General features: G+C 34.3%; 16 protein-coding genes and 3 long non-coding RNA genes across 37 annotated transcripts; 7 read left to right on the top strand and 12 right to left on the bottom strand.

The window, feature by feature from the left end:
- The first annotated feature begins 469 nt into the window (after nucleotides 1–469).
- LOC138189821 (putative transcription factor SOX-15) lies at nucleotides 470–68981 on the top strand. Of its 4 annotated transcripts, none has more exons than XM_069132002.1 (9): nucleotides 470–1498; nucleotides 9496–9959; nucleotides 30793–30976; nucleotides 33400–33670; nucleotides 62043–62265; nucleotides 63286–63482; nucleotides 64068–64285; nucleotides 64852–65155; nucleotides 67379–68981. In XM_069132002.1, the coding sequence occupies exons 2-9, from the start codon at nucleotides 9793–9795 to the stop codon at nucleotides 67921–67923; spliced, it is 2109 nt and encodes a 702-aa protein (XP_068988103.1). In that variant the 5' UTR covers nucleotides 470–1498; nucleotides 9496–9792; the 3' UTR covers nucleotides 67924–68981. The 4 variants fall into 4 exon arrangements, with proteins under 4 accessions (XP_068988103.1, XP_068988100.1, XP_068988099.1 ...); XM_069131999.1 differs by having other exon boundaries at nucleotides 9493–9959; XM_069131998.1 differs by lacking the exon at nucleotides 470–1498 and adding an exon at nucleotides 9260–9420 and having other exon boundaries at nucleotides 9493–9959.
- On the bottom strand, nucleotides 43288–44741 carry LOC138189777 (uncharacterized). The gene is made up of 4 exons (XR_011176115.1): nucleotides 44203–44741; nucleotides 43963–44116; nucleotides 43715–43894; nucleotides 43288–43648 (listed from the first exon to the last, which is right to left on the bottom strand). It is a non-coding gene; the product is annotated as an uncharacterized LOC138189777 (long non-coding RNA).
- A 2138-nt stretch (nucleotides 68982–71119) lies between the features above and the next one.
- Nucleotides 71120–115875, top strand: Syt1 (synaptotagmin 1). Of its 4 annotated transcripts, none has more exons than XM_069132005.1 (9): nucleotides 71120–72391; nucleotides 101532–101658; nucleotides 101747–101863; nucleotides 103358–103503; nucleotides 103585–103683; nucleotides 104452–104646; nucleotides 104750–104926; nucleotides 105516–105767; nucleotides 106874–115875. In XM_069132005.1, the coding sequence occupies exons 2-9, from the start codon at nucleotides 101535–101537 to the stop codon at nucleotides 107066–107068; spliced, it is 1305 nt and encodes a 434-aa protein (XP_068988106.1). In that variant the 5' UTR covers nucleotides 71120–72391; nucleotides 101532–101534; the 3' UTR covers nucleotides 107069–115875. The 4 variants fall into 4 exon arrangements, with proteins under 4 accessions (XP_068988106.1, XP_068988108.1, XP_068988105.1 ...); XM_069132007.1 differs by lacking the exon at nucleotides 71120–72391 and adding an exon at nucleotides 80307–80442 and having other exon boundaries at nucleotides 103591–103683; XM_069132004.1 differs by lacking the exon at nucleotides 71120–72391 and adding an exon at nucleotides 80307–80442.
- Nucleotides 71428–76158, bottom strand: oaf (BRICHOS-like domain-containing protein out at first). The gene is made up of 4 exons (XM_069132009.1): nucleotides 75887–76158; nucleotides 75596–75709; nucleotides 75198–75516; nucleotides 71428–75108 (listed from the first exon to the last, which is right to left on the bottom strand). The coding sequence occupies exons 1-4, from the start codon at nucleotides 75980–75982 to the stop codon at nucleotides 74798–74800; spliced, it is 840 nt and encodes a 279-aa protein (XP_068988110.1). The 5' UTR covers nucleotides 75983–76158; the 3' UTR covers nucleotides 71428–74797.
- Nucleotides 76471–80048, bottom strand: LOC138189826 (WD repeat-containing protein on Y chromosome). 2 transcript variants are annotated; one of them, XM_069132011.1, is made up of 4 exons: nucleotides 79464–80048; nucleotides 77110–77587; nucleotides 76843–76937; nucleotides 76471–76698 (listed from the first exon to the last, which is right to left on the bottom strand). In XM_069132011.1, the coding sequence occupies exons 2-4, from the start codon at nucleotides 77314–77316 to the stop codon at nucleotides 76596–76598; spliced, it is 405 nt and encodes a 134-aa protein (XP_068988112.1). In that variant the 5' UTR covers nucleotides 77317–77587; nucleotides 79464–80048; the 3' UTR covers nucleotides 76471–76595. The 2 variants fall into 2 exon arrangements, with proteins under 2 accessions (XP_068988112.1, XP_068988113.1); XM_069132012.1 differs by lacking the exon at nucleotides 79464–80048 and adding an exon at nucleotides 77676–77988.
- A 637-nt stretch (nucleotides 115876–116512) lies between the features above and the next one.
- LOC138189824 (lipase member H) lies at nucleotides 116513–124617 on the bottom strand. The gene is made up of 7 exons (XM_069132008.1): nucleotides 124046–124617; nucleotides 122458–122569; nucleotides 120186–120334; nucleotides 119088–119342; nucleotides 118117–118308; nucleotides 117032–117200; nucleotides 116513–116670 (listed from the first exon to the last, which is right to left on the bottom strand). Exons 1-7 carry the CDS (start codon nucleotides 124101–124103, stop codon nucleotides 116556–116558), a joined length of 1050 nt encoding a protein of 349 aa, XP_068988109.1. The 5' UTR covers nucleotides 124104–124617; the 3' UTR covers nucleotides 116513–116555.
- A 10018-nt stretch (nucleotides 124618–134635) lies between these two features.
- On the bottom strand, nucleotides 134636–144739 carry VGlut (Vesicular glutamate transporter). The gene is made up of 9 exons (XM_069132003.1): nucleotides 144360–144739; nucleotides 141171–141303; nucleotides 140552–140775; nucleotides 139889–140208; nucleotides 139565–139739; nucleotides 139024–139322; nucleotides 138333–138713; nucleotides 137865–138071; nucleotides 134636–137138 (listed from the first exon to the last, which is right to left on the bottom strand). Exons 2-9 carry the CDS (start codon nucleotides 141242–141244, stop codon nucleotides 136887–136889), a joined length of 1932 nt encoding a protein of 643 aa, XP_068988104.1. The 5' UTR covers nucleotides 141245–141303; nucleotides 144360–144739; the 3' UTR covers nucleotides 134636–136886.
- A 1950-nt stretch (nucleotides 144740–146689) lies between these two features.
- Nucleotides 146690–152667, bottom strand: LOC138189746 (uncharacterized). Its single transcript, XM_069131880.1, has 2 exons — nucleotides 152201–152667; nucleotides 146690–151718 (listed from the first exon to the last, which is right to left on the bottom strand). The coding sequence occupies exons 1-2, from the start codon at nucleotides 152527–152529 to the stop codon at nucleotides 147791–147793; spliced, it is 4257 nt and encodes a 1418-aa protein (XP_068987981.1). The 5' UTR covers nucleotides 152530–152667; the 3' UTR covers nucleotides 146690–147790.
- Nucleotides 152668–158562: 5895 nt separating this feature from the next.
- 7B2 (Secretogranin_V domain-containing protein 7B2) lies at nucleotides 158563–162056 on the top strand. Its single transcript, XM_069128934.1, has 5 exons — nucleotides 158563–158719; nucleotides 159732–159815; nucleotides 159938–160292; nucleotides 160760–160950; nucleotides 161347–162056. The coding sequence occupies exons 2-5, from the start codon at nucleotides 159744–159746 to the stop codon at nucleotides 161416–161418; spliced, it is 690 nt and encodes a 229-aa protein (XP_068985035.1). The 5' UTR covers nucleotides 158563–158719; nucleotides 159732–159743; the 3' UTR covers nucleotides 161419–162056.
- Nucleotides 162057–162167: 111 nt separating this feature from the next.
- Trf (TATA-box binding protein-related factor) lies at nucleotides 162168–163718 on the bottom strand. The gene is made up of 5 exons (XM_069128920.1): nucleotides 163438–163718; nucleotides 163256–163362; nucleotides 162828–163071; nucleotides 162545–162743; nucleotides 162168–162459 (listed from the first exon to the last, which is right to left on the bottom strand). The coding sequence occupies exons 1-5, from the start codon at nucleotides 163534–163536 to the stop codon at nucleotides 162383–162385; spliced, it is 726 nt and encodes a 241-aa protein (XP_068985021.1). The 5' UTR covers nucleotides 163537–163718; the 3' UTR covers nucleotides 162168–162382.
- A 386-nt stretch (nucleotides 163719–164104) lies between these two features.
- IFT52 (intraflagellar transport 52) lies at nucleotides 164105–165991 on the top strand. The gene is made up of 6 exons (XM_069128900.1): nucleotides 164105–164440; nucleotides 164526–164743; nucleotides 164824–164932; nucleotides 165039–165321; nucleotides 165400–165648; nucleotides 165722–165991. The coding sequence occupies exons 1-6, from the start codon at nucleotides 164301–164303 to the stop codon at nucleotides 165989–165991; spliced, it is 1269 nt and encodes a 422-aa protein (XP_068985001.1). The 5' UTR covers nucleotides 164105–164300.
- On the bottom strand, nucleotides 164954–165534 carry LOC138187794 (uncharacterized). The gene is made up of 2 exons (XR_011175258.1): nucleotides 165422–165534; nucleotides 164954–165346 (listed from the first exon to the last, which is right to left on the bottom strand). It is a non-coding gene; the product is annotated as an uncharacterized LOC138187794 (long non-coding RNA).
- A 1130-nt stretch (nucleotides 165992–167121) lies between the features above and the next one.
- Nf-YC (nuclear factor Y-box C) lies at nucleotides 167122–168786 on the top strand. The gene is made up of 5 exons (XM_069128910.1): nucleotides 167122–167316; nucleotides 167483–167615; nucleotides 167695–168162; nucleotides 168238–168411; nucleotides 168494–168786. Exons 1-5 carry the CDS (start codon nucleotides 167294–167296, stop codon nucleotides 168665–168667), a joined length of 972 nt encoding a protein of 323 aa, XP_068985011.1. The 5' UTR covers nucleotides 167122–167293; the 3' UTR covers nucleotides 168668–168786.
- A 12725-nt stretch (nucleotides 168787–181511) lies between these two features.
- On the bottom strand, nucleotides 181512–186453 carry LOC138189807 (uncharacterized). 2 transcript variants are annotated; one of them, XR_011176136.1, is made up of 6 exons: nucleotides 186317–186453; nucleotides 185988–186037; nucleotides 184418–185843; nucleotides 184224–184333; nucleotides 182120–182694; nucleotides 181512–181727 (listed from the first exon to the last, which is right to left on the bottom strand). It is a non-coding gene; the product is annotated as an uncharacterized LOC138189807 (long non-coding RNA). The 2 variants fall into 2 exon arrangements; XR_011176135.1 differs by having other exon boundaries at nucleotides 184418–186037.
- Nucleotides 182167–188984, top strand: eya (eya transcriptional coactivator and phosphatase 2). Of its 5 annotated transcripts, none has more exons than XM_069131972.1 (8): nucleotides 182167–182281; nucleotides 184050–184215; nucleotides 184404–184587; nucleotides 184664–184799; nucleotides 185661–185744; nucleotides 186417–186682; nucleotides 186876–187332; nucleotides 187513–188984. In XM_069131972.1, the coding sequence occupies exons 1-8, from the start codon at nucleotides 182170–182172 to the stop codon at nucleotides 187692–187694; spliced, it is 1587 nt and encodes a 528-aa protein (XP_068988073.1). In that variant the 5' UTR covers nucleotides 182167–182169; the 3' UTR covers nucleotides 187695–188984. The 5 variants fall into 5 exon arrangements, with proteins under 5 accessions (XP_068988073.1, XP_068988070.1, XP_068988072.1 ...); XM_069131969.1 differs by having other exon boundaries at nucleotides 185661–185756; XM_069131971.1 differs by having other exon boundaries at nucleotides 182193–182333.
- A 1160-nt stretch (nucleotides 188985–190144) lies between these two features.
- 26-29-p (C1 family peptidase 26-29-p) lies at nucleotides 190145–193695 on the bottom strand. The gene is made up of 12 exons (XM_069131967.1): nucleotides 193491–193695; nucleotides 192704–192753; nucleotides 192478–192630; nucleotides 192215–192387; nucleotides 192037–192141; nucleotides 191802–191961; nucleotides 191531–191723; nucleotides 191241–191458; nucleotides 191050–191150; nucleotides 190843–190974; nucleotides 190495–190684; nucleotides 190145–190426 (listed from the first exon to the last, which is right to left on the bottom strand). Exons 2-12 carry the CDS (start codon nucleotides 192741–192743, stop codon nucleotides 190242–190244), a joined length of 1650 nt encoding a protein of 549 aa, XP_068988068.1. The 5' UTR covers nucleotides 192744–192753; nucleotides 193491–193695; the 3' UTR covers nucleotides 190145–190241.
- Nucleotides 193696–201757: 8062 nt separating this feature from the next.
- Nucleotides 201758–216326, bottom strand: tyf (twenty-four). Of its 5 annotated transcripts, none has more exons than XM_069131965.1 (10): nucleotides 214164–216326; nucleotides 210304–210417; nucleotides 209874–210236; nucleotides 209374–209643; nucleotides 208900–209293; nucleotides 208301–208735; nucleotides 208114–208212; nucleotides 207837–208038; nucleotides 205982–207672; nucleotides 201758–205653 (listed from the first exon to the last, which is right to left on the bottom strand). In XM_069131965.1, the coding sequence occupies exons 1-10, from the start codon at nucleotides 214431–214433 to the stop codon at nucleotides 205583–205585; spliced, it is 3909 nt and encodes a 1302-aa protein (XP_068988066.1). In that variant the 5' UTR covers nucleotides 214434–216326; the 3' UTR covers nucleotides 201758–205582. The 5 variants fall into 5 exon arrangements, with proteins under 5 accessions (XP_068988066.1, XP_068988067.1, XP_068988065.1 ...); XM_069131966.1 differs by lacking the exon at nucleotides 214164–216326 and adding exons at nucleotides 211652–211700; nucleotides 212247–212326 and having other exon boundaries at nucleotides 207837–208212; XM_069131964.1 differs by having other exon boundaries at nucleotides 207837–208212; nucleotides 209374–209640.
- Nucleotides 216327–216699: 373 nt separating this feature from the next.
- Pis (phosphatidylinositol synthase) lies at nucleotides 216700–218769 on the top strand. 3 transcript variants are annotated; one of them, XM_069131976.1, is made up of 5 exons: nucleotides 216700–216825; nucleotides 216938–217039; nucleotides 217793–218081; nucleotides 218153–218316; nucleotides 218396–218769. In XM_069131976.1, exons 2-5 carry the CDS (start codon nucleotides 216994–216996, stop codon nucleotides 218548–218550), a joined length of 654 nt encoding a protein of 217 aa, XP_068988077.1. In that variant the 5' UTR covers nucleotides 216700–216825; nucleotides 216938–216993; the 3' UTR covers nucleotides 218551–218769. The 3 variants fall into 3 exon arrangements, with proteins under 3 accessions (XP_068988077.1, XP_068988075.1, XP_068988078.1); XM_069131974.1 differs by having other exon boundaries at nucleotides 216716–216854; XM_069131977.1 differs by lacking the exon at nucleotides 216700–216825 and having other exon boundaries at nucleotides 216938–217049.
- A 2145-nt stretch (nucleotides 218770–220914) lies between these two features.
- On the bottom strand, nucleotides 220915–223043 carry LOC138189409 (leucine-rich repeat-containing protein 47). Its single transcript, XM_069131469.1, has 4 exons — nucleotides 222359–223043; nucleotides 221811–222287; nucleotides 221412–221739; nucleotides 220915–221251 (listed from the first exon to the last, which is right to left on the bottom strand). Exons 1-4 carry the CDS (start codon nucleotides 222945–222947, stop codon nucleotides 221050–221052), a joined length of 1596 nt encoding a protein of 531 aa, XP_068987570.1. The 5' UTR covers nucleotides 222948–223043; the 3' UTR covers nucleotides 220915–221049.
- Nucleotides 223044–224976: the final 1933 nt, after the last annotated feature.

The following is a 224976-nucleotide window of genomic DNA, read 5'->3' as shown; positions in this document are numbered from 1 at the left end:
AGAGATGCCGCCTATGCACGGGCGTATCCACGAGGCCGCGTTCTCGCGAGGGGGAGACCGGACGGAGCGAAACAGCCTGCGAGAAGGCCGCGGCGAGAAGCGAGAGAACGGCGAATGTATCGACAAAGCCCGACCATAGAACCTAGACCGACGTGTCCTGAAGAAAAGAAAGAGAAAGAGCCTGGCGTAGTAAGAAGGGGCCGCGCGAGATGCGATAAAGAGCGCGGGGTATCCTTCGCGGTCGGTACGTCCGTGCACACGTATACCTGTGCGACGTCGGTGTAGATCAGGTCGCGAATCCACGGCGCGGTCGCGCCAGAAAACGTAGAAAGCCGGGGCGCCGCCACTGGGCTGAGTGTGGCCGCGGCGGTGGTTCTCGGCCCGGGCCGAGTCGAGTCGAGCGGAGTCGAGGGGAGTCGAGCGGAGTCGAGTCGAGTCGAGTCGAGTCGCAAGTCACCTCCGCTCACCTCACGGCGTGCTCGACTTCAGTCCGCGCTCGAGTCGTGCACCACGGAACACGCGAGAGTCAGCCGGGGCCGGCTGCCGCGACCGAGTTGGACGCACGCGCCCGAGCCATCGATAGAGATCAACGATAGACAGGACCGCACGTTTCGACCTGGATCACGTTGTCCGTAGATCGATCGTGAAATTAGAACGGTTAGGAAACTCCAATAGGAAACTTTAATTACATCGGGGTACGCGCTAGATAGATCCAAAGGGACAAAATAGACAAGTTTTTCATCGAGTTTCGTCAGGATTCTCTATGGAGGTACTGGAGGCAGGAGTGGTGGCGTGAATCTCGTGACAACCGGCTAAATCGACGCACAACGCGCTCGAAATCACTAACGCCGTTGTATTATGTCACACTCCCACGCGAGCGACGGCCGCCGCTGCCGGTGCGACGGTGAACCGAGCCAACATCGTCGTCGTCTGACATTTCCACGAGCGTGGAGAGGTTAACGCGAACCCGGGTGTTCGTGGCACCGTTCATACCGCTATTTTGTGCACGCATCGAGCCAGTGTTATGCTACGTCGCGATCATATCGTCATCTTTGTCATCGTCGTCGTCGTCATTGTCGTCATCGTGATTATGGTCGACGGATGACAAACCAGCCTCGAACTCGTGATACAGGAGCGTGCAATTCGATGAGAAGATTCTCGTATCATCGGATCTCAGTGACTTCTCTGGTGACTTATTGCTTGCGAGTAGAAGAACGTCCTGGTGTTTCGTTTACGCTGCCGTGTACGTGAGTAAATACGTACGAGCGCGTGACACGCGTGGCTGTCGATCGTAAGTACTCACCGATCGCTTCGTGAAATCGTGAAAGAGATCGTCGATGTTGGACACGGTAGCCAGGGGATAAGACTTCGTTGGTGTTCCTTTCGAACCAAGACAGTGGAGTTCTTCGAGACACCGGTGCGAAATTAGAAGATTCTAACGTAAATCGACGAGGTTAAACAACGCATATCATACAGGGAGCATCGAGGAAACTATAAGGTAACGCATCACGGAGGAATCGAAGTTTGGCGCGCATTTCAGCGACGGGAATTGAACCGACGCGAGAGGACACACGCGATGTATCGACGGTCGAAAGGATGATCGTTGATCGATGAAGGATTATGTCTATCTAAAGCCGGCTGATGGGAACGCGTGATTTCGACTTTGCGTGCTATTAGGCAAGTTTATGTATTTAACGATAAAACGCACACCAGTGTGTGGTCTCTTTATTAGGAAACATAAAGCTGCCGAGCAGCGCGATCTTGCCGGTACGAAATCGCAATTGGAATGACATTGTAATGAAATCACAACGAAATCGCAAAGAAATCGCGTCGTCCATCGGTTATCGCGTCGCACCGGGCCTAAATTTCGAGTTGAAGCCGCGACCTGGTCGTGACTCGGGGCTATGAAATCGGTAATGAGCTGTAAATCTTGGAGGCGAGTTGTGCACGTTAACGTGGCCGCGCGTGTGAGTCACAGACGGCGAGAGCAGCGGGACGATACCGTCGATACATAGGCCAGGATCCGAGTCGAGTATTCTTTTTCCTTACGGTAGGAAATCGAAGGAAAGGATAATAAGCGAGAAATACACTCTCTCTTAGCCGGCGGCCGGTTTCGTCGTTGCGCCGCGCGTGGGTGTACAAGAGGAAGAGAGACGAAGAGAGAGGGGCGGGAGGGAGAGGGAAGGAGGCAACGCGCGCGCTTCGAGTCGATTTTTCGAAAATCCACCGTGAAACCTTCGTTAACGGCGATCCAAGAGTCGATAACCGAGTTCGTGCGCCGATCGATCGGCCGATCGATACCCGACCGATTTCGATCAGGGCTTCGTGTGTCGAAAATCGAAACGCGAACGAGCTGTTTGGCAAGGTCTCTTTGCTCGTGTTTAGAAGGTTGTATCCGACTGCTCCTTGCTTTTTTTTTATTCTATCGCCTTCCTTTTACTCTGCTTTCGTCGACCGATTTTCGTTGCGTAAGCAAGAATTGATTCGAAGCAGCAGGTATTATGAAAATTTTGGTATCGTTTAGTCCCGTGGCTCGAGTTTCTACACACATGGCAAGCATTTCCAGACCAGTTAGATGAATTCGATCTTTCGTTCGCGTGGGTGTTGCTTATTAGAGTTAGGCGGTATACGGGTGTTTTATAACGTGTGAGTTCGATACGAGGGTGAAATTAAAGTAGATAATAACAAGGAAAGCGATTCGTTCGAAGGTTTATCACTTGTATTATAGTCGATCTTTGTTTCAAGTTATCGCCACTTTTTCCGTTTCGATAATTGAGCCGAGAAAAGTTGCTGCGGATAATGGCACTTGATTACTTGTCAATGTGAACCGGAAGAATATTCGAAATTGCTGAACATATCGAAAGTTTCGTAAGAAGAAATATCTGAGAAACTATTTAAGTATCCTTTTAAAGAACAAATTTCATTAAGTACGATATCGATCTGTGATAAGAAATAATGGTAGATAGAATACCTGTAACTCGAGAATAAAGTTGGGGTTAAATCTTTACACTATCCTTTTTACCTAGTTCCAAGTAGCTCTAACCGATCCCTGAAATTACGTTTACACGTTATGAAACATCACGCGTAGAGTGTTCTACGATCTTCAGAAATATTATCGTGATCTACCAAGGCTAAAAGGTGTGCACACTCCCCGAGTTAGTTATTACTGCTTCATTTTCAGCTTCATGCTGAATCGCGCAATCTCTTCATGCCATCAAAACCTGGCTTTGTGTTTAAATTTTCCAGCGCCAATTTTCAATATATTTTCCATTTTATGCAAACATACTACAATGTATAACTCTTCGTTGAAACGTTATGTTCTGACAATATAGTCATTGAAATTAAATCGATCAAATTATCAATTAATCATTAATCAATTTAATGAGAACAAATTTAAATTTATACGTCAACATCGAAATATCTTGAAAATATTCCATCCTAAAAGTCCAACAATCGCAATTATATAAAAATTCCAAAAGTTAAATTAATTAAAATATCGCTTGTCTTAATAATTATTTTGGCTTCCACAAAACTCGATCAACTCATCAGCTATTTTTAAAACACTTTTATCTTCGCGCCTAACAGATTTGTTGTCATTTTAAATTAGATATGTCATATTAAAATCCTCTTTTAACCATAAAGCGATATTAAAATTAGAAAATCAGCGAAAACGAGCGTATCACGTTTCTCTCATGTAATCTTCGACTGTATACCAATAAAAAATGTGTAACTCTTCTTCAAATCTATGCCTATGCAGCACCCATTCTAAAATCATCTGCCCAAAATGTGCAACGTCGTGTTTCCCATATATCTATCACGTGCAAAGCGTTAAATACCTCCATTAGTGCTGCAATTTCACACTCGATACAACCTGAAATGATAATGAGCTACGATCTCCGTAAATCACAGTTCAACATTCACGTCATTAACCAACAATTGATAAACCACGATAGACAATAGACATTTCCTCGAAGGTGCATCGACTAATCTCCTACGTTCGTTGTCACGATGCAAAATAGACATGAACGATGGCCGCGTTCTTTCGAATTTTACCGGTGCATAATAAATCGAAGCTTGCGCCATCGAGACGTGTCCTCGTCATATGAAATCGAACGACCTCGTCGTCGTTTGACGTCGTAATAGTTTAACCGATAATACGGTGATTCGAGAGGCCAGGTCGGATTCGATAGTCTGATGGAGGAGTTAAACGCTTCTAACTAGCCGCATTGAGCGTGTCCGTCGCACGATTGAGACGTGCACGCTCAACAGTTCGATAACGAGACCGTAAATCGTCCCCAATGAGTTGGAAAAACCTGCGATGTTCCACGTCCGTTTTCTCCGAATTTCGTTTTTCTTGAGCTAAAGTTTTCCAGAGTTTGAGTTAAACTTCATTGACATAGGGTCATTAAAATGAATTATGTATAATGTTGGCTGTATGATGTATAGTGTTTGAGAGACGATATAAATTCTGATGCTATTATGGTATGGAGTGATTTCTGTTTTTACCACTAATAATTTAGGAAATTTGGAGAAATCGTTTTCCAAGTGAAACAAGTCCGGAAATTTAGTTGATAAATAGTTATAATCGAAATTGATAATATTTGAGATAGTACATCATCGCTTGGTAAAGATATAGGTATTTTATATAGCAGTTTCGTAGAACTGGATTAGATAATTGAATGAGTTTATAGTTTGGTGAAATATGAGGTAGTTTTGGTTGTTTGTTGCTCGAGTGTCTACCACTTTGTCATTCAATATACTCCGAATGTTGAATATACAAATCACTCGCTTATGTACGTTGGTCTCACAGATCTTTTTTCATCTAACACTAACTTTCTCATCCAGGTAAATATTTTTGGTTTATCCTTCCAAATTCAGAAATACGGTTATCTATCTTCCCCTTGTCTAAATAACGTCAGTTATCTAACCCTATTAAAAAATGTGACTGGAAAATTATAGTCGTCGTACAAAGCTCTATCAGAATACGTATATACTAATTATTTGTATTCTTCTTTGCCCTTGAACGAAGTCTTTCAAACATATCCTCCATGTTTCAACTTCATTTTAGCAAACAAGAGGAGTTTGCAACGTCTTTAGAGATTGTTCAACGTAAAATTGTAACGAAAAATACACGTCGGTCAGACTATCTTCATATTTAGCTCAAACTAAAGATATTTTTTAATGTTAGAAAGACATACATAACTAGGATTAAAATACCTAAAGCAACGCAGCTAAAGCGTAGTTAAAATTTAGTTTCTTCGAAAAGAAAGAGCGTATCCCGTCTCTACGTTGCTACAATTTTCACCAAACAATCCTGCATAATATTCGCTCAGTCCAGACGAGACTGATATAAAATCAGAATCTAAAGTGTACGCGCATAAACGCGTGTGCCCCACCGTCCACATATTCGTACACACGTATGCGTGCGCGTTGCAAACGAACGAAGGTCTCAATCGTGGCAAGCCATAACGCAATAATAATCATAATGCCAGATCGATACGCGATATTCGTTGCATCGCACGGTGTATGTCATTACAAGGATGGAGGCACGAAAGCACACGGAATGCCGCGGAGTCGCGTAACGATGTCACGCTGAAAAATCCGCTTAAATTATCGGTTTCTTGGCCGGGAGAGCGGCTTGTCCCTTTTTCCTCGCGTGCCAACCTTTTTTTCCCTCTCCCTCTTTCTCTTTCCTCGCCTCTTTCTCTCTTTCCCTCCTTCTTTTCATTCGACGTTTCTACGCGATTTTCATGGCGATATGCATCTCCTGCTGGCCGATCGCGGCGGTGACTCGCGAAGAAAGTAAATAATATGCAAGAGCCGCGTAATGAGCGTACAATTACCGCGCGAGATTGTTCGATATACGGCTTGTAAAATCTGGAAATTGTAAATCAACGTTCCCGAACCAGCAACTTTCTAACCGCGTTTCGCCTCGAGGAGCCCACGAGTTCACCCTCTCGTTTCGTGCACACGGTGGCCGACGTTTTTGGAAATTCCACGTTGATAATTGACGACCACCGATTCGATACAAAGCGGCGCACGCGGTGCGTTTCCATCTCAGGATGAAAAGTCGGTTTTCGAAATGGAATGCGCGCGCGTTGCACGTGTGTCGTGGGGGCTTTAATGGCGCACGAAAGGTCTAAGTTCAAGCGTTGCTTCGATTGCCGAGTGAATTCCTGCGGATGACTCTCGAATTACGCTACGACACCGTCGCGTCGCGGAGAATAGCAGGATCGAAAAGTGATCGAGGCGCCGTGTTCTTCGCGCTTCGCGGTGGAAATTTCAATTTTCGTGCTAATGGAACGAGGCACGATTAACCTAGAAAGATCGTGATTTATAACGCGAACGATCGAGCGGCGAACCACGCTGCTGGAAAATTGATTTTATTCAAATTCATCGAATTCATCAACGTCCGTGAAGTTATCCATTTTCGAGATTTATTGGGGATACGTTATTAACGGTTCTTTATTCTATCCCTAAACGTCACCGTTTAATGATCTTCCATGGAAGAAGCGCGTGTACCTAGAAATATTCGACATGTCGTTAATTCCCCGTATCTGTAAAAACTCGGAAACCTTAAGCTCGCGTTTAGATGATACAGAGACGAGCTATGTGGCCATCTTCGGCTTCCCTTTCTAAAGTTTGCAGTGTGATGGGATAAGATCACAGGTTCGCGGGCAACGTGGGTATCTGGTTTCATAGTTTTTAGGCGCTAAATCGTATGCAAGCCCGCGACGGTTAATTGCATCTTAAGAAAAGAGAAACGCAACGTTTTACTGTCGACTCGTTCAGATAACTCGTTGGTAATTTATTGGCGATTGGCTACTTTACGATATATGTATATATATGTATATACTATATATATACTACTATATATATAGTATATATACATGTATATATGTGTATATATGTGTATATATATATACATATACCGTGGTCACCGGCGTGATTAACACCCAATCGCTTAAGCCACGAAGGAAACGGCGCTTGCCAGCCCAACCCAGTAGTCGACGATTAATTTCTGGAGGAAATTATAAGTTTAAAACGGTCCACGGTCTCTGTGTCGTGCCACTTGCAAGAGGTACCGAAAATTATTGGCGGCCTATTTCCTCGATAATTGGATCGTTCGTCAACCATGGACAATAAGGAAATAAATAATTATTCGAATATAGCGAGAAAGCGTATATTTCACGTGATCTGATCGCGTTTGTCATTGGCAGATTGATCATGAGGCAGGAGTGGAAGGTTGTCGAGCTAAGAACATTTAACGATTTTCTTACGATATACGTTATATTTTTGCTATATATATTTTTGCTACTGTTTATTAATAGGTAAAAGGTATTAAGCTTCTATAAATAAGACGATTGGCGATTCGACCGAGATTTTACCTTTGAATTTCCTGAAGAAGAATTTTCGTTTGTATCGAAGAAATTTTAAATGTTTTGAAAGTTCAGGAGAATAAAAAGAATTAGACTGGGACATAAACGATCTTTTTTAACTGCAGAGTACGAAAATATATTACGAAGAATTAAAAATAAAAACGATTTACGTTAAAGAATCATTTAATAGAAATATGTAATATATGTATGTTACTCAATATTTTTAAGACGTATCTATACGCTTTGAACAGCGAGACAAATGAAACCAATCTTGCTAATGGAGTATACAATACGTTATACCAATACATTGTATCAATAATAAGTTTTACAAGTCGATAGCAATTCTGTAAAATATGAATTTAGGAAAAGAATTTTGTACGCTACTACGTGTGTGTGTATAGCGAAAGAAAGCCACGGAAGAACGTGATCGCGTAAAATATCGCCACGAAGAAATTGGATCGATCGATGGGTCCCTCGAGGTCTTGTTATTCTCTTTCCTATATTAGATTAGGTGCAACTCGACGATACCTCTGATTTGATGGACCATAATATCGATAGCGATTATAGCTGTTCGCATGATTTGCCGCACAGTAGTGATTAACGCTCCGATCGTTGTTTCGCGGATAGAAGCCGATCGATATCGAAGCCTCCGATACCAATGATTATCTCGTATCGCGTTTTGAACCCGTCCATTAGCCGAACCTTATTACCGACTCATCGCCGTTGAAATTAACCAGACACTTTCATTAACCCGGTCTTTAAACCGTGATCAGTCCGAGTATTATGTAATGAACATCAGAATCTTTGTGCACGTATTCTATGGTTTCTATCGTTTACCTTCGTCAGCTTTTATCAACCTTTTGACTTTTTCCATTCGACTAATCTATCACCGTGGAATTCCTAACGCCGAAGATTCGTCTGAATTAATCAAGTTACTTGAATTTAAGTCGCTGGAATTTGTAATTATTTGGAGTTAAGTAATGCGACGTTGAATTTATGTTTATAAAGCCTTAAATCAAATTAGTTGACTCGAAGTCGTTTCGGTTGATTTGATTTTAGCTGGATAATGGATACCTCGTTGAAAGAAATGGCGATTAGTGGAATGTCTAATAATGAGAGATATTGTAAGTGTATCAAGAAACGTTTGAAAAATCAGTAGCAAAAAGAATCAAGCGAGGAATCGGATTGTAAAATATATCGTAGTTGTTTTGCTGTATCTAGGGATTAGATAGAGAAGGACGCGATAATGATTTGAAATGTTGATGATTTGCGCAATGCAATAAGCAGATGGTTCTGAAAAAATCGACTTGATTTAGGGAACCGATATCGGAGCATGAAATTAGAAATAACATTACGTTGCTAGCAGCTGTTGTCTCTTTCAAATCGAAGATGATTAAAACATTCTTCATTTCGCTTGAAACTTGAAGAAATATTTCAAACCAACATGTTACTAAAGCGTTTCAGATTGCTTGAATTCATGCAACTTGAAATCAAATAACGTGACTGATGAAAATGAGGCAAAATGACCAATTTGCGATTTTTCATAACAATTTTATAAATCCGCAACGGTGCGTCTTTGGAATTTTAAATGTTTCTTTAATAAAATCTTTGCCTTTTTGAGGCAATGGAATTTTAAAGTCTCATATTTGAATCGTCGATAGTTCTAGTGTTAATCCCTCAAGCGTTATGTTTCATTACTGAGAAAGTACTCCACAGTTGCACGATTTTTCGTCGCTAACATGTACATATATATTATATCATAAGCAATACAATATTTTGAAGACTGAATTTACTATTAGAAAAAGACAGATAACTTTGAAGAAGGTGATTAATGTGACGAGCTATTTCAAGATTCAAAACAGTACAGTTTCATATGTCAATATATTCGACGTAAACATCTAGATACACAGCAACTTTCATAATCTTATTATATCCGCCCTTCCCAATGTGATTGTGGTTTTCACGTGTACATTTTATGTGACATAACTGTTTGAGAGGTTAAGAGGATATTTCAAATCAAACGAATGACACGTCGAAACAGGTTTTAAATTGCTTAAATTCAATTAACTTGAATAATTTAAACGTAACTTAATGTACAATTTCGTTTTGTTAGCAGAATCCTGTATCAGAAGAAAGAGCGAGGAAGATCGTCGTTTTGGATCTTTCTTTGTCGTCGAAGATCGCGATTTGAGTGCAATGTTTAAAGTCTCGAGACGGGAAATGGACGATAATCACGCGAGTGCGTCTCGTTGCGACTTACGTTGTTCAGATTCGCTTGTAATCGACGAGACGGGGAAGTGAATCGAGTACATATACGGTATCCAAGTAAGAAACGGAGGACCAAAAAGAGGACAGTGTCATAACGCGTGTGAAATGGATGGTACGCCAAAGAAAATCGAAGCAGTGTTAATATATGGATGCCCATGGGTGGAATTTGGCCGAAATGTGCCAGCGCTACCATCACGCTGTACCAGCAGCCCAAAATTCTTCGCCAGCTAGGGATCCCTCAGCTGCCATCGTGCAAGGCTTGTCAACGGCTACGCACATTGAGCAGGCCAGCCCTTCTTATTCCCATTACACGTAAGTATTTTCTGCTTTTTAACTGCATTTTTCCGTTGGTAGCGAAATAAGTAGTAATAAGAAACAAATAGTAACATACTGCCAGTCACATAAGTATGAGGATATCTACTCGTTAGATTTATTAGAAAAGTTTAGCGAATATTAAGTATGTATAATTTTATCAGTGTTTTACGTCGCAAAATACGTACGTATATAACCGTTCATATGCATACCAGTTTATTTTCGATCAGTAATTGTAGGTAACTTTTCGTTTCTTGCATATTTAATTAAATGGTTAAATTTTATTTTAAAAAGTTTGTTTTGAACAAATTAAGGCAACACGTAGCGATAAAAACTATCGAGTGATATTCTAGGAACGTGGAAGAATTTTTATGTTGAATGATTTTTAATATTTAAAATTTTTCATAATTTTCTAAGATACAAAAACTGAAAAAAATGACGTCAGTAAAAATAAGGTTGCTTAGGGGGAGGGATAATAATACACGAGAAGGCAGATTTAAAAGTTCCCTAAATGACAATTGCAATAAGAAATAAAGCAACTTCTTTTAGAATTTATGGGCGTTGATACGGATTATCCTCGTTGTTTTTTAATTCTGTCGCATCCGTGAACGAGATAACTTACGTATTTTCCTTCGATCTCTACAACTGAATGTCGTTTCATGTAGAAGAAGAATCGCGATCTGTCTCTCAAATCTACGGACAAAATAAATCATGTCTTTTTTCATTAACCATTCATAGATTAGTAAAGAGTTTAGAGTAATCTAAATGAAAAGAAGCTAAACAAACGATTAGATGGACGACTAAATTGAACGTTACTAGAATACGCGACATTGGAATTTGTATTATATTTTCGCCTTCTATAAAACCGTACAAGTCATAAATTTGTAAAACACGAGAAATGATCGATCCGTCGCATACGAAACGAATCAGCAATTAAATCCACGAAATTTCACGAACGAATACCACCCGTAAAACACTATTTCGTACACCATCGAATCCCAAGAAGATACTTGAAAACGAAGGAAAGAAGGGAAGAAAAAGACGAAAGTAAGCAATCAAAGACTGTAACTATAAAACGGGAAAAATCAATCAATCAACAGGAGGAGCGTAATTTTTCGCCCCTTTCATTGATCCGAAATTACAACGTGGTGGTGGATAGAGGGACTCGCGAAAAAATGGCTGCGTTTCGGCGTTTTCGCACGTGCCTCGACCACGTAGTCATCTTATCGCAGCCACGGGACGTTCTCAATTGTATTATATATATTAATAACGATACAGCGAATTAGGGATAAGTATACGATTCCGCGGTCAGGCCTCGGTAATCCTGTTATTAGCGCGGCGATTAGGGGAAGATGATCCTCAGGCAAATTGCAGGGGCGTATACCGCGGTGTTTGGTTAACGTAATCGCCAATCACTATCGTTGATCCTTTCTTGCGAGAGACAGAGAAAACAGAGGAGAAAGACCGGTGGAGAGGAAGGGAGAGACAAGGTAAAGGATCGACGAGAGGAACAGGGTCGATGCGTCGGTGGGTACGAACCCCCTCGGGACCCCACGGCATTTCCCTTCTTCGAGAATTTTCTCGTTTACATGGAACCTCGAAGCGAGCCAACTCGAGATCTCGTTCGTGTCCCGCAGACATTCGTGCCGTGAGTCGATTAAATTGCAGTTTACGCTCGGATTCAATATTTCACTGTTATTACGTGGAATTGGCGTAACCAAACGGCAGAAAAGTCTCTTCTTTAAACAGTCCGAGATTATTAGGTTGACCATGTCCGAGGAATTTTCTATTCCGTTCGGCCGTGATACGACGGGCAATTTATGCGCACAGACTAGAATGTTGGTATTTCTCTATCCTTTGGTATTTTATCGGTTGATATATCGGCGCGATTTTTGCTTTCTCTGTTAACAAATTACTTCTTCCTTTGAGATTTCTTGCTTTCACGATACCACATCACGTACTTATCAAAGCTGAGGCTTTGAGCGTAAACGTTCTTTTGCGAAAAGTATCCTAATATTTCGCAATGTTGCAGCCATTGATATCAGAGTATCATTCGGCTCCCGATGAGTTCTTATTCGTTTCAAAAGAACATTTCAAGCTTATACTTGCGATAGCTTTTTGATAAGAAGCTATGCTCTCTTTCTCGTTATTAGTTCGTTGAGATTATTGGATTAACCGTGTCTATGGAATTTTTTATTTGGCCCTCTCCATGATACGACAAATAATTTATCGAGCCTAGAATGTTGCTATTTCTGCACTGTAATACTTGTAATGTCGGTGTTTCGTTTTGGTTTCTCTGTTGACAAATTAGACCTTTCACGACCTCATACCACATACACACGTATACAAGTTGAGGTTTCTGAATGTAAGTATTGTTTTGGAAAAAGATATTTTAGAGTTATTGATATTACCGTGTCGGGCACGATATATTTTTGTTTTGCTTTTCTTGCAAGTTGGTATATACTGTGATTGTCGAGGAAAGTATATAAAGATGCAAAAACGTACAGAATATTCGTGCTATGTGTATACCACTTCTTAATTCAAAAACACGCTGTTCCTTCACTAAATTTTCAATCTTATTGAGTACTAAGACTGTCAAAAGAAGATTCAAATAATTACAGCTCTAGGACTTTTAGACATCACGCACAGTTGCTGACAAACCTGTAGAAACTTTTTATGAACATATTATGTGTGCTCAACAAAACATTTTGAATTTTCATTGCCTTCCATTACCACATTATCCACTATTTTATGTTCATTATTACCTTATGATAATATTGGTAAAATTTGATATGCATAAGAAGCTATAAGATATTTAGTGCAAATATATTTTTCCCAGAGATCACAAACATATTTAATCAGACAACTATAATGTATCTTCAGGTTGAGTTCAAATCTTAAAATAAATATCTTGTAACTTCCATATACTTCAGATTGATTACATACAATGCATATACGTACAATGTCCTTGTATAAATACCTTGAAGACATATACTAAAAGGAAAAGGCTTAAATATACCTCTTACCTACAAAAGAACCTAGTCCGATTAGGATTATCAGGTAGAATTGGATAGACGGTAAACGTCAAGAGTATTACATATTTCATTAACAACAATTTAAATTGCAAACTGTGCAGTAGATGCGAAATGGAGACATTGGAACATATTCTAGTCAAATGTGCTCAATATAGATCTTAACGTAGACTAGCATTATCCTTAAAAAATATGGAAATTCTAAGTATTTATCTCGCTCCAAGAGAAAAGCTAATAGAAGATATATGCGTAAAATTATGCATGAGATTAAGATCCCTCTTCTTAGGAGAATGAATAGGAAAACAAGTCAGACACTATAGTGGAAACAAAGTAAAGAAAATTAATCTGCAGAGCAGTAACAAACCACAATCTTTACGAAACAGTTGATCCACTGCATAAAATGAAAACACGATTTGTATTATCGTACATGCGTACACCTATATGTATATATATATACAGGGTGGTTGGTAACTGGTGGTACAAGCGGAAAGGGGATGATTCTACGCGAAAAAAGAAGTCGAAAATATGGAATAAAAATTTTTTTTCTTTTTTTTTTTTAAATCTACAGCGAGATCCATTATAACGAGACGCGATAAAGTGCATGCGTACCGAGCGAAAATTCAAAGTCGATTTTCTCGAAAACAAAGCCTCAAACGAAAAATTTTTATTCTATATTTTCGACTTCTTTTTTCGCGTAGAATCACCTCCTTTCCGCTTGTATATATATATATATATATATATATTCTGTTGCGCGTAAGTCTCATACAATAAATAAATACTATTACATACCACTATCACTACTACTACTATTGCTTCAGATTGGTTTTAAATTTCGCCAATATGATAATGCTAAAGGTGCCCTTTTACACGGTATTAAAGAAATTTCAGAATGTTTTATATAGTAAATGTTGGAATATTTTTGTGAATCGCTTGCTTTTAGCGAAACGAACAAACGCGTGTCAGTGGAAGAAAGTAGCCGGTGAAACGGAAGAAAAACGAAAATAAAACGGTTCCGAGATCGACTTCTCAACTGTTGTCATTTCCTGGCGACGAAAATCATCTTCATTAAAATTGTTCCGGTCGGTTCCATCCGTTGCTCGCGCGGCCGTCGCATGGATCGCGAACCATGTCACGATATTCAGTCACATGTCCCGGCGAGTAACTCTCGTAGCCTAGATTCAAAGTGTCAAGGAGTGATATATATTTTCAACGTGTCGTCTCTTCCACACTCGACGCGTCTCAGCGAACATCCACCGCCTTTTTCTTCGAAATGTCGTTCGTATGGCACTTACGCGATCAGTGACAAGCCAATTGGCTCGATACACACACACATACATCAGTTGGAAGGTTTTCTTCGTTTCGCTATCTATATATTTTCATTTGCAATCACGCGATATTTTAGATCAATTGCGATCACGAGTTTGTGTCACGAGTTTGACAGTAGAATCGTTTCGATTTTCTCCTTTAACGATCAAACTTTTAATGACAAATGAAATACGGTGAGTTGGGTCGTTTAAGAAAAAGCTTCCTTTTACATTCGTTTGATCTCGTTCATCGTTGAAAGTCATAAACGATAAAACAGGTGAAACGTAATAATGTGGAAACGTGCACGAAATACGAAGTTTGATTATGTTATAATACTTTTTCCATGCAACGTAATTTTTTATGCAATGCACTTGTTGCAACGACATGTTCTACGCGAACATTGTAAGGATTATTATTTATAGGATCGAAGCGTCGATGATATATTGTTTACGCTAATGGAATCTCCAAACAAGCAATTACAGATAGAATAGAAGAAAATTACATAATATTATCGAGTTTATATATATACTCGTACGTAAAATTATAATACTTAGGATCACAGATCGAGGAAATTGAACACTCTGACTAACTCCAACTTCCTTAATCAACTATCTAGTTATTATCATTTTTATTACTTTACGTAAGAGACATATTTTTCCTCCAAGCATTAAACATCAATGTAATTGTACAAGAAACAAATTTATAAAATAAACGAATCCAGCGCGCAGAACGTTTTCCCCAATACATATTTCTTGTTCTTCTCGAATTTCTGTTAAATTTTACATAATTTTATAATGACACGCACAATTTCCTATCTCCAATAAATTCCTGACAACCGTTTAATGCTCGAAATCTATGAAATTGCTGTCAAACTTCTGTTAAATTCTACCTGCATTCAATTTTCTCTTTTCAATAAATTCAAGTTTTCCCCGTTCCCTGTTCGAAATTTCTTTGCAAACTGCTTAAAGATGAAAATCGACGAGCAACTTCTCGACAGCTGGCGGTGTGAAAAAACAGCAAGATTTCCATCGATCCCCGAAGGTCGACAACCTATCGTCGAAGCAACGAGGCCGATTCGCAAACATCAATTATATCGACGAAACGTCAATAATTCCATGAACGATAAACTACGCGATGCGTGCCGGTTTTTCTCGGTATCAGTGTCGCGTCGGGATTCATGAAGCTTCTCGGTGCGTCGCGATCGAACAATACCTGGACTTCCCCCGAATTTCAAACGGGCAACAACAGCTTTCGATCGATCGGCAAACGAAGGTAAAATAATAAGCGAGAGAGCCGGCCGCGATGACACGACGCGACTCGCGGACTATCCGTCTGCGTCAGATTGTGCCCGTAATTTTTGCGATCACGATGACTCAGATCGGTGACTTGACAACTGGTCGGTTACTACGTATTAATTACGGATAAAAATCAATTACGGTAATTTCGAGGGAATCGCCTCCTTTCAGCGGCGAGCCGCGTTCCTTGAGCGACGTTTCCGTGAATCGCAATTCCACCTCAGGTTCTCTGTTCTTTCGTTCCCATTACGTGTTTTAATTGCAGAGATGTGTCATTTTTCTTTGGTTCTGGAGATCCATTCGGAAAGATTTTACTTTGTGTATCTTGGTACAGTGATTGATGAATAAAGCTTGAAAGATTATTTTATTGTAATTTTATAGTAATTTTAGAGAACTGAATTATATGTTTTTCTAGAGCGACGAATAGAAGTAACGTATATGCTAAGTTAGATGGTTGTTATTAATATGGCGAAAAGTACGAGGTACTTGAGAAGTAATACAAGTAATACGTTTTTAAATAACTATACAAACGCGTTTTAAAAAGATCTCTTTATTTCTTTATTTATAACTTCGGTATATTATTATATACTTGGTTATTTTTCAATACCATCAACATTCCTATTTAAACGCTTATCGTAAGTTTTACGATACACAAGTTTTCGTACGTATCTATCCTTGTCACACACTTCCGCCGCGAGTCCACATATCGTTCCACGTCGTCATCGTTTCTTGCGGAGCGTTATCCGCTCGAAAACTCCTTAAATTTTATAAGAAAATGGAAATCAGGCTCGTTTCATGAATTTATCATTTTTTCGTTGCCCGTATTTAATTCCTGCACCCATCATCTTACAAATCCATAGCTTTATTACTGGAAAACTGCTATAAGTCGAAGGTAAATTCTTCTTGGAACAATGATTTCAGCATTCAAGAAGCGTAAAAGTACGGGAGACCGCACTTCGTCATCGGCGAGGTTTTCACTTCGTATGGTTGTTTTGAATGTATGGACAATTAATTATTAACGTGGCAAGATTAATTATTAAAGCGCAAAATTTCGTATGATTTATGTCAACGTATGAATTAAGCTAAGTGACCTTCTTTCGAGCACATCCTATCGATTTATATCCTTCTATACATGATCGAATATTACTTTGTGAACGAGTCTCGTATCTAGTACACGGTTACTAACACTCGTATGCAAATTTATACTTTCTTCCAACCACAACTGTATCTGCCTGTGTATGTGTGTGTGAATATTTCATTGGATAAACTTCTTGTTGAAGTAATTTATATGTGTAGTAGATCACCTTGAAGGAAGTTAAGTGGTTCTTGCAAATGACATAGGGAGGGAATAGTTTAGTATATTTTATTTTTCGTCAAATATTTTAATCGATGTTAAAGGAACGTGTCAATACAATAGATATCAGTAGGCAGAAGATGGAGAAATAAATTATTTGTACCTGTTCGTGTTTCCTAATGAGGTCCTGTTTCAGTATGTTCTTTTCTCTATTCTTACAGTTCTAACTTTGAGATGATATATTTTATTAATTAAGATAAATTAAGATAACATTTTAAACATATTGTAATATTTCAATATGTGAAAGTTAAAACAAACATAACAAGATACATGTCAATACGTTCTATATCTTCTGTATATCTCATTCTTATGTTACATAATTTCTCACATTTTTATACGTTTAACGTAGATGTACTTATCTAACGTAAAACAATTTGAAGCCCTTTTTCTCGTTTGAGATTAGGTTTACCTTCCATTTTCTCGAGACAGATCATCGTTTAATTGCAATAATATAGGCAATAATGCAAATTTGAAGGAATTTTAAAAATGTAACGGTTCATTGTAAAAGGACTATTAAAATTATTAAATGTCTAAATGTGAAAGTTATCTTTGGACTGTGTACTGTCTTAATTCCATCAGTTCCAAAAGGGCTGGAAATTTAAAACGAAGTAATTCTTGCACAAGAAATGAACATTTAGGAGTAAACTGTATTATATATATATATGTAAATATGATGTATTTAAAGGTAACAAGGAATGACGGGACTGCAAGAAGTCTGCTCGTACGTGAAAGGTTAATTTATTTCAAACTTGCAACATTTATCGATAGTATGTAGAAGGTGGCTAACAAACCATGCAAAATTTCAGTCTGGCAGCTCGAACTTTAGCTCATAACAGAATTTCGCGTTTGCTATACCGTAGCAAGAAATATGTAATAACTTCGACACATGGTAATTTCAAGGTGTAAAATTATTCGCCTATTAGCTTAATCGATAATGTTTGACATTAAACGCTTATTATTCAATTTTATGTTATTTTCGTTATCCGAGCATGTCGAAAACAGTATCGTGACGTGTCTGCACTTGTTTCGTGCGAGGTATATTAAGCACTTTACGCAACAAGATGATCTAAAACAGTAAAAGTCTATCAAAGGGTATAAAAATATAGACAAACTGTACAAAGAATTATCAAAAACACGCAAGTGAAAAATATAAAGGGAAACGTTATTTAAATTCGAAACGTTTGCTGATAACGATAAAAATCAAATTTTGGTACTTTGTCAGGAATCTAGCTTCAAAAATCGGCTTCTGGAAATTTCATGAAGTCGCGTTTAAACTTCAAACTCGCAGTCATAAGGAAAAGAACTATATTTTAAGACCATGAAAATTTTGAAAATCGATTCTTCAAATTAAACTTCAGAATCAATTTAAACGTCAGTTTTTTAAAATATAAGTAGAAACGATAATTTCAAAGTGAAAAGACAAAACTTCGCACAACGAATTTTAATAATCGCTTCAACATTAAACGTATTTTGAGGCCATTCGGTGTGCGAAGAATCGCGGTGCGTTAAAGAGAACTGAAACAGCGTGTTACGCGAACGATGTGAGGTTAATCGTATTGTTACAAATATATATATTACTTGTGCGTGTATACAATAATTATGGCACAGAAGCCGCGGGGCCGCAAATGAGCGATTTGTATTAGCTGGCGTGGCGCGTTCGTGTGCACGGGTTTCGAGGGAATTTTAAAAGGCTGACGTTATCAGACAATGACAGTGATTTATTAAGGAATGAAAATTCACTTGTGGCCAAGGAAAATTGCCTTTGTCGAAAACAATGGAGGTGAGAGTTAACGAATTGAGGTGTTCGAAGTTCTCGGTCGGAAGCCGGATATTATTCCTCGCGAGACTGTCTTCTCTTTGACAAAATACGCACACGGACGAATCATGTTCCTGCATAATTTATTTTTGTCATAATTATTTAATTTCTTTCTTTTATGTCAGTGAGAAACAAAAGCATTGACAGCTGAATAGAATATCTCCTTGTACATTGATATAGCCTACACTTACGCTTTAATTAAATATTAATTAATATTTTGTATAGTATTACGATATTAACATCGATGTAGGTTAAATTGAAAAGGATTTTTAATTTGCTGAAATCGAAGATCGAATAAATATTGCAAGTTCGATTTGATTACACCTACGTTTTTTTAACAAATAAGGTCATTTACAAAAACTTCTGACATGAAAATTGAAGCAAGAATGCTAATTTACTCACTTCGATGACAAATTCTGTCTGTATCTTAATTGCTTCGAAATCAAAGTTCAAAACACAGGAGAAGATACCAAAGAAACTTAATCTCCTCAAAAATGTATTTATGAAGATAATTATTTGTTTCCAGTTAGTATATAAATAAATTGATATACTTTATAAATATGAAATGAGACAAATAAAATTGAAAAATAATATACGAGTCCGACATTGCATCTTTGTATCTATTGAAATCATATTTGAAATCGTAAATTCACATATTTTAACATGCGCAACTCTTTTATAGACAGAGTCTTCCACATACTCTTCAACACGTTAATCCTTCAGCGTTTTAAATGAATACATATGCGATAATAAATAATATTTATTTATCAATAGTACTTTTGTTCGCATAACACGCCCTTCAACCTAAAAGAACCACGAAGTAGCACAAATTTCTCTAACATTCTGAATAGATCGACTAAATTTAACTGTTTTTGTAAAGTAAGTATATAAGATAGAGGAAAGTTCAAAATACACTGTGAATTTTAATAACTTCTGTACGAAAAATTGTTTACCACATTGATAGCAGTCATGTATTCTACGCTATATATTATGTTTATTTTATTTTACTTTGTAAAATTACAGTATCTTTTCACATTTCTTATTTTATAAACTTTCTTCTGTCCGCCACTGTAAACCTATCGAATACGTTTGTACGTCACTATAAGTACATACATATGTATGCGTCAATATTCCAAAAATTAATCCAACTAATTTTAAACCCAAAAAGCAACTGCAATTGAGACGAGAATCTGCAGAAATAAATTGCGAAATTGGAAAGAAAGCTAATAAAGTTATCTACGAGGCAACTAGTTATTTTTACCGAAATATTTGGATGGAACGAACAGCATGAGGTCGCCGAAGAGATGTCCGATCGCTGTTTCACCCGGTCACAGGAAGTCGCACGTAATGGCCGGTACGGTCTGAGGTCAGAAGAAAGGTATATAGGGTACAACAGCGACGACGTCCGTTCCGCAGCCTTAAGCCCGTAAAGGTTTCGGGGATGCGCTTTCTTCGTTCTCAAATCTGAAACGCGCCGGAGCGTTAGTAGTGCAGAGGTGAGCGGCTTGGGTCGTCACTTCCGCTTACCAAGCGAACCGCATTGGTCATTCGATTTAAAAGTTTAATCAGGGGCCTATAAAATTACGAGCTCCTCCGTTCACGTCTCTACTATGTTCGATGGCTTTACGATTCCAAGCTTGCATACCTCGTACGTGCATACGTACGCACGATTTTACAAAAGAGGAGCGCGATTTTAATTCACTTTACCAGGTTTCTCATTTTCTTTAAATCTAAGATTTTTATTTTACGTCTTTCTTTTGACTTTCTTTATTGTAATTTCGTTTATCAGTTTACACGTTTAATGTGTTTACTGTGTACGTATCGGATCTGTCGCGAGTTAACATGTAGTTTGACGATGTACACCATTGTACACTGGCGCTCATAAATATTCAAACTCTTTGGTTGGTTTGTGGTAACAACGGTATATTTTGCTAAAATATTCAAATTAATGACTAGAACCGGTGCTTATCACCAATCACTTTGGTTGGTTTGCGGTAACAGTATATTTTATCAACACACGTATATTTACAAATTAATGGCTAAAATAGAGCAGTGCTTATTACCTTTTAATGCAGTTAGCACTGTTGGCAGCTGTACATTTAAATTATGTGTATATAAATTACGTGTATATTAAATGATGTGGTGACTGTATATCCTCCTTCTTTTACAATTAAATACACGAGTTGTCGACGTGCCTGTTGATTTTAGATATTACTACTGGAAATAATGTCACTAGCTGTTTGTCGATTTATGTTTCTCTGGTCTATAGTTTAGAAATCGCATAGCCTCGCGATAAAGAGCTTTTCAAATAATAGAATATATGGCTTTTGGAAGTTTTACTTTGTTTGTTTTAATACGCTGATCAAGGATTTTGAGAATTAAGGAATCTTTCATTGATTTCGGAAAATAGTTTTTCAACATTTTTCTCTTTCTTTGAAAGTGAAGCGATGAATATGACGATCGTGCGAACATACTGATCTTGTCACGCTGTTATCACGAATTTGTTGGTGCTAATGAATGTTATAGTTTCGGTGTAAGTCGTGATAAAAGTTAGTTGAATCTACCGAATCTTGCTTGTTCCTCACTTATCTCGTTGAATTCATCTTGCCGGAACATGGAATACTATACGTAAACGCAAAATACGATATTTTGTTAGATTAACGTCAGAATCTTGATAGTACCGTGAAAATTTTCAACGTTAATCTATATCAGAATCTTGAGATTAATTTAGCTTTTTTTTTAAACCGAATAAACATATGACATTACTTTGTAATTCTAAGTATTTGCGAACTTATTGCGAGTGTTTACTGACGTTTATGAACATAGAAGTGCCTGTTACCACTCGCTAAGATGTCCAGTTTTTAATTGATAAATAATTGATCCGTAATACAAGCAATGATGCCAATTATCCCTTTTAAGCGACGTGTCCAATAATTTCGCACTAATTTGAAAAATGCATTTCGTTACTTTTTTATTTAGTCTGCAAATGTGTAATATTTATGTATAAAAGATATAACTTAAACGTTACAAACGCTCTAACATTGCCAACTTTAGCAAGAAAACCTAACGCAATGGACTTTTCTACTTTTCCAATTTTTTTCAGGGTACAACCATTTATTGTATATACTCGAACGTCGCGTGACTTCATTTAAATTTATCATTGTTAAATATTATTTCATCAATTTTATTCAATCGTTTACACAGTCTGCGAATTCGGAGAAAGATTCGCGATTTGAAAGATCGATAACCGCAAGGCTAAGCAGCAAGTTCGCCCAGTTTATGCGTGAAATTCATTGAAATATTTCGATGAAAAATCCTCCGAAAAAAATATTGTCGTATCATGGAAATCATCGAACCCATAAACCGTAAACAATAGACTAGAAGAGTGGCAAACAAACGTATATTACGTATCTACGTCGGCCGGTATGCGCTTAGCTGCTGTGATCGCCGTGGCTCGGCGCGTTCGAGGCCGGTGCGCGCCGTTGCGTCGAGTAATGCAAGGGTGTGTTCGGTCGTCGCGATTATTTGAATAAAATGCGCCACTACGTCAGCCGTCAGGCGTCCGCGACTCGAAAGCTTTCTCTACTTCTCCGCGACCCGATAGGGGGGAATAATTTACTCCGGAGGAACAACAAGTGTGTCGTTGACGGAGGCCTCGTTCCTCTCGTCTCTCTTTCTCTTTATCTCTCGGCTAACCACACGAGCTTCACTCCCCGTGTCCGTGCCGGTGCTGCGTACCGAACCGTGCACACACGGGTTTTCTCTGTTTCGCCGAGATTCATGAGCCTCGACGGACGTGCCGATTTAGAGGATCGTTCGTTCCTTCGTACGTTCGTGTGTCCTTTGTCTCGTGCGCCACGCTGCCGCACTTTCTGGCCGCCTTTTGCTCGACTTTTGCGCCCGGACAAATATCTGGCTCGACCGGCGCGGCTCGTAATTCCTCCGGGTGACATACTGGTCAGAAAAGAAGTTTCTTGGATATATAATTACGCTCGAAGGGAAGAGTTCTGTCGAGTAAGTATCGGTAAGGTTAGAGAAACTTTAGTAGCTCGAACGTGAAGCTTTATGGTTTATGGTTAAGTTTACGAAGGAAAGATTTCTGTCGTGTAAGTATCGGTAAAGTTAGAGGAACTTCGATAGGTTGAAGGTGAAGCTTCGAGGATTCTGATCGAATTATTAGAATCGTGGAATACTTTTAAGAAGAAAATTTTCTTTGGGCATAGTTCTTTGGCTCTGTAATTACGCTCGAAGAAAAGATCTCTGGCGAGTAGGTAAGGTTAAAGTAACTTTATTAGATTGAAGATGGAGGCTTATGGTTTATGGATGAGTTCGTGGTTAATAGAATGGAGGAATATTTTGTAAGAAGGAAATTTTGTTTGCAGAAAGTTCTTTGGATTTACAATTACGGTAGAAGGAAGTATTTCGTCCGTTAAGTCGTTTTGTCGTGTGAGTATCGGTTCGATGAAACTGGATAAACTCTATTTGTATATTAGGTTGAAGGTGAAGCTCTAAAGATTATGGCTTACTTCGTGGTTGGAGAATCGGGAAAGATTTTTGAGAAGAAAAGTTTTCGTCGTGTTGGTATTAGCTGGATGATCTTTAGTAAATTAAGTTTAGTAGATTAAGTTGGATTAGTTAGAAGATTAAGAGCGTAATATTTAAATTCAGCGTCGATGGGATGGATGGACTATTTCCTAAAAAGAACAAGTTTTCGTCAAATTATTATAGTATCGGTTGGTTCGGTTAGTTCAACTTCAATAGATAGTAGGTGAAGGTTCAGATTTGGAATTGGTAGAGTAGAAGGATTGTTTAAAAAAGAAATTATTTTCGAATAAAATGAGTTAGTGTAACCTTCAGCATATTGGTAGTTTAGGTTCAAGTTCGTTAAAGGTAAAGAATTACGTCGAACTTCGACAGTGGGGGCAGTTTCATGGATAAGAAATTAAAAAGGAAGAATTTAATGATAAAGACGCGTGAGAAGCGACTGATACTGCTTATTGATATTGTAGAACTTCAGACATCTATCTTGCTTACGAATTAGTCGCATAGAGAAGTTTTTGTTCCACGATTCTTCTACACACTTCGTGACACGTTTTAAAGACATAATCTTCATCTAATCAAAGCATCTACAACAAGCGAAACCAAACATCTGCAAATGCAACGTTAACATACAGATTTTAGGAATAGATTCCCCTAAATGTCTGTTAGCAAGTTCAATCCTCTAATAATAGGTATAATACACAATTGTTCAATACAATTACATACAGTCATTAATTCCATTTTATCTCGTTTCGACACCTGTTTCATCGCACGCGCTCTAACAATGCAACGATCTGACACACAAAGAATTCATAGACCATTATAAACGCGAAGAGCTGCTGAACTATTTGTTTCTTGTCGGACGACGAGAGGAATCACCGAGGTATTTAATCAAGAAACTTCATTCAGACGAAATCTCGTGTCAGCCCAGCGAAAGCTGGTATTTGCAATTTAAAAGAACGAAAGTCGTCTGCATATTATAATCACCATTAAAATGTGCGATTCACGTTTACACGGAGGCCTTCGACGACACCGACAGGATTAATATTTCCGATACGACACAGGCTCATTGCATTTGCAGTTGGAAACTGCTTCCTCTACTCTTGGTACAATCACCCTATATGAATCATTAAAGAAACAATGCTGAAGGCAGTGGCGTATCTATCATATGCGTGGGTGGTGCAGCTGCACCGACGCGGCTTGAACCTGAGGAATCTTGACCGTGAGTTTTTGCAGTTTTTCGTTGCTGGTGTACGTCCTACTTGAAATTCAACCTTCTTTTCTACAAGTCTTGGTAACACTTTTAATTATGAGCTTGCTTTATTCTTGCAGTGCTTCTACGTCACTTTCTTTCTTGCTGCAGTAAAATTATTATGTGTACCAGTATTCCCTTCAACTGTGGAATCTTGAACGAATTTGGAAGCTTTTTGTAATTAGATATTTCTCTTTTGTATCATTAATTATGTCGTTATAAATTCTTTCGTTACAAATACGCCGTTTTTCAATTAATCACGAAACGGTCCGTGAATTTTTTGTATTCTAATTTATAATTACGACGAAGAGGATTTTTAATGCTTTAATTCTGCTGCGTTCCTTGTATCATTTTTGACCGAGTCGATAGGAAATTGTTTAAACTCGAAAGAAATACGAAAGGATCGTCATTGCGATTGTTATATGTGAAAAGAAGTCGAGGATAATAGTAGGGTTAAGAAAAACTTTCTACAAAATATTTGTATCGAACTTTGCAAATTGCTTATCGAGAGAAAAACATGGTTGGATCGAAAATAATGCGAGAAATTGTATATACTATATAGCTATATATACAAGGAAACCTTGTCCATGTTTCTTGGAATTTTTCTAAGTTTTCGTGCCTGAAGTATCTGGAATCGCCTCTGTTTCGAACATTACGAAGAAAGCTAAAAACTTACATAAATAGTCGTACATAGTTATATCATATAGAAAATACATAAAAACGAATGACTTTATTATCACGGATTTAATAGTTACACCTTGCTTTTGTGATATACGAGGCACTTTGGCAGCTTTGAAATTCACTCGTGGGAAATAAATTTTATTTAGATATTAAACATCTGTTCAGTGGATATTGAGACAAGAATCGTGTAGGTAGTGTACGCTTACCTTAATCGTATAGAAATGTAGCGTAATTTTAGCATGTTATTTATGTCTTTTAACTAGCTGTTGAAGAAGGAAACAATTTACACAATCAAAGGCGAAATATATTCATCATTGAGCAATAATGTATTCTTTTTTACGCATCGTTCTTTCGTCAGATTTGTATGGCAACCGAAGAGAAATCCCGTTGCACATATTTTTATAAATCATACCAAGAAAAGGAACATAATTAAACAGGAGAAGAATAAATAAGGTTTCGAATAGGTATTCTACATTTTCATCGTAAAATTATGTGTACTACAAACGAAGATTAAAGAAAGAAAAAGACAGAAGAGTAATTTATTATCATTCTCGTATCACTAAAACTTCTTCTTATTTGCTTTTTTAATTAGAAAGATATTTCTGCCATCCTGTCGAACATTTCAAAAATGTTTTTTTCCAACATTAGTCGCACTGTTTCTTACATAACTTCGTGGATTTATTACCCATTTTTAAAAGGCTTATATCTTTACACTTAGCAGGTTCACTGTTCAATGTTCACCTTTGCGACACTGTTCAACACATTGTTTCACCTTGGCCATAAAAATATCCAACCATCTGAATATTTTGTATTCTGCACAAAATATAAAAACAAAGATACAACTGTTCAGTCACCAAAGTGACATCATGATAAAAGAATCGACGAAATTGTTGAATCCGTGTCATCAACTAACTTCAAAATTTCTTTCTTCGGAAAACAAAAAATGACTGAAAATAAGAGAACAAGGAGAAAGATAGGAATAGAGTGAAAATAAGACCTCGGTCGTTGACTTGGCGTCCCACGCCAAAACGACCCCTCTCCGGGACATCGATCGTTGGTCTCGTTGCGACGCGTTATTAAACGACACCTCGTATCGATCTCGTTTATCGATGCTATATGGCTCAGCCCGTTCGGAACAGTAGCTGCGGCGTGGCGCGCGTTTCGAGCAGAACCAGCCGGGGGAAGCGTGTGCCGTGGCCGAGAGGAATACTAGCAAAAACCGTCTCTACTAGCCGGCGAACTTTATTGAATGAAAATGCCGCTACGTTTTTGCCCCCGTCTCAGCATCTCTCGCGGACCGAATGAAACAATGGCCATTATGTGGAACACTCGCGTGTCCATATACATATATGCATGCGCTCGCGTATGTATTACGTGTTTTTTTAAATTTATACACAGATGCGAACACATCTAAACACGCATAAGGGACAAACACATGTACACGCAGCTTTAGCGTATCGTATTGTATAAATGAACGAATGTCTATTAATACGTATTTATATGTATATATACATACCTATATACAGTCGGGGGCAGAAGTAAGTGGACAGGTAGTGGAAGTGATTATCGATGAAGTTTAATCGAATTAGTAATAACGTTATATATTTAGTTTATATTTATTATACAGCCTTATAGTACGTAGACTAGTTAGTAGTGAGTCGCACTCGATAGAACAATTTTTCAGATTTTCGTTGTCTATAAAACTGCTTGCTTTTCTCCACATTCTACCTTCCACTTTACGTCTTATTATATTAAAAACGTAAGATATTAGAATTACAAGAAGATACATTGTTATATAGTGAAGAAAATTCCGCTAAAAACGAAATTGTGCATTTTTTAGTCAGTTAGGTGATACAAAAATTGCATCGAAGAAGAGGGAATCCATCATTTTTTAAAATATTCTTCAGCGATCTAACATGTATATTCTAGCCATTGTTTTAGCTAAAAACCAAGCAAAAGGACATTTTTCAATTTGTTTCGCCTCGAGAGGTAGGAATCGTAGAAATCTTGTCGCATGGAACATATTAAAGAGCGAATATTTACATTTCCGCCTGAACAAACCGTATACAAGGAAACTTCATTGATACCTATTTCTACTACCAATCTACTTATTTCAGTCGCCGACTGTATATAAATGTAGGCACGGCACGGAGACAGCTGTTGCTACTATTATATCCAGCGCGGTCGCATTATGCCTTAAGGACAATCGTGGGAATTCCATTAAGTGGCCTTGAATGGTTCATTCATGTCGATCAACTCTTTTCCTAACGGGGTTGACAGATCAATCGGGCTGCACGGGCACGAGCAACCGATTCACCGGGCATTTCTCTTACCGCAGCGAGTTGCTCTTCAGCCTCGTGGACGGCCACGACGACGAAACAGAGACGCCAAAGTCAATTACCTCGCGTATATACGAATGCCGGCGTGTACGAATCGATCTCTTGTTTTCTTGGCCGACGAGGCGACCGCGCTCTCGTTTGCCCCCGGTATCGAACGGATCGAGAATGGTATTCCAACCGCGTCGTGCGGAACTCGTCCTTGTCTTCGCCCCCTATCCACGAACGAGAGACGGACGCGCCGGACAATCGGAATAATTGACTTTTGCTTTTAATCGGAATATGTATTCCGCGGAGTCAGTTCCAAACACGGCTACTTTATATCGCGTGACAAAGCCAGGATGAAAAAGCTGAACAGTCGGCGTGCGACGCACGATTTGTGATTCGATTATGAGCATGGCTTTTGGCGCGGACAAATTTGTCGGCGTTTCGTCAGGTTTTTTAGCGCGGGAACGAAGAAACATGATGGATCGAATGTGACTTTGGTGATTGTTAAGCGAGTTTTATAGTCGTCTTCCGTATCTTCGCATGTCTTTTACGAATGATTAATATGTGATACGATGTTGGATATTGGCTATTAGATTGGCTAATATTTATCGATTTTCGTCTTTTCTTTTTCTCGGTTCTTTCGCTATGCACACATTAGTGGTTATTGTCTGCGTGTACTTGGATGTTTTCTGGTATGAAATTAGGAAGATGAATGGAAAAAATCAATCTATACAGTTTCCAGCGAAAGGTAAAACGTGAATTGTAGAGAATCGGTGGTGTTTTTAGCCTCTCGGCACAATTTTTCTTTCACTTTTTCTTCGTTTTTTGTTTCTTCTTACATTTACAATTTGTTCTCTGTATGCTTTCATACGACATATGAAGAGCACACACCAGAACATGAATAAGTTTACTATTTTTCTAGCTTTCACATCGCTCGATGATTAAAAAGAAGTATTTCAATATGAAATAATCGAAGACGATAGATACAGATAATTAATATTATAATTAATGTAAATGAAATTAAATGTTGAAGAAGCTGGCCAAGATGCATATTTAATCGCAAAATCAAATGGAAAGACAATTTCTATATGGAATTGGTTGACTCTTTTTTTAAAAACAGCGAGAAGTATGACTTGTGCTTTTCGCACTGTGGACTTCGTATCTTTTCCTTCCGTCAGTCGTTTTTATCTTCGTTCTTACCTTTTCCCTTGAGTTACTTTACTTTTTTGTTCCATGTATTTCTTCTGTTCTTTGGAACGCACCGCGGTGCATTTAATCAAATTTAGTTATCGCGGCAAAAGAGTTTAGAGGTAGAGATCGAAGAAGGTAATTGGTACAATGTTTAATGAGGAGAGATGCCCGTGGAAAAGATCGGTCGCATTGTTTACCGATAAAGAAAGCCGAGTGAATATTCCTCATTCAGATTCGCGCTGCTTTTGATCCCAAGTTGAGATGGACTCGCGTTTTCTGGAATGAAGTTTTAATTACCGCTTCCTTTGCACTTGTACTCGTTTCTTCCTGGGTCAACACTTCAATTATAATTTAATGACGTGAGAAGTATTATTAATTCATCGAAATTAGCAAGAAATTCGAATCTACAACGCGGTAGCAGGTGCTTCTACTAGGCGTATTATAAGTAGCTGCGATTGCTTTTCTTATTTATTTCTAATACATTATGCTTATTACTGTTTTATTATTAATACGATATATTAGCTATTAATTCTTTTATATAGCGTTCTATACGCATAATTGATTCTAAGTTTAAAGTCTCGCATTATACCGTACCGGTTAATCACTGTGCAATTAGAATTCGAAAAGCTAACTGTCGAGTCTAGTGAAAGAAACGAAATTATTCCGTAAACCGTAAGTTATAAACTATATTCAAGAAAGAAATTAGAGAAATATATTCTACATCGAAGATTCTGTTTGATATGCCTTTATATTTACAGCTTGCAAATACGTCGAATTAATATTTTCAGCTACTACTGTTAATGTATCTCTTCTGCAAAATGGTAATAATAAAAAATGGTAATAATAAAAACGATACAACTTAACCGAACTGAAATGATTTAATAGTTAATAGAAAATAATTTAGATGTTTATGCATTTATGTAAAATTTATGTGTACAAAAAAAATATATATACATACAAAGGTAGATAAAAAAAAGTACATGAATACGAAATATACAAAAATTCATATTAAAACATAAGTACATATATAAAGTTCAATTCTATGATAATTCAGTGATCGATTCTGAAAATCTGAAAATCGAGTTTATTGTGAAAATACTTAAATGAAATACAGAAATAAACAACGATTAATAATTAACAACAATTAATAACAATAATAAATAAACAACAACCAATTAATAACAGTAAATAATAAATAACAAGTTCTGTGTAATATCTACCTGAAAATCGAGAATCGATTTTCAACGTCCTGAGCTACCGATCTTTCTCCGTCAGTCTTCAATGTGTTAAATAATTATACTTTCTTCTGTGATCTTGTCTATCTCCGATGTTGGTCTCTGTCCGTACGTTTGGGAAATACGTGTCTCTCAAAATGGCTCTCCGTAAAACAAAGAAAGCCGCTCTGTCCGTGAAAGAAGAGAGACGGTCGTACAAACGTATTCGCATTTGAACTCTTAGAGAGTTTACACATATATGCACGTATGTAATATGCAAAAATATGTGAAATATATAATAAGCATAGCAAGTAAAGCATCTGTTATATGATATTTAAACGATAAAACAAATCTCGAATCAGGGTTTATCTTTCTACACTTATGCAGAAACATTCATATTTGCATAAACGTCCGCAGTCTAGTCATAAGAGTAAAAAAAAAATGTAATTTAAATTTTCGTATGCATAGCATTCTTTCATGTATGTTATTGCCTAAGTTACTCTAAGGTCAAAATCTATACGACGTCGCATCACTCGACCGCGCCGAGTTTTACACGGCCCATAAAAGAAGTTTATCGATATAAAATAATTCCCGGTCGCTTTCAACATCGAGATTTATCGGAGAAAAGCAGCCTGTACACCGTGATGTGCATGTTCACATGACAAACAAGTCATTCGTTGAAGCGAAACGATACACGACCGCGTTATTTCATCGGTACTATTGCGCGCGAACTCGCACCGGATGCGTAGCGATTTTACCGTTAATCAAAAGCCGCTTGTGTATGTTATAAACGGTACTAATGATTAATAAATTCGCTTTTGGATTTATAGGATGCTGGATAATTATGACAGGGGTGAGGTGACACCACCACCGGTCAGCAGTTATGGCGGATCCCCTGGACTCTTGGCACTTCATTCCTCGCTTTATGCGACTCCTACGTCGAGGGCCTACGACATCGAGTCGAACATCGACGGCAACGACAGTTCCATGCCCATTGACACCCAAATCATTTCGGTACGTTTAGGTTCGGTCGATCCAGCACAGACAGGAGAGACCGTTCCTTTGGAAATAGGCTCGCATATTTTTCATTTACGGAACGCTGTTTCACCTCGAACGTGACACGCGCACACCTACGTTCTCACTATTTTATAGCGTTCCTCGGGTTAAGCCGGCTTCACACCACGGTTTATGGTTTGACGCATATGCTAACGTTATAACTGCCAAACTTGAATATTCCTCTAAATATATTACTTGTAAATGATACGTTCGTATATTCACATCAGAAGTTTTAACGTGCACTCAAATATATTGTCTCTATGTACATACATGTATAATTAAGATTACAGTAGTATGATGGAAAGGAATGGATATACGTTTATGATTGGTTTATGACACACCTTCGAAATCGTTAATTTTAATATATCTGAAAAAGTGGATTACAAAAAGTGTACACTATGCATATGCCATTGTGCGTATACAGCACACGTGTACTTTTTAATACACGTGACATAGAGATTTCTAAACATTTAGCATTATTCATTATTTCACTGAATATTAAACACACGTCATTTAATGACGTATGAATTGCTCGCTAAGTATTCGTGTACAACTACCAATGTACGTAAGCGATGTGCGTTTATTAATTACGATATACATTACAATTTCGTAAAAGCATGACACAGTTGAAAAAATGAGATTTTTCAGCAAGTCGGTTTGAAATAAATCGGTTCAAGGAAATAGTTAATTATTTCACCAGTTAGAAATAGGAAAATTTCTTTGTTCTACAACGTACGTAATGTTCTTTGAGTCATGACATTGTTCTTGTTAAGGAATTATAACAAATATATTACTAGAACAATACCTACAGCTCTGTTTTTGAATTAAATTTGCAGATATTTCAAAATTGACATACTTTGAAACGTGTCGTTATCCCAGTAAATCAACGATATGTAATTGCGAGTGAAACAATGAATATTTGGCATTCGGAATACAAAGGACGTGTGGAGCTGGCTTTACTCGTAACTCGAAGAGAAATGATACGAAAAGGAAATAGTCTCGACCGTAACCATTCGGAATTGTTTTACCTGTTTTACTCAACCTGAAGTTATAAAAGATGATTTGTATCTATCTACATTTTGTTCGATTGATTTAAACGAAAAAATTCATATCAGTTACGATTTTTAAAGAAATATTAAGAATTTATAATATACGTACGTCGTATATCGATTCGTATAACAATGTATTTCTTACAATAGGTGTTGCACAAAAGTAAAGTCGATGGACTCCATCAGTATTGTTATATACTTGATTTCTAAAGAGTTAAGCGGTAATCGTGTATTCTGATATTAGAATTAAGACATTTTCAGAAAATAGAGATTTTCGTTGAATATTCTTAAAATTCGTATCCATCTCTTATTTACACTACGTTTCTCTTATTTTGCTGCCTTCTTATGGCGACCTAGCAATTGTAACACAGACATCATATGGTCTCACGAAGGCTCAATATTTATCACCGTATCCTACGTTCATTAAGTTATCAGCCGTTATTATCGCCCGGTTGCGTGCATTATTCATTTTCATTATATTACAATGCCGATTCTAACGAGAGTCTGGCAACCTTTGAACAACAGCTTTTACTCGGCAACAATACCAGGTACACCGCGTTCGAGTGGCGTTCATTAGCTGCCCGATTAATATCTCCCAGTAATTACGTATTAATGGAATCGGAAAATATCGAGCGCGACTTTCACCCGTTTTCGTTAATAAGCGCGTAATTATCGGGAAGAATCGATCCATGGATCATTTTCGTTGATTCTCTGACTGATTGCACGTTCAGATTGAAATCAGGAAATTGTGGATCTTAACTGAAGAATGGCAAAGAGAAGTTGGATTTAAAATTTGAAAGGTGGAATTTGTAAACAATAATTTGGAAATTGGCAACCTAGATCCCAGCTACGAGCGAGGATCAAGAATCGAGTATCGATAGAATTATTAATTAATAGTCGGCGGATTTTTATGCACGTGCATCGAAATTTAAAGTTGCAAATATGCAAGATATATACATATGTAAAAATGTATAAAGTATTCAGAATAGCGTAATCGTTGTAATTAGATTTGGGAAAGTTAAAAATATACAGAATGCACATAATATTCCTGTAAAATTATGCAATGTATCAAAATCATAGTATTCGTTATAGTATTTACTTAATAGATGAAACGAGTCTCTGTATGCATTTCCTTTTACCTTCCTCAGCTATATTTATAAAAATACGAATTTACGAAAATATCACAATTATAAAATAGTATAATTAATATCGATAATCGAGAATCAATGACTACCGATCCAAGATCGAGAATGAAAGACCACGAGTTGAAGGTTAGATACTGAAGGTTAAAAAATACAAATCGAATATGAGGAATCGGAAATGGATTTGCAGATACCAGGAATGTTGAGCGGTCCAGTGCAACAGCGACTCGAGGACATGTCCTGGCTGGCTTCCGGTCCGTCGCTGGAGTATCAACAAGGCATCTCGCCGATTCCCGCGGGAGTGAAGATGTGCCATCCAGGCAGCACGGCCCAGAGGAGCCTGAAGGAGCAACGGATACGTCGCCCGATGAACGCGTTCATGGTCTGGGCAAAGGTCGAGCGCAAGAAATTGGCCGACGAGAATCCTGATCTCCACAACGCCGATCTCAGCAAGATGCTCGGTAAGTTCACGTTCGACGTTCGGAAAATTTTCTTCTGACTTATTGCTTTCGATACATGAAACTCGTCTTTTCCAAACAAATATTTCACGAATTGTACCTCATCGTGAATATATTTAAAACGAAAACATTACGAATAAGTAAAGTTTCAAGTGTTAAAAATTCTTCTAACAATTTCAAGTTTTGACATTTATTTTATTGCTGATAATGGGACACATTTTGTCGAATAATTTTATTGAAGGAAAAATATTACTCATTTAATTCTTGAATGTACGGCGTTGCCATTTGGCAACAAAGGTATCTATATTTTTCAATATAGAAACAAATGTTTTCGGATGGATTTATATTACTAAGGTATGAAGTATCAGCGTAAGCTGAATAGATAGGCCGTCTGTTTGCAAACTATACCATTTTTTATTTTATTCTCTTATTATCTTTATAACCTGATCATTTTAGCCATTAGTTTGTGTCTTTTTTATATATGGAACATTTAGTATTATGCTACGGTATTTTAGAAATTGTGCCATACAACCAGTAAAATAACTAATTATTGCAATTTTTTAAATATTTAATTCTACATTTCTATAATAATTCTATTTTTCTATAATTTTCTATATGAAATAACAACAAAGTGTTTTTTTCATATTTGAAAATTCGCGCATGTAAAGCCTTTCAATATTTTAACAATTACTAGTTTTCTCTAAAGCTTCATCGGCACTCATAGTATGTGGGCGCCAACATATTCAAGTTTTCATTTTTAGCAAACAATTTCTCGTGTCTCTTTTTAATCACAAGAATAAAACTGTTTCGCGTAGGGAATCGTTAAAGACTCGATTGAATTCGATGAATCATTAGATATAATAATAAATCATTAAATTGGTATTAATTCGTTTGAGAACATTCTGAGACACATACAGAAAGAATTTAGAAAGGCGTTGCCTTTGTATCGAACGTTCCAATCCTTCCTGCATACCGCAATAAAGGCATAATTAATTACTTTCGAGATAACGGATCAAAGAGAAAAGTTGAAATCACAATCTCATATATTATACGCGTATAAACAAATAAATAAACAAATAAACTCGGACAGAAAGCCGCTGATATTTCCATTGTTCGACTTGACGATCGAATGACGCTTAATAAAGTGGGTTAATGAATTATTAATAAAGCGAAGAAGCGCGTTCCGAATAAAGACAGAAGCGTCAACGAAGCTGTAGAAAAACATTTTTCACTTGGAAAGGGGTCTTATTCCCAGACAGTTCTGGGAATAAGAAAGTCGGAAAAGTCTCTTCGTGTACCGCTGTTATTATTAATTTAATTACTCGTCACGTGTTCAACGTGAATGGTGGTACGAACTGGCAGAGAAAACGCAGACGATAATCGCGAATTTTCTTTGCCACGAAACGTTTTCGTTTACTTCCGTTTATTTCCTCAGAAGACACCTTCGTTTCAAATGAAAAATATATGTATATTATAAATCATTCAACGAAGAAATGCAAGATAATTACAAAGAGGGAAAAGAAGTGAAAGTTCAATGAAAATATATTGTAAAATTACAAGTATACCAATTACAAGTATATTGGTACTACGAAAGAAATTGATGTTAGCTTTCATCACATACGAGTTCATGAAAGTATTCGAATACTTGTAGACATTTTTGAATATATCGTGAATATATCATAAATATGTTGTCTGTCTTATACGAAACATTCTTAAATTTCGTTACCATTGTTGTGAGACACGACTATCGTGATTATATTGGTATAATTTGAAACAAATATTAACGTGTACATAAAAGATCTTTACATTACGTTTCGCAAACATCACAAAAGTGCTTAAACGTTACATTAATAAATTTCAATATTCTCAGTAGAACCATATCTAACTCTTAACGGGTATGTGCTATTCACGTTGCGTGCTAATTTGATATCGAATATATGTTTACAATGAATCTCGTAATTTCTGTTTACATTTCCAGATTAGTTACGCCCTTTACCGATATAATCATAATATGTCACTGCAGCGTTAAATTTGAAATCTTTTATGTAACAGATAATGTGTATGCAATAGTAGTTTTCATCTACTTTCGTGATTCACTATATATACATATGTATAGATCCACATTAGTGATTGACAGTTTTAATGTTAAACGTAAAACACTTTTTCCTTATTTTGTGTTTCATACTTTTTCGTGGGTACTGTAATAACAAATAAATCTTAGATAACAAAAAGTACGCGATAAACACATATTAACAAATGAACTTGTAGCAGCAAAAGTGTACTAACATCTAAAAACAATAATGAAATTGTAATAGCAACTGTAAGTTGAACAAAGATCGAGGTTCTACGTCTTTATTCATATTCCGGTGGCTGATTTAATTAAACATAGTGAAGGAACACGAGTTCGAGTCAAATCCTTGGGGTCGGCTATTTCCCTTGGTCGTAAGTACGCAGTTTTATGCCCATCGGAGAAAATTACAAAGATATCGAGTAGCGCAATTTAATACGTCGTAAATTCACCGTTGCGACTCGACGCATGCTCGCTTCCTTACGTAGGTGCCAACGTAGTGCATTAATATTAAAAGGCATATGCGCGATTGGAAGTCAAGAGGTTGTACCTTCCATCGTCGTCGCTATTTTTCGATTAAAGCTTCTCCTCGAAAACAAACGACACGTGTGTCTTGATGCTTTCCGCCAACAACTTGTTTAAAACTTGAATTACAAACGTGGAATGAATAATTTACCTTCGCTATCCGAGAATCTATAAAGCGTTAAGGTTGCTTTTACGCTGTTTGTTATAAAATGATTTCTATTGATTCTCTCTTCAATCGTTACTCGCGATGAATGTATAAAAGATACAACTTTCTTTTTAATCATCGCGATCCTTTTATATCAATAAGTAACGCACGTGTCTAGTAGAAAAGATAATTCATTTATTTTTGGTCATTTCTTTCTCGTGTTTTAATATAAAATTATATTTGTAATTTACTTGCTGACACTTGTTAATATAATATTCGCTGATAATAGATCTTTGGCAAAATCCTAGAAGAAACGCGTAATTTACATTCCCTCCATAGCGTAAGCTGTTGATAGGTGTTAATGTCACTTCACAGCTTAGAATTCAAAATCTTTTACAGTCGTGTATGTTTATTGACCTTAGTACAGACGTACAAATTGCACTTTTATGCATAAGGACTGTCTTGTACGGTTGCCTTAACATATTTATTTACGATATTTCATACGGTTATTCTTTAGAAGCCTATTCAATATACAGTACAGCACAATATACGGAATACATTCGTCTGATCCGAGCTTGCAGTAAATTTTGACTGTCCCTTTTATTTAATCGATAACTCGGGTATAGACAAAGTCCGTCTTCTTGATGTCTCGCTGCCATAAACATGATTAATTTCGACATTCCACACTTTGCGCTATCAAATATTCGTAACAAATTATTATTGGTTACAAAAATATAAAAGAACAGCCGAGTCAGAGACAGTTGTCGAGGACAGCATTTTCATTATGAAGCAATTCATATGATCGAATATGGCTTGGACAATAAACGTTTAAAGCCCCGATAAAAGCTTTAGGCCATGGTTACAGTGGATGCGTATTCAGACAAAGTGACATTCTGACGAATGAAACACCGCAAGACTACAATGCGTATACTCGTAAAAATCTACATACATATTTGATTACATTGACGTATTAAATTCGTCGGAATATCAATTCTGAATACGCATCCAGCGTGACCATAGTTTCGCTCGAATCGCAATCGCATCGTTCGAAATGCGCTGGTATCCGTACCGCGCCAAAACGTGGCGCGCCTAAAAGAGGGCCGGTGCTGATCGAGAGGGCTTGTCCCGGTACCCAGCAATCTGTCAGCGTCTGCGGCCGCGCGTTATATCGTGGGTAGGTACACCTTGAATTATCGGCAATTGGCATCCGCAACGTTACAGGCATTCGAACGAGCGTCGTGCAGAAAATTGTAAACTCCGCTCGTGTGTAAGCCACCTACCCGCGCCCGTTTCACCACGGCCATTCGCGCGTGTCTTCGTACGCGGCACACGCGTCTCCTCTTCTTCCACCCCTCCATCAACCGCTCCTTTTTCTTCGTCTCGATCCTCCATCCCTATCAATTTCTTCTGCCTCTTTATCTCTTTCTCCTCTCTTCGCCGTTACTCTCCCTCTTTCCCTCTTTTCTATCATTTCACGCGCGAGAGAAACGCGTAAATCAGCTGCATGTCGTGGCGCGCGCCAAGCTTATCTTTGTCGCGCGCGCGCGCGCGCCCGCAGAACCAAGGAAAACCCTGTGGTGGAGAGTCGGAGCCGATCGATCGATCGAACATTAGGCGCGCGATGTTATTGGCATGACGCGGCTTCGATTACTATGCGCGTCGAGTGTTTGCCGCCCCCACTTTTCCTCGTCTTTTTTTCCAGACATCCTACATATTCATGCGCGCGTGCTGTGTGTCGATCCGTCCGTCTGTCCGTCCATCCGTTAGCCCATCCGTACCCCAGCACGGAGCCGTGGTTTGCGCGAGCGAGCCTGTTTTATGTCCGAGTTATGCACGTGGACGCGCGTCCTCCTCCTCCTTTTGCTTCTTCTTCGTCGTCTTCTTCGTCTTCTTCTTCTTCGCCTCTTCTTCCTCATATTGTTGCTCCTTCTGGCCAAAGTGTGTGCGCACGTATTCCTCGAGGATACACGAGCGCACGCGTCCCGACGGGCGCACACCGGCTCACCTACCGCGGCCCTACGCCGTGTTTTCTTCTGTAGTTGGCGAGAAGCAGCCGATAGAGGGGCGCGTTCCTATGTACTCGCGTACACACACGTCCATCATGCATCTGTGTGGGCCTTATATCCGGTGGAACGCGTGCCCGCGCATCTTTATTAATCATTCCCTAACCGTTAACCCCTCTTTACCGCTCGTATGTCAACAGTGGAAATCGACGCGACCGCGTCGAGTCGCCTCGTTTCGAGATTCACCGATGGAATTTCAAGAAGTCGCTGACACCTCGTTCGCCAAGGATTATGTGCAGGGGGTTGGTGGACGGTAGCCACGTCAGAGTCACGGGGTTACAGTTTAGAAGGTTTTTTTTGCTTGTTTCATTAGGAGAATGATGGTTCATGAATTAAATAGCGTAGGAGAAAAATGAATCTATGAAAGGTGAATGTATTTGGCAGACCGTGGCGGAGTATTTGTTGAATTTTTGTAGATTTATTGGATTTTTGGGATTGCAGGTAGAATCGAGCGATTTCATAGTGAGGAACTTATGTAATAAAGAGTAGGTATAGAATTATGGTGATGGTACCTTATGGTATGAAATTGTTAAACGATACTATGTACGACAAGATGCAATGTGTTATTACAAATTTCCTTTGAAATGTTACAAAATGATCGAATATGCGTAAACAAAAAGATAGGTACTATTACGAGAACAGGAATAAAACAAACGTGCAATTTTAATTCATTTCTATGAGAGACATTTTTGGTAATCGAACTAACGTATCTTTGAACGAGCAGCATATTTAGATCCAAGTAAGGAATATATGATTATCGAAACGATTCTCTTTATGATTACTAATTGTCCAGATTAGTGAAATAAAACATAATCACGTTTACAAACATAGGAAAATCAAATAACGGAACGAGAAAATAATTGGAGCGATAATTTTAGATTGTATTATACCGTGTGATTTTCGCGAATCGTTATACATACGCGCTTCACGTGACTTGTTATGAAAGATTCTGCCATTTCTTTATTCGTTCCCCAAGATAACGTTATAAATATATACAGGACACATTTTCACTTTCTGTGATAAAACTAATTTATTAAGGAATAAAAACTCAGGGAAATACGTACGAGCAAAAACTAACTCCCACTTCGTCGACAATCACCGTCGAATGTTTTCAAGGCGAAATCCACCTAATCGTCCCTGCACGAGAGACAGACAAGAAAGCCCGTCGTTTTCTACGTATCCACCGGTATACGGTCGAATACTTTGTACCTGAGTCAACGAAGATCTACTTTCATCGCTGCTTGCGAAATTGTTCGGCTACGTAGGAGTTTCACGGGAGGAAGCGTGTTCGATTGTAGTACGTAACCTCCACTCCCATCGATGCTCTTTACTCCGCCATCAATCTCGACCGTCCCGATTATGACGGAATAAACGCGTCGACCTAATCGACCGCTTTTAGCTCGTCCATCATCATCATCATTACCGTCATCGTCCACGCTACGAATATCATTGTCAATCGTAAAAACCCTCGGGAGTCTCTTTTCCAAGAGATAGTTTTTTATCCATCCGGCGGCAGAAGTATCCCCCCAAAAAAGAGAACTTCACCTCCGTTTCACGGAGATGCAGGTAGAGCCACTTGGGAGATCCCGCGGGAGATACCGGCTCCCGGTAAACTCCATAATTCAGGAATCGGTGTACACCGACCATAAATTTCGCCTGGTGCCACGGGCGTTAATCTTCGTTAATTCTATCGTTAATCAGTCACGGGGTTTACCGGCTTACCGAGGGAAGGAGAAGAGAGAAGAATGCGAGTAAAAGGGCTAAAAGAACGTAAAAGGACGAAATAATAGATTTAGATTTTAGTTTTATTAAAAATTGATAGATATATTTATATCATTGAAATGTCGGCAAGCAGAATAGAACCGAGCAGAATAGAACTAAAATAGAATTTCAGAAAGAGTCAGGTTTATTTACTCTTACCTGAACTTCTTACTATCGACAGCACGTTATACATAGAATGTATTTTGGTTTCGCTTGATTTTTGTTCTTCCATCAGGAAGAACTTACTGTTGTCTAAAAAGCAGTTTCTCGTGTGGAACAGAAGTTGTTGTTGCATAAACTTTGGGAAAATTATAGTACCTTTTGCGTTCCATCGCATCGATGAATCAAATTTTCACTGAACCTAAAATAAAATTATACAGTATTTTTCAAAACAAGACACTCTTACTGCATAAAATTTCGAAAATCGAAAGAAAGTTATTGCTTTTATTAATTAAAAAGATTCTCAAACATGCCTTATTCGGAGTCGACGTACGACTCGATACAATTTTATATTTTCAAGCCCAATTTACTTTGCCGGTATTGCAAGAATATTATCGATACATTAAACTGTAAATGGTATTTTGGTCTTATCGATATGTACCAGCGACGTCGTCCACGGTAGCACTTCTAGGACAAGGGGAAAGGTGGAACAAAGGGGTTGCCGTACGAACGCGAATCCTTTGGAAAGGGCCGAACGAGCGCATGTTCGTTGCTCGCGCGAGCGGCCAGAGAACGCGAAGAAGGAGAACCACGGCGCGGCGTGTCGTAGACGGCGTCGTTTATACGGGCCGCGCGACGCCACTGTCGCAAGACCACCTACGACAAATGTGGCAGCCTGCAAATAATACCGGGCGTGTTGTACCACCAACGACAGAAGAGATAGAGGCCTCTAACTGCCAGCACGGTATCGTGGTTTAGTGCCTCTGATTACCTGCGCCCCCTCCCTCCACCCCCTTCCGTTCAACTCCTCCCCCGCGATGTGCCAGTCCAAGTGGCCATACGCTCCGGCTCGCGCTCGCAACAACACCACGCAACAGAAAGTCGCCTCTTCTTCTTCTTTCTTCTCATTCTCCGTTTTCCTTCTTTCTCTCTTCCTCTTTGTCTCGCTTAAACGTATATACACGTCGTTCCTTCTATTTCGTTCTGTTTCGTTGGCAGGATCGTACAAGAGAGAAAGAGAAAAACCTCCTGCCGAACGCGTGAGATTCGCGGCCTGGATAGGCTCTAAACGACGGATCAGGACGTACAGTATCTCACAATAATGGCGCACGGTGGAAGGCACCCGATAAGGTCGGCCTCGTTGCTAGATTTAAGGGACGGCGCGAGCGGCCCGTAGCGAACGTTCCGAACGGCGATTGAGAATTATTGGTCCGTATACGGACCACGCGTGTATGTATATACGTGTATACATGTATACGTACGTACCTCTGCGTGCATATGTATGTACATCGTGACATGTGTATACATATGTACACTGGTGTATGTACGTATTTGCACGTGTTGTGTGTGTGTATTTATAGATATGTATGCGTATATGTATGTACGCGATAGTATATATGTGGTTGGTCGTGGCGGCGCTGCCTTTCGAGAGCGTCATTATTGTACGATGCTGTACGTTCACCGGGCCGATTCGTTCTGTGAATCACGGGCGTCGTTCGCCGTTGCAACGACGAAAAATCGCCGGACAAAAGGCGTTTTCTGTCCGGGGCCGACTCGTTATACCCGGGGCAAACGATCGGTTTTGATAAGCGGCACGGGTGGGCGTACGATGTTCCCTTAATCGTCGGAAACGGGACGGCCTGATTGTTATTGGATTATTTATTCAGTCGTGTTTTGATCGACGGAGACCATACGATTGACACGATGGCCCGAGGAATCGGTATAATTGCAGGTGAAAGCCAGGGGCCGGGCTAAGAACTCGTTGCCGCGTGATTTGTAGATTTTTGTCTGCCATTGTAAGCTAAGAATTTCTGTAAAAATTGGCCACAGTTTATTGGTTCAGTGATTGACTGAGGTGACCCGGTGGTGACGAATAAACGGTTGTGTTAATTACTTCTAGATGACGCTGGTCTTTATCGTAATGCGGCGCAGCCAATCACGATTAAGAACAAATGGCGAGAGTGATAGCATAATAGGTCCCTGGCGTGGAACCAATCCAGGCGGAAGGAACAAGGTGATGGATTATCAGTAGTTACGATTTTTTGAAATTAAATTGTTTTATGACGGTCGTGAAAGAGATTTCAAAGGAAGATAAGACTTCTGTTGCTTTTATGTTGTACTATGCTTTTGATGTTGAAACAAATGTGCTTAGAAATTTACCTGGAATATAAATATTTCTATATAACGCCAGATAGAAGTCTTTGTGTATAGAACTCGACAAATTGGAAACAACTTGATACATGCTTTGCTTCATCTTATTTCCAAACCATAACGATTTCCGTATTTTAACGAGACTTCTATGAGAAGTGCTCGAAACCACTTTTGACTCGAACGTAATATCAATAATCGAGTTATGGTGTCGGTACATTAGATTAGGTAATTGATCTTTCTTTAAAAGAGCAAGACAATAATTTACCTCCTGCAAATCTAATTTACAATTTTAGTTTAGTGCCTACGGTTATTAATAGTTAGCTGTGACTTATTTTAATGGCGCAATTTGTCTATGTGTCAAGAAGTCTAGGTACTTACATATCTAGCATTGAACACAAATAGTTTAGTTAGAACGCAAATAGTTAAAATTACATGATCTCAAATTTCTCATCAGATGTCGAATATCAGGTGAAAGATATTCAAGGCCAATATTAGTACGCGTGTTTTTATACAAAATAATACGATACCTCTACAAAAAAAAAAAAAAAACAAAAATGCAGAGCACAGTTAAAAAAGATACAGGCAGCACAACTTTGAATAATAAAAATGACAAATCAGAATGTGTAACTTACAGTCATTAATACAATTTTCCTCCTTGCTTCTTCTTTTTATTTCCTATTGCTTATGAGTTTGTACACTGGCTATTATAAAAAACACAATACAACACAAAAAATGACAAACTTCCCTTTCCACTTCGAACTTAGCGTATGCCTGAGTTCCAAGAAGGAAGTGTATTCGACTACTATTTTATCTACCAATTTTACCTATTGAATAAAAAGACGGCTCGCGAAAAAGAAGATGGCGAGAAACGTATCCTGCGAGTGACTTCTCCAGATTAGCCCACGAAACGATAACGATCTTAGCGTAAATAATTATCAGGAATCGCCGGAGCGTCGATGACCTTTAGTTGGCGGCGGGCTTGCGAAATAGACTGTAACGAAAAGTTTGCGCGCCGCCGATTGAAATTAACGTGTACGCGTGCGCGCTGGTGATGCGTAAGAATCGTTTGAACTCCGCAGCAAAGGCCTACTTTTCTTCCATGTGTACACCTATAAATAAGTACACTTAGAATATACAGATATGTATACATATACATACACATAGTTACACCTTACGTGTACGTGTACTTAGATACACCTCTTTCTCGATAGCATCCTCCTCCACCTCGTTCGCTAACTTCTTCTTCCTCCTTCTCCTCCGCTTCTCGTCTCGTCTCCTTTGGCTGGTTCTGGAACAATAGCACCTCGGCTACACGGTGGATGAACTTCTGAGGCTAGGAATCGGCTCTGCCCACTCTGTGAATTTCGTTTCCGTAAAAATGGCCATAGAGAAAAGAGGTCGGCCGATCTAAAAGGCAACCTACATCCCGTGCGGCGAGGTAAACGTACTTAAAGTACAGGCCTCGATAATGCATCGTTTTACTACGTCAGGGTCTATTGCTGAAAAATAGAATGTAAATAAGCGTTTTCAAGCGGCCACGGTTAGGATACGGCCCCGTTTGCTCGCTCCCTCGCTCGCTGAAATGTCAAACGTGAATTATTCGTATCGCCAGTCCGCCCGATAAAGTTTAGATAAGCCTTCTCATAGAGGCCGATCGTCGAACCTGCTGCGTTCGATCGCGAAACCGAGGAAACACGTCCACTTTCAGAGTATTAATTATTCCTACGCTTTCGTACGTATTGTTTCGAATCCGCGTCTCTTTTAATTATAATCCGCGCTAACCGTCGAAGATGATTTACCACGCGCTAACGTACATATGTGCCCGACTTTCTTCCCTTTGTTACTGCACCTGTACCGTGTCCTAGTTCGCTATCGGCGAATGCAAGTTATTATCGGCGTCGAATCGGTTCGCGCTACCAGCGGAACCCTTAAACGCGACTCGCGTCTAACCGCCTGCTGGCTTCAAGGAAACTTCTTGATCGTCTCGAGTCCGACGTTTTAACATACGAATAAATATATCCTCGCTAGCTGGCACGAGCACGATTCGTGGCCTCTTACCTCCTCGTAAACAATGCTACGGCGTAGCCGTGCGATAGACTGCCACGGGTACAACTTAATCTCATCGAGATTGAAAAGACCACAACGCGCGGGCGCGCGCTTTCAGGGTGCAAGAAACGAGAGAAAGGGCAAAGTTTGCCAGCGATAAAGGGCGACGAGGAGAACAGAGGATATCCCGTTCTGTATATTATGCGTTGCACAATGCAAAAGTTTGTCTCTGACCGTTCGAATTGGACGCGAAACATTATTCACCCTCGTCATTCTCTCCTCTCTCATCGTCGGCTGTGCTCGGACTCACCCTGCCAGGAACCCGAGCTTGTTCTGCTCGTTTTCTACGGCGTTGCTCGATTAACCCAAGACAAGATCGGGCTCTGGTACGATCACGAAACTCATTTGTTCCTTTATATCGTCTGCACACTCTCGTTCTCTCTTTTTCTTACTCCGGCCTCTCCGCCGTGCATTACTTACGTCCGTTTAGATCCCTCTACCTGCTGAACCTTGTTTCGTCTATCTAAGTTTAGGATCTTTCGGAGAATATTGCGATTATGCGTTCGTGGAAACTGTTATTGACAGGAACGCGGCGGCGGGACGCGCGATCGTGCCTGACGCAGACACAAATTTCACGCGCCTCTGCGCCTATACCGTGCAGGCCGCGCTGGAATCTTGAACTTTGGTCGGCCACGGGTAATCTGATTGTCGGACTCGTCGATTTCAGGTTGGTCGAGCCTCGAAGAGGAAACGAGGATCCGAGAGATGAATTTCTCGATATCCGGCTATAGACGTTCATTTCCGCGGAAATATCCGAGTCTTGCTTGCCATTTTTATTCACCCAACTGATCTGGAATTGTGCAATCTCGTTTCGATTGGCTGTTTTAAGGTTTTCCTTTGTTTCTAATATATGTTCTGTATGTTCTTATTAGAATTATTGTAGTTTAGCTGGCAGTTAAGGTCATGTAAAATCACGGTAATTTTAAGTACTGTGAGAACGCTGTTTCTTAAATGTTCCATTCAAAGGTACTTCAAAAGTATTAGCTGAAATTAGAAATTGCTTCATTACTGAACTCGTCTAATAATATCGTAAGGTACTTCTATGCATGGTGAATTTTTCTAAGCAAGTATTATTTACGATCATCCATTATCAACATCACAATACCGCCAAACACGATCACCATCGATTTCTATTACAATTTAGTTGAATTACCATAAAATCATCATTTATTTGATAATTATTACATGTGTAACGATACAATTCTCTAACTTCCATTATAATTATCGACTAAAAACCGTGATAAATATTAAAAGATTGGAGATAAAGGTTCCCCAAATACTCAATTTACTAAATTTACCGTTCTCTTTTATGGTCTCTTTTCTCCGAATGTTTTTTGTATAAATTATATTGTTTCCTTCAAAGAAAAGAAAAGAAAAAGAAATACAGCATTAATTTTACGAATTGTAGAAATACAAGACCTAGAATTCGTCATTTTGAGAAATTTGATAATTCCAACGGGAATCTTAGCGACTGGCTATCAAGTCATCTTTTACTTCCCAAAGATCCTTGTAACCACCCGCAACCATCAAGCACGCTCGCAAAAGGACACGAAGCGACGCTAATTGTAAGTTGCGATTCCAAATGAGCCGTTAATCGTGCAGAGAAGTCCGCTCGAAGCGGTGTCCGTGAGGGGAGAGGCCTTCACGATATTCCGGTGGTCGCCATATCGAGGGTTAAATCTCCGGCGGTCTTGTTTTTACGGAGCCACCGGGAGCCCGGCGAGCAGATAATACCGACAAAGTCGTATCAGGGCATTACGCACAGCCGTGCAGAGGAGAGGGCTCTCCTTGGACCCGGTGCCTGCTAGGCGAACCAACGTAACGAACCTGCAGACAAGATCGGGACCAATAATTGCGCGCGTACATACAAAATGAGAATCGAAATGGAGAAGGCCGACGGATGGTCGAACGATTGAACGAGAAGGCATGCGTGAGCTCTTGGCGACCTCGCAGGAAACGACACCTAAATACACACGTCGCAGCAATAGGATAACTTGATAGGATAATCTGATTATTTCTGTCTTTGCTGGAACGATCCAGTGCGTTTGGTCTTTTAGAGACGCTTAGCAGATAATCGTGAAGCTTGTTACGCGAATTGGTTCTATTCCGGTGATGGAGATCGGTACATGTCGCAGAGTTCTGCTGAGGTAGTATTATAGAAATGTGTCGAGATGTTCTGGACATCTTCTTACGGGAATTTTTGGCGGAGAAATTTTTTAAATAATTAATTTGAAAATTTTCTGCGAAAGTATGCATGAAATGGTGAGAACTACAACGTGTACAATCCCGATATAAAAACTTAGATAGTCTTCGACGGTCCATCGCAAATCGAGTTAAGAAACATCGTCGATCTTCAGAGCAACTTTGTATTTGTAATTGAGATACAGCCTGTGAAGATAAACAGGCGTCCTCTTAAACGCCATTTACGCGTCCAAACTATCGTACCACAAAATATCGTACCACAAAATATCGTACCAAAGCAAAGTTTTTAAAATCTGTTATCCTATCTCTAGCAAAATTCACTCACTGTAAGAAATCCCAATTATACCTCAAATAAACGAGCTTGCCCAAATACTCGCGAAATTTCGTCTAACTGCATCAGCCTCGCTAAACCAGCAGAAAACGCAATGTTCGCGGTTCGACGCGGAACGAGCTGAACGAAAAATCGTTCGAAAGAAACGCGTGTGCACGTCCACGCGTGTAGACACGCACATAGACGAACGACGAAGAATCGAGGAACCGACGGGTTGGCTAAGCTAAAGCAATAATAAGCCATAAGCGCGGTCTCTGCATAGAATGCCGGGTAATGAGGTGGAGTTGAGAGCGAAGTCTGGCCGCACCCTTACCTTACCTTACCTTCCGACCCACCTATCCCCGAACCAACGAATGAACGAACGACGACGACTAGCCACGAGGACTACGACGACGATGACGACGACGAAAGAGGAGGATTGCGAGGACGAACACGAAGGAAGATTACAACATCCGCCACTCGTGTGTGGATTTACCTGCAGAGAGAAAATAAATTATTATATTTATGAAAATACACGTCGCGAGCAACGAAGGTGGAATCGCGTTGTGTTTACGGAGGTGGGACCCCTCGAGCGCCGACTACGTTCCACCGACGACTCTTTCTCCACTCGAAGAGAGCGCAAGAGAAAGATGCAGAGAAAGAGAGACTTTTGTCCCCCCTGATCGCCGGTCTGCATTGCACCACGCCTGTACAGCTCCGATCAGAAGTGACGGGTGCGATCGAGCCGCTCGAACGAAAGTTTCCGGCTCGGCTAGGCCGATTTCGTCGAGATTTAGCCCAGGTCCCAAGCATTTCAAAGTGCGTAAACGTAATAACATTGGCCAGAAGCGAAGGTGTATGGTATCGGTAGCGGTGGGATCTGAAACACTTGGAATCTGTAAAAAGATTCAATGCAATTTGGAACATGATTCGAAGCTTGTAACTCTTGAAAATCTCGATCTTCTTGAAAGTCTTGAAAATCTTGTTGGATTCGAAAGTCTCGAAAGTTTACAGAGGTTTTGAAAGTTTGACTAGTATAACGTATTTTACACGCATTTTGATTAATTTCGTTGAAACGGATCGTGAATATAAAATGTTAACAGAAGCCTGGAAAGTTCGAGTTATTTTAAATGCAAGACTTGTTATGACTTTTAGGAGTTTTAAGGTTCGAATCACGCTCGAAGTTCGACTAGGTGTAGATTTGGTGTAAGCTTTTTTCTTCCTTTTCCTGGATAAAGTTTGATATTTCGTGTTCGTTATTTCGAATAACATTGACGCGAATATGGTAATATATTTTATCTTATTATGATCTCTCTGATTAATGCGAGTTTTAAATTGTTAGCGGATTTTTGCTCTACTATGGAGAAAGGAAGTATTCGTTAAACAGCCAACTTGTGACAAATTGATATGAAGTTTTTGCGACTTACTGTTATCCTACGTTTAGTTTAAACACAATAAGTGCATTACTGTATTTTTTAGAAGAGTACCATGTTTTACCGCCTTTTTGCGTTCGGTCAAGGAACAAAATGTTCAGAACTACTCAAAGACGCAAGGAAATTTTACACTTTCTTGTAGTCATTTACCTTTACCTATAGTTCAGCAGACTTACTCTCATGAAGGAGTAGCGGTTCGTTTAGAACTTTCAATTAAGATTATTCCGTTACGCGTAACAGTTGAAATTGTGTATTATTTTATTTGTCGCAGTTCTTCCATTATTCTTCTTTCCGAAATTAATTTAATTTTCTTAGCATAGAATGAAAATTTTCCTTCACAGTTCAGTTTACCACTCCTTTCTATTGCCTGTGGTAATAACATAACACTACATTTAAAACAACAGCAATCTCATTCTAACATGATTTATGATAATAATTTTATTTCTTCGTAATAAATATTATCATGTGCCTGTACATTATATTCTTCCAGCCAATAAAATACTATTTTTTACATGTTCTCATTAAATACAGGTTTAGTTTCCAATCGTAATCAAGTTTTTTTGCCACGATGCGATCATCAACGATCGTAACGATCCTTCTATTGGACGTTCTCATCGCGAATCTTCCTCTTACATCAATATCACATTAACGTTCGCCGATAGGAAATTACCGCGCAAAATTCAAACGAAAATCAAGCTGAAATGCGAACCTAGTAAAACGTCATATCGCTCGAAGAAATGTCTTGGATCACAAACGCGGAGTCTAACTATAAATCGCGCAAACGAGCGTTGTTCATTGCCGCATCGTTTCGTAAAAAGTATTGTCCGCTTTCGTTAACATTCTTCCCGACGATCAAGTAAAACGTTTCCGGACGTTCGTTACTACGAACCAGTAATATCGCTTTTTTCAACCGAACCACCCGTAGTGAACGGCATTGTATTACGTGACAGAATTTTATTGGCTAGTTTCAAATAGGTTTTCCCTGTGAGTTTCTTGTAGCATACGATATATGAAATACGCGCAGATCGATAAGGTACGTCGATACGATCTGTGTTTAAAAATGAACATTTCGACGATGCTTCAACCCTCCAGCCGCGGGCGACTTTTCATATTTCTTTGTGGAAAATTGCGGACGATTTTCATATTTTTCAGTAAAAAATCGCGAACGAGACTTATCATAAGTACATAGATGCGAGAATTTTGAAGGTGCAAGATATCGCGAAGTATACGTAGCATGCAGTAATACGTAAGATATTCAAAGTATACTACTTTCTGTAATATTTGATAGGGAAAGTTTTCTTCTGCTTTCTACTGGGATTCCACCTTCTTAGTTATATTTTCAAAAATATGAATTTGTATAAAAATTTGAATTCATAAGGGGACTCTTAATGCAATATCGTTGTCCACCAAAATTAGCAGAATAAGTAACTATACTTGTTATTAGAGTAGCTAGTTTTCCCGTAACACAAGAATTAATCAGTAATTGATACTTGTACATGTACATTTTGCCTACTGAGCCGCGATACAGTTAAATATGCTACACGTTAACATTTAATTTTTGCAAAATATTATATCGTATTAACGCACTTCTTCTCCAACGAAATTATCAATAACGATAAGTTATTCACATTGTTGAAAACTTTTTAGTCTATGAAAATTATCTTATTTTATTTTTTCCTAGAAAATTGAGTAACGTGGGTCATAGATGACCACCGTAGTAGTCGCGTATTAACCGGTTTAGTTTTTATTAACTTCACTAGTTTGTAAACTGAGAAAACTCTCAGTTCCAAGTTTATTGAGTTTAATACCATTGTGAGGAGTTAGGATTTAAAAGAACTGGATATTTGTTGTTTCGTAAGTAGAATTTTCATCGTTCTATCGTGAATCTGCGTTCTTTATATCAATGACACACATGTAGATCGATTAATTACATTTTATTGAAAAATGGAGGAAAAACAGTTAAGGAGTAGGACGACGATATTATACAGGGTGTTCCGGCAACTGTGGTACAACCGACAACAGGATGATCCTATATGAAGAAACAAATCAAATTATAGAATAAAATTTTTTCATGTGACGTTTCGTTTTCTAGAAAATCGAGTTTGGAAATTTGTAAAGTATACTTAAACTCAACTACCGATAACTTAATTACAGATTAAATATAACGAGCAAACAATCAGAAATTATTCTACATTCGAAAATAAATTAACAATGAAGAATGAAATTTTTACGTTTCGAGCGTTATTTTCAATAAAATTGAGACTTTGAACATGTCTAGCTGAGAACTGGTTTTATACAGGCGCATAATAAATTTTCGAATTTACTTAGCTCAAAAACCAAAGTGTTTTATGAGAAAATTGTACTTCATATTTTTTACTTATTTGCAGATATGTAATAATCTTCTGTCGATTGTTTACTCTCGTCGAGCCCGGAATTTGCCAAGCTCGAGTACACTTGACAAATTTTTAAACTCGATTTTCTCGAAAACGAAACGTTCTATGGAAACATTTTATTGTATATTTCCGACAGATTTTTCCATGTATTATAGAATCATCCACGTATTGTCGATTGTACCGCAGTTGCCGGAACACCCCGTACATCAAAGACGAAATTTATCGTGCAACAACCTAATGTTTTTGTAGACTGTAGACTATCGGCGATAGTCCATAAGGATATGTTAAGGGAAATTGACAAACGCGTGTGTCATCTTCCACTCGCGATTCATCGCGATGGAAACGTTTCGTTCTCGTGTTCGTTCACGAGCATTCTATCGTGGTGTCCTCGACGAAGAACGTTTTCGTGGTGGAACACTCGCCTGTTAACGCTCGCTTGGGACGAGCGGACGCGCTGGGATACATGCATAACGCAGCACGACAATTGCCGTTTCGTAGCGTGATATTTCTCGCTTCGAGACACCCAAGGTAACGCGGCCCGCGACGATGAATGATTTTCCAGGAAGAGATTCAACGCTGCGCCCACGACGAGCCGCAATCAGGAATGCCGCGAAACTTGTATTTATCGTTTGGAGTTTTCATCGACCAGTGGGAAGCCAAGATTAATTTTCATCGATCGAACAACGAGTTAATGCGTGAGAGAAACGTAGTGCTAATGGCTTGAGGATTTGGTGACAATTATGATTGAGATACGAGATCATTAAGAACCAAGCAGTGAATCGATACATAAAAGTCATGAGAAACTTTGAAACAAGTATCTGTGTAGTAATGTTGAAAGTTATTTTTGATAGAATGTAACCTAATGACAAAGCTAAGGATAAAAAGATCGGAATTCTTTGTCATTTTATTTGATTGATGCGTAAGAAATTTGAATTTAACGATCCAATGCTGGCTTAAGGTTTGGTCTATTATCAATCACGTTGAAGAAAAGATTTGCTATAAATCACGTGCATTGAATAGAAAGAAGGATTAAACATGGAGACCTCATTATTGACCATTATGAATAATCAAAATATTCGTATAATTCTATTACATGATGTTAGATTTGCCAAAGTTGCTACGAAAGCTAAGGAAATTTATTGTTTAGGAAGCTTAAATACCTATAATTTGTACAATAACTTTTTGATATATAAATTACTTTAAAAGAGACTGCAACAGTTCCATTCTAAAAAATTTGCTAAGTCTGGAACAATGAAACTGGTTAATCATCTGATATTGAAATATTTGATATTAGAATTATTTCGATTAAATGCATGGTGTTTGGAAAAGATTATATACTGTTAAAATTTTATTTGGAAAAATATTTCATATCGACCAACCTCATGTTACTCTATCAGAGATGGTCCTCGAGATAAAAGGATTAAATACTCCATTAAACGGTTAAAATTGCAATTTTACCGTAGTTAAAAATAGTTTCTTAAAAGATCAATAATTGTAGTAGCTAATGAAGATACATGAAGAAGTATATTACACGCAACGACGACTAAACGTCTGTCCAAGGAATTCTTTATTTCGATAGACAGCTCTGTTACGACGTGATCCAACCAATCCACCAATGTCTTCGAGAACTTCTGTTCGTCTATCGCATAAGCATACTGTACGCGCTGAGCACGTGGACAAAGCGAAGGGAGCTCAGTGTGGGCCCCCTTGCGACAATCTCTGGCTCCTTGCTTTCGCCCGACGGAAAAGTAATCTGTCTCCGGCGATCAGCCAGACCTCTGCCGATCTTAATGGATTATCTGATGTTCGTCCCCGTTCGGTAGACGTAATCGAGTTCCTGCTAGCTCATGAATGACTGCCACCGAGAGACGCTTGGATTCCTTCAACTTTGGGGTTGCACCGCGACTAAACGGGGAAACGACCAGAGAAGAGGCTGATCGGCGATAATTGAGGGTCTCCGGCCGGATTGAGCGGTATTAAGCGTATGTTCGAACCTGTTTCAGCCATTTCTTCTTTTGAATAGAATTGTTTTTAATTCCTTAACTTTGAACTTTAAAGTTCACGCGTTTCTGCGTTTGAAACTCTGGTCTAACTATCGCCGATAGTATCTTAAATACAGAGTTACAAAATTTAAAGATACACACTTTAGATACTTGTTGAGCTGTAATTATCGGCTAGTGAATTTTGGTTTTTAATATTATGGTTATGAAATGGAACTGCAAGAATTTGTTTAATGATATACTTCCGTCGCTTCTTCTTCTACTCCGGTTCTACGATTTTGTGAAGTCTGAAGATATTGAAGTATTTCTAACATTATGATATACTATCTTTTTTTAACTTTAGTGTCATGAGCTTCTTTAAAGTATATATTATTCTGATATATTTCTTGCGCATTGCTAAAGCAATACTTTTGTCTCTTAGCAGTGTTGCGCTTAGGTTAATTTTTATTATTAATAATATTCCACTACTTGGCCTTTAATAGATTAATACAATAGGAAACAAAGGTGCAAGCTTAAAAACGAATCTAGAGACTAAATATCTCGTTGCAACTTTAACGTTCAATTCTAAAGTACTTTTAAAAGTCTTTCTTTCTTGCAAGGTATTAAAGACCACCGGCAAATTCCGCGAGGGCTCCCAACCGGAAGTGACGTTACTACATGTATACTATATACTCTTCTTTCGTTCTTTCCATCTTTACCGAGACTCTGTTCATCGCTGATGCCTTTTGGTCGTCTGACTGGCGAATAAAAAATACAAAATCATCCCCTGCCATTATACTCCTAGTCAAAGATTCTTGCGCCTGCCAATGGTAGGGGAGCGCGGAGAAAGAGAATACCCGTTTCCCAGACAGCCAAGCACCGTGTCGTGCCGGCTGATGTCTTTGTCCGAAAAGTAACTGTCAAAGTTGAAAGAGCAAAGTGTCGTCGTCGTGGTTGCTGCACGCGAGACGTGCATGTGCATCGTAACGACCTCGTGCTAGCAACCCCTCCCAAAGGCTCGTGTGGGTGTGCCAAGTACCTGCACGCAACGACACGCTCGCGCGTAACCGCGTGTGCATGTGCGTTATTGGCATTGCCTATGAGCTAGACGAGGAACCGCGATATCATCTGAGACCAGACGAAAAGAGACGGGACGAGCGAAGAAACGGACGAAGAGAAAGGTGAAATAAAGTGATAGACAGAGAGGGAGAGGGAAAATTACAGTGGGAGAAGAGAGAAAATAAAGAAGGTAGCGAGTGTGCGTTCCGTGCGTATGTGTGTGCACGTGCGTGTGACCGAGCGCACAACGAAGGCTAAACACCGACACGACAGGACACGAGGCACAACACACGACGCCAACGGAGATGAGATACATCACGGGACGGGAGACGTATTATTAATGGTGACAGTGGGCGACCCAGGTTGGGCGGGGTGCACGATGCGGTCCCACCGATGTGGGCCTCGCTTTCGACCTCTTCTTCTTCGTCTTCTTCGTCTTCGTCTTTGCTTTCATCTCCGTCTTCATCTTCGTTCCTCGTCTGATTCTCCGAGCCCTCTCTCTATAACGCTGTTTCCTGACTGCTGCTGCCTATATTAACTATTACACACCGGTCGCGGACAAGCCGTATCGAGAAGTTAAATGAACGCATTTTCTGCTTCGTAACGTCGATCAACTGTGATTCCATCAAACCAATTCGACGCGGTCCGTTTCGGCGTTTAGCTATAATTCATTCGTAGATCGAATCGGTTTAGCGGTTTCCAGTCGTATCGGCCGGACTTAACGGAATACTCGGTTAGCAGAGTGTAGCAGAGGGGTTTTATAGGAAGATGTATTAACAAGCTAGGGTACCGATTTAATTTCGATTGCGTTAATTTCATTTCAATTGCCCGTGTGGGTTAGGTTGCACTGCCACGAATACGAGATGTTTCTACTTTTGATTCCTTTATTCCTGTAAAATGGCCAGTTGATATTTAAAATTGAGTCACGAGTAAATTTTGTTGCAAGTATACAAGTAGCTAAGATAATGAATAAGTTTATGGATGTAGATCAGACACACGCAGGAGTTTTCTTTCATGAACTTTTTATGATTATTCCTATATTAGCTTCTGAAATATCGTCGCTCGCTAAGAGACTTAAAACATTCTATCTAATGCAAGTACATTAATTTGATCTCCAAATATAAATGGAATTTGGTCACAGCTCTTGGACAACTGGTGCAACACGGTTTAACAATAATCTATTACGAGTATGACATATGACTGTGATACAACGATATTACGAAGAAAGGCGTTCCAGAACTCTTGCGAATGAACTAGGTATAAACATTAGTGTACGACAAGCTGTTAAACATAGGCGAGCTGTGTTTCTTTCCAACATCGCCTTCAAATCGAAAAGTATACTCGATAATGTTCGCTAACAATTTTCTCTGACAAACACCGCTCGTAGAAAACTACTTGGTTGTAGAATCGCCTAATGAAATTTGAATTACAAGACACTCATTTCTCAAACATATTTCTATCGTTGGTATTTTCTTAGAACCTTCAGATTCAATATGTCATTTTAACTACTTAAGGTACGCCAAACTACCCTTGTAACGACATACTTCTCATCTCACGTAACTTTCACCGTACCTATCGAACACGAGCGCCATTATAGAGGCTACGTATTCTCATTAGATTTTCTTGCACGACAAAAACCCGTCCTTATTCGGTATCTCATCGATCGACGTCAATTTTGCCAGCCGCGTAGCGCATCAGTCGCTCAGCGGCTAGAGGTCCCGATAAATTTAATTGCGCGGCCGCTCGCGAACCGATACATCATGTATATTTATTACCGGCGTCGCGTGCGTGTAATTTAGCAATCGTTCGATCGTGGTCGTATATAAACGGTGTGAAACTCATCGAGAGGAGAGCACGCTTCACGCCGCCGGCTGAAGGACCGTCGCGCGATCATGTCATGACTCGATGCTCGAGGGTTGAGCAAATTGTTTCTTAAACGAGGCGTTTCTTCAACAGGTTGTCAGGGGGCGCTAGAAGCGATTCAGTGCACCGCACGAAGAGATTTATCGCGCGCTGTACGCGCAATTAAAGCCACGTATAAGAGTGCGATTGGAAGGCACGAACGAGTGCGAGTGGCAGCTAATTCCACACGGTATTCTAAATGCCGAGCGAGAAGTTTCTCGCTCGATTCTGGAAATGTCACGTTCCAGCGATGCTGCATCCGCGAGCAGAGCGAAATTCCCTGAGTGCCGGTGTTAGTCTTGCTGCTGGCGTGCGTGCATAGAAACGCGGCTTAATCGACCCTGTCGCCACGCCGGCTGCATTCGCCGTGTGCGTAAATCACCGCGGAATCGTTAATTAACCGGGCAGAACGAACGAGCTTTCTGGAAAATGTTAGCAGCCAACGAAGTTAAATATATTCGTGTGCGCATATACGCGCGTATGTGCACACACGGTGTGTTTCGTTGACAGATGCAAAAAGACATTTCGGCACGAGCGATCTGCAGGCGCAAGGGGAGCCAACGTCGAATCGAGAGACGTAATTTGTCGCGATCTCCGTTGGCGTTAATTTATCACGCTTCGAGGAATTCACGAGTCGGCCGGTCGTGTATACGCGCGGTCAGATTAGGCGGCGTGGATAAGGCAGCCTATTAGCATCGGTTCAAATGAGATTTCCGAAGTATGCTCGCCGCTGATCGACTTATTGTGACCCGCATGCGCTTTGCATACATTTGCGTGCGTCGCGCGGTCGCGCGTGTGCGCCTGTCGTCCGTTGCGATAACGGAGTTCTTAATGCTTTTGCTGTGCACAGCGATCGAGGTTTCTTTGTAACGCGAAATGAATTTCAGAATTATTCTGTCAGGATCTCTTAACATAAAATTTTACTTTCCAATCGGATGTAGGATCTTTATGAAACAGATTAAGAGCTTGCAACGTTGTTCGGTTTAAAATTACCTTTAATATTTGTATTATAAAAGCTACACCATGAAAAGTTATCTTATCGAAAAAGTTACAATTTATTTAGCGACACATCAATTGTCGGATATCAGTGTTTCGATAGTTGGGAGGAATAATAATATGTTGAATCGCAAAAAAGTAAAAAATTAGAAAAATAGAAATTTTCTAAGAAACCAAAAATATCTTCAACACGCAAGAAAGAAGCAAAAGTGTCACATACACGTGTCGTGTTCTTCTCCTGCAATCCGCAAGTAATTTCAACCTCTATCAAAGCCAAACTCTGTCTCTTCGTCGTACTGGAAGTCGCACACAGACGTTGGTACGGATTACGATCAGAAGACGACGAAACAACGGCACGATAGCTGATCCAACAAGGACTGAAGTGTTTCCGATGCGAGTGCGGTCCGCTTTTGACCGAAACGCTGAAATTAATGAAGTCGTCTGACTAGGGCCGAGAGCAGAGTAAATTAGAGGTACACGGCAACCATTAGAATACTTAACGAGGACGTCATGGTGGGAAGCAGTGCGCGGGTGTGATGATGAATCACTGCCGGCTAGCTCACCGCGGAGCGCGCCCAGGAATATTAAATTAAGTTTACTTATTGTCGGCCAAAAAGTCCCAGGCGCCGATCCCTCTTCTTCTTCTTCCACAGTTCCTCCTCGTCCGCTTCTGAACCTTTCAGCTTCGCCCTGACTTCACTGTTTCTGCGAAACACGCGGAAGCAAATGGACGAGTGCAACCGCGAAGAAGGTGGAAAGTTTGGGAGACGAAGAGTCGAAGAGAAGAAAGAAGTTGCGGTTTCTTCTTTTCTTTGGCTATCGTTCTTTTTTCAACCGTCTTATTTTCCTCGTCGTCGGCGACATTCGTCGCTCCGTGATGACGCGGATATAACGAATGCAGAGGCAGAAGCAAGCACAGTCATAAAAGTTACGTCGAAGTATCTTATTATTCTTTCTATTTTCGTTCCATCGTTGACGATTTGCAAAAACTTGTTTTCATATTTAAGTAAAGGATAATGGTAAATATACTTCCACCGCGTTTATGCTTATTAAATATAGTAAATATAGTAAATATGCTTATACAGTGTCTTATAACCACCTTAAAATTGTCGATTCAATTGAACTATTAAATAGAGTATTCATCGAAGATTGATTGTAATCATTTAGGTGTGATTTTTTGGAAGACAAATGCGAATTTCATTGGATAGGGTCAGTGATTGGAACCTCCGACGCTATTTCAAGTAGAAAATACGGAACGAAAGAGCACAGATCGACATTTAATTTTATGTAAACCACAGTGCAGGCGATATACCTACTTCTTGATACAATCTAAGCGAAGGATCTGAAGCGCTCTAACGGACATTTCATATATTACAACCTGATTGTAACGTTAAAACTTATAGAGACTTGCAGCATTACTTATTAGATTGTTAATCTGTTACAGAATCATAAAACATCACGTTTCTTCTTGTTTTTCAAATACTAAAATAATATCAATATCGAAAGACACGTATTACGTAACTGTACAATACTGAATAATGTAATAATAATTGATTTAGAACAGAGATGTTCTTTTAACTAACTTTATTAATGCAATCCTTAGCCGCCGAACAATCACTTCCTTATAACAATCTCGAAGAACTTAGTAACAAATTCACGACGTATATCTTGCTCGGCTAAGTAATTCTCTCAATCACGGGTAATTTATCACTAGAAATCAGATTCTCAAAGAAATCTCGACTTCATTCCCCGTACGAGCCACGTATACGAAGACAAGCGACAAAGGAGATTCCATTGAATCTTGACGAGCACGTCGCAGGAGTTTACTTCCACGCGTCAACCCTGGCCGCTGTCCTTTCGAAAAGTACTTGTATCGCAAAAAAGGGCAGCCGCTCGAAGAGAAAAGAAGCAGAGGACGAAGAAGAAGACGAAGAAGAAGGGGACAAAGAAGGAGAGCCAAGTAAGAAGAAACTCGGGGCGACAAAAATGGACTTTACAGGGAGACTTAGAGAACCCTGCGACCATCTCATTTTTTTTCTTCCCTATATATACTTCTTTTTCCACGTGTCCCTTTTTTCTTTCTTTTCCACTTCTCTCTCTCTCTCTCTTTCTCTGTCTTTCTTTCTCTTTCTTCCAAGCTGTTTTCGTTTTCTCCTCTTTATCCACTGCCTCCCTCTTCGAGGCTGAGTCGTTCGGGTTAGCGTCTCCTCCGGAGTTGAAATATACAAAATGAAATATGAAATAATGGTTCGTGCCTTGTGGCTGGCTGAAGGCACGGGCGCACCCATATCTACGCCCCCATGCGCCTATGTACCTATACGGCCCCGTATACGCCGATCCCGTGTACATATGTACGCGCACACCATATACATCCGCCTCGCTCAAGTTTTTCGTTCTTGTCGTGAACATCTTACGTTCGTATTAACCCTTATCCCTGCTTAATGATATTCCGGCCTACCATGCCGGACGGGCATATTGAACGCAACTAAGGCAGATTCCAGCCCGTCGTCGTCGTCCGGCCGGCCAAGCCCTCCTGTAATTCGTATCTACGCTCGTCCGACCATTTTTCCGCTTCCACCACCAACGACCACGGGGACGACGACGACGACGACGACGACCTAGCCACGTAGCGGGCAATTAGGGGCAAGCCTCGTAGCATGAATTAAGAGTATCGCCGTCCAATCGGCGAACGAACCACAGCCAGTCTTATCGATCCTCGAAATAACGCCGCGATATCTTCCTCCTTGGTAGCTTTACAGGCACCGGTGATTCTAATAGTACGTATGTAGGAATGGTGAATGCGGATCTTACGTATGGAAGAATTTCTAGGTTCCCAGTGAAAGATTGGATTGGATGGCGTATGACCGGCTATGTATGAAGTTGATTTCCATGTGTGAAACGCGTGGATTGTTTTGCATTTGATTGTTTAATTAATACACTTCGCACTTTTACGCATTTGGAGGAAGTTGGAAGATAGAAAAATGCGCGAAATACATAGTCAGGCAGAAAATTAATTATATTTAGAAAAATATGAATTTGCATAAATATACACGATGTGTTAATAAGTTGCGGTTGTTTTTTTTTTTTTTACTGAGTGTGCTTCTGACGATGTTCAACGCGTTAACTGCCACGCAAATTTTATATATTTCGCCTTGAGAGTTATGATAGATCAAAGTATAGATACTATAAGTTAGCATATATAATTTTTGCAAAATATTGTATTTGCACACTTTCTCTTTGACAATGTTATGTAAGATAGAAGAATGTTAGACATTGTCGAAAATTTCCTAATCGACAAGGTTTATTTCTTTTTAAATGTTCTAAAAAATTGAGTAACACGATAGTCAACGTGTCAAGTAGATTGCATAAAGGTTGGTGTACTGGAATTTGAAGATTGTTGAAACACGTGAGATTTAATAGGGACGGTATCCGTTGTTTAAAAGATTATTCATGTTTATAAAAATTAGATAGAATGTGAAAGTTCAGGCATTCCGAGAGATAGTCTGAACGCGTTGACGAAACTAAAACGTTGATGTCGATTTGCTGTATGTTACGGAACAAATATAGTATTATCGGTCATTGTGTATTCAAGGATATTATGCATCATTTAAAAACGCAAATATGCAATATATGTACGTTGCGTCTTGTCGTTTCCTGTTTATTATAGCTAAACGTATCGATAATAGAGTAGGTTTTGTCAAAAGTGATAACAGAGTATTGCAGTATAGCGAATTGCACTTTGTAGTAAACATTTGTAGAAATTTTCAAATATTGCTGTTCATTTTTTATTAGTAATTAGCAAACTACAATACGTTTATATTATGTGGGTATTTTTTAAAAATATTAATTGTCATGTTCGCATGTTAATCGGTAGGAAATGTATTCATGCACGGTGGGTGTTAAATCCATCGAGCAGTGTTCTACGTACAAAGAAAGTAACAGCTGGCCGCGAATTTATGGCGTCTTTTATGATTACAAATTCACGCAAGGTTTATGCCCCTGCACTTATCTTTGTACATGGCGGCTTTGATTGAAACGTTCGAGTCGAGTTTCTCATTTTAGCAATAAATCTATATTTCTAAGGTTTCTTCCTCGTAAAATGTTTTACGATCGAAATTGAAGCATTTTCTTGGTCAACTTTGAATGCTTTTACAAGTTGACGTGCAAAATAGCAGCTTGTCTTGTATTAATGGTAACATGATAAATGCAGCCACACGAATACTAAATATCAAGTTGTCTCAAAAGTTTCTTTCGTTTTATAAGGAAATAATAGATGCACCACATTCCTTCGTTTTATATTATTTTATTGAATTACGTATGATCCATTTTGTAGTAATAGAACAAAACGAAAGAAGGTTTTGGGACAACCTAATATACTGCGTATTAAATAATAATTCTTAAGTACTTGTGTGCAACTTGCTATTATTAGCATACTTAAGAGACAATTACGCAGAAAATACTTCAAGTTACATATTCCTATTATACCCAATACACCAAAGCATCCAAAGGATTATTTTACATTACGATTACCAATCTACAGTGTGTTTCCAAACGCGTACTATACACAGATGACAATAATTGAAGGAATGAATAATCCTAGATAACTCCGATCTGATCGTAAAAAAGGTCAGAATACATTTCACATTCGTGCAGCTGCACGTCTTTAATAATTGAAAAAAGGAATAAATTGAAACTCCAAATTTGCCAACTTATTGGTTCTAGTAGCTATTAAATGATTATTTGATAAACACAATACTAATTACCTAACTCTGCTACATAAACAGACATCCGATAATTATTGAAATAAACCACATACATAATTAAACCACTACAACCACGAAGAAAAAGATCGAGCATCCTACAGCTCAAAAGTTCAGTCCCCGAAGGTATCTAGAGAAAAGAAGCAATAATCTCCACACCCTTCCCCTTCCCTTTTATCGTATACATCCGCGTGTAACATTATTCATACAATTTTTATTGCCTTTCACGCCGCCCCCTGAATTCAGGAACACCGGTGGTAAGCATCGTTCCAATATATACCTACAGCTAACGTTGCAATGTCGTATCGAAAAATCGTGGCACCGTTGCGGCACCAGCTAACGGATGGTCCCCATGTATTTCAGGGAAGAAATGGCGAGGGTTGACCCCGCAGGACAGAAGGCCGTACGTGGAGGAAGCCGAGAGACTGAGGGTCATACACATGCAGGAACATCCGAACTACAAGTACAGGCCACGGCGTAGGAAACACGCGAAACGGGCCCCAGGGGCACCGTCCTCTCCTCCGTCCGCGACCAACACCACGGTCAATAGGTCCAACCCCTCTGGTACCACGATTCATCATTCCATGTAAGTCGATATCTCCTCTTGATTCGCCGCGATTTTTCAACATCATCCCCGTTCCGTCATCGAATTAATCGAGCGTGCTAGGTGCGCGATCGAGACGTTGGAATTAATTTTCATCGATATCGAGTTTGATAGGTGCAAGGGTTATCGGGTTGGGTAATGCTGTTGATGATAGTTGGTTGAAGGTTGAATAGAGGTGTTACTATCTGTGCGCATTTACGGTGGCTATAATATAAAATATATGCTTATTCGTAAATGGATTTAGTTTTTATTAGACTTTATATGCAGATTTTATTTTCGTTACGTCAAATTATTGTAATCGTGTGAAAGTACTGCTGCTAAGTGATGAAGTATAATATATTATTCTGCACTTGGGCCTAATTAATTGGTATAAAAATAGTAGGATAAATATAATGCTGTACAAATACCTGTTATAGTATTGTAATTATGATTGGTATTTGATACATTTTTATATTTATTTTATATGTTTTTGTTATTTTATGTAAAGATGAGAATAACCTGAAATCTGTTTACAACAAATATTTGGCACGTTGTTTTACAATGGTAGTCGAATGGTTGGAAGATTTAGCGAAAAGTAGTCATATAGATGGATAAAAATTAAGTAGAATAAGGCCTGATGGAATTCAGTAATTTCAGAGTACAAAAACGTTATTAATACCAAGATGTTTCTTAAAACTATTATTAAAATATAAAATATACTTGTTCAAAAATATAGTTATAAATACTAACTATATTTTACATTGTACTTCGTCAATGAAAATACAATGTACTCTATCTGTAGAAACTTAAACTATGTAACAGATCTTTCGTCAATGAAGTTAAAATATTTCTGCACTAATTATTCTCACTTTGAGTTAAAAAAGCACGTTTCAGCGAAACAAAAATATTCTTTCAAACGATATGCATCGAGTTTCATTCGTGCCATCCTTCCGTTTAACAAGTTCTTCGTGTTAAAGACGTTTCTTGGAAGAATTACGAAGTGACGTTCAATGTTTATTTAAGGTCCAAGATGGACAGTTATCAAGGCATTCCTCAGATCCCGTGGGGCGGACATTCCCCGATCTCATCCCTGTATCACCAGCAACAGCAGCAAGGTATTCAGGAGTACAAATCGGAGAGCAATTCCTTGTACGGTAGTCCTTATACGCCTATCATTCACACACCGGACATATCTCCAGTTGCCAGTCCCGAGCCAGATGGTGAGACATTGTACTCGCATTAATTACCGTACAGACAGCCGTGGAACTTGAGGAATTATATCTACATATATAACTAAATTATTAATGTTTAAATAAAAAATCAAATAATTATTAATTTAAATTAAAGTAATAAATTATAAATTATAAATTTAAATTACTAGTAATAAATCACAAATTACAAATTGTAATTATCGGTAATAAATTATAAATTAAAAATTAAAATTATTAGTAATTTCAATAGGAAGTTTCAATCATTTGCATCTTAATTTTAAATGGTTTTCATGGCACTTGAAAATTCTGTTATTCTTCTTCTTTTTTTTTTTTTGGTAAAAATATCCACTGTATTAAATTGTAATGTTAAATTCCTATTAGAAGATCCTCTGATAAAATAAAACATTTCTCTTTAAAATGACATACCTCTACTAAAGTGTTCTATTACGAATATCTATAGTAACAAGTTATATATTGTATATATACATATTATTAGATTATTATTATTATTTCATCAGGAAGCATATTCTATCTCTTGTACGTGGTTATGGAAACGTATAGAGTTTGAATTATTGACGAATTAATCTTGATCAGGTGACGGAACGCATTTGCCATCCAATCAAAATCCAGATCCTGAACGTGATCTGATGGAGGGTTCGTCGAAGCAGCACGGCGAAATGAGCGAGCAAACGAAACGGTACACTTTCATGAGTACCGATAATCAGCTGCACACGGGTCATGCTGGTGGTACTAGCATATCGTCGTGTCAGAATTCTGGTGCTTACACAGATACTCTGACTTACAAAAAATCGGTGAGTAATGGCGTGCATACGAACGATCTTGCTGGAGACTATGAGGACAAATGTAGACTCGTTTAGTAGGTTGCTTTGCGATTACTTGCTTGACAAATCTATATCGTCGATTATTATAAAATTTCAGATACTGTTCGAAATACGAAATTCAAAATGCACGTTTAAAATCCTGAAAAATTGCGGACGGGTAAAATTGTAAATTTATTTCTACCAACTCATCAGCAGAAACAGAAAATTTGATTATCACGGAATAACGCCAAAAGCAAGAAACAGTGGTTTACGTTATTTTTCATTTTCTATTCCTTTAAAAAGTAATGAACTATACGTAAACATTTGGTTCGTCGATGAAACACTATTTTCACTCAACGGCGCATAAATATCTAATCGATAAAAATATTCCATTAAACATGCAAATCTCTTCGGTTCGACTCAAACGAAAAATTTATTTCATACCTCACGATCGAACACGTGACACATTTATCGTAACGTTTGGACAAGCTAACGTGTCAATTACAGTAGGACGAAACACGAGTGAAAGTTTCAACGGTAATTTTTCTCTCTTTCAGGTGAGTTACTTAAATTTCGAGAGACAGCCGTCGAGTATAGCCGCGGTTGGTATAGCGAACGGGATGATGGTATCGTGCAATAAATTGCGCTCTGGATTTGAAAATGTTGGCTCTGTGACGGGGACTTTTTATCCGCCAGTCGCATCCCCGCACGATCAATCGTTGCAGCACTACACGAACACCCAATCCTCGAAGACTGCCAACTATTCGATGCAGTCCACTGTCGAGAGCAACTATAATCCTGTTCAGTGTGCCAATCGACAACAGTCCATGGGGATTCGCGGAGCCGCTGAAGGTTGTTCCGGTAATCCTTTATTCATTTTTACGTATTATATGCTGTGTTACAGTTGGATCAAGTTCAGTACACAAACACGATTGGAACCCAGTTACGCTGCTTCTCTATTCTTTTGGATGTTTATTTAAATTTCTTCTTGATCTTTGTTCGAATATTTGTTAAATATATATCGAAATATTTCGTTTCTTTTTTTAGACTTGTACGATTATTATGATGGCCGATGATGGGTCCTTTTAAGATCCAGAAAATAGGATTTCTTTTGGTTATGCCCTCTCTTTCTGAGTCGTTTAACATAGATATATATCTTTCCTTGGTTTGTGAGAAAAAATGATTGTATTTTTTTGTGATAGAAAAAAGAGCAATAATAAAAATGTCCGTGATTTAGAGGATTTTATAATATCATAACATCAGAAATTGATACGTTAAGTTGTTAATTTTGTTTGCTCAATTTAATTCTTAATAACATCTTCGTATTTCATATCTATCCTTCTTTACTATTTTAGAAATATGCAAAATAAACGAGGAGTGGAAAAAAATAAGGCTGCAATCAAATAAATACCAATAAATCAATAAATAAAGTTTTGCGGGAAACAATGTTTTGTTTATCAAAATGTTATCTATAGACAGGATATAATAAAACTTATTTATTACATGTACTATACTACTTTATGTAACTTTATGTAACTAACAATATTTTTATTTCAACATCTCGGAGATCCGTTAATTAATCATAAAAAGAGCTTTATATTTTAAGAAAGGACGTATGCCCATTATGTAGTTTCCTCAACGAGACCGCAAGTGCCAGCACAGATTTTCTTATTTGATGGGATAATTGAAGCAGATTTATCTATGCACATGTTCAAGCACGAGGGTGAGAGCTCGTTGGCACATTGCACTTACAGCTCAATTTAGAAAACTGATCATGTGCCTATATCACATACGAAATTCTAAAAACTATATGAATTATCGTGATAACATTTTCCTTCATGTTTACTGATATTCGCCTTCGTATAAACAAACTTTTTAAGAGAAAAAGAATTTTTTATATGACAAAGCCTTTTTTATTTCCACTTGTCAAATGTTTGAATTAATCGTGCCATATAATCAGATAAGTGTTACAATAACAAAGTGCAGATGTAAAAAAGACATATTAGGTATAAGAATGCGGTAATTTCAGTGCTATTCTTACAATCTCTCATCATTCACTACATAATTTTCATTTTTTCCTGCAATCAAGATCTATCTTTGAATTATCTAACTTCTTTGAAGTATAAGCAATAGATATAATTGCATTTTACAATTTCTGGGAATACTTGAACACAAATGAAAGTCTCATTTCATTGCATAATACGAAATAAATAAAACTGTAGCTAACTTTAGAAAGAGTTCGGCAGTATATAATGTATCCTCAAAGTCGACAGTGAGAGTAGAATTAGTGTCAGAAATTCAGAGCAGAAGGAGCAACAAGATCTAAATCTTCCCTCAGTTATTTCTTACAACATTTAAGACAAACTACACGCATACTATAAATAACAAATACATGCAAATGGTACAGAAAATTTCTTAACACTTTGCCAACCTGCCGAGTTAAAATCGCCTACCAACAGGTGTTGAAAGTATCGCACATTCTTGGTGAAATAGTAACATTTAAAATTAACCGAAACATCTGTAACTCCTATCACTATACAATGCAAATGTTAATAAAATGAGATACGTATATAAAAACCATTTCTTCGAAAACATACAAATGCGGAAAATAAATTTATTAGAAAATTATTCTTTTAAAATAAGATCATTCGAGATTTTTGTATACAGACAAATATGTAAATGTTACTGAAATAATACAATGTACGTACATACGTATAAAGAGCTGAAAAAAAAATAGTGCAGCTAGAAAAAAGTTTTAAAGAGTAAGTTCCACTTAAAAATAACTGTTTAAGTTATCAAGAATGCATTTTCCCAAAGTAACGTACCCACAGTTACGATAACTTCAAAGATCCAATAACGATCAACCAACTTGGCCAAATCGAATAACACCATACAGTCACGCTAATTACTGCAACACCCCCAAGCGAGACAGTTTTGCAAATACGAACCACTTGCCTGTAACAATTCGAGCAACCCGAAATCTCTTTTCTGGCTTTCTCCTCTGCGCATAATAGCCCCTTTATTCGCGACGTCACGCGCGGAAGGAGACGAGGCTATTCTTCTCGACGACCGATTTATTTCCAGGTGTATCTCACCGGTACCAAATGAGTCATCACCAGGAGTACCAAACAGAGGGAACCAGCGCTGGCCAACAGCATCCGATTCTGGGTCACATGGAGGCAGCGATGGCTACCACCGCCGAAGAAGAACAGCAACAGACGTTACAGTTGGAGAAGTATTTCAAATACTCGCATCCGACCAACGTGGCGCATACCAGCCTCACCTCTCAGAATCTCCTTGACAGCAATCACAATTACGCCAGTGATCTTCGTTACTACACGCCCCAGCAGACGCAGCTGGACATGTCGAACTCTCAGTGCATCGTCGACGATCAAGCCAAGGATGCTCGATGCTCGAACGTGGCTATAGGCCACGCGATGGAGCAGTACCATCAGGCCATGGATGTGGCCAAGTATCCGGAACACCAACAGCAACAGCAGCAGCAACAGCAACAACCGCAACAGGCTCAACAGGGTCAGCAATCGCAGAGTATCGAGCATGTTTCGAAGGCGGACGACGATTTCAGTGTAATACTTGCCGACGTGCGCAAGACTTGTTACAGTAGCTAGTGTTTCAGCTAGATCAGAGCTGTCTGTAGGAGAACACTGAGAAACTTGGTGTTCCTTGTTTCGGCATTGATTTCTTGCGGTCGGATGTTGTAGGCCTAATCTTTAATGTAAAGAAATCGAATTGTTTGGTTCTTGGTATAGTAAGCATTGCAAACATTGATTACTCAAGGCTGATGAACCTCAATACTTAACTAGAGGTATAAAGATGTATTAACCTTTTGTCGTCAAATATTGTCGCAGTGGGTACATTTAAAATTTGTCTTTACAGTCGGGTGGCTCCACTGCGATTGCACTTAAAATTTGCCTTCAAAGCCCGATGGTTCCGCTATGACAATGGTAAATATTTATTGCTTCGATTAGTTGGTAACGCTCCAGAAAAATGTGAAGAACGCAAAGGATTAACGTGTGGATGACGCTACGTTGGCGCCATAGCCTGCTTGCTTCCGGAGACAGATGACACAGTGACATCATATTAGTCATATTATCAGCATCAACGAAACAGAAAATTTCAGTCACATTGAGCGGTCACCACCTCGCTGCTATAGACAATATGTGAAACACGTTTATATGTAATACATAATGTAGTAAATATCTAAATGTAACTATAGAGGTAAGAGAAATGTGATTTGTTTAAAGAAAAAAGGAATATCCTTGAGTACTTAATATTTGTCGCTTCTACTATAATGAGAGAAGTCCCTCCCATAGACAGCTCTGTCCTAGATAATCTTTTTGATATGGGCGATCTAGCCCTAATGGCTGCAGAGAAGAGTTAGGTGCTAACGTTTTTAAAGAATCCGGTGCTTATACACATTTCTGTACACATTTCCGGTGCTAATGTTCTTGATCAGGAGGTGTGGTTGCAAGATAACAAAGAATTGATGATAGATTATTGTTTCTTGTTGTTTGAAATAGTTATTTTATATAGCTATTTTATTTACTCTTTTTAGCTTTTTGCACTCAAATGAATAATAACAAACATCATGCAAAATAGGTATACTAACATATATGTGCCTGTTTAGTTTCTTTTTAATTCAAGGCTGATTTCAGAAAATATGATAAATTATAATTATATATAATTATATATTTAATTATATATAATTACATAATAATATATATAATAATAATTATATAATAATTAGATATGAAATATATTTGGAGATATCATCTTTTTAATAATTACATAGTAATTTTTACATGTATTATATATTATATATAAAAATTTAATCAACGATTTGAATAAAAGTTGTTTACGACATTCCTAATTAAATAACTAACTGGAACTATCGTCAAGTGCAAAAAGTTAATCTCGTCGAAAGAAATTCAGGGTGACACACTTACCGCGTTATCTTCTTTGAAAAAAAAGTAAAACGAACATAGGGCGTGATAATTTAACAGGTCCCCGGTAGAAACAATTGTGCGCATCAGTTAACAGTTATTTATTACAGACAATTCTCGGCATTCGACAGCATGTCTGACTTAAGGTGACGAAAATAAAGTAGAGTAGCATCCTAAACCCTGACGCATAACAATATGGTGAGCTATAACGCAACGTGTTAAAACTGAAAAATACAATTTTTTACCAATACTATTGCAACCACACCTCGTAATCTTTTTTACTCGTTCCGACATAGCGATAAAAATCGAATCTCTTCGAACTTCGAAAAACTTAATGCGCGAAGTATTTGCACGTAATGACGGTCGAGACAAAGAAATCAAGACATACCTCGATTTCCTTAATGTCCAGAAACGTTATTACGGTTGTAAAAATGTCTTGTTTATTTAATTTATACGATCAATTGATCGAAATGTCGATGTTCGGTGACAGAATCGTTGAAAGCAACGGCGTTATTGTTGAACTATTTTTATCCACCTATGCACTCATGGTACAGTATAGCACTGTATATTTAGAGCATACATGCATATTTCCGCGTCGAAAATAGATCGAATAATTTTCCGTAACGAATTAAACGACGTATCAGTTTCCCGTAACGATCGATGCTTGACGGCGGTCTACTTAAGAACAAAAATAAGCTACATCCTTTCTTACATATTCATCGTGATGTTTACGAAAACGACGTTTATTTCTAGCGTAACGATTTAGTCATCTTATTTATGGTGCACATTTCAAAATTCAGATACTTAATGTAAATGGAAGATATATATATATATTTATATATATATAGATATATGTTTTTATGGCGATAATGTAGAATCTTCTGTGAGAAATACTTATTTAAAAGAAAAAAAAGACAATATTAATCGAAGTACCTTATTTCCAATAAGTGTACGAACTTTTCTTAAGCCTCCTCGTTGGCTATTTTACATGTGTATAAGCACGATCTCCTTATTTTCCTCTGTTTCAGATGACTGAACGAAATTCTCGTTGTAAATGTAGCATAAACGTAGCAGAACGAATGTTTCGTTTTTTTTGTCCCTTTTTTTACTCACGTAAGCTTCTACTTTCATAGTCTTTAATACTCTATGTAGCATACGATGATACCTATATGTAGCGTGGCAATAAACGTGGATATTTTATCGTTCGATCCTCGATTTTGAATACACTTGCGTAAGCGACATATGGAATTTAGGTAATGAGTGTAAAGAAGGGGAGGAGAACTAAATTATTATGATTATTGTATCGTACTTAATAGAGACAATTATCAACAACATTCATGGCTTTTCGTGTATTTTTCGACCACTCATTATCAAATTAATTCATTTCGCTAGTGATACATCGTTGGAGATTGAAACAAACAAATATATAAAATACAAAATTGAGAATGTGTAGGATGTTTCGTTTTATCTTGTCGACCTTTCAGTCAATTATCTAGGTTTTTTTTCTACAGCAATTACTTATTTCGTTAAAACACATTCAACATCTTTAATTTTCAAGATCATCTTTCTTTTAGATCTCGAAATTTAACTTTATAGCAATAATATTGTTTTTTATTTAAAAATATGCGATTAAAAAAAGATACGGATAATCATGAAAATTCGAAAGTCGTTGAGGATTAACATTGCTATTTATTATGGTATTTATTCTACTGAATGAGATATATTTTTTTATGCGGCTAAAAATAATAAAGCTAAATTAGCGAGAAACAAGATATTTATAACACCCTATATCATTTGAAATAATTTATTACAATATAATAAATATATTACTAATAAGAATTCTAAAAGATATGGACTAATTAAACTCAACGATTGCTTACTCGTTCTTTTTATTAAATATATATAAAAAATATGTGTATAAGTTACAATGTTACGTGTAAAGCTGAAATTATACACGGTGAGTAACATCAAGTTTCGATTCGAAGTATCGATAGTAAAATGTTTAAATGCTATTAGTATATCCCCTTACTATACCCGTTTCCCAGCCCCCTATAGTGTTAGCCAAAATGAAATCTCATAACAGTGTGTGTGTTCGCAAGTTAAAGGTAATAAATCAGTGCCTTCGTTATTCGAGAGAAAGAGAGAGAAATAGAAAGCTTTAACATAGTATGAAATTCTTTCAAACAGGAACAAGTGTTTGAAATATTTTCCTTAAGTTGGACCATATCATTAATTAATATCTATACCCTTATGTCTTATGTTATTCATGTGAATTTCTTTTTATGTTTCTTTCTTTTCTTTTCTGGTTTGTTAATCATGCACATTAAATGACACATATAATTTATCGAGATACTAACAGTAACATCTTGAATATTCTGCAATTTGTCTATACCATGTTTGGTAATTAAGTATACAAGATGATTCACAAGAAACTGATCATCCAAATCTTTTAATAAATCAAATATTTTCCGGAAATAAATACGATAAACGCAATATTCTGTCAAAATTCCAGTTAATTTTCTTAAAGCCTTACAATTCTTTTATCAAAGAAAATTAAAGATTCAGTTTTAGTGAGACATCAAATTTTCATCATTTACAATGCTGAGAATTGGTAGCCTCATTATGAAGATTCATAAAACAGTATCACTGGATCCAATTTTATACAAACTATCATACAGAAATAATAATGTACATATTTACATAAAAACAATGATAGCATTGGAAATCAAAAAAGATTTTTTTTAATCATTTTCTCAAAAGTTCTTAGACTGTGTTTTACGCTTTTGACTATGTTTCCAAGACAAACAGGACAAAGATTATCTGTGTACTCCATTTTTTGTGAGTCACCCTATAGTTCGTAGGTACTTATATACACAATGTACAAATTTATATTGCTGTTTGCAAACTTAACCGATTACACAGTCCGGGTATAAATTACTTAATCGAATTATATCGCACTGACTCATACGCAGATGCAGTTCATTCCCGGTGAAGACTGTGCTACTATTTTCTTCGTTCGTTCATCTTTTAGTGAAATATAGTATACAATCGTTAGGTGGTACAGACATGAGTGAATCGATAACGACTAGTGTCGTTTAACGCTTACAAGTTTCATAGATGTTCGATTATAGATGTAAGTATGTGCAATATATGTGTATATATACTTATTATCTTTTTGCTCATTTGTTCACTTATGCTAGGAATTACGTTAAATACGATTTTGTGTCGGTGAGGAAGCGCGGTGAATTGCAACATGTATATATAATATGTTTATTATTAAATTGGACAGATATTGCAGTCTTGTTTATAGTGGTTTGCTATGAAACGTATACTCCCATTTTTTATCTCTCTCATTTAAATACCAAGCGCGCTCTTTATACAAATAACGAATTTTTATTCCATACAAATCAACAATACTTTTTACTCACTGGATATTTTATATATAATGTATATCCTACGAATTGTACACGTTTCAGTTATTAACAAACGATCTGTATATACAAAGACTTAATTCATTCTCACGTGCCCTCAACGTTTATATTTTGCATCAGCGCGTGCTTCTTCTCCTATGTTATGTACAATTGGAACTTAATTTACACATATAAATGGCAGCCTTACATGTCATGTATAAAATTCTGTACAGATACCAGTGCATTTAGTGCCAAGCAAACACACGTAATCATTTTTCACAAATCACTAGAAATATAAAAAAATTGTTGAGATACGAATTATTTAATTTTGAGGGGGACAATAATAGATATAGTACCAGCCTTAAAATACATTGCGCCAAATTACCACTTACAGAAAATTCGGTATTGACTTCGATATCTTCAAACTAATGATAAACATTACGTTAAATATATATTGATAACTTTAACATTTAATATTGTTTGTATAATGTAACTTTATTTGTACCAATTTATTAAAATTAGATTTTATATTAATTTATCACTATTATGCATGAAAATGTCTTATACATAAATAAACATTAATTAAACAGCCGAAAAAGTATAGTTTACTTATTTCGTTAAATGCATTTAGGTTTGAAAAGTCTATATTTATCGACACACTATCTCTCAGTAATAATCTCATAAAAAATTCCATTCCAACAGTATATTTCTCAATTTGTATTATAAATTGAGCAACTCTTTTATATTTCTAATAGAATAAGAAAAAATTACGTGTATGAACTCAGACTAGATGCACTTTAATGCATTGTGGCACTACTATACGTGGGTAAATTAGACGCTAAAGTCTTCATGTTACTCTGAATGGATTATTTGTAACCTACAGTGTTCATGACGTATACGCACAAATATTTATTGCTAGCCGTCTGTTTTATCCGGCTGTGAACAGTTAATAAATATAGTCTGTTCAAATTTCTCGAACAATTTTACGCCCTCTATTATGCAATAAACATTGTTGCTTTGTGACCAAGTATGTATGTTCAGTAGTACATATTTTGTAAGACACATTGTGCATATAATATAAGGTATGTTAGGAATGATTACATTTTTGATAAATGCAGGCAAATACTAGTTTGGGAATGTGATGAATGATAAGTGTAAACTTAAATAATTTTCATATAACAAGATATGACAACTAAGTAAGTCTTTTAGAATTAGTTTCGCTTTTTCTTTTTTTAATAGTTCCTTCTTTTACCGTACCTTGTTCTCCCTATAAAATATTTTGTTAGTTATCCTAGTAAAATACAAATATTACTGTTACAAATGCATCCATTCAGTACAGCCTATAAAAGTAAGAATTTATCTAACATAGGTCTGCCGACGCCCTGGTACATGTACCGAGAACATACTTCTAACCTGCTGCCGTCATTATAGAAGCCCCGATACCGATCCTATATTTTTATAGAAAAACACTGACATTTAGAAAGCATATAATTAATATCAACCCGCGAAGATGATACTAATGCTCACAACTGTCTTCAGTCTCACTGCTAGTGAGAGATTCCCTTTACTATAAATGACAGGTGGTACAAGGGCCCCACTAATGGACAGAGCAAATTTAAAAATTTTGCGACCATTATATCTAAATCATCTGATCCATACTAGTCTTCTTCTCGAATAGATATTATGAAATGGAATATATATATTACATATTTACGACAACTTTTCAAATGAAATAGAAAAATAATACCTTAAAAATTGTTCAAAATGAAATTACTCCAAAATGTCATTATAATGAACAAGTCGATATACCCTGATAAGAGTGAGCACAATTAATACTTGATATGTACAGACGAAATAAAGTTAAAAATTTGGTGAGATCAATGATGATTTGACAAAGATATATAAGTAGCAAAGGTACCTTTTGTTACAAATGTTTACTTTTTAAAGCATTTACGATGAGCATAATAATATTAAAAAGAAAATGAAATTGAAATTATACTGTAGGATGATTTTTGTTAATGTATATGTGATAAATTAATATGTAGAAGGTAGTTTTGCTTTCTGATAATTTGAATAATCTTGCCCTCTTTCATAAATTAAAACCTATATATCTACAGTGTTCTTATGTGTCATTCATCCCATAAACAATTCTGCTTCATTTTAGAATAGTATGAGAATATAAAACATTTTTTACAAGTTTTAATGCCACATTTATATGGAGCGGCTGCTTTTTTACCATCACCTTTGCCTTTGCAAAATTTTAAACCACATGGGTACCAACCAATACATAATTCTAATGAACATGTACAAGGTGCCCACATATTCGATGTGTCTGCACACCGTGTTACAAATAACGATCTTGAATCATTTGTACCTTGTTGCGTTATAGAATTTGTGCTGAAGTTGTACACAGCTGCCATGAGTGAAAGTTCGGATGAGCCTAATAAAAGAATAAAGAAACTTTGAAATTAGATACTATATTGGAAAGAATTTTACTTACATGTCAGTTTATCTATTAATATAACTTACCAGGTCTTTGAATCCACTGTTTTATATCTTCATTCCTAGTATAAGCAGATCCAGCTGCTTCTCCACAAAGAGTTGCAATGTGTTTAGAAATATCTTTGGATTCAGATACATCTAAGAATAAATCCATGGTATAATTCACGTGACCTTTATCTTCTTCTGCAACACGCACAGTGCCTGGATTCTTTTGCCGTAATTTAGACATAGCATCAGATGATATGAAATCCACTTTGAAAAAATGATTAACAAAGCATAAAACTTGATATTGATTTTGACCACGTTCTTCTTCGCCAAGAACTAAAGCTTTTATTATTTGAACTTCCTGAAAGAATAAATAAAATATTTTATTTCTCTTTGTAAAAAATATAAGAAAGATATAGGGTTTCAAAATAATGAATTACATTTTTAAAATCAATGAGTTGTGTCACTAAAGTACCATCTGAACATTGAAATTCTAAGGTAATAACATCTTCACTAACATTGGAAGAAATCGTTTCCAATAGAATATCACCACCCTGTAAATTAAAAGTACATAGATAACACTATTTTGTTAAACTTTGAATTCGTCGAGGTTATTCAAGATGAATTATTAATCGTTAAATTATATCAAAATATCTTCCATTAAATAGTATATCTATAATTATAATTTTATTGATTCCTTATAATAGTAAATGACAGAAAAAGATTCGTACCTGATTTTTAACATTTATGAGCAAGTGAGTTGTACAAACACTATACAAATAGTGCAATAAAAAACAGACTGTAAATAATTCGTTGAATTTCTTCATTGTTGCATGTTGTAACTACTTTTTTCACAGTACTAACCACTGTTGTTATTAACTATAATTGATCGACATTTATTAGAAAGATAAACACTTTAAATATAACCTAATCGTAAGAACCTCCTACTCTGTACATTTTGTCGCGGTCAAAGCACACATTCACAACCATATTGGCATAGAGTATGAACTAAATAGAAAAGTATACAAAAAAGACACATAAAATACGTTTTATTAATTGTTTAAGTATATTCATAAAAGATACAATTTACAAAGGTAAGATATCTTTTATACAAGTTAAAATTAACTTGCATTAGGAATGTTGTTTAAATAACTGGTAGTCAAGGAGTTAAATTAAATTAAATTGTTAAATCAAAGAAAATAATATTAAAATAAATATATTGTAAAATGTATAATAAATTAACTACAGATTAAGTATAACGAAATTAACTACAATAATTATATGAAATATCTATTCTTATATATTAATTTAAAAATTCATATATTTTTATTTTTGTAGTTGGCAACTAAATTATATAAAGATAAAGTAAAGTTTGTATCATATAGAAATGGCGTTAATTAAATACATTAACAAAATCGATCTGATATATCATTTTCAAATTCATTTTGCTTCCCGCGGTTTTAAGGAGATAGAAGACCTCTCTTTACTGGTTCTTCTGGAGGACGGTAGAGCTTTAGAGGATTTACACGACTCAGCATCGTTTCTGAAATTTTTCGGAACAGTTCTTTAAATACTCCCATTTTTCTCCAATTCGATTTAGAGTATTTCAATATTGAAAAATTTCGTGTTGTGAAAATAATTTATCTGAAAGAACTAACGTTTCTCTAACATTTACACGTTTACTTACTGACATTTCAATCGTAACTCAGACAATATAGGAGGTGTTGATGGTCTTTCGATAGGTTTTAAATCATATGTTTTCAAATGCATATAAACTGGAATCTGGAAATATAAATTTGTCATAAAAGTATTCTACAATAAATCGATCTATTACATGTTCCGATTTTAAATAACAATACAAATAAAACAAACGCTTTCTGTATTCAGATTTGAATATACCCGCCTCCAAAACAGAAACCATAGAATACCAAGTTATCGATAGAGACATACTCACGTAAGGTAGCGACGTATCAAGAGCTATCGGTTCGATATATCTCTTCGGTATATCCGGAACTCGAAAAGAACTACCCAATATAGGCGATTCTAAGCCGTTTCCATAAATCGATGCAGACGATACTTCGTTTCGAATGCCATTTAAATCCGAATCGTTTAAATCGTTCGACCACGAATCGTCTTGCTCGATTACTTCCGTATTTTCCATCTCGATAAAGTAGTCTTTGCCAATAGAATTGGTGAAGTTTTAAAGCGCAAGCAGGCTGAACTACTTTCGTTGAAATAAAACTGAAGATCCACTCGACGCCAAGCACTAGCCTCTAAATAATGATTCGAGAATGCTCTTCAACGTTATGTCCGACAAAGTGTGCATAAACTGAAGTTCCGTAAGTCGATATTTGGTCGATAAGTTACACTCTACTGAACAGCGGGTACCATGGAATCGTTTGTTCATCCCCTCTGAGCGTGATTCTTTCATTCTATTAATGAATTTATTTTTTCGTGATATATTGTAACATATGGTAAAATTATAAATATCTAAATTCATATAAAACATTTAAAAATTACCGGGGAGAAGCAAAAGTCATACTTTGTATTAATTTATAGTAGATATTATATATAGTAATAGGTAAAATAACCTTCTGTCGATTATCCACTTCTGTTCAATCAGGAATTGATCAAATATACATGCACCTGCTAAACATTCAATCTCGATTTTCTGAAAGATGAAACCTCCAACGAAATTTAATTTTTATTTTCGTCTTATTTTGAATCATAGAATCTGCCTGACTTCATTTGTATTACGAATTTAGATCAGTTTCAAAAATATTATTATACGTTATAAGTTTAACAAGCTTATTTTAGAATAATCTGTACTTAATAAGTTGTTCTTTTCAATGCTATGTTACAACACTTCCTTTTACTTAATTTAAATCAACTAAACAGCAAAGGCGAACTGTTATATTTTCTTCCTATACTTTCTATTTTTATTTAATTACATTTAATTATATTTTCGTCATACGTAATTATCAGGTCCTTATAACTATATATATAACTTTGTCTGTACAAGCAGTAATTTAATTGTCTATCCCCGTAGTGCAAAAGAAAATTTAATTACCAGTTACATTCTTAATTTTCTTGACTTCATAAATAAAACTTTTATGCAGCATAAAGTTCAAACAAGTTAATTAAATTGAACTCGGAGAATTTATACGGTCAATAAAAATCTATGATATAGTAATTTAATTAGACTTTCTTGCAAAAGATACTGAACAACCTCGAAAATTGCATTTTTCGTTTCAGTTGAGTAATTCCTTTACGGTATAAAATGTTGGTTTGAAAGTAAGTAAATAAAGATACGCGTGTACGGTTTTTTGCGTATATTTGACTGATGGAGGTGAATGTTAGCGACTGCGGGTGAAAAGAATTAAAAAAAAAAACGGAACTGTATGAAATTTCTGTCGCGTTTTCGCAACTTTGAAGTGGAAAGAATGAGAAATAAAACAAAATAAAAATGGAACAATGCTTTTACAGCTACGAAGCATGAACGACGAAGACAAAAGGAAAAGGGGAACGATTTTTCATGCTCACGAATTTTTGACATAGAAAATGAAGATTAATGTTAAACAAAGGCAACATTGTAGCTACTATAATTTTAGACATCGTGATTACTATACGCATTATAAAACCGAGTGAAAATGTACATATTGTGATTTTATAGCGGAGAAAATGAATGAAAAGCAAAATAGAAATTGTAGAGACGATCCAGTAGAAGATTAATAAAATTAACCTAGCTTACATTCCTGTTCAGAAGTAAAAAAAGGTTGAAATAAACTGTAAATGTTAGAACATTATTAAAATCTCTTAGAATTACTATCTTGTTTGAAGTCTTAGCTTAAAAACTTTTCAAATGAAATTGCTTTCTTCTCTATCTACATCAGCCGTGCTTCTAGATCATTGCTTTAATTGGATGATATATGTACATAGTTACAGACAATTTAAGTATTCGTACTATTAATCTTTCCACTATATTTGTGTTACTTGATTTCAAGACTCAACTATATTCAGGATCATATTTTGAATAAATTTTCCAAACACTTTTATCTAATTCATTTCAATTCTTCTCATCTGTGTTTAAATGAAAATAGTTTTTCATAAAACAAATAGAACAAATTTTTATCTGTCACTTTTTCCCTTACAATTTGAATTAATACTCATTTCCCTACGAGATTAAGAAATGCTCTAATGTTTATTACTTAACATCGCTAATTATATTTTCGTTAACAATACTTCCATGATACTAAATTTCTGAACACAAAATTCTGATAATCCACTAATAGGTATCCTAATACTTACAAACGGCAGTGTATATAAACACTTGAAGTTTGAAGCGGCTTGAATTAACGCCACTAAATCTGAATGAGCCTCTCTACTGTCTATAAAATCAGAACTGGAGAAGATTAGGGATGATCACGAAAACGTAGAGGCATCGAAGATAGAACGTATTCAGACTAAAAAATTATACAAACAACATCCAGTTACGATAATTTGCTATATTACTGCAACTCGTACAGTTTCAAATTATCGTCACATTGATCATGATCTTTCACGGATACAAAATTCCGATCGATCGATCTTTTCTTTGATATAAAGCTAACCAGTAGGTATCCTAATACTTATGAACGAGAGTGTACGTAAACACAAACTTGAAGTATGAAGCGACTTGAATTCGAACAACTCCTAAATCTGAATGAGTCTTTCTACACCCTACCATTCAGAGAACCGGAGAAGATTAGAGAAGATCACGAAAAGGTAGATGTATCAAAAGTATAATGGGAAAGTTAGAAGGCGGAAGCATCAAGCGCCTGTCGTTCAACGTAACGTCTCTTACGACTACAACAACGTTGTGCTGATCGTCGACGACGGCTCGACGTCTCCGGCGCACGCATCTGTCCAGAAGGGGCGGAAGGTGCACAGCGTCGGCTCCGTCGAAACGGCGGAAAACGTAACGTGTTTTATCGATTTCGTCGGGTCGGCCATGTTCGTGTCCGCCACCGGTCAGGCGCACTCGTGTCCCACCGTCGAGAGACCGTGCCACCGATAGATTTTCCACCGTCTACACCGTCGTCGATGTCGCAGGGCGTATAACGATGCGCTTGTAAAACGCGACCGCCCCGTGTGTTTTTTCTTTCCTTCACATCGTCAGACACGAGACTCGTTCACGCTCGTTTTCCGAATCGGTCCCGGTCCGTGTCGAGGTCGACCAGCGAGCAACCAGCGAGCAGAGGAAGCTTGCGAGCATCGTTCGAGAGCAGGCAACCGACGAACAAGCACCGTGAGTACTGTTTTTTTTTTCATCAAAATATCCCTCTTGCGTTTCTTTATAGCAACTATCTCTTCGTTTAGTGAAAATGTGTTTCGGCTCTACTGATCGATTTCGGCGCTGATGATTTTTTTCGGTTTAAATCTGGCGAGGAATTTCGGTTGAAGAAAAGTTGTACGGTTTCCTAAGCTCCCTTAAGAGGGCCGTTTCTTCGGTGCTCTCCTCCTTCGTTCAGCTAGATATCGCTTTCCTTTGGCGGTTCTCCGTTGATGTCATAAATAGACGTCTTTTTATGGACTTTGTGAAATTCCAGGTCTTTATTAAACGGTCTTTTCGATCGTGCTCGTAATGGTCCTTCTTAATGGCTAGGAACTATGTAGACGATAGCAAATTAGAGTGTTTCACAACAGAGATTATATGTTTCTTTGATTACCTTTTATATAGAACCGATATTTCTTATCTTACATTCTATTCTTTTCCTTTTTCGTGTTAATCTTTTGAAAAGAAAAAAGACGAAAGTTATTTTTTTTACATTTTCTCAATATACACTGTACCTCTGTCGCCTGGTGATCAGTCCTAGATAAGGACGAAAGGGTATAGGGATAAAAGGGGGGAACATTTCGTGGGTAGTAGCACAATCTAGGCCTTCGATCATCATGCAAAGCAAGCATTTTCGGTCACTTGATCCCAGAACTATTTCCGAGAACGGTCGTTGGACGATATTTGGCTCTGTCGTTTCAAAACTTTCCTCTTTACCTTCGACTTCTTCGTTTATCGTCGCTCGTCCGCTCGTCATCGTCCCTTCGTAGTTCGTCCATCTCTTCGGAACCGTTCCCCACCTCTATACCCTCGCAGACCTCGGCGATTTTTCTTTGTGCTCGACAGCTTTTGTACCGATCGTGCACCAACCAGTCAACCGTATCGATATCGATCCACAATAATTCTATTCCTTCGATTCACTGCTCGTAGCCTTCTTTTCTTTTTTATTCCTCATTTCATCGTCGTTCCTCGCCGTGACATGAACGTTTCTCAGCTGCACACGCCACTCGAAACGTCGACCAGTGAAAAACGTGGGCGAGCCTGGCTAATCGATTTGCCTCCTGGCGTGAAATTTTCTGCTTCTAATTTTCTCAAGTGTTCCATGTCGCGACCCGATTACAGGGCCAATCCTTCCGCGCAAAACGAGCCAGCAACCAGTGAATAAAGAGACATTTCATGGACTCGCGGATCCCCGCCTTTCAAATTCCCTCCTCTCTCTCTCTCTCTCTCTCTCTCTCTCTTTCTCTCTCTTTCTCTTTCTCTTTCTCTCTCTTGCAGTCCTTTGTTGTCGCAATGATAGCACGCTTTCCGACCGTAAATGCTTCCAAAATGGTCAGCAGTATTTTGCCTTGCGACTCTAAAATTTGAATTGTCCCTGTGCCGATAAATTTTTGTACGAGCTGGTCGTTCACTCGTATCTTGTTATAATTGTTTGGTGAGATGAAATTTAGGCTTTTGGTTTTTTGGTCGGTTTTGATTTGGAGGCAGTCGACACCCACTTCCGCCGTTGCTGAGTGGTTATAGGTGGATGGTATCAGTGATCGATTTGATTCACTGGTGAATGGTTTAGGTTTCTTCGTGCTTTTTGGCTGCTTGATGGTCTTTTCTGTGCGAATGCATTTCAGCGTTACTTGAGAATATGAAATATAAAGAGAAGGGGGCTTTGAAGATTCTGTTTATTCGTGTCTGTTATGAAATCTTGGACTTCAAATTATTGTTTTGTACAGAGGATAGCCCTTAATAATTTTATTCCTGACACTATGATATTTTATTATATTTTGTTTTGTTTAAACACAAACGTGCGTATATTGCAGTATCTGAATACTGTTCTTCAAGACATTTAAAGATATGTGGAAAAATTCTTCATTATAGTCGTAGTTATCATTCTATTTTATATTTAACTTATTTTTTCATTATATCGTACCCTTTCTTACTCGTATATATACATTCTTAAAACAATATTTATGATTCTTCATTGTTTAAAAGAAACTGCATAAAAGTTTCTATATTCTGCAGTTATACGTGGTGGTTTCCGGCGTTATTGACAAGCGATCAGTAGATATGTTCAGCTTTTGTATAACGACTCTACGTTATTTTGTTTCGCTTTAAAAACATGTTCTATCATGCGATTCCTTCGACATTTCATCATAAAAGTCACTACAAATTGTACGTCAACATGTGAATGATATTTCATCCAAGTAAACATTTCATATCTGCGTCCTTTACTTTACCATTTAACGCTACTAAATTACATATAAAGCGTAATTTAGTTAGTTTGAAGGATCCTCAATTACTTTATCTCATTTACGTCAACATGGTCGGGCATATAGATTTTAATTTAATCTGAAATTTAACAGATAAAATTTGCATTCGCTTGAATAGTCAAATAAAAAGATTTATCGCGAAATCAAATTCTAATTATCTATATAGTTATATCTATATAAATGAATATTTTCAAGAGAAAACTGGGATTTAATTCAATGTAGAAATCCACTGGTGTATGAGACTTGTCAAAAATTTGTGTTCATAAACGTTTAACCAATTATTTATTGATTCATTCTTCACACTGCTAAAAGGCTTTAATGATCAAATAGAAAAATTCATCGGAGAACAAACATATAATTACCATGATCCTCTTGCGCAATGATTTACAAGCTACAATCTATAATTTGCCAATTCACTAAGATTATTTATTGATAGACTTCGCCTTGCACAATTTGATGTCAAATAAACATAGAACTCATAAAATTTGACGCTCCTGTGCAAAGAAATTTGTCGACACTGATAGCTTCTAACTTGTGATTTATAAAAATGAATAATATTAATTAAATAACATAAGGGTCTCCATACATTCATAAACAAATACGATCAAGCATATTGAATTATATATTGTAATTGTATATTGACATGTGTGTGAGATTTACAGAATTTGTTTTACAAACCCTCGATTAATTATGTACCTTATATTTCTTAAATCAATTATCTACCAGTCACACTGTCAATAAATTCCAACAATAAAAACGAAATTAATTGAGAAAATAGATAGCAAATTCTCATTAGCATATATTTTAATATGCAACAGAGAATGAATCAGAGCGAAGACGGATAATTGAACGATGATCGCGTTGAGAACATCCTTGAGAAGGATCTAGGCCAGTCGATAGTCTAACGAACGCTATCTTATAATATAGAAATCCGTATCAGAGTGAATTATTATTATGATAAAAAGGAATAGTTATACTATCCCTTTACATATACTACGCTAAACATAGTTAACGTGTCCTCTCTGTATAATGGAACACCGTGCGACTTGCATCGAGATTGAAATTATAAACTAGTGTAGCGTTTCGCGTGAGTCAACGAAACGTCAACGTAATTGCGAAATCATCCGACTGTGCCTTTCCGTGATACGAATGCAGAAACTGACTTCATTAATACCGCCGTGTTAATTCAAATTGGCGTATCTGTCCAAAAGTTGGTTTTGACTTTTAGACGTTAAGAACGAGTTTTAGCATTTAACAGTCAATCGTCGATTTCGCATAGGAATACAAAACTTTATATCTTCGGTTTTTATATACTGATACGGCTTTCTTGTTTAATATGCACATAGGTAAACCATTTCTGAACTATCTGACAGCAGTGATTTGATTTAAACGAAAGTTGCAAATACGCCCTTACGACTTAGCAGAATTATAGCTAGAACTAATTACAGAACATAGAAACTTATCGTTTATATTTTAACGACCAAGTAGAAAATCGTAAATATTGAAATATCTTTTTAATTTAATTTTGAAACTTTGGCTTTTATCTCTTTTTCTAAGAAGATTTTAGTTCAAAATGTTTGTATAATCCTCTTATTTAGAAAAAAAATAGCTATTCAAACAGAGAGCGACAGGTCATGAAAAATTCAATATTTACATCTAAAATACTATAAAATTCATTCAATACATTAATTCGAAGAATTTTCATATATTTCGTTAAAAACACGTTTATATAATCTTTGATATAAAACTTTTCCATTTAAGAGAAGAGGAAAAATTTTTAAGGAGAGAAAGATAAGCCGAAGTAATCATTTCAATTCATTCAGTATCATTTCAATAAATTTTCATATATTTCGTCCAAAAAATCTACAGACATTTTATTCAGAAGAAAAATAAAGACGATCGAAAGAAAGTTAAACAGGTCGGAGCAATTTTATCGTACAGAAATAAATCGCTATGATCATTTTTAGCCATGTCACGTCGGATTATCGTGACACAACTATATCGAAAGAACACATGAAAAAGTACTTTTTACTCAAGTAGAATGGAAACTTAGGAATATCTGAACACTTATAGACGAAGAGACTGGAAGAGTATAGTTAATATTATTGGACCAGTATCTATAAGTACGTGGTTGTATCGATTCGTGCTTCAGCGGTTCTCTTGTATCCATGAATGTACTATAGACTATGACACGTTTATACATGAAATCTAAATTCTATATTGAGTTAAAAACGCGATTTGAAAAATAGGTCAGATTTATAAATCTTGTAGATTTGACTGTAATTTTTCGTCCCTTTTCTAGTTAAAAATTTCAGAACAAGCATTACCGCATCTACTACTTTTGTACAAATTTCAGAACGAATATTATCGTATCTACATTTTTATAGTAACTTCATTGTATTACTATTTTTACGGCAAGTCCATCGTAAATTCCATATTATGGAAAAGATTATGTACTATAATAATTGTAATATGCTCCAATTAGAATCCTCGTTATAACGTATATAGCTTGGACGTTATTGTAAAATCAGAATGTAAAGTCAACATTATAATCCCAAGTACTGGGTAATTTCCCATCGTAGTTTTGAAATGAATATAGTTCCACCTGAATATAAGTGTTGCTTTAATTCCTCGTTTGGTATTTTTTTTGGTATTTTTTTTTTACTACTTCTTTCGTTGTAAATTCTGTTGCAATCAATTTATAGGATTTCATGAAATTTTACAGCAATCACAATTCTATTATTTTGATGCATCAAGTCAAAGACTGAAATTTTAATTCAAAGGATAAGATCATTTTTGAGGCAAGATAATCTTAATTCAAGGCATGCAACCATAAAAATAAAAATATTTTTAAAAAATATTTTATATTTTAAATATGTTAATTGGCATGATTATATTAAATATTATATATTAAATTATCAAAGTTAAATAATTTTGAGAAAAATTAAATGTCTTGTTGTTTCTTTCATTCTCGAAGACTTGTATTAGTTTAAATCAGATATACTAAAAATTATCTTCTAAAAATATATAATTCTGTCGGATTATCAAAATTAAATTGTTATTCTACGGCCTTATATAAAAATTTTGTTTATTCTAGCATAAATTTATTCAAAGCACACGTCGATCTAGTTTCCCCAAATACCTGCACTTTTAAAGAACGCATAACCAATTACAAAGACAATAAAACGCTCACTGAAAGAAGAAAACGAGTTTAGATGACAGTGTCAAAACTCGAGCTAGCGAGGTCCTACGGCTTGTCTTCAATTATAAATCTAATAACACAGAACGGTTCCTTCAGTCGCTTTTAACGTAGTGGGACGGACAGTTTACGGACAGGACGAGAAAATGTGCGCGATTTTCTTGATTAAAGAGCACTTCCTTTGAAACACTTCCCTTCATTCTTCTCATCCGCTTCCATAAGCTTTACTTTTACAGTGAACTTTACGCAACTATTTTCTCATGATCGTCTAAATATTCTGAACTTTTTCCCTTAAATATGAAGCTCGTACGATAGCTACCCACACATATAATTTTTCATTAATTTTTTTATGTTTAGACGTATGAAAAATATGAGAGAAAAATATGAATTAAAGAGCGATAAGTTTTTCTTACGATACAAACTTTTTGAGATTTCCATAGTGATAGAAGAAATATTAATTCTACGTGAATATTACGTGATTGGCTACTATATACACCTTAAAATTTCAGTCCCTTACTTTCTAATAACGAAACTTTTACATTTCTTCGAACGAATATCGAGTTACGCTAACATATCGGATATCCAGATTTTACGATAAAAGTTAATATCAAATTTCATAACGATGCAAAACATGCTGAAACTCAGGCTATTGAATTCCATTGGTTTCGAATCGGTCGAATCGATTTTTCAACTAATTAGCAGTTAGATTACTCCCACAACGAAAAGAAGATATAATTCCTGCAAAAAATACCATGACGATCGACTTGAACGATGTCAAGCACACTCATAATCGTTTGTTCAGGATGGAAAAAGAGAGAAGAGTCGCTTGAATAAAAATCCCCCGAGGCAGTTTTGATCGTCTCTTCAAGAATTCAGTTCTCCAGCCTTTTGATGAGCTTTTGCGTGTTTTGGAAATTTGATACCCAAAGCTTTCACGATCGAAGTGCGCGATCATAATTAAAATTTCAAAATCTGTCGAAACATTTTCCTCTTTCACTTTGAACGAAGTTTATACGCTCGTTACTTCACGGTGAAGAGAACCTAGAATATTTCCCGATTCTGAGGCAACCATATTCCCAGTATTCTGTGATTAAAGACGAAGTTGAAATTCTGTTGAAGTTGTAGAAATGTTTTCTTAGCGGTTTTCAAAGTGGAAGTTTAATTGTGACGCTATATGTCTAGAAAGCAATGTTACTGTCTGACCATTCGTAGGTAATTGTTATTTCGTGTATGTCTTTATTTCGATTAAAATTTTGTTTATTTTGATTAAAACGAAACAAAAGGCTAATTTTATGTTACGAAGAATTTTTAACTATTTCAATGATATAGTATAGACCAGAAGGTATTGCAAGCAACATCAAAATTTCAATGTTTGTGTTACACAATACATATACAATACAATATACATATTACAAGATTCAAGTGTATAATTAAACACACGATTTGATTAAGCAAATTCTCATCTAACTCAAGCACTTTTTACATGACTATCACGAGCGAAACGCATTTCCTTAGATGTAACGAAAACTATACATATATAACTATAAAATAAATATAAAAGTGTACACGATATATATAAAGATTCCTGCAGTCTATTTCCAAAATGTATCTGTCGATGTTATGAATAGGAAGAATCACCAAAATTCGGTAGCAAACAGTATCAGGAAGCCACTATTCTTCGAGATCAATAGCTAACTAATTACTACAATCTGTTAACGAATGAAACTTCTACAATTCGCTTCTAGAACTTTTACCAAAGTAAACACTATACTATAAAAGACTGTAAAGTAATTTTTTCGAGCGATTTTCCGGCCATCGCAAGGTTCGTTTACGTCGGTCACTAGATGTGAACGATAAGGAGTCGGCGAAGCTCGTAAACGCCGATTGCGTTATGAAACTACTGCGAGCAGATTCGAGACGCAGCGGTTAAATCCCATTGAAAGATATCCCTATTGATTTTACACATTCGCCTGTGGATATATGAGACGATAGAAAAGACGAGGAACGGCAGGAGCCACACGCCACACGGTTTCTCGCGCCAGACTCATTCTCGTCTGGATCATTTCGCGAATTAGCCTGAATTCGTAAGTCAAACATAATTAGCAAGCTTCGTGAATTCCAAGCACGTTCAGATCTAGCTCTTTATTTGCTCCGTAACGTTCGCTGCTCGAAGATCCTGTTACGAGTTCGCTCGTGATGCTGAATCGCTCATCTTCGCACTCGCAGTCTAAGCGTTTGGAGTCTAAACGAATGGAAAGTAGTTGCTATGACTGCTATTAAGCTGATAATTGCTATGATAAATGCTTAAATTATTTTCACATATCTGGTAGAAAAGTGAAATACTTGAGATTTAACCTTGGAAAAGCGGAACTCCTAGAAGAGCATTCGAATTGAAATGATGTAGAATATACATACGTAACATGTGTAATTACTTACGAGAGTATTCGAGCACTTGTCGTGGAAGTCTCTTATGTATATATCGTGTGTCTTGTAAAAAAAATATTGGAATTTTGGAGTACAAAGGTCACAACGCAGGATCAAATAACAGGAATGAGCATATTCTTTATCACGTTACATTATATAAATATTTTTGTGTTTGAAAATTTATAATGCCAGAGGTATTTCATTCTAAAATTTGAGAAAATATTTACCCAAAAATCTTCGTCATAGCAACTTTCTGCAAAGTGCAGAAAACAGGAAATCCTTGAGTATCGAAATAAATAGTACATGTTCGAGAAAAATGATGCAAAGAGAAAAAAAATGGTCAACAACCTCAGAGAACATCAACTTGTGTACGTAAATAAAAGAATGTATATTAATTAAGGAGTAGACACGCGTGTACTTACGTCGGCTAGGGTTTAGCCGGTAAACGAGCCAGTATTAGGAAATCGATGCAATTGTTCTGGAACTTTAGATACGAAACTCGATTGTGGCGAGAAACTATCATTACGACTAAGTGGTTAGCCGATCCCCGGAGGGTTGAGTGACGCGTGAAACCCTGGAAACATAACGCCTTTTCATACCCACGCGTCTCACAGTAGCCATAGCCAGAAGAGTACAGCTTCCATTAAAATTCGTAACGCGCTTACGTTAAAGTGAATCGTTCTATCAACGTTTCTTTCCGTAAAACGTTACGTCATAAATAGAACGATGATTCCTTACGTTCTCACTGAACTACGAATATTTATGCAAATTTACTGTCGCGATTTACCGTCGCGTGAAAAACGTACCTTCAGCCCAGGAAGAGCACAAGTTATTTCGAGAAGTTTCTAACAGCGGAAGTGGGATTCGAAGACAGGGAAATTAAAATGTACGTTTATCTTCATCGTTTTACATTACATGCTTATGCAAACTCACACATCTTTACGAATATAATTAGAAAAAATGGAACCTGGGCAGAGATCAGTTTTGCCCACCAAATATTAGAATGGATACTGCACCTTGAATATTTTATACATTTTTGCATATTACGTACATCTTGTGCATTTTTGCATCTTTAAATTTTCCATAAATGCATACAAATCTGCAGTCCAGTTCTCGTAATTTTATCGTGCGATCTTGTTCTTCTTTCATGGAATGATTATTAAATTGCGAGGAGAATTTTGTTATGGAAATGTTTTTTTGTAAATCTTGCTTCAGGAAATTTCAGTATAATTCAGTATAAAGATATTGCTATTCGGATTTTTAAGGAAAAGTTCGTTCCGATTTTTAAGGAAAATTCAAACGCAGTACATTTAAATTTCGATACACATTTATTGAACTTTATACGTGCCATTTTTTTCCACAATCTTCCTCCATCTTTCACGCAACTTGAATATTCCATCCTACCAGAACCTCTCAGATTTTTCGACGAAAAAATTTTTCAATATGATTTTTTACGTCGACCAAAAAGTTAAAATTTTTTCTATTACGAGAATTTTATAATGACCTAAATAGGTGAAAATCTGAGGATGCGATGTCTGATGAATACAGTGGGTGGGGTAGCACATCCGAACCAAGCTCCAACAGCTTTTGTCGAGTAGTCAAAGACACACGAGGCTGTGCATTGTCCTGATGAAACACGACGCTCTCCCGATTCGTTAGTTTTTGTTCAATTGCTCTCTTTAATTCGTCTAATTGCGAGCAATACTTAAATTTATCGTCTGGTTGTTTGGTAGAAGCTCATAATACAAGAATCCTTTCCAGTCCCACCAGACACAAAGCATGACTTTCTTCCGATGAAGACCGGCTTTTGGGGCGGCTAAAGGAGATTCATTCTGCTTTCCAAAGATCTTTTTCGCTCAACATTATTATAAATAATCCATTTTCTATCCATCGTCACTGCTTGTTTCAAAAATGGTGTCTCCTCGTTGCGTTTATAGAGCGAGTCGCAAGTGAAAATGCGATCCATCAGATTTTTCTGCGTTAAATCGTGGGGACCCATACATCAAAACGGTTTATATAGCCAAGCTTCACAAAATAGTCGTAAATGGTGGATTTTGATATTTTGAACATTTTTGCTAATTCACGTGTCGTAACGCGCGGGTTATTCTCAACCCGTGTTTTGATCTGATCTTCATCAATGGTGGAGGACCTACCCGGGCGGTCGTGATCTTCAAGGTTGAAATCATCAGCTTTAAACCTAACAAATCATTTCCGCACAAATCCTTCAACTATAGCACCGTCTATAAATGCCTATAATGCACTTTGTTTTCTTCCATATTTAAAAGCGTATAAAACTAATAAAAATTAATGTATCAAAACGAAAGTTTCTTCTAAAGATGCCTGAAATATCACCTTTTAGAATATGTACACGAGTCATTAGTTTTCAATCATTCTGATATATTCAGACCTGTCCTAATGCCAGCTACCGAAAATCGGCACGAACTTTCCGAACATATAATTTAACATAATTCATAATTAAGTATTTTATGTCGATTGTTATGGATATCTCATACTTCTGCAATATTTATACCATATCATTTCACTTCACCTTTGTCACAATGATGATAGCATCATTAGATATAGATCTAATGTCATTGCAATAAAGACTTCATTGCTATATAGAAGTGCAAAGACTATAGGAACAGAAATTATATCTACGTTAATGCTTTATGAATGCTTTCTACAACCAGTAATTCCTTTTTATGATATTCCACAGCTGTCTTTTTACACTTTTGCAATTTTTATCTGTTTGATCTTCTCTTTTGTTAGGGAAATTAAATTATACCGAATTATAATGGGTGAGATATTATTATTAAAATTATGAGGATTGTAAAAGAAGAACCTAAATAGAAATTAATTCGATATGAAGGATTTATTGCAATCTTTTGCCACGAGTACTATAAATACAATATAATAGTAGAAATACACGAGTAGAAAAGGAGAAAGAGAAAGCACGGAATAAATCCCAGTATATCAATATCAATATCAATATATGCTTTAATTAGAAAATACTTCGAAAATACATAGTTATAAAATTTATTGTTTGTTCGGTTATGAAAAACTGTATAAAAGCAAAAGAATAAAAAATTCCATCTCGTTAGGTTAAAATTAACACACGCTTTTATTGTTCTATTGAATGAATGCTATCTTGTGTTTGTTTTAAGCAGTACAAATTTACAATTTAAATCGTTTGTTTGTAGAAGGCAAACAACTATACGGTTGACGTAACGTAACAATTATCGATTACTCGTATCGTTTCGATACGTGTCACGATCTTTCTAGCGATTTTTATGAACTGCAACAAGATCGACGATACGATTACATGTCAAAGAAATTTATGTTCATCGAAGAACACACGTTAAGTCACTGCAACGCCCACGTATGCTTCTTGCTTTCTACAGTGCCAAGTTAGGTATCGATCTTGCATATTCAAACGCAGATTAGATTATTTTTCCTTATGTGTGCTGATAAACAAATTCACCGCTCTATAAATTATTACAATTATCTACACGAAATAATATTTACATTAAATAAAATTACTTTCCGAGTTATATATCTCTGGCTTTAATATTTTTTAAGATACCTCAGGCGAATAAAGCAAGAGAAGCGATTACAAATGTTCTTTCTTATGATTATATCGTATAGTTTTCCTCACCGTCACGGTAAATCGAAAGAAAACTAATTTTCTCGCCTTTTAAAATGTCTCTGCATACCTAATCTCGGTTTCACAAAAAACGGCAGTTGTTTATGATTCAAAGAAAAAATGATTTACGCGAACCACTTTACAAGACTCGTTTCTTTACTCGAGCTTGCATGTCAGCAATGAAATTTTTATGAACGAAATTATACAAACTTGGCAAAGAGTAATAATACACGTTTATGTTAAAGAAACGTGTTATGTTATTCATATTTCCCAAGTTGCAGTACATATTTTATTGAACGAACTTTTCTACTTTAATCTTCGTATGATACAAAAAAGTTATGAATATGTATCGCGTTGCAAGAGCACCGATAACATTAATATCCATGATATCAAACGAGGATAATATTATTAATATTAATAACATCGTCACTTTGCTCTCGCAACCAATTAGAGCGTCATTAAAGACCTCTACAAACACAAACTTAATGAAACAATTGTTAAAAAGAATCGAACTGCTATATGGAAAAAAACTATATGCCATATTGAAACGTGATAAAAGTAGACGAGAACTCTGAAATATGAATATCGCTGATAAGTTGAACAAAAGTTACTATTATCATTTCGTGTGTTTCATTAGATATTCGCCACATATACGTATGCAGCAATATAATGTCCTAAATTGATAGAAAATATTAAAACAGTAATTGGTGAATTCTTGATTTATTTAATGTATCTAGTAGTAACTACATATTATGTAACAAGGAATTTTTTTGGCATTCATACATGAATTTTGGAATTACTATTATAAGTAATTGATAGTATTAAGAGCATTTAATTGAGGAGTTATTTGGAATACTGCCGTATCCGACAAAATCGTGCTCCGAGATACTCAAAATTGAATTTTCCTTTCGTTTATAGAATCGCGATATTTATAAAAAACCTACAAAATAGATAGTGCGCAAACTTCATTTTTAATATAGAAGAAAATGATATCGAGAAAAAACGATTACTGTACTTCTAATACGAAATTACAGAGCTTTAAAGAGACGATATAATTCTGAACGTCCTTTTCTCGAATATCAATCTGGTTTCCTCGTTACATTCCAATGATTACGACATTGAAAGTAGTTACGTATGTGCAGTATCTCATTAAACGTGCATTTAAATAAATATAAAGCAATAAAAACAGATATAAGAGTTTTTAAAAATATTTATTGAATAGAAAACAAATATGAGAGAAAAAATTACATTTGTAGCTTAATTTGACGCCAAATTTTATCAATAGTAAATGAAATATTCATGAATTAATTTTTCTGCCTTATAACTCAATTTTCAATTTAGTTTTCAATTTAATTTTTTACAATTTTACATTTCGAACGTATCGAAATTATTGGTATTATTAAGAGTGCAAAAGATAAATTAAAAAAAATACATGTATATTTAGAAGTATCAAAATAAAAATTGATAAAAATCCTCTGTTGGCATTTCGTAAAAGTTGAAATTTCTTTAAAAGTGTCTCTTGTAGTTTTTAAAATATTAGATCAAAAAGGGTGTCTCTCCAGAAATTCAGAGTCACGTATAATAAAGTCTACAGATTATAAAAATGCGATAATCTGCAAAAAGGAATATTTCGAGAAACACCCGCAATCTGAAGAGCCCCTCAATAATCATTTAAGACATTTATGTAATTACAATTTAGTATTGAATTTTCTACGAGAATTATTTTTTCTACAATTGTGGCATTTGTTTTTTTTTTATTGCACTCCACAATTAAAAAGTAAATAAAGATTACACTAAAAACTATACGTATTTATTACCCTACCTTAAACCGAAACCGTAAAGAACTATTTCCTAAAATATGAAACAAAAATCCATGTAACCGTGCAATTGCCTTAATTTATTCGTTTTACGGCTAATCCTGGTGAGGAATTTTTCGTCGTGGATTTTCGAGCTTTCGTTCCGCGTCAACTACCTTCTATAATTAAGTTAATTAAGAGAAAGTAGCAGCGTATACTCCTGCAAACCTATTTCCCAAGTGTTCCTAGGTATTTCAACGACCGCGAAAACGCGTACCTTCGTCGGATTATACTTGAAACGAGAGGCAATGCGGTAAAATGAAACGAAAAAATAAGGTAAAAGAAAAGAACGAGAAGAAAGAAAGAATGAAACGGCAACATCCATCGAATCCTTTGTTTCTAAGAATGGCTGCCAGCTCGTGGAGAACGCAGACGACTATTGCGTGCGTGGGTGACGCGTGCCTGACGTCAATTTATCGTCGCGGCGACGATAACGATTATTTTGTTGGATTGCGCCTCCGTTATCGCGTTATCGCATTTTATTGGAGGCCAATGTCGAAGTCGGCGAAATGAAAAATTTACAATCCGCTGATTGATAAGACAAACGTTTTCTTTGAATTTTTAGCACAATGTTAGCTCCTGTTTCACGACGTATTGGTTAGACTTGCCACGATTTATTCGGAAAAACGCGAGAGGATTTTTCAATTTTGATTTTCTACCATTTTGGTCAACCCAACTGTAAATGTCCGTTATTTGTTGGAAATTCGTTTTTTTACCCTTTGACGCATGAAACAGTGAATTTTGCTTTGTTTGTAACTGGCAACGGAAATTAAAAAATATCAACTTGGGTATGAATTAATAAATATAAATTTCATATTATGGAATGTTATTATTGAAATGTTAGAGAAGGAAATAAACTGAATTTTTAGTGAGAAATTGCTTCCAGGCAACGAAGTTATTTGATACCTGGTTCTGAATACAGCGAAATCGTATTATAGATCGTAGTATCAAAATAATATTATAATAAAACTAATCGCCAACTAATCAATAATCGCCAGCAAACTATGTATAGTTGATTATAATAATTTCATATACGTTCGATAAATACACGTAGTCTATTAATCTCTACATGGAAGTAAAGGGAATCGTTGCTCTTCCAATACATCAGGAAGTGATTCAGACACAGCTTCAAGCGGAAGACTCGCCGTAGCAAGTAGTAAAGTCTTATCGATGTCAGGCAGTTAGACAGTCAGACAAGCTACCACACCCACCGATTATTCTCGAACATTTTCTATCGCTTCACGATATTTAATATTAACCGTGATATTTTAAACCAATTTCCGTTGATTATTACGTCGAAGTACGATACTTTAGTTCTCTAATACGTCATCATAAATAATGACGTAACCGATAATCATCGAGACACGCACAGTGTAATATTAACTGTTTAACGAGCCTGATTGAACGCTACAAGAAAAAGTTTCCGGAGTTCTTGAACCGTGAAAGTACCAGGAAGTAGGATGCTTGTGACTTTTAATGATTTGACTAGAACTTTCAGTGGTAAGCGGAGCGAAATTGAGTTTCGCGTACGTAATTTGGGTTTGCACTGATTCGAGGATTGTTGATACCTTCGGAAAGGCTTTTCAAAGGCTTTAAAAAGGAACTATGTATCGACAAATTGCAGATTGTAAATTTGTTTGCTTACTAAATATAAATATTACAAAACATATTTATTATAGTGGATTATTTTTTCCTTAGCGTGATTATAGAACAATCGAAGATCACAGAAAGAGTAATTTAAAAATGAGTATAATTTAAAATGGGTATATATAATTAAAATGTTATTATATATTGTTGTATATATTATATATTAATATATAATTAAAACATGTGTTTCATCTTGCAAAGGCTGTCCTTTTATTTAATCTTTTTATGAAATATGTATTTTTATCACCAAATCGTTGCCTGAGAATCAATATTTGAAAAATATTATCCTTGGAAGAACTTCACAAATACCGTGTATAGTTAAAAGACTTATTTTTAGACCTATGGGATTGTTCCCATTTTAATTATGTCATGTTAAAATACTTTCTTTTGATTATCAAATGACGTTAAAATATGATTATTCTTTGCACAACTTCTTAAGCTTACCGTGTATATTTAAAAGACTTATTATTATTAATATTGAATTATAAAGCACTATAATATTTCATATGAAATTTTAATTTTTGCTTTTAATATTGAACAAAGTCTACAACATGACAATCAGACGTCAATTTTCAACTTTAGAAAAATTGCATTTCGCGTGTACCAATCTGGTAAAATGAAATGTAGAGAAATCGTAAAATGGAATAATGAAACGTAATCATATGGAGTATGTTTTCATACTCCATGGTACGTAATATCATCGCGTAAATGCAACGTAAAGAAGACGTCTTATCGAGAGGAAAGGAATGATAACCATGTATATGTAAGCAAAGAGGGGAAAGTTATCACGACACGAACATGCCAGTGGACTAAAATAATTCTTTGCTATATTCTCTGCAAGATCTGACTGCTTGTGTTTCCTAGCTTCCTGCTTTCCCTTCTACGTAGTTGGAAATCCTCTTTCTCCCCAGCCATAACTTTCGCGCATCAGCCTGCTCCCTGGTTTTTTTTTTTTTTTCTCCCCTTTACGCACGCCCACGCAACTCTTCTCAATGGCAATTTCCCCTTGTGTCCTCGAACTTAGTTCAAGGTGACATTCTATGGATGAGAATAGAGAATCTTACGAGATACTCATTGTTATTTCTGGCATACCGCCATTTTATTTGTGCGAATGGGGCGCCATCGAGTCTTCTTTCTTTGGAGCGATTCCTTTTCCCCCCTGTAAATAAGCTACTGCGTATTAAGTTCGTTGAAAAGTTGTCATAAAGGGATTTTTCTGAGCTTAGGCAAAATATACTGAAGTGAATAAAACGACCTATCGCATTAGAACATTTAGGAAAAATTCGATAAACTTGATAAATCATTAGGAAATTATGAAAATCTTTAACAAGTATTATCTCACGTAACGCTTTGGAAGCGTGAAAAATTAACATGTTCAGTGTTAGTAATATTAACATTAACAAATATCCACCGCATTCAAAACTTTGAAAACAAGTAATAACGAAAATTATTCAAGCTTATATGAAAACACATTGTTCGAAGTTCTTCGTGCCCTTTCATAGCAAAATTGTTCAAAATTATTTTTCCATCACTCCTATAGGATGGAATATATGTGAATCGTTAATATTCCCAATGTTAAAGAAGAAAGTAAAACATCCTACAGAGGATTAACAGGATTTCATGCATTTAAAAATTATTTGAAGATCTAATGAGAGAAGACGTAGCTTAATGGAAGAGCTTAATGAAAGTCAAATAGAAACGTATTAGGAGATTGCATTCAAGGAGATTGCAGCTACTACAGTAAGGACGAAGAAAGTTTCGTATATATAGATGGAGCAAAGTCAATTGATCGCTCAAAGCCACTTAAACAATGTCACAAGATCACAACTGATCGTATCCTTTGTCATTTTACTATATATTTCGACTTTACTATATGTTTCGTCCGTATTTGAGATAGAACGTGAATATACATATCGATAAAATTGGAATTGAAGGTAGAGAAGATGCTACCATACTTCCGGTGACAGACAACAGCTCGAACAAACACTCGTCGTAGTTAAATACAAACTTGTTAGAATTGATCGAGTTACAGATCGTTTAGATCGACAATGTTTTCTCGTTTTCTCAATAAATCCAAATTTCTGGAATCTTTTTTGATTATACAAAATTAAATCTTGTCTATGAAAGATATGAAACATTGGTTCTCCATTACAGATAAATAAATATGACAGATATTATCGATATCTGTTTTCCCTGTAGTATTTATATTCTTATTACGCTTTTTGAAAGTTATTAAGTAGATACATTATATATATTGCATTTCAATCATGCATATATATATATATATATTACATATATTCTTTATTTATTTTATATATAGTGTATAAATTGAAAATAAATAACGAATTCGTTAAAATTTGATAAAGACATAAAAATTATTTTGCGTTACGTAACAAACAATTATATGGACTCTTCTTTGCAGGCAAAATTTGCAGTTTCCATGAATTTTGAAAAGCTTTGTCCCATCACAGATACGTCCTTAATATCGCAGATTTCAAGTAACCTTTTGGAACGAGCTTTCAAAAAGCACGGAATAAATGCTCGCTACAAAGACCAGCCGATAGACGTTTTTACATTTGCTAATTAAAAATCAGCAGTAGGCATACTGTATGCATCCGAGCACTCGAGGGAATAGAAAAAAAGAACCCGGAAGCAAGAGAGGTCATTACAGAGTTAATGCACGCGATGGTTGCGAATCCGATACAATCAATCTATGAATGAAAAACAGTGTCGCTGATAATATAATTGACAATTGATATTTATTATAAATATTTCTTTTTAATATATTATTAAACTGGCTTGAATTGAATTTGGCTTGAATTTTTTCCTAGTATTTCGCTTCATTCTGAATGTCATTCATTACTTCCTTTCTCCTGCCTTATTGCGCAATTTTAGTAATTGTATTTTATTAAGAAAGCAACTCCGTTAGTCACAATTTAAATTTGCTATTTTACTCTGTACTCTTTTACTTTGGAAAAGCAATTTTCTATTCGCTAACGAGAGCCTATATTTTAAAGAAAATAAATTCCATATCCTGGCTTTCATTTATTCGTGTCTCCGATATTACACATTTTATCACTACACGAGTTCGTATATAAAAATATACTCCAATATGTAACAGCGTTGGTATTATATCATAAATCTTGAGAAACCTACCACAGTTGCCAGACCATAATACACATGCGAACTTAATCTTCGCATGCGGAAGCGTAGCATTGATTGTAAAATCTCGCAGCGCTCGTATCGTAATTACGAGTTCCGCTTCTGTAGTATGAAATTATGATTCAGTCCATTAAAACGCAGGAAATATAACATTGAAATTCCAATAGATCATAGCTTGTATAGTTCGTGGAAAATTATTAGCTTTTTTCTTTCTTTAAATTTAGTCGCATGTTTATGAGCAAATGTGGTTTGCGTGATAGTTTTATGAAATGTACGTGAAGTCGAACTATTTTCTAGAACGAATTACCAGTGTGTGCTGTCGTGATATTGACATGACGATTTTAAAATATTATCGAACTTTGAAATTAAATAGTGACTATAATTAAGTGTGATTAAACATGACGATGACATATGAAAGATTTAACGTTGCATAATTGTAGAGAAACTTCGTAAAGAAATGAACTTTTTTCATTAACAAAGGACAAGGGATAATTGAAATATATTCACGTAAAAAATTATTGTTGAAGGTTTACGAATATCGATAACACTGGATGAAATGAATAAATGAAACTTTGCGTTCCGTTTTAATAATTAAAATCCAAAAGAATTTATTTCTTAAAATTAAACTGAGCTAAATACCAAAGTTTCCGATCGATACAGACAGATCTGTCTGTGTCATTTAACCGATATCAATTATTTCAACTGTATCTGTCATTTCAGATGGAAGAAAAAAATCTCTCCAAAAAGTCATAACGTACGTCAAGGCTTCAACGTGAAAATAAAATATCATAATAAAAGTTTCTGGTTTTCTTAAACTAATACACATTATGATAAAAATCTGTAGTTATCTGAAACCGAAATATTACAAATTAATATCAACAAATTCTGTCACGATGAATTTACAATTAAGAATAACTAAAAGTTGAGAAACTATATCGAGCGCATGATCAACGTGATGAAGTTGAGAAAAAACAACTGGAAGGGATTAAAAATCTAAAATAAAGCAAGAAATATTAGAACGTATTAAAAAATATCGTTTAAAATTAAAACAAGGAATCACATTGAATTTTACAAATTATAAGTAAGACCATGTAATTCGTTTTCGATAATTAAATTTAAGAATTTTAAAAAATTAGAAGAATTCCAATTATGATAAAAATGTTGATCAAAGAATATAATTCGAAGAATATAGTTTCTCCCAAAGCAACTGAAGCATTTTAAATCGACACACATCACAGGACAAATTATGAAAAGAAACCTACTTTATTCTACTCGGTTCCTTTCGAGCTAAATTTTGCTTCGGGGAATGCTCTTACGACTAACCGGATCTTGGCCTGTATGAAAAGAGCGACAAAACTTTGGAGGAGAATTGCAAGCGAGAATAGAATTCAAGATTTCCCGTGGTTTTCACCACCAGCTTTATCTCGATAGTGAGTTTCGCATGAAAGAATTTTACTGCTTCACGAAGAACGGTTATTTTTTTCGATCGGGAGTCCATGACATACTTAAAAAATGCATTAAAAGTGGCGTTGCTCGAGTTCGTGCCAATACTTCGGTTGGAGTGTGTTAAAATTAAATATACATGCTCGCATGATGATAAAAATTCTTTTTTATCTTTTTATTTTTTTTTTTTTTTTTTTGGCAGGCTTTCGCCTAAGGAAAAATGATAATATTAGAAAAGTATATAAGTAGATGTTGCATACATAACAATATTTCTTTGATATAGTGTTGTTTGTACTATCCATTTAAATATTATTTCTATCCCTATTACTAGTAATTAATATTATATTATCCTATATGAAGGTATGCTATCTTAGTACTCTCGACAAATTTCTCTAATTTTCATTGCACTCTATATGAAGCAGTGGAGTTTTTCATATTCTCCTCGGTGATCACGATAATAAGAAATTTAAGCTCCATTTGAAAATTCAGAATACAGAATTAAGGTTCTCTAGAATATCCACAAACGAAAGAATCGATTATTTTCTTAAAATATCATTGACGACAACCATGTAATTTCGAACTTATGCAATGCAATGGTTTTTCTATTTATAGACTACTTATGGACCCGTTTTTGTAACATTGTACGTATGTTCTTTGCCAAATGATAAGCAAATAACTTTCTTACTAACTTATTCTAGGCATTAAATTTTAGTCCCATTAGGATATACGTAAAAATGGTTGAGAAACACAAAATTAATATATATATATATATATAAAATTTTTTTTTTATTTTTTTTTTATTTTTCCATCGAGACAACGATCTACAGTGAGATCCGTTATAACGTACCGTAGGCGTACCGAGCGAAAATTCAAAGTCGATTTTCTCGAAAACAAAGCCTCAAACGAAAAATTTTTATTCTATATTTTCGACTTCTTTTTTCGCGTAGAATCACCCCCTTTCCGCTTGTACCACCAATTACCAACCACCCTGTATATATATACAGAACTCCAAATCAGGCAGTAAATTTACTCTACACATTGTGACGGACAGAAGAAAGTTTATAAAATAAAGACTGTAAGGAGACATCATAATTTAGCAAAATGAATTTATATTTAATAAGAACAATGAATACCATAGAATAGATGACTGTTATCAATACGACAAAAAATGTTTAGTACAGAAGTTACTAATATTCGTAATGTATCGATTTTAAACTTTCCTTTATCTGCTACTGTACAGTATTACAGAATCGTAGTTATCAGGTTGATTATCAAAGGATGTCAACGTTCAAAACTAGGGAACGCTTTCAAATCGATTTTTGTGAAGTAATCGTGTATTATAAATTGACAAGAAAAGAGTTTTCGCTAACAGAAAAGTGTATATGTATTAAAATATTTATTTCATTTACTTTTATTCTTTATAGAAAATGCCTGCCATCTACAAAAGAGAAGCGGAGAAGGTTCCGGAAGAACCGCAACCGCAACCGGTGGAGGAGATGGTTGAGTCGACGCTAAAGACTTTTGTGAGCACGGAGGAGGAAATAAAAGAAGGTAAATCTTTCTTCGCTTTGTCTTTAAACATGAAGATCGCGTCACATTTTCCACGGTACAATAACTAAAGTTATATAATCGCGTTTAGTTGGCACAGAGGCGGTGACCGAAAAAGAAACATTGGAGACTCAAGTGGAGAATCTCGGCGTTGAGCTCGCGGAGGAAATGGGAATACCAACATGGGCACTCGTAGCGATCCTAATAGGTAAAAGCAAACAGTCGCGTGTAAATTACTCTTATTATTTTATCCGCCAAAAGATTGACCACCACGTAAAGTAAAACGAGCTACATTTTTGAAATAAAGACACCTACGTTTCTCTTTAGAAAATCTTGATGTACAACAATCTTAATTTTTTAGATACTGATTTTTTTTTTAATGTCTGGGTTCTTTAGATTCTTTGCTGCAATAATTTTGAAATCTCGTAACTTCTCTTTCTCTCAAAATCTCTAAAACTATGAATTATTACAAGTTTCTTTTTAGATGCAAATTGAGTACACTTTAATTGATAAGACATGAAATGTATATATTGTTATAAATATTAAAAATAGAATTATTTGTAAATTGAAAAGGAAGAAACTATAAACGAAAAATTAATTTATATGCTATAGAAGCAAAATATTTTTAGTCTTTCTAGTATAATGTTGAGAAGTTTGAGGGCTTTAAATTGAAGTTTCGCGTGGTAGCCAATGAATAAGAGACATAGATCTATTGATTACTACAATGGCACACAAAAATTCTCAAATAAGAGTAGATCTCATCCGATAAGATTCAAAAATAATACAAGTAAAAGATAGTACAAACATTTCCATATTTAACATGACTATAAAAAATTGTATTAATATAAAAGCAACCGAATATAAATCCCATACCCCTTTCTGGAAAAACAATCGTCGATGAAACATTTTACTCTTTCAGATAATTCGAACAACACATAACATCCAAACATTAATCACGCAAATTTTCTGTTTCAGTTGCATTAAGTGTTGACGACACTCGAACACATCATATTTTATTTTTACTATATAATATCACATACATATATATACCTATGTAGTACATAATCTAAATCAAAATCACATTCATTATACAAGCAGCACCAAAATAAATATATAAGTAAAGGAAAATGATAGAATTAACAAAACCGCTTTCGCGCTTCCGAACTGCGCTTGCATAGATGCAAAATAAGCATACGGTATAATGTAAAAATTTTGGACCACTAAAAACTGAAATTGTTCGCATAAATACATATCACTATTTTGGTTTTGATTTAAATTTGCAAAGCTCTTCAGAAATCGTCTAGGAAGGAAATGATTCAAGAATTAAAAATTTCCTTCAAAAATGTTGATTAATTCAAAACAATTAACACATTGTGATCCATTCACAAATGCAAGGACACTTATGGAAAGATGAAATGAAGCTGAAAAATAAAATATGCCGAAATACGTCAAGAATTATTTCATTTGATGATTACAGAAAATCTATAAGGATTCATTTTCATATAACAATTGAAAACGTTTTCTCACAATCTGAATAATAGCTATCGTGAAACTAGCGAGGGTGAAACGCTAATGGTCTAAAACTTTTGCACGATACTTTATTAAGAGACGCCATTTTTTTTAAACATAATCGAGCTTCCACAAAGTTAGTAATTTTTTTTTAATTCGATTCTTTCGATTTTTCTCTTCTTCGCTTGAGTAGCCGTAGGCGTAGTAGTTCTCGGAATCTGCTTCTGCTGCATCAGGAGATGCTGTCGCAAAAGACGATCCAAGGACGGGAAGAAAGGGCTGAAGGGCGCGGTAGACCTCAAGTCCGTGCAGCTATTAGGCAGCACGTACAAGGACAAGGTACGTACTCGGTGTTCCGTGACTTCATGTAGATGTTAGACGCACATTCTACACTCGTGGAATCCACTTCGATTTGTTAAGGTCCAGCCGGATATGGAAGAGCTGACTGACAACGCCGAAGAACCGGATGAAGCCGAGAGTAAGCAAAGCGAGGTGAAACTTGGAAAACTTCAATATAAGGTACGATTTTTAAGCTACGATATATTCGTCATCGACCTTTTAGTCTCCAATTAAAAAAGAAGTTCTTGTGATTTGTAATTCGAAGTTTCTCGAAAAGAATACTAACCGATTGATGATTTCAATGATATCATACAATACAAAGCTTGCAAAAGTATAACTCGTATGAAATGTACAAGTGACATTATTCAATTGACGAGTCGCATAGAGCTTTTCATATAATTTCTATGTGTACACCACAAAGTTGGAAAAAGCGTTTAAAAAATGTTATTTAAAGTTAGTGTAACTTTTTAATCGGGAAGGACGAAATATTTCGTCACGTCATATAAACGACCCTATTGGATGCTGATAACGACATAGTTCATCGTGACAAAATGTCGTATGGAAGTAATTACTTGTTTTAAATGTAGCCATTTCAACATAGGCAGGAAAATATTCTCCGTGAAGAGGTTAAGAGCTAGATCTATTTATATAAAAAAAAGGTCAGCGTGCGAGAAGTAGATGGGAATTTCCGTGGCTTTATCTATTAAAATATTTTTAAACGAATACAAAGAGCTTCTCTTCATAGAAAATATGTTCAATAGCGGTATATCTGTGTGTAATCAATGCACGACGTAAGCTCCTGTCTCTGTCACTTTCTTTTAATTTGCTATAGAGAAAGATACAGTGAACAAAAATAGAACGCATCTGATAAATCAATTGTCAACAAAACTGTTGAAAAATATTTCGCCGATAAAATCTATTAATACGTCGACGAATCGACTTTTACAGCTCGAATACGATTTCAACACGAATAGCTTGGCAGTGACTGTGATACAAGCCGAGGAGCTACCAGCTTTAGACATGGGTGGCACTTCCGATCCTTACGTCAAGGTTTACTTGCTACCGGACAAGAAGAAGAAATTCGAAACGAAAGTGCACAGGAAAACGCTTAATCCGGTCTTCAATGAGACTTTCACGTTCAAGGTTAGGTCGTTTTCTCTTCAATTGCTTTGTCTCGACGACCATTCAACGAAACGCAAACGACTTTTTCTTTTACTTTTTCTGACGGTACACAATCGTCTTTCAGAGCGTAGCATACGCAGACGCTATGAACAAGACGCTCGTCTTCGCGATCTTCGACTTCGACAGGTTCTCCAAACACGACCAGATCGGTGAAGTGAAGGTTCCTCTGTGCCAAGTCGATCTGGCTCAGACAATCGAGGAATGGAGAGAACTACAGAGCGTCGAGGGCGAGGGTGGTCAGGTAAATTTGTTTTAATACATTTGTAAACGTAAGAAAGATATATTGAATTGAATAGAAACTAAATTAACTCGTAAGAATAGATCATTTTTAAGAAAAACTTAAGGATTTTTGTTCATGCTGTATATCAATGGATACTACTGCTTAAAAGCATGTAGATACTTGATTATTTTTAATAGAATATTTTTAATAGAAAATTACAAATTTTGTTTTCGATACTATATTATGGAAATTATTTTTCAGCAATTTATCGCTCATAATTTATTTCTATTTTTTCGAGAAATTTGTCGTGTCTTTAAAAATTTTACAGTATTCAAGCTGTAATCTCTTTTTCATTTGTTATTAAACTTTAGTAATTTATGTATACCTGTATTTATACCTGTACATTATTTTGAAATACGAAATGTTTTTTAATATAACGAAACTGTCTATTTATTTGCTAATAATTTGAATTCCTAACAAGGATGAGCATTCGACGCTGTTTCAGAGCTAATAAAAGAGTGTTTTTATCAATTGCGTATAATTATCGTTTGAAACGATTGCTTCAATATTCGTATGAATGATAAAGTTGATGTAAGTTTATCAATTACAGGATAACAAATTGGGTGACATTTGTTTCTCGCTACGTTACGTGCCCACGGCCGGTAAATTAACGGTGGTCATCCTGGAAGCGAAAAATCTGAAGAAAATGGACGTCGGTGGCCTGTCGGATCCTTATGTAAAGATCGCTTTGATGCAAAATGGCAAAAGATTGAAGAAGAAGAAAACGTCCATCAAAAAGTGCACTCTTAATCCGTATTACAACGAATCGTTCACGTTTGAGGTACCCTTCGAACAGATACAGGTACGAATCATTGAAATTTCTCTATTATCACCCGTTTATTTCGTACCCTTCATTTGACACGGTCCACAGACACAGGTAACAGTAACAATACACCACTTCTTCTATTCTTGCTACATTAATTAGCACATTTTTTACTTTTTCAATTATCTTTTAGACAACAGCCACGACAATAATTTTATTTCTAATTTTTTTTTGTACCTCCATAGCGTAAGAAGTTTGTTTAAATACTTCAAATCCATTGCAAACGGATGATTTAAATATAATTGGTATAAAAACGAGTTTACGAGAGCGAGATTAAATGATCCGTATGTAATGCGTTAATGAAATACCCTACATAAAGTGCGAGCAATATAGTGCACGCCGTTTTTACTTGCGTAAATAATTTTGTTATAAATAAACAAGAAAGCTCTTTCTAACCTCTATTTTTGAAAAAAGAGAAGAACTAAAATGTTATCTTCTTGATTTTTCTATATTTCACTGTTTATTTAAAATAGGGCCAAAGGTACTTTATGAAGGGACTGATTTTCTACAATCTTCAAAATACCGCACTTCCGAATCGTAAAAAACGTTTTATAATATACAATATATGCTCTGCTACATTTATATCGTGTAAAGAGTTGCTACTTTTTTTCATACGAGCTTAAAAATGTCGCTTAGAAGCTTTGCATGTTCCTCGAATCGAAGGTAAGACGTGTCTAAAGAATAAACACCTCTAAACTAAACAATGTAAGTTCTATTAAACAAGCTCTGCTTATCACTTGCATACGCGCATATTTTTCTATATTTATTATTAAAAATTCTGCATCCTAAATAATGATATGAACTATTTTTTACAATTTCTATTTCTGTAGACTAGTTTTCTAAACAACCATAAATTCCTTTCTCTATATCTTTATCACATGTACATATATATATACATATATATATATCTTTTTTTCGTATTTTTCATATAAATATTCCATTTACCATTGACCGATATTTCCATTTCTAATGGAATTTATGGCTTCTTGTCATATATTTACGTTACGATTCGGAAGTTATGGCGAGAGAAAGAAAAAACATCCACTGTGAGAAGGCAATGCACTAATGCGTGATTTCACGTTTAGAAAGTGCAATTGGTTGTCACGGTAGTCGACTACGATCGTATCGGCACCTCAGAACCCATTGGGAAGGTCGTCTTGGGGTACAACGCGAGCGGAACAGAACTGAGACACTGGTCCGACATGTTGGCATCCCCGAGACGTCCTATCGCTCAATGGCACACGCTTAAGGACCCCGAAGATGGAGACAAGAAGGACTAAGAGATCGTTGAGAGATGTCCAGCATAAAGGTAATGCACACCAAATGGTTCTAAGCAGATGCGACAAATGTACAGAAGCATTATCTCGTTTCGTTTCGTTCCATTCCGTTTTTGCTTTCGCCCCCACCTGATAAACTCTATACATATATATGCACATATGTATATGTAAAACAAAATGCATATACATACATATACATATATATGTATACGTACTTTCCAACGATATCCGTGGACGTTGTACCGTAACGAGAATGCAGGATTTTTTCTGAACAAAAGGAAGAAAGGAAAAGCTAGAAAGAGAAAGAAATGAAAGAGGTGCGGAGGGAAAGGAAATTGAAGGGAAAGAAGCGGGGATGCGACCATCTCCCCGATGTAATCGATCGACTTTATTCGAAGAAAAAAATAATCCGTGCACGAGGATAAAAGTGAAATATATAGATGTGAGAGAAAGACAGAGCGAAAGGGTGGGAGAGAGTGTGAGCGAGTAAAGTACGAAGAGAAAGAGAAAAAGAAATTACAAGAAACAAAGGAAATATACTTTAGTAGATATTAACGATCTATTATTAAAACTAAACAACAATAAAATACCACTAAGAAAGGTTTTAGTATTAAATAATAATATGTTCTCATGGAGTGTAGCGTCTTGTATATACGTATTATCTACCATTACCTTTTTCTGTAGATGTAACAATTGAACGATCTTCAAGTAAACGCGTCCTCTTCGAGGTATCTCGAGACGAAGCATTGAATACTTTTTGCAAAAGATGTCCTGACTTCCATATACGAACTCCGATCGATAGTCTGCAGAATATGTTTCCTTTCTCGTCATTTTTAATTGGTGGCAACGTTTCATAAGATGTTTATATAAGATATTACATGCTGTTAATCTTATTAGATATTATATATTTATATATATAAACATATAAATGTATGCTATATATTCTATGTATATAGTATACGCGGAGATATATATAGACGTATAATGTGTATACGGTGTAAATTGTGTCTCGAATTGCGCGAGTTATAATAGCAGTACAATTTTATTTAAGGAAAATGTTGGCGATGCTTTGTATTTACCGATCGATAATACATGTTCGTGTAAAAGATTCGTACAAATACAGTTACGATTGCATTATAATCGATACGCGTAACAGTTGCAAAGTAAGATAATTTCATTATCTTTTGACCGTCGTTGCATTATTTGTTTCATACGAGTAACACGACCTTTTATATCTTTATTCCCTGTATTTAATTAACAATCGTTTCACTTTCGCATGGACCACGTAACTAACTAACCATGAAGACTACGATCGCATTAGTTTCGTGCAAAAAAGACAATGCTTTCGATCGCGATAGCTTCGTAAAGTAACGATCTTAGATTATGCGTTATCTGTACAGGGAACTCAGCCGATCGAAGCGAATCGGCAGATCGGCGGGAAATTCAAAAACTTCTTCCAATAAGAGAAACGAAACGTACATGCTTAAACACGGTCTCACTCGCAACGATGCGCCACAGTAGTTCTTGTTGCAACAGCATCCTTCGATTATAATATACTCTTACTAGTATCGTTTCGTAATTTCCTTACTTTATGGACAAAACTATTATAGTCGATGGTTGCGAATGGCGATTCGTTTGCGAGTGAATTGGGGCAAAATTAAGGGACGTTTCGATCGTTGAGTTCTTGAAATTGAATCTGCGCAATTGCCAGTGAAATCGAGCATAACGCGAAATAAATGGCATGTCTCGATCCGTATACGCTCGATTTCCCCTCGATTCCGCATGTTCATCCCGAGTATACATACGCGTGTACGTGAAACTGTAAACATATTGGTATATATACATATTATATATACATTTACCACGTGTTATATATGCAGATACTGTTATTGTTTTTCGATATGTAACGGGCCTACCGATTGTATAACTTACGTTATTGTTCCGTTAAACTATTTCTCGGATAATAAACATAAGAGGCTGGAAGAAAGCTAAACAAAACAGAGTAGTGACGAGTCCACGGTGATTCTCTATGTATCTTGGAAATTGGAAAAAAAAAGAAAATAAAAAGGAAACACGGTTCGAAGAGAAAAACACATATATCCATGGTACATACGTTTCAAACCAAACTTAACGAAATAATTACGAGGACGTCCCGAGATTTAACAAAGCATTATTATTATTATTATTATTATTATTATTATTATTATTAATATTATTATTATTATAAATATATATATATTTATATATATATATATATATTATATACTATATGTATCCTTCGAGAAAAGATAAAATCAATTGTTAGAAAACTAACTTTATACAGTATTAACTGAGTTTGACTGCTATAAAAAAAAAAGGAAATTCATATATTTTATTGCATCGTTGACCTTGAAGCTTCGAATTTGACTGAATGAAAAGAAAGAAAACGGATTGATGGATACAATAAACGTAGCGTCTTTTTGCGTGTGACACGTGTCCCGAGAACTAACGAAGAAAGAACACGTTGTTAAAAGCCCACACGATAGAAACTTTCCTCGATGAAAACGATAACTATTTCCGTCAGTCTAAATCGACAGCTATCTACATATAGTTTGTGACTTATAGTGAATGATGAAAAAAAAAAGATACCCAAATGTAAACGGGCCTTAACGCTTTTTCGAGTTGTCCTTCCCCCCCACTACTCATCGCCGAAGATGCATAGAAAACTTTGTAAATATCACGCCATGAACATTTCAAAGACACTAATATTTGATAATCATATATAAGTCCATTCGGGTTATATTCTCATGATAGAATCTAGACGTCATTTGATTCTCAATACGATTCGATGTTTCTTTATTTCGTGTCCGTTCAACGTAGTACAGTGTACTCTACGATTCGCCTAATGACAACAAGTAAAACAAAAAGATATTTGCACGCAAATCGAGCCGTATTAATCATGTAACGATATCATTACTAATAACGACATTAGTAATAAATTTAACTATACGTACATATATGAAAAAGACAGAAGATAATGTATCGTGAGAAGAAGAATGTCAGGTGTATTCGAAGATTTCGTAAAGGTTATGATTCACATGATCGTTACGAAATCCTGCGTACATTACGCCTGTCCGAGTTCGAATACGAAACGTGTATAAAAAGAAACGAAAGAAGATGGATATCAAGGTAAAAATCTCGAAACAAGACACGGATTTTCCTCCGTACGTTTCCAAAATCTTACATGCTATTCCAGTGATATATCTACCTGCTATGTATCAGTTATATCATACAAACTATAATACGAAAAACCCAAACGAATTATCGATTGTTACCGATGACACCTAATAATATTAAGAATTGAGTTGGTGTTGCTTGAAATTTAACGTGAAAATATTCCGCTCTCGGCATTCAAATACTTAACCACATTACATTTCGAGCAACACGAGCTTACCAAATACAGCAAATATCTATAAATCGAATTCACGAATAAACATACTTCTCTTGATTCGGTTAATCCTCTGTACGTTGCAAGATAAAAAGAGAACGAATAGAAACCTTTACTTAGAAACGCATATGCATAAATTCGCATTAAGGATAGATCCACTTCGAAGGCCATGTTTGTTTATCGCATGTACTACTTGCGGAGAAAAACTTGATAATTTAGTCGTTGATTCATTTCTGACAATTAATTTCGGTTGAATGTAACGTTTATTATATTGACGTAATTTTAGTATAATATTAACTTCATACGAAGAGAAACGAAACAAACATAACATCACCGTTTCGTGTGTATAATTCATTTCTATAATTCTTTCTGGGCCCTTTAAAGGGGTCGTTGAAAGACTCGATGCCAGAATATGATCGCCGATCAGAATATCTAGTCCAGACAGCAAAGTACATTAAGTCATTCGAAATAACGACGCATAATACGTACACCTTTGCCGACAAAGTTGATCAATGTTCGATAAATGTATTATGCGTTGGCATAAAACTTGTATTTGGGTTAAAAACTGCATTTACTATCCGATGTGTCGAACGTGCGTATATCAAACACTGTTATGAGCTACTTTTATTTGCATGCTCGTTATAAATTTTTTAAGCGACAAAAACGTGTGGAGCTTACATACAATCGTCATATAGATGGTATCCGTGAAACTCTGGGAAAATATATAAATTGCAAGAGTATTCTATCGATAGTTTATGGAATCGCGACTGTAATAGCGATTTTGATTATCTACAGATAGCTCGATAGTTCATGGCACCACTAATACAGCGTTTCAGTCGGCAAAGTAGTACGCGTCGATTCATACATGCATCGGTGTAGGAAAAAAAAGCAGTCGTTAAATATACATAAAATCGATCATTGGAAATAACATAGGAAGTGTAGAATAGAGGTGTGTAAGTGTAGTCGTAACGTAGAGAGTGCAGATTCTTAGATTATATCATACCAATCTTCTGGATCCTGAAGTCGAAGTCTTTCTCTGAGATCGAAATCAGGATCCGGCATTCTTATTGCGCGCGAACAGCGCTTGACACACATGATCACTAAACACTTAACCAAAACTTGGTTCTATCATTTGTTCAGGACCAATTATCATAAACGATTATATCGATAGTATGTTCGAGTCATGTTATTAATGCAGCATTGTACTTAAAAAAAGGAAGAACTTTAATGAGGAAATTCAGGATGATTTACTGTAAAAAAAACGAAAGAAAGAAAAAAGAGAGAAATAAGCGCCGCGAGCACCCGGCATCGATCGAGAAGCTACGACGAGCGCTTGTATGTACAAGGAACGAATGTTGTCCGTTCTTTTTCTCAAGGTATATCCTACCGGTTTGTTTCGTCTAGCTTTTACATAAATGTTAAACGAAACGTCAGATCGAAAAGTCTCGACGGAATAATAACGCGGACAGTTGAGAAGAATGTTGAAATTATAAGTTCTATATAACGAAAATAACATTGAAATACAACGTTACTTTTTAACTCACTTCTTCGAAGTCATCGATATCTTTTTATTTACATATCCAACCGACCAGTGTACGATGTAAGGAATGGTAGCAAAAACCAGAGAACGTGACTGACAATGGGATTTTGAATACTTTTACGCAGACTCGCCATTTTTTACGTGAAGCTACCTCCTCTTTTTAATAAATGTTCATCTACTTCATCCGATCAAACTCATCATCGAGGTTGCAGTTGCATTAGAGAACACGTCCAGGAAGACCAACCCTGTGTTGATCTGAATCTTATTCATACTTAGCCGACTAATCGATAATTCAATCAAATAGCGATAATCCTGAGTAAGTTCGAACAGAAGGCATTGACAAGTGCAGAGTGAAATTGGCTGGGAATGTTCGGCTATTATCGAATCGAGTACAGTTCGGGTCAGCGTATCGTAATCACGTGGAAACCTACGAATGACAAAATCCGCAATAACGTGCACGCGAGCGACAAAGCAAACTTGCTGTAATTATCTTCCGAGGCGGAAATACCGTACCGTTTTATGACTATTATCGGTGCCACTACCAGTGTCCACGTAACGTCTAAATAGTGCCTTTCATTGCTTTCGAAATGATTTCCGTGTGTACCGCCACTGATGTATGACAATCGATCGATGTCGTCGTTCTCGACGTGACGTAAAAAAGCGATATGCTATATAAATACAATGAAGAAAATATGGAACATAATAGGGGAAACTAATCATCGAACGAGGAAGGAGTATATCGGTAATATAATAGGTAAAAAAGTGAAACTATCGATTGGCACGATTATCGATAAATAATCATTAACATAATAGATTATGAGTAATTACTGAAATGAACGTGTCGATCGTGGTCGTGGTGCGACAAGTAAAAATAATATTACTATTGATACTAATAATAATTAATTTAAAGAAGAATAACACGCAACGCGTAGTGATTTAGTTGAGTAGATCGAGTAAACACACGACGATATAGAAAAATACGACGGAAAACATTCGAATCGATGAGAAGTGGCAATTGGTCTGAGCTGGCTCGTGATAGTGTACGTTGACGACGAGTTTAATGAACCGAACAGTGTTGAAAGTAACAATCGAAGGAATTCTATTTGACGTTATGCTGATTATTTGATTAATATTAATTCCTTAGTTTAAAGAGCAGTTAGAAAACAACAGGTATGGTTAATTCATGAAGTTTCTATTTAATTCAATTGTTCTTTCTACGCTATACTTTAGAAGCGTACATTGACATTTTATTTGTTTTTTCTACGAAAGAACAATACTATTTACGTATTTAATATCTTGTACGTTAAATGTCTCTTTTTAAGGGATTTTACTTCAACTGATAGCTTTCTATTAAAGACAAAAAGTGGGTAGAAATATGATAATGGTATTTTAGTCTGAAAAGATTGATCAATTTCTATTGATTACATCGTCAAAGAACCTTTTTTTCTGAAGAATATATATAATTTTAGAAAATTCAACACTGTGCTTAGCGATTGGAGCACGCTCGAAAGCATTTGGCGGAAATGGATCTACAGTGATACGCGAGCAAACAATACATGTGCCTAAGACCTCGATGCCTGTGCTTTTTTACCAAATGTATAACTACATTACGTAGTAATCATAAAACGGTACATTTAAAAGTTTCAAGTAATCGTTGAGTTCCCTACTAATTATTTCTCAAGTATCTTATTTCTACCTTCGATCTTTCTACGCTATTTGTTACAAATAAATCTACTCGTCTGTATTTTTTTCTTTCACATTTCTTCTAGCTCTTAAGTACCTGTATCGCGATGATAAGTTTCATCTCAAGGATAAAGACATACTAGCAACCATCAACTATCATCAGTGTAGCACTCGCGATTTATCGAAATCACGTATAATCGAGGATCGCTCATTTTCTTCGTATTATTCATAAAAAACGAACAATCGAAAGTTCTTAAACAATACAAACCGCACCAGTCTTTCGAGCATGGTCATTTCCGAGCAGTTGTAAGAATATAAGGCGATGTGCTCTTCAAATCCTTCGAAATTCCCGCGCAATGGCGGGTCCGATCAACAAACGTACCGATTGTCATGTTAGCAGTATAAGGATTGTCCAAGAGACGTAAATAGATGTGTACGTCGGTCCAAATGGCACGTAGCGCACGAAAGAAACAATGATGTAAATAAAGAGAGAGAAGAAACAAAAAAATACAATGAATCTTTGTAAAGCCTTAATTTAGTCTGATAGTAAAATACTGATTTACCTTTTACTTTCGTCTTTTATATTTATTTCTTCGCGAGTAGAACGATGCCACAGCAGAATATAATTAACACGTAGAATTGAAAAAAGACTCCTTAGATGTTCTTAAATTCCTCTTTGGATAATGCATGAATTGCTCAGTTTTCAAACTTTTCCCTTCACCGTGATTCGTCACTAAAACCAAAAACATAAAAACAAAAAAAGAAAAAGAACAAAAAAAAAAGTAGATTTCTTTAGTAACGATGATATGAGTTTCCTTAAACCCTTTTGGGACGGTTTTCAGAAACATAGTCAGTAGATAGAGAATTACATTTTAGTGGTAGTAACAAAAAATTACTTTCTATATAGTCGTAATGTTTTCCATTCAACAATATCAATCGACGTCAACGAAGAATAATTCATTAAACTATGTGTTATCGCAGGATTCGAAGTTTCTCGTGTAACATAATATTCACATTCGAGTGAAAGAGATATCCCGAAACAAGGAGAGAAGGACATAAAGAGTGTACAAACGGCGCAAAAATTATCGCTTTCCAAAGACTTGAACTTCGAATCTCGGTTGAATTGCTTCGCGCCTTGTAAATGAATCATGCTATACAATAAAATTGTATTTATAACGCGTATGAATTACTCCTTGACAATGTACACGGAACCCGAAATGGATGACAAAAATTCTTACATAGACGTTACCGTCGCGAAAGGGTCCAAATGAAAATAAACTAAACAAGAAATAACTTCAATGAAAACAATAATGGAACGTACCAAAGCAATCGACAACGATAAAACGAACATACTGATACCAAACACACTAACGCTAAAGATAGCTACTAGTACTAACGCAAGAAACCAAACAAAAATAAATAAATAATAAACATAAAAAATAAAATAAGAGGATAGAAAGCAACAAAAATATTAAGAAAATGTGAAACGCACAGCTCGTTGAAGTTGTTGAAGCATCGTTCTGGCTCCCGGAAGAAAAAGACTCCGCGCTAGAAATTGATTTCTGTTTTGTCATATACCCATCGAACAACCGAAACTGTCCATTTTTTATCGTAGATCCTACGTTGTCCACTGTAAGAGGTGTAGAGAATTTATTCTTAACTCTATGATCTATACAGATGAAGATCTATATATAAAAAATATATATATATATACACGAAATTTAAAGTCCTACGTTTTGGGACGATGCCCGTGAGAACGAATTAAATATCGACAATAGATCGTGATCGATCTTTTACTCTCGATCAAACCCGAGCATCGGTCCCGCCGAGAGAACGAGAGTGAGAGAGAGAGAGAGAGAGAGCGGGAGAGAAAGAGAGCGAGGAAGAGCGAAATGTGAAGCAGACGAAGGGACACGGTTCCCTTTACACCGCATTCGAGCCAATCTGAAAAAAACAAACGAAGCCCTGAATGCCTCGAAAGCTTGAAACGTGGATGTATTAACAACTTGTAATCATTCCATTGCATATTATACATAATTAAGGTTTAGCGCGACAGTGTACTGTAAATCCATAGACGTTATTATTATTATTATATATATATATATATAAATATATATATATCGTAATTATTATGTAATAAATATTGTTGTTAACATAAAATTCGTAATGATCGATCGTTCTCTTTTTCCCGAACATCATTTCGATATACTACACGTATTTTCATAGGTTTCGCGTAGGAACCACGATACTTACAAAATCGTACGCCTATGTGTTAAGAAGATATAGCAATTTTTGTTTTCAATAACTCATTTCAAGACTATTTTTCCCTTCCGTTTTAAGTTTAAGATTTATTTTATCCTGGTTAGACACCAATATCATTCGAAAGGATAGCTTCGTTCTCAATTCGTCTATTTCGCTAGTATAATAATTTGTTTATTTCTAATTATAATTTACATTCATATTCATCACAGATAGAAAAACGATGAGCCGTGACGGTAAAGAATAGATTTACATATATTATAATAACGAAAACCGAGGATCGTACGATCACTAAACGCCAGACGATTCCATAAAATTGACAGAATCGGAGAAAGCGATAATTCTTGGAACACCATAACAATAGAATCCAGTGGAATAAATACATTAATCGGCAAACTAGCAATGGTATACGGCGGTTGATGGTAGGTTACGTAGCAAAATAGTTTATTGCGTAAAAACTAATTAAAAAATATACAAAGAAACAACAGAGGCAAACATAACACAGCATACAGTACATACAACTAATAACCGCGTATACTATAATTATTCTATAATTATGTTGATTAACTGCTTCAGTAAGCTTAGTACTGGCGGGAGGACGATCGTTTCCGATTTGTCGTTCGTTGGCTTTTTACGGGAAGGCCGCGGGCGTATGGTTTGTGTGCGTTTGTTGAGAGATAGTAGATGCCTCGTGCTCTGTAACATTTCAAATTAACGTCCTTTTTTTCAGTTTTTTACTCTTTTTTTAATCTTCCTTGGAATTGTTCTATTTTTTCTTGCATATTTATATTTATCGTACATCGTTCAAAAATATTTTAAAAGCCTATGGCCATTTATTCAATAATTTTGTATAAATTGCGGGCTGTAATCTTCTGTTGTTCAAACAGTTTTTGCAATTTTACATGTTACGAATTACTATTATTATCGTATTATTAATGAGCTATTGGCAATTTTGCAAAAGTGCAGTTATAGGTACAACTTCTATAACTCTTTGAAAATTAATCATTTTTGTTTTAGTTGTTTCATTTAGGAAGTCGGAAGAATTAAAAATACTTACGTATGTGGGGCGTCTTCTCCCATGAGTATGTGCTCTTCGAGTTTCGGATTGCACCAGCCGATCAGGTAGGAAAAGAGATTTCCACACGGCGCTGCCCAGAATCCTACTTTCGTCGTGATTGATTCTATGTAATAAGGCGTCACTTTTGTGTGGTCGCACGACAACGTCTCTGCGGACGAAACATTTCACTGATTTCATTCACAGTCGACCATCCGTCCCGTAGAACGTTTTCTCTAATGATAAGGTCACTCTATGGGGAGTCATAATTACGTATTTTCACGAGTTCAAAGGATAATGATCTCCTTCTCCATTCCGTATTCCAATCCATAGCATTTAATGAAATTCAATTTAAAATTAAAATTTCGAGACAAAGAAAAGATTATAAATTAACGATAAGAGAAATGAATTACCATACTTATGGTTTCATCGAACTTCTTAATAAATAAAGCTTTAAATTATAAAATGTACAAGATATAGATTCTTTTAACTATACGTATTTCTATATTCTGAAAGGTTCGTGCCTTTAAAAAGAATACTTCGAAATTCACTGTTTGTCAAAACTTCAATTTCCACAATTTCTATTTAACTAACACGCTTTCTTCTAACCATCAGCGAACATTGGGGAGAGAATTATTGTTCCTTTTACACAAAAATATCTAATACGGATAAATGGAGCAACTTGGACAACTCAATTTAATTCCTGACTAAACTTAGACTAAAGAAACAAAATCTTAATATTCTTTTAATTTCTAATATCTTCCACAGCTGTCACAATGTTCAACAAAATTCCTTCCATCAAGAAAGTTCGTAATAACAACTCGTTTTATAAAAAGTCAAATTATATACTTTCAAGAGAACTGAAACTGGACGAAGCTGTCATTCGTTTCTGGTTTAACGCCAACACGATCGTTTCTCCTCAATTTACTTTCTTTAATGCCTCTTTGAATGCTTCATAAACAACACGCAACCGATCACTTTGCTATTTAACAAATAACAGCCAACAGCTAACATAATACACGCAATTCTCAAAAGGTCTGAATCTCTCTTGCTCGTTGAGATAAGTGAAAATGGGTCATATTACTTACGGAGCAAGGAAGTTGTCGCGCATCCGGGCTGACTGGAACCTCCGTTCACATAGAAATCTGCGTGCCCGGTCGGTCCCCACTGACCCAAAATCCCGGCACCAGTGTGGATCACATCGACGAAATGCGCGTCCGTTTCGTCTAAATCCATCGACCGGTTCCCATTCATGTAGAAAAATATCGTTGGATCGAGTCCTAATCGAAAAAAAACCAACATGAAAATTCATTCGCGATAGAGAGCGATTTTTCATTTTCATGGTAGGCCAACCTACCTTACTGTTTTTGGAAGGTCATCGTAAATAATTTAACTACTTAAGGAGAGAGAAAAAATGTCGATTAATCCAGAATAAGATTAGTTTGTGGGATATCTATGGATGTTTCAAAAACAAGGGGATGTGAAAAAAGACAGGAGGATATTCATAAGCTGTGATTTTAAATATCTAGACAATGAAGAAGATTCGTGTAAGTACATATAAATTAAATTAAATTAGAAGTTACATACTGTATCCGTGTATTTATAGCGTTCAAGATTCATTTGTTAAAAATTAGTTTAAATTTATCTTGATTACCTTTTTACGTAATTTTAGTCCTGACTTAGCAAAACACAATGGAAAAGCTAATTAATTTAGATATGGATACAATATGAAAAGATGAAATAAATTCACTTATATCTTTCACGTTACATTCAATTTTTCCTATTTAAATCGAGTGGTAGGTTTAACACCAAATTCTATGCCTGGATTGAATCATCTCAAAAAATATATATCTTTCGATATATAATTATTCTAGAACAAACTGGTGCTACGGCAAATATAAATCTACGATATATGTATAGGACCAAATTTGCCTTATTATTAGAGTTTACCTTAGCATACGTCACTGTATTAAGGTTCTAACAGAATTTCGTTAATCTGATTGTTAATGAGAGCGAAATCGCAAGAGATGCGATTAAATAATAAAATTACACACATTACCTGTAATCCTTCCAAGCTTGTCATCGGGCAAATAATTCGCAATCAGACCAGCTATATGCGCACCCACGCTGTATCCGAGCACGTGTATATTCTCCACCCTCGTTCCACGAGGATGATCCCTCAAGTACCTTACCAATTGAGCAATACATCGTGAACAGAAATCTGGACCCCATTGTATTTGCGACAGACAAGGCTCGCGCACCAACGAACCGTAATCGACGATTATAATATTGTAATCGCCTCGCGTGAAATACGCTGAAATCGAAAGTTTCATACATCGAGACCATCGCGCATTGCGTAACCCACGCTACTTGTTCGAATCTTTTAATCTTCATCGACCAAAAACTGCGAGCTAACAGGCGATTGGTTTTTATTTCTTTGAAACGATATACAGTTACTGAAGAATTTTTATTTTCCGTTATCGTATAAATGTTATTTTTTTATGTTATATAGATATACATATACGTCTATTCGAAGCGATATAGCTTATAATTTTTCTGGATTCAATTATAAAGATCACTGAAAAGCAAAATTTTCCATACTTTTTGTTCTCGTTTATAATTGTGTTGTTATCAAACACAAATTATTACTTTTACAATATCAAATGAATGGAACAATACTTCATAACGAAGGTAATTTTCCATTAAATTTCTTTTTTTATCATCACAGAATAGTTAGACAAAACCAATTGCAACATTTACGATGTTTTAAATAGTGGATCGATCAGAGTATGAAAGTTACTGACATATGACGTGAGTCGCTATTTTTCTCGTGCCAAGTAAAATTTTACAACTTTTCGAATAGACGAGAAATGCGATAAAAACTTTCACACTCTCTCGCAGAAACTCTCATCACCGAAATTGGTCACTTTCGTGTGAAATACATATTCAATAAATCGTTTATTACGTTATTATTCTAAAATGTAAGGAAATTGTATAAAATTTTTAAACAATAAAAATGTAATTGCGTTACTATCAAAACATAGTCGTACGATTCTTAAATTTCTCTAAAAGACAGATTTAGTAAAATTGAACTATGTTAAGAATGATGACACGAAATAATAAACTGAACTAAGTTATAATATTCTTCAAACGTTACCTCTTCGAAGATCCGGGCTGGGTATTAAATTCCTCCCTCCACCAAAACCGTGGATAATGATTTTCGTGGGATGTGAATTATTGAATTTGGAGTACTGAAGTGACTCGAACCTTCTCACGTTAATGCGTAGAGGCTTCTTTTGTGTTTCTCTGAAAAATGGCAGTCCCAAGAAAGTTACATTCACCTATTCAACGATCTTCCTAAGAAAGTAAAGAAATGCGTGCGCAATGAATAAAACAAGAGAAAAGTCAGTTTCTAAAGTAAAGTGATATATCAACGCTAAATATAATACAGTATAATATCTTAGACTTTAACATAATTATAATATATTTATTATTGCAGTATTCTTAGTAATTATACATACACTAAATATAGATACATTTTTTTAAATAACTACTTGTTAAGTTTCATTAAATATCAAGTATTAAATAAATATTAGATAGTCGTATGTTACATTGTATATGAATCTACGAAGCGAATGTCAACGACCTTATAATCTCGAATGGAGTTTCACTCGCGTTACGATATTTCTTTTATCGAATCCTATTCCCTTGACTCTAATAATATTCGTATATTACTAGACACGTCTTTATGAACGCATTAGTTATCCCTTCATGATAATTACATTACGGACATTTATGCACTCATATTCTTCTGAACACAACCAAGGAAATGCCTAAGTATTACAACGAGTAGTATACTTTAGATATTTTCTATATCTTAGCATCTTCTGCTCATTCTGTCTATGTTTGCATCTTCAAATTTCTCATAAATGTAGAAAAATGTACAATCTGATACTATAATCTCTCAAATTCTTAATAAATATCGTTTCTAGAAACGAAGCAAATCTAATACCTCGCTTAGAAACCAATACGAAGGAAAGTGAATAATCTTAATTTTTAAAATATACGCCGTAACGAATCGACATAAGTATTCGATTTTCGCTTTTAAACAAGATAGCGTGGTACAGAAAAGAACAACCTAATCGACGCGACAAAAAAGGAAAATGTGAATGAGTAAAAGCACTTAGAACGTGCCAAGACACTGTTAGTTACCGGAGAAAGGTGAACTTCGAAACGAGGCCACACTTTCAGCGCGAGACGGACTGATCGTGATCTTGAAATCGAGAGTCGTATGTCCACGTTCTTCCTTACGGCCAACATTCAGGTTCGAGGTGAACATTCTCGAACGTCGAACGAAAGTAAGTTGAGGAACCGCGAAGCGTTCAGCTGACGCAAAAGTAAATGGGAAATTTCACCGAATGTTAGAACGGCTAGTGTCGCAAAGCGTAATTTTTTCGTCATCTCGTTGAGACGAGATCGAATTCCGAGACGGTAGCGGAAAACGCGATACAAAATAAAACCGGCGATGATAGAAAGTTACAATTTCTTCATCTAGAGTTTCCTGAAACCAAGACAAATAATATGGTATGACGATAGTTATATAGGATGTTACAGAGAAGCGTTATTTTTAACAAATAATTTTAACAGATCGTTTGGTACATTGACTTTCGAGAAATAAATCCTGTACGATTTTAGGTATTACAGTTTTACAGTATAGTTTTAGAGTATGGTTTTAGATTATGGTTTCAATCGTTAAATAGCTGAAATTGAATGGTTTCACTCGTGTTATCCATCATCGTTATTATCATTTAGTTAATGTTAAGGAATTACGACAGTTTGATGAATTATTTATTTTAACGAATTAAAAGAAGTAACATTTCTTATATCGCTAATTGTAGGGATTTTAAAGTAAAGTATTAGTTTACGTAAGAAAACACTTGCTAAATAAAAACATATTTAAGTCGTTTATTATAATAGAATTTATAATAACGCTTCAAATAGGAAATAATTTATTTAACGCATTTCTATTTATTTCATTTAAAACAACTATTCTTCCTTTACAGTTTTTCACATAATCATCTTGAAGTACTTTTCATAAGGTGTACCTTTTTATGTTTTCCTTATGATTATTTAGTAAGCTTGACAAATTCACAAGAAACTGAATGTTCGAAAAACTTCTCATTATTAAATCAAAAAATATATAAAATATGATGAACAATAAAGTATACTACACAGAAGGAAATTCAAATAGTGTACATATATAATTGATGTGTACATATAATGTATGTGTAACGTGTATATATAATTGTGTATATATAACTCAATTTATATAATTTATTAATATTATATATATATATAAGTTAGAGTAAAATAATTTATCGTTATTTTCGTTTACATAATTTAATTAAATTAATTTAAAACAATCTTACCTTGTGTACAAATAATATTCAATCTGTGGATGTGGGCATTCAAAGGGTGGTTTCGCACAGGATGTACTGTTAAACAGATCCTTGAACGTTTTTGTCTCCGCACTCACATAATCTAAGAACGAAATCGACGTATATTACCGATCTGCATACCGATTATACCTATTTAATTTCCTCGATCCCGATTTCACATAAATCATTTTTCTACGGCTGGTTAACTGCCGATTGTCCAAGATCAATCATTTATAAATATAGCTTTTGCACAAAAAACCATTCGACCGTTCCAAGAAACCAGAGAAGCAGGTAAAGGTCGATTGTTTCGCTGTATCGCTTTTATTAACTTTTTGTTGCTCTTCTTTCATTAAATGTATTCTTGCGGCAATAGTATGAGAATGTAGATAAGCATTTAATTAACGATGACAAGTAAAATAGCATTGACATGATTCTCTCTAAGATTGTAAAAAGCGACCTTTGATTTCTGATCTATTCGTTAGCATCTAAATAATCGAGTATTGCAAAATTTTTTATAACGATAACTTTAGTGATTATTGACGATTCTTGACAAAATCTTTTGATGAAATCTTGATAAAATCTTTTAGATGTAGTATTATAAATAATAGCAATCAATTCGTAGGCACTATGTTTAATATTTCTGTTTGGAAGATGATTTAATTTACGAGGAGATTTGGTGTGAATTACTTGATTCTTTATTTTTTAGTCATTTAACTTTGGTTTGTTAATTATTCACAAATTTCATCATACAAACAGTTCGACTTTCTACTTAACATTTTAACGTGGAAATTTAGAATGTACTATATTAATAAGTAACTATGTTGCTAATTATTCACATTACGTTTAAACGTCACATTTCTTTGAACTTTTTACAATGAAACATGTAATAAGATATTTTTCAGGGCAACAAATATTTTCGTTAAAAATTGTTTCTGTCAGAAATCGTCTAACAATCGTAATATTAAATCAATTAATTATTCATCAATATACACTGCCTTATACTAATATATAATACGAATTGAATGCGGTTCATAGCTTCTCTAATTATTTTATTATAAATCACATCGTACACCTATGTCATAAAATGTAAAACACTAAATGAAAATGAAAAAACACTGAATTTGCTACAATTCTTCAAGAGACGTAACAAATAGATATTCTAATACCTGTGACTGGCAACATACATATTTTCTTAATTTCCAATTATTTCATAAAATTACTCTGTCCTATTCGGAATCTACCTCTACAAGCCCATTACCACGCCAAAACACTGCCAACATCAGACCCCGTTTCCTTAATGCCACCAAATTTTACTCGAGTACACTTTAGAAATCACGCACTAAATATCAAAGCAGGATATAGTTTCTCTCGGACGACGGACGAGTCACAAGTCGTCCCTCCAACACCATTCGAACACCAACGCGACAATTTCCAACTCGCAACTTCCAAAGTTCCAAGATCAAGTTAAATCAACTGTTATATTTTCTCGTGATTTGCGCGAAACTTCGATTCTTGGTTCGGATTTTGAGCGTGAAAAAGGGACCGGCAGTCGATAATCGAGCATCGACAAACTACTTACGATACTGCAACGCAGCAAAGAGGACGAACATGAGATATCTCAAGACACTGACCGCCATCTCCCGCGCTCGCGTGGTTTGTGATATAACATTCAGACACGCGGTGGTGAAAAATCAGTAAAAGTGCTTCCCGCCGCTTCTCTCGGCCGATTGCAACATGCAAAGTCACCGTAGGGATACAGAGGATCCCCGGGGGGGACTTTAGAAAGTCGCCAGCTGCTTCACGCGTTCAATAGCTTCTCTCTGCGATTGTACGCACGCCAGTGCACGTATGCACGATGCATCGCGAAATGTGCACGTTGTTAGGTAGAATATTGATGCTTCGATAGATTTAGTACCGCCCAGGGTGTTGCATCTTCGACGGATGTTCGTGGCGGGCCTCGATTTCCGGGAAAGCATATACATACCACGGCCAATTGCAGTGAGTTCGTTCATTCGCGTGCAATTAAGCCACTATTCGCGGACAGATTTCGCGTGCCATCCCCTTACACATTATACTCTCTTAGTATAAATCCTCAATTTTGGGCCAAAAATTCCCACTGGTTCCCAAGAAATTCCGTCTCAAAATCTTTGAGCCCTGGTACAGTCTTATATTCCTATTAATTAATTATAACTTAATAATTTAATTATAATTCAATTATAGTAATGCAATTAATTAACTTAATAATTAACTGTTTTGTGAATGACCAGAAGTGGTCAGGGAATGGCAGCAGAGTTAGGGGAGTCACATCCAGCCTTTTGGATAAAGTTAATCGTTCCGTACTTTATGACACCAACAAAATTCATGTGCACGATGACGTAAGTAAACAACCTTAATTTACCATTTTGTGAATGGTTTATCGATGGTGGTTGAGTTGGAGCAGTCGTACTAAGCTTGTTTTTTAAAACTAATTGACTTACCTTATGGCACCAACAAAATCCAGCCGGAAGATACCTGTTTATTTCCGATTCGGCAAGTAGCAGTTAAGCATACCAGGTGAATCATGTTTGTCTAACACTGAACTTTCACTTCAAATGAGGTTGTTTCTTGTGCTCAAAGGCGTGTGTATTTATATCACTAGCTTTTGAACTAGGAATTTTATCAAATAAATATAATTGTAAAATAAAACTACATGTATATTCGTATGTATCAAAATAATAATCATATGTATTTGATTTTCATAAAATAAAACTAGACACTTTTGATACTTAATGATTTCTTTAGAAAATACTACGCAAATGTTAAAATCTTGGCTTTGTCACTTTTAGCCGTCTGAAAGAAAATTATGAGTATTTGAAAACATCGGCTTACAATTTATTGTCAATAATCAGTATTTCTTATCTTTTTTTTAATTACATAATACACTCAAAATTACAGTATACATACATATTTTACATAATTATTGTTGTAATAATTATTAACAAACCAGACTTACCGGCGTGTGTAACAATGACTCATTTTTGTTTGCTTTTTGTTCTCGTCCTAACTTGCAGCTACGTGTATTATAATAGAACAGGCCCGCTATTTCGTTTATTTGAACAGTCAAAATAGATTTTCTTTAAATTGCCCACCACGGGGTTATTAAGATTATCGTTTCATGTCATCTGTATTATTTATGAAACCGCTATAAGAGAGTGCGAATTAGTGATTACCTCTGAGAGATTTAACGTCAATGGACACAGAAGAGAGAACGTTTCACAGGGAAAATCGCGATTATAGTTAAATACCAGGGCATGCCATGATCGCGAATAATGGCCTTCAACTCTTCAGCCGTGACAAGAATACACGCGACAAATCGATGTCTACGTATCTTCCAACTTTAAGATATTCAAACTGATATCAGGTGCCGACGTTCTAACGCATTATCAACGAACAATTTGTCGCGTTATCAATTCGAACTTCGCATAAAATCCTGTTCGACGCATAGTGACAACGTTTCAGAAGTTTTGAGAAGAGTTTTGTAAAAAATGTTAATTGATCGTTACAACGTACCAATCTACTTCTATAATGCATATTACTACGGATATTGCTTTATTTGAATAATTCTATTTCAAACATTGCCAAATAGGTAACAATGGAAAGTTCACGATTAACGATAGATCGTGATAACAAAATTTTAATGGAACCCATAAGCATTTCAAATGTCTCACATACTCTGTCTACTTACAATTGTAAAATTGTAAATAATAATAGTTCAAGAAATTCGAGCTCGTGAAACTTCTTCTACCAACTTCTTTCAACCGCTCAGCTTTAACGATGTAATCTACAAAGAAGGATCAAGCAAGTATGCGAAATTTCGCAGTGAAATTCACTGATTTTAATGTCACGTCTTAAATCAGTCTTATCGTCACTGTTTAAGAGACCTGAATCGATGATACATAATACCTCTCGTTGATAATGCGTTAATCGGAGATACACTGGAGCACGGGAACGTGAATCGTGTGATCGAGCATGTGAATAGATCGTTAACACTAAGATCTCGTGTACTTTGATGCACAGCACGGAAGAGCAGATTCTTTTGACTCACGCGTAACACTACTTCTCGAATGCCCTTAACAAATATGTTATTGTCGGTTAAACCATAAGTCCGATCAATTTTAATATTGTCAGTTCGATATACTAGGATCGATCGAAATTTATATAATAATAATAATGTATAATGTATATATACGTATATATAAGTATATATATGTACACACGCACGCGCATATACAGGGGAAACTAGGGACGCACACACGCACCCACACCAGTTACGGGTCCGCGAGAATTAGAGATGTTTGAACTAACATTCAAATGGATAGTTGAACCATTGCTGAAATTTTTCAATAATGACTCGCTAAATATTTTATAGTTCTTAACAAACAAACTGGTCAATCATACTTTGTTGCATAAAATATTTCGTTACTTAAAAGATTAGTTTGTTTTCAAAAAAGTATTTCCAGTTAACTCAAACGAGTTGAAAAAGTTACTTTCGACTTTTCATTTAAAAATATTATTTTTCATGTTTAAGACGATAATGATTATTAGACTGGGGATGTTTATGCAAATTCACATCTTTATGAATATAATTTAAAAAAATGGAACCTAGGCGGAGATCGGCTTTATCCGCTAAATATTATAACGAATTTCGTACCTTGAAGATTTTATATATCTTTGCATATTATGTACATTTTGTGCATTTCACTATCTTTAAATTTCCCATAAATACATAAAAATCCGCAGTCTAATGATAATTTAAAATTATTAACGTAATAATAGACAGAATTTATATAATTAACAATTTGATAATATAATTACTTCTAAATAGACTTCAAAACACTAACTAAATTTATAATGAATTTTTCACCAAGTACATTAAATTTTAATTCACAACATTTATAAACGCGAAGATATTCTTCGTAATAATTTTACTTTCAAGGTTCAGTTTAACAGTATCGATGATTATGACAGAAATGTATGTGGATTCGAAATGAATACAAAGAATATTCTAACAATAGGTAGAACAGGCTCATTTCTTCCAAGCATTATTTTGACTAGAGTACACAAACAATTGCTTTCATTCGCCATCATTTGAATAATGCGATACATACGCTTCTATTCTATATAATTTATAGAGCGATAAATTATTTCACGTAACATAAAACAATTTTCTCGGCAGATCACATACACACAGAAAGGATTTAATTTAGACATTTTACAGACATAAAACATAATAACGAGGAATTATTAGTAAACCTACATTCATACGTAAAGCCACAAGAAGCTTAGTACGATTGAAACTTAAGTATTTCTTCGTGAAACGCTCGTGCTCGCTGGAAACAATAATCTTCTTGGTAATACATGTAACAATTATAATACACAATTCTGACATTCTAAATAATATAATAATTCTGACTATATTAATATAAACTATATTTAACAAAAATTTAAGAAAGGAGGCTTTAATTTAACAAACTTTATCTTTCACCCGTTTTAAGTCTAAAACATTTTCATATCTTAAAACATTAGAAACTTTTAACGCTAATATTCTCAACATACAGCGTGAATTAATAAATATTAATAATATAGCAATATTTTCAGAGCCTCTCTTTTACTCGAATAAGTCAAAAGCACGAGGATATCACGTCAAAATCTCGCACAGTATCGACATACATATTTTTAAAGCATACCTACTTTATTGCCCTTACAATATATGCTTTATTATATTTGCGAGCTTCGTCCATTTATTGTCGACATTTAATAAGTGAAATTTCTCTTTCTCGCAAAACAAGATCGATAGAACGATGTAGCTCGACACTATCTGAATTATGTACCTAAAAAATGTACATATAACGACACGTATTATATGTGTACAGAACATGTAACACGTTACACATGGTATATACATGTAATGTATATTTGTATATGTATGTATATATATATTTATTTAATTTATATATTTTTTTGTTATATTTATATAATTTCATATGGTTCTTTCAATACTATACGTTACAATTTAATTTACTTTTCGTTAAGACCACAAGGTAATACTTTCATGTTTATGAATAGGTAATGTACATTTCAAGCATTTTCTAAACTTCACGCCATATACAATTGCGCCCGGAAACAATAGCGTAGCAAACTCGTCGGACACCCATAATCAATCTCTTACACACGTTTTTTTAAACCGTTTTCAGAGAAAATAGTTATCTATCGAAGCAATAGATTAAAAATTACATCTGCAATACCTCGACATTGAATAATTTTTGCATGAATATTCTTATGACATTTGAGGACAGACATGTAATTTTTGACAGCAATTTATAATTTATTTTTATAATTCCTCTATCTTCGTGAGTGACAAAGTAAACGTTAAATGCTTCTAATGAACAGGATGATATATGTTACTACGTGATACCAGCGGTTTCATGATATATTCGTAACATATTTTTGTCATTTCACTCTCGTGAAAATTATAATTTGCAACTTGTAATCAATTCTCTATTGATAACATATAAAACAATTGTAAATTTTCCTGGATTAATCAGCGATTCCAATACTCTTTTCCAGTGCAGCTTTCGAGATCAAAAGCTTTATTTCGAAAAGAAAAATATTATTAACATCCACGATATTATTTATACAGTTTCCCTTCTCCGTATTTTATCGGTGAAAAGACAACCAAATAACGATTTACACGTCATCAACATTGCTACAAATCAATCTAATGTAAAGGGTTAAGAAAACATTTGCGTATTTGTTAAAATTGTTGAAAAATATAACGATATAAGTAACGTGAATAATAAAACAGTCAGTTATACTAACTTGTAACATACTGATGACGAAAAGCATTTACTAATGTATTAAAAATCACTTGAAGAAGCTATAAACATAGTGCAAAAGTTAACAATTACATCTATGTTGATGAAAAGATCCTTCATTGCGAAATCATTTAATACATTCGCTGTTATTAAGATATAGCTACACGCGTCTTACATTTTTCTTTCATCAGAAAGATCTGTATTTTAAATAATAATGACTGTGCAGCTTACTGTTTTATGTCTCTTCATAAATCATCCTATCAAACAGCAGAAACTCAAAAATGCATTAGCGTTATTCAGCAGCATTGTTCAAAGTCTATATAAGAATGTTATAAAAACTTATGTATATTGAACTTAACAGCGTTATATCTATCACTGATAACAAATATCCTTGCATAATGTATCGTAGTAGCTATATAACTCTGACAATGCATCATTCGTCTGTCTGATATTTATGAATATTCGCTGATTGAAAACCTTTAGCATATTTGTCTGTCAATCGTAATATAATCGCTTTCACGGATAAGTGAAACGTTCGATTTTCTCTTATTCGTCGTTTAATATCGCATAGACGGTACTCTCGATTACACATATATGTAAAGCTAATTGTTATTTAAAACGATACAGGGTGCACCGAGAAAAGCGTGCGCGATATTTAAAGGTTTTACCATCATAGTATTTCATAAATAGTGCAGCAATTCTATCCGATGGGATTCGACTTTTAACAATGTAATTTGATCCAGAGACGATTGGTTCCCTTCACATTCGATGCATTAGTACGCTACGATCGGCCCACCCCGTATTTTTCTTTTCTCTTTATTGTCGTAAAATTATTATCGGAGCTATATATTCATATAAATATATCAGTATTATTGTTCGAACAGCATTAGAACTTATCCTACGTATCGTCGTAGTGATTATAGTTAATGTATATTTCGAGTTCAACCCCACCTTTTGATTCTGACAATGGAATAACATGGATAAAAGTTAGGCCTGTTACTACTTCGATACAATAGCGTATACAATATCTGATGCAGTACTGAATTATGCGAGCCACGATTTTTTCAAATAAAACGATGATTATATGTATATGACTAGGCCATTGCTGGCAGAGCAGAGTCACAATGATTATATACGTTTATATAATATATAATTATCCGAACAAAATTTTTGTTCGTATCTTTCTTTCAGCTCAGTTTGGATATCTTTTAATAATTATTTCCTTTAATTGTTTCTTTATTTTTGTGATTACATTGTTTCCGGAATCTTCACATTTCCGTAATTCATAGTATCGATAAACTACGTATATTAAATTTCATCGTTCCAATTTTTCTATATTTTAACAGTCTCGTTATTTCAGTTGTGACTATCTTGGTCTTTCATATCCTCTATTACTTCTGTTTTCCGCGTAATCTCCATCGCACATGTATTATCACAATAGCGTAGTCCATTCGCTATTCGACACTTCAACATTTCAATAGCCCGCTATTTCAACATTCTCCGGTTTTTATATAAAGTTCCATGTCATTTTATAAAATAAATTACATCATTTCTCAATATGTATATATGTGCTGTCGTTTTATTTACAATCTCTGTTCCAAGTGCTCTTAATAGTTAAATATTGGTTCAAAAAATAGTCATTTGGCCGTTTTGATTTCTTAGAGAAGAGATAACTTTGACTCCACCCTACCATATATCTATGCATATAAGCAGATATTATTCATAAACCAAACTAACAAGCTTGTTTGCTGCGAAAATGTTAAGCGAAAAGCGATACTTTCATCCTTTTCCAAGCTAACCGGACGCGCGACTTTCTTCTGTTAACGTAACAACGAATCGTTCCGCTCGGCGCAACGTTCGAGCGACAAACATATTGGCGAATCACGAACATCGCGTGCAACAGCAATTCGTTGGAACGCGTGTTGTTTCAATTTCCGGCTTTTCACCGAATGGAAAAACCGCGGACCGAAGACGATACCGCGGAAACGTCAACTGAAAAATACGTTTCCCATTATTATCTGCATCATTTTTGCAATTATACTTATTATTCCCGAGCAAGTAAATCGTGACTCTGTTATTATCTGTCGTTACTGTCGGTAACATTACGTCCAGCAGAAACTATTACAGCAGCGCATCGGTTCTAACATAACGTACATACGAAATCGCTTGAGGAAGCTTCAATGACGGCGCTAAAGAGCCTCCCCGTACAAGAAATTTTCCTAAGTTAGCGTTTCGAAAGATGTTCATCTACCATTGGGTAAATCAATCGAAAGCGTGTATATCTGTATGGTAAAACGCGAATCGATGAAAGAAGTTTATGCAACGATCGTTAACCCTTCGTTTTGCGTAAGCCGTAACGTTAAAATCTGTAAGTAATTGATGATTTAATAAAATATATCAGTAAGTATTGTTGATGTAATTTTGTTTAGAGGACAGGAAATATTGCTAAATTCATTCTATTTTCGTGGTATTTTTTTGAACGATTGTAATTAAATACGATTTACTAAATTATTTGGAAAATTATAGACAAATATACCTTCATTGCTGTATAATATAATTATTGTCGATGTAATTTTATTTAGCAGACAGGAAATTTTATTACGAATTTACTAAATTTATTTTATCGTAATGTAATTCTTTTAACGATTCTAATAGAATATAGCTGAATAAATTATTTCGTAAATTATAGGCGAATACTTCCATTGTTATATAATATAATTATTGTCAATATAATTTTATTTAACAGGCAAAAAATGTTACTAAATTTATTTTATTATAGTATAATTGCTTTAAAGATTCTAATAAAATATGGATTAATAAATCATTTAAAAAATTATTGGTAAATACCTTCATTGTTATTTAATATAATTATTGGTCTTTACTTTTAAAATTTTGTAGAAAAATCATTTTTATTGTCTTAGCATATCTTTACCATTTCTTTTAATTATTGTCTTACATAAAGATAAACGAAGAGTTAACCGGAATCCTTAAAAAACGTTTATATAACAAATTGCATAGAAACACTATTAAGTTTGTTGCGTTTTCATAACAAGTGCATGAGATTACAAGATATTATTGTCGACACCGCGAAACGTCTAAAAAATAAATTTTTCCACAGCTCGCCTTTAGATCTCTAGCGATTTTCAAAACACATTTTTCTTTCAACATCTGCGATTCGTTTCAGCAAGCATTTCGTCTATTGCGATTACGCTCGATTATATCGATCGCCATACACGTTGACCCCAACGATATGTACATACATACATATATATGCGTATATATAATAATACAATAATATAATTTTATATGTATTATGTATAACGTATGATATACTGTGTAATAATATATTCATTAAGTTTAACAATTAATGTTATGTTATATTATTTACACATCCTTTATAAATATCGAAATTTATATTAATTATAGAGTCATTGCTTTTCTATTAAAATCTCTTCGCGTGCTTGTTTCCAAAGATTTGGCAAATTATAACTGTAAATGTATGGACACACTAAGAAGTAAGTAATTATTAAAAGTGTGAAAAAGTAAATGAGAATTTCCAAGTCAACTTGATTCGTCTAAAGCTTATAGTAAAAACTATCGTTATGACTACTCCACTTTTTGTAATTAAATATCTGTATCAAGATGTTGATGCAATCTGACAAAGAAAGAAATTTGCGATTACCATACAAAAACTTTGATACGAAAGGATTAGTATGATTAGCTTACAATTAGTATCATATGCTGCAACATGGGCTCCATACGTACGTGTATATGCGTATGTGTATAATATTAATTACACCACGACATGACCGAGAAAATGTATATCTAACCTTAATCATCATTTAGCGCGTTGAATTATATATATATATATATATATATATATATATATATATATATATATATATATATATCGGCTACATATATATGTATATACTCGTAAATATCCGTATATATCTCATATTATGTATCTATAATTTCTTTTAGAAATAGATATCGCGCAAATTGACTAATCTCGTGGATCCTCGGGCAACGAAAAGAAGGGCTGTTCGAATAATATAAGTATGTATATAGTAGTACTTTCATGTAATTTTGTGATTCGACGTTTGACGTGTATAGCGAATCGATCGATCGTTCTTGATACATGTGTTTTTTGTAAAATTCCGAAAAATTTATTTCTCGCAAAACTTTATCACTGCACGATGAAAGAAAATATTAATTTACATTGATATATGATATTAAAATCAAGCAATTCAAGATTATATGCCACGAGCTTTCGCTAACAGATATGTGGATATCATAGCATATTATTATAATTTCAGTCAGTTACGACACAATTTGATTTCGATATACAGACTGTTTCCTTCGTAAACTTTTATTTTATTTACACGTGTGATATCGATCCTGAATACTTTTTCCTACTTTCGACAGGGCAATAACTATTTCTTAATTTTTTGCCTGCTGAATTAAAATTTGACAAACGATCGATCGATATCCGTACATGTATCACGTATTATTTCTCAACGTACGAATATGTATACGTATACATCTATATCGTTACGACTCGACCATGAAATAATGCAATAAATTGGATGTTATCTCATCCTTAACGTGTATATATTCTGTTCTCTGATATCGGCGATGAAAAATCACCAACAACGTTCGAATATAGTAACGAAATATATATATATATATACTCTTTTGTACGTATATGTGTGTATGTGTGTGAATGCCCATGTGTACCGTGTAAATGCCCATGTGTGAATACTATGTATGTATAACAATTATGAAGTATAAACACCTAGGACAAATGTATAATAACGCGACTTGTTCCTAATTCTCGAACTGACGTTCGAACTTTCATGGATATACTTTCATCAAATACGTACAGTAGAACTCGATGTATCCGAACCGTGGCACCGTTGTTCTGAATAACTCCAGGATCTCGATACCGTCTATACACCACTTTTCAAGAAACATTACGACGTATCGTGAGAAGCTTCGAATAACATATCGATATTGACATATTCACGAATTTCTAAATTGTGATAGCTAAATTGCTTAGCTTCTTCAAACACGATATTATCACGCACTGTAAAATCATCTAAACATTGATGGGATATTTGATGGTTACCTTCGTTGAAAGCTACGATATCCTTCATATCTATTATCGTAATCGTATCGGAATTCTATTGATCCAGCTTTAGTTGTATATGGACTTTTATGTTAATTGTTCGTTGTTAGAAATAGACTCTCCTCTGTTTCTTTGTTTCATATTAAGCGTTCAGTGATTCAGCATTTCTGTTTAATAAGTGGACTGCGGATTTTTATACAGATTTATACTTTTATGGACACGACTAACGAAACAGAAGGTAAGTAGAAGTTTTGTTTCTAAAAAATTATAACGAGTATTCTACTTTGAATATTTCGTATTTTTATATTTTTATATTTCTATATACTATATCCTGTCAATTTTTGCATCCTTAAGTTTTACGTAGACACATAAAAATCCGTGGCCTATTTAAAAATGTGCTGTTCTACGCTCAGAAAAATCACCGTATAAACGCTAATTACATATTTCAACTCGAACATACTACTACGTTTCATATATGACGTGTTTCACATTAATAGAGTTTGAAATAGAGTTTTTATTATTAGAATTATAGTATCTTGTAGTATCGCGATAAATTATTAATATGATTTGAATTTCAATTAAGAGGAACGGTAAAAAAAAATGAAGGAAGATACGTGTTTGAAGAGGCTATCAATTCTATGGAAGATCCTCTTGTCGGTGCACAAGATGAGAATTCACTCGAAGAGATCAGGTCCCAACAAATAGAGCCCTACGGTACTTTAATGCCTTAACATACTAATACTTTCATCTTATCACTTTCTTATGAATACTTTCATACGTTTCAGATACGTTTCCGTTAGGATCCGTGTTTTTGTGTATTACATTTAAACTCGAAAGGCTTAAGTAACGTAATCTCGTCTATGATACGTCTTGTACCCGAATAAACGTATTAATGCCTTTCTCGTGTTCCAACGCTTATACGAAGCAGCGTTCTCGAGTAATGCATTAATTAACAGAACCCGCCAGCCCACTGTTAAAATATTGACGTTTCGATAATTAATTCGTTCTAGTTACCGTACGTTCGCTTATCATCGAGGACCGGGTTGTACTATTTCAAAAATACGCGCCATAACTGTGGCGTGCATACCATTCTTCGTTTTTCACTCTCGACAATCAGCATACTTTCAATATTGGTTTTTTTTTTTATTGCTATGTTTCTAAACTTTTCCATCGTTGAATTATCTGCTACTAGTGCCAAACTGAAGAGTAACATAGAAAATACCTAAAAGTTTCAGCGATCGTGCTGAACTGATTTTTCCACCGTCACTTCGCCAAACCTTCTTAATATTATTGTCTTTGATTATCAAATTATTGTCTACGAAGGTTTGGCAGTTGCTTATTGTCTGCATATAGGTATGCTCATATAAATTTTTTAGTTCCATAGTAAGATTCTAAATAAGTAGCAATAATTGAAATGTTTTCTTAAAAGATTATTACGACCTTCGAGTTGCTTTTCAATTAGGCCACTCATGTCCACTTCTTCGTTTGCGATTACATTAAAGGTTACCAAATGGACGATTTACATAACCAGCAGGCCAATGTCAGATTTATAAAATAGTCAGCTTGGTTTCACTTCGAAATGCGCAAGTTATACTGATAAATAATTAATGTAGAAAGTTTCTTTCTTGATTTCTTATAATTCTGTTTTCGATTGAATGTTTTCCAAACAGATCTTGCGATATTTCGATATCCACTTTCTAAGTCGTTTTCGACACTTCTTGTTACTCTTTTATGGATATCTCAAGCCTCTTTTTACGTTCAAACGTTTTGTTTGGTCGATTCGTGTGCATCAACTTACAGCACCATACCCTGCACTCTTAGGTATTGCAAAAAGAGAACATTTCCTTGTACTTGTTCAATTGAGAATACAAAGCCAGCAATTCTGTATCGATTGATGTTTCAACATCATAAGTTCTTAAGAAATTATATTATGCTCTTTCAGTAAGCCTCTAGTACTTCAATTTCTTAATAGTTGCTTACTTTGTATCTTTCCATAAGTATCTTAAACCTCCTGCTTTTATTCGTTAAATAAAAAAAAGATAAGTCACCCGTAATTGCATTTAATGTGTTTTAAAAATTCTGCTTATATATATATATACTCTTTTTACAGCAAAAGAATTAAATGTGTGTGTGCTCAATTTTTAGAAAAAAATGAGTAACCAGCTTTTGTTGAAATAATGTAAATACTTCCCATCTAATCCTAGAAGAAAGTAATTCTCTTGTTAAAAGAAGAAATCTCCGAAAAATATTCAAAGAGAAATTACTATGGAAAATGTTTTATCAAAATTCACATCGTCGCAATAATAGGCAACAGTAAGCAAATGGACTCATTGAAGTACTAGACGCAGTTATGAAACAAACATAATCGATTAAATGATCAGTCAGCTTAAACAGATATCCTTACGTCCGTCCAATTTGTTCGGGAATCGATGAATTTAATTCCACTGTTGATTCTGCTGTGTTACGTCGTATGCGTAATCGGTCGTCGCTGGTGGTTGTACCAAAGATGCGTTTACATCGCTGGCAAAGGGATTTGTAGAATGGAAGGGATTGTTGCTATTGGTTTCCGTTGATCCGTAGCTTATCACCGGCGGTTTTTCTTGTTGAGCGTATATGTTATCCGCAGCTGGTGGTTGATCGTAATTATTCCAATCGTCGGCTGCACCGTCACCCATGGATGGTTGTCTCTGTGAAATGAAAAAATATTACTTCATATACATACTGAAATAATGTTATAAAGAAAGAGGATTAGAAATTTACTCCGTGGATATGAAATTATTTTATATGGAATCTATATACGAGAAAATAAAATAAAAGTGTATATATGAAATTGTAGTAGAAAAATGGACAATTTTTAATATACATAACATGAAACAATTGATACATGATACATGGAGAGAAGAACATTTGACTATTTAAGCTTTCAAATATATGTATATTCACATGATATTTATCCAACTCCTTGGCCTACATGCTATCTGCCGATCGCGCGAGCCATAGTAAGCAAGAAGTTCATGAAGTGCCATTCGTCTGTTCAGCCGTGTGCCCGAATTGGCGCAAAATGGGTACTTCTTATGACATGTATATTTAGGATGTAATTTACAAAAGGAATTGTGAAATAATAAACAACGTTTGAGGACAAATAGTATTTTTAAGGCGTCTAGGGCGTAATCATGATCAATTGATCAGTTAACAAAAACAATTTATCATTTCAAAGTAGATAATGAATCACTAGCAATTTGTAAATTACCACGCGTCAGACTGGTGAGTTCCGTTTTTGGCGCAAATTCTTTACCACGAGTCAGACTCGTGGGTTCCGTTTATGGCACAAATTCTTTATCACGAGTCTGACTCGTGGTTATAGGCCAAGGGGCTAATACTAAAATGGATAAATACACTAAAATAATACGTACTATGAATTCGGATTGCATAGTCTTCGGTGGTGGAGGAAGAGGTGGTTTCGCTTGTCCAAATTCATCCATAGCGAAAGTCTTTTGTTCGTCCAAATTAGGATCAGCCCAAGGTTGTAACTCTCCGGAACAAAAAAATCCATAAAATATTACACCGAATATGTGCACGCACGCTGCTATGATAAACACGTTTCTCCAACTTTGAGTGTCCTGTAAAGCGTACGAAAATAACAATGATATTAATTCTTTTATAAATAATCATATCTATGAAATTTCTTTTATTTTAGAGAAAATAAGAAACTGGAAGAAGAAATAAGATGTTAGAAAAAGCAAGGACAATAAAGAAATAACACATAAATGATCAACAATTATTTCGTAAATATTTTTATATGCTGATATTAAAAATAAAACAATTCGTTTGATACGATACAAGGATTGATAAGGGACATTTAGAATTTGCACAATCAATACCTTCTTCTCTGTGATGTTGTCTACAAAGAAGGGTACTAACAGACCCGCTATCGTTCCAATTCCATTCGACATTCCCATCAAGATACTGGCATATCTGGGAGCGATGTCCAAATGGTTTACGTTGAAACCAGAAATGGCAAAACCACTGCACGCGACACCACACGCTAGCGCGAAGATTGCCGCTGTCCCATTTCTTTTCATGGTTGCGTGAGATACCACCAAGAAGAATAAAGCCTCCATACCAAAACCGCCACAGTTAAACAGCTTCCTGACGTTTGTTGTTGACAATATTCCACGTTTGCGAATGTAATCAGCCAACAGACCTCCGCAAGGCACGATCATCGTCATCAACAGATGTGGGAGCGAGCCAATTACACCAGTCTGTAACAAATGAAATTCATTTAGTGCAAATTCATAGCGAATATGATTCATTTATTTTCGTTCTTGATATATTTACATGTGACGAGTTTCTACGTTCCATGCAAATAGATAACTATTCGACTCTCTTACTGTCAGTTTATTTAATAATGTAAAAATTCATTTACTATAATTTATAAGGAATAACATTTATTTATTCTTGTTCTTGATATTCACACGTGACGGATCTCTAAATTCTATAGCAAATAAACGTGCGAGAGTCGGCTAAGCTTCAACATCTTAAAATTTAACAGTTTGAAAGAGGGAAACTCACTTCAACTAGAGGCATGTCGAAAGCCTCGTGCATAAAACGAGCTTGAAAGAGCACTAGAAGATAGAAGTTCCAGGATCTGCAGAAATTAGCTACGATAATCGCGTGAACTGGCATGGACGTCAGAAATTTTCGCCATGGTGTCGTCGCGAATGTTGGCATCGCCATAGGTAACTGCGATTGTCCTTGGCCAAGTGAATCTTCGATGTAACGCAACTCGCGTGCCGAAATACAAGGGTGTTTCGAAGGCTTCTCGAATGCCAGCCACAACCAGAAACAGTACCAAATCAATCCGCAAATACCTGTATATTCAGATTATCAATTATAGGAATCACGCGTCTATTACTGTTCCTTCGTATTTCATATTTTTATTACAATTTTTCAAATACAGCTTTAAATTCAGCTTTTTTTACACCATAAAGGATCTATTCTCACGTAACATTCTTTGATTGATTATACACATGGAATATACTGACAGAGTTTGACTGATAAAGGCATAAATACTTCAACATCTTTCTACTCAAAAAATATAATCCTAACGTACCATAGAAATAAAAGGACGCTGCCCAGCCAAAGGTCGAAGTTAAAAGGCCCGAGAGTGGCATTCCTATTACCATAGCAGCGTAAGAACCGCAAAATGCCAATGTCGCTAAACGCGATCTTTCCAACGGTGGTGCCCAATATTTCCAGATACCGTGACACGCTGGATACGTAACACCCTGACCAGAGAAAGGATTACTCGTCGTGAAAATCGCTCAAAGAAATAATTCAATTATGATCTTAATACTTTCACGATCGAAAGCCACTGACAGTGTTAGACGCGATCCAATTATATCTTATTATTATTTCGATGAGAGTAATATCTTACCTCCACCAATCCTTTTATGACCTGTACTATCATATCGACGATTGGATGGATGCTCAGTGCGCCAGGTACCAACAGATTTAAAAACGAAGATATGGCAATTGCAGCCCCAAATATCTTGTTCGCAGGGTACAGAGAGGCGAGGAATCCTCCTGGTACTTGAGTCACAAGGTAACCCCAGAAGAAGGACGAGTCCAGGGCGCTCTCTGTGCCAATTGTCCAGTTGAACCTGAGAGTGTGGTTGGCGTTATCTTCGGTGGCATTCTTCATGGCCATCTTCGCCATTCCCATGTTACACCTCATGCCGAATGAGATTATAAATCCTGAAGGGAATATCGATCAGTTTTATACAGTAAATGTTAGACAGTTAAATGTTGTCAGACAATACAGTAAATGTTAACCCTTTAACAGTGAAAGAAAGAATTGGATAAATCATCAAATAATATATGTATTACTATAAGTTAATTGATACATATTTCCTATAAGGTATTGAAAATATATAGTTTATATTTATTATCAGAAATCTTACAGGAAACTTTGAAAATAAGAAGATAATTATTTTCTAAATCATTTATTCTATACTCTATGTCACTTTAGCGCACCATTAAAGGATTAAGAGATACGATAGAATAAAATGGAAAAATACGAGCATGTTTAAAGATTCACCTATACAGGCCAAAGTGGCAATGGTGTATCTTTTCGATAGGCAGGGACATTCTGGTTTGCAATAAGTATCAATATGGCGCAATGGGGGTCGTTCAGGTTCCGGGAGTGATTCGAACGAAGCTTGTCTACTGTATCCTTCTCTCTCATCCTCGAACCCCTTATTGTCTTTGCTACCCTCGCGGGGCATCTCGAATTCCTCGTAGCCGGCATTACTTCTTCTTAATCTAAAGTCACAAGTGACAGGTTTTACGTACAGCTTTTTATCGCCTATAACAAGTATAAATTTTTCATTTCGCATACTAATTAACATTTCAATTTATAAACGAGAAGAGCTAAGGTCCAGAATGTAAAAATCTATTTCCAATGCTTCAATGTGTTTTATATGCAGCTTTGGCAACCTACGTTTCTTGAGATTACTAAAACATTGAAAACTCGTTCGCAAGATTATTCTAAAAAAAAGGGCAGATTACATAACAGGGAGCAATTAGAAATTCGCGTAGAACATGTGCGTTTAATTACGCGCATGGTCAGATATATATATAGATGTACGCTGGCTAAATATAGCCTTTAAACGATTTTTCGTCTCTTACACGTCGTATACGAGCATGCGTGACATTACCCAGCAAGTTTCCGCGATGCTTTGGACTTGATGGAGTCGAAGGCCACGAGGCCCGCCGCCGCAAATCCGGACATTTTCCAATTATTGGGGTTGCTCTCAGGCTGCAAATGGTCGCGTTGGCAATTGGCAGCCCCTGAAGCACATCAACCATCATAAATCACCAACGTAAATTCCATCATTATCAAAGACATCACTGAATGAACGTTCTTCTAACAAATGATTTTTTTTGCATGTAATAAAATTGTTTAAATTATATATGTAATTAAATGCAAATGAATAATAAAAATTAATATTTTATTATTCTCTGTAGGTATATTGATAAACGATAGGACCTTTATTATATTATTCGCCAAGTTCAATAATTTTTGTGATATTTGATCGTAGGATTAGAAGGGAAAAATCTTTTCAACGTAATAAAACATTTTGAAAGAAATAATAAAATACAAATAGTTGATAAGATTCGTTAATTGTTTACTTGTTTATTTTATACGAATAGAAACGTTAAAAGAATAATAATACAATTTAGGTTGGATGTATGAAGAACAAATATGGAAGATAAGTTAAAAGTAACAATGGAAATAGATATTAAAAATATATTGTAGTATTTTTGCAACAGATATAAAAATTCCATTTAATTCTCTAATTAATGAATACTATTTCTAAACATATAATTAAACATTACTAAAGAATAATAGGATAATAATAGAATAGAATTGTCCGTGATTTTATATTTCGTCATTTGTTACGTGTCATAACGTTCATTCGTCAATTTCCTATTTATTGGATATATAATAAAATAAATCACAACTATTTAAGAAGAACATATTCTCTTTAATTTTTAAATTGACCAAATTGCACGAATGCCGATACAATCTCCTATTTTGTACGAACAACTAATCGGTGTTCAAACAATTTCAGCGGTCGAACGCTTAAATCTTTAAAACCATCCTTCGCATTTTCTCTTCCAAGTACGAGCTACGTCTGTGTGGAAACGTTCGTTCTCAATATCGAAACGCAAGGGGAGCTCTGTAGTAGGGGTGTTTGTTTGGAGTGGCAGTCTCTCCAACCCTAATCCCCGAACTCTCCGGGGAACATCTTCAGAGGGTAGAAAAATGCGAGAAGAAACGCGCTCTTCCTAACTCCTATTTTTCCTTATAGTTCTTCGTCCAAATATCGTGCGATATATGGAGAGTTCTGATAAAATAAAGCTACAACAACGGAAATCTCGTTAAATCATAACAACGCAATAAAATGAACAAACACAGAAAGAAACTAATACATCCAAATAACAAACAATGGAGAAAATTAGAGAGTTTAGATAAAAATGATTCTGTATCTAATATAAATCTTTTTTATTTCATAATGACAGTATGGCTACAAAAAAGTGAAACAAATTAACAATCTATCAGTTATTATTATACGAACAAGTAAGGGGACATTTTACTATTTTTTAAATATCACAAACTGTACCATAAACCAAAAGTTCGATAGAAAATGGAATTAGAAGATTTGTAAAATATAAGAATTCAGAAATAGAGACCAATAATTGTCTTAGTCAAGTTAAAAAATCTCTCATTACTATAAAATCTTTCAAAAATAAAATGAATTATTCTCAACATCTAAATTATTAACATCAAGTTACTCGAGACATGGAAGAATATAATTAGTAACTGAAAATAGTACAAATAGATTTCGATATCCTTACATCGAGATTATCACGCAATGTTGCTTGGAAATGATTCTCCTTTGTGGAATTTTATAGAGAACGGATCGATCGAGACACGACTGCTATCAGAGAGACGACTTCCACCTTCATAGATGGGCACAGGAAAAAATTGTTGGCACACTATCGAGTCGATCACAAAGAAACGTATCGAGGGACAATGGATGTCGGATATTAAAACGGCACGTGACAGACAAAAGGCAGAAAATGGACAGCACGTGTGTTAACGAGCTGGGGTGGAACGATGAAGATGGAAACGGCCGATTTCACTTAATGGACTCGTTGCATATTCTTATGTGGTTTTTCCACGAATTCTTAACAGAAAGTGGCAAAATACTTTTTGAGAAACGTTTCTTGTTGTAGGAGCCAGTCGTACGGAACTGGTTCCAATATCGATTATTCGTTAATTAACTATTCGTTTATGAAAATAATCCAGATTATTCTAAATTTACGTGTCTTTAGTATTAAAAAAATTAGAATAGTTGTAACTACAGTTAGCATTTGTCTACCTAAGTTGAAGAGATGTCGTTACTAAAATAACGAAGTAAAATAAACGGAATATACAAAACGAAAGATATAGTATTGAATATTCCAAAAGATGAAAGAAATTTCTATATAAATTTCGCCTTTTATCTACATTTTCGACAAAATTTCAGCCAATAATTAAAACCAATTTTTGATAAAGATAAAATTTGAATTCTTAATGATAGATTGTTAACTGTGCAGAACGTTTATTAGAAACTTCTCGTAAAAATAATAAAAACTTTATTACATCGAGCCTTTGCAAAATGAAAAAGTAGCTTCACTAGGATTTAGAAGATCCACAGGAAAAGGAGGAAGAATGTTGAATGAAATGAAGCCAGAGCTCGATGCACATCCCCGGAAGATCAATACGAAAAAGTCTGTGATATTTTTTCGGATCCCTGACATTTCCACGATCCGTCCTTGCACAAATCTCCCGGCTGTATCCGTACAGAGTCACGATTCATTCCGAATCGTCCCTTGTACACTTTCACTCGCACGAGCAAATTCCACCGTAGGAAATCACTTGGAAACACATGTATGAATCATAGATTTTTAATCCAATGCCAATGAAATCCACCGTAAGCCAAAAAAATCAAAAACGTTGTTATCACTTTGTCGGGTGACACAGAGAAGCTTGAAAGCTCTATCAGACAGATTTCTAGTCTTACCAATTTCCTGACAGAAACACCTCACTTTTCGCACCGAGATACATCACAACGTCGCTTTCTCGACTGAATTTCATCTTTCTCCACCATTTCACGAAACTATCGTCATGGAGAGGAGACCACCGAATCTTCGAGTCGCCCCATCGCAATGATACGAATGCGAAAACTGATCGACCATTACTCGCGTCACACGATTGTTTAGAGAAAAAGCAAGGATTACACAAAGAAAAATGTAAATTTTTCATAGAAAGAAATAACGAATAAACCACCACTCACCAATAATTAAGTCCAGATATGGTTACGAGCGGAGTGGGTAGCGGTAGCGCGCGGGGTACGCGACGGAGAACGTCGTCGACGTCGCCTGACGGCGTCCACGGCAGCGCCGGGGTACCGCAAAGTCAGCTTCTGGTCATGGCGTCCGCGCAACCCGGCGTCGCGACGCCATTGGACGACGCGCGGCAACGCATCGATATCACTGGCCAATCGAGTTCGCAAGCAAACCCCTTTAGATCGACCCCAGGCGGGGCTTTGTACCTCGACCAGCAGTTTTGCAATAACAAAACGTTACGCAGCAACAGAAATCGTAACGGTATTAACGTTAATGTGCCGCGTATCTTCGTTGACAAGCCGAGATCCCCCGGGCTTACTTATGCAACAGCTTGTAATTCGCCACCCTGACGCGTAGGTACGATAAATACGCGAGGGTGGCATTAAGGGGTGACCCGAGAATGTTGCAAAAATAAATTGCTATAACTTATCACCGTATGGTTAATATAGAAGCGTTGACATCGAAAGAAGCGATTTTGGCAAGAATTGATGCTTAATTTTGTTTATTGATGAGATTTTAAGTTTAATTCGAACTCTTCGAACTCGCAATAAATAACAGTTTCTTCGGAATAAATTCGATATTTATTGCAATGTTGATCGATTCTGGCAAAAGATTAGCTAGCATCAAACCCTACAATTCTTCTCGTTGCAGTTACAAAATGGACTTGGAATTGAATAATAATTAGTCTATAGTCGCATGTATATAAATTCTTATAGAAACGTTCATTTACAGTAATGTCATTATAGTTCCATTTAGTTATATAAATAGTGTGTAGTATGGTATAGTATATAAAGAGTACGATTTATAATAATATGATTTTTCTGAACGCTAACTTTGAAACGATGAAACTAGTCACTGCAGAAGTCTTATAAAAGAGGAAAGAACTTGGTAGAAAGATAACGGACAATTGTAGAGAATGAGAAAAAGTACATCATGAATTAATTATCAAGAGATAGGTACTTCTTTACTTATGTTTGATTTATGCTTAAAAAGAATCTGATTATTTATAAAATGTGGCTAATTTCGTTAGAGGGTAGATTTACACGAATTACTTTTTATTCGTTCTATCATAAAAGAAGCTTACATAGGAGCAAATGCTAGACGTATGAGTAGTTAAGAATGTAAAAGAAACGAGAGTAGCAGAATGACGTTTTTGGCTCCCTACGCTGGCATTTATGACAGAATTTTTGGGTCAATATATATAGGTACTTTTCCGACACTATGATTGATGAATACCTATATTAATAATAAAGCAGTTATATGTCTGTAGTGATAACAAAGAAACGATACATGTGCGAATTGTGTTATATCTGTGTCTTCTACTTGTATTCTTTACAGTGTTTTTAAATTATAATCTTAAAAGAAGTGGTGATTTATTGTTGTTTTGATATCCAATTTTCTAGTGAGCTCATTAGATTCGTTAATTAACTTTTAATAGGTAAAAGTTAACAGAATACAAATATAATTTACAAATACAAAATTCTAACTGTAAAAATTGAAGAAATGTTACATTACTCGTAAATAATTCCCTAAATAAAATCATCATTTTTATAAAACTTTAAACCTTTTTATTTTCCATATGTAAAATTTATTTATATTCACACATATATATAGATATAGAAATTTGTAAGATCGTCCTGTTAATTTAAGTATATCATCGTAAAACATACATATGTACATAATTATAGAATAACAGTAAAGATTACTTGAGACACAAATCCTATTAAAAGTTTTCAACGTTTCTGGACGAGTAATGTTCGAGCATTTAGATTGCTCGTAAAGTATGGGCGGCATAAAACTATCTGATTTCACTAAACACTGTTTCTCGTTCTACATTTTGTCCGCCGGAGACTGTCCGTCTCTACTGCAGTACAGCGTTACTCCATTAATACTACTAGACTAACTATATCTTTAGCTTCGACCAATTTTTATTTCAACCAACAATTCGCGTAAATCGTAAATGCAATTTTGTTTATACAATCATAATTACATATATCGTTTGTTAAAGTCGAACTTCCTTTTTGAAAACAAAATTTATCGAGTTAAAATTGTATAATTTAAAATGTTCAGCTGCACATTCAAGTGCACATTCAAATCCACATTCGATTAAACGAAATAAATTTGAACCATTTAATTTTTTATTTACAAAACACAAGAATTTGAATGCAATTCTATGAATGACAATTGAATCTTGCTGAGACTGTTAACATTTTTAATAACTAACACTTGCTAAAAACATCGACAGTGAATTGCTACAAATTTGTTACGTAATAAATTATATATCAATTCGTTGTATCAGATTATATCGTCAAGGTACTCGACTAAAATAGATAAGAAAAAAAATCAATGATATCGACTGCTTAAATCTTTCACTAGCTGTTAGGAATCGACTTGCATTGTTACAAACACAGTGTAACTGGGGTGGGCACCCTCTCCGGTGGTTGCCAGGAAATATCGATCTGGCTAGAGGGATGCTGCTGCTCTCAATGGTTGGTCTACAATACTTTATCTCCTCTTCGGGGCCGGCACGCCTTAAATAACTCGGATTTCACTGTCATTTTCATCGTGGTAAGTGATAAGGTTCCAGCAACGAGCACTCTCCCTCGGACGATTCTTTGTATTTTATTGTTACCTTTCTATGGTGATTGCGATTGTTTTTTCGTCGTGAGAATCGTGTTTGTACTGAATTTTCATTTAGATGCGTATTGTGCAGTGAATTTTATTTTTAAACTAATTTTGTAACATTCTACAGATTAAATAAAACTGAACTCCTAAAGATAGATTTAGAGAGTGATATAAGAGATATTGCGTATGATGATTGTAAAACTTGCATAAAGTTATTAAAAATTACTATCACAATCAGTATCGTGTAAAAATAATTTTTTGCAAGTTTTGCGACTGAGATAAGGTAAACGTTAATTGTCTTTGTGTGGCAAAAATATATTGTAACTAATATGATTCAAACAATTATTAAATGTAAAGTAAGATTGTTTAAATCATTGAAATGCATTATGTCGTACTAAAATATCGTACAAATTTAAAATTCTGTAACAAAAGTGCAAAAATATACACTACTCTTTACGATCTAAATAGAATATCTAAATATTCAATCAGACACATTTACAACCTAACAAAAATCGAAAGAAAATTCGATACAGTACCATCTGTCTTTTATATTTCCAAAAAAATAATATATTACACCAATGTATCTAAAATCCATTTTTCTCCAACTAAACACGACAAAGTATCAAGGAGAAAAAAATCTAATACAGAACGCGGTATAAAGTCATCCTACCCTCGACCCGATGCTTAACACGTTATTTTATCGACCACGATCGCGTCGTTAATCAATCAACTACTTTAAATCGATCCCCCTTTGCTACACGGAGCTCGAATTGACCTCGTAAACGTCATCCGGCCGTAACCTCTTCATTAACGAGTTCTTCACACTCCTGCACAACGTCACGTATTGCAGCAATTTCAGCCTGAAATCAGCATCCAGCTCATTGACGCGTTTTTCATAGTCACTGAGAAAATTGACGAAATTGTTTTCTTCGTCGTGTCTCCTTTCGAGCTTCGATAATCGTTCCTCGAAGGATCTCAATTTGTCGTAGCATGTCTTATCCTCTGCATCCATTCCTTTCCGATTTTCTTTACGCTCGTACGAGCTTCCGGAGAAACCACGCTCATAGTAACTTCTTCTGGCATAGTTTCTCATCGATTTTATATCGGTAGACAAATTTTTGATTCTGTCTTGCTCCTTTAAGTCACGATGTTTTTGACGAACAAGCTTCTGGCTCAAAAAATGATCGCCATCGTCTTTCAAAAGAAACATTCTCGTCGAATTCAAGGACATGATACTCGAACGATTCTTCTGCTCTTTGTTATTCCAAGAAGAATTAACAAGAAATCTTTCCCCGTTTCTACCCTTCCATTTGCTTCTTCTAATTGTTTCTCCTCGTTCGCCGATGAAATCTTGCGTATCGGTTAACTTCGAATCGTATTTCTGAGACCTTGAAACGTTAGCCATTCTGATCCTCTTAAGTATGTCGTTACCTTGTATCATTCTCTGGCATCTTGCTTTAATAATGTCCCCAAAAATGTTTTTATTTTTGCCCAAGCAACTTCCTTCGGTGTACGTTTTCTCCGCTTCTCCTCTAGCTTCGTATCGATTTCTGGCAGTAAAAGGACAACGAGTCGAGGAACAAGATTCGCGAATTATTCGACCGCCGTTCAATTTTCCGCTCGAAATGCTGACAAGGTATCTATCGTTCCTCAGAAACGTTTTCGACGTGCTGGTCCCCTTGTCACGTTCTTCCAGCAGCAATTTTCGGAGTTTCTTACGAATCAGATATTTGATCCGGTCGATGGCTGGAAAAGAGTTGCACAGACTTCCAGGAGCCATCGGTCCTCGCCATAGACGATTTTTATATCGAGGGACGATCGGAACGTCTTTCTCGTTTGTTTTCTCTTTCGAACTATGTTTCGCGCAATTGGCTCGAGGGACATTTCTCATGGAATAGGAAGGTTTACACGTGATGGAGTATATCGACTTCCGGTGACATTTTGTTGGAATAGCTCTTCGACATGGCGATCTGGATTTTCCAATTTCTTGGCTTCTTGCACGATGATTTTCATTCGACGAACATTCTTCGTCCGTCGAGGAGTTCGATACGGAAGAAAACTGTTTCATGTTCGAATTGCAGAATACGAACAAGGATTCAGTGATCGGCGAATCCTTAACTTTGGAACATGTCGAGAAGTTTGGAGGATTATCAATAATCGTAGCTTCTTGGTCGCAAGGATTCTCGATTGAATTCTTTTCGCAATTACCAAGACATTTTTGTGAGAAATCTGTCGAATTGTTATCGATCACTGTGGAAGATTGATCGTGAATCGAAGTTGTATTTGATTCAATATGAACATTCGGAGCCATTTTAAATTCAAGATAGCGAAGATTAGAAGATTCTCTTACAGCCTCCGAAGTTGTTGCATTTTCTGTTACAATGAGATTTAACGTCTCATGATCATTTAAATTAGCAAGTGTTTTATTAGCACAAGTAGAACGTTCGTTTGCTTCGACGTTAATTTTTTCGACAGACGAAGGATTTGGAAGATCTTCGCCGCAGCAGGAACACTTCGTATCACAGCTAAGTTCCATGAAGCTGGAATTTGACGCGCAAATAGAATCGGCGCTGTATTTTTCTTCTACTTTCAAAATAACTCTTTCCTTTTCTTTGAAGCCTAAACTGCTGATTTCTTCTTTAGATGCATTTTCCATCTGAAAAATATTTTGTTTCAATTCGAAAACACGTTCTTCCTTCCTTGCGACTTCTCTTTCTATTCCTAAACAGGAAGTATCCTTTGAAATACAATCTTCTAGCTTGGAATTATTCTTTCTCGTCTGCGAAGTAGATACTTGCAGTTTCAAAACGTCTTCGTTTAAATGACAGAAGCCCTCTACCTTTGTGTTTTTATTATCTAAGTCTTTTGTTTCTGATGAACTATGATCAACGATTCTATCACTCAAACATTCCTCAGGGTTACAGCCTCTGGTCGTCGAATAACCTTTCCTAAAGACACCTTCCTCGAAGCTATCCAGAGAACAGTCACACTTAATATCGTATAATTCTATCAGATGATTCTCAGAATCTTGTATAGAATCTTCTACAAATGCATCATCGCATATTTCGATTTCTTTATTTACATCCACCACTTCTTCGGTTCTACATTCTTCCTTCCCTTCTTTTTCTCTATTTAACAACGTCGACTGGTAAAGTTTTCTGTCGGAAATTTCATTATTATATTTTCCAGGTCGTTCGATACCGGTTTTGGCGGAAGTCACGGTATCCTTGTCCTGTGAATTTATTAAACCCGAAGAAAGCACGAAATCCATCGTCTCTCCCTCTCCTGCCCACGCAAGATTAAGCTGCTTCTCTTTCTCCTCCTTTTCGATTTCATTCCCCAACGTGGAGCTTTGTTTCGCCCCCATCAGACTGTGATTCGAGCAAACAGAATAAAAAGCAACGCGTCGTTCTTCGAATTCTCCGCTACGTTTCGCCACATCTTCGCAGCAACCAGCATCAACCGGAAGTTCCATCGAACGTCGAGGCTTTCCGCGTCGATCCCTCGGATTCTCGCAGCTTTCAACGCTCCCGGTGTACGAAACGCGTTTGTGAACGTTGCTACAAGTCGGAACTCGAGCAAGGAACCATCTAATCCTCGAGCTTTCACCATTCTTGCATGAAAGATTCAGGTCTACGCGACCAGGTCGAATCTCGCAATTCAAGTGTAACTGTTTGATCGTTGAATCGTCCAACTTCTTCAGAATGTCGTTCATGCAAGAGCAAGCGTTGTTTATGTCTTTCTCGAATCGTTTCCTCATTAAAATTAGACAGGAATCTGATAACGATGGGTCAGCTTCGAACAATCGAACGATCAGCTGACTCGATTTACAAGGCAACGAAAGATTGGACACGTTTAGTGGACTTCGAACCTTGGAACGGCTAGTGCTCGTTGTTCTATGAATATAAATCTTTAATTTGGGCTTTTTGGGAGATTTAGTTCGATCGCAGTCGCATTTCGCTTTTGCGTCTGAGCTTTTTAAATATTTTCTTCGTGGCGAGGGCTTAGGAAAGTTGGAAATGTCAGAAGTTTCTTTAAGAGCGTTCAATGTGCCTGGGCTTGCTTCGAAAATAAAGTTTATATTTCTTTCACTAGTTTGCGCGTGTGCGAATTTTGCATCGCCTTTTGTATCGGAAGCTTCTTTTGGATGGTTCGATGTGCTTGGGTTCGCTGCGAAAATAAAGTTTATATTTTTTTGACTAGTTTGTGTCTGTGCGAATTTTCTATCACATTTTGTACCAGAAGCTTCTTTCAGGGGGTTCAGCGTGCTTGCGCTTGCTTTGAAGATAAAGTTTAAATTTTTCCGACTAGTTTCAGTCTGTACGAATTTCGTATCACAGTCAAACTTTACCTTCAGACCAAACTGTTTTAAATTTTCCCTTCTTGAACAACAGCTGGTATTATCGAACGTGTTTGAAATATTTTTGCCTGAGTTTACTATATTCCCATTTGGTTCCAAAATCATCTCGAAATTTCGACAATTGATTTTTACTTGAGATTTCGTGCTTTCGATTGTTCGATTGCAAACTGAACTGCAGATAGAGTTTGTTCTACAGCTACTGTAAACGGTTGACGATTCTTGCGAAATTGAACCGACTTCGACGTCTAAATCGCTGCCGGATCTCTGTTTTCTGCATTGGTAAATTTGTTGACTTGTTTCTGGATGTACGCAAGTGGCTGTTCTGTAAAATAATATTTGGATAAGTATTTAGATAAATTAGTCTTAATAGTGACTCGCCTTAAATCATAATCATTCAATCTATCTAAATACGTATATTTTATACACATTTTTATTATATACATTTTTAAATTCATTTGAAGTTTCACCGATATAATCACAATAGTCGATAGACTCGTTACAATGCTAATGAGATTTTTAAATGTTTTGTATAATATACACATAAAAAATTCCTACAAGTGTTCGAATACTTTCTAATACTGTATATATCTTTCACATTCGATAACAGAACGAACGCAGGAAATCTCGACGATGGTGAGATAATCATTTTCTAAATCGGCCGTCCTAAATTCCTCGTTATTTTCTTACACTTTGCAAAATGATTACATTTAAAAGAAAATATTTGGATAATTGCATTTGCAAGAAAAGACGATTATAATATTCCCCTCGATCGCGACACGATATATCGTGAAAATACACACTTACGCGCAATCTTGGCACAGCCAATAGTCCTTCTCGTTGATAAACCTCCAGACGTTCATGGTCTTCAAGGCATTCTGCTCGGCGGCCAAGGAATCGGCATCTAATTTATTCGGCCCTCTGTTGAGAATGGCCGGATCTGCGAATTGTGTCACTAGGCCATCCTTCAGCAGAAATTCGATCGTGTGCTTAATCATTTCCTGCCTGATATCCGTGTCCTTGGCAGAGACGTCCAAACGGTCGGCCCATGCGGCGACCGCGTTCAGGAATTTCTTCACTCGTGAAAATCGTTTTGCACAGTCCGAGTTCGACTCGCAAACGAACTCCTCGAGCATCGCTCGAATCCTGTTTTCCAAGCTGGGACCCAAAAGTGGTTTGATCCTGTCGAAGCACGGGCCGAGTTTCGCGAATCCCAGGACTCCATCGTTGCTGATGCAAGATTGATTCTAGGATATTGTTGAACGTGAATGATTAAAAAATAAATATCCGCAAGCCACTTTCTTACCTTTGACAAGATGTATTTTGATTAGAAAATTAGGAGTAAATTGAACCGCAGTAATTGTATCCTTTATAATCGTCGCAGCTACGTATATATAATACGCATATATAATATATAATACGTATATATAATACGTATAATATAATATAATAATAAAATATTATACGCGCGACGACGAATCGTTCATTCTGAATTTTTTATCATTTTATTATACTGTCAGAGAGCGAGAATGCATACAATTACACAATAGTTGACTTTCATCGGAACTATTGTTCGATTATAGAGACAAAGTTTGGATTTTGCATTAGAAATATAAGGATGAACAATGTGATATACCATTTTATCTTTGCTGTTTCTCTTTTCATTTATATGATTAACTTGTATGGAGTGTGTTTAAACAGAATGTAATGAGGTTAGTCGATAGATCAATGGTGTTTCACGTTACTACAAACGTTTGATGAGCTTTGTATCGTGCATGCGTGATTCCTTCGTTCGTATCACAGGAGCACGTGTAGTATCTAATTAGTTGCCACATGATCCAGGAGTTTCGATTTGTTTGGAACCGATATTTTCCATCTCGTACAATGCAAAAGCTTCAATTACGGCTTGAAGTTGACCAAATATAGAAACCTTTAGAATTAGTATATAATATAATATAATAGAAAAGCCTGTGGAAAAATCTTGTTCGGTAATTAGGATGGAAGAATATAATATTTAACAATCTTGCACAAAAAAATAAACAGTTTATAAGGCATTACAAACTTAGATCTTTTAAGCGCTTGAAAAGAATATTACAAGTAATGTGAGATATGTCCACGGGTTTCTTAGTCGTCCCAAACGCCCGAAAATTGATCAACTACAAATTTTTCAAAAGAGGGTTTATGGATAAACTAATTTCGGTCGTACGAGTTAACTTTGTTAATTTGAAACAGAGGGTCAGTTAGGAAAATCGAAGACCGAGCAAATATGCTAATGTGCTTTGGCTTAAGTGCAGCTCCGCGAGGGTCCTTTCAAACCAGGGACAGCGATGAAAGAAAGGAGGGATGCTGTTGCGAGAAAGAGCCGTGCGAACGAGCGAAAAAAACCCGGCAGCGTTTCTACTGACCTCGCTTCGAATGACAGATGCAATTACCGACAAACAGATATTGCGGGTGGAAATGCGGAGTACGTTAAATCGAAGAAGAAAACAAAGAAACGAGAGGGATAGCTTCTGAAGAAGCATGAAGCTTTAAAAAACTTTAAAAATGAAGAACTCGAAAGAAGAGAAAAATAGAGTGGAGCGGATGTTTTGTTGATGAAAATAAAAATTAAGTGAGGAAAAGAATAGCAATGGAACGAAATTATTAATAGAGGGGATATAAATTAGCTAAAATTAGTTAAAATTTAGTGTTTCAATAATTCAAGATTTATGAAAAGCTCGGACGAGTTACGGGCAATTTTTAGTTAAATGTCTCAATCGAATTATGATAAAACAGATCGTTCGGATTGCGGAGAAGTAGGGCATCGAATTTCTACTAGAAAGGTATTAATTCATTTCTACTTGAATGTGGAATATGCAGAAGCAAAGATAGGAATTCCTCATGACTTTCCTTCCCTCCGCTCAATTCCTTCGTTTGTCATTCCCCTTCATTCGCGTACATTCCTTTCCTTTTCTCCTTCCTTTCCTTCATTCACAAAAAAATAAGATAAACGAACTGGTGATCCCAGGAAAGGTGAAATGTAGGCGAAACATGTGACTACGTCATCATCGTCAAAAATAAACCAACGTCATACGATATTAGACAGAACCCCTTAGAACTAAAGTTATCTCTAAACTCGCCACCCAAAACTAGAACTAAAAATCGAAGAAACTAAAAACAGGTCAGGCTCGAAACAGAAAGTGAAATAGAACCTTCCCACGTTCCTTAGCAATAAGCACACGCAAGCACGTAGTCCGAAACGAAGAAACAACCCACATAAAACGGAGCCGAGTGCAAACCGAAAGGGAAGGAAGGAGCAAGAGTGTGAAGAACAGGACAGGGATGGAGATTCGCGCTTCCAGGATTCAGGGTGAGATGGTTATAGCCCATTCACACAGTGGCTCCGTGGAGATCAATACTCGTGACGGCGAGACACAGCGTAACAACCCCACGCCGCCCACTCTTCGAGAATGCTACCCTCCACGCACCCGGTAGAAAAGGTTCTGGCCTATTACGACACGACTGATCAGCGTGAAATCTAAAACGACTAAATATACAGCGATCGTAAACACTCGATTGAAATGTTAAGCTATAATTCGTTGAGAGGTATAGAAGATGACCTTTTATTACTGAAACGTCATTCCTGGACATACAGAGAAAGATTGATAAAGATACTGTGATAAATCCTAAAATTGTAGGTCTCTCGACTCGTTGTTACTCACTCTGCGTACTAAGACGTTAGGATACTAGCACCTAGGTGCTAATGATTAGGTTACTGATTCTTGATTATAGGAAATAAATTAAAAGATGCAATGGTCGTTTTTTATAAAGATTATTTCTTTATTTTGTCCAGATCGAAGGAAGGCACGTCTTACTCTTAAAAATCGAACTCTTAAAGATTGACCGTTAGTAAGAAAACGTAGGGAAAGAATATCGGCGTTCACTCATTCTAAACAAATGGTTGCTATGTCATTCTCCTATTTATATTGCAACCTATGTTTACGGTAATTTATTTGCAATATGTTGAATACTTTTTGCTGTTGCATACTACACACCCGCACTCATATCTCGTAATAATCCAACACCGATTTATATGGTTTTATACGAAATTGCACGTGATATGAAAAAGTGTATGAAATATTCTAAGTATAATTAAGGCATTGGCCTTCTAGATTTATTAAAAAATTAATTAATAATTATTATTACTATTATTAATAATTACTAATGAAATAGATTTATTAAAAAAGAATTAGATAAAATAATTTTCTACCGAGATTCTACTTTCTTAATCATATTCTCAAAAATATGACTATAAAAATTAGTAGGCTATTGATAACAAAGGCGTCTCAAAGTATCACGATCACTGTCTGAATAACGACACCTTCCTAGCAACGTTAGAGTGCTATGGGCCTCTAGCAAAAATAAGAATTATACATATGCGTTGTTCTAACAAAAACAGTGGTCGCTAATAACCTTGATAGTTGATGACTTTAAATAATAAATAATAAACAGAAGGAAACAAGCAGAAACCACGCTCGTTTGAGAAAACTGGATTATTCACAGTGAACAAATCGTGAAACGATGTGTTAACACGCTACACTACCACGAGGACCGCCGATAACATGAAATAAGCAGCACCTACAGAATTGGTAATATTGTCAATACTAGCAAATATAGAAAATATTCATCGCGTCTACTTTTTACCGTTTCACAAATATTTGCAACATGACGTATTCCACGTCATAAATGTTCGATATCATAACGCACACTTCCATTTTATTTATCAAATAAAATCTATAACACATGTTCAAAAGTAACATGGATGGAAGCGCGACTTGTGCACGAAAGAAGACATAAAACTACCCTTTCGTGACGAAGAAATCTATATCATAGATATATATCGAGCATAATATTCGTGACAGGGAAATGGATGGAAATAAAAAGTCATCCCTTGAATTAACGCGCATCCCTCGTACGTTTTGGTCATTTAACTGCCGATAACATTTCTATTGACGTACGTGACGAGCCCCATGCGTTTTGACGCACCAGCAGGGAGACATTTGCAGAGTTATCGAACCATTCGATATCGAATCTCACGTTGAAAACACTTATTTGTGTTTTTTTATCGTTAATGTCATCGTAAAAATTGATTTTCATAAAATTTTACCTTTATAATTTAACGATGATTTAATCTATGAAATAATAAGCAAACTGCCATTCTAATTTTAACAATTCGTGATATAAAATTTTAACAATATACAATTTTTTGTAAAGAATAAGAAACAAATTTAAACTTACATTTCTTAATTTTTAAACGAGGTTACATTTTTTTGTATAATTAACTTGGATAATTTTATTTTTGTTTAATATAAACAACGAGTGAGATAAATTTGTCAACTAGAAAGAACTGAGCGTAGGGATAACTAAAGATATAAGAAGTTGTATCTGATAATAAGATAATTCTTCGTTCATCTCCTTTATCTTCTTAGAAACAGGTAATCTTCTGTTCTTACACCTTTCCCTCTTCTGTGTATTTCCGACATTTTTTCCAGAACGTATAATACAAAATATAATAAGTGGATTATAAGATTATTAGTAGATCGGATGACTATAAAATAAATAAAATAAAATTATATAAAGATCTTTCAATAGATAGTAAGAGTAAGATTTATATTTTCGAAAATTATTAATATAAAATACTGTTAATTATTATTTAAAAAGAAATTTTCTTAGAGAAAAATATAGATTATAAAAATATAGATAGAAATACATGATCACATAACATGGATAAAAGAAGTCGTTTATCAAAACCTACTTTCGAGGTATTAGTTTCCTAAATTATTGATCCAATTACTGGAGCGTGCCGCGTTTATTAAATCAAATAAGCATTAAAATATGTCATCAACTAGAAAATAAAATTTTCTTAACGTATAAAAACCAATTGACGAAGACAGTTATCTAGCGATTAAAAGCTAAGGTTAAAAATACATAAAAAATAGTTTTAAAATTTAATTTTTAAAATGAAAAAATACATCAGATTCCAAATGTTTGTACGTATAAACCTGCACTAAATAATATAAGATAGAGAATAATTATAATTGTGTTTTTACAAATTTTTAATTACTTGATACTATTCTTAATTAAATTCTTCATTCTTAATCAAATTCGACTACACGATAAAATTATACATATTGCGTTACAAGTACGCAACTATTCGCAAATTTCGTATGAACGCAAATAATTTGCGATTTATTCGTTCGCTATAACAGAATGATTTGTAGACAAGACGAGATGTTCCTCTTGCGCGAGAACATGATTCAATAGAGAAGGTAATTTTCGTTGGTGGACGCGGAAACACGGTAGCAATTCGATTTCAGAAATTGAATTGGAAGTATGCAAAGCGAGACAATTGCTAATGGACGTTTATATACGACCATAATGAATGCTTGGGGTCTTTTGATCTCTGAGCCCTTGTTGATGTCGTCGTTTCCATTTTGCATTTTAGTCCTTCCATCAACCGTGTTCTATGAAAGCGTTAGCATCTGTGCAACATCGATTTCGTCTTCTCAACGTTTCTCAAAAAATTTTTCACAAACTTTTACCTCGAATTCTTGTCACAGCAACGTTCTTTATTTATTTTCTTTTTTCACTCGTTGCTCTTCTTCCGAAAATCTTACAGAAACTTAACTAAAATATTTCAATAAAAAAGTTTAAAAACTAACCGAAAGGATAATAATAAAAATAAGAAGTTTTCTTTTTACAAGCCTTATACAAATTACAGTAATAGTAGAGAAAGAGCCATTAAAATAGTAACGAGTCAATAAATAAAATGCAAATATCGAAGAGAATACGACGAGGCCACGACCTATAAAAATCTTCTAAACACCCACACCAAAAAGAAAATACCAAAACCCGGGGAAAAATTCCAAAAGGCTGCCAAAAATTTGCGCATTCCAGAGTCTGAAATTCCATGCGTAGCCACTTCATTCATCGAACGGCGAGAATACCTCGGTCTGGTCCAGGAATTAACATGGAGCCAGTGAGCCACAGACTCTCATCCTTAATAGCAGAAAGCACGTCACGAGGCTCGGTTGTGGGCCGACCTTTGCTCGTAACACGGTTTTACGAATGTGGGTTGCAAAAGAGGATCGTAGGTGGTACAGTGGCCGATGAAACCGGGGGGAAAACGGCGTGGAAAGCGTGGATCAATACCTCGATTCCGCACGAGCACAGCGCCGCTTCCGGTTGGCAAAGATACCTGTACTCCCGAATCCGAACTCTAACACTCGCGAAATCTACTCGAGAATCTCTTCGTCGTCCCATCTTGTGATTATTCCACGATTATTGGTAAGTTTTGTTATTCGTTACTTTGCTCAAGAAGCTTTTTTATTTATGCGTTTTGAGACAACTTGGAATATTTGGACGAAAAAGCTAAGTTGAAAATCGTAATGATGGAAATTATGAGAAAGGTGGCTTATTTCCTCGAGATTGGGTTGATGTGAGTTGATGATCGATAGTGTTGTTACTTTTTATTGAATGTATTATATGTAAATACTTTGTTGATTTCTAGAGATGAAATTATTAGGTGTGAATGAAGATTGAGGGAAAATTATTTTGTTCTTATGTAGTGATATGTATAATGATTTTGGTAGGTACGTTATTGCTTTGTAATATCTGTATTTAATTATTGTAAGAACGTACTTTGTAACAAGTTCAAATCGAATAATTGTCCAACTGAACATGGTATAAAATACAAGATCAGATTTTAAGATTATTTCTTATATAACACAACTTATATGTATATACTATTAATTACATTAGAGTGATTCAGAAGTCAGGAACTAAAGTTGAAGACGTATCCTACTTATTTTTAGAAATGAAAAATGTCAGATCATTCGAATTTACTTTCTTATATTGTAATTATATACAAAATATATATATATATATATATATATATATATATATATATAACTATATCTTTTTAATTATCAATACGATATAATTTTCATTGTACTAAAAAATTATTGAAAATTTCTTTGTAACAGTGTATAATTTTTTATAGATAGATCATTTTGTTTTCTAGAAAATATCAACACATCATCTATGTTTGGATACCTTTAAAATTTTTCATAAAATATTGTATCAAGGAAAGATGTTATTAGTTGCAAAAGCATATTATAAATAAACGTAATTTAAAATAAATGATTTATTAAAACTTAATTACCTATCTCCACTCAATCATTCTAAACAATTAATTACAAATTAATCTAAATATTTATTAGTATTACCTTACTTATTAATATTAACCCAAACATTTCATTCATATAGGACATTAATTGCCACTTTTTATCTATTCCAGCTATCACACAAAATGTATTGGGTCCTGTTTCTTTCCGTGGCTGTTACTGTTCAAGCATCGGTATATTTGTCTCCACCACTTAAGGTAACATCTTGCCTATAATTCTACTTATTTTTAATATACTTCCTATATCAAAGTCTTTTTACTTGATACTCCATAACTTATGCCTTTAATTTACTAATTTACTATTTATACATTAATTTTAGGAAGAGCAATTGTTAACCGATACTCTTCTCCGAGAACTGATCAATCAAATGGGAAACGAACTGGTGGATACAGCAGATTCTTATCTGGAATATCAAGACAAACCGAAAGAAATTCCTATGGAATTACCTGCTGACTATGATGGCATAGACACTTTAAACCCCAATCCTAGCATTCGCGATCAGGAGTACTTGCAACATAGCACGTTATGGAGTCACCAACGTGTCAATAATAACGATAAGGTGGATGATAGACAGAGAATTAAACCTGGAAGCATAAAGAATATCAAGGATGAGAAAGAGAATGCTTTGCCTGCATATTGCACACCACCGAATCCTTGTCCGGTTGGATATACGAGTAAGTGATTGGTTTTTTCTCCAGATTGCGATAGTATAAATAATTCGTAAAAAAATTTATAACGTTTCCGAAAGTAATCGATATAATTTATTTAACATATTTGTGATTAACCCAACTACGTCAATCATAACTCAATCGAGTTTCTTTTATATTAAAAGATCTCTTGAATTTGAGGAAATTATGAAAAATACATTATTGATAGTACATAATTTGCTGCTTTAATTTTGTGCTAAAATTTTACTTAAAATATTAAAAATCTTTTTGTTTGTCAAAACAAAGAGAATTGGAACATAAATGTACTCATTTATACTTATGTTATACTCATGTTCATACTTATATTAATAGAGCTATGATTAAAAATATTATATATTATATTTATTATAATATAATGTATATGATGTATTTTAATGTGTATGATGTATTTTATATTAGTTAGAAAATCTAATCGGATTATGCTTATTGTTCAGGTGAAAATAATTGTATCGTGAATTTCGAGAATACAGCGGCATTCAGCCGGGATTATCAAAGCGCGCAAGATTGTATGTGTGACACGGAACACATGTTGGATTGTCCAGTTGACTCCGCAAACAGCAACAGTATGCCAAGCATGCATATCCCAAACTCTAATTTCAACCAAATCGTCGATCAGTTCCAAGCTGTAAGAGATATATTTAATTTTTTTAAATTGAATTATCTGATCAAAGCGATAAAAGGATAATGAAAAAACCCTTAAATAATCGCTAAACTTTTATCTCTAAGTTTTTCTTTAACCGTTATACTTGTTTTCTCTATCTTGAATGCACCTAGAAATAAACTCTCGTCACAAAATAGTAAAAAAAATGAATTTTATGTGACGTTCGGAATAGAGAAAGTAATAAACTGTAAATATATTTAAAACAAAGAATAAACAACATTTTCTTTTTCAAATTAAACTTTTAATCTTTTAATTTGAGTTATATCTTTTATTTAAAGTTTCATTCTTATTTTAATTTTCGGTTAATTACACACTAATGTAGATAATAGATTTTATATATCTTTTAATATATTATTTCAGGAAGAAAATCCGTTTTTCCGAGGTGAAAAGTTGCCGATCGCGGCGAAGAAAGGTTTAAATGTCGTCTATTAAAATACCGGATATATTCCACTGGAGACTATTAAGATGCAAGGATTGCGAAACTTTACAGTATTTTAACATATATCAAAAAACATCCTCAGTCGAAAGTGTGATTCGGTAAAAGGAAAAACACAGAGAAGCATAAATGAATCTGCAGCTGGAACAGATTTTACATAATCTGGAAACCTGGTGCTAAATAAAATTACATAAATATTTTAATATCATATTACTAATTTTAATGCAGAGTAACGACTTCAAATCAGTGTACATATATTAAACAAGAGATATATTAAATATTCTAAATGTGTTATGTTTTTAAGAAATATATATATTCTGCTGCAAAAAATTAATTACTAAATTTCTATTAATCCACAAATTCTCTAGAATCTAGAATATTATTGTTGTTTCTCAAGATAATAAGTATTGGCAATTATGTTTACAAATGTTAGATAATTGATCTATCTGTAAAATATATTTGTAATATCTTCTTTTCGATAACATACTTAACATTTGAGCTATATCTGGTAAAATAAGAATTTTATAAATGTATTATGTACTTATCAGTTGTACTTTATTTTCACAGTAATGTAAAATCAGGTATTATCCCTATTATTTACAATACTCAAAAGTATATACATATTTTAATGTGATGTATTGCATTTATTTCTACACATACAAAATATGTAGACTATGACAGGAGCGTTGATTTAGCATATTATATATTTATATGCTATATCATTTGTACAGTTTTTATAAAAATTATAAAATTAATTTACTGCACAAGATCCATTAAAATTTCTTCAATAATTGCAAACATGAAGCATCACTGCAATAAAATTCACTACTAATAAATAAGTTAATAAGTTGATCAATTTGATTTAATTAAATCAAATCAGTTAATGTATAGTACATTTGAATTGTCCTCATACAAATCGTATATTAACGTAAAAAGCAGCTTAAAATATTGAAAATTCTGTTATTGCTTCCTAAAACTTTTCAGTATTGGATATATATTGTTTAGTGCATCCTGCAGTTCAACTCGATTCTTTGCTCCTAAAATGTTATTATGTGTATTTAGAATAGTCTTAATAATAAAAAAGAAGAATGACTAAAAAGCAACATTTTAATTCATTCTCACCTGTTAATACAATTTTACCATTTACAAATATGAGCAATACCACTCTTGGTGATACCATTCTATATATAAGACCTGGATAAAGCTCAGGTTCATAACTAGAAAATTGACCATGTATATGATTTAAATTTTCTAGTTTAATCGGAAATTTTAAATCACATGTAGCAACTATATTTTGTATTTTAAAATTATAAAATTTGACCTGCAACAACATATAATAAAAGTAAAACATTATTAATTTATTACTTTCTCGTCTATTCAGCGTACACTATATAATACTTCTTACTGTAAAACCTAGCTTCTGAATTATTCTTGCAAACTTCCTTGTTGCTAGAAAAGAGTCCTCTTCACATCTAGCTCCTGTACACACTAATTTCCCTGAATGAAAAATCAATGCAGTAGCTCTAGGATTTCTAATTCTCATGACCAAACCCGTAAATCTTGCTGGATTATATTCAGAATTTCTCGTCCTTGTATTTATATACATAAGTGGTAATTCTATGCCTAAATTGACTGTAGAAACTACATTTCTAAAAGAAAAAGAAGAAAGTTTCGCTATATATCATACATCCATTTTTAAATTTTAAATAAAATAATAATCATTTTTATTTAAGGGACATTAAATTTATTTATCCCTTATAAAATTTATTCACACATATAAAAGGTAATTTTTATGAAAATAGGGAAGATTTATAGTTCTAATAATTATATTACTGTAAGCATGGTTCTATCACTTCTTTTGTACTATTAGCTGGAGTCATCGGATTTATCAGTGATTGGGGATTCAAATTTTGTGATGTACTTGGTCGCGGAACATTAGTCTGAAATAAAATATAAGAGTAAAAAGAAGAATATAAGAATAAGTGCACACTGTATGAACATATTTATTAATTTACCGTTTGCGGTGGACCCATCAAGTTATCCTCCCCAGCATTTTTTGCAGGGTTACCCAGTAACCTCTTTAACTCATTATCTTCTTGTACAATCGCAGTCATTTTGTGTGAGCTAACTCTTAAATGAATACAAAATGCTCACAATCATGCGAATCACCAACCATTTTGAACACTACTCACAATTATGCTGTCACCTAAGACGCCATCTACCCCACATGTAATCAGCTGATCTTTAGATGCATTTTGTCCATTCATGAAGCTTATCGTATTTACATATGTATTACCTGAAATTACATACATACATATACGATTTGTAAAATATCTGTAAATCTGCTCGTAATTGTAAATTACAAAAAATAAATGACTCTTTTATTTTTAATTTAGATGTGTTTGAATTTTCTCCCTATTTCTCTAAATAATTTTTAATATCATTTTCAAAATTATTTTCCCTCTGAATCTAAGTCGAATGTTTTTTTTATAAAATATGGAAAACTTAAAATGCTTGAACTTCCTTTTTTTATATTTTCCAAAATAATTTTACAAACATTTCCCAAATGTAATAAAAATAATTAAGATTCATTTTTTTATGTTTATTGTTTAACTGTTTAATAGAATATTATGAATCATTGTAAAAACAATGTTTTTTAATATATACGGCTCTGATGTATATCTATACCGTCAACCAATTACATTTAAGAGTTTGATATGTTTCTGGTTGCCACTAACAACGAGAAAATAAGCATATATTTCTAAGTAAATCTTTGATTAATAATGCGATAAAAAGGGTAATAGGGGGTTATTGAAAATCGTTTTGAAATTTATTTATTGATACTTATTCGATTTATAATAATAAGGTGACAATCACTATGAGCTCAACTTTTGGCGGCAGTGATGGCAACAATAATTTAAATGTCATTATTTTTGATGCGTCAAAAAATGAAAGGAAAATGAACGAAGAATTTAAAATACTCCAAAGGAAGTTGAAATCAAGATGGAAATTCGTCGAGTAATGCATTACTACTTATATATTGTGATTATACTTTAATTTAATTAAAAACAAAATACCTTTAATAATTATTGTTATTTTTCAGAAACAACGATATTTTAACAGAGGAATTGTTATCGACGTGCAAAATGTTAGTATTGCCTGGTCCACGAAATAAATTTACAGAATTAGAAATAAATTCTATTAGAACGTTCTTAAATTCTGGTGGACATGTTTTAGTTATGCTCGGCGAAGGTGGTGAAAAAAAATCAAATACTAATGTAAATTTTTTGTTGGAAGAATTTGGCATAATGGTGAACAATGGTATTTCATTATAAAAGTCTTAAATGAAAGTGAAATTAAAAAAAAAATTTACATACTCTTGTTTATTGTTTAATTTTTAGATAGTGTTATACGCATGAGTTACAGTCAAACGATGCATCCAAAGGAATGTTTAATTTCTCAAGGAATGTCAAATAAATCTATATTTTTAAGAAATAGCAATGAATACATGTAAATCACATAAATACAAAATATTGCTTAATTTATTTATTTGATTTAATTGGTTTACTACACAAAAATGATAATAATAATTTATTTTTAATCTATCTTATTTCAGAGACATGAACTTTTTGTATCCATATGGTGCAACTTTAAATGTAGTACAGCCATCAATAGTTGCGTTATCAAGTGGATCACTAGCAATTCCAACAAATAGACCTATTTCTGCTTTTCATTATAATGAACGCAATGGTGGAAAGTTACTTGTTTTAGGTTCTTCAAGAATGTTAACCGACACATATATTGAAAAAGAAAAAAATGATTCATTAAGACAAATGATCTTTGACTTTTTTGAATCAAAAGATATTGTAATCAAAGAATCTCAAATGGATGATATAGATGTAAGCTTCTATATTACAATAGTTACTGAAATTCAAAATGATTATTTATAGTTATCAATGACAATATTATTTATGTAGTTCTGGGAATATAATTTTATACCAGATATAACACAACAAGCTGATAATCCAAAAGTATGCACTCAAGATATGGATATAATGGATAATCCTCGTGATTATACCAAATTATTTAAACATCATCTTTATTCAATAAATTTAGATATGATACCAGTTTGTATAAAGGCTTATGAAGTGCTTGGCGTAAAACATGAACCACTTAGTCTAATTCCACCACATTTTGAGGCCCCATTACCAGCCACACAAGCTTCGGTAAAATCAATTATTGTTTATTAAAATTATTCATCTTAAATAAAAATTATGACATAAAAATTTATTTATGCAGGTATTTCCACCAAGTTTCCAAGAATTACCACCACCAGCTTTGGAATTATTTGATTTAGATGAAGCTTTCAGTTCTGATTTATTGAAATTATCACAATTAACAAATAAATATATGGCAACAAAAACTTTATCCAAAGACGTGGAATTAGATCATTACATTCGTGAATTTGGAAGTATTGTTAGAATAAGTACTTCTGACACCCATACAGCTAAAGAAGTATTAAATGCAGTTTTTCAAAGTATCTGTAGCTATAAAGCTATGCATGAATGAGAATATTAGAAAATTGTATATACTGTGTATTTCTCATCCTACTTTTATAATATAAATGTACAGATATATATACAATTGAGAGATTATTTTTTACTAGTTAAAATCTTTAATTATCTTTAATTATATTTAATTCTTTATAAAAGTAAAAATTAGAGCAATACATATTTATTGACTTTATAGCACCTAGCCTCCAACCTAACATCAAAAAAAAAGGTATGATTGAATTTCTTGATTTAATCTTCATGATTTGACTACTTATTCATATCTAATAATCATATTACACTCCTTGTCAAAAAGATAACCCAGGTATGCTATCTTTAATTTCACAATGACACGTGTAAAGTTTTTCGTCTGTAACCTATATCAAAACATTATGAGGTTTAATGTGTAACAATTGTAATTGTTTTAAAAAGTAAATGATAACACATGTACAATAAGAAAATAATAATCAACATAAATTGTAACTAACAATAATTACTTATCAAACATATATACTTATTTAATAATGGGTACATCCCCCTTTATTTTCTATTACTTCTATTATACGATTTGGTATCGATATATATAGTTTCTGGATATAATTTTGACTCAACGTATCTCATTCACGTACAATTGCATTTTTTAATTCTTGTACAGGTTGATATTGCTTTCCATTCGCATATATGCCGTGAACAAGTTCTGTCCAGCAATTTTCAATAATATTAAGGTTCAGGGAGCGTGCAGGCCACGGCAAAATAGATATATTATTTTCATTAAAATATGATTGGACCAATCTCGATGTGTGTACAGGTACATTATCTTGTTGAAAGATGTAATCAGGTCCAGAAATACGTTCTGCATGATTATTTATTTGTTCTTTGATTAAATTTAAGTATCAGACACTATTCATTCTCCCATCAATGAACTTGATACTTGTCTTGTCGAATTGTGCATTTGTGCACAAATCTCAAAATTAAAAACTACACAACAAACAAAGTCGAACCGACCAGATTTGAGTAAAACAGATGATAAGCTGTGAAACAAATACATGTTGCATCCTAACACCTCGTCTAGGAATATATATATAAACCATGAATCTGCACATTAGTGCCATCTGTCGTCGATATACTAAAATTCAAAGTAGAATAAAATTGATTATCATGACGGTATAATCACTGGTACAAATAATAATTGTATGTGAATTTGTTAAGAATCAACAAACTGCAACATTTGTAGTTTACATAGTGTTAATCTTAAACGACAGTATGATTTTCATAGCTTAAAATATTTTGTTTTATATCATTTCAACAATATTTATAGAGGATGTCGGTATTCTTTGTAAATGCGTAAGTAAAACTGTTTATTTGTATATTATTAGGTTATGTAGCTCTTTTTCGTAAAAAGAAAGTAACACATTATTTTTTAAAAATATAGTGTATTGTATATTAAATATATTATAATATTGTAATATAAATGAGTGCATTACTTATTACTTTATATACACTTATTTAGCAACCAAGATAGTGAAGTTGAAGGTGATTCAAATGGAGACTTACAAATTGCATCACCTGGTAATTCTGAGGCTCAACAGGCTTTGACTCAGTTTTGGCCTAAAGTCACAGAAGAAATTAAAAAAATTACTACGGTAAATAACAATTTCCATTCATATATGTTATAATATCATTATTACATATTCCTATTTTTATTTACTATTGAATTCATAGATGGATCTAAAAACACAATCATTGCCATTGGCTAGGATAAAAAAGATAATGAAACTGGATGGTGATGTAAAGATGATAAGCGCTGAGGCTCCTATGTTATTCTCTAAAGCAGCGGAAATCTTTATACATGAACTAACATTAAGAGCATGGGTACATACAGAAGATAATAAAAGACGTACTCTCCAAAGAAATGATATAGCAATGGCAATAACTAAGTATGATCAATTTGATTTTCTAATTGATATAGTGCCTAGAGATGAATTGAAACAAAGTAAAGCACAAACTGAAAGTACAGTTCGTACTTCTATGAACTCAGATCAAGTACATTACTACTTTCAATTAGCACAGCAACAAGCCTCTGCCAACCAAAATGTACAAAGTAATAACGCTACTACACAACCTATACAAATTGTACAACCTTCTACTGGACAAATACAAACAATCAACATTGGTAGTCCTGTAGAACAGGTATATATCTTTTTGTAAAATATTTTGATTTCATTAAACAAAATTATATTTATTAATCGCATACTTTAATTACAGGAAAGTACAACTGCAAGTACAGCACAAACAGTAACAGTGCAAAATCCACAACAATCATCAGGTCAACAGATTATACAATTACAGCAAGCTCAACAAACACCTACAACACAAACTGGGGGAATACAAATTGTACAACAAATTGTAACACCTAGTGGAGAAATTCAACAAATACCAGTATGTATATTTTTTAGTGACTAATACGAGTTTATTATTAATCTATATATGTTTATTTATTCAATTTCATCTATGATTTTAGATACAATTAACGCCTCAGCAACTTCAGATGATTCGTATGCAAGTACAAGGTGGAAGTAACCAACCAATCATAATTCAAACTGCTCCTATACAAGCTCAACCTCAACTGATACAGGTTGCGCAAGGTGCTCAAGCTCCCGTCTTTCTACAAGCTAGCGGAACTGACAATGAGTAAATATTAATTAATTTTAAGGAATATTTAATATTTAGTACTATATAATTTTAAACAAAGAAATCGGATGAAACAATAAAAAATAAGCTTGTATGGTAAGGAATAAAATTTTTTGTAAATTATTCCTAAAAAGAGCGTTTTATAACTTATTTCCTTATTAAACCACGATATCGTAAAAACAAAATTAAATATTAACAAATTTATGAATCTATATATTTCATTTAGATGGGTTTAAAATTATAAGCTTATACCAGAAGTGTTATATGATTTAAAACTTAGCAATTAAAGCATTTTTCGATAAAAGTGAAATTTTGTGATCATTTAACTTCTTGGAAAGCTGTTTTGAAGAACGAATATATATCGCGGAGCGGTTATAAGATGCCGATCGAAGGATTGTCACTGAAGCGAAATGAAGTGAATTGAAGCGAAGTAAAGTGAAGAATAAAGATAAGCAGCCAACGTAAGATGTAATCTGATTCGTACGTCGCGTTCCTTAGCCGCTGGCTGCTTCGCATGGCTGAGCTTAGGACTGGCTGGTGCAACTTGTATTATGTTTCACGTTGCTGCGGTTCTTGTCTGGCAAGTCTTGAGCTCGGAGCCTTCAACAGTTCCGAAACGTCATATAGTTATAAATATATTGAAATTTATCCACTTGCAAATTGTGTTAAATAGTTTTTGATTGCTCAATCATACAATATAATAATCTAGGAAAATATTTCATAAATATAACGTAATTTAAAAATGTTATAAGACAAAATTTAGGAAATCGAAATTCCTTTTATGTAATTAGTTATTTTTCATGATTATAATAAATATAATTACATTAATATTAAATTGTAATATATTAATCATTAATTCATATATCTTCGTAATTAAAAAATTAAAGACCAAATATTGGCAAAACGCATCAGAGAAATGCTTACATAGAAATTTATTATACATTTCCGAAATCATAAAAGATTATTGTTACATAAAACAAAAATATCGAACTATCATTATCAAATTATTATAGCTTGATGAATATTTCCATCGCTACGGAGAATAACGGAAGGATGATTGCCCAAGCAGGAAGACTAAGAGATGAGGAAGAGGGTAAAGAGGATGGTGGCACGTCCTGAAGTCCTTTTATTAGCACGGAACAAAGACATGCTCCATTTAGAGACGTTGCCACCATGGTTCTGGTTGCCAGGGAAACCTCGTGCGCGCAATGTTGCAGTCTCAAACGTACTCTCCGGAGATTTTAATTCTTACTTCGAGAACGCTTCGATGGGTCCTTCCACCTCGCGATCTACGCCACTGCTTGAATACTCGGATTTCACGACATGTTTACAAAGATCCTAGAGATAAGTTGAGAATGGCCGCCGCAGCCCATGCCTCCTCCATGGGTGTAAGGTGACAGCTGCCTGCGCCTGCGTTACATGCACACAGGGTGTCCGAAAATTAGCTTGCCATCTCGTTTATGATTTATGCTCACGCTGTTAATTAAGAGCGACATTCGCAAGCGCGCTTAAAATTCGTGACTTAATCCCCGATACTGCGAATTATAGCAACACCATAACGTATTAATTAAACGTACGTATTAAATATTATACAACAAAATTTATCAATCAAATTTTTGTAAAAAATCAAATAAGACAAATAAATTATTTATATTTGAAAAGATTTTTCAACATTGACAAAATTTTTCATTCGTTCTGCTCTTAACGAACAATTTTATTGCTATCACTAATTCTGGGATTTATAGGACGTATAATCATAAAACTTTTGCCTTTCTAACTGGCTACTCTCGAAGTAGTAAATTATATCCGCAACATAAATTGACATTTTCGAATTGCACACCCAATATAAGCTAACATACGTTCATACATACCTACCTAGACGAATCTACCAATGTGTGTGCGCTCGAACCCCACCCCCACATACACATACACAAGAAAGAGAAAGAAATATCTCGCTTACTTAGCTGGGGCTGAACTCACCCGCAGGATCTCTACACGTGTGTGCACTTATTTTAGCAGAATCTTATCCTGAAAATGTGTCGTTCGACGAGAAACAAAAGACCACCTTTTTAAACGAAAAAAGAAGGACAGCACTTTCACATTTTTCTCCAAACTAGATTTATGGCAGTTCCTTGTGTTTAATATTTCATTTAAAATGATGCACTTATACACACGTAAATATATTTTACAATCAAAATATGTATATCAAGTTTATTTTTAATTTCTTATTAGTAATGCAATTATAACAATACTGTGTTATGACACTTGTTATAAACTTTTTCTATAAAAAAGAAAAATTATAGTGAAGTTCAATGAACTTTTTTCATATGGTGTTTTAATCAACTTTGATACAATTTTAAGTTTCTTCAATACTCAACACAACACAAAATTCTGGTCCATTTAAAAATTATCACATCAACTGTAATCACAATTCTCAGAATATTCTTGTAAATTCTTATAGAAAAAGATAAAATTAGGCTTCTATATAATCATTTCAATAAAAAGAACTAGTTCTTACAAAGGCGTACCCTTGTTACCGATGAAAATACAAGAGCGATTAGGTTTTCGTCAATATGCCTGCCGAAATGGGCAATCGAGTCTTCCCCGGCGAAAGTCAGTTTGTTTCGGCATATGTACATACCTGGGCCTCGACAAAAGTAAATACTCCAACCCGTACTCGTGCATTTTTTCCTCGAGTGCTGGAGTCAGTGTGTACACCCTTGGGTGGTCGAACGCGCGCATTGGAGCATACTCATTTATACGTAGAGAGATAGACCACAAGCCTCCCGCATACTTCAAGACTCGCACCGTACTTACTTGCACGCCGTCTTATTTATCTGTACACAAGGGTTCCTCGCGGGCGTATATGGCATCACGGTGCCATTATATCATAAACGTACTAACCCCCATACCGCCTCCTTTTTCTCTGCTGAGGCAACGACTGCTTCGACCAACCCACAGGATGTCGACGCCATGTCTCCTTTACGTGCCTCTCTTTATTACCTTCGATCTCCATCGAACGACTCTTGGGGAAACTCGACGACATCCATTTCGCGTAACGCTTCGCGAGTTATATTGCATTTGTTCTCGTGGGCCACCGTGGCGCACGGTTACGTAGCTCCTTCTCTTTCCTTTTCTTTCTTCTAAGAGATGCTGTACGACTTGATTGTTATCGGCACATAGGTACGGTATATTCGACGCTGGAATTATTTTGTGAACATAAGCTGTGGATTTTTATACATTTATAATGTACATGTAATATGCAAAACCAAATAAAATATTTAGAGTATACTATCTGTTATAATATTTAGTAAGTAATACAATTCTTCATTTAGATATTTCATTATTTTAATTATACTCATAAAAATATAAATTTATATGAGTATACCTATAATTTATTGATTTGTAAATTTTGGGGGAAAATATTTTATAGAAGATGCTATTGTGCTTTGATTTTACTGTGATGCAATTCATAATCTATTTAACTTTTGAACTATTAAACTAACATTTAAATATCCTAAGTAGAAGATTAACAATACCTATTTAGGGGAAAAAGTAATTAAGCGTATATTTAAAAATTATTTCAAATAAGACGACGAACTTTCCATGCAAATATTCTTCGAGATGCTTAAGAAAAGCATGTCTTTGATTAACCTGAAATTTGGTAAAGATTCCTGTTATCCAGTGTACTGTAAAACAACGGTCAGATTAGACATACTTATCCGACCCTGCTGCACTTATCCGTTATTATGTAAAAATACTAATCCCCTTTGTCGTTTCTAGAACGGCCCCCCTGATCGAAATCGCTTTTGTACTTCAGTTGATCTTTTGTTTACTATTTACAGATACTATACAGCGTTGAAAAGCGTGTTCGACGCTTTTTCTGACAAATAAACGTCATGTGGAAACGAATTCACTTAATCATATTCGCCACCGTGTGCACTTTGATACGAGAAATATTACGTATCAGGGATGAGAGCGAGATAATAAAGCAACCGCTGCACATTCTGCTTTATCCCGTATTCGAGCACATTCTTCTTTATCTCACATTTCATGTTACGCTACGTTCTTCAACGTTAATTTTAAGATTATTTTCTAAAGCTAACCCCAAAAATCATGATTTTGGATAATATCGAAAAGATTAAGTATCTATCTAACTCCGTTGCTAATCTCGAATTTCCATATTTCAATCTTGCTCTCACTTTAGCAAACTATGAAAATTTTCTATATTAAAAAAAGATGTATAACAAAATTGAGACGAAAAATCATGCACACTAATAACAATTTTTTCATATTATACTCACATTTAAAATATTTTTTTAACGAATAATACAGCGAGTTTAAAATAGTAAATAATGAATAAAATAATATAATAATGAATTTCTGAAATACTTCAAATTATCGGCCTTAAATTATAAATTATAAATGTAATATTACAGTACGTTAGGATACGTTGCATTCTGTGTGGAAAATTTGAAGAAAATGGCTTTCATTCTATAAATTGAGATGTCATGCAAAAAGCAGTTTTGAAAAATTTCACAGTAACATTATCTAAACTCTCAAGGAAATTTGAGAATCCATCTAGTTCGTATAAAACGCGCATCGGATGTAAGAGCAGGTGGTAGGAAATTAGGTTGCTACCCTTGTCTCGCATCATCCTGATTATCATAGTCAAAAATATTAGCTTCGTCTCGTGAGGGACGCTTTCATTACTTGCAACACTACACCGTGAAAATATTCACAAAGTGTTAGAATAATTAACTAGAAGCCTGATTTTCTTGCAATTTCAACATCTAAAATAGCAACATTTTGTTAAAACAAAATATTAAAAACAGAAAAAGGAATAATTCTATCAAATACACAATTCGTATAAATTAAATAATTATATTAGTTATAATAAATTACAGGTATATTTACTTAACATTCTTACGGTCATCGATAGGTTATTTCAAATCCAAGAACCAATCTTTATTTTTAATTTTCAACAAGATTAAAATTTCTGATATTCCTTAAACGCTTCGTGATTGATCACATTCCATCGATATTTTTAAAACATAAGTCCTGGATTTGCAGGTAAGACATGCTAATTTATGGAATTATGTATATATATGCAAACCATACATTAATGTATAAAATTCAATTAGCTATATATAAATGTAAAAAAAAAAGAGTTTTTAAAAGATTCATAAATTTATAGAAAATTAATTCAAGAATTTAAAAATATTTATTAAGTGGTATATCTTCGAAACTAGTAGTAGTAGTAGTAGTACGAGCAATAGAGACTATGCAGAAAAGTTCATAAACATCGTCTTTTTAATAAAAATTGAAAACATTGAACAAAAAATTTGGATAATCGTATTTTTTAAAAACTACGTAAACAAATGTTCAAATTTTGCTATACATATAATATAAGTGTAACTACACAAATTTAACATTTAATGACAGCTGTGAAGAAATATTCTGCACCACTTTTATCACGCCATAATCGGTAAAAAAGCAAAAATAGAAGTAGGAACATTCTTATTCCAAGAAGGCAGCGAGTATGACGTAGGGCTGCTGGACCTCCCGTCAAGAATTCTCTATCTCCGATTATAAAACAAAGGGGAAAAAAACGTACGCGTACCATGCTGTGGACGAGGTGCAAAAAAACAACGCGAACTATCATGTCGCATCACATTTCCCGGCTCGTAGATTCGGAACCTGTCCCGTACGTAAAAAAACGTTAAATCGGAAATAAGCGTGTACATCAAACATTAGTGAACAATGTGACTGCGACCAAACGCAGTCTTCGTAAAGGTCATCACTAATTGTTAACACTATAGCAACCATCTTTGGCATGTGGAAACTTCTCCGTGGATTAAAATCTCTTGCTGTGTATTAAACACGACCACCTCCGGTCGCACGTACTACGTATTCCATTGCTAATTCGTTAACCCCGTGCTGTGCATTCCTCTGCAGTTATCAGATCGTGTGCATAGACTACCTCGATTACCATCCCACGATGGGTTCCTCGGGTTGTAAACGAAAAAAAAGCAGCTCGGGTCTGTCAGTCGAGAGAGCGATTCATAAAAACGAACGGTGACAGGAGGTGACAATTATTCGAACAAGGGGGTAACCTGGCTGTGTCCGTCCTCTTCTTGCATCTGGACCCTTTCTTTGTCGTTTCTTTTCTTCGTCTGACAATCGGGTGGCCAAGCGAGTTACCATTAGCCTCTCTCATTCTAATTAACGAGCGACCTGTGCGCGTCCGACCAACGAAACGAGACAACGAATAGGAGTACCGACGGCAGGATGAAGATGGAGGATCAAACAAAGAGAGGGGATGGAGAGGGGATGAACGTGGAAGAAAGACGCCGAACGAGCCGGCCAACCACGTGACCACCGGGCGGGGGTGGCAGGCGACATTTCGCATGCTCAGAACTCCACAGGCTGCAGCATATCGCACACCGAGCCGATGCCCTTCGCAGAGAAACAATAGTGTTGACTGCGTCCGCGATACGAGGAATCCATCAAAGAGCCTCGAACGAAAACCGCGTATCGAACCGACGTAACCTCGAAAAAGATCAATCTCTGCTATTCGCTTCGACCCATTGGCTCGAAACGTACATCTGTGCCGGATTCCATGGTTTCACCCCTCGCGCGACGAACGTATAAACCCAACCGAGAGATGTTTTCTCGCGAGATCGTCGGCCAAACTGTTTCAATTGCGTTATACTTGTAGTTTATTTCAAGGAATAATCTTCTGCACAAGATCCTTGTTGATCAAGCGGTTCTTTTACGTGTTGTTAGAAACGGTCGGTGATAGTGCATCCGTCGGTTGTCATGATGTTCTCGTGGTCGTGGAAAGTGCGAGAAAAGTGAGAAGTAGTGTGCTTAAACCCTAGCAAGTGCATCGCGTACACACATTTACGTACACACGATACAAGAGAAGGGATGACGATGCTACTATCAGGAGGGAACCGAATACAGCTTCCTTGATCCACGAATATTCGCCGCGAAGCACCCTCGTTCTTGGTCCAGCTTAAACGCCGGATACAAGGTTTGAATAAACATTCGTTTGTTATATAGCTTGTTGCTTTGATTTCTTTTAACAATGATGGGCAAGTTTTTAGATTTGAAATGATAAACTAACTCGTAAACTGAAAACTCGTAAATTATATAACAATGATATTTATATCTATATATGCAATGTATAACATAACAAGCAAGCACAACTTCTGCGAAGTATAAATAAGTAAAATATAATAGCAAATTGTTCGCTGGGAATTACATAAAGTCGAAATTAATATCGTACATTAACTATAAAATTATTTTTGTCTATCTATTTATATTATCTTTTCTATAAGTAAAAGAATTGCTCACACATGAAATGTTTTTTCTCAACATATCGGAAGCAATAGCCAAAACAAACGAGAACAATCAAATGACTTTGTTGATCGAGTGCCACGTGGGAAGCACAATGTATTCTGTCTATACATATGTATGTATTCTACAATATGTATATGTTCCTTAAATTATTAGATGTACAGGAGTTACGCACGCTACGCGGATGTGCCTCTGCATATGCACACACATGTATAAACGCATCTACGGTCGCACTCACACGTGTAAATGTCATTATCAATTGAGCATGCGTAACTTATGCATCTCATTCGGCTTGTTACCAGTAATGTATTTTAATTGGTCAACCGCTGTGTAATGCCAAGTAATCCGTACTGAAAAACTGACTGAAATTTTCTCTCCATAAAAATGTTTCTTATACTAAAAACGGTCAGAAATAATTAACTAGAAAAGTTTGTGCGAGATAAATCTGCCAAAACGAACAAAACGTTTTGGAACGAGGTTGCGATTTCCATGGCCTCTGTTTTCGAGAGGCGGGGGAAAAGAGAAAGAGACGACGTAGGAAAGCCAGAGCATTCCGAACCATGGAGAAGCTTTTGTCTTGGTCCCGTAGTGTAACCATCCCTTCCTTATTTTTCTTCTTTCCTCCTTTCAAATGTAAGCTGACCGCGGCCCGTGGGACACACGAGTGTCGCGCACGAGAAACCTCCTGCTACGCATTCCTCTTCTCTATCCTTCTTTCGTTCGGTTGCATTTCTTTGACGGCTGACGAACAGTGGCGAGGCAAGCAACTCAGCCGCGATAAACATTTCGGCACACGCTTTATTTAGATAAGTTTGACCGCCCTTCTCAACGGTATATATCCTTCGTGCCTTTCGGGGAAAATAAATAATAACGCAATTCCTTAACAGAGTGACAAGTACTAGGAATATGAAAGTACTTAGGAATACAATCATGGAAGAATATTGTTATATGATATCGTCTCTTTTATATGGATATTTCGATAAATTATATCACAACTAAATGTAAATCAATCAGATAATTCCAGAGATGATGAGTCGGGCTTAAACTATAATCACTATTGTTATGTTATATTTGCTATGTTCAATTCATTGCCTTTATCCATATTAAAAAGATGCTGCAAACTATAGTAAGAAGTGAAAAAATGTATGTTAAACATATTAGAATTAAATTAAGATAAAACAACAAGTTTCAAGACATTTACGATTCGACCAGACGGACTTTTCAATTCTGACATATGTATCTATGCCTACATTAAAAAAGATATTAGAAAAATTATGATTTTCTTTCTTTTAATTGTATATTTCTTTTTATTATAATATGAACAAATTCAATTTCATACTTAAGTTTCAGAGTATAATATGTATATAAATTTCTAATAGCATAGTTTCCAATATAACGATATGTGTATATGTATATTTCATTCTTAAATTAAAACTGCAAATATTTATTCAAACATTTTTTCTAACTAAATTAGGTACTAAAAACAAAATAAAAAATTTGAAGGACTTTTAAAGCTTTGATAATTATCAATATTATATTAAACATAAAAACGAAATATCCATTATTAAATTTCCACATAACGTACATATAATATCGGAAATGAATTTCAATAAGTTTCCCTAGACAAAAACAGTCCCTCAAGACCAATCAAAACAACTTCCATCAAAACTTATCGAGAAAAAAGTCGTACTCTCGATTCAAGCATCGAATAGTTACTATTATTCGCGCAAGTTTAAAAGTAACAATTTCACCGATCGTCGTGATACATTGTTCAACGGGCAATTCGGGCGTAGTTCGTGCGCGTTTTTCTTTTCCACGCTTTCCGGTATCATTCAACACAAAAAGAAAAAAACGAAGCGGCGGTATACAGTGACCGTTTAATATCGCGCATACTGCCCGTTGTTTCAAACAATTAATCGGTTATTTTTTTTCCCGACTTCGGACGTTGTTCGAGGACGTACATCATTCTCGAAAAGAAAAATTGTCCGAGTATCTGGCTGTTGTTCAAACAACGTAACCGCGCGCTAATTGATTCATCGTCGTGTTCCAGTGAACGACGTAACTTCCAGCCGACGCGATGCGTGTCACGGGGGAACAATTGCTTTCATACCCGCGCATATATATGTACATATACATATGTATACATATGTGTATACATACACACATAGGGGATCATATATCTCCGATGCGATTGTCTGTACTTTTCTCGAAACGATCGTTCTACTGACAATGATTTATTCAATTACAAACATCCGACAGAAAATATTTACCCGCGAAGACTACTGCCCCCGCATTGAAGAACGCGTAATTAATCATGAGCCCTAACAATTTAAGATCCTAAAATATTAGAATCGATCTGTTTACAGAGTTATAACTTCATTTGTTCCTTCTTTTTCATCCAGTGTTGATTTTCATGTAAGAATTTGTTACGAATTTAGACTTTTATAGGTAAATAAATATACTTTGCAAAGTATTTAGGTTTTGAAGATTTTGGAAAGAAGATTAAAGAAATTGTCTTAAACAAGTTCTAGTTACTTTTGTTTGTGATATTTGTAGAACTGTGACCTACACGTTATGTTTCTATTTATTTAAATTTATTATTTAATGTATATTGTTTTGAAAAAATATTTAATAGTAATTGTTTTATGAATGCGCAAGTTTAATGTTAAGCATTTAAAAATATTTCTTAATTTAGACTGAAAATTATTCTTCCATGATAATTACACCGCTTCATTAATATTTTTAATCAATCAATGTATTGGTTGCTATTATCACCATATTACTAACTGTGAAACGACTGTTAAACTGAAGTCATTGAAGTCTGTAAAAATTCCACAATAAAATTATCATAATTACTTTCTCTCTTTGATTCTTTTCCTCTTTTTTGTGCGATATATTTTTTAATATTGCCATAACCCTCTTGTCGTACGTAATATAGGAAACCGTGTATACATTGGTACATTGTTATAGTTTGTTGAACTTTACTAACGGTAAACAGTTTTGAAATCCTGTTCCGTTTTGTCGATGTCAATTTACAAATCAAAAGTTCAGTGCCCTTTTATATATGTTTGAATATCATTAAAAATGCTATTGGAAGCTTAATCTACTTTGAATCTATGTTTGAATTAGAAATGACATGCATTCTAATTTGAATTATAAGATGTTTTTTTATTATAAAAAATTTAAGCGTTTTTACTAATAAACCGAATAAAATTTGTACGTTGAGAAATACATTCAAACAGAAAATTTGCACCTAACTTCAAAATTACTTAAAGCTATATACAGGCAGTGCGAGGCAGAACGACGAGGCTGTCTCGAGTTTAGCGAACAATTGTCGGTATTTGGCGAGATCAAAGGTGCCTCGTAGCTCCTTATTCACTACGTTTTAACGTATATTGAACGATTTTGTCGGAAGCGTAGATAACTACGATTCACCCTGCCTCGCGTATTCTGCTATCTACGTGACGGCATGATACGAGACAGCCTCGTGGATCAGCCTCGCATTGTCTGTACATAGCTTAGGATTTAATCTCATTCGCCACTTGATCTCCAGAAAACAAACTCCACCCTATGTTAAAAAACTTGTTTAAGCAACCCATAAAATAAAACACCTTGATGCAAAAACGCAACAAAGACTTCATTTCCCGCCTTCTATCTATATATGTATGTATAATGGAGAACTGTAAAGATAATTATATAAACGAGTGCAGCTTGGTTACTTCTGATAGACCCAACACAATCATAAAGATAAGCACGTATATTGACTGAAGGTGTCATATATACAAATATGAGTAATAAAGACATATAGCAACGTGTAACGTTGTGCGATAAAGAGCAGTATTTATATACGTACTTACTTCCTTGCCCCTGTGCTGTTCCACTAATTAGTATCTTTCCAGATTTTCTAGAATAAATCAATCTAACACAAGCTTTTGAAATGACATTCTCTAAACACAGCGCTATGAAAACAATCGACAATATTCTCCGAAATAAATTCGACGTTTAAGAACAACATAGAGAGATTGACTAAGAGAATCGAATCGAATCTGGGTATCTATAAATAAACCAAAATTAATCTTACGGAAGCGGTGTATCGTTGCGGCATCGGTGTGAAAGCGCCCTTATGCAAGACAGTCTCTTTTTCGCAGTATAGTGCAGCGCGAAGTATATAGTAGGCGCAGATAAGGGCGGAGCACGGACAGATATAGCAACTTGGCAACATAAAGAATACATAATGTAAAACGTCGTGAAAGGAGGTTTCATTGGCTGCTCTCGAAGGTTCCTGGTATACGCCTACCCATCTGGCCACTCCACCTCTTCGACACGCAATTGGCAGACAATAACGAAGCTGTCCGCTTCGTGCACTAACCCTTTTTGCATCAATCGGAACACCATGGAACCGGCGAATACATGATCGGTTCAGTGCTGATTTTCGGGAACTTTTTTCCTTCCTTATTTTATGATAGATAGAGAAACAATAAAATAGAATATTGGGACGCTTCTTTATTTTTGAAATATTCAGACTGATAATGTGATACTAAAGAAAGGACAATTTTTAATTACTAGCAGGTTTTTTTTTAGTTATTAAGTTACATGGAATGTTTATGTTTATACCTTAAACTATTTATATCTATATACGTAAATGTCTTTTTTTCTAATACCACAAATCTTTCAAAGTAAGAATATCTTTATTGTCGTACATTTTTGCAACCTTTACAGCGGTTTTATCATTTTATAGCTTCTAAAGTAGTAAATACATATTTCTCGTCTAGTTTCCTTTTTTTAGTTTCCTTTGTGACAATTAATCATCGTTTTTTGATAAATGTAATACACAAATTTTGATTGAACACGAGTTAAAATACATTGAATTCACTTTTTATTCGATTAAATTTAATCTAATACGGTTCAGATGATTCTTTTAAAAAAATTTCCATTCGAATTTAGCCCCTCGCATCAGAATCCTTTTTGGTATCGTTTTCTTGAATTTATGCTGACATATATACACTTTTTTCCTAGAATATAATTACCGGCTATCGAAGATGTGTTTATTTTTTTCTTTATTTTATGGAAGAATTATACAAAACCTACTCTTTTCTAAATGAAATGATAACATCGAATTCCGGGAATTTCTTTTGATGTATTCAACTACGAGGAATTCTTTACAATTTTATCTTAAATATATATATATATATATATATATATATATATATATACACACGTGTTAGTCTTTTTTCTTCATTATTTAAATAACTGTTTGATCAAATAAAAGCCTAACGTGCATGTACTCATAAATATTTTTACAAATTTATAAAATGAAAAACGTGTTTACAAATAAAAATTAAACAATTTAGATATAAAAAGTAAAGAATTCGATCAAGGATTATTTGTGATTTCCAGGTGCCAAAACAATTGAGCTATTCTATCGACGGATTCTGTGATTAATTAACGATTCTATGATCGATCACACACTGGATGCATTACGTAATTTGGTAATTCGATAAAATCTTAAAAGCTGGTCCAAAAATAATAGTTTAATATTCCATTGCAGAAAATCTCAGACTATTCAATATTCTTCGTCTTTCATTTCAATATTAAATCAAGAGCTATTTTTGGTTATTCAATAACGCTCAATTTTCATCCACTTACTTTCATAAATTACCTCCGACACGTAGTTCCAGAAAAAAGGACTTCTATCTGTCCTACGGTATATCAAATGTTAAATGTTTTAAATTTTACGCTACAACCTTCAAAGAATGTACACTTCCGGTCATAAGTCGACCGACCATCGCACATTTGACTGCTTTGAGTAAGATGACTGTTAGAATGTATATACTTTTGATATTACGTAATTTCAACAGTTGATGTAAATGCATTTGATACTTTTGTGACTTTATTTCATAATGTAAGTTATTCCATACTATAAAACCGTGGATATTTTAATTCCACTGAGTAACTTATGGATAAATAATAAAATCAATTTAGAAAATTGAATCTGCATTCTAACAACCATTTTGTGCAAAATAAGCAAATGTTCGGAAACTTATAAACGGGAGCGTACTAAATGTTATATGCATTAACTGGTATATAATACCAATTATTAATTGCGATTTTGTTTGTCGTTTTTTCTTCAGACGCAGTGATATGTTAACCGAGGACAATGATCCGACGAAACCAGCAGGCGTTTTAGACAATGCTGGCAACGTGTCTTCGTCGACAGAGGCCTCGGTACAGCACCCTCGAGCCGCAAACAATGGTAAATAAAGCTCCTCCATTCCGGGTCTACTTAAAAGGCTACCCTTTTAAAGGTCCGTTTAGAAACCAAATCGCCATTTTTGCCTTCCTTTTATTAATTTATTTATTCGTTTATTTATTCTCAATTTTTCTTCTTTTTCGTCTCATCGATGCAACATAACACATAATCGCGATGATGAAGTATCCTTGGGAAACAAAAAGTGAAAAATTTGTGTTTATAACGTTTCGCACCATCGACAATGATAGCCGAAACCGGACCTGCAATAAAACGGTTTAAATTCGACGTTTTGAAAAGGCTTCTGTCTGTATTTCCCGCTTCCCTTTTGCGTGTGCCGCCGGTCGATTGAATTAAAACGAGAAAGCCGGTGGCTGGTGGTTGCGCCGCGTCATGTCACGCCACTGGGTTCTTCTATTCTATAAAACACGTACACCGAAATGAACAGGTAGTTTTCATAACGGACCTCCTAGCTAATTGCTTGGGAAATTAATTACATATCGCGGTTCAAAATGAAACGAAATACCCTCTCGCCATGACGCCGGTAACATCTGTATACTTCCGGTCGCGGAAAAGCTTTCCGTTGTATTGTTTTATGTTACAAATACATGAAATACGTATTACTGAATATTATTCCGGGAAATTTAATTTAACCTGAATATGCATTTTTTGTTTTATAACATTTTCCGAAACAATGTCCTTTCTTTATTTCGATTTAAATAGAATGTATTAATTAAACGTTTATATTGTTTATTCTTCATCCATTGTTCCAACTGTTCAAACGGAAAAATAATTTTAAATGTAAATAATGCTATCGAGAAGTTGCAAAATACACAAATTATCTTCGATTATCCTTCTAGAAAGATGATAAACATATCCCAATGAATAAATTATACGAATCACGGTTAAGGATTGTGATGTTTTACTTTGTGGTTTGAACGATGGTTAAGTATAAAGCCGGTTCTTTTGAAATTTTTGCATTTACAGTTTTTTTAAGTGTATTTTATTCGCGAGTGTTATATAAGCCTTTCAGCAAGCGATCTTTATTTATATTATATTTAGAGTTACATTTGTCACTATAATATTATTTTACTTTCCTTTTTGTGGCTTGAAGTATGGTTGACTATAAATTGTGCTATTTTGTATATACAAAAAGCCGAAAGAAAGAACACGTTAAGAAAATATACCATCTTTGTTGCAATATTCTATATGTTTAAATTATAAGAATTATCACAATAAATCGTAGCTTTGTAACAATTCTAAATTTAATGAATGAAATTTATATTCTCGACTTCTATTACCACAAAATGACGGAAGTTATTCAGCAGAAAACTGAAATTCCACTTAGCAGAAAGTAGTTGCAACAGTAACAAACCTAGAAACATGTTTCTGTGAATTGTATCATTATCGATGATACAGTTATAATGTACAGAACAGAGAATAATATATTAGGTTGTCCGAAAAGTTTCTTTCATTTTATAAGGAAATAATAGACGCACAATGTTTTTTTGTTTCATATTAGTTTATTGAATTATGCATGAACATAATAATAGAAATAGAACGAAATGGATCATACCTAATTTAATAAAATAATATAAAACGGAAATTGTTGTTCATCTATTATCACTTTATGAAACGAAAGAAACTTTTCGGACAACCTAATAGAACAATATATAATATTGTAAATTATATCATTGCCAATGACAGAGTTATAATATCAAAGGCGTTGTAACTAAAGAGATGTGAACGTGAATCATTTTGCTCATACTGGCAGAAACGGAAGTCAAGAACGAGGTGCAAGATTGTCCCGAAAACGACAGCGTGCCCAGCGGGGAATTATACATCGACGAGAATGCCGAGGAAAAGGAACAAGAATATCCGGATTCTATGGAAAAGGCGGACTACAGTTCGTTGTACGGAGCCAATCAATATTATAACAGGCACGTACTTCTCATGCTTGAATCGCATCATCATTCATCTTTGCCCTCAAACATATCCTGATTTCTAATCAATGGCTGACTATGTTCCTATATGGTATTCCAATATTAATAACAGTCACTGTATATAAATATAATATTTACAAATTGGTTTGTAAACGTTCGTTAACATGGAAACTTCGTGCTATTAGTCTGTACAACTCACCTCCCTACGGGACAACCACAGCCGGGAAAAACACCTCGGGCTTGCAAAGTTCTTATCTGACCTCATACACGACGCCCAGCTCCATGTCTCAATATTCGTCTTACGCTACATACAACAGCGGCACCACGAATTTCCCCAACGTGGCTCAAAATATATCACCATCTTCACAGGTACTAAAAAAGAAAGAAACCATTAGAATTTATTACTTTTATTATCCTCATTACCGTTCCATCTATGGTTTTTCAGAAGCTAGATTACAGCGCCTACAGTAGCAGTTTGTATGGAAATGACAGGGTATCATTACAGTATTCCGGATATTACCCCATGCATGGTTACCACACGACACCCGCTTCGTTTAACATTGGAAACCTAAATTTTGCTGGTAACGTTCCTATCGACTTCTTCTCTACCTCTTCGGCACTATCAGGCACTTCCTCGTCGGGCAACATTTTAATCACCGATGCAGCCAGAATCTTAAATGTCGCTGTTGTATTGCATGAGAACTGTTGAATATCCGGTTCGCGTTACATCATACAAAGTGACTCATAGGGAGTAGAATAATTATCTTCTGATTATATCGTATACTGCAGACGTGAACAAATTTAGAGATCTAAAGATTGAGTAAGGTCATTGTTTTTTTTTTCGTTTTAGGCTATTCTCTCTTATTTATATATATATATATATATATATATATATATATATATATATACTTTTGGAAATGAAACAGTTTTCGTTTTTTTAAGTATATAGAATACAACAATATTGAAAAAGGTAATGAAGAATTGGATTATTGATAAATCACCTTGTATTATTAGGTTGCTAATTGTATTAAATCAACATTGAAAGGACAGGACACCATTTTCATTGAATTAAATACTTGAAATACATAAAAGGAGAGTAGAGAAATTTTATAGTTCCATATAAGAGTATGTAAAATTATAACCAAACTTTTAAATGTTAAACTCTGGTTTTATCAAATTATTTCAATAAAAAAATATTTAATATTAGGAAATATTTTTCTTTGCATTATATGATGTTTTATTAATTTTTGTTTCTCTTTGTTTCGTTTGTTTCTTTTTCAGGTTCCAGAAATACTAAGAATTTTCTCATTAATTACTTAATATTTTTGTCCATTGATTTAAGTAGCAACGTTTTACTATGTTTTTATGTGTAAATTCTTGCGACAATTGCGATTTATTTGCGATTATGATTTATCAGTAACAACTTCCCTTTTTGTAATAAGATTCGACAAAGTCTGCGCTCACGTTGGACGCAACAACTCACGATGCCAGCGATCTTACCGCACGAGAAACCGCAAACATCGAAGGTAACACGATTCGTACGTGTGATTTTTATATCTCCACTTTTTGCGTCAATATGTTCTCCTTGAGCGTGTTCCAACAGTTGTCGAATAAACAAATAAATGCTGAAAAGCGTAAAAGTGCTATATGTATACATATAGATATAGCTATAGATACGTCCTCTGTCTTACAATTAAGAAAATATTTAAATTATCTTATAAAATAATCTTATTTAAAATAGAATATTACGAATATATATTTATTAATACCATTTTTGTTGAAATAGCATGTAAAATTCTAGTTATTCCTGAATCAGCCTCTATAAATGTTTCAATTTCTATTAATATAAGTTAATGTGGCTGCTTGTTCGCTGAACACGTGGGCGGTAGCGCAATATATGTTTAATCTCCGTTAATAGCATAAGAATATACAAGATATAAAAAGAACTAAAAGATATAGGCATATATAATTTTTAGTTGTGAAATTATTGGCTTCTATCATTTTCTTTTTTGCATCCTAATTTGCTTTATAAGAAAAGGAGTTTCATATAAAATTACTTATAAGTAAAAAATATTTTTTTTCAGTTTTATTTCTTTACCTATTTAAATAAATCTTTTAATGAATAGCAAAAATATTTATAGTGCACTTTCTTTGTTAGGGAAGAATATGTGAAACAACGTTTAATGAACGTGTTCCAGGAGCGACAGCGAAACCTTGCAGACGCGGAAGACGCCAGAGCGGAAGTGGAAACAGTATAGGTTCTGCGGATACGACAGAAGCCGGTCCTGACCGGATATTCATCTGGGACCTGGACGAAACCATAGTTGTATTTCACTCCTTGTTAACTGGGCAATTTGCAACGAAGCACCGTAAGGATCCGGTTCTTTTGGGCCAAGTGGCGTACAGAATGGAAGAAATGATATTCAATTTGGCTGATACTCACTTCTTTTTCAACGACGTTGAGGTGAGGAGGCAGAACCAGACTTCAGACTTCAAATACACAGGATATTCTATAATTGAAACGTACAAGGTTGATGCGTCTAAAAAAAACAAAATCTCTTACTAAAATGTTATATTCTATCAGAAATTTAATTTTTTACGTATTCGGATTATTACGTGTCATTAATTTTGAAACTCTATTTTTAATCTTCCTGTAGGATTGTGACCAAGTACACATCGATGATGTATCATCAGATGATAATGGGCAAGACTTGTCTTCTTACAATTTTGCTAACGATGGTTTCCAATGCGCGTCTGCGAACAACGGTATATGTTTGGCTTCCGGTGTTAGAGGTGGAGTCGACTGGATGCGAAAATTAGCCTTTCGTTATCGAAAAATTAAAGAGATCTATAATAATTACCGAAACAATGTTGGCGGTTTATTGGGTGCTGCAAAACAAGAACAATGGTTACAACTGCGTTCTGAGATTGAAGTGCTCACCGATAACTGGTTAACGTCAGCTGTAAAATGTTTAAGTCTCATAAATAAAAGAAGTGACTGCATTAACATTCTGGTTACTACCACGCAATTAGTACCGGCTTTATCTAAAGTACTGCTTTTTGGGATCGGCGGAATATTTCCAATCGAAAATATTTATTCGGCCTCGAAAATCGGTAAGTTTTACAAAGGAATTTAAGTGTGCTTAATTTAAAGCCATCATTGAATCGCATAAAGTTCGAAATTATTGTAATCGTCTATTAAATACCATTTGAACCGATATATACATCAAAACGTTATTAATCACAATTTATATTATAAAAGTTCTATAAGTAATATAGATCCATCATTTCTAGGAAAAGAAAGCTGCTTTGGAAGAGTAGTTGCGCGATTTGGTCGAAGATGCACATATGTGGTAATAGGTGATGACTCTGATGAAGAAACGGCAGCACGTGCCCATAATTTCCCATTTTGGAGAATAAACAGTCACTCGGACACACAGTCGTTATACAACGCCTTAGAAATGGGATTTCTTTAAGCAGAGGATACGTTTATAAAGCGAATAGGTTTACGGGGGGAAGGAAAATTTGGGAAAGTATGTCCTAAACGAGAAACATCTTACAATTAGTCATAACGGGGGCTTATACAAGATATTTCTATATTCTTTACAATCGATAATGAGAGTATAAAAAAAGACGCTTTTATCGAGTGAACCTTTTAAACATTCCTATTATTTATCGATCGTAATATGTAAATTGAGGATCGGCTGTTCCTCTAAGATCGCCATACACGATCATCGATCGTAATCTATTTGTCGATCGTCAAATGTGATCGATCGGAGCAGGGTCCACAGGTGATATACAATGAAAGTAAAAGAAAGTAATGAGACAAAAGTGAAAATTAAAGAGTTATATATAATACGAATATTTCTAATTAATTACTGCACAGTCTCGACCATATATAAAAATTAATTTGTTGCAAACTGTAAGTATGTCTCGTGTACTTAAACGTGTTGCGTTTCTTGCTCTTACAAATGTACGTATAAAAACTAAACTGGTCGAAAAGAAATTAGATTCACAAGCAGGATGATGTTACACGTAACATTCATTAGTTAATATTTTGATCGATGTATATTTCGAAACATTATGGAAATTTTATATGAATATTGTGATACGGTTTAATCCAATTATTTAATTATAGCATGATAGCAGTAAATGTAATAAAGCATGGTCAAACGGATACTTTTTAACAGTAGTTTGTGAAAGATATAGTCGCCGTTTTATTAGTTACATTATATAAAAATATTTGACTGAAATATCATGCATCCTTAACATTAATTTCTTCGTACATATTGAATATTAATAAGAATATTTAGGTACCTATGTTTTTGAATTCATATCGTGGCGTGGTTTAGAAACTTCTTTTTATAATTTCAAAACCTATTCCGAATTATCTTTAATCAAAAACGCCATATTATACATTATATGTATAAAATTTCAAGGAAATTATAAATAATTTTATGAGGACACTAAATATAAGTAATATTTTCAAAATGTACGAAATTAGGTTGTATACTTACAATCTTAATTCATAAAAGAGAGAAATATGATTAGCAAATGATAACCAAAGTTTAATGCGGTTAAATAACTATAAAATTGATTTATATGTTTTTGAAATGTAGCTTATATTAATTAAAAACGCATTTGTTTGTCAAATCAATTTTAAAAATAGGTTGTTTATAAATTTATTTTCTTTCAATTAAATTTACGAGAGTAGTACCGTCATACGAAAATTATCACTTTGTAATATGATAATTGGAAGTTTTTTTTTTTAAATTATAATCGTATAAAAGCAAAACGTATAATTTAATCGACTGAATAGCACAAAAACTGCACAAGTTATAAAATGATTAAAAACATAATGCTGAATGCATAAATAAGTTTCTAAATAAAATTACTTTTTAGCGTATTATGTATTTTGAACTTCGGTTGAACGAAATGGTGTGACTATTAGATTTATATATATGAAACGTAAAAAGATGAAGACTATATATTAAACAATGAAATTCATTAAAAATACTTCACATTTTTTAAAATATATTTGTAATAAACGTTCAACTTTTTATGTATGTATACTTTAAAAAATTAATTTTTTCAGACAAATGTATTTTTGTGTTAAATCAATATTGTATTACACCGATCACATGATAAATGTGGATCTGTGTGTTAAAATAGATTGACGAATATAGAAAATATGGAATAATATTATTATATAAAAGTTTACATATGATCGGAGAATTACGAGATATAAATTTTTTATTTCAAATACTTTCATTTTAATTTGTGTAACATTTCTTTTAGTTGTATATTCGATTTTATATTGAATGCACAGTGATGTAACTATTTCAGTATCTGTATAATTTTACAACGATTTAAAAAATTGTATTACGCAAACTGTGCCTACTGAAATTACATATATTTTTGTAAGTAATTGTTATTATAATTCCAGCATCAGGCTTTCCAATACATAAGCAATAGTTTAATATCAATGTTATAGAGTTATCTATGTATAGCAATGCCTATTTTCTGTGTTGAAATAAGAACGTGACATTGTTTAATTCTGTAGCTGTTTATGTTCGTTTATGCTTTTTATACCGAGCAAATGATATTGCTTTGTGAATCGGCAAATCGCAATTACTACGTAATTTGTTTTTACATTGTATAGAATTTTAGTCGAAAACTTATGACATTTGTGTGTCTTTTGTTATACAAATATTTTTAGTAATAATAACAAAGAGAACAAAAATTATAAGGCCGCTTTTAAATACTAAAGATTTTCAATAAAAGTCATTTTGTTTATGTTTACACAAAGCTAATTTTCTTAAATTCTATAATTACATATTATTTATTTAACCCAAAAGACGTAGTCTTAACAATTTATTTTTCTTTAGATATACAGTTTATATTTAAGAATAGTAAAAAAGTAAAATTTTATCGTTAAAAAAGAATGTATATTTTCGATTTTCAACAATCTCTTTTCTTATATATTCATATTAAGAAAATAAAGATAGTGTCATTTATTTTTCTTACATAGTAACATATGTTGGAGCTGTTAATACACCACAGTTATTTTTTTCTTGAGACATAAGAATGTAACCATCGTTGCCCCAGTAATTTGACCATGAATTTTTGACCAACCAATAATCCTTTCCATTTAAGCTGCCATAACCTACAGCTAAAACTGCATGATCCAGACTCTCTTCCGTATTACCTATGAACGAGATGTTATTTATTTTTAGAAAAACAGGTGTCTATTCAGAAAATGTTGCATTTACTTACCACAAGACTCATCGTAATATACGCCATGGGAGTAGAATGAAAATGTTTTATGGGATGCGTCAATTGCGACTGAAATTGGACCATGCTTAGCAATGGCAACTTTTAGAGCATTAGCATCGCCCGATGTAACATTTACATAGCCAGTAATTTTGGCTGTCAGTGTAGCATTATTTATGTGACAGTAACCGTCCTAAACAAAAAAATAATTGAAAGCAATTTTTAAAATTAATTTTTAATTTACTAATAAATATGGTATTCCACTGAAACGATTAAAAAATTAATTTTTATCTCCCATATACTCATATGAATATTGTCTATGAAATATTTGCAATCTAATAATTTACTCACTTGACCAAGGTAACCACCATAATCATCTTCAGTAGGCAAACCTCCATGCTTCATAATCCATTGATATGATCTGAAATCTTCACCACCGTCACAACCATTATTTCCATAGCCCCATGAACAATCAATAAGCGCCTATAATTATGAAAAATCATAATAAAGTATTCTGTTACTTATAATATTCGTTTAGTTGTATTTAAATTATTTTACCTGTTGAGACAAACGCACTAATTTACCGTACTTCATATAGTACGCGCCTTCAACAGCACCAGTTGTACCAAAACTCCAGCAAGATCCACAAACAGATTGATCTATTTAATTAAGAAAATCCTTTATTAGTTTGGAATATTAAAAAATTTGTATTGAAATGTTTTTTATCATTAAAAAAGAAAGATACACGCCTTTAACAGGAGTAACAGCACCATAGAGCCTCCAATCTAAACTATCTGGGACTTCGGTTACTTCTTTTTCAGCATTATGTGGGAAAGGTTGTCCTCCATTGTAATGTGCAGTGTATTGTTTGCCACGTAAAGCTTTTAATTCTAATTCAGTACGATCTACCAAATGATTAACACCCAATTGGTAGCCTTTATTAGCTCGGTTGGTCGAATGAATAAATCTATAAGAAGTTTATATCAGTTATTGATTATGAACATTCATATTGTGTATATTGTACAAATATACAACATACCTTAAATTTTGCCTAAATACTTCTTTACGCATCAATTGATCTACATGATTTACATATTCCTTGTTATGAGCTTTTTTGAAATCTTCAAATGCTTCATTTACGTGAGTGTCATAATTGTGAACAAACTCACGCATAGGATTAAATGTGTATACATGTTTGTCTCCAGGTCCGGGAAAACCAACACATGTCATATCTATTTATGATACACGTTTTATAGTTGAAATATATTCAAATAAAATTTATGTTAATAAATGAAAAGAATTCTAATTACTTGTTGTAACTTCAAACACTTCTGAACTAGGTTTTTCAGAAGAGTACCAGTCATAATCCAGATAGTAATGATCATAGTGAGAGCCCAAAAGACTATTGAATCCTTTCATCTCATACCTTACAGGAATTGATTCTTTTACACCAGGTATATGTGGAGATTTCTATAATTAATTTTAGAATAATTTGATATAATGATGTTTATTAAACTGACAAAAATTATGTAGAGTCACGATTACCTTATATCTTATCCAAAAAGTATATTTGTTTAATTTTCCATCAATCTCCTGTTCCAGTCTCCATTTTTCACATAATAGACCATTAATCACTTCTTCTCCAATACACTAGATAAAATTTAACTTTATATTAGTAATTAAATTTAAATCGTTGGGGAAAAATGGGAAAATATTATTTTACCTCCATTTCAGTTGTGTCTGGGATAATAGCTTGAGGTTGAACCTTAATTTCTTTAGTACCATTTACTTCAAGACATGTTTCCTCATTCAGGACAGATTCTGTAGTTATTGGAGCAATTTTTATGCTTTTTCCATATGATCCTTTGTGTGATAATTGGAAAGTCTTGACCATCCCTAGTTACATCAAATTTAATTCATTTTCTTTTTTAAGGAAAAAATTTTTGTATTAATTTTCAGATTTATATTAATTTATACTTAAATTACCTCCATAGTAATCGATTCTACTAGATCCACTTTTGCCATCATACCATGCATAAAATGGTTCTCGGATTTCAGCATATGGAATATATAAAGTCCCTTTTAATGTGTAAGTATTGCTAAATGTTGGAGACTTCACAGCCTCGATGCAAGAGATACCTAATAAAAAACGAAATCAATGTACTTCTATAATAAAAACTAAATGGAAAAATATTAACAATCATTATCTTACCTATCGCTACCAATGTAAAAATGATTGTAAAAGTACCCATTTTTGTACTTCTGTAAGATGAACAATGACAATATCGTTAGATTAGATATATTTCTAATTGACATTACAGATAACATTATGGCCCAAAGTAAATATGAGATACTATCAATTAATAGATTAATTAATTTATCAGTTGATTAAATTAATTATATTATAAATCACAATCACTTAATTACAAGAGCTATAAGATATCATTATCTATGAAAATTATCAAATTTATCAAGCACTTCCTGATTCTTATAAAACAATTTTATTAAGTATACTTTATAATTCAAAATATAAGAAAATGATTACAAATGATAGAGAGCATAAAAGAGCTATCTATAATAATTTAAATTACAATATAATATTGCAAAACTGTATTTTTATAAATATTTAATACTTAAATTCAAAGTTTATATAATAATTATAATAATTATAATAATTATAATAATTATATAATAATTTTAAATATTTGTAAATTTATTATTGAATAAAATTGAAGAATTAAGTGTTAATTAAAAAATGAATAAAACGAAAAAAGAGACTTAACTAGTAGACTGCGGATTTTTATGCATTTATAAAAAATTTAAGCCTGCAAAAATACAATACACATGATATACAAAAATGTACAAAATATCCAAAGTAGAGTATTTGTCATAATATTTAATAATTAATACTGCAGTACTATTTAGAAAAATGTGAATGTGCATAAAGATGCGCGGTCTATTACGTTAAAAGAAGGTCTAACGAGTTGCATTATACTTACAACGTGCAGTAGTTCACAATAAATCTTCCGAATATTTCAGATCAATCAAAATAGTGAACAGTAACAAGAGAGCCTAATAGCAAAATTTTTCGTAAACTGCTTTTCATAATATGTATTAACACTCGCTTCAAAATTGTTGCACGTAAATACGAACACTACCCGTGATCGTCGAACTTATATAGAAGACGATCATGAACTGATAGGGACGTTACAAGCCACCGTTACCACTACTACCACCACCACCACTGAAATGGGATATGGTAAGATGTTTTCTAATTTGTCGGGATGTGTATTTCTGTAAATACATTTATGAATTGTTAGAGAAATATGCGACTTATACAGTACTGCTTTACTTAAACGAAGACTAAATTAATAACTATTTTAACGTATCTCATAGAAATATTAGTGTTTCTAAGTAAGAGAATGTTTTACCTTATAAATCATTTAAGAATGTATTAATACTGCGTCCTCAGCAGATAATAACTTGCAATGTTTGCAATACTGATTGCAATATGCGCAATTTCTTGATCTGATATTTTTATAATGTGAATAAATTTTTAATTTCCTTTTACGACGGTGTATAAGAAATTTTAAAAGTTTATTCTAACAAGTAAACTTTGAAATATTGTTATACTTCATGTATAGTTAAGATTCTATAAAATTGTATTTCAAACACTTAGATCAGTAATGATCTAGCAATTACTTTCAGCTTATTATACTTTGACTTTTATCATACTTACTTACTCATATCGTATAGGACTGTTAAATAATGTAATATTTCTTATTAAATGGAATCTATATATATATATATATATACATATGTTAATAATTATTCAAGCAGCTTAAATTGCGGAGCGATTATAGCTTGTATTAATATCTAAATTAATAGATTGTAATCAAAGCTAGTAATAATAATTAATGATCATATTTGTCGATACGAAAGTAATTCATTAAATACGATAAGGCGAGTAATCAAATTTTAATCTTAATTTTGATCTTTTTATACAGAGCAAAAAGGAAATATGAAATGCTGTAAAAAATATTTTTGAGAAAACGATGATATAAAAAAATAGTTACACCATGAAATTGCAACATTTGCGTTTATTATCCTGTTTAAATTACCTCTAGAATGAGTCAGTTTTAAAGCCCGAGAATTACCGCTAGGAACTTGAAAAAAACGTAATTATGTAACAAGAAATAAGGCCACAATATATCTTAAGCATTTTCTTAATAACTATTGAATAGGTATTGAATATAAAATTAAATAATTAAATAATTAAATCGTTTTTAAATTTATAAAGCTTTTTAGTACTAATAACATAACAATGTATCATGTAAAAAAAATGAAACAAACAGAAAATTGTTTTTATGTATTCGAAATTATTAAAAAATATGAAAATTATTCACATAGGAATTTGGATCGATTTGCATAATTATAATATTTTCAACAATTTTTATGAACTATAATTCTTTTAGAACATGCAATTTAGTATATGCGCAGAATGCATGTATCTCAATCGTTTTTGTAATAAGATATTTTTATGATTTGGAAGAACAAGACAAATCGTGCTATTAATATTGGAATATAATATTACCAAAAGCAGATGTTTGTGATAAAATCTCCTAAACAATAGTAACAACTGGCAATTGTTACTATTTTTACTTTTCAGAATATAGATATTATCGAAAAACGCAAGAAACATGATACTTATACATATGTTTGAAAGAACTTTAAAGTGTCTCCAAGCGAATCGATATAATCAGTATAATGTATTTCGTTATTATTAATTGTCTGTAGAACAAGGATGTTATGATCGCGGTGATAAGAGATTGGAAAATGAATAATTCTACAAATGAACAATTTATTGAAACGATATCGAAAAGAGCTACAAGATAAGACTATTTGAGTTACACGCGTATACACTACACTTGAAGAGAGGAAGAGCAACGCTCATTCCTGAATTAAACAGCATATAGATGGGAAACTCGCTAGCTGCCATAACGCAGTCACACTTACACGTATCGCTCACATTGGACACTCAAATGTAAAATGCTTAAATCACTGATAGTAATCAACTCTCTCGTAAAGAGTCGTATTTGTAGTATTTTACGAAACAAGATGTTTAAAACCTTTTATTATATTAACTGTTTGAGTCCGATCGCGCTGTTTAGATTTTGTGTAGAAAAGTCCCAGTACATTTGAACGCTACGGACGACTGACGGTATTTTGTATTTCACTGTTATCTTCTCAATAATTTTTGTTGAAAAAACTTGAAATATTTATAAACTAATAGTACGCTTATATAATAATATAGATGTATTTCATAAAGTAAAAAATATGACGAGCGCTATTGCGCCGCTTGTTTCTCTTCGCAATCGATTAAGACAAGCGCTATCGCACTGTTCGGGATTTTTCGATCTTGTTTTTTTCAATGATCCCTGGGACTCAAACGGTTAAAAAAAATATAATTTATATAGTTGATTAGATTTAAAATAGAAAAGATAGTAACAGAAATATCTTTTTTTAAATACATGTTAAAAAATAATTGTTATAATGTGTTATAATTGCTCATACTAATCTATTTAGAAAAGATGTATCACACGAAGATGGAACATTAATTTTGTTAAAGTAACTTACATCAGAATTCAAGCTGTAACTATATTATTACATTTTTGTATTTGACACACTCGATTATTATTTTCTACTTCAATGTAAAAAGTAATTCCTGTCAAAGTTGCTGTCATTTGATGAAGGTTAATTACTTGAGTTTCTGTTATTTTAGTATAAGTTATGTTTAAAGCATATTTACCTGTTTCCGATTTTCTTCTTCGATGTCTAATCTCGTTGATGTTGCAAATTATTTGAACTATGTTTGGTCATTGTTCTTACGATTTTAGTCAGATTTCAGATGTAACAGGATAAAGAAAACAGACTTACAATATCGTTGTATCCAAATAAATTAAAAATATGTTTGCTTTTTTTTGCACCGATTACTTAATCACTACACTTGATTTTTTAGAAAGAAATAAAAATATAGGATTGCAAAATTTGCTGTTGTCAATTATCACAAATTTTGCAGTTCTTCACTCTTATATTCTTTTCCTTTGATTAAAGTTTTTACTATCAAAAAGTACTTCGCTTTTAAAACTGAAATTAAATAAAATTTTTGTTATAACGATATTAAATAATATTTATGCTATAAATCAAATAAAAATTATTTTTGGAAGGAATACCTTTAAATTAATTTCTGGTAACTCACTTTTCTTTTATTGAAAAACGTTGCCATTTACGATTGATTGTTGAATCTAAAGAGTTTCTCAAATTATTTATCATTTCCGATTTTTTTATATTTCAAATTATTGTTAACGTACACAAGAGTTATTAATCTTTAGTTGTTTTGACTGACGGTGAAGGACTGCGAATGTTATATTATTTCAGGATGAAAGATGTTATATCTGACTTCTAAACTGTTCTGTTCACTAACAAATTTGAAAATAAGTACAACGGAATTTGTGGCTAACGATACTATTAGTTATTATTACACTAAAGAAGATTCTATTTTACAATGTAAATCAGGATTTAATTAATCTCTGATTAAAAATATCAATTTTTTATATAAAAGATACAAGAATTTTTATAATTAATTTTGAATAATTCGACAATAACTTTTTTAGGATTAAATTTGATCGAGGCTATAATATTCGACTCATTAAAAGAACAAAAAAAGAAAAAACAAAATGAATAAGATTAGAATTAAAATGAAGTTTTTAAATAAAATGCTAAGCGTGCATGACAATAAGGGGCTAATAACAAAAACAAGTGATGTTCTCAACAATTTGTAGCGCAAGTGATATCATTTAATGCCAAGCAATCAAATAACATTGACATCAGATAATTGAAGGCATGGCAAAAAATTATTTTAACAACTATATTCGTTCGTGTCCTCGAATTTCGTGTTCGCAAAAGACGCTGTGAAAAGCTTTTAGACATAAACTTTTGCATCCTTTCCATGTTTTTCAACACAAATCAATTTCATACGGTACAAAGTATACTCTAGCTCCGAATTTATACGCTCAAAATTTCATTTAATAAGAAGACTCATTTACATCAAGTTTTCCAATACTGAATCCCTACGAGAACATATTTCTCTATAAAAGAAAGAAAAGAGAAAAACTCTTGTTTATCTAAAAACTTTACAAGCGGTCTCACTTGTTTTTTTTTGTCTTCCTTCAAGTTTCGCAGCACGCTTTTATTTTACATTTATTATCAATCAACATTGAAAAGAATCGATTTCGCGATTGTGCTCTTTCTTCTTCTTCTTCTTCTCTTCCTTCCTCCTTTCTTCTTTTACCCCTGCTATATGTTCGTTCGTCGGCATTTGCTTTCTTTTCTCTAACGATATCCTTTATTGTCGCTATTTTAGCAAAAAGAAAGAAAACAAAGAAGTAACATTGACATTGCTCGACAGACGTAATCGATATATAATTTCGTTAGGAAACACTGTGCTTCCGTCTACGCTATTTCGTTTTACAAAATAAATAATGCTTAATTCGTAAGATCAGTATTTCTACGTGTGTAGTAACTAGAAAAATAGTTCTGTTTCCAGACGATCCGCGGATCCTCTGATTTTTCCTTGTCTCCCGGCAAAATAATATCCGAGTGTTATTTTGGAATTTCGATGAAATGCGCGCGAGAACTTGAAAAAATCAACTATTATCAGATTATTTTTCGTAATAATAATAATAATAATAATAATAGTAATAATGACAATGATAATAATCGTTTGTCGTACAAATGATAGAAACGTTCTTCTACACGCTAATACTCGTATGTATGTATGTATATATATATATGTGTGTGTGTGTGTATATATGCAGATTCTTGTATGTATATGTACATATATATATATTTATATATAACATTTTAATGACGATCAACAAAATTTACCAGTGAACCTTTACGCAGAACAGCTGAAAATCCTTCTTTAAACGGAGGCAGAGAAAATTCGTACTCATTGGTCGTACACAGTGCAATAAATACAAATTTCCGAACGCTATTTTCTTTTTCTCCTCTTTGTTTTTTCCTTTTAAATATAATATACAACAAGGTAACAGTATTTAGACGAGTCGTCGAACCGAAGAAGTTGCATTCAGTGCATGTTGGGTGCAACCAATGTAAAAACGCAAGTAGTTTTATTACATTCGACAAACGAAAATAATAATATAATATAATATAATATAATATAATATAATATAATAATAATAATAATAATAATAACGAAACTACATGTAACACAGTGAATTTGAAAAGCGCACGGTATTTCAGGTGAGATCGAGATAAATAGTGCACGTTTGATCGCGTGACATCGTGAAAAAGAGAAAAAAAGAAAAGAAATATATATATATATATACTGTTGAAAACGAAAACGAATTGAAAAATTCGATCGATCAAAATTGGGAAACTAAAGCAGAAAAGAATAAAATAAAATAAAGCAAATATAGCAAAATAAATAAAAAACTGGCAGAATACGATATAAATGGCTAGTAAATAAAGTATCCTCTTTGTAATTCCTTATTACTTTTGCAAGAGAAAAACCTTGAAAATAAATTCATTTTTTCTTTTCTTTTTTTTTTGTAAATCAATATTTTATAAATCAAACGGAGGCGTTAAAGAGTCTTCCTCCTGAAAACGATACCAAGGAATGTTGAATATTTCTGAGATTGCTTTGCTTCTCCTTCCTTCCCCTTTCTTTTTACACTTCTTTTTTTCTTTTATTTTTATTAAGTAACTAATCATAAGAGCCAGACGAGAAAAACGTCGATTTCTGAAATTCTCTAGTCAAACATATATAAAAGTGGCGCAATGACGTGATACAGGTAGGATCGTCAGTAATGCACATATCGAGATGTTCGAAGAAAAATAAAGTTAAATAATTTCTAAACCCTCGATACTTAAAAATACTTGCTTAATATTTTAACGTTATTCTTTTCCAAATATACTCGCGTATGTGCATTCGTATGTCTCTAACAATGCTACATTCAGCAATCTTCCATGATATATGGACTTATTTTCACTTCTGATCCTCCTCTGACAACCACAGAATACGCGTTCCTCGTAAGTAACCAAGGAAAAAGCGCAAGTTTACATAACAATCGTATAAGAAGTAAAAAAGAAAGATAGAAAGCTGTGCGAGAAATGAGAGGAGTCATCGCGAAAGCATAACGAGAAAGCGTAACAGAATCAATGAAAAAGTAGATAATATGCAAGAAATATGTAGTCACGCTCAAAACTCTCGTTGTTTTCTTATCCCATGATTTTCGTTAAATCGAAACGTATATTTCTCTCGTGTATTCTCGATGCACTTGTTGAAATCTACATGTATGTTTTTTTATTATTTTCTTATCTTTTTTATGTTTTTTTATTTGATATATTTAGACTTTCACGGTTATGAATGAAATAAATCGCGTTACTAGCGCTTTAATCGTTTACAAATTAAACGCAGGAGACGGTGGTTGGTTGTTTCTCACATTTCGCGTGATCGCTTCTTTTTCATACAACATATATCTATTTATATATATATATATATGTATATCGAAGGATATCTCATAGAAATTTCCACGTTCAAATTCTACGATTTGTATGTGTATTTCTCTCTTTCTGTGTGAGTCTACACGCACGCAACTAAGGAAGAGGAAAACAAAATAAAAAAAATTAAAAGAAAAAGAAAGAAGAAAAAAACGAAGAAATAGAGATATTATATCACAGTATCGTACGCAAAGCTTGTATGAAATCGCAGATAGAACAGCATAAAGGCCAAATGGCGACACTATACGCGTTTTTCTCGTTATCTTTTCTTTTCTCTCGGTGTGAATAATTATTTGGGAGGACATTATTTCTTTTTTCGCTCTCATGTGTAGAAGCATATTGAAATACACACTATTTCTCATTTTCTCTTTCCCTCGCACATCTGCACTTTTTCTCTTTGCATTCTCTCTTTTTTTCACTCTCTTTCTCGCGCTCGCTCTCACTTCTACTGCGTATTTTCTTCGTTTACACTCCATGGCAAATGACTCTTTACATCCATGGTCCATGATAGCTTTGCATGAATTTGAGGTTCTCAGTATCGTTAATAACAAAATAGTAAGCAACGACCGCTGTATTTACGCATCCTGAGAATAAATCGGGGTTTTCTCTTTCTCTTTTCAATTCCACTTTTTCGACTGATTCTTTCTCTTAACATGACACAAGACACGCATCTTTGACAATTTCCCTTTTTCTTTGTTGCATTCGCAAAATGAATTCCATTTCCCTTTCCTTCGTTACTCTCTTCGTTCTCAGTCGGTTTTACTTTCATCGTGCCAGATTTAAACGATTTATCATCTGAATACGTATCATCGGCGAAATACAGTATGCAAGTAATATTCGAAAATATTTCACTGATTTTTTTATCGTTTTTTTTTTGTATTTTGGCTTTTCAGCTGACAAGAGAAAAGAAAACAACAGTTACCTGATTATTTATGCGTATATCACAATGCTTATCTATGCTCTAAATAGATTAATCGCTAAGCAAACGGCAGATAATACAATACGGCGTTAATGTAAAAAAGAAAAATTATATATATATATAATTATATTGAATATATATAATTACATATGTATATATATATAATTTTATATATATACACATATAAACATCACTATAGAACATGTTCTGTTATAGAACGTGTGTTGTATTCAAATATCAATTTTCAATTTTCTCACTGAGTACTTCTTAATTGACATCCTGCCAATTCCACGACGCGAAAAAGAAAGACATAAAAAAATAAAGGAACTCGAATATTACTTTATACTGTGTTTTTATACCCACAAAAGGGAAAAGCTTTGGCAACATACTTAAACGTTGGCAACAACATCCTCTCTCCAGTGTTGTTCTTTTTTTTTTCCTTTTGTTTCGTTTCAGCTGGACAGCACAGCCTTTACCATACACGCAAAATATTCTCTTTTTATTCCTTTTATACACGCATAAGCACTCGCAAATAGCTTCTGTGTTTCTCCGTATAATCGTTATCGATAATCAGCAAGTACAATTAATAGTTAATCGAATAGCTTCATCGTAATCATTAGCAATAATTAATCATAGTTATTAATATACGTATATACAGTACAGAAAAACTGCTTTACACTGAATAACAAATTGTACAGTGATACAAGGCTAACATTGAGATCGTCGGATACCTTCTTCTTCTCTTCTTTTCTTTTCTCTTGCTTTCTCTTTCACGCTGTCTCTTTCTCTCTCTCTCTCTCTCTCTTACTCTCGATCAATTATTAACCTTTATCTCCTTCTTCTTTTTACTTGTTTGAACACTATCAACATGCCCGCGCTGATAATGAAGTTTCATCTCGAACAGATGTAACCCACGAATACATAAACATTTCTGGAAACTTTCTGTAACCGGAAGCGCATTTGAAAGTTCAACATTCGTGTCGAAGGAAATCGATTACCTTGAAATTATAATATCTCCAAAAATGTTTCGATTATTCGTCGTGATCGTAATGTAATCACGTTACTTCTGGATACACACAATTGTTTCGGCCTATGAGAACAGTTCTAGCGGAATTACATAGACGGTACCGTCGAAACTTGGCGAAGCAACCAAACTTACAAATAAAATCATTGGAAAATCCCTTTCACATGCACAGTTTCACAAGAATAAATTGGTACACATGCGTTTATACGAACATAACAATTCAAGACAGGAAATAACATCAACTATTTCTGTGTTTTTTTTTGTTATTTTTTCCTTTTTTTCCATTCGTTAAATTAATTTTACATCTTAGCGACGTTTCAACAGTTTCAACCGAATCTATATCACTGATATAATATAGGCTGAGAATGAGATGTGCAAGAGTAATGCGCTTGATTTTGGAACTTCATTACGTCCAATTTGGATTTTGTGCCCTTTTCACAGACGAAACACATACATATTTGCGTTACAGCACAGGCTATTAGTTCATGGATAAATGCAATTAGCCTGTTATTGAACGAAATAAGCAAGCTTTTTTTCCTTTTCATTAATGTTTAAAACGCTTAAATAACTGAAAACAGAAGAATCATACACTTTACCTGTTTCGTCGATCACTATTAATTTGGTACTTATAAATTCAACAAAGAATATAATGATACATTATCACCTTGCACGTTGATATTTATACATCTTCGTCTATCTTTTTCTTTTTTGTCATTCGTTATAACACAATTAGTTAAACCGTGTATTCGGTACATAATATCGTTTCGCGGCATAGCTGCCATTCTGCAACGCATACACAATTTATGGTCCTATTTCCCTTCAAGTACTTCTGTGCTAATCTCTGTGAAGCTTAACAGTCTTGGCCATTTGAACCGGTCAATGGCACAGGCTGATACTGCACTCTACTAACTTTAAGGCGATGAAGCACCTGACTTTTGAGTAGTTTCTTGCACGCCGGATAGAAATACCTCGAAGAAACATCATCCATTTAAAGTAAGGATAAAACTATTACCACCTAATCATAATGTGATGTAATGTAATAGGTCTTTCGATTAAAAATGAATTGGTCATAGTACAGTTGAATATAATGATTTATCTAGGCATTCAGAAGTGACTGATCCGTTGTACTAGGAATTTTCCTGCATTTATGAGAGAGAAAAAAAATGAGATATATCGATTTTTATACTGTAAAATGATTGACGATGATGATAAAATGATTCGACTAAAATTAATTGTGAAACTAAATCATAATGCTTTATCGTATCCTTTAGTATTGGTATAATATACTATCAAAAAAGAAAGTATATCAAGCATATCAATGATAACACGCATTGAATGATGTTTTCTTTGAAGTATATTCCAACATGCATTAGTGGTTTTTATATATGTTAAATACTTTTAACTTATTACTCATTCTTGAAAACTGTACCCCCAGCTGTACTGTACTGTACTGTTATATTGCTGAACAAAATGAAAAATATTAACGGAGCTTATATTTTCTGTTTCCATGCGTAATTTTGAGGGTAAAAAAAAAAAGACAACAACAAAAATCGCCAATTTTAATTTGTTAATTACGATTAATTTCTGATTAATGATAATGTTAATAATAATAATAATTAATAATAATAATAATAGTCTATACAGACAAACACGCTTCCATTCTTTTATATGAAACTTATCTGCAATAATTGATTAGCTTTATCCTTATCTTCGAAAATGATAAGTTTCCACACAATTTATTAATTGGTTATATTTTTGGCTCTAAATACGCGACACTTGCATTCGAATTGAAAATTATGTTTCGTTATATTGATTATCTATCAAAAAGTAAAATATGTTGGAGGTAGGCTTCCTACATAACGAATAGAATCGTTGTGAAAGGAATCGTATTAAGTCCATTTTTCCCGTTTATCTCTCTCTTTTTTTTTTTTTTTTTTGATTAACTACTCATATAAGCTTTTTTTCTTACTGTAGATCGATAACAACCACAAAGTGTATTAGTTACTTTCTTTTTTTACCATATTCAGAGGATAACATAATACGATGAAAAATTTTTAAAGAATTCAAAATACAAGTATTCAAAACTAAATTGGACATTAGCTAGTAGAATATTTACATGCACTATACGCATTCACACTGTCATACTTTATGATCACAAGCAAGTAGTTTATTATAATTATTATTACCAATAATTAATAGTTAATTATTCATTAAATAAGCAAGTTTGTGTAAAAATTTAGCGTTTTTTGTTTTGTTTTTTTTTCGTTTCGACACATTCGCACTCTTCTCACTGTCTCTATCCAATTCAGGACCTTGAGCACAGCATTGCAAAAAAAATCAGTTTTCATTGTTCTCTCTCTCTCTTTTCCTCCTTTCAAATTTCTTAAACTATTATCTATTGCGGCTGTAAAAGTAACCACTCCATAAACTTGTAAGTCAATCACACTACTTTTTTTTAAATATTTTACACGTGTTCAAAAACACACATTCACCATTTTTCATTACACTTCACACATCTTTATAGCTTTCTTTACTTTTCTTTAAAGGTTTGTCTTAAATAAAGTACATGTAATCTAGCAACCATTATTTTTACGTTTAACCTTCCTAAAGTTTTCCTTGAAGACTCACTGATGGTTACGGTAATTCTTGTTTTCAAGGTGTTGTTTTAAGATCATCTCTGTAATTCTCGGTAATTACATCAAATAATTATTAGTAGTTTAGCAATATTTCCGACGGATGATCTCAATTTGGTATAATTAACATAACAGGCTGCTTTCAACTATTTTTAAACTTTATTACAATGGTCTAAGATGTATTTTTTATTTCTTAAAGGCATCAGCATAAACCACCATGTCACAGCACATGCAGTTTTTGAAAAATTTGCTTCATCATAATCTTGTTTCAGTTAATTTTTAAACTCCTTAAATAGTTTTTATATTTTTGTTTCAAAGTTGTAACACTTTCGTAGCTGATCCGAAAGGCATTTTACTTTTTGTCGTTTTTTCCCCTCAAAAATTATGAGGCATTTTAAGACTACATGAATTTTCACATTTTTTTTACAAGAAAATTGTTTATGTTTTGAAAGAGCGAAATATGTTTTATGCATCACGAACTTATAATTTTCAGTCAAATATTGTATCAGATGTCAATACTGAAACTTAAATATTGTGTTATAACCTTTTCGAAGGTATTTTGCAACTCATTAATGTATGTACAGTTAGAACATACACAATTTATAAGTCTTGTTTTTTTCCAGTGATTGATTATTATGTACATTAGTTTTAGAGGCACACCTTGCGCCAGTTGGCTTTACAGAATTATCACTGATGATTTGACTCAAAAATTAGTATAACGTTTATTGGCGATCGAAACTGGTAGTTTCTGCTACTTGTTTGATACAGGTTCGATCAATTTGCTTGTATTTAGATATATATTTGGTCTTGCATAGTTAGCAGACTCTTCTGGCTGTTTACAGTTTTATAACGGATAACTTGCAATAGAGGTAATTTTGCAGTACAAAAACATTATTGTTGTTATTTACCCCATATTTCTTAGTGCCCATTTCACTGACCACTGTAGAACTGTATACGACCGCTTGCAGTTACTGGCATTTCCCTCATAACAGCGTCCCATGCTATATTAATAAAGAGAAACAAATGAAAGAATTACGAACTTTTAGATACCATACTGAATGCTAAATAGCGCGTGTATCTCCAATTTCATGTCAAAAAATGCTATCAACTGTAGTAAATCAACTATATAAATATTTCAAACATAATTACATTGATCGGCACTTCCGCAAATTCTTACGATTGCCTTCAGCACTCAAGCAATTAACAATAGTTCAAAGATTAATTTATAGAATTCAATATCTTTTTTTAAAATATTACCAATACCGCATTATTTGATCTTTTATTAAAAAATTGGAGGCAATGTAAAGTCATAAAAGAAAATATACTTACCTAAGCCAACGAACGAGACGATTTTATCATGATTGTACGTTTGTATATTAACATCTTCTTCAGGAGCTACATAGAGCATAGAAAAATCTTCTTTTGGTTGATGGTGATACTTTTCCATTATTCCTGGTGGAGGTGTGGGTGGTGGTGGCAAACACGTAGGAGGAGGGAATCTTGGAGGATAACCCATGCACGGTAATCGCTGTACCATCACCGGATGCAGAGGTTGTTGAGTTACATGCGTATTTGGAGGTTGCATGAAATTAGGCGTAAATTTATCACATCTCATGTGTTTGTCAAATATTGGAGGATATCTATCGAAATTAGAAGGTGGTTTGTTTATGAGTGGTGGAGCAGAAGGAAACACAGAACTAACGCTTGAAGTCTCTTCGGTTGTCGAATCTTCCGACAATAAAAGTTGTTCGTTAATTTCAAATCCAAACCTAAGTTCCGTAGGTAACTCGCTGTTCTTGGTAATATCTGCTGCAGTTTCATCTAGTAATATAACTGCAGGTCTTGAAGTTTTTTGTTTATTGGATGTTTGTAATTCTGCTTTCTGTGTCTGATCTTTATCCGAAGTGGAACATTGTTGTTTTGTTTTCTTACATTCGGAATCTTCTTGTTGTTCTTGTTTCGAACTTACAGAGTATACATTTCCCGATTTAACCGTTTCATGCTTCTGTTCTTTTAAGATCTTTGTTGATTTTTCGGTTTTTGTCAACTTGATTGCTTCTGATTCAATATTTTGCAGTTCTTGCATTACTTTCGGATTATTTGTAGTATTAGCTTTTTGCGATTCAACCTCATCATTTGAAACAATCGCTGGATTATTTTTATTTTCACAGTGCGTATTAGAATTTTCAGTATTTTGTGATTTTTTTGCATTTTCATCATGAAAAGTATATCCAACTTTCTTGAAATGTTGATCTTCATGTGATACTTGATTTTGTATATTTTGATTATTTTGAACGTAACTTCCTCCTCCTCTGCGTGTTCGTGGATTGTTACACCTCGCATTTACAACAGTGTCTTTATTATTGACACTGTTGCAATTAGGATTGTTGTTATCAGAATCGGGATTACAATTGGTTACAGTATTATTAAGTTTTGATGGCACTGTATTCGTTACTGAAGTCTCGTTTGATGTCGTGATATGATTATTACAGTTCACAGCTTTTGGTTCTTGTTGTGTTAAATTTTGACGCATTTTTTCAATATCTTGTACATATTTAATAACCTGGATATTTTTATTAATAGCTTCTTCTTGAGCCTCTGCCTTGTTTCTTTCCGTTGAATTTTTCATTTTCGTCAAAGTCGGTGATGGTGGTTTTTCGAAACTTAGATTCAAAAGATGATTCGAATGGGTGAAGCTATGTTGCCTTGTTTTCCTATCCGAGTGTTGTAATTCATCTAAACTAGGATAATAATCTTGAGGAATCTTGTCTGGTTCTGAAGGTGTTTTGGGTGGCACACTAGGCCACGAAGATGTACTTAACATGTTTGGAACTATTGCAGTCATATTTAACACTGAATTGTGAGTCATATTAATAGTTGCCATACGAGCTATGTCCGCGTAACTTGCTTGCGGCGTTCCGCCCGATGAGGTAGCTATTTTTGATAAATTATGTTTGGACGTATTTGATGTAACTGGTAATGAATGGATAGAATCAGAATCGCTACTGTCTGATTTATCACTGCAAATAATAATTACTTGAATTAGCTAAAATATCTTCAATAGTGTAAGTTATGTAAACTATATAAATAAAATACTTGATTTTTTTTATGAATTTATCCTCTTATAGATATCTTTCAAAGTAACATATATGGAAGAAATTAAAAAGAAAGTTGTATTAATTACCTTGGTGGCATACTGCTTGCTGATTTTCTTCGAAGTTCAGGAGAAAGTGGTGTTCTATATTCATTAGAAAATCCTCTGGAATTTTGGAGATAAGATCCTGATGTTGTTAAATTCTGTGCTCTACTGCCACTGGAACTTCTTCTTTGTTTTTTACTTTTCTTCTTTTTCGTAACTACCAAGAATTCTGTTTCATGTTCAGGCTCTGGATTGATTTTTTTATTGGAGTTTCGACGACTAGCATAATCATCTCCAGTATCATTGCAATATATAGACTGACCTTCTTCCGTTCCCCAAGATCGTCTATCGCCACGACTATCGATAGCTGCGTCCCCTGTGCTTCTTTGTTTCGCACGGCGTAGAGCAACATTGATCGTGCCTATTCAAGCGATACAAACAAACTTCATGAACTTTTTGCGTTGTTTTATTATTACTTAAATAACAAGCTCTTATAATCAATTACTTACCATGTTGACTTGATATACTACTGGCTCCACTAGAACTGACGCTTTTCTCCGTTGTGAGGTCTTCGAGTTTAGTCTTAGATATTTCTTCGAGGGAATTAGACTTCTGTAATTTGGCAGGTAACTGTTCCCTTTTACTATCCTTTTCTCTGCTTCTTGGTTTTGCACCCGAACTAGTTTTTACTCTTACCGGATTACTTGGTTTTCCTTTTTTACTTTTAGATTCTTTATTTTCAATAAAATTAATTAAACTGTCGATATCTTCATTGCGATGTCCTTCAACATTTTCAGCACTGTATACAATAACATTAGGTTCTTGAGTGTGCTTTCTTCTAGGCTTTTTCCGTTCCCCATTATAGTTTTGTACTGGATTCCCATTTTCATCCAAGGACTTCTTTTCTCCAGATCCGGTAGTATGCGCTGTATACCTCGAGCCTTCTGTGCAAAATTTATATATTTCAATTTGTTATAAATTGAAAGCTTTTATAAATGTCAATACCACAAAAATGTAATATTTAAAAATTATTAGTGATATCTAAGTATTTGCAATGTATGATAATTTTATGATAAATAATATTTTATAATTTTGGTATATCACCTACCCATTGTAATATTTTGTGTTTGTAAGGATGCAGACATCATGGAGCACAAACTTGGAATTACTTTACCCTGACTAGCACTAGAACTATTTGCAGTTCCACCAATACCACATTTCACACTATTGAAAGTTTGAAAAGAAAGGGCTCCAGTTACTTCTGTACCATTAACAGATATTTTTGATTTATCTTGCTTCCCACTATGTTCACGGAGAGAGAAATCTATTGTAGTATCCACAGGAGTTTGAGCTATATCGAAAGGAGTGCGCGATATATATTGAGGTCTACGTGGTTCAATAATTTTCATTTCAATTCCTTCATCATCTTCCGTATCTAAGGAGTGAGGTCTCTGAACCCCACTTATAGTAGATCCCACATTCCTTTCACTAATAGTACCCACCTAAAATAATTAATACAAAGATAAATAAATAAAACGCACCAAATATATACAATTATTGTATTAATAATATACGAATTTACCTCAGCATCACCTAAATCAATCACCATGTAATCTGATTTATACTCTGGTGGTGGATTATCTGATTCAAGCATTTCATTTGTCCCGTATTTTCCTTTATTACCTCTTTTCTCACGCACTTCAACTTCACTTTCGCACAAATCCCTTTTGGTATCCTTTTTATCTTTTTCCTTTTCTTCCTTTTTTGTACTACTATATGACGGTTTGTCTAAAGATCTGGATTTTTCTTTGTTAGTCCAATCGTATGCTCCTCTTTCTTCACAGAAACCCTTCTTAAAAGGCAGAAAAGGAAAGTATATATTTAATTAAGTAACAACTCAATGTTGTGTTTACATAATATGTTACATAAAACTCACAGCTATACTGTTTTTTACAAATAATAATTCTAAATAAAATTAATGAAAAAATATAGGAAAATTAATTCATAATCACGTATAATCAGTATATAGAACAATTTAATCCAACAATTTTTATAAGCAATTTTCAATAAATATATATATACCTTTTTGTCAAATAATAAGTCTAAATTAGCCAATGAAGCAAGACTGTGTGATGCATTAACATTCGAAGGTAATGAACCACCTTCTCTTTGTCTTGCAGATACACTAGGTCCTGTATATTTTTTATTCTTTCTTCTATTTCCTCCGTAGGTATGGCTAGATCCAGATGACAAATAAGCAAAACTACTATCAAACTCTGAAGCAATAGGTTGTGCTAAATTTTGCAATGACCCTCCATGTGTCAATCTTTCAGATACAGAGTCTCTTTTATGCCTCCTACGATTTGACCCAGGTAAGCAACGTGAATTGGTTATTATCCTACGACCTTCTTCGGTTTCATCTGCTTCTGCTTCTTGAAGTAGTTCCTAAAATGAATATCATTAAATATGAAAATCATTTTATTACAAGAAATAAAAATATAACTATGCTTACTTTAAAAAGGCTTGATTTTCCTTCACGATCTTTGGGACATTTATAAGTTATAGCTTCATCCAATAGTGCACGTAATTCACCTTCATTTAATGCAGACAAAGTAGCTGGTTCTTCCTAAAAGATGCAATTAAAAGAAAAATTTTAAAGTTAGTTGTATATTATGAGTACATGTAATAATACCATCATTATACTTTGTATATAGAATTTAAATGAAAGATACCCTTGTAAGAAATTCATAAATAATAAATTAAATATAAATATAAGATGCAACAGAACAGATACAAGTAGATACGCAGATTCAAAACATATTTTTCTTGAACTCAAGAACTATTATATAAGTTAAAATGAATTTTTGAACAGATTTTCTTTTATAATATAGAAATGACATTAATTTTTTAAAAATAAGTATATAAATTAATAAATTTTGTATCCAATTTAGTTAAAATATACATGTTATAAAATATATGATGTTTGGGAACACTTTGTTTGTAACCTATACATGGTCTAGGAACATGTTTGGCAATGTAGATTCAAATATGGAAAGTATGCCAAGAGTTCAATCCAAACTTTAGGCGTAAACCATAAGCGGCAATATATCCAAAGATGTACTAAGAAACTACAGAATATTCTAAATATCTATGACTTGCATAGATTATTTTATTACATTGTGCATTACGGTTATATTATATTATCCACTTTCTGTTGAAACCTAATTTATTACTTTAATTATAACTACGAAATATATAACAATTATGTAGATCAATCTATATTTAATTTAGTGTTTGTAAATAAAAATGTCTATAATTTTATTGTGTTACAATTAATAAATGTTGTATAAAAAAATGCATGTTATTTTACAGTATTTGTATTATTATGTGTTATATTGAACACCATAGTATAAACTAGACCACAAGGCAGATAAGTATAGATATATTCCAAGAGTGAATTTAAGGTTTCACTTATTGGATTTTATGAAGAAATATACAGACCACATAGAAAAAAGTATATTAGTATAAATGATGTACACTAATGTCACATTTAACAGTACAATCTACACACATCATATACGTACGTTACTCTCACTATGTTAGTCATATGTATCATAAATCTTATTTCTAATAAACTCTTAAATGTATGGATCATTTATTTATTTATAATCACTAAAACTTTTAATATTTTCGTTAATACATAAGAGCAATACGTTTACTTTTCCTCTTTCCATTTTAAAATGCTTTTAAAATGTTAACCAATCAAAGCATGTAACATTATTATACTAAAATGTACATAACTGTTTATATAACAGGAAAAAAATTATAAATTTATATAATCTTTGATTTGATTTACTTACGAAATACTGCATAAATAATATCATCAGCGAAATATTTTTCACCTGTAGGCTATAAACAAAGTAAAAAATATTGCAAAGAAACGATACATGATGTGTCATTTATTTTTCGTGGTAATTTGACTAACATTACCCTGCGGTAACCTGACTAGCTTCATTCAAAGCAAAATATCTTATCAGAATGGCTGCCCACGTAAAAAAAAGAAAGGAAAAACTGACTGCAGTCTTTTTTTCTGTATTTGAAACAATACACAGATATCGTCGAAAAGACAAATCGTTTAGTAACAAACTTTCATCAAAAACAAAGAAAGTTAAAAATGATTACGATTCCTCCCAGAATATGGCGTTTTTACAAAGATAACAAAACCTTTGCGAACTTATTGACCGTGAATCGTCATAACACACAATGAAATACTTTGTACGTTTTAGCAGCTAGGTTAATAATAAACTCTTATCATTATTAGCAGAAAAAAAGAGGGTAAAAAAAGGAGAAAATATGTTATCATTCGTTTCGCACTGTTGGGTAATATCCCACGAAAAAAAAAGGAAAAAAAGAGAAAGAAGAGATACGTGGTTTCGTGTACGAAACAATACAAACCAATCGTCTTTGAAGATTTCAGAAAGCACTGTTAATGAATACTCGTAAGTCCTTGGAAATGCGAAAAGGATAGCCAATAGCGAGTTTACCTTCGGTCGTAAATTAAAATAGGACACACACCAGGAATTGAAGTTTTGGGCTTGTCCAGAGATCGATAGGGGGTCGCGATTAGCTAATTGAGACACGAGATACCGGGGTGACTTACAGACGAAGGAAAAATCTGCTGGGCAGTGCCGGCACGGAATTTATATTTTTAGAGGGCACCTGGGTCGGCTGCAGTCGTCTCTGCTCCGTCGAACTGCAGTCCCAGCAGTATAACCACCGTTACGTAGAGACCTCACGCATTTGAGTATACGATAAACCGTAGCCGACGATATGCTATCACTGTTCACAAGAAATATTTATCGGCAGTATCAAAAATACAGTACCGATTTTAAATGCTATTGTGACGAGCGGGCGCGGCGCGCTCTTCTCACCATGGCCGCCGCCATTACACTGAGAACACGGCCATTCCAGGATCGTAACAAGCAAGGGCCCTTTCGTACACCTATCCGTTATTCTTTGTAAATCTATGTATATATACCGTTACCGTATGCTTAAAAGAGTTGCATGAATTTACATAAAATAATTTATATAAAATTTAAAAAATATATAAAATTTTAAAAAATATAGTATACGAAATTATATTAAATTATATATAGACTGATTTATATAGACAGATATGACTGATATAGACAGATTTATATATTTTATGCAGTTTCATATTTTTTTATTAACATAATTGAAAAAATAGAACCTACATAAAAATTTCTTTCTCCCACTAAATGTTATAACAAGTATCTCACTCTAAATATTTTTTATATTTTTGCATATCATGTGCATTTCATACATTTTTGCACCTCCAAATATCCCATAAATGCATGAATATCTGTAGTCTAGTTATACAATAAAATTAAGCTTATGTAATAATATAAAATTTACACGATAATATACACATATTCCTTTTCCATTATGCAAATACATATGATAAATATACATGAGTAAATATGTAAATATAAATATATGCACTACTATTGAACATTATAAAAATATACATATTATTTTATTTTTAAAGTTATATCTCATTTTATGAACTAAATTGCATGAAAATTAGTGATATGATTTCAATCATATATTATTTTTTTTTATTCGTACATGATTTAGTAAAGTCTTTAATGCAACTCTTTTGATGATAAAATAACAAATATGTATGCTAAAAATATAAACAAACTATAAAGTTTAATCATGACAGCATCAATAATGTAATTTATGTCGTTCATATTTTAGGAACATATAGTTGTACATAATTATTTATACATAAATAGTCATACTATTATCAATTCGATTATATTTTTCATATTTATATACTATTTTTTTGTCATAAGATATGGAACATATTTTGTAAAACTTATGAATTTTTTATAGTATTATACCATAATAATTAATTACAGATACTTCGTAAGCAATTATTGATTACAAACTTTTACATAAGTTGTCCATTGATAACTTTTAATTAAAGTAATGATATCAAATATTTAATTAATTTGATTAGGTTAATATGATTTAGAAATTATAAGATTTAATTTAAAAAAATCGACTGTTATAAATACTATGTAGTCATTATAATAAGCAATGAATAACTTGCTGGAAGGTTTATATTATTTCTATATATATATTTATAGTTTGTATATATAAGATAATACTAGAGGTCAAATTTTAAACAAAATATTTTATACTATTTAAATTTAAAATAGATTTTTATATATGTATGTGCTACATATTTATTTCTCATACAAATAATTAAAATGATATTATAGTATTACTCATTTCATTAATATGCATCTTGAACAATTTTGGAATCCTTGTATTTTAACTCACCTGTTTACTGTCAGAGGTAATACAAGCCGGTGCACTTGGAGTTGTTGAATCTGAATTAGTGTCAATGTTCGTCGAAACACATTCTGTATTCGTACCCTGGTTACTAACAGTTTCAACACCTACCACTGAATTCTCTATATTATTTCTTTCATTAGAGGTCTCACTATTATTATTTTCAGCAGCTTTGTCAGGTGCTACTGGTTCTTGACGATGTTCTGGCCCTGGGGCCATTTTGATCGAAATTGACAGTGTTGTGTCCACTGCACTCATAGTTTTATCATTTTTCTTTGGTGTTGTTAAGGTCTGGAGACCCGTTTCGTTTGATCACAGACGGCAATTTGAGATTCTCGCATGTCGTATTAGTTAAATTTTTTTTTTATTTCAGTATTTAGTTTATGAAACTATCACGTCCATGTAAATGAAAGCATTTTACACTATGCCGATGTCACATTAGGTTAAATAATTAATTTAACCATTTCAAATTCAACACTTTTAATTGGATTCAAAAACAATACACGCATAAACAACAATAATTATTTGTGTTCAGATTGTGAGATTCAATTGATGACTTTTCCAATGTGCTCGACTTTACGCGCGTACCATGCGCGCTAGGAAATTGACAAAAATGGCACCGTCCACCATCTAGTGTCGTGACCGTCGATCAATTAGGAAACTGTTGTCTTTCAATTTTTCCTTTATTGCTCTGATATATTCTCAATTAACTCGTTTATATTTTCTCTGCATTTATGTTAACTATTAAAAGTATAACTTCCTTCTCGTATTTTAATATCAACGATTTTATCGTCGTTGATGTTATTTCAAATCTACTTATCAGTTTCAACTACAGCTGTCGCTTGGTAGAATACGTTATATATGTTCTAACAAAACACGTACTATGTTTGCTGTACGAACTGATAGATAAATATTTATTTTATGTTTAAATCATATATTTATCAAAGGAAGAAATACAAAAGAATGAAAAATTCTTCTTGCACGTTGTTTTAATATTGATATATTCATTTGGAATTACTTGTTTCCTTTCCATAAGTAATAAAACATAAAAAATATAAAATTTGCGATATTACCGCCTTTCTTTGATAACAAATAAACTTTCGGTTAGAATTGAAAGTATATTTAAATTACTTAATTCATGCTATAATTATAACAGCAGATGTATATACGTTAGAACGTAAAATATACAATAAAATGAATGGAATGCTTTCTGTGGCACTTATTAGAATTTCATTCGGTGAATAAAAAATAATAATTATTTTTCAATGACATGCCAAATCAGTTCTTGGTGCATTTACAATTGTCTCGAAAGGCGTCAAAGAAAGCCCAATTTTGGAGTTACAAAATGAGGTTGATAATCGTCGTAGTTCGAGGTACTCATAAATTCAAAATGGCCGCTGACGATATTAAAATGCACATTTTTCTCTCAAGTATATGTTGCTTGCAAATCTTTTTTTATGCGAAATGCAATGTTACTGGTAACGTTGTTGCAACCGTGTACGGATGGAAGACGCGAAAATGTATTTGTCCAAAACGACGACACTGTTCCTAGCATCGCTTGTACACATACCAACAAGTATATAGTTTGTACTTGCTATTATTTCGTCGTGCATAAGTCTTGGAAGACACTGAAAAATCACTTTTGAAACATCTCACTGACAACTAAGGAAACGTTGCACAGAGTCACAAGTACCTGATCGAATCATTGAAGCGTATTTCAAAATCGTCGGCGAATTATCGATCGCATAATGTTACTTCTGGCTTATGCACTTTTCCGACGATGGCACTAAAGCGGTACGACAACGATATTTTCTATCGAAAACACTCAATTCTAAAGCAAACCAGAGAATCTCATTAACGAGATTTATTTAAAATACAACATTAATTGTATTCTAGTAAATGGAAAGTAGTCCACTCGAAACTTCATTGCACGATATCCAAAATCCAACCGTACGGTTAATCAGTTTTGCCACTAAAACATTTCACTTGTCTTCACTATCGTTCGATCGATATTATTCTTAGTTAATCACGTTGGGAAAAAAGTGAAGGAAAACTGACGTAAACCTGTACCGACAGTTTTCTCGCGACACAATAAACGATCGCTTTTGCGCAGAGAAACGGCGGACCAGCCGTTTAGCCTCCGAAAATGTCGTCTGGCTTCAGGAGCGTAACTATGTGTCAAGATATCTTTTTTTTAATTAACTTTTTACATTTCTGAGGTAGATTCTATTAGAATGGTATAAAAATAAATTATCTAATATAAATTATTATTCCTTTAAAAGACGATATATTACACATTAGTTCACATTTGTTTTAATCTTTGTAATCTAATTGCAACAAAGAAAATTTTGGAACAAAATATAATATTTTTTCTCTAAATGTTGTAGGATTAAATAAGGATCGCATTTTATAAAAGTTGTTTTTTTTTTGTTTTGTAATGTAATAAAGTCATATAAATACGGGTAAAAATATGAATAGATACAATACTGTTACTTGTGTGACTGCTATATACGTCACCGGGGATCGATATATCTCGAATCTCGAACCATAATACGATACGATTGTCGATCTTACTAATTCATTGACGTTATAGCTTCTTCTCCTTAATATTCCTTTTTAGAGTAATTCAGATTAAGTTGAAGACGACACGGTGCGTATAAGTAGTGTGATAATTGTAAAGTGCGTAATTTATATAAGCGTAAGAGAGATTTTATTGAATATAGGCGAGCGTGGATAACATAAATTTCTACATTCAATTACAGATAACAGGTTTCGTTATTATTTTCCAAAACAGTGAGGGATAATCAGAAGCGGTAAAATGACGGAATCTGAGAATATTTTCTTATTTGTGCCCAACATTATTGGTAAATAAAGGTCCACGATCTAGCGTCCTTATGACAATTTGTGTCTATAATTTTAAATTTTTTGTAGACAAAAATATTATGTGAATATTTTTAAAAATCAAAATAACTAAAAAAAAAGATCAAAACAATATTGATAGTATAACGATAGTTTATATATAATTTATTATCTATTATTAAACAAAAAAGAATAGATTGGAAATTTAAAAAAAGAATCATACAAAACAGATATTTTTAAATATACAAGTAATATAACACTAAAATTGTATTTTTTATTCTTATTGATTTTAAACAATAAAATGATTAATTGAACAGAATTTATTTATAATATATTTATACATGCACATTATTTTATAATGTTTGAATTCATTTGCTACATTAATGAAATAGAATGATAGCTATGTAATGTATATTCATATATGTTTATCATTTCTGATGAATGGTTATGAAGATTAGCTATCTTTGATACATGCATTAAAAATTTAAAAAACTTCTTATTGCTTGCAGTTTAATTGGGAATATTATAAGAAAAAGATCAAAAGCATTGCACTTTATAGACTTCCTATATTGATTCATAGTAATTCAAAGAGAGTAGTTTTTTATATAACCTTTCATTATATATTTCAAATAAAAACATTAGAATTTTATATGTGTATCAATACTATTGAAATTCTAATAAGCTAAAAAAGATATAGAAGTAATATAATTAAGGACAGTAATAATAAATAATTTATATATATATGTATGTATTAACAGGCTATGGCAGAGTGATTTTGGCTATCATATCTTTTTATTTTATGAAAACTAATTATGTTATTGCATCATGGTGTTACATTATTAGTGCACTATTAGATGCAGTGGATGGTCATGCAGCAAGATATTTCAATCAAAGTACCAAATTTGGTGGTATGTTAGATCAGTTAACTGATCGTGTTGGTACCATGTGTCTTTTAGCTACATTGTGTATGTTTTATCCATCATACTCATTCTGGTTTCAATTAAGCATGGCCATTGACATTAGTTGCCATTGGATATATTTGCATACGTAAGAATAAACTCCATTCAAATGTATTATTATATCACCATACAAAAATATAAGAAAATATAATATTATAGATCACTTTTGCAAGGAAAAACAAGTCATAAATTTATTGATATGTCTGAAAATGCGATTATGAGTGTGTATTATACAAATCGTATAGTCCTATTTATTATGTGTGCTGGTAATGAAGCCTATTATGCTGCGCTATATCTCCTTTACTTTACAGAAGGACCTACTTGTAAGTTATTATTTCTTTATGTATATATTTTATTAACACTGTTATAATGAATACTACAAAATGTATGTTCTTATTTCAGTTCTCGGTATAAGTTTATTTAGATTGGTAATGTATCTTTCTGCACCAATAGCATTTGTTAAAACCTGTATCTCATTGTTACATGGATATGTAGCCTGTATTAATTTAAGCATTATTGATCTGAAGGAAAGACAAGAGCGTCTAAAAGTGAATTAAGTTATTGCATTTATTAATTATTTAGCCAAAATAAAGATGATTCATCTTCCTAAGTTACATAAATATTTATATTATATTTTTATCAATATATGCAACTGAATGTGCCACATTTGGGATTAAAATCCATGAACTATTTTATCATTAAGTAGATAAATGGTGCTAGTCATTGTTGAATTTCTATTTTAATAACAAGCATATTGTGAACATTATATATATGTTAAACTTATATATATATATATATGTTATCATATATATGTTAAACTATACTTCAGTACAGTTAAACTTTTAAAATATTTAAACAAATATAAATTCAGTAGATCTCATTATATTCTTCTATTTAATAAATGATTTTATATTTTCAAACGATACATAAAATTTAATGATTTTTTTGAAAATTTTTTTGTAGAATAGTATTAAGAGAAGATTAATAAATATACTAGATGTTATTGGGTTTCAAATATTTTAATGTAATCTATTAAAAGTATATTTAATATATATTATAATTTCATATTTGTATATCATTTTATATATCGTAGTGTTACATTTTTGCTGTACTTCATAGTTTATTGTATATTGATGTATCTAATCTGATATATAAATCTGATGCAAAAGATGTATAAAATTTAAAGAAAATATTTAATAAATATTTTTGTCCCTTATATAATATTAATATTATCTTTATTGTAGCATAATTGTTAATACAAAATATTATAAGCATATCATATCAATATTATATGTGACTAAAGAACATATATAATGAATCGTATCAATTTAACATACATAAAAATTAATTATCATTAGATATTTATTGCTACATATAAACATTTTTTCATCACATGCGTCAATTTATCTGTTGCTATAAAGATTTTTACTCACTATAAACATACTCAAATATTTTTTGAGATTTAGAAAAGACGATTATTTATCACGTTCAAGAATTCATATAAAAGCGATAGGGTATAAGATAAAATAAAAAGTAATATAGAAATTTCTATAATATTGCATCAATCTATGTAATCTACTATATCTACAACAAAATTTATAAAAAGTGAAGCAATACAATATGCAATGTAAATATCATTTGTTGAATGGGATATTTATAACATAGCTATTATTACTATCAAGACGTTCTGCTAAATCATTATAAAAACAACAGATAAATTATACAATGTGACACGTGTTTTTTTTAATTATAACAAAATTCTGCGAAATATACGCAACATACATATCTATTGTGATGTTCATTAACCTAATGTGGCTAATTGTGCTACCAATTTATAATTATACGGCATTACTTAAATGACAAAATGATCAACTAACCTCAAAAATTTCGTTCTCATTCCCCCGTCATGAACAGTCATGTTTCGGCGCCATGTTAACACTTCAAACATTCGCGCATGTTGGAAAGTTCAGAAAATTTGTGCGAATTTCTTCTTGTCGTTAAACCTTCTGAAATGAAACTTTCACCAATTACGCTTAATAACATGAACAAAAACGTCTCACTTCGATGATATTTATAGTTTGCACTGCATTGTGATACACGAAACAAAGTACAATATTTATAAAAACAGATGAGAATTCTTCACCGGCTTACTATGGATGATTCGTGACACGACAGCGCCAATGTCGTCAGCTGCCTGTAAAATGGCGGGATTTTACCGGTATTTGAATTTGCGGCTAACCACCGTATTGTGTGCAAGATAATGTTAAATACAAAAGCATACATTATACAGATTAGGCATTCCTATTGTACGAGTTATGGTGACAAACGATGATTTTGTAATTTTCATGTTTCAATTTATATCTTTCATGAAACCTAATAATGGTGTGGAATATTTCAGATTTTGAGAATAGTTTATAAAAATTATTTAAAGATATCAGCAATTTATATTTATCTAATCGATAAATATCGATACATATAAAAGACATTAACAGATTATAATTTTCATATATGTTTGTATTAAATAAATTAATATTACCTATTATGTTTTAAATATGATGTATTCATGACATGTTGTGTAATTTAATGTACTCAATTTTTATTTTGTTATGTATTTTGAAGGAATAAAATGTTAAAATATAAATGGTATATTTTTTAAATATTTATTTTTCAGTTCTTGATTTTTATAACTTAGTATTTTAAATACTTATTATTTATTATTATCACTATTATTACATAGTTCCAAATTTCAGTACAAAAATATTATGATTAATAGATAATTATACATATATTGGTACATAGCAAGAAGATTATGTATAGAATATGCAAATATTATATTCATTGCATACATTAGTTACTAATTTAAAATTTTCACACAGTAAGAAATTAAAATTTATGTCCCTTATATTGAGAGATATTGTTGAGATATGAAAATAGCTAGAAATAGCTGAAAGTAGCTTGTATCTTTAGAAAATAATAATTAAAAGAACAAATAGGCAAAAAATAAAATGCAGATTAGATCAAACTTAAGGAACGATTAAATTGCTTACAGTTATTTATTATTCACGCAATACAGTTATGAAATTTTCTGCAAAATTGAGATCTGCTCTTGAAGGATATAGCAGTTTCATATTACCTTCCATATCTACCACTTTTACTTGTACTACGAATAATTTATTATAGTTTGAAGCATTTTCTTGTTCTGAGAGACATCCCAAGCCAAGGGTGATTAGTTCCTTTAAAAACTGATCTAATACATTTCTAACAAAAAAGAAAAATATATGATTATGTTATAACATAATTCGAATCATCCAACATCGTTAATTATTGTTTATTATTAATTTTAATAAAGCTAATTAAGATAACAAGATTTGTACTAAGTAAATATTGATTGTATGTTATTAATAAATTATAATGTTACCTGCAAATCTGATATGATAAAGCACTGGTTACTTCTATTAACATCGCTTGAGTATTTACTGACATTTTTGTAATATCGCTATTTGTTATTGGTGGGAACGATATAACTTGTTCTGAAGCATCTAATAAACAGGGAAACATAGGTTTACCTTCTAATAGATAAAGATACTTGTGAATGCCAGAATATACATTGCGTTTCTTTTCTTTTCTTAAATTATCAGCTTCAGTTTGTAACTGTTGAAACAATGCAGAACCAGTGTAAACCTTATTACGCATTAGTGGTTTGATTTCTAATTCATTTGGTGGTTTTGCTGTGTACATTAAGTCTCCTAAATATTAAGCATGATATTAATAAAATGTATTTCCATATATGTAAATTGTTTGTTTCTGTTATATTTACCAGGCATAATTAATTTTAAATCATGTGTAGCAATAGTAGCTGCGTTTCTTCTTTCACATATACCATCATGTAATTTAGTTTGAAGTTGGATAAATTTCTTGAAAGTATCCTCTGTGAAGCTTATATCTCTAACAATACAAGCTGCGATATAGGGTCTAATATTTTTCACATATTTTGTAATCTTAATTAATGGTGTATCATTTGTTACTTTTAATACTTTCAATTTATGTGTTAAAATTTCCATTATGTTAGCATTATTTTCAGTTTCTGATAATTTTTGTACTTTCTTCCCTTTCTTTGATTTGGTATTCAAAGCAACAGAACCATCTTGCCTAGGGCAATGTAACTTGACATATTCTATTATTTGCTTATTATGGCACTGGTCAACTAACTTTGATAATCTTTTGTCCGTCAATGTATTTCCTTTTAAATAAAGTTCCTTTAACTTATTACAGTCAGCTATTTCACCCGGAATGACTGTAACCATAAAATTAATAATTAAATCAATTTTATAAATAAGATTTTTGTTTTACTCAAGGAAAAATTACCTGATATCAGATTGTCCGCAACATTTATTATTTTTAAGGATGCAAGTTGATTTATAGTTACAGGAATTTCTTTTATTTGATTTCCATTAACATAGATTTCAGTGAGATGAATCAATTCTGGATAGCATACATCAGGAAAGGCTTCAAACTGATTGTTCGAAAGGTTCAAGATAGTTAACTTAATATTTCCAATTTGCGTAGGTATGGATTTCAGAAGATTCGAACTGAAGTTCATAGTTGTTAATTGCGGAAGTTTACCGATTTCATCCGGCAAAGACGTCAATTTGTTCCTAGAGCAATCGAGAACTTTTAATTTTCCTAATTTCTCGATTGTATTAGGTATCTTAGATATCTCGTTCGAATGCAATACTAGAGTTGTCAGGTTTTGTAACTTTCCTATTTCCTCTGGCACTTCTCGTAAACATGTCAACGTGATATTCAAATAATTTAAGTGCTGTAGGTTAAACAAAGTGTTGTCAAACCCTCTTTTTTGAATCAATTCAGAAATTGCCGAACCTGACAGCACTAATTCGTGTTTATTCTCTGCAGCGGCAGTTTTGATTACATGCCACGAATTATCGAGTGTCATTGTTAATAAGTAGTAAACAAATTTCTAGTAGTAAAGGAGCAATGTTATTTACGTCGTTTCAAGGTTACTTGCCGGGTTGTTCAGTTTGAAAACGTGCGTTATACGATTAGAACGACATCTATGTAAGTACATAAGTATTCTGGTATTTATAGATACATACGCGTGCGATTTAAAAATTGCGATCACAAAGAAGAACATGATGACGAACGACTTCAGGTTTAACGGATACGTTTTAAGCTAAATAATAAATTTTTGGAACAAATTTTAGTCTAATGTCATTTTTATATCATAATTTGAAGTTTAATTATAAATTTGTAAAAATATATTGTAAAATGATGATTGTTTTCAAAGACGAAGTATATTTCCTACATTTAATGAAAAATTATTGATGTTAAAGTTAGGCAACCATTTCAACTCGTGTGATACAGAAACTTAAACCCACGTATAGAAGTATATAGGAATATTTTGATTAAAATAGCAAGTTTGACGTATAAAATTATTAATCAATCATTTATTTAATAATGAAAAATTGTTGTTCTTTTTGGTCTTTAAAATATTGTTTATGTGTATTGTTTGCCACTAGAGGAAGAAGAATTATTATATAGTTATTAAATAATAGATATAATTTTATTGCTTTATAACACTCTAACCCAAGTGTTAACTTTGTTAGTGTTAACTTTTATACATATTTCAGAAGAGATGTATTTATATGTTATATATCCTTGGGTAGTAATAAATTTTCAAAAAATTAATTTTCATCATGTACATATAAGTATACACACACACGTTTTAATTACATTATATATGTTTTAATACATTAACAAATTTATATATAAATTATCAATTTCTCAAAAATTCTCTTTATCCAATTGTAGAAATTTTATGTTTATATTTTTCTCCAGTAAACATTTTTTTAATTTCGGAAGTGTCGACCCACATGTAAATGAAGCTTCTAATAAATACGAATTATCGCATGGGAGTTTAGGTTTGCAACTATCTTGTCAGTACAATAGGGAAGAGGGTATCGTGTAAAAATTTATCTTTTGACGCGATTCAAACAATTACTTGTTAGTACATATTGAACCGGTTTTTAACGTTTCTCACCTTGATACGGTTTTCCTTATCTTAGACGAATAATACCTTATCGTAGAACTGGAAAATGTAATTATTGAAATTTTTACCAAAACGCGGCAAAATTTTGTACGTGACACGAAGTGTACGAAAACACTGTTTTACGAAATAATAATTATGTAATATTCATGAGAGGGGACCGTTTTGGAAAGAGATAAATGTTCGATCGCTCTTATGATTCATTGACACATTTAAGATGCCTTTAATAGCTATAGTGAATTCGATGGAAAAGAGGTAAGTGACAGATATTATATACGACTATCATCTATGTACGATGGTGTCTTCGAGCTGAAGTTCCCGGCAAAAAGAAAAAGAGTGTCATAAACCATAACCACTGGCGTGGTATATATGAAGAAAGACATTATTATTGGCCTTCGGGGTTTATAGCCATCGTCGTGAAGGAACTGGCAAGGTCCATAGGAAATATCGAGTAACGATGATAGAAAAGATCTGTCCACTGACATTTGCATCTGAATAAAGTGCGAAGGAGGATGTTAATTTCGACTGGTGTGAAAGACCGCTTAGAACGGTGTGTTAATAATACTTTGCTACTTGAAGTGACAATGCCAACCAGAATTCAGACGTGTCTTTTCTTCCGCATTTGCAAATAAACATTTCCGATCTTTTATATACGAAGTGAATTGAATCGCCCGTGTTATCTAAAAAAAGAAGTCAATTGGTCGATGTACAGTTTATTTTTAGGAATAAAAAGTTTAAAGAGGAAGAATAAAATCTTTTATTTTTATTTCATGTCTCTGTTATATAATTTTTTTATTTATAGATCTCCTATCTTTTTACGTCGTCATTTTATCTTTGTCAGAAATAAACTATGTCATATTTACATTTGCAACTATTAAAACTTGTCTAACTGAAATTGATTTATTTCTATTAATGTTTA

Source organism: Bombus flavifrons, chromosome 2 (genome assembly GCF_040668555.2).
Source record: "Bombus flavifrons isolate JBK064 chromosome 2, iyBomFlav1_principal, whole genome shotgun sequence".
Taxonomy (NCBI): domain Eukaryota; kingdom Metazoa; phylum Arthropoda; class Insecta; order Hymenoptera; family Apidae; genus Bombus; species Bombus flavifrons.
This window is presented reverse-complemented; position numbering and strand designations above follow the sequence as displayed.

What these genes read in the sequence shown, in the direction of transcription:
- LOC138189821 (XM_069132002.1), top strand. Translation starts at nt 9,793, where the DNA reads ATGGATGCCCATGGGTGGAATTTGGCCGAAATGTGCCAGCGCTACCAT. An exon ending in TTGACACCCAAATCATTTCG is followed by an intron (nt 30,977 to 33,399) that starts GTACGTTTAGGT and finishes ATGGATTTGCAG; the next exon opens with ATACCAGGAATGTTGAGCGG. An exon ending in TGCCAGTCCCGAGCCAGATG is followed by an intron (nt 63,483 to 64,067) that starts GTGAGACATTGT and finishes AATCTTGATCAG; the next exon opens with GTGACGGAACGCATTTGCCA.
- oaf (XM_069132009.1), bottom strand. Translation starts at nt 75,982, where the DNA reads ATGAAGAAATTCAACGAATTATTTACAGTCTGTTTTTTATTGCACTAT. An exon ending in TCATAAATGTTAAAAATCAG is followed by an intron (nt 75,710 to 75,886) that starts GTACGAATCTTT and finishes TTTAATTTACAG; the next exon opens with GGTGGTGATATTCTATTGGA. An exon ending in AACTCATTGATTTTAAAAAT is followed by an intron (nt 75,517 to 75,595) that starts GTAATTCATTAT and finishes TTATTCTTTCAG; the next exon opens with GAAGTTCAAATAATAAAAGC.
- LOC138189826 (XM_069132011.1), bottom strand. Translation starts at nt 77,316, where the DNA reads ATGGAAAATACGGAAGTAATCGAGCAAGACGATTCGTGGTCGAACGAT. An exon ending in TTGATACGTCGCTACCTTAC is followed by an intron (nt 76,938 to 77,109) that starts GTGAGTATGTCT and finishes TTATATTTCCAG; the next exon opens with ATTCCAGTTTATATGCATTT. An exon ending in GAGTTACGATTGAAATGTCA is followed by an intron (nt 76,699 to 76,842) that starts GTAAGTAAACGT and finishes GAAAAATTTCAG; the next exon opens with AAACGATGCTGAGTCGTGTA.
- Syt1 (XM_069132005.1), top strand. Translation starts at nt 101,535, where the DNA reads ATGCCTGCCATCTACAAAAGAGAAGCGGAGAAGGTTCCGGAAGAACCG. An exon ending in ATGAGACTTTCACGTTCAAG is followed by an intron (nt 104,647 to 104,749) that starts GTTAGGTCGTTT and finishes ATCGTCTTTCAG; the next exon opens with AGCGTAGCATACGCAGACGC. An exon ending in TCGAGGGCGAGGGTGGTCAG is followed by an intron (nt 104,927 to 105,515) that starts GTAAATTTGTTT and finishes TATCAATTACAG; the next exon opens with GATAACAAATTGGGTGACAT.
- LOC138189824 (XM_069132008.1), bottom strand. Translation starts at nt 124,103, where the DNA reads ATGGCGGTCAGTGTCTTGAGATATCTCATGTTCGTCCTCTTTGCTGCG. An exon ending in CTTTGCTGCGTTGCAGTATC is followed by an intron (nt 122,570 to 124,045) that starts GTAAGTAGTTTG and finishes TTTCGTTCTTAG; the next exon opens with ATTATGTGAGTGCGGAGACA. An exon ending in GAATATTATTTGTACACAAG is followed by an intron (nt 120,335 to 122,457) that starts GTAAGATTGTTT and finishes GCCATTTTTCAG; the next exon opens with AGAAACACAAAAGAAGCCTC.
- VGlut (XM_069132003.1), bottom strand. Translation starts at nt 141,244, where the DNA reads ATGTCCGGATTTGCGGCGGCGGGCCTCGTGGCCTTCGACTCCATCAAG. An exon ending in TGCCACTTTGGCCTGTATAG is followed by an intron (nt 140,209 to 140,551) that starts GTGAATCTTTAA and finishes TATTCCCTTCAG; the next exon opens with GATTTATAATCTCATTCGGC. An exon ending in AGCGTCCTTTTATTTCTATG is followed by an intron (nt 139,323 to 139,564) that starts GTACGTTAGGAT and finishes CTGAATATACAG; the next exon opens with GTATTTGCGGATTGATTTGG.
- LOC138189746 (XM_069131880.1), bottom strand. Translation starts at nt 152,529, where the DNA reads ATGCTCGAGGAGTTCGTTTGCGAGTCGAACTCGGACTGTGCAAAACGA. An exon ending in TGGCTGTGCCAAGATTGCGC is followed by an intron (nt 151,719 to 152,200) that starts GTAAGTGTGTAT and finishes ATTATTTTACAG; the next exon opens with AACAGCCACTTGCGTACATC.
- 7B2 (XM_069128934.1), top strand. Translation starts at nt 159,744, where the DNA reads ATGTATTGGGTCCTGTTTCTTTCCGTGGCTGTTACTGTTCAAGCATCG. An exon ending in ATTTGTCTCCACCACTTAAG is followed by an intron (nt 159,816 to 159,937) that starts GTAACATCTTGC and finishes CATTAATTTTAG; the next exon opens with GAAGAGCAATTGTTAACCGA. An exon ending in TTGTCCGGTTGGATATACGA is followed by an intron (nt 160,293 to 160,759) that starts GTAAGTGATTGG and finishes CTTATTGTTCAG; the next exon opens with GTGAAAATAATTGTATCGTG.
- Trf (XM_069128920.1), bottom strand. Translation starts at nt 163,536, where the DNA reads ATGACTGCGATTGTACAAGAAGATAATGAGTTAAAGAGGTTACTGGGT. An exon ending in TGATGGGTCCACCGCAAACG is followed by an intron (nt 163,363 to 163,437) that starts GTAAATTAATAA and finishes ATTTTATTTCAG; the next exon opens with ACTAATGTTCCGCGACCAAG. An exon ending in GTGATAGAACCATGCTTACA is followed by an intron (nt 163,072 to 163,255) that starts GTAATATAATTA and finishes TTTTTCTTTTAG; the next exon opens with AAATGTAGTTTCTACAGTCA.
- IFT52 (XM_069128900.1), top strand. Translation starts at nt 164,301, where the DNA reads ATGAGCTCAACTTTTGGCGGCAGTGATGGCAACAATAATTTAAATGTC. An exon ending in TGGCATAATGGTGAACAATG is followed by an intron (nt 164,744 to 164,823) that starts GTATTTCATTAT and finishes TTTAATTTTTAG; the next exon opens with ATAGTGTTATACGCATGAGT. An exon ending in AGAAATAGCAATGAATACAT is followed by an intron (nt 164,933 to 165,038) that starts GTAAATCACATA and finishes ATCTTATTTCAG; the next exon opens with AGACATGAACTTTTTGTATC.
- Nf-YC (XM_069128910.1), top strand. Translation starts at nt 167,294, where the DNA reads ATGTCGGTATTCTTTGTAAATGC. An exon ending in TCGGTATTCTTTGTAAATGC is followed by an intron (nt 167,317 to 167,482) that starts GTAAGTAAAACT and finishes ACACTTATTTAG; the next exon opens with CAACCAAGATAGTGAAGTTG. An exon ending in TTGGTAGTCCTGTAGAACAG is followed by an intron (nt 168,163 to 168,237) that starts GTATATATCTTT and finishes CTTTAATTACAG; the next exon opens with GAAAGTACAACTGCAAGTAC.
- eya (XM_069131968.1), top strand. Translation starts at nt 182,219, where the DNA reads ATGCTGGCAACGTGTCTTCGTCGACAGAGGCCTCGGTACAGCACCCTC. An exon ending in AAAAGGCTACCCTTTTAAAG is followed by an intron (nt 182,334 to 184,049) that starts GTCCGTTTAGAA and finishes TCATACTGGCAG; the next exon opens with AAACGGAAGTCAAGAACGAG. An exon ending in TCTTTTTCAACGACGTTGAG is followed by an intron (nt 186,683 to 186,875) that starts GTGAGGAGGCAG and finishes ATCTTCCTGTAG; the next exon opens with GATTGTGACCAAGTACACAT.
- 26-29-p (XM_069131967.1), bottom strand. Translation starts at nt 192,743, where the DNA reads ATGGGTACTTTTACAATCATTTTTACATTGGTAGCGATAG. An exon ending in AGTGTTTGAAGTTACAACAA is followed by an intron (nt 191,724 to 191,801) that starts GTAATTAGAATT and finishes TATCATAAATAG; the next exon opens with ATATGACATGTGTTGGTTTT. An exon ending in ATATTACGATGAGTCTTGTG is followed by an intron (nt 190,427 to 190,494) that starts GTAAGTAAATGC and finishes TCTCGTTCATAG; the next exon opens with GTAATACGGAAGAGAGTCTG.
- tyf (XM_069131962.1), bottom strand. Translation starts at nt 214,433, where the DNA reads ATGAGTGCAGTGGACACAACACTGTCAATTTCGATCAAAATGGCCCCA. An exon ending in GCAAGCAGTATGCCACCAAG is followed by an intron (nt 207,673 to 207,836) that starts GTAATTAATACA and finishes TATTATTTGCAG; the next exon opens with TGATAAATCAGACAGTAGCG. An exon ending in CGTCTCGTTCGTTGGCTTAG is followed by an intron (nt 205,654 to 205,981) that starts GTAAGTATATTT and finishes TTATTAATATAG; the next exon opens with CATGGGACGCTGTTATGAGG.
- Pis (XM_069131976.1), top strand. Translation starts at nt 216,994, where the DNA reads ATGACGGAATCTGAGAATATTTTCTTATTTGTGCCCAACATTATTG. An exon ending in ATTTGTGCCCAACATTATTG is followed by an intron (nt 217,040 to 217,792) that starts GTAAATAAAGGT and finishes ATGTATTAACAG; the next exon opens with GCTATGGCAGAGTGATTTTG. An exon ending in CTTTACAGAAGGACCTACTT is followed by an intron (nt 218,317 to 218,395) that starts GTAAGTTATTAT and finishes TTCTTATTTCAG; the next exon opens with TTCTCGGTATAAGTTTATTT.
- LOC138189409 (XM_069131469.1), bottom strand. Translation starts at nt 222,947, where the DNA reads ATGACACTCGATAATTCGTGGCATGTAATCAAAACTGCCGCTGCAGAG. An exon ending in TGCGGACAATCTGATATCAG is followed by an intron (nt 222,288 to 222,358) that starts GTAATTTTTCCT and finishes TTATGGTTACAG; the next exon opens with TCATTCCGGGTGAAATAGCT. An exon ending in TTATCATATCAGATTTGCAG is followed by an intron (nt 221,252 to 221,411) that starts GTAACATTATAA and finishes CTTTTTTGTTAG; the next exon opens with AAATGTATTAGATCAGTTTT.